Source organism: Oncorhynchus nerka, linkage group LG21 (genome assembly GCF_034236695.1).
Source record: "Oncorhynchus nerka isolate Pitt River linkage group LG21, Oner_Uvic_2.0, whole genome shotgun sequence".
In the NCBI taxonomy this organism is placed as follows: Eukaryota; Metazoa; Chordata; class Actinopteri; order Salmoniformes; family Salmonidae; genus Oncorhynchus; species Oncorhynchus nerka.
In genome coordinates this window covers 32,143,071-32,431,428 of record NC_088416.1, presented here as the reverse complement: position 1 = coordinate 32,431,428, position 288,358 = coordinate 32,143,071, and the positions used below count along the sequence as shown (strand labels likewise).

General features: G+C 44.1%; 12 protein-coding genes, 3 long non-coding RNA genes, 4 other non-coding genes and 1 pseudogene across 30 annotated transcripts; 9 read left to right on the top strand and 11 right to left on the bottom strand.

The window, feature by feature from the left end:
• The first annotated feature begins 4,316 nt into the window (after positions 1-4,316).
• On the top strand, positions 4,317-6,111 carry LOC115103643 (ras-related protein Rap-2a-like). The gene has a single exon (XM_029624487.2). It carries the CDS (start codon positions 4,497-4,499, stop codon positions 5,121-5,123), a length of 627 nt encoding a protein of 208 aa, XP_029480347.1. The 5' UTR covers positions 4,317-4,496; the 3' UTR covers positions 5,124-6,111.
• A 2,099-nt stretch (positions 6,112-8,210) lies between these two features.
• On the top strand, positions 8,211-12,181 carry LOC115104298 (uncharacterized). The gene is made up of 2 exons (XR_003859708.2): positions 8,211-8,300; positions 11,858-12,181. It is a non-coding gene; the product is annotated as an uncharacterized LOC115104298 (long non-coding RNA).
• On the bottom strand, positions 9,051-20,124 carry LOC115104297 (phosphoribosyl pyrophosphate synthase-associated protein 1-like). Of its 3 annotated transcripts, none has more exons than XM_029625681.2 (11): positions 19,738-20,124; positions 19,135-19,187; positions 16,929-16,995; positions 16,350-16,420; positions 15,743-15,858; positions 15,573-15,628; positions 15,322-15,467; positions 14,272-14,316; positions 12,259-12,329; positions 11,916-12,062; positions 9,051-11,249 (listed from the first exon to the last, which is right to left on the bottom strand). In XM_029625681.2, exons 1-11 carry the CDS (start codon positions 19,818-19,820, stop codon positions 11,091-11,093), a joined length of 1,014 nt encoding a protein of 337 aa, XP_029481541.1. In that variant the 5' UTR covers positions 19,821-20,124; the 3' UTR covers positions 9,051-11,090. The 3 variants fall into 3 exon arrangements, with proteins under 3 accessions (XP_029481541.1, XP_029481538.1, XP_029481539.1); XM_029625678.2 differs by having other exon boundaries at positions 16,350-16,522; positions 19,738-20,123; XM_029625679.2 differs by lacking the exon at positions 14,272-14,316 and having other exon boundaries at positions 16,350-16,522; positions 19,738-20,123.
• An 8,676-nt stretch (positions 20,125-28,800) lies between these two features.
• Positions 28,801-39,191, top strand: LOC115104296 (cytoglobin-1-like). The gene is made up of 3 exons (XM_065006625.1): positions 28,801-29,122; positions 37,878-38,109; positions 38,210-39,191. The coding sequence occupies exons 1-3, from the start codon at positions 28,980-28,982 to the stop codon at positions 38,366-38,368; spliced, it is 534 nt and encodes a 177-aa protein (XP_064862697.1). The 5' UTR covers positions 28,801-28,979; the 3' UTR covers positions 38,369-39,191.
• Positions 39,192-40,063: 872 nt separating this feature from the next.
• LOC115104295 (uncharacterized) lies at positions 40,064-45,512 on the top strand. Its single transcript, XR_003859707.2, has 4 exons — positions 40,064-40,280; positions 41,124-41,232; positions 41,779-41,822; positions 44,181-45,512. It is a non-coding gene; the product is annotated as an uncharacterized LOC115104295 (long non-coding RNA).
• Positions 45,513-57,449: 11,937 nt separating this feature from the next.
• On the top strand, positions 57,450-69,539 carry LOC115104293 (fas-binding factor 1 homolog). 6 transcript variants are annotated; one of them, XM_065006621.1, is made up of 30 exons: positions 57,450-57,526; positions 58,574-58,598; positions 58,695-58,736; positions 58,852-58,930; positions 59,063-59,123; positions 59,215-59,265; positions 59,364-59,586; positions 59,706-59,747; positions 59,907-60,044; positions 60,132-60,276; positions 60,415-60,572; positions 60,660-60,753; positions 60,948-61,373; positions 61,522-61,584; positions 61,910-61,998; positions 62,938-62,987; positions 63,099-63,146; positions 63,306-63,434; positions 63,526-63,626; positions 63,722-63,928; positions 64,305-64,412; positions 64,576-64,715; positions 64,849-64,967; positions 67,533-67,655; positions 67,862-68,047; positions 68,238-68,414; positions 68,546-68,683; positions 68,876-68,975; positions 69,059-69,192; positions 69,390-69,539. In XM_065006621.1, exons 1-30 carry the CDS (start codon positions 57,458-57,460, stop codon positions 69,471-69,473), a joined length of 3,549 nt encoding a protein of 1,182 aa, XP_064862693.1. In that variant the 5' UTR covers positions 57,450-57,457; the 3' UTR covers positions 69,474-69,539. The 6 variants fall into 6 exon arrangements, with proteins under 6 accessions (XP_064862693.1, XP_064862694.1, XP_064862695.1 ...); XM_065006622.1 differs by having other exon boundaries at positions 60,412-60,572; positions 61,928-61,998; XM_065006623.1 differs by having other exon boundaries at positions 60,412-60,572; positions 68,588-68,683.
• LOC115104294 (uncharacterized) lies at positions 69,340-71,491 on the bottom strand. 3 transcript variants are annotated; one of them, XR_010460413.1, is made up of 6 exons: positions 71,332-71,491; positions 70,609-70,999; positions 70,392-70,453; positions 70,141-70,169; positions 69,883-69,940; positions 69,340-69,642 (listed from the first exon to the last, which is right to left on the bottom strand). It is a non-coding gene; the product is annotated as an uncharacterized LOC115104294 (long non-coding RNA). The 3 variants fall into 3 exon arrangements; XR_003859706.2 differs by having other exon boundaries at positions 70,944-70,999; positions 71,332-71,488; XR_010460412.1 differs by having other exon boundaries at positions 70,392-70,999.
• LOC115104436 (small nucleolar RNA SNORD49) lies at positions 70,013-70,085 on the bottom strand. The gene has a single exon (XR_003859740.1). It is a non-coding gene; the product is annotated as a small nucleolar RNA SNORD49 (small nucleolar RNA).
• LOC115104435 (small nucleolar RNA R38) lies at positions 70,776-70,847 on the bottom strand. The gene has a single exon (XR_003859739.1). It is a non-coding gene; the product is annotated as a small nucleolar RNA R38 (small nucleolar RNA).
• An 883-nt stretch (positions 71,492-72,374) lies between the features above and the next one.
• Positions 72,375-92,137, top strand: LOC115104292 (sphingosine kinase 1-like). The gene is given in 6 exon segments (XM_029625669.2): positions 72,375-72,850; positions 82,928-83,077; positions 87,347-87,441; positions 87,604-87,719; positions 89,441-90,157; positions 90,159-92,137. Coding segments are annotated over 6 exon segments (1,674 nt in total). The 5' UTR covers positions 72,375-72,423; the 3' UTR covers positions 90,328-92,137.
• Positions 92,138-93,849: 1,712 nt separating this feature from the next.
• Positions 93,850-96,030, top strand: LOC115103642 (serotonin N-acetyltransferase-like). Its single transcript, XM_029624485.2, has 4 exons — positions 93,850-93,931; positions 94,349-94,635; positions 94,942-95,096; positions 95,281-96,030. Exons 2-4 carry the CDS (start codon positions 94,485-94,487, stop codon positions 95,734-95,736), a joined length of 762 nt encoding a protein of 253 aa, XP_029480345.1. The 5' UTR covers positions 93,850-93,931; positions 94,349-94,484; the 3' UTR covers positions 95,737-96,030.
• Positions 96,031-101,901: 5,871 nt separating this feature from the next.
• Positions 101,902-114,791, bottom strand: LOC115104291 (envoplakin-like). The gene is made up of 21 exons (XM_029625668.2): positions 114,517-114,791; positions 112,456-112,555; positions 112,144-112,298; positions 111,868-111,991; positions 111,433-111,564; positions 111,288-111,329; positions 110,845-111,114; positions 110,608-110,703; positions 110,404-110,514; positions 110,155-110,301; positions 109,880-110,034; positions 109,691-109,788; positions 109,367-109,539; positions 109,079-109,257; positions 108,800-108,938; positions 108,457-108,650; positions 106,924-107,074; positions 106,725-106,808; positions 106,508-106,615; positions 106,297-106,389; positions 101,902-106,181 (listed from the first exon to the last, which is right to left on the bottom strand). The coding sequence occupies exons 1-21, from the start codon at positions 114,558-114,560 to the stop codon at positions 102,684-102,686; spliced, it is 6,093 nt and encodes a 2,030-aa protein (XP_029481528.1). The 5' UTR covers positions 114,561-114,791; the 3' UTR covers positions 101,902-102,683.
• Positions 114,792-125,817: 11,026 nt separating this feature from the next.
• On the bottom strand, positions 125,818-131,266 carry LOC115110643 (probable ATP-dependent RNA helicase DDX5; annotated as a pseudogene).
• A 10,337-nt stretch (positions 131,267-141,603) lies between these two features.
• Positions 141,604-199,007, bottom strand: LOC115104288 (E3 ubiquitin-protein ligase SMURF2). The gene is made up of 20 exons (XM_029625662.2): positions 198,633-199,007; positions 170,910-170,948; positions 169,201-169,309; positions 163,160-163,293; positions 161,453-161,518; positions 160,555-160,639; positions 159,976-160,059; positions 158,844-159,058; positions 157,529-157,613; positions 154,678-154,836; positions 154,474-154,527; positions 149,590-149,791; positions 147,863-147,966; positions 147,023-147,137; positions 146,202-146,380; positions 145,767-145,904; positions 145,367-145,487; positions 145,003-145,204; positions 144,301-144,376; positions 141,604-144,098 (listed from the first exon to the last, which is right to left on the bottom strand). Exons 1-20 carry the CDS (start codon positions 198,682-198,684, stop codon positions 143,999-144,001), a joined length of 2,319 nt encoding a protein of 772 aa, XP_029481522.1. The 5' UTR covers positions 198,685-199,007; the 3' UTR covers positions 141,604-143,998.
• A 323-nt stretch (positions 199,008-199,330) lies between these two features.
• On the bottom strand, positions 199,331-202,460 carry LOC115104289 (importin subunit alpha-1-like). The gene is made up of 10 exons (XM_065006618.1): positions 202,115-202,460; positions 201,860-202,000; positions 201,600-201,688; positions 201,209-201,474; positions 201,009-201,103; positions 200,536-200,799; positions 200,162-200,395; positions 199,894-200,076; positions 199,631-199,780; positions 199,331-199,546 (listed from the first exon to the last, which is right to left on the bottom strand). The coding sequence occupies exons 1-10, from the start codon at positions 202,178-202,180 to the stop codon at positions 199,457-199,459; spliced, it is 1,578 nt and encodes a 525-aa protein (XP_064862690.1). The 5' UTR covers positions 202,181-202,460; the 3' UTR covers positions 199,331-199,456.
• Positions 202,461-207,512: 5,052 nt separating this feature from the next.
• LOC115104287 (nucleosome-remodeling factor subunit BPTF-like) lies at positions 207,513-232,912 on the bottom strand. The gene is given in 34 exon segments (XM_029625655.2): positions 207,513-208,392; positions 209,961-210,147; positions 210,410-210,494; positions 210,728-210,920; positions 211,019-211,207; positions 211,314-211,594; positions 211,791-212,016; positions 212,237-212,902; positions 212,904-213,051; positions 213,054-213,284; positions 213,426-213,678; positions 213,782-214,023; positions 214,329-214,443; positions 214,624-214,766; positions 215,848-216,018; positions 216,585-216,804; positions 217,134-217,257; positions 217,439-217,589; positions 217,853-217,981; positions 218,099-218,223; positions 218,434-220,279; positions 220,486-220,800; positions 220,942-221,034; positions 221,037-221,076; positions 221,215-221,344; positions 221,674-221,805; positions 221,959-222,317; positions 222,585-222,733; positions 222,984-223,184; positions 224,762-224,938; positions 225,101-225,274; positions 228,444-228,664; positions 229,638-230,460; positions 232,194-232,912. Coding segments are annotated over 34 exon segments (9,054 nt in total). The 5' UTR covers positions 232,672-232,912; the 3' UTR covers positions 207,513-208,355.
• A 2,295-nt stretch (positions 232,913-235,207) lies between these two features.
• On the bottom strand, positions 235,208-235,289 carry trnas-aga (transfer RNA serine (anticodon AGA)). The gene has a single exon. It is a non-coding gene; the product is annotated as a tRNA-Ser (tRNA).
• Positions 235,290-235,443: 154 nt separating this feature from the next.
• On the top strand, positions 235,444-235,525 carry trnas-aga (transfer RNA serine (anticodon AGA)). Its single transcript has one exon. It is a non-coding gene; the product is annotated as a tRNA-Ser (tRNA).
• Positions 235,526-237,789: 2,264 nt separating this feature from the next.
• Positions 237,790-275,024, bottom strand: LOC115104286 (growth factor receptor-bound protein 2). Of its 2 annotated transcripts, none has more exons than XM_065006617.1 (5): positions 274,942-275,024; positions 248,610-248,707; positions 240,856-240,978; positions 239,947-240,115; positions 237,790-239,616 (listed from the first exon to the last, which is right to left on the bottom strand). In XM_065006617.1, exons 1-5 carry the CDS (start codon positions 275,017-275,019, stop codon positions 239,431-239,433), a joined length of 654 nt encoding a protein of 217 aa, XP_064862689.1. In that variant the 5' UTR covers positions 275,020-275,024; the 3' UTR covers positions 237,790-239,430. The 2 variants fall into 2 exon arrangements, with proteins under 2 accessions (XP_064862689.1, XP_029481511.1); XM_029625651.2 differs by lacking the exon at positions 274,942-275,024 and adding an exon at positions 255,580-255,695.
• A 1,707-nt stretch (positions 275,025-276,731) lies between these two features.
• On the top strand, positions 276,732-280,866 carry LOC115104284 (melanin-concentrating hormone receptor 1-like). 2 transcript variants are annotated; one of them, XM_029625649.2, is made up of 3 exons: positions 276,732-277,450; positions 277,913-278,027; positions 278,558-280,866. In XM_029625649.2, exons 2-3 carry the CDS (start codon positions 277,949-277,951, stop codon positions 279,586-279,588), a joined length of 1,110 nt encoding a protein of 369 aa, XP_029481509.1. In that variant the 5' UTR covers positions 276,732-277,450; positions 277,913-277,948; the 3' UTR covers positions 279,589-280,866. The 2 variants fall into 2 exon arrangements, with proteins under 2 accessions (XP_029481509.1, XP_064862688.1); XM_065006616.1 differs by having other exon boundaries at positions 276,732-278,027.
• The last annotated feature ends 7,492 nt before the right edge of the window (positions 280,867-288,358 follow it).

Below are 288,358 nucleotides of genomic sequence, written 5' to 3'. Positions count from 1 at the left end.
GGGCATTTCCACAGTAACAGATTTTCCACATTAAAATGTATGCCAAACCAAAAGCAATGATTACAATGTTTAAAATAAATAAATAAAACTTTGTAATGAGGCTCTTTCAAGTGAATACAGTGCCTTGCGAAAGTATTCGGCCCCCTTGAACTTTGCGACCTTTTGCCACATTTCAGGCTTCAAACAAAGATATAAAACTGTATTTTTTGTGAAGAATCAACAACAAGTGGGACACAATCATGAAGTGGAACGACATTTATTGGATATTTCAAACTTTTTAACAAATCAAAAACTGAAAAATTGGTTGTGCAAAATTATTCAGCCCCCTTAAGTTAATACTTTGTAGCGCCACCTTTTGCTGCGATTACAGCTGTAAGTCACTTGGGGTATGTCGCTATCAGTTTTGCACATCGAGAGACTGACATTTTTTCCCATTCCTCCTTGCAAAACAGCTCGAGCTCAGTGAGGTTGGATGGAGAGCATTTGTGAACAGCAGTTTTCAGTTCTTTCCACAGATTCTCGATTGGATTCAGGTCTGGACTTTGACTTGGCCATTCTAACACCTGGATATGTTTATTTTTGAACCATTCCATTGTAGATTTTGCTTTATGTTTTGGATCATTGTCTTGTTGGAAGACAAATCTCTGTCCCAGTCTCAGGTCTTTTGCAGACTCCATCAGGTTTTCTTCCAGAATGGTCCTGTATTTGGCTCCATCCATCTTCCCATCAATTTTAACCATCTTCCCTGTCCCTGCTGAAGAAAAGCAGGCCCAAACCATGATGCTGCCACCACCATGTTTGACAGTGGGGATGGTGTGTTCAGGGTGATGAGCTGTGTTGCTTTTACGCCAAACATAATGTTTTGCATTGTTGCCAAAAAGTTCAATTTTGGTTTCATCTGACCAGAGCACCTTCTTCCACATGTTTAGTGTGTCTCCCAGGTGGCTTGTGGCAAACTTTAAACGACACTTTTTATGGATATCTTTAAGAAATGGCTTTCTTCTTGCCACTCTTCCATAAAGGCCAGATTTGTGCAATATACGACTGATTGTTGTCCTATGGACAGAGTCTCCCACCTCAGCTGTAGATCTCTGCAGTTCATCTAGAGTGATCATGGGCCTCTTGGCTGCATCTCTGATCAGTCTTCTCCTTGTATGAGCTGAAAGTTTAGAGGGACGGCCAGGTCTTGGTAGATTTGCAGTGGTCTGATACTCCTTCCATTTCAATATTATCGCTTGCACAGTGCTCCTTGGGATGTTTAAAGCTTGGGAAATCTTTTTGTATCCAAATCCGGCTTTAAACTTCTTCACAACAGTATCTCGGACCTGCCTGGTGTGTTCCTTGTTCTTCATGATGCTCTCTGCGCTTTTAACGGACCTCTGAGACTATCACAGTGCAGGTGCATTTATACGGAGACTTGATTACACACAGGTGGATTGTATTTATCATCATTAGTCATTTAGGTCAACATTGGATCATTCAGAGATCCTCACTGAACTTCTGGAGAGAGTTTGCTGCACTGAAAGTAAAGGGGCTGAATCATTTTGCATGCCCAATTTTTCAGTTTTTGATTTGTTAAAAAAAGTTTGAAATATCCAATAAATGTTGTTCCACTTCATGATTGTGTCCCACTTGTTGTTGATTCTTCACAAAAAAATACAGTTTTATATCTTTATGTTTGAAGCCTGAAATGTGGCAAAAGGTCGCAAAGTTCAAGGGGGCCGAATACTTTCGCAAGGCACTGTAATTGAGTATGACAGCTGAGTGCAATTCAAATCAAACGTTATGTCGCATGCACGTGTTTAGAAGATGTTATTGCAGGTGTAGCGAAATGCTTGTTTCTCTATCGCCGACAGTGCAGTAATCTAACAATTTCACAACAATGCACACAAATCTAAAGTAAGGAAATGGAATCAAGAATAAAAAAATATTTTGACGGGCAATGTCAGAGCAGCATAGACTAAGATACAGTAGAATAGGATAGAATAATGTATGTACATGAGTAATGAGATGAGTAATGCAAAATATGTAAACATTATTGAAGTGACTAGTGCTCCATTGCATGTAATATAGCAGGAGGGTCCACCCATGAAGACACACAGACAGACTCCTTAGCTGAGCTTTGAAGACAGAAGTCCTCCAGAAGAGAACTTTATTGGAGAGGAAAGAGACTACAAAGCCAGCTGGTGAAGGAGGGAGGGCAATGGGAAAATAAAGCCCTCTCTGCACAACACACTCATTGTCATTCCATGCATATTCTCACTCAGTGTCTGTGGCTTAACGAGAGCCTAAGTGGCCATGAGGGTGATTTGAGAGAAAGCCTCCTACGCCACGGCCAGTTGAGGGCGTACGTAGTGGGACTCCCAGATCCAGGCCAATCCATACACCAATCCATGGAATGCCCCCTATGATGAGCAATCCCACTGAGTGATGCAATACCCTCTCAATGTAAGGGGAACTCCCACTGTGACTCAACTGTGGGGCTTAACTGGGACACAGCAGGATGACAGAGATAAATTACATGCAAGACAAATTGCATAAAAATGCATTGGGATTTGACTAAGTCAAAGTCTGGATCCTTCAACAAGTTCTTATAAACAGTAATAGTGATTACACAGACGTTTCCAGGACAGAATCCCTTTTACAGCGCTGTTATAATATGCCATTTTCTCTGAGACAGTGACACAGTACCGGCATTTCCTCGAGTGGTGTGGTTCATTTGAGTCCACAACCTTTCGAAACGTGCTGACCGTTTGGGTCCGGCAGATCACAGAACGATGAGCATCAAATAACTAACCGGGATCCTGTGGGAGGTGGAGGGCTGAGCTCGACTGACCACACAGACTGCTGGAGAGGTTTACAGGAAAAGCTAGAGAATGAGTAGAGCTGCTGTCCCTCTCCTTGTTCGGGCGGCGTTCGAAGTCACCGGTCTTCTAGCCATCGCCGCTCCACTTTTCATTTTCTATTTGTTTTGTCTTGGTTTTCCGCACACCTGGTTCACATTCCCTCATCTGACTAAATGTATATTACCCTCTATTCCCCCCATGTCTGTGTGTGGAATATTTTGTTTGTTACGTGTGGTTCGCATCAGGCTGGTTTGCGCCGGGTATGTGTTTGACGCGTGTGTTTTGTTTATTGTACCGTGGGCATTATCGCTGTTTTCCTTGGGCATGAATAAAGTGCGCCTGTTATCACCCATCTCTGCTCTCCTGCACCTGACTTACCTTCAACCAGTTGCGCACATCGTGACAGCTGCTTTATAAAAAAAACAGAGCTCCAGAAGGCTCTCTCTCACACTGAGCTGAGGAATGGAAAGCAGAAGGACACAGAAGCCTGATAACCACTTGATAACCTGGTTGTGGTATCCATAGATGTAGATACTGTACTAAAGAGTACATATGTGTGTCTATCAATAGCTCAAAGCACAGTATGTACTAAGGCAGAAGCCATACTCACAAAGATATTGCAATGTATCACACAATGCATCAAACATGCAAGCGCCCTTGTCAACACCTTTTGTAGGCATAAAAGCAAGTGAGCTTTTCATAAATTCATTCTGCCATGCTCACTCAAGGTCCCAAGTGTTGTAAAAGATGAGTGGTTAATTGCTGGTCCTTTATGATCAGCATGGCATACCGATGATGTCATATAAGAAATTAACATGCAACGTGTGTTATCTTAATTTGATCTCTTGTTGCAGAGAATGTGGAATGCAAACTTGTACTGTTTGAGGTTTAAAAAGGCTTACAAAAGTTTGTAATTTCCACTTAACAATTTCAAACTTGATTTGCCCTAACAAAAAATGCATCAACACCTACAAAAATGCCCATTAATTATAATCATTCACATTTCCTGTTGCTGCAGGATTCATTTTCCTACTGTGAGAAACAGGTCAAATTAAGATAATACATCTGTACATACATATTGCATAAAATAACAGTCAACATACATTCTATAGTACACAAACACATAGGCTGATTTAACAATCCCATACACAGAGCAGACAATTGCTTTTTTGTGTGCAAAAGGTCTTATGGAAGTATACAATCGTGAGGATACAAAAATCATCTCACTGCAAACAATGCATCCTACATACACCCGCTGGTTTGGGCTCACTCCTATCCATCACCTCCCTCCTTCGCAATCTGATTCTGTGTCATTTGCATGAGTCTTTCTGATTGGCTGCTTTGAATTCACTCAAAGAGACACTCCACTCTCCTGATTGGATGAGAGCAGGAGGGGGCATGGAATCTCTGATTGAAAAAGACCATAAATAGCGTGCACAGGCAACCAGACATACATAGATGCAACAGCCAGCTACTCTCAGTGATTTACTACTACAACCTACCACACTGTCCCTGTTCACTGAATAACTCCAGCAGCAGAGTCCAACTTCTCCATCATCGCTAAAGGTTCAAGGAGAGTTATTTTGTAAAAATAGCAGAATTGGAAGAGAGAGAGCCAGTGTTAGAGGAAGTGTGTCAGAGGAAGTCATCATGTCTCTAGAAGTGAAGGAGAAGACTGAGGTGCGTCTGGTGTTCCTGGGGGCGGCTGGCGTGGGAAAGACGGCCCTGATCAGCCGCTTCCTCCAGGACACATTCGAACCCAAGCACCGGCGCACCGTGGAGGAACTGCACAGCAAGGAGTTTGACATCGGAGGGGCCAAGGTCACCATCCACATCATGGACACCAGCGGCAGCTACTCCTTCCCAGCCATGAGGAAGCTCTGCATTCAGAACAGCGACGCGTTCGCCCTTGTGTACGCCATCAATGACCCGGACTCCCTGGAGGCTGTCAAGAGCCTGCGAGATGAGATCCTGGCGGTCAAAGAAGACAAGTTCACACCCATCGTGGTGGTCGGCAACAAGACGGACCGGCAGGGCGAGCGGACGGTGTCCAGCGAAGACGTGCTGTCCACTGTTGAGCTGGACTGGAACAACAGCTTCTTGGAGACGTCTGCCAAGGAGAACAACAACGTACTGGAGGTGTTCAGGGAGCTGCTGCAACAAGCCAACCTGCCCAGCCGGCTGAGCCCCGCACTGAGACGACGCAGGGAGACCTTCCCCAAAGACGACAACAAACGGCCCCCCATGAACAAGACCAACAGCTGTCTCATTTCCTAAGGCAGAGGGGCTGGAGGGGTCTGACAGACAGACAAAGACAGACAGGGGACAGAGAGGCTGAGGATGGGGACCCGAAGCTGGGTCAGTGTTACAGACAAACACAGTGGTGTTGAATGTGCTACTACTGCTGCTGCTATAGACCGTGCTGCTGAGTTGGAGTCTGACGGCTTCAATTCCCTGTAAGCCTCCTCATCTAACCATCCTAAGTATCTCCACCACAGCATTTCCACTGAAGAGGAAAGGAACACTGACTGTTAAAGGGGAAGCGGAACTAATGACGTCACACAGGTGCGGGACATTGATAAAGCTGAAACTAAATGAAAGAAGTGCAAGAACACTGAATGTCCTGAATGTGGTGGTGTCATTGTTAAAAATATACTGTGACAGTGCAAAAGTGGCAATGAGCTTACTTTGTCAAGTTTTCAATCTGTCCTACTATGTTACTGTTGTGTTTGCCTTTTGTAAGTGTCGACGGTGTTCACTTGCAATAACTGTGAAGATAGACAGTTGTGGCTCATTGGGAAAAGGCTGAATTTGGACAATGTGTCATGAGAGCTTTTTTATTCATCAAGTGAAGTTTCTTTGCGATAAATCTTTATTTTGCTTGTCATGGCAACAAAGCATAGTAGGTGAAAGCACCAATTTGTAAGTTGCTCTGGATAAGAGCGTCTGCTAAATGACTTAAATGTAAATGTAAATGTTCTGAATCAATTCTGGTTGCGTTCCTCATTCTATAATACCAATTTGTTGTTTGGCAATATTCATATGCACTTAGGAGTTATTTTGCACAGATATCATTATTTATTAAACAACGTACAAAATGTGTTCAAATATAAATGATATAGAGTGTATTGTTTTTCTATGAAAATTTGAAGTACATGTTAATGATTAAATCATGTTTAGTCACCAAAACAGTATAACAAATACGTTATGGCTTTATTACTTGTTGTATATATATTGTCTATTCATGATAAATAAAATATTATTATATATCAAAGTATTAGTCATGGTCATTTTCTGTGGACTCATTTTGGCAGGTGCTTACTGGAAAAGAAAGTGCAATAAACTAATGGCCAAGTAATAACACATCTGGTATGAGGTGTGACAAGGACCTATTTATCATGCAAACATCAAATCTCTTTACCCAAGTCAAAGCTCAACAAGCCAGAGACTGTATAACAGACTAGCCCAGAGATGATATTTAGAACAATTTACAAAGCAATACCCCCAAAAATCTGTCCATTTCCAGTATGATTGCAGCAGAGACCTGGCCAAGCTCTGGAATAAATCAAAAGAACACAAACAAGCATACAATCAACAAGACACAAATGTGGTTATGCTGACAAAATCAGCTTCAGTACCAGGGGTGTAGAATCATCCCAAAACATCATACCAGTATCACAAATCCACTTCCTCAAAAATCATCAACAAGTATCCTACCTCTTCAAGCATGGGGTAGCCTAGTGGTTAGAGCGTTGGACTAGTAACCGAAAGGTTGCAAGTTCAAATCCCCCGGCTGACAAGGTACAAAAAATCTGTCGTTCTGCCCCTGAACAGGCAGTTAACCCACTGTTCCTAGGCCGTCATTGAAAATAAGAATTTGTTCTTAACTGACTTGCCTAGTAAAATAAAGGTAAAATTTTAAAATAATTTTTTAAAAAAAATCTTCACCATCCTACCCATGCTAGATTACGGAGACGCAATTTGTAGATCGGCAGGTAAGGGTGATATCGAGTGGCTAGATGTTCTTTACCATTCGGCTATGAGATTTGCCACCAATGCTCCTTATAGGACACATCACCACACTCTATACTCCTCTGTAAACTGGTTCTCTGTATACCAGTCACAATAACCACTGGTTGATGCTTATTTATAAAACCCTGTTAGGCCTCACTCCCCCCTATCTGAAATATCTACTGCAGCCCTCATCCTCCATATACAACACCAGTTCTGCCAGTCACATTCTGCTAAAGGTTCCCAAAGCACACACATCCCTGGGTCGCTCCTCTTTTCAGTTCGCTGCAGCTAGTGACTGGAACGAGCTGCAAAAATCACTCAAACTGGACAGTTTTATCTCCATCTCTTCATTCAAAGACTCAATCATGGACACTCTTACTGACAGTTGTGGCTGCTTTGTGTGATGTATTGTTGTCTCTACCTTCTTGCTCCTTGTGCTGTTGTCTGTGTCCAATAATGTTTGTACCTTGTTTTGTGCTGTTGCCATGTGTTGCTACCATGATGTTGTCGTCATGTTGTGTTGCTACCATGCTATGTTGTCTTAGGACTCTCTTTATGTAGTGTCTCTTGTCGTGATGTGTGTTTGGTCCTATATTATATTTTCAATCCCAGCCCCTGTCCCCGCAGGAGGCCTTTTGCCTTTTGGTAGGCCATCATTGTTAATAAGAATAATAAAATGTTAAAATGTTACAGTAAGTTGTCTCACATTACCCTCTAGTGGTAGGCCTATATGTTTTTGACATTGCTTGTCTGTCACACAACGCACCTTGAAATCTATGGGGAAACCTGTTAGTAAATACAAAACCTGGCCAGAGCAGAAATAAAATACTAGGGAACCTCTCACTGTGCCAGACAAAACACCATTGTTTGTGCTGCTCGGCAGGATGTCAACTTGTTCCTCCAATGCCCAGATCATTGACATGGCTAGTAACAGAAAACATTCTGCAGGGAATCATGTATAGGGTCCATATGAAAAGAGTGTGAAATTCACACATAAGGATCTACTTTCCTGATCAATGCATCGTTAACCTGACACTGCCACAAATAATGTCAGTTATATAATATGGTTGCATAGACATTTCAGATTTAGCATATGACTTCCTGTAGCGATCTATATCAACAATTACCTGCAGATAATGTTTCCATAGTAACAATCAGAATCCAGTATAAGTGTACTTAATGAAAGTTAAGACTGTAACAACTGTGCTCTAGTGATAATTCTAATATATAGTACTGTGCACACACATGCACACAGAAATATGTTTCCCCTTTCCAGCCACACACAGAGACATGGTGCATTGTTTCCCTCTGCCCAGATGAGGAAGTGACCTATGATCTGTGACACTCTAGTTCCTCTTTGAGTCCTGTTTAAACACACAGCTATCAATGCACCAGCTGGTTCACACTCACCACCGCGCACCGACAGAGACCCACACTCAGGTGCGTACCACTCTCTCCGGGGTTGGAAGGGCTTCCGTTTACCATCTTAAAAAACTTAAAGAAGAATGTACAATTTATGTTATAGGCGATGGTCTAACTTACAGCTTCTAAATATTATGCATGCAAATTATTTTCTGTGATCCATAAGGCCAACATCAGAAGTCAGCACTTCTAGTTAAAATATATTCTGTTACTAGTCTATAATGTCTTTATCATACCTTTTTACAGTTCTTAGGAGTGGTGGTGAAGAATTTTAGCATGTGCATCCTTACCAATGCCTCCACTGCATGGGATAAAAATGTTCTAGTCCGTCTCTGCCCCTCGACTTGGTCAAAGCTCCTCAGTGATGAGTAGAAACCTGAGAAGTTTGGAACAAGTAAAGGGTCCCTGACTTCATCTGAAGAAGTTGTCTCACTGTACTGTCCACTCACTGCATTAGGTAGCTATACTACAACAACACAAACCAGAAGTAATGTTCTCTGATCAAAGCGTAGATAAAACTCAATGGTATTTTCCCCTGATCAAGTATAACAACTGATTGTACGATGGTCAAATAATTGTGTAACTACAAATCAATAGTTCTGGGATCTGATGAAGGTTGACCTGAATAATGTGAATGGTTCATTTTAACAGAAGAGTAAATTGATTGTTAAGACTAGAGATACTAGAATTCTCCAGAATAAAATGTATCTGGTTACATTATTAAACACATAACAATTTTGTTCACCAATAAAAAGTCTGGCAAAAACAAACGAAGCCAAAGGTTTATTTTAACATACAAAAAATTGGATGCAGACACCAATTATTTGATTAAATCATAAACTCACAAATAGGCTACATCAAGATCAGACAATGAGAGTGAAGTAACAAATCAATGTGCTATCGGAAGACATGGATATGAGTTGGCATAGCAACAGCTATTTCTCTCCAAGGACCTTTACTCATGTCTGTACCACACACAGGTATAGTTAGCGGTTTACAATTAGCACATCCTACAGGATAACAAAGGAACGAATGTCAACAACAAAAGTAACAAAGAAAGGTAAAGAGAAAGTTCTGCCGAACGGAATGCAACACATTTGTAGACTTTGCTGTACCAGAGACATAGGCACAAGCATTAAGAGCGGGTTTTCTTCACATACATTATGCATTTGCCTCAGAAACATATCTCCCCGAGCTTAAAGCTCCAACAGAGGGTTCAGACACGACTTCCCTTGAACATCAGTTTGACTATTAGTCCACATCTTTTCATAGGGGACACTAAATGGCATCATGACAGATCTCAGTCCTCCTGATCAGCAAGTTGACACCACAATTCCATTCATCATACGGTAAAGTGTCACGATTACAATTTATATATTCAAAACCATGACCTCAGCATGGACACATAATGCATATATTGTCAGTCATTCTGAATACCGATGAGGAGCAACAAGACTATATAGGAAAGTCTACTTCAGAGTCAGGGTGTCATATCCCCCTTTAATATAAAAGGTTATATCCATTCAGATATCCAGCTGATGTTATAGTTTGCCCAACGATCTGTGGCAATCATGACATTTGTTAGTTACACAGAGAATAGTTGACTGACTGGACCAATACAGTAACAATGACTAGGACAGTGTTTGGGATTCAAACATGGTGGGTCAAAATGTCCTAATGTGTGGCCTAATGTGTGGTGGTAGACAATACATGTGGTCTTATTAGATGTATTTGGTGAGTCAGCCTGAATTCACAAGGCTTAGGTGTCACACACAACTGGTTGGGAGCTGCTGTACTAGGGTTCCTTTAGCTTTGTTCTCAGTAGGTTTTGCATTAACACACCTGCATCTAAATGCAAAGCAGTCACAGTGCTCGGTAGGCCTGGAGGGCCAGGGGTGTTGGGGGAAATGATTCAAGCAATAAGTGATGTTATTGGGGAGATACTTAAACAGAGTGAAATACGGTCACCCTCCTTCATAACGGAGAACTGAAGAAAAAGCCATCATTAGATATGTTGACAGTGGCTAGACCAGAGGTGCGCAATCATTTTGGCTCGAGGGCCACATTGGGATTTCAACATTTATCAGAAGGCGGCACAGATTTTTTCCAAAAGCAATTTGTGGGCCAGAAAAAGGGCAGTTGTTTGAAAAAATATCGGTCCATTATAATATCTACATACTTTCTATATAGCTTCAGACGCTCAAGAGTGGCCTGGAGTTTTTTGACCCAAAATAATTTCCGCCCCACCCCCCCCAAAAATACATATATCTTTTGCCCACCCCTGGGCTAGACAAGGAAAGCTAGTTTTCATCGTAACATTCACCCTACACCTTTTACTCAGGTGGGAAAAACAGTGAACAGTGAACCAACAAAATAACAAATCCCTTCATATCTAGAAGCATGGAGGAATTAAAAAAGACATGAAACTACCATGGAGGTGAGGTACAGTAATTCATGCATTGCTGGTTTGCCAGACCATAGCATAGTAAGGCAAAACAAATAAAAAGACCTGACAACAAATACGCACGTTAAATCAACCTTTTAGTATTGCTTAACTTTTTGTTTCTTTTATCACTTTTATTGAGCAACTCCATGTTGTGTTTTGGGCACTAAAAGCTGATGAAAATACATTTTATTGGTTTGTAAGAGGGGATAGTCATCTGAACAAGGCTGTGTGTGAAGGTGCAGACAACAGGAACAGTATGCACTTCTAGCACTGTGGAGAGAGGAGGGGACCATAGCATGTATACCACCAGCCTTTCTCCGAACAGCTCACCTCCAGCACAGACTCAACCCTATGTCTCTGGCCTAGTCGTCCACCGTGATGTTGCGGAATAGGTAGGCCATGGACTCCCCATTGTGGATGCGTCGGATGGCCTCGGCCAGGATCATACTGACGTCCACTGTCTTGATCTTGGGACACTGGAGCTTCTGTACCTCGTGAGGGACGGTGTTAGTCACCACCACCTGGGGGCAGACAGGCAGGGAACAGAGGAGGAAATACCATAATGAAGGTTGGCCGTGTGCAGTAGATCACCTGCTGGGTGTCCGCGAACAGTGTTGATATTACATGTAGAATCGCTTGGCGATAGGACGGCCGGGCCACCTGCTGCTTTCAACCGTTCGTCGGCGTGGTCTATTTTGTCTCATTCCCAGACTGAACTGTGCCTGACTACCGTATCTTATAACAGCCTTTATACAGGCGATGAAACATCCTGCGAATCAAGTTGCAACACCTTGCACACAGGTGGTACATAGAAAGTGTTGGCACTGCCTTTCTGTTGTAAAGTGATTGAAAAGCTTTTAGGATGAGGAACTGAGCACTTCCCCATTCAAGATGTAGTGATAAATTCAGAACACAGGGCTGCTGTTCCAGATGTAGGATCTTAATTTGATCACACTGTTGCAGGAAATGTAATGCAGGAAATCTAAAACTTGTAGTGTATTTGAAGTTTAAAAAGGTTTCTGAAGTTTGTCATTTCCACTTGATTTTCCCTCATGAAACATGTATCAACCCCTACAAAAACATCTATTAATTACAATCCACATAATAATTCACATTTCCTGTTGTGCAGGATTATTTTCCTGCTGTAGCAGACGGCCTGAAATGAAGATCCTACATCTGTATCTCACCTCGTCGATGGCGGACTCCTCAATAAGACGGGGGGCATCGGCAGACAGCAGCCCATGTGTAGCCATGATGTAGATCTTATAAGCTCCTCTCTCCTTCAGAATCTCAGCTGCTGCCACAAAGTCCTCCACGTCGTCGATGATGTCATCCTGGGAAAGAACGGCAACCACGGAATTGGAAATGATGTACGCCTGTAGTTCCTTCATCCATAATCTAATTATGTCATATTCTGTTATTAAATACAATGTGGCAAAATGTTGCAAATTCATTTCAAGTGGCTCATTATAGCACAGGCCTTCCAGGACAAAACCACAAATGGCCCAAACAAATGGGCACATTTCTTACAACAATGATGGCGATTCTTCCACCGACATCTCCTACAACAGTGATCGGGGGCTTCTCCTTGGCCATCATTACTGAAAAGGAAGAATGAACTGGTCACTGCTAGTCATCAGATACAGTATCCATAGGCATAAATAGTAAAACTAGTGAGGATACATCTCAGCGTAGATTGGGTAAAATCACTGGTATGATGCTGTATTCTTCAATTAATAGTTGATGTTCCATGCAATTCCCCCCCTTCTGGGTAACTGACTAACATTCTCACTTCAAAATTAGATGTAATTGGGAAATTAGATAAATCTTGTCAATTGTCCCAAATATACCCTTATAGATTTAAATGGAATGCCAAACTCATTCCAGCACAAGGATAATCAAAATGACAGGCTTTTTGCCCAGCATACCCAATCAGACACTGATATTACAGTTCCTCCACAACACACTGTCTGCACAGAGCTCAGTGCAGACATTTGGCAACAGTTTGCATATAGCAATATGCACAACCTAATCTTGTCGTTAATCCATCAAAAACGATAGAGGCAGACAAGCACTGATGAGGTAATCACACGCTTACTAATGTTCCAGGTTTGTCTTATTGAACACCACTGTTGTCAGTCAATGGGGGAAGCGCACAATCAGCGGATGGACAATCAGCCAGCCAGAGTGGGGAAGCTGATTGTGGGAGTGGAAGCTAGAGATGAGCAGGGAACACAGGTTCATGCCAGGAACACATTCCTTCCTGGAACACATGCCTTCCTTACAGGGGACCACACACAAGCAATAATAAGCACTGGAACATTTCAGCTTTTCAAAATGCATCAATATCACCACTAGGTCTTAAAACCTTCTGTAGTCTTAAAGAGGTACTACCTAGAATGATTTCAGGTAGAATATAGAAATTAATCAAAACTATCTAGTAAAAACTATAGTTAGGCCTACACATATGTTAGAGATAAACTTGTCTTGGATATATGTGAGGCAAGAGTTGAAAAGCCTGAAGATCTCAGCAATCCTCTCAATGAAGCTAGAAGCCAGCATTGCTGAGCTAAGGAATACATATGCTATAATACAACTAATATGTGATAGTCATGGTCTGAGGTTATAAGCAGGTTTCATATTCACACCCAAACCAGTAGATGTGTTGTTATCGACATTTAGGGTCCACATTTAGGATTTATAGTTATTTAAATGTGGAAAGGCCCAAGGTGTGTGACACAGCAGCCCACTGGTTTGTATGGGCAGCAGGGAAGAGGGTGAATACAACATAACCCTGACCTGACCTACTGTGGTGTACTGTACTGTGTGTTCAGCAGCACACACAAGAACAACATGTTGCCACCCACCCAAAAATCTGGATCTTTGCTTTAGATTCTGAAAAAAAGGATTATCTTGTTTCCTCTTCCTATCATGATGTATTAGGCCTATATATCAACGGCATGCTTAATTAGTATTCAAAACATGCATTTCTGAAGGCCAGGTGTTAATCAGACTCCTTCGGGCGAGGCTTCAATAGGGAAGCATGATGTGTTGATTGGCAAGATGAGTCCGGATGAAAATAAAAACATGAATCTGGGAGAAATGGTTCCATTTGTCAGATGATTGAAGAGAGTCTCACAAAGCAACTAACGGAGGGCTTTCAGGCCATCTTGCAGAACAGTCTGAAGTCTCTGCCTCTGACACCGGCACACTGCTGGAGACCTGACTGTGGATCAAGGAAGACATTGATCCATTCCTGATGAGGATCTCATCTACAGTATGCAGCGAGGGTACATAGGCGTCAGTACACCCACTATGGATCTGTAGCGCTGGACCACATCAACTAACTGATCCAGATCATTTGTAATTGGTCCATTGATTGTCTTTGTTATGCTTTCCTCAATCACAACTGAGGACCTTGCACTTAAGACTGTTTGCTGGCAAGATGATTCGAAAACCCTTGATCACTACATGCACGCATTTAGGAACCATTTGGAGAGGAACCATTTGGTGGTCAAAAGGGAATTAAGTTTACGGTCGTACTTGGGAGCTCTATGCCTGGGAACGGAGCTTGTTGTTTGCTGCCAGCTATTATCAACAAATAAACACCACGTTAACACACATCCACAGAGACTGGACATAACAGACTACGAAGACATGAAGCCAGGACTGGGAAAATCCTCTTACATGAAGCAAAATCTTTAAAGCTAACCTGTGAAGAATCCAAAACCATTCCTCTAAGCTTATTCATTCAAGAAATGTGTAGGACAGTTTGCAACTGACCCAGGCTTACAATAAGAGGATTTTTAAAGTCAAGGATAATAAATTAAGTAAATAATACAAATATTATTACAAACACTAAAGCTGAAGGGGGACACAGCCAGTTGGCATAATAAATACTCTGGAGTCATTTGCCAATGACACAAAGCCCAGACAGAAAGTCTGACCATGTTGTCAGACCCGACTGTTTTAACAGCCTTACCGCAAATGTACTGAGAAAATGAGACATCTCTAATATCAAGTTACTGTCATTCTCTCAAAATGAAAAACTAAATGTATGTTCTCTTATTCAAAATGTCATTTTTATACATGCAAACCATTCTAAAACGATTTGGTATGAATGCCTTTACATTTTAGGGAGGCTAAGGTCGCAACATTAGTAGAGGCAGTGTATGTGTGGAATTAGAACGTGCAGTAAATAGGCTACACAATTCAAGATCCTTAAAAAATAATGTCAGGTGTTAAAATGGTTATAGCAGAATCGTCACTTATGAAGCGGTTAGTGCTGACATTAAATCCATATGATGAGGATTGTGCAATGGATATTTTGGGGGTTTGAAATAATTATTCAAATAATTCAGAGACTTGAACATTTCACACTACACTTAACATATTTTTGGATGCAACCATTGACGAGTACAGGCATCTATGCATCCATCTATATCTTACAGACACAGCCTGACCAACACTAAAGAATTGGGGAAGCTACAGACAAAGATACAGTTTCAATTTGATCTGATGGCAGACTGACTACAACTACACCTGGCTAGTTACCAATCTATAAGCTATATAGGGCTTCTAGAGAGGTCTTACAAGGCAACTCCAGCCCAGGGTGTCCTGAGGTGTTACGGACACAGGGGGGAGAGTGTCGTCCATCCGCCATGTCAGACTCTGAACACTGAGCCTCGCCATGCATCACTGCCAGGCCCAAACGCAGTCGCTCTGCATAGGACTGAGCTCTGAAAGACAACAGCAAGAAAACACCGGAGAAATGCAGACACCCTTTTACATTATGTACATTAGATGATCACACTCCAGGCCTCCATAACTAAATAATATGTTACCTCTTAGCAGCAGACGGTGACTTTGCAACAATAATGGCGTTTCTGTAATCTGGGACCTGAAGGGAAGTGAGAGGAGCCCACATTTGACATTGAATAGGCTGCTGTGTGTAGTTTACTATCTTACAACTTTACTACCAGGCATGGCACATGAGCTACAGTGAGATGGTTACCTCCTCCTGGATGTACTGAAGCAGGAAGGGGGAGGCACGCAGGTTGTCCACTGGAAAACTGAAGAAGCCCTGAATCTCCTTCTGATGTAAGTCCATGGTGATGATGTGAGTTAAACCTGGAAGGAGAAAGAGAGAGGATGAGAAAAGAGACTGAAGAAACAGCAGACTGCTTTTTGAGAAACCAGCCACAGAGGCAAGTTTAAAGGGAAATGTAAAACATTTTCCACTTCAAATTCTTCTCCAGCACAACCCCAACATCAACACATGTGAAAATGGCACGTTTCTGTTTTGTAGTAAAAAATATAGGTGGATAAGTGCTTCCAATGACATCATCAACCAATTAGTAGACAATTAGAAGTCAATCCCTACTCATTATTGGTTAAAATCACGTGATGCACACCGCTGACGTCATTGGAAACACTTATCTTCCTCTATATTTTTTTTCCACAAAACAAAAAAATGTGCCATTTTCACATATGTTGATGTTGGGGTGGAGCTGAAGATTACAAATATGAAGTTGAAAAATGTATACATTTTCCTTTAACACAGATGGTCAAGGGCAATGTAAACAGTAAACTGTTAACACTTGCAAACAGGCTGTAATTACCTGCTTTGGCTAGCATGGAAGCCAGCAGCTTGCACACTATGGAACCTCTTTTTCTCATCTTGCACTGCTTGCTGTAGGGGAAATAGGGAATGACCCCAATTATGTTCTTTGCACAGGAGGTCTTAAGGGCGTAGGCCATGACCAGCAGCTCCATGATGGCCGTGTTGACATCTCTGGTTAAAACAAGGGAAAAGTGTCAATAACAAATAATGGTCACATTTATGGTGCGGTCAGTGCAAACTTATGCTGAGCAACTCTCCAGCAGAGGGCAACAGCATATGCTCAGTACAGCTTGTGCACGCCAAGTCAGATGACAGATAAGAGGATGGCTATTAATAACACTGGTAGCTATTCATATTATGGTAGATGAGCTTGTGCCTGATTTATAGTGTGTCAATCAAACAGGTAGGAATATGGGTAATGCAACCTAACACGTGATATGACTGTGTGAATACCCCTCCTACAACATAGATTGATATGCATAGTCCTAAAGGCTGCACCACATTACACACACAGTATAGGTGTGTGTGTGTCCTAGAACAGAAGTGTGGAGGAGATTATATATTTCAGTCTACTCACCTGGGTATGGTCTGGATGATGAAGATAGTTTGGCCGCGAACAGATTCCTTCACGTCTACTCTGGTCTCTATCAAGGGTCACATAAAGTTGAATCAACAGCAAGTGTGGGTAAAATGCTAACTTTACACTTACAGCTCCCCAAATGTGCCTAGACTTGTTTATGTCAACTAGGGCATAACACTCAGTTCAGGCATAATTATCAAGCCATTGTAAATATTCATCTGTAACATGTCATGTTTTCCAAAAGAGAAAAATGCTTTGTATCAGGCCAAACAAATAAGTTGTCCTTTGTATTAGCAGAGTAGGCAGAGTGACTGGGTTTCAACTAGGAGTTGGAACTGATTCAGGGAACAGAACCAATTTTTTTTTTTGAGGAACAGAATCGGGAACGAACGTGATCTATACTGTTCCGGAACAGAACAGTTATTTTAAAAGTATGGGAACATAATTTTATGTTCCAGGCATTTTTTTCCAGTCACACAAAAAAATGCAACAAAGTGCCTATGCAAATCCCTTCCTCTCTCGCTCTCAATTTCAGTACCATCTCGCACCCTACACTGTCCAATCCATGCCCCCTACACTGTCCAATCCATGTAAATAGCTATCCGCACTAATTGGTGGTGATTTAATTTCAAACTAAATGTTTAAAAAACATCTTCAATTTCAGAGGTTTAAAAAGGAACAGAGAGGAATGATATAAAATGTTTTTGTGGGTTAGAAACGGTTCACAAATTAATTTTGCTGTTGGAATAGTGCAACAGAACGAAAAATAAAATGGATGGTTCTGTACATTCCCCCCCCCCCCCCCCATCTACACACAATATCCCGTAATGACAAAGTTTTTAAAAGTTTACAAATTTGTGCAAATTTATTACAAATAACAAACTGAAATATCACATTTACATAAGTATTGAGACCCTTTACTGAGTAATTTATTGAAGCACCTTTGGCAGCAATTACAGCCCTGAGTCTTCTTGGGTATGACGCTACAAGCATGGCACACCTGTATTTGGGCAGTTTCTCCCATTCTTCTCTGCAGGTCCTCTCAAGCTCTGTCAGGTTGGATGGGGAACGTTGCTACACAGCTACTTTCAGGTCTCTCCAGAGATGTTTGATCAGGTTCAAGTCCAGGCTCTGGCTGGGCCACTCAAGGACACTTGTCCCGAAGCCCCTCCTGCGTTGTATTGGCTTTGTGCTATGGGTCGTTGTTCTGTTGGAAGGTGAACCTTCACCCCTGTGGTTCCAGGTTTCCTCCAGACGTGACGCTTGGAATACAGGCCAAAGAGTTCAATCTTGGTTTCATCAGACCAGAGAATCTTGTTTCTCATGGTCAGAGTCTTTAGGTGCCTTTCGGCAAACTCCAAGCAGGCTGTCATGTGCCTTTTACTGAGTGGCTTCCGTCTGGCCACTCTACCATAAAGGCCTGATTGGTGGAGTGCTGCAGAGATGGTTGTCCTTCTGGAAGGTTCTCCCATCTCCACAGAGGAACTCTGGTGTTCTGTCAGAGTGACCATCGGGTTTTTGGTCACCTCCCTGACCAAGGCCCTTCAACCCGATTGCTCAGTTTGGCTGGGTGGCCAGCTCTATGTAAAGTCTTAGTGGTTCCAAACTTCTTCCATTTAAGAATGATGGAGGCCACTGTGTTCTTGGGGACCTTCAATGCTGCAGAAATGTTTTGGTACCCTTCCCCAGATCTGTACCTCGACACAATCCTGTCTCGGAGCTATACGACAATTCCTTCGACCTAATGGCTTGGTTTTTGCTCTGACATACACTGTCAACTGTGGGACCTTATATAGACAGGTGTATGCCATTCCATGTCTAATCAACTGAATCTACTACAGGTGGACTCCCATCAAGTTTTAGAAACATTTGAGTCTCATAGCAAAGGGTCTGAATACTTATGTAAATAAGTCATTTCATTTTCAAAATTGTAATACAGTTACAAACATTTCTAAAAACCTGTTTTTGCTTTGTCATTATGGGATATTGTGTGAAGATTGATGAGTTTGTTTTAAAAACAAAATCAATTTTAGAATATTGGCTGTAACGTAACAAAGTGAAGGGGTATGAATACTTTCCGAATGCACTGTATACCAGTGGAGGCTGCTGAGAGGAGGATGGCTCATGTTATTATTCCAATTATTATGAGCTGTCCTCCCCTCAGCAGCCTCCCCTGTTATATACATAATTAGTTTCAACTCACCTCTATTAGACTCTTGATAGACCACCGACTTGCCCAATTCAACTCCTAGTCTTCTGAAAAAACACACCAGACAAATCAGTACAAGAGGTATGACACTGTGATGTGTCTTATTCAGACAGGACAGAGGCCCTGCATGGAAACTGATCCCACTCTGACTAAGCCTGCTGTACCTCTATCATTTGAAACCCAAGCAAACAAGCAACAATGTGTCACATTGTAATTCAGAGACAGTGGGCCCACTACCTTGCATATCTAGACATGGGAAGAGTTCAGCTAGATCACAGGCACTCGCTCTCTGTTTCAATGTCACTAACGTTAATAAGAGACCGTCCCAGTTTCACACAGCCGAGACACCCACCATTGTCTCACGTTAAATCAGTTCCCTTAAGCCTCTGAATGTCATTGTCAACATCTAGCAAATGACCAACTCATAAACCCAATAGATTAACGACAGTCAGCAAGACCCTTGGCTAAATTCAAATGACTTCATCTGTGGCCATGCACCTGCATACACATTTTAGCGAGCTAGCTAGCAACATTATCTGGTTATCTATCTACCTATCATAACACATACATTTGGCTAGAACAATTAAATATACATACTCGGTTATCTTCTTGGCTAGTTCTGTACATGCTGCAGTAGAATTGGCAGAGAAGACCCGATAACCACTTTTTGCGACATTCATTCTGGCAGCTGGTTAGCTAGCTAGCACCTGTGTAAACCGCTGGCTAACGTTACCACACTTGCAGCTTGCTAGCAAGCTAAGCTAACTGTTAGGTAGTCATACGAAGAAAGATACAAAAACGTGCGACGTTAATGTTAAAATGCACTTTGTTATTTTTAGACCTTATTAAATCCAGTATAAATATAATCTCCCAAGATAGTTATGCTCGTTGAGTGAAATAAATTGCTTGCGGCTAGCTCCTCTTTAGGTTGTTGTCTGTCTGTCTGGCTGGCTGTCTGTCTGGCTGTCTGGCTGTGCAAGAGATGAACAACACCAACAACAACAAAATCATCCTGAACCGAATCAAAATACCAATCTGGGGAAAGTATTTTTTATTTATTTGACAGACCTGCCGCCTGTTATTAGTTGAGTTAGTGATGTTATGTATTTTTAGTTGGAAACGGGAGTGTTTTTTAATAAATTAGTTATATAGATTCCTGCACTGGGAGTCAAGTAGCCCAAAGGCCAGCAGACAGCGATATTGAGTCGTTTCATTTCACCGTCCATCTTATTCTATTGTTGTATTTTATTTAACCAGGCAAGTTAGTTAAGAACAGAGTATTATTTAGAATGATGGCCCACCCCAGCCAAACCCAGATGACACTGGGCCAATTGTGCACCACCCTATGGGACTCCCAATCACAGCCAGATGTGATACAGCCTGGATTTGAACCAGGGATTGTAGTAGGATTTGAACCATGTAGGAGTGACACCTCTTGCACTGACATGCAGCCCTTAGACTGCGCCACTGGGCTGGCTTTATGAGATGTGAATGAGAGGCTTGTAAGAATCATGACTCTTTGGAGTTTTTAATTCATCATTTGCTGGTCCTGCCTGCTCTGGGCATTACTTACTCAAATGAATGAAATTAGTCAAAAGATTTGTTATTTTGATTGAATGAGTTGAAAAGATCAGGAGCTTGCAGGGATTTGTAGTCTTGTATGATGTCTACTTTGATGCTAATTAGCTTTTTCGATTATATGAGAATAAATAGAGGCAAATATTTTGATAAAACTCTGAGAGAGATTTACATGGTTATCAAAACATCATGCCAATGTAAGCCTACATGAAACACAGCCCTTATTTTAATTGTTTCTAAAATCCCCTATGGAAAAAACGTATAGTGTAAAAATGATTGGAACCATTTCCCTGTTGGATCACTACGTTCTATTTGTATTATGACAACTCCACTGTGGGGCTCTATTAGGTTAGCGGTGAAAAAACAGACTGCTGCAACCTGATTGGCTGAACGCGATACACAACATCTGGGATTAACATTTAGTCACTCTTTTTTATTTTTTTTATTTTTTTAAATATCAAATCAATACATAAAGCACATGAGGGAACACAAGCATACATAGATTACAAACAATAGACAATCGAGCTAGGGGGTACAATATCACATTACAATTACTTACAATTCTAACAGCTTTTATGTTAGTAGAGCATTTAACCGTCTTAAAATACAGTTCAATTTCTTTTTGTAGGGTACGAAAATGTGTTTTTCTGTTTTACATTTGTGTATATGAAATTTGGCCAAAAGAATAATGAAATTAATTACATAAAAATGATTCCGCTTATTTCTATTGTATGTAAAGAATCCAAACAGTACATCTCTCCACAATAGTGTAAAATCTTCATAAATGTGTTCAATTATGAACCTACTGATGTCTTGCCACAGTTTTCTTACATGCATAAAATGCCAAAAAAGATGCAACACTGTTTCTGGGTGGTCATTACAAAAGGAGCAATTTGAGTTGATGTTTTCCTTAAACTTCTTCATATAGTGGTTGGCAGGATAATATTTATGAATCATTTTAAAGGAAACTTCCTTAATTTTGTTAACAAGTAGGTATGTGTGTGGCAACATCCAAACTTTTTTCCAACAGATATTATCAATAAATCCATTCCAATAAGGCATGACATAAGGTATAGATACAACATCCTGCTGAAACAAGGATCGTATCGCTCTGTTGTTGAATGGACCAAAAGAGAAACAAATCTTTCCTACTGATGAGTCAACAGGGTCAATAGAAGGTAGGCTCTGAGGGTCAGGTCTTGACATGTTCCTGAATAACATAGCAACACCTGAGGGAATGGCATCTAAAACAATTGCAAAATCTTTAGGTGTTACAGGGACCTTGTAAAGTGATAAGAATTCTTTATAACAGAGTAAAAGACCCTCTGCATTTACCAGTTGGCTCACCAATAGGATATTATTTCTGAACCAATATTCTAAAAACAGAGAGGTATTTTTATACAATATATCCCGATTATTCCATATATAATATCTGTGTGGAGAAAAATTGTGTTTATAAATTAAGGACCATGACAAGAAAACCTGCCGATGAAACATTTAGTCACTCTAGCAGGGCGGTGGAAAATGTTTGTTTTTTTACAAGGAAAGTACACATATTTTCCCAATTGTTTCCGCCTTCTCTCTATTAAATAAAGCTAATGAGGAAGGTGAAGCCTTTGCAGCCTTAATGGAGAATGTTTCAGGTACAAAAAAAGTCCACTAGGGATAGGAATGTATTGCCGGCTGCATACAATGCGTTTGGACGGTCAAATGAAAGGATTCAATATCGCGATCTGCCGAACTTTGGGTTTGAAATCAAGAGTTTAGTTAAACCTAATTTGCTTCTTGCAGCAATCATCATGCGGATAGTGCTGATGTGATGCACTACTGCTGTGTTGACAGGACATCTCTGATCTATCTATCCTACAAAGGATACCCAAAAACAATACATTCATGTTTTCCTTTAGGCTATGTATAAAATAAGCATGGAAACATTTTAGCACCTGTGTGTGTGTGTGTGTGTGTGTGTGTGTGTGTGTGTGTGTGTGTGTGTGTGTGTGTGTGTGTGTGTGTGTGTGTGTGTGTGTGTGTGGTTGGGTGGGTTGGTTCCTGTTCATTTGTTTTCTTCTTGCAATTGCTCAAAATAACCTCAAGAGGTCAACAACTGTCAAATTTTAATCAGACCGTGCGTCAATCTTAAGTAACACAATTTTAAAAAATGCCCATCAAAATCCGTCACCCCCTAAGGATGATGTCAGCGCCCCTGTGGAAATCAAGCTAGAGCTGTGTTTGTCAGACCATGATTTTCTCACAAAATCACCTGTAGCGTCCAAACGGTTTGGCCTAGAAATCGATTAGGACCCCTCTATGGGAAGATGAGACTCTCATTGTCACGTTCTGACCATAGTTCTTGTGTGTTTTCCTTGTTTTAGTGTTGGTCAGGACGTGAGCTGGGTGGGCATTCTATGTTGTGTGTCTAGTTTGTATATTTCTAGGTTTGGCCTGATATGGTTCTCAATCAGAGGCAGGTGTTAGTCATTGTCTCTGATTGGGAACCATATTTAGGTAGCCTGTTTTGTGTTGGGTTTGGTGGGTGATTGTTTCTTGTCTTTGTGTTTTCTGCACCAGATAGAACTGTTTCGGTTTTGCATTTTGTTCATGTTTAGTTTCTCTTATTAAAGAACCAGGAACTTTAGCTACGCTGCATTTTGGTCCTCCTCTCCTTCCCAGGAAGAAAGCCGTTATACCCAAACAAGGGCACTGCGTTCATCCACCTCTGGCCTGCTCGCCTCCCTACCACTGAGGAAGTACAGTTCCCGCTCAGCCCAGTCAAAACTGTTCGCTGCTCTGGCCCCCAATGAGTGGAACAAACTCCCTCACGCCAGGACAGCGGAGTCCACCTTCCGGAGACACCTGAAACCCCACCTCTTTGAATGCACCAATTTGTAACGCTCTGGATAAGACACTTAAATGTAATGTAAATGTAATTTTGGTCCTCCTCTCCTTCCCAGGAAGAAAGCCGTTATACTCATGAACACGATGAGGTTCTCAAGCATTTGGGCCATCTGCCAACTTCTGTCTGTAGTGTCCAAACAGTTTGGGCTACACACTAATATGCCACGACATAAGGAGAAAGATCAGTGCGGTAACAAATATATTTTTTATGTGAAACACTTTGTAAGCCTTGTCTTGTGAGTGTAAGCTAACGCCTACTGAAGACCCTGGAAGATCATTAGCATCATGTGGAAAGCAGTCCAGTGTATCAAATTCACAATTTCAATTACAAGAGTCACAGTGGCACATGTTCCAGCTTGCACTGCTCACCGCTTGACTAACCTATTCCCATATATTTTTCATTGACAAGACAACGTCCACACCCAGCAAACCTGCCCTTAATCATTGGGTATGTGTTCAAGTTCACACTACTTTATAGTTTATATCTTGCAAAACATCAATCCCTCTCATATTCAAAAGTACAAGTTAAAAAATGTACTTTCTATGGACATCTTTCATGTTTCACATAGATTTCCTTGATGGAGACGTTTAGAATAACTTTTACAGGAATTGGACCTCACAAAGCAAGGTGTTGAACATGTATCAGCTCAAGCTTGTAACCCTTATATGATAGTGATTTTTTGACTCCCATGTAACCTACTTTCTGCTTACACATCCAATCCACAAGTCTCTTGTTGATTAGGTCCCCAACCCCCTCTGTTGTTACTGTATCTATTATTACCAAACCACAAGGACGGAAAGAAGGAGATTGTGAGATAATAAGGTAACTTCTACACCAATGTCAAAGCACAATCTCAAAAGAAAAAGGAGGAGCGAGTTCATTAGAAAGTGCATTGATGATGTCGTTCCCATAGCAATGATTAAAACATTCCCAAACCAGAAACCGTGGACTGATGGCAGCATTCACGTGAAACTGAAAGCCCGAACCACTGCTTTTAACCAGGGAAAGGTGACCGGAAACATGACCGAATACAAACAGTGTAGCTATTCCCTCAGCAAGGCAATCAAACAAGCTAAGCATCAGTATAGAGACAAAGTAGAGTCACAATTCAACGGCTCAGACACAAGAGGTATGTGGCAGGGTCTACAGTCAATCACGGATTACAAAAAGAAAACCAGCCCCATCACGGACCAGGATGTCTTGCTCCCAGGCAGACTAAATAACTGTTTTGCCCGCTTTGAGGACAATACAGTGCCACTGACACAGCCCGCAACCAAAACCTGCGGACTCTCCTGGACTCTCCTTCACTGCAGCCAACATGAGGAAAACATTTAAACGTGTTAACCCTCGCAAGGCTGCAGGCCCAGACGGCATCCCCAGCTGCGTCCTCAGAGCATGAGTCACAGTTATGGACATATTCAATCAATCCTTATCCTAGTCTGCTGTTCCCACATGCTTCAAGAGGGCCACCATTGTCCCTGTTCCCAAGAAAGCTAAGGTAACTGAGCTAAACGACTACCGCCCCATAGCACTCACTTCCGTCATCATGAAGTGCTTTGAGAGACTAGTCACCTCCACCCTACCTGACACCCTAGACCCACTCCAAATTGCTTACCGCCCAAATAGGTCCACAGACGATGCAATCTCAACCACACTGCACACTGCCCTAACCCATCTGGACAAGAGGAATACTTATGTGAGAATGCTGTTCATCGACTACAGCTCAGCATTGAACACCATAGTACCCTCCAAACTCGTCATCAAGCTCGAGACCCTGGGTCTCGACCCCGCCCTGTGCAACTGGGTACTGGACTTCCTGACGGGCCACCCCCAGGTGGTGAGGGTAGGTAACAACATCTCCACCCCGCTGATCCTCAACACTGGGGCCCCACAAGGGTACGTTCTGAGCCCTCTCCTGTACTCCCTGTTCACCCATGACTGCGTGGCCATGCACGCCTCCAGCTCAATCATCAAGTTTGCGGACGACACTACAGTGGTAGGCTTGATTACCAACAACGACGAGACGGCCTGCAGGGAGGAGGTGAGGGCCCTCGGAGTGTGGTGTCAGGAAAATAACCTCACACTCAACGTCAACAAAACAAAGGAGATGAATGTGGACTTCAGGAAACAGCAGAGGGAGCACCCCCCTATCCACATCAATGGGACAGTAGTGGAGAGGGTAGTAAGTTTTATGTTCCTCGGCATACACATCACGGACAAACTGAATTGGTCCAACCACACAGACAGCGTCGTGAAGAAGGACCAGCAGCGCCTCTTCAACCTCAGGAGGCTGAAGAAATTTGGCTTGTCACCAAAAGCACTCACAAACTTCTACAGATGCACAATCGAGAGCATCATGTCGGGCTGTATCACTGCCTGGTACGGCAACTACTCCGCCCACAACCGTAAGGCTCTCCAGAGGGTAGTGAGGTCTGCACAACGCATCACCGGGGGCAAACTACCTGCCCTCCAGGACACCTACACCATCCGATGTCACAGGAAGGCCATAAAGATCATCAAGGACAACAACCACCCGAGCCACTGCCTGTTCACCCCGCTATCATCCAGAAGGCGAGGTCAGTACAGGTGCATCAAAGCAGGGACCGAGAGACTGAAAAACAGCTTCTATCTCAAGGCCATCAGACTGTTAAACAGCCACCACTAACATTGAGTGGCTGCTGCCAACACACTGACTCAACTCCAGCCACTTTAATAATGGGAATTGATGGAAATTGATGTAAAATATATCACTAACCACTTTATACAATGCTACTTAATATAATGTTTACGAACCCTACATTACTCATCTCATATGTATATACTGTACCCTATTTCATCTACTGCATCTTTATGTAATACATGTATCACTAGCCACTTTAAACTATGCCAACTTTGTTTACATACCCTACATTACTCATCTCATATGTATATACTGTACTCAATACCATCGACTGCATCTTGCCTATGCCGTTCTGTACCATCACTCATTCATATATCTTTATGTACATATTCTTTATCCCTTTACACATGTGTGTATAAGGTAGTAGTTTTGGAATTGTTAGGTTAGATTACTTGTTGGTTATTACTGCATTGTCGGAACTAGAAGCACAAGCATTTCGCTACACTCGCATTAACATCTGCCAACCATGTGTATGTGACAAATAAATTTGATTTGATTTGAGGATCAAACTTAATTCATAACAAGACATGTCTGGAGATAACACTGCCAACAGTAAACAAGCCATGAATTGTCGAGGTGTGTAAATGTGCAACTTGATACTTCAGGGAGTGTACCTGTGGACAACAGAAATACAATTCTAGTTACTGATATGATCTTTCCTTTTTTTATGGAGGAAAACTAAACCAACAAAAGTCTGCTCCAGTTCTAGCATACCTTCATCTATTGAGCAATGCCCTTTATCTGTGTTGGTTCCTGTTCATTTGGTTTCTTCTTGCAATTGCTCAAAATAACCTTGAGGTCAACAACTGTCAAGTTGTAATCAGACCCGGGCGTCAATCTAAGTAACACAATAAAAAAATGCCCATCAAAATCCATCACCCCCTAAGGATGATGTCAGCACCCCTGTGGAAATCTAGAGCGGTGTTTGTCAAACGGTTTGGCCTAGAAATCGATTAGGACCCCTCTATGGGAAGATGAGACTCTCATGAACACGATGAGGTTCTCAAGCATTTGGGCGATCTGCCAACTTCTGTCTGTAGCGTCCAAACCGTTTGAGCTACACACTAATATGCCACAACATAAGGAGAAAGATCAGTGCGGTAACAAAGATATTGTTTATGTGAAACACTTTGCAAGCCGTGTCTTGTGAGTGTAAGCTAACACCTACTGAAGACCCTGGAAGATCATTAGCATCATGTGGAAAGCAGTCCAGTGTATCAAATTCACAGTATCAATTACAGAGTCACAGTGGCACATGTTCCAGCTTGCACTGCTCACCGCTTGACTAACCTATTCCCATATATTTTTCATTGACAAGACAACGTCCACACCCAGCAAACCTGCCCTTAATCATTGGGTATGTGTTCAAGTTCACACTACTTTATAGTTTATATCTTGCAAAACATCGATCCCTCTCATATTCAAAAGTACAAGTGAAAAACTGTCCTCTCTATGGACATCTTTCATGTTTCACATAGATTTCCTTGATGGAGACGTTTAGAATAACTTTTACAGGAATTGGACCTCACAAAGCAAGGTGTTGAACATGTATCAGCTCAAGCTTGTAACCCTTATATGATAGTGATTTTTTTGACTCCCATGTAACCTACTTTCTGCTTACACATCCAATCCACAAGTCTCTTGTTGATTAGGTCCCCAACCCCCTCTGTTGTTACTGTATCTATTATTACCAAACCACAAGGACGGAAAGAAGGAGATTGTGAGATAATAAGGTAACTTCTACACCAATGTCAAAGCACAATCTCAAAAGCAAAAGGAGGATCAAACTTAATTCATAACAAGACATGTCTGGAGATAACACTGGCAACAGTAACCAAGCCATGAATTGTCGAGGTGTGTAAATGTGCAACTTGATACTTCAGGGAGTGTACCTGTGGACAACAGAAATACAATTCTAGTTACTGATATGATCTTTCCTTTTTTTATGGAGGAAAACTAAACCAACAAAAGTCTGCTCCATTTCTAGCATACCTTCATCTATTGAGCAATGCCCTTTATCTGTGTTCATATATGAGAGCAAACATAACATTTTGTCTACTGCAGATCATTTTCACAATGCCCTATAGCTGTTAAAACCTGTCTAGGACACACGTTCCGCTAACGGAACCCCCCCCCCCCCCCCCAACATTCCGCTGAAAAGGTGGCGCGGGAAATTCAAAAATATTTTTTTTAAATATTTAACTTTCACACATGAACTGTTTTTCCACATATTACTCTTGAAAAATCTGAATGCTTTTCCTCTCAATATCCCCTCCCATACACACACACACACGCACAAACATGAAGCACTTCGCTACACCCACAATAAAATCTGCTGAACATGTGTATGTGACCAATACAATTTTATTTGATGAACACACAAAAACTGAAAATAGGCAAGTACCAAATTGGGTGGGGAGGGAGAGGGGAGAGAAAGAGAGAGAGGGGGGAGGTGTGTGGCTCCTCCTCACTCTGTGTGCGCTCTCTTCCGCTCGCTTTTTAGTGTGTTCCTCATTCACTCACTCAGAAAAGGTTGAGAGAGGGTCTCTCAGCAAGAGAAGGGTAATAAAAAGGGGATTGTTTGAACAGAGAGACTGTGTAAACAAAGGGAACTGGGTTGTGTTCTTGGGGACTCTTATCAGCTGTCTTCAACACACTACTCCTGCAGCACTATAGGACTCCTGGATGGAGAGGCAGCAGGGACAGGTAAATGGAGATCGCCTGGAGCGCCTAGATCCACTCTGTGACTCAGAGAGAGAGATGATCAAGGACACCTGGGCCAAAGTCTACCAGAACTGTGATGATGTCGGGGTGGCCATTCTCATCAGGTAAACTTTACCTATACTCTCTTTCCCTTGTTTCTTGCCTTTAACATCTTGAAATTGTCAGTCTAAAGACACTGAAAAACTTGCCTAGGTGCACCCATTTCCATTTGGGGAGTTGTGGAGGGCTGATGACAGAAGAGCTGTAACTTACTGAATGCTGACTGTTTCAACACAGCACACACATATTGTTCTTTTTTTTGTTTTTGTTTTTTGAATTTTACCCCTTTTTCTCCCCAATTTCGTGGTATCCAATTGTTTAGTAGCTGCTATCTTGTCTCACCGCTACAACTCCCGTACGGGCTCAGGAGAGACGAAGGTTGAAAGTCATGCGTCCTCCGATACACAACCCAACCAAGCCGCACTGCTTAACACATCCAACCCGGAAGCCAGCCGCACCAATGTGTCGGAGGAAACACCGTGCGTGTACCTGGCAACCTTGGTCGCTGGTGCGCGATGAAACAAGGATTTCCCTACCGGCCAAACCCTCCCTAACCCGGACGACGCTAGGCCAATTGTGCGTCGTTTCGACAGAGCCTGGGCGCGAACCCAGAGTCTCTGGTGGCACAGCTGGCGCTGCAGTACAGCGCCCTTAACCACTGCGCCAACCGGGAGGCCCCACATATTGTTCTTGCTGAACAATATGTGTGCGCACACACACACACACACACACACACACACAAACAGAGCTGGTGATTGCAGTCCCCTGACCAGTGGCAACAGCTTCTGCCACCACAGGGAGCAAAACTCTCAGCAGCATCTTGTTATCATAGGGATGTTCAGGGCCTCAACCAAGGCTGATTTTAGAACCAGGCTAAAGATTGTTTCTCCTTAATTATTACATTGCCAACATGGAAATTGCACATGGCTCCTTATCTTGCTCAATGGTTGTTTTACCAAATCGTGTTGCAATAGTTGAGTTTAATAAATAACCATGTTCTTGCAACCTAGATTGCAATCTCTCCATGACCCTTGCATGATCCCCACTATAAATGAAGGGAACTGATAGGAAGGGAACTGTGAAGATTATAACATGACGATTGACTTGACTTGCATGCTCTCTGTCTGTTAGACAGAGTCTGTTAGAGAGAGCGCCATCACTCATATCTGAGCTATTGCATCTGAAATTGGCTCCCTTCCTATCAGTTGGCAGAATCGGAGGGGAAAGCGTGCAGCTCAATCCATCTTGCTGTTTATTCCAATCTGACATATTTGGCTCTGCGGGTGCTCCCTCTCTGAGGGCAGATCATGTTTCACATATCTGCAGACCAGGGATTTCTGACCTGACTCCTGACTGAACCCTCACAGGTACCTACATGTTTCTAGCAGACCACCAAAGTCCCTGTGCACAAGAATGCCAAGGTAACCTGTGTAAATGACAAGCATTCACATCTGTAGCCATGAAATGCAATTGAAAGGCTGGTCATGGCTCACATCCCAACCATCATCCCAGACACCCTGGACAGACTCCAATTCGCATACCTCTCCAACAGATCCACAGATGACGCAACCTCTATTGCCCTTTCCCACTTGGACAAAAGGAACACCTACGTTAGAATGCTGTTCATTTACTATAGCTCAGCGTTCAATACCATAGTGCCTTCCAAGCTCATCACTTAGCTAAGGACCCTGGGACTGAACACCTACCTCTGCAACTGGATCCTTGACTTCCTGCCGGGACATCCCCAGGTGGTGAGGGCAGGCAACAACACATCTGCCACACTGACTCTCATCACAGGGACCCTCAGAGTCCCCTCCTGTACTCCCTGTTCAACCATGACTGCGTGGCTCTGCGCGACTCCGTCATTAAGTTTGCAGACGTCACACCATTGACAGCATCTTGACTGGCTGCACACCACTTGGTATGGCAACTACTTGGCATCCGACTGCAAGGCACTGCAGAGGGTAGTGCGGACAGCCAAGTAAATCACTGGTGCCGAGCTCCCTGCCATCCAGTACCTCTATACTAGGCTGTGTTAAAGGAAGGCCATAAAATTTGTCTAAGACTCCAGCCACCGAAGTCATAGACTGTTATCTCAGCTACTGCATGACAAGCGGTACCAATGCACCAATTCTAGAACCAGCAGGACCCTAGCAGCTTCCACCCCAAGCCATAAAACTGCTAAATAGTTAGTTAAATACAGTCGTGGCCAAAAGTTTTGAGAATGACACAAATATTAATTTTCACAAAGTCTGCTGCCTTAGTTTGTATGATGGTAATATGCATATACTCCAGAATGGTATGAAGAGTCATCAGATGAATTGCAATTAATTGCAAAGTCCCTCTTTGCCATGCAAATTAACTGAATCCCCAGAAAACATTTCCACTGCATTTCAGCCCTGCCATAAAAGGACCAGCCGACATCATGTCAGTGATTCTCTCGTTAATTAACACAGGTGTGAGTGTTGACAAGGACAAGGCTGGAGATCACTCTGTCATGCTGATTGAGTTCGAATAACAGATTGGAAGCTTCAAAAGGAGGGTGGTGCTTGGAATTGTTCTTCCTCTGTCAAACTTCCTCTGTCAAACTTGGTTACCTGCAAGGAAACACGTGCCGTCATCATTGCTTTGCACAAAAAGGGCTTCACAGGCAAGGATATTGCTGCCAGTAAGATTGCAGCTGGCAGGCAGCTGTCGATCGTTGTCTCTGATTGAGAATCATACTTAGGTAGCCTGTTTTCCTAATTTTGGTTGTGGGGGATTGTTTTCTGTCTCTACCAGACAGGACTGTTTCGGTTGTTCTTTTATTTACTTTGTGTTTCAGTATTCAGTTATTGAATAAATTTAACGTGGACACTTACCATGCTGCGTATTGGTCCGATCCTTCCTACTCCTCCTTAGAGGAGGACGAAAATCGTTACACCTCTTTCCGAATGTTTGGGGCATCCGGAAAAAAGCTTGTCTGGAGAAGACAAGGTGAGCGCTACCATCAGTCCTGTGTCATGTCAACAGGAAAGCATCCTGAGACCATGTGTGGGGTTGCTTCTCAGCCAAGGGAGTGGGCTCACTCACAATTTTGCCTAAGAACACAGCCATGAATAAAGAATGGTACCAACACATCCTCTGAGAGCAACTTCTCCCAACCATCCAGGAACAGTTTGGTGACGAACAATGCCTTTTCTAGCATGATTGAGCACCTTGCCATTAGGCAAAAGTGATAACTAAGTGGCTCGGGGAACAAAACATCAATATTTTGGGTCCATGGCCAGGAAACTCCCCAGACCTTAATCCTGACAAACAAAACCCCACAAATTCTGACAAACTCCAAGCATTGATTATGCAAGAATGGGCTGCCATCAGTCAGGGTGTGGCCCAGAAGTTAATTGACAGCATGCCAGGGCGTATTGCAGAGGTCTTGAAAAATAAGGGTCAACACTGCAAATATTGACTCTGTCACGTCCTGACCATAGAAAGCTTTTATTTTCTATGGTAGAGTAGGTCAGGGCGTGACTGGGGGGTTGTTCTAGTTTATATTTTCTATGTTGGTGATTTGTATGATTCCCAATTAGAGGCAGGTGGTTATCGTTGTCTCTAATTGGGGATCATACTTAAGTAGCATTTTTTTCCACCTGTGGGTTATGGGATATTGTTTATGTTTAGTTGCCTGTTCACACTGCAGTGTCGTCTCGGTTTGTTTATTCTTTATTTGTTTTGTATTTGCTTAAGTTTCACTTCATTCATTAAAAGTATGTGGAACTCAAAGTACGCTGCGCCTTGGTCCGATCATTATTACAAACAACGTGGCAGAATGTCCCATCACACCAGGACCAAGCAGTGTGCTACAATGGGGAAAATAAGTTGGACCTTGGAGGAAATAATGGAAGGACAGGAGATCCTTCCTTAGCAGGAGTCACAGCAGACGCAAGGAGATAATGGAGAACAGCGACAACGCCAGGGTTCGCGGCCACGTCGCAAGACCAACATTTTTGGGGGGGCACACGGTGTGGTCGGCGACGCTGAGGGGTGAGTCAGAGACCGAGGAAGAATATTGGGACAGATTGAGCGAGGAGTGGTCTGCGAGAGTTGGGGGGAGTGAACCAGAGACTGTCAGTGAGTTGAGGGAGAATGTGGAGGAGAGAGAAATGAGAGAGTTATTGAATTGGTGGAGGATGCACAACATTTTCCCTAAGGACCGTGTTATCGATTTAAAGCCACCTGAGTCAGCTCTCCGTACTCATCCTGAGAAGTGTGTTAAAGTTCCGGTACAATTGATGCCGGCTCTACGCACCAGGTCTCCAGTACGCCTTCCCAGCCCAGTACGTCCTGTGCCAACTCCCCGTACTCGTCCTGAGAAGTGTGTTAAAGTTCCGGTACAATTGATGCCGGCTATACACACCAGGTCTCCAGTACGCCTTCCCAGCCCAGTACGTCCTGTGCCAACTCCCCGTACTCGTCCTGAGAAGTGTGTTAAAGTTCCGGTACAATTGATGCCGGCTCTACGCACCAGGTCTCCAGTACGCCTTCCCAGCCCAGTACGTCCTGTGCCAGCTCCTCGCATTTGCCGGGCGAGGTGTTTCATCGAACCGGTATCATTGATGCCGGCTATACACACCAGGTCTCCAGTACGTCTCCACAGCCCGGTACGTCCTGTGCCTGCTCCTCGCACTCTCCCTCAAGTGCGTCTTCCCAGTCAGGTACGTCCTGCACCTGCTCCTCGCACTTTCCCTGAAGTGCGTGTCCCCAATCCAGTACGTCCTGTGCCTCCTCCCCGCACTCGCCCTGAAGTGTGTGTCCCCAGTCCAGTACATCCTGTGCCTCCTCCCCGCACTCGCCCTGAAGTGCGTGTCACTAGTCCGGTGCCATCTGTACCGGCCCCACGCATCAGGCCTCCAGTGCGCTTCCCCAGTCCAGTACGTCCTGTGCCTGCTCCCCGCACTCGCCCTGAGGTGCGTGTCACCAGCCCGATATCACCAGTGCAGGCCCCACGCACCAGGCTTCCTGCGACGATCCCCAGTCCAGAGCTTCCGACGACAGTTCCCAGTCCAGAGCTTCCGGCAAATGTTCCCAGTACAGAGCTTCCAGCGACAGTGCCAAGTCCAGAGCTTCCGACGACGTTTCACAGTCCGGAACTTCCAACAACGGTCCACATTCCGGAACCTCCAACAACCGCCCACAGTCCGGAACCACCAACGGCGGTCCACAGTCCGGAACCTCCTGAGACGGTCCACGGTCCGAAATCTCCTGACACGGTCCACGGTCCGAAACCTCCTGACACAGTCCACGGTCCGAAACCTCCTGAGACGGTCAACGGTCTGGAACCTCCTGCAACGGTTCACAGTCCAGAAATTCCTGCGACGGTCAACGGTCCGAAACCTCCTGCTCCATGGCCGGAGCCTTCCCCTGTGCCGATGCCCAGTCTAAACACGGCGTCCAGTCCAGCTCCAAGGCCATAGTCTTCTTCTGCGTTGGTGCCCAGTCCAGGCACAGCGTACAGTCCCGCTCCATGGCGTGAGCTTTCCCCTGTGCCGATGTCCAGTCTAAACACGGCGTCCAGTCCAGCTCCAAGGCCAGAGTCTTCTTCTGCGTTGGTGCCCAGTCCAGGCACAGCGTCCAGTCCCGCTCCATGGCGGGAGCTTTCCCCTGTGCCGATGTCCAGTCCAAACACGGCGTCCAGTCCAGCTCCATGGCAGGAGCCCTCCTCTACGCCGATGCCCAGCCCAGACACGGCGTCCATCCTAGGTCCATGGCTGGATCCGCGGGATGAGTGGGTTCTTCGGCCCGCACCAGAGCCACCACCACAGATGGTGGATCCGAGAGCTGAGCGGGTTCCCCCCTAACCCTCCCTTTTTGTTTAAGGTTTTGCGGTCGGAGTCCGCAACTTTGGGGGGGGGATACTGTCACGTCCTGACCATAGAAAGTTTTTATTTTCTATGGTAGAGTAGGTCAGGGTGTGACTGGGGGGTTGTTCTAGTTTATATTTTCTATGTGGGGTTCTAGGTTCATTTTCTATGTTTGTCACGTTCACTGTCTTCAAACTCCCTGTCATAGATGAGCCAAGGTTCAGCGTGCATGTAATTCCACGTTTTTAATAAAGTGAAACCTTCACAAAAAACAGGTCAACAGAAACCGTATGTGACGCAACCGTGGCGCACACAAACACACACATAAAATAAATAATTACCCACAACATTAGGTGGGAAAAAGGCTGCCTAAGTATGATTCTCAATCAGAGACAACGTGGGAACCACACTCGGCCAAAAACAAAGAAATTGAAATACATAGAATGCCCACCCAAATCACACCCTGACCTAACCAAATAGAGAAATAAAACGGTTCTTTAGGGTCAGGGTGTGACAATGTTGGTGATTTGTATGATTCCCAATTAGAGGCAGCTGGTTATCGTTGTCTCTAATTGGGGATCATACTTAAGTATAATTTTTTCCACCTGTGGGTTATGGGATATTGTTTATGTTTAGTTGCCTGTTCACACTGCATTGTCGTCACGGTTCGTTTATTCTTTATTTGTTTTGTATTTGCTTAAGTTTCACTTCATTAATTAAAAGTATGTGGAACTCAAAGTACGATGCGCCTTGGTCCGATCATTATTACGAACAACGTGACAGACTCTTTGCATCAACTTCGTGTAATTGTCAATAAAAGCCTTTGACACTTATGCAATGCTTGTAATTATATATTCAGTATTCCATAGTAACATCTGACAAAAGTATCTAAAGACAGTGAAGCAGCAAACTTTGTGAGAATTAATATTTGTGTCATTCTCAAAACTTTTGGCCACGACTAGTTAAAAGGACATCATCTTGGTCGTAAATTGCAATGCTTTCATTTGATGCAATACTTGAATACCGGTACTTAAATATCTTAAGCCTCAAATTGCTCTGAGGCATTCCAAATGCCTGTAGTATTACATGGTGACATGGAACACTTACAAGGAGCACACTTTAGCTGTCAAGGGGTCTTTGAATCTTCGGCATCTTTGAGGATTTGAAGGCATGTTCAAGTATAATCTTAAACCTCAAACCTCAACTGCTCTCTCTGTCAGTTTAATTCTAAAAGCTATGCGTGGTTAATTTAGCTCTCTACATAACTAAAATACCCAATGTGAAATACCCATAGCTCTCTGAAAATGTTGTATCAGTGATGCATCTCATTGTAACACAATCCAGGGTATCCATATGTAGTTGTATTTGCATTTATCAAATACCTATACAATTTCCACCTCGGGAAAGTATGTCACATTTAGAACGGCCATGCAAGTATCTCAGAAATGAGCCCTATCCCAGAGTAGGATTAACAGGCTGATGATTATAAAACACTAATGAGACTATTTATATGCAGCCACTATAGATCAAGGGAGAGATTACACACCACTGTCTTCACTACTTATGAGTGAAACAGAGGACCTGGCTTTACAATTGAAAGTCATTGCATAGACCCTCCACTTTATGCAGAAGAAAATGAGACACCCCCTCCTCTGTCTTCCTTGTCTGCTTCCTCCCAACACTTGATGTCACAGGTGAAGGTTGTGGAAGCCATGTGCTTTCATCGAAGCACAATGGCTTCCCCATAAAGCTTCCATTTTCTGTTGTGGGTTTCAAAAGGATAGAGGTATGGGACATCTGGAACAGATACACACAGACAGCTGTATTGTATCTGCCCTGGTCACTGTAGGCTGTAGTTTATTGCTCAATACTATTCTCTTTCATAATGTGTTCAAACCAGTTTATTCCACAAAGAAAACCTATATCATCATTGGAGTTATTCTGATTTTATATGGTAGAGAATTAGATATGTGGTACGTAAGGAATATGTCTTATCCTAATACCTTGTTTGGGTGTTTACGAGCGCTGACAGGAATACACAAATATTGTAGCAAACCAATGTTGAACATGAGTGTGGGTGTAGGTGCATCCATCCAAACCAACCATATGGTATATCCCTATGATGTAGAGCTAATTGTCTCCAACCCCGACAGTAACACAGTGAGAGGGAAGCAGCAGATGAAGTCACTGCTGCCTGAGTACACACAGCCATTCTGACCGTTTATTTCAGTGTGTAATTACACAAGCAACCAACTAACCATCTCAATTTCATTAGCGCACTTCACTGTTGGTCTGCTAATCCTATGGCCAGACATGGAGATGATGAAACACCAGCTTTGTGAGTTTTAGGGGAGAGCTGTGCAGCTTGTCACTGTCGGCCACTGAGACCAGACATCAGGGACAACATTGGAAACAAGTGGAATCGCTATACCCTGTTATCGCCTGGGTTGTACCCAGTGCATATTTTTCCAAATAAATCAATCACCTGGACGAACAGGTCTCCTAGACTCAGGAGAACATAGCAGTAGTCACCGAAATGCCAGGATGTACACAGACCTGTAGCATGATGACAGACTGGGTGTGATACTGTATATCACAGGCTGGGTGTGATACTATATATCACAGGCTGGGTGTGATACTGTATATCACAGGCTGGGGGTGATAGTGTGATACTGTGGTACATGATATAATTGTGCTTGTTTTTCTTTCTTCACTCAGTTTTTTTGTTAACTGACACATTTCTTCTGCCTTATCAGCTAGAAGAAATGCATGTTTTTATCAACACAGCTATCTTGTGTTTGAATAGCACATGCTTGTGCTCAGGCCATGGTTGAGTAAATTAAGCATAACCTGTACAGAACCTGGAAAGTGGTTAAACATTAAAAGGGAAAATATGCTCTGCAGCTGTGTCAACACGCTCCAACTATGTTTACTTATAATATCTCACTGGGCCAAGTAATGCACCTCCTTTCTTCTACAGGCTCTTTGTGAACTTCCCCTCCTCCAAGCAGTACTTTAGCCAGTTCCAACAGGTGGAGGACCCTAAGGAGCTGGAGAGGAGTGCCCAGCTCAAGAAGCACTCCCGCAGGGTGATGAACGCCATCAACACCCTGGTGGAGAACCTCCATGACGGGGACAAGATGGTGTCTGTTCTGAATCTGCTGGGCAAGGCCCATGCACTCAGACACAATGTGGAGCCTGTCTACTTCAAGGTGAGGAAGAACCAGGCAACATGTTTTCACATAACCATTATCCACAGGCGAACCAAAGCAAATGTATCACTCATTCCATTTCCCTCTCTCTCTTTCTCAGATCCTGTGTGGGGTAATTCTGGAGGTGCTGGTTAAAGACTTTCCTGATTACATCACTCCAGAGGTGGCAGGGGCGTGGACCAAACTGCTTGATGCCGTCTACTGGCACGTGAAAGGCGTGTATGAGGAGGTGGGCTGGGCCTCCAGCTCTGCTGTGTGAACCATCTGTCTGTCTGTGTCAAAGTAACCGTCAGTGACTACTGTGGACTCCCGGAGACTGACTACTACTGGGCCTTGGCTTAGGAGGAGGACGATCTACGTCTGACCATTCAAGGGAAGAAATGTATCTTTCCAGAGCTCATAGAATCTGCTCATAGAATCTTCCTATGTATCATCATGGCTCCCTCCCTGTATCTGTCCCATGCCCCCACTGTGGGGTGTGTCCTTCTGATGGACTCTCTTATGAACGATGGGGTGGTGGTTTGTGCCGACTTTGGTTGGAATGTGTGTGAATAGCCATATGTGTGTATGCATTTATGTTTGAGGTAGAGCATAAGCCCTACACAGACTGATATAATCTTGGATGTCTCTTCAGCTACATTGCCATGAGATTATGTTGAAGATTGAGGATTGGCAGACATAAGAACTGTATTATGCCATAGAGACTGTCTAAACGTACACTCTCATACACATTTTTATCTTTACACCAAAAACAGATATACAGGGGAGAGAATGTCTTCTGCTACTCACACAGTTGTTAACCTGGGTTGTGCCTTTCTTTATTCCTGACACTGACATCAAGATCTTTGTTAATTTCATGTGATGCTTTGCTGTTGTTTCCTGGGCATTATATTGTATTTCAGAATCAGTCACCCTTCAGAATCAGATCCACTTTACTGTCACAAAATGAGAAATAATAACTTGTGAGGTGTGGTGTCCACATTTAAGCAATGTAAATGTTTTTTTTGTATCAATGCCTGTATCTGCATAATAACATAATAAACCAAAACAATTATGATCTATGATGGAAATCATGACATGCATATGATTCTTAATGCCTTGTTTTTCACTGTGAGGTATTAACACTCTCTTTCCTCCTGCTGTGGCCTACTCCCTGTGAGTCAGCAGTCCTAGCGATAGGTGGATTAGCAGGAGGCCTGAAGGTATTTATACCTCCCATGTCACGAGACACTCAGAGAGAGTGTTGCTCGGTTCTGAATCCAACCACCTCTCCCTGCACATCATTGATTGTTGTGGGAACACAAGTGCACATGTGGCCTTTCACGCCAGCATCAATAAAGACTCGTGTACCGTATGTGCTTCCCCATACCAACCTACTGTATATAGATATCATTACACAATAGAAGGTGCAGTAACAATACATTAGTATAATGAGTCTGGATTACTCCATGACTTCTATGAAGATGCAATAGAACTACTATTGATATGTTATTTACATATATGCCGAATCTGACACTGAAAACAATGACATGAACATGAACACACAAACATTAAGACAGCTATGCTTTGTCCCCAAGATGAAGGCTTAATCTAGGTTTTCATTACATAAATGATTTTACACAAGATCAAGTTCAAGTAAACTCAGGAATTCTAGTAGCCTACAAGTGCATGCATTTGTTTAATTTAGCCTACACACTCTACTCTATCAAAGCCCTGAGACATTACACAATAAAAACAAAACACTCATTATGACTTTAAGCATGAGAGTATGCTACTACAGCAAAATCAGGGTCCATGACAGCGTTGCAGTGCTAGTTCAACCCACACCACATGAATTGTCACAGCACATAGTGCCCCTGTAAAGCTACACTAGTGGCGATGGAGGATTGAAAGGTTGAGCTCAGACCACAAACGCTACTTTCCGTTCACCTCCTGCCGCTGCAACAGGGCCTTCCCCTGATCTGAGCTAATCCCACAGGCTAATCTTGCCACTAGCTTGAGAGCCACAGGAATCATTCTACTCTCCCTCATTGTGAGGAATGGTCCCAATGTTCTAACCCAGCTGCAGTCCCAAGACGGGATACATGTGATAGGACCATGTGCACCACTACGATGGTCCTCACCACTATTGCTGTCATCCTATACAGAAAGTTCTCAAACCGAGTCGAACCGTAAGTACTCTTGTTTTTACTCTTTCTCATCTTCTGCCTATTGCTCTGGTCACGTTCACTTCTTGAGGGAAAAACAAGATGAAAGTACACAGAGAGACATGTATCTGGTCACATGTACAGGTAAGGTTGACAGATTTTGTGAAATGTACCTTGGTTGGTTCGATATTTTTAGTTTTTGGTTGCTTTGTACTTTCCTCTTGCATCACAGTGTTATGTCACACAGTGCATCAGAACTGTTAACGGTAGTGTGTTTTGATACTGCCATGGAATTCTCTCATGGGATTTGTGTACTGTTTGAAAGTGTTCTCATGCCCATCATGGAAAATTATGGCAAATGTCTCAATAGCACTGAATGTTAATTATTTCAACAGATGATGAAATTTAATCCACACAACCTTTGGGTTGGTAGACGTTCATGTTATACCTCCCTCCTTAAATAACCTTCTGTCTTATGTAACCACACAAAACGCAACATATCATACTAATTTGAGTGTCCCGGACAGAGGGACTATATATTAACAAAATTGTGTCTAATGCAGGGATGAATAAAGAAAAATGCATCTGAGCTCTTGAGCAGAGGGCTGCTAATTGACTCTAAGTGCAATCCTCTCAGCCCCCCTGGCCCTGCATGACCACTCACACGGCAACGGCACACAATTTCATGTGGCTGCAGCAACATATCAAGCTCAAAAGCATGGACACATATTCATTATCTGATTATATCAAATTAGGATCCATAGTTTTATCAGTCTTACTGACAAGTCAAGAATTGTAATGAAGCTTCAATATGTGCTAACATCAACAATACTGGATTTGATGAATATCCCTCATCTCCCATTTCAGGCACAATGTTGATGATACCAATGAGGAGCCCTACATGAAGAGCAATGGAGTGGACCCTAAGAAATAACAACCCTCACAGCAGGTGTAGCTCTAGTCTACAGTCTACATGGTACATAAAAGTAAAATAACAAGTAGCCTACAGAAGTGAATGCTGTCTGATATTTCAAGATGTGGGAAGGAATGCAAGAGGAGGGGAAGAGAGAGGGAGGGAAAATGGAACATGTGGTAGAAGTAGAGATGCATGAAGTGAGAAGATGTATGCCCGTTCCACATTTAGCTTTCAAGTACTCACCACTACACTGCTCCCACTAAATGATTTAGTGGCAGAACAACAATCCATCAGCTCTGTGGAAGGTTATTATAAATGCATTACCTCCCCAAGCCTACCAGTTCAATGGAGTCGTGCAGGGCCTCATAATATATGGGTCAATAAAGGGACACACACAAAAGACTCGGGATGAATGAAATAGGCTTTATTGTTTTAGTGTGAACTTTCACACTACCTGTGCGTAGAAGCTCTCAGATCTGAGGCGGGTCTTTTCAAATGAAGAGACGTGAGTTTATTCATTTATTCATAGCATGATATCTCCCTAAATGATTAATGTCCCCCCGCATGTACGCTTTTCTGCACCCTCTTTTCTCTCTTTTCTTCCAGACACGAACTGAAGACAGGTCTTCACCTTGATGGCTACACATCTGGTGAGTTCTCTCAACGGCTGCATTCTATGTCTCAAACTTAAACACCAGAAATGGAAAAGTACTACTGAATTACTACTCATTACTACTACCTGAGATCTACACAAAACCTACTGGTTTACTACTTGATTGCTATTGAGATGTGTAGTAAACCAGTAGTGATTTAGAAATGTAAGTAGTAAATTAGTGATACATTGAGACGTTTCACTACTGGTCAACACTACATATTTCCTATTCAAGTAAATATATAATTCTTCCTCGATGACTACTGAGCTTTTGGGTATCTGCTACTTAAACCTCTTCGGGATTGGTGTCCTTTCCACGGGATGGTAGAGATAACATAGGCTAATGCGATTAGCATGAGGTTGTAAGTAACAAGTAAATTTCCCAGGACATAGACATATCTGATACTGGCAGAAAGCTTAAATTCTTGTTAATCTAACTGCACAGTCCAATTTACAGTAGCTATTACAGTGAACGAATACCATGCTATTGTTTGAAGAGAGTGCACAGTTTTGAACTTGAAAAGTTATTAATAAACAAATTAGGCACATTTGGGCAGTCTTGATCCAAAAATGTAACATAAATGCAATGGTTCATTGGATCATTCTAAAACTTTGCATATACACTGCTTCCATCTAGTGGCCAAAATCTAAATTGCACCTGGGATGGAATAATACATTATTGCCTTTCTCTTGCATTTCAAAGATGATGGTACCAGATCTAATGTGTTATATTCTCCTATATTCCCTTCACATTTCCACAAACTTCAAAGTGTTTCCTTTCAGATGGTATCAAGAATATGCATATCCTTGCTTCAGGGCCTGAACTACAGGCAGTTAGATTTGGGTATGTCATTTTAAGGTGAAAATTGAAAAAAAGGGTCCGATCCTTAAGAGGTTTTTAAATACGATTCTCTTTTTTGTTGCAGCCACGTTTCTACACCACGCAATATTTTAGAAAATAAAGACAAGCACCAGAGACAACAGAATATATGCCATTATCAATCATTTGCAATCAGAGGTCATATAAGACAACACAGAAAAACATTTACATACAAGCATACTTATTAGCTAGCATGACGAAAACAGAGGCTACATAGCTACATTCCAATGGGGCTAGCAAACAACTAGGCTAAACACAACACCGTTTTGGCAAGCAATCTTTTTGATGTGGTAAAAAGTTATATAAACTGCTAAACAACAACATGAAACTATTCAGAAAACACAAACAAAGTTAAACTTACAGATGGTGCAAGCATAAAGGCTATGAAAGACAGGATGATGAAGGATAGAAGATGATTACATTCGGAATTGTCAAGAACAGTTGCTAGCCAACAACAACCAACTACCAACTACTGTTTTGCCTTCATCTGCGGTTGCGAAAAGCCTGTGTAATCTGGCAATAGTGTTGAAATGACTTATTTCCTACCAACATCAAGTAGTAAAACCTATACCTGATTACCATTGAAAAGCCTGTGTAGAAAAGCTGTAGAATTTTGACTACAGATTTACTACATGCATCATGTAGTAAAAAGCTACTACTGTAATCAGTACTGTTTTCATGCTGAACACTACAAAACACTACTTGACTATCTTGAATAGTGCATAATCTACACAATCCTTACAAGTCTCTACATAGTCACTACTGCACGAATAGGTTTTGTGTAATAATTCAGTAGTACTTTTTCATGAGGGCTAATTTACCCAGTGGTGGAAAGTACTTACAGTAAGTAAAAAATACTTTAAAAAACTACTTAAGTAGTTTTTGGGGTATCTGTAATTTACTATTTATTTTTTTGACAACTTTTACTTCAATACATTCCTAAAGAAAATAGTATACCTTTTACTTCATACATTTTCCTTGACACCCAAAAGTACTCATACAATTTGAATGCTTAGCGGTACAGGAAATGGTCCAGACTTATCAAGAGAACGTCCCTGGTCATCCCTACTGCCTCTGATCTGGCATACTCACTAAACACAAATGCTTAGTTTGTAAATGATGTCTGAGTGGCGGAGTGTGCCTCTGGCTGTCAAAAAAGGAATACTAATAATAAGGAAATCGTGTCGTCTGGTTTGCTTAATGTAAGGAATTTGATGTATTTTTACTTTTACTCAGGTATGACAAGTATACTTTTTCCACCACTGTACTTAAGTACATTTAAACCCAGATACTTTTAGACGTTTATTCAAGTAGTATTTTACTGGGTGTCTCACTTTTACTTGAGTCATTTTCTATGAAGGTATCTTTACTTTTACTCAAGTATGACAATTGAGTAGTTTTCTACCTCTGAATATACCACTGCTGATTGAAGCTCCTTGCTAACATGTTAACTTCTGTGCTTTTGTATTTTTTCAGTCTAGTTTGACAGGCAAACATCCTATAACCTAAACCCCAAAAGGGGTATGTTACAGACAACAGCAGCAGCTCCATCTCAGTCATCTGGAATTGATGCAGCTGGCGCCATTGTCTCTCCAGTGTTCAGAGACTGTGCATTGCTATGTGAAAAGCATCTGGAATTAATAACAGGCCAGGGCAGGCCAGCACAACAAGAATATTTTTTTTATTATCACATCTTCAATCCCCCCATCTGTCCTGCAGATCCCTCTAATGTTATTTCAGCAGAGGATTGTCCCAGGAGGCCTCCCTCCTCCTTCTTGAGGCAGGAGAATTCCATTTCTGGGAATGAAACCTCAACCAATCACATCTTGATGGAGCTGAATCTACAGAACAACATCTTGGGGGTTTCTTGTTTTGTAGAGTTGGATGTTTTCTTACGGCTTAAAGTAGGCAAATGATCAATGTAAAACTGTTGGAATGTGTTCCGTGCCTCAAAAAACAGTAGTTTTCTTTGATTGTCAAAAAGGGCTATACAGATTTGTGTCCATTGAGTAAATTATAATGGCTTTTAAAGAAGAGGCAGAACTTTAAAATTATGCACTTTAAATGGTAGGATGTTTTTGGTAATCTTTCACATTCCTAAAGTGACTTAAATATTGTTTTTGACAAACAAGGAGCTACGGATAAGCAATATGTTTAAAATGAATCGCTTGAACCCATAAATATTTGACCAAATGTCAGAGAACATAAATGTCTTGTCGTGAAGATGTGTGCACCATGGCTACTCAATCTGAAGAGCAATGGAAAGAGGCATTTGTGTTGTACCTCTCTGTCAACCCTCTCCAGTCACAATGCATTGCTATGTGATGAAAGAAAACCTGAAAGTGAATCACCTCTTCCCCTACACCTTTAGCATCCCGTTGGTCCCATTGAAGGAGCAACAGTCAGAAAGAGGTGTGTTACTAGTCTGCCTATGTTCAAAACACAGCTCCAACTTTACTTGACATTTTTAAAAGCAGCTAGGGGTCACCTTAGTAAACGTCTGCCTTGAGTCAGAGCTTGGTGATGATGGTGGTTACTGGTAGGACGGTTTGTTACAGAATCGACTTTCCTTTGACATGTCGTCTTACAACCTGCTTCTTCTCTCTAAAGCAAACATTATGTCTGTTCTTCGCTCTCCCCACCTGATCAAATAAAGAGATTGGGAAAAATGTATTTAGTTTGTACATATTTTTATGGCCTTGGTTTGAATTTTCCCTTGTTGTAGGATACCTACTCCCAAATGTTGCATTGTATGTACTGCATGATGACCATTACTGTATTACCACTTAAAAGAGACCCTTCAACATGTAACATACACAGTCTGAGATATTGAATCTGTTCATGCTTGTTTTTTTAACCACTCCAAACAAGAAGAATTAAGCAGATACCTCAGCAAGACGTCACCTGACCTCATAAGGATAAAACAGTGATCACAAACGTGAGCAGGTAAATATAGCTCTGCTGCTGACACAACAGCCTTGTGTTATTTACTTCCAATCTCACCAGACGTCAACATGACAGTGGTTACTATCGAATCATTAGACTGGCAAATTACCCCACAAATTGATTGAAGGACCTTGAAAAAGGTCCATAAAGAAGCCAAACGAGTCATGTTTAGGAAGACGCAAGGCTCTCGACCTTCGCCTCTCCCGAGTCCATACGGGAGTTGCAGCGATGGGAAAAGACTAACTACCAATTAGATACTACGAAATTGGGAAGGAAAATGGGTAAAAATCCAATTTAAAAAACAAGAAGCCAAACGAAAACACCTGTGGTGTTACAGGCAACACAATATTGTCTTTGCTAATAACACCAGTTTCATGACAATAACAAGATGTTCCTGAATAAATAGTTTGCAAATGCAGACTTTGGGAGAGGGTATAAAAATACTTTCATTACCTCTGATCTCCCCACCTCCCTCAAAACTATAAAGGGATGGCAATACCCACTAGAGATAAATGGAACAGTCGCTGTTACAACAACCATGAACAACCCAAAAAACGTGAAGTGGTGGTTAGAGGTCCCTCCATCTTCTACAAGCCTCCTCAGAGTAAGGCCTGGAGTGGAGACATCGGAAAGGACCTTTGAGTGCTGGGGAAGTGGTCAGGGGGGGAAAGTTGTTAGTAGGGATGTTACTGTCCCACTAGACACACTCTAGTTGAATCAACGTTGTTTCCATGTTATTTCAATGAAATTACGTTGAACCAATCGCCACACCGGCAGTCACGAGTCATGACCACAGTCAAATTCCACGTGACTGTTGAGGTATATAGGCTTCTCCAAACTGAGTGCTGATAGTCATTAGCAGCCTACCAAACTTGCTAACGGCCAGTCGTTAATGGCCTGGTACTCAGCGCTCTGTTGTCACGTTAATCACTCTGGTATCAATGCAAATTCAATTGAAAATCAAATCAAACACTTCACGAGAGCCCTGGCATTCAGAAATTGAGCGGAATATATTGTGTTCATATAAGCCCATGTTGTACAAAAGTTCTACAGGCTATACTATGAAAACAGAGTTTTGATGGCCTATATTAAAAAGAGGAGGATCCCATAAGCTTTCTATAGGCAAGGCCTACTACATTGTACAAAAATATAAATGAAACAAATGTTTTGGTCCCATGTCTCATGAGCTGAACTAAAAGATCCCAGAAATGTTCCATATTCACAAAAAGCTTATTTTTCTCAAATGTTGTGTACAAATTTGTTTACATCCCTGTTAGGGAGCATTTCTCCTTGGTCAAGATAATCCATCCATCTGACAGGGGTGCCATATCTAGAAGCTGATTAATTAAACAGCATGATCATTACACAGGTGCACCTTGTGCTGGGGACAATAAAAGGTCACTCTAAAAATATGCAGTTTTGCCACACAACAGAATGCCACAAATCTCGAGTTTTCTAGGAACGTGCAATTGGCAATCTAACTGCAGGAATGTCCATCAGAGCCGTTGCCAGAGAATTTAATGTTAATTTCTCTACCATAAGCCGCCTCCAATGTTGTTTTAAAGAATTTGGCTGTACGTCCAACTGGCCTCACAACCGCAGACCACGTGTATGGTGTCGTGTGGGCAAGCGGTTTTCCGATGTCAACGTTGTGAACAGAGTGCCCCATGGTGGCACTCTGGTGGGGTTATGGTGTGGGCAGGCATAAGCTACAGACAACGAATACAATTGCATTTTATTGATGGCATTTGAATGCACAGAGGTACTGTACCGTGATGAGATCCTGAGGCCCATTGTCATGCCATTCATCTGCCGCCATCGCCTCATGTTTCAGCATGATAATGCATGGCCCTATGTCGCAAGGATTTGAACACAATTCCTCCATGGTCTGCATACTCAACAGAAATGTCACCCATTGAGCATGTTTGGGATGCTCTGCATGTTGCGTTTATATTTTTACTCAGTAAATAATTACTACAGTCTAAATAAAAATATTCAAAATACTTCACCAGAGACATGACTTAGCCACACAGGATCATTAGCTTGTTTTAAAAAAAAATGCTATGGATAGTTTCAAATCACAAGTGTGTAAGCCTATGCTTATTTGAGAATCACGGAATTGGGTAACATGAACGGCAAAATGTCTAGCTGATTGAGATGTGTATGTCAGTGACAAGCATCTGAAATATGTGTGAAGATAATATGTCTTGAGTATAATATAAAATGTTGCAACAAGGAGGGGAGGGGTAGGTGGAGAAGACATGTCTCTCTCCAGAATGCGCTCAGTGGTCTCCTAACAATTATTGCGCATTAATTGTTACATTATGTGAATTGTTTGCCCTATGATTGTTAATTTTTTAAAATAAATTTCCCATTTCATACAGTTGAAGTCAGAAGTTTACATACACCATACACCAAATACATTTCAATTCTGTTTTTCACAATTCCTGACATTTAATCTTAGTACAAATGTCCTGTCTTAGCTCAGTTAGGATCACCACTTTATTTTAAGAATGTGAAATGTCAGAATAATAGTAGAGAGAATTATTTATTTCAGCCTTTATTTCTTTCATCACATTCCCAGTGGGTCAGAAGTTTACATACACCCAATTAGTATTTGGTAGCATTGCCTTTAAATGGTTTAATTTAGGACAAATGTTTTGGGTAGCCTTCCACAAGCTTCCCACAATAAAGTGGGTGAATTTTGGCCCATTCCTCCTGACAGAGCTGGTGAAACTGAGTCAGGTTTGTAGGCCTCCTTGCTCGCACACACTTTTTCAGTTCTGCCCATAGATTTTCTATAGGATTGAGGTCAGGGCTTTCTCAAACCAAGATGGCGTAGCAGTAAGACGTCTTGTCGTGTCGTGTCCCTTGTATATATCGTATATATCCTTTTTTTCGTTTTTACATATTTTTCTTTGCATATCTTTTAAAACATTTTGCTAAACCTCAACTTCTAAATACTCTCCTGCAACCCGCCTCACCCAATGTAGCTATTTTTCCTAAAGTATTTATATTTACTTCGGATCCGGAACCCCTCAACTGAAGCTAGCCAGCTAACTACCAGCTATCAGTCAGCAAAACATTGCTAGCGGTCTTCAGCTAACCGGTCATCAGCTAACCTTTAGCTCGGAAAGCTCTCGCCAGTTCGAACAACGCGACTCTAACCAGAGCATAACGGACCTATTTTTTTTATTTTTATTATCCCCGGATTCCCACCGCAAACGGAACATTTTCAGCTGGATCTTCACAACTAGCTATCTAGCTAACCGCAACCCCGGATGATTACTCCTGGCTAGCGTTTCCACCCACTTAGCTTGAAGCTAGCCCGGCCAGAGCTCCTGTGCTACCACCGTAGCATACTCCTGGGCTACAATATCCGGACCCACGACCGGTCTATCGATGTCACCGCATGAAGAGGAATAAACAGACTCACCCCATCGCGACGTCCCCCAAAGGCTAACTCTCTAGCCCTTGCTATCTCCTTGCTTGCTAATTCGGCCTGCTAACTGCTAGCTTGTTTAGCCCCGGTCCGCTAACTGCTACCTTGTTTAGCCCCGGCCTACTAACTGTTAGCTTGTTAGCACAGGCCTGCTAACCGTCTGAATCGCCGCGTCCCAAACACCCACTGGACCCATATTTACTTTCTATCTCTTTTCGATTTTTAATTTGTTTATACCTTCCGGTAACCTGCCTCACCCAATGTGATACGGAATCGCTATTATTTTTAATTTTTAGAACACACTCAAGAACCTCCAGAAGCTAACCAGCTAACTAGCTACAAGCTATTTAGTCATTGTTAGTTTTTTTTAACCTGGATAACACTCGCCAGTCCAGCTTCCCTGCCCCATCCACCGCTGCCCCCTGGACACTGATCACTTGGCTACATAGCTGATGCATGCTGGACTGTCCATTAATCACGGTACTCCATTCTGCTTGTTTATGTTTTATCTGTCGGCCCCAGCCGCACTCAGGCTCTGTGTGTAGTTAATCCTACCCTCCCTCTGCCTAGTCAACGCCATTTTACCTGCTGTTGTTGTGCTAGCTGATTAGCTGTTGTTGTCTCACCTACTGTTTTAGCTAGCTCTCCCAATTCAACACCTGTGATTACTGTATGCCTCGCTGTATGTCTCTCTCAAATGTCAATATGCCTTGTATACTGTTGTTCAGGTTAGTTATCATTGTTTTAGTTTACAATGGAGCCCCTAGTTCCACTCTTCATACCCCTGATACCTCCTTTGTCCCTCCCCCCACACATGCGGTGACCTCACCCATTACAACCAGCATGTCCAGAGATACAACCTCTCTCATCATCACCCAGTGCCTGGGCTTACCTCCGCTGTACCCGCACCCCACCATACCCCTGTCTGCGCATTATGCCCTGAATATATTCTACCATGCCCAGAAACCTGCTCCTCTTATTCTCTGTCCCCAACGCTCTAGGCGACCAGTTTTGATAGCCTTTAGCCGCACCCTCATACTACTCCTTCTCTGTTCCGCGGATGATGTGGAGGTAAACCCAGGCCCTGCATGTCCCCAGGCACCCTCATTTGTTGACTTCTGTGATCGAAAAAGCCTTGGTTTCATGCATGTCAACATCAGAAGCCTCCTCCCTAAGTTTGTTTTACTCACTGCTTCAGCACACTCTGCTAACCCTGATGTCCTTGCCGTGTCTGAATCCTGGCTCAGGAAGGCCACCAAAAATAACATCTTCCGTCAAGATAGAACTGCCAAAGGGGGAGGAGTTGCAGTCTACTGCAGAGATAGCCTGCAAAGTAATGTCATAATTTCCAGGTCCATACCCAAACAGTTCGAACTACTAATTTTGAAAATGACTCTCTCCAGAAATAAGTCTCTCACTGTTGCCGCCTGCTATACCGACCCCCTCAGCTCCCAGCTGTGCCCTGGACACCATTTGTGAATTGATCGCCCCCCATCTAGCTTCAGAGTTTGTTCTGTTAGGTGACCTAAACTGGGATATGCTTAACACCCCGACAGTCCTACAATCTAAGCTAGATGCCCTCAATCTCACACAAATCATCAAGGAACCCACCAGGTACAACCCTAACTCTGTAAACAAGGGCACCCTCATAGACGTCATCCTGACCAACTGGCCCTCCAAATACACCTCCGCTGTCTTCAACCAGGATCTCAGCGATCACTGCCTCATTGCCTGTATCCGCTACGGAGCCGCAGTCAAACGACCACCCCTCATCACTGTCAAACGCTCCCTAAAACACTTCTGTGAGCAGGCCTTTCTAATCGACCTGGCCCGGGTATCCTGGAAGGACATTGACCTCATCCCGTCAGTTGAGGATGCCTGGTCATTCTTTAAAAGTAACTTCCTCACCATTTTAGATAAGCATGCTCCGTTCAAAAAATGCAGAACTAAGAACAGATATAGCCCTTGGTTCACTCCAGACCTGACTGCCCTCGACCAGCACAAAAACATCCTGTGGCGGACTGCAATAACATTGAATAGTCCCCGCGATATGCAACTGTTCAGGGAAGTCAGGAACCAATACACGCAGTCAGTCAGGAAAGCTAAGGCCAGCTTCTTCAGGCAGAAGTTTGCATCCTGTAGCTCCAACTCCAAAAAGTTCTGGGACACTGTGAAGTCCATGGAGAACAAGAGCACCTCCTCCCAGCTGCCCACTGCACTGAGGCTAGGTAACACGGTCACCACCGATAAATCCATGATTATCGAAAACTTCAACAAGCATTTCTCAACGGCTGGCCATGCCTTCCGCCTGGCTACTCCAACCTCGGCCAACAGCTCCGCCCCCCTGCAGCTACTCGCCCAAGCCTCTCCAGGTTCTCCTTTACCCAAATCCAGATAGCAGATGTTCTGAAAGAGCTGCAAAACCTGGACCCGTACAAATCAGCTGGGCTTGACAATCTGGACCCTCTATTTCTGAAACTATCCGCCGCCATTGTCGCAACCCCTATTACCAGCCTGTTCAACCTCTCTTTCATATCGTCTGAGATCCCCAAGGATTGGAAAGCTGCCGCAGTCACCCCCCTCTTCAAAGGGGGAGACACCCTAGACCCAAACTGTTACAGACCTATATCCATCCTGCCCTGCCTATCTAAGGTCTTCGAAAGCCAAGTCAACAAACAGGTCACTGACCATCTCGAATCCCACCGTACCTTCTCCGCTGTGCAATCTGGTTTCCGAGCCGGTCACGGGTGCACCTCAGCCACGCTCAAGGTACTAAACGATATCATAACCGCCATCGATAAAAGACAGTACTGTGCAGCCGTCTTCATCGACCTTGCCAAGGCTTTCGACTCTATCAATCACCATATTCTTATCGGCAGACTCAATAGCCTCGGTTTTTCGGATGACTGCCTTGCCTGGTTCACCAATTACTTTGCAGACAGAGTTCAGTGTGTCAAATCGGAGGGCATGCTGTCCGGTCCTCTGGCAGTCTCTATGGGGGTGCCACAGGGTTCGATTCTCGGGCCGACTCTTTTCTCTGTATATATCAATGATGTTGCTCTTGCTGCGGGCGATTCTCTGATCCACCTCTACGCAGACGACACCATTCTATATACTTCCGGCCCGTCCTTGGACACTGTGCTATCTAACCTCCAAACGAGCTTCAATGCCATACAACACTCCTTCCGTGGCCTCCAACTGCTCTTAAACGCTAGTAAAACCAAATGCATGCTTTTCAACCGTTCGCTGCCTGCACCCGCACGCCTGACCAGCATCACCACCCTGGTTCCGACCTTGAATATGTGGACATCTATAAGTACCTAGGTGTCCGGCTAGACTGTAAACTCTCCTTCCAGACTCATATCAAACATCTCCAATCGAAAATCAAATCAAGAGTCGGCTTTCTATTCCGCAACAAAGCCTCCTTCACTCACGCCGCCAAACTTACCCTAGTAAAACTGACTATCCTACCGATCCTCGACTTCAGCGATGTCATCTACAAAATTGCTTCCAACACTCTACTCAGCAAACTGGATGCAGTTTATCACAGTGCCATCCGTTTTGTCACTAAAGCACCTTATACCACCCACCACTGCGACTTGTATGCTCTTGTCGGCTGGCCCTCGCTACATATTCAGACCCACTGGCTCCAGGTCATCTACAAGTCCATACTAGGTAAAGCTCCGCCTTATCTCAGTTCACTGGTCACGATGGCAACACCCATCCATAGCACGCGCTCCAGCAGGTGTATCTCACTGATCATCCCTAAAGCCAATACCTCATTTGGCCGCCTTTCGTTCCAGACATTGTTTGCAAAATTCACAACCTCCTACACTTGTGAGAAACAAGTTAATGTAGGAAAGTGCCCATTTGGCAATGTCTGATTTCTGATTGTCTTAACTCACCACGTCCACCCACAAAGAAAATGAGATTCTCCAAAAATTTCTTCACCTCACACAGTAAGTCAACAGTCTGTTTTTTTAACATCCATCGCGAATGATTTGAAATGTTTTTGTTGAAACATCATTCTAACACCTCCAGCCTCCATAATCACCAAACCTCAGTATGAAAGACCATAATATCATGATCTGATGATACCATATACAGTGGATTCGGAAAGTATTCAGACCCTTTGACTTTTTCCACATTTTGTTACTTTGCAGCCTTATTCTAAAATAGATTAAATTGCTTTTTTCCCTCAAGCTACACACAATACCCCATAATGACAAAGCAAAAACAGTTTTTTACAAAAATGAAAATAACACATTTACGTAAGTGTTCAGAACCTTTACTCAGTACTTTGTTGAAGCACCTTTGGCAGCAATTACAGCCTTGAGTCTTCTTGGGTATGACGCTACAAGCTTGGCACATCTGTATTTGGGGTGTTTCTCCCATTCTTCTCTACAAATCCTCTCAAGCTCGGTCAGGTTGGATGAAGAACATCGCTGCACAGCTATTTTCAGGTCTCTCCAGAGATGTTTGACCAGGTTCAGGTCCGGGCTCTTGTTTGGCCCCTCAAGGACATTCAGAGACTTGTCCCGAAACCACTCCTGTGTTGTCTTGGCTTTGTGCTTAGGGTTGCTGTCTTGTTGGAAGGTGAACATTCACCCTGAGATCCTGAGCGCTCTGGAGCAGGTTTTCATCAAGGATCTCTCTGTACTTTGCTCTGTTCTTTCCCTCGATCCTGACTAGTCTCCCAGTCCCTGCCGCTGAAAAACATCCCCACCGCATGATGCTGCCACCACCATGCTTCACCATAGGGATGGTGCCAGGTTTCCTCCAGACGTGACGCTTGGCATTCAGGCCAGAGTTCAATCTTGATTTCATCAGACCAGAGAATCTTGTTTCTCATAGTCTGAGAGTCTTTAGGTGCCTTTCGGCAAACTCCAAGCGGGCTGTCATGTGCCTTTTACTTGAGGAGTGGCTTCCGTCTGGCCACTCTACCATAAAGGCCTGGTTGGTGGAGTGCTGCAGAGATGGTTGTCCTTCTGGAAGTTTCTCCCATCTCCACAGAGGAACTCTGTTGCTCTGTCAGAGTGACCATCGGGTTCTTGATCACCTACCTCACCAAGGCCTTGTCCCCCAATTGCTCAGTTTGGAAGGGCGGCCAGTTTTAGGAAGAGTCTTAGTGGTTTTAAACTTCTTCCATTTAAGAATGATGGATGCCACTGTGTTCTTCGGAACCTTCAATGCGGCAGAATTGTTTTGGTGCCCTTCACCAGATCTGTGCTTTGACACAATCCTGTCTCGGACAATTCCTTCGACCACATGACTTGGTTTTACTCTGACATGCACTGTCAACTGTGTGAGCTTATATAGACAGGTGTGTGCCTTTCTAAATCATGTCCAATCAATTGAATTTACCACAGGTGGACTCCAATCAAGGTTGTAGAACATCTCAAGGATGATCAATGGAAACAGGATTTCGAACTTTGAGTCTCATAGCAGAGACTGGTGTCATTATGGGGTATTGTGTGTAGAATGATAAGGATTTTTTTGTATTTAATCCATTTTAGAATAAGGCTGAAATGAAACAAAATGTGGAAAAAGTCAAGGGGTCTGAATACTTCCTGAATGCCCCGAGTCATTAAAACTGCTGTATGTCCCAAGCTCACTGGCATGTAGGAAACTGTTGCAAGTTAGCTACAGCTTCGGGCCACACCAAGTTGATGTTTTGATACAATGTGGCACTCCACTAGCAAGATAGATAGAAAGGGAGGCAGACCGTCGGAATAGAGAGAATGTGATTGAAAGAAACAGAATTTTCATCAAGATATTTACTACTGTTTTTATTTTTCAGCTTTAGGCCTATGTATTTTACTTAGTTGTATTTTACTTAGTTGACATGGAAGTTATAGGCCTACTGCTGCATTGGCCTTTAGGCTATCTATGCGCTACTTTCTCTAGCCGCCAATGGACCACAGTGTATCAATTTGCCCATATTTTAACTTTTAGATTTGTATAATTTTACTTCAGATTTTATGATTAACCACGTGAGAATGATTTTGAATAAAGAAAACGTTATTATTGAAATGAAACTGTTCCACAAGAATGAGCATATAAAAAGAATCATAACTGGGCATGCAGATCGGTAGAAATGGTAGGATAAATTATAAGCCTCCCCAGACATGAAACTTGAAACTTTGTACCTTGTCAGCTTTGGGGTTTGAACTTGCAACCTTCCGGTTACTAGTCCAATGCTCTAACCACTAGGCTACCCTGCCACCCCATGCAGCCTTAGAAATCTCTAGCCACTTTAATAATAAAAATTGGATGTAATAAATGTATCACTAGTCACTTTAAACAATGTCACTTTATATAATGTTTACATACCCTACATTACATCGCATATGTATATACTGTACTCTATACCATCTACTGCATCTTGCCTATGCCATTCGGCCATCACTCATATGTACATATTCTTATTAATTCCTTTACACTTGTGTGTATAAGGTAGTTGTGAAATTGTTAGATTACTTGTTAGATATTACTACACGGTCAGAACTAGAAGTACAAGCATTTCGCTACACTTGCATTTACATCTGCTAACCATGTGTATGTGACCAATAACGTTTGATTTGATTTAGAATGTATTAGAAATCAAAACATACAGCTTAAGGTTTGTATCACAACTAAAGTTGCATAAATAATTAAGCATATAAGAGGACCTGTTTCAAATGATCACTTTGTTAACTGTGCTCCCTCGTTTGGAAAAATATATTTTCTATTTTATTCAGCTATATTCAATTGTATTCCTCTTACTACAAAATAATGCCATGGGAATTATAAGCAAACCTTGTCTGCTAAATGAACTAGTGTGGCCTACAGTCATATTGCATAGCCAGATCAGGACTTCACATATGGACAACTCAGAATATGCTATTCTGTTCTTCTGAAATAGGCAACATTTTCTTCATATCATAATTTTCTTTAGACCTGCCTAAAATAAATAGATTGATTGTAATGTGTAGGCTATATTAAATGGATTTGTTAAGAGTTTTTAAAAATGTAGATGTTCCAAAGGTCTGCATCAGTGGCTTATAGGCTATGCGTGGAAGCCTATGTACGCTAAATGTGTTTATGTTAATTAACGGTCAATTACCGTGAGACTGGCAGTTATTTGCATGACAATTACCGTCTGACACAATTCCATGATCTCTACTGCCCTACTTGTTAGGAGCTCAAATAGAATTGGTTTGATCCCACCTCACAAACCTAAGTGCTCTGTGTTGTTGGTGCTGGAATGGGGACAATATGTTTTGCATGTAACCAATAAAATTTTCAAGATCTATAACTTTCAGCATTATATGATGCAAAATGCATCATTCCAGCTGTATTTCGAAAGTTATATATATTGAAAACGTGATTGCTGACATGCAAAACATTTTGGGACTGAATCAACAATGGACTAAAGAAACAAATACCAAAAGATAGTTTTTGGGTGGAGTTTTCATTTAATTAATCTGTTCCTGCCACTGAGATTTTTTGGGGTGTCGTTGATACAGTCCATCACCACCATTGACTGAATGATTAGCTATGTAGACCTCTTGTGGTGTGGGGGCTGTGCTTTGGCAAAGTGGGTGGGGTTATATCCTTCCTGTTTGGCCCTGTCCGGGGGTGTCCTCGGATGGGGCCACAGTGTCTCCTGACCCCTCCTGTCTCAGCCTCCAGTATTTATGCTCCAGTAGTTTATGTGTCGGGGTGCTGGGGTCAGTTTGCTATATCTGGAGAACTTCTCCTGTCCTATTCGGTGTCCTGTGTGAATTTAAGTGTGCTCTCTCTAATTATCTCTTTCTCTCTTTCTTTCTCTCTCTCGGAGGAACTGAGCCCTAGGACCATGCCTCAGGACTACCTGACATGATGACTCCTTTGCTGTCCCCAGTCCACCTGGCCGTGCTGCTGCTCCAGTTTCAACTGTTCTGAACATCTTGGCCATGTTCTGTTATAATCTCCACCCGGCACAGCCAGAAGAGGACTGGCCACCCCACATAGCCTGGTTCCTCTCTAGGTTTCTTCCTAGGTTTTGGCCTTTCTAGGGAGTTTTTCCTAGCCACCGTGCTTCTACACCTGCATTGCTTGCTGTTTGGGGTTTTAGGCTGGGTTTCTGTACAGCACTTTGAGATATCAGCTGATGTACGAAGGGCTATATAAATACATTTGATTTGATGTAGACCAATTATTAATGTTGTTATATAATCGGTTACTTCGCTTATGTACACCAATACTAACCTGCAATTAAACAAAAAGTATTTAGCTAGATAAAAGCAATATTTGTTATTCTATATCCTGCTATTCTGTACAATAATAACTCATATCTTGAAATGTTCTAACCTGAAACGCCACCTGGTGGTCACCAAACAGAATGTTTACCAATAATTCACTGGTAGACAGGGAGTGTACGTTGAAAATGCTACAACAGAGGAACATGCGGGTAAATACACTGATAAAAGCATATGGATTGGTATTTTATTAACTTAAATTGAGGGATGGTTAGATTTACTCTAAATATTTAAGTTAATATTCAGTCATTCAACCTGGTCAATCAGAGGGAGTACGTTTTGATTTTCTAGCTAACGTTAGCTACACAGTTAACGTTAAATGCCTTCATGATGAGACAACCGCCTTTCCATGTAATTTGAATGTAGCTAGTGCTGGTGGTAACGTTACAACACCATTACAACAGCATTATTTGTCCGTTGTTTCTAAATGCTTAAAAAGGTAGCTAGTGACCAAATATACTAGCTAAGTGTGTGAAAGAATAGCTAGACCGTAGCTTCTAGTCGTCTAGCCAAAGCAAATTTGCAGACTTCTTGGGATTTTCCTTCGCTGTGGTTAGTCACCTTGACGATTTACTTTAGCTAGCTAGCTAACATTAGCTATTACATTTGCAGTCAGAGAAACATCATGGTAAGTATCGTATACTATCTAAATCAAGATAAGAGTCATTTATCACAAGTCTACTAATACATTATTGGTCATTCTGCAAGATCAACCCTCTTAAAATGTAATAGTGCTCAGTATAGGTTGTTGAGAGCTAGCTAATTCCCCACGACAAGATAGCTTCTAGTTAAAGCTAACAGTTTATTCAAGTGCCAGTCACCCCCATTGACTGCAGCGAACTTTGTTTTAAAACCCCTAACCTGGGTTCGTATAATTTATTGAACGTTCCAACAGGAAACTGTTTCAGAAACTTCGTAAATAACAAGGTTGCCAACAAACAACGCATACAAAGTTGTATAGCGACCGAATAAGATACCCGGTAGGGAGTGGGCTATGTCATTACGTTTTTCACTCACCGCGTTTATTTGTGATGAGTTAATGCCTATTCGACAGCTAGTTAGCAAGGTGAATTTATCGTGCTACTTTGTATGCGTTGTTTGGCAATCTTTTATTTTACTAAGTTTTTGGAACAGATTCCTGTTGGAAAGTTCCACAAATTAAACACACCTCCTATCCTATGTGTTCCTAATCGATACAGGCTAAACAGAAGAAAGGACAGAAGAGTAAGTCCCTCTGATGTTGTTATTTACCTAAATCCTGCACAATACAACTTCAATGGTGCGCACAGATTCATTCAATATGATGTTTTTGTACTACAGGTTCAATTGATGATATGTTAGGAGACCTGTTGGGAGATGATGGTATGTGATTACATCCCTACAACAGATCTATGACCATTCAAACTGACAAATCATTAGTATAATATACTGTACGTACACACTGTGTAGTGATAAAGTTTTCCTGTTATTTGTACAGATTTCCCAGTGAAGGCCAAAGCTCTGGCCCGTGAAGCAGGCAGACTAGGACCTTCTCTACCATCACACAGTGGAAAACGGTGAGTTAACTGGGACTGAAAAAAATGTACTGCCAGATCAGAGAGTAGTCTCAACTCTTTCTTTCGTGACTATTTAGATAGCGGGATACTGTCACAGTCTGCTTGCTAATTCTATGCGTTTTGGTTTTCCAGCTCACTATTGGGTGACGACGACTTCTTCAGCAAACTGGCTGAGGAAGCTGAAAATGATGAGGTGAGTTGGCAGGTCATACATTAAGTATGGCAGGGAGGCAGTTGACTATGTTTTCCTTCATATACATCTTTTATATTCACTTCCAATCCAGGGCTCTGATGTTTCTGAGGCTGATCCCACAGCCTTACTGGAGAGCATGAAGGTAATGATGCCTTGTTCTAATGACGCCTCCCCAGGGAGTAAGACTCCAGGCTTTATGAACATTCATAACCCAGCTGAGTCTGTTCTATCCTTACATAGGACATAGATGATATGGACGCTGATCTCTTTGGATCAAAGAAAAAGCCCAGTTCAGCCCCAGCTCAGAGTAAAGGCTCCGGCATTGGAGGACCTACGAAAAATCCTCCTAAATCAGGAAACAAGTTAAAAGGAGGAATCTCAGATGAGCCAGACATTGAGGAGAAGAAGCCAAGTTCTGCTCCTGCATCGACAGCACGTGGCTACAAGAGGTTCAGCTTCACTAGTGAGCTGACTGTCTGGGTCTTTGGCTAGTCTGGCTACACTGGGCCACCAAATTAGTATTAATACCATGCAAATATACATAATTGTACATTATTTCTCCCCATTGCTGCATTGCTTCAGATGATGATGATGATGTTCTTGCCCCAACAACTGACACAAAAGGTACCAAAGCTAACAGTTGGACCCATGTATAGACCAAAAAATATCAGGTCAACTGTAAAATACATTAGAGTGGCCCTAAGTGTAGAGTTCTTAACACCATAAAGCATATCAATATCAAAACAGAATCCCCAGCTCTGGTATCATATCTGTTGTCTACAGACTTTGATGACCCTTTGGCTGACCTGTTAGATGATCTACCCATAGAAGACAAAAATGAGCCAAAAATCACCAAAAAAGCTCCTCCAGAGAAATCAGTGCTGCCCCCAGACTCCCCTATCATAAAGAAAAAAGAAACAGGTTGGTGAACGTTTGTGTTTAATACATTGTAACATACCCAAAAGAAGAGAGCCAGAATGTATCAAATGTATATATTTCTCCTGTAAGCCTCACCAGCTCCAGTTCCAAAAAAGCGGGACGAGCTTACGTTTGATGATGACGAGGATGACCTAATGAATGCATTGGGGTTTGGGGAGAGTCCCAAAGAGAGCCCTAAGAAGAATGAGACCGTGTACATACCAAAGAATGAGAGGTAGGGTCTCAAATGCCTCAGTCAACATCATAAGTTCCAACCAAGGCTATTACAAAACCTATGGACTATGATAAACCCAACCAAAAGTTCATTTGAAATGTAACCTCCCTGTTCCTCTGCACTGACTGTCTCTAGCAGCAGTGAGCTCCCTCAAAGAGCACGCACCAGGCTAGATGAGATTCTGGGGCGTGGGACTTCCCCTCGCCTTCTGGAGCGCCCTCCAACAGGGGAGAGGAAGGACCCTCCGCAGCAGCAGGAAAAGCAGAAGCATCATCAGGAGACCCCCACTACTAAAGGTAGCTAACACTCCATGTTTTTGTATTTCAAATGTGATATAGTATTCTTGAATGAATGAAATGAGAGTTGATGTTTCCCTTTGTCAGACCCCTTCCTAGAAGAAGACCTGACGTTTGGTTCCTATCAACCTACACTGGTCACTACACCGGAGGGACGCCACTCACGCAGACAGTCGGTCAGGTAAGTCAGAGCTCTAGCAGAAGCCCTCATAGTTTGTTTTGGTCAAAGCCAGGATCAATGCTTAGTTGGGTCAATAACAAGTACATCATATTTAGATAGATAAGCTTCAGGAACGCAGATTATATGTCAGCTACTGGACCAGAGTGTATGACAAAGGAAAGGGCCACCATCTAAGATTAGCCACTCCTTTTCAGATTCTCCACTGAGGACAACAGTGCCTTTTCTCCTGAGAAGAAACCAATACCCACCACGCTCACCCCTACCTTTCCCCGACCTGCTGCAGACTGGCTGGGGCTCTCGCAGGATGATGAGGAAGAGCCCCCGCCTGTACCAGAACCCTTGAAGACCCCCTCCTCTTCGTCAGTGGGAAGCAAACCCTCCTCTTCTGGCAACCACATTCCACAGCCATCGACAGAGACTCCAAACACCTCCTTCAAATACTCCAAACCAGTAGGACCCAGTGTAGAGGTCTCTGCAAGCCAAAAGCATGAAGATGATTGGCTATCAGGGGCATTGAGCAGGAAGAAGACTCAATCATCCACACGGTCAGAGGAAAAGAGGACAACCCAGGAAGACTTTCTGGGGTTTGGAGACGAGGTGGATCTGGAGTCGTTTCTCAGGTAAGGCTATAGAACTAGGTAAGGCTAGGACTAGGGTACTCTACAGTGAAGGCTGGGTCATACTTCCACAGTTCTAGAGAAACGTCTACATTAGAAGCGACTGCTTACATCTCAGTATGTTGACATTGATTGTCTGTTACTTCCTCAGCAAACATGGTTCTTCACCAGCTTCCAGGAGGAAAGATGCATCCACCCCCAACAAGGAACCAGGGTATGATCAACCTTAATCTAAATAGTTGTGATGTATAATATCTACCACTGCAATATTGCCCCAGTGTGCTATATGGGGCGGCAGGGTAGCCTAGTGGTTAGAGCGTTGGACTAGTAACCGGAAGGTTGCAAGTTCAAACCCCCGAGCTGACAAGGTACAAATCTGTCGTTCTGCCCCTGAACAGGCAGTTAACCCGCTGTTCCTAGGCCGTCATTGAAAATAAGAATTTGTTCTTAACTGACTTGCCTGGTTAAATAAAGGTAAAAATATATGAGTTCTGATGCTTTTGGACATTGAGGTCAGGATTATGTTCCTTCTCTTCAAGAGATTCTCCTCTGCCCAGGGAGCCCTCCCACAGACAGCCCAGCCCTACTGCTCATTCTACCCCAGTGAGTGAGGACCAGTTCAGGCCTGGTATGTTACTCACTCCCATCTTAGAGGACCCAGCTAACCATGTCCCTTTTCCCTCTACGTTGTGCTATTCAACTTCTACCTCATGGGAAGCATCTTTTATAACAAACATTGTTTTTTCAAGCCAAGTCTCTTTCTAGTCATTTAGCTGACCCAGAGCCTACTAGAATGTCTACACCTATCCCACCTGACCCTCCTGAGCAGACACAGGAAACCAATCACAAATTCACTAGTGACCCTGCTGAGCCAATAGGGACAAAGAGTCATGCCCAGCCCCGACCAGCTCATTCCACTGCTGAAGAAACTGAGCCTATCAGGCAGAATTCACACACAGACCACACCCCTCACTTACCAACACCTAAGACCCGTACTGAGCTTGTCTCACATCCACAACCCACAGTTATGTCAAAGGCACACACAGATACCAGTCGAGCAGTCCACTCATCTCCTCCACAATCCCCCACAATAGTCATCCAACATCCACCCACCAAACCTCAGCCTTTCCCTTCCTCTCAACTAGTCTCCCCCTTTCTATCCACAGCTGTGTCTGCTAGAGTAGGCTTCTATTCTGACCAGACCCCAGACCCCTCTCCCCTGCCAACCTCTGCTACCATTAGCTTCCCCCTGCCCCAACAGTACCATCCACCAGCCCTGCAGGATCACAGGGAGCCAGGATGGCCAAGTCAAGCAGAGCTGCCCCCTAACTACCCTGCCCAGCCATGGCAGTCTATGTCTGGCCCCATGCCCCATGCTATGATGCCTGGCTTTATGCGGTGTAGGTACTCTTAGGGAAACATAGGGATAGCTTATGGACAGTAGTCATTTTGAATAACTTTCTAACTGTATTCGTATTTCTAATAGTTATGCCTCTAGTTTCTTATCAATCACTGGCATTGATGGGCAGATTGTCCTGATTGACACATACTGTTCTTGGTTTCCCAGTGCCACAGCAAAGCCAGATGCAGAACACTGCACCTGTTGTCCAACCACAGGTATGTAGAGGCCTTTCTATTTTTTGTTTATATGCCCTAATGTCATTATGGATGATATATGTTTGGAAACCATAAGTCACTTATTTAATTGTTTAACATTCTTTTAAACAGGTGTCTCTTTCAGCCAACAGTTTGCAACAACTCTTGCTACAACAGCAGGTGAAACCAATCTCCAATCACAATTACCTTTTCATTTGATGGAAACACTTCACATTGAATTTGTTTTACTAATTTGAACACAGATACCTTAGGTTTTATCAGATGTTCCCCTTTGAGAGTCTTCGGTAACTTGGCTTTGGTATCCGTCTCTGACCGTAGTTGGAGTCCCAGCTGCTGGGGTTAGGGGGAGCTGTGGATGTAGCTGGGCTGCAGAGACAGAAGAGAGACACTGAGAAGCAGAATGGACATCTAGCTTTACAGGCCCGCATCATCAAACTGGAGGGACAGGTATCTATCAACTGTCTTTTTGACAGTGCTCTTCCTCTTTCTGCCACTTCCATAAACAACATTCAGCTGACTACTGCGTATTCTCTTCCAGGTGAGATCTCTACAGCAGGAGCTAGACCAGAACCAGATCTTGCTGGAGAGTGTTCAGCAGAGACACAAGCAGGACACTGAGCTCATGGAGAACACACATAGGTATGACAGGAGCTCGGAGACCTATAGAGGTCCTGCCACCACCACAGACTGAATCACTACCTCTTTACCCAAAAGAGTGTGTGTGCATCCACCAGGGCTCGTGTGAAGCTGCTTGACGATTCCGCGGCACAGCGAGAAGCACGGGCACGACAGGAATGCGAGGACCTAGCAGAGCGCTTAGCCACCATCACACGTATAGCTGAACAGGAGCGTATGGAGCTGCAGGAAAAGCACCAGCGCAGACTGGCCCAAACCCAGCAGGACAGAGACCGAGAGGTGGAGCGACTCAGAGACCTACAGAGGTAGGGGGCTGCAAGATACCACATTAGAGAACAAGAGATTGTGGCCCTGCCTGTATTTTCTCCCTAAAGCTCAGCTATTTGGGGCGGCAGGGTAGCCTAGTGGTTAGAGCGTTGGACTAGTAACCGGAAGGTTGCAAGTTCAAACCCCTGAGCTGACAAGGTACAAATCTGTCGTTCTGCCCCTGAACAGGCAGTTAACCCACTGTTCCTAAGCCGTCATTGAAAATAAGAATTTGTTCTTAACTGACTTGCCTAGTTAAAAAGGTCAAATAAAAAAATGTAAAATATTTTCACAGCTTGTGGATAAAATAATGTATCTTCTTTATATTTCCATAATGTTCCTTAATTTTTCTTTGTCACGGTTTCCTTCCTCTAGGAAGTCTATTTTGGAGATGAAGAAAGACCACGAGGATCAGGTCCAGAGACTGAAGAGATTGAAGGATGAGGAGATTGATGCAGTGACCAGTGCCACATCACAAACCAGGTCACACATGCATTTCTACTCAATACTCATTTTTAACCATACTCTGCTTAATCTCTGACCTTTGCATAAGAATTATAGAGGACATGCTACATGTAACCAAACTCGTAACTTACTACAGGTTGACATCATATAGTCTCTCTCATTCTGTGTATTGGTGTTGTAGGTCCCTGACAGTGGTGATTGAGCAGATGGAGAATTTCTCCCACAGGCTGGGGGACCTTTCATCTCGGGTGGAGAGCACCCATGAGAACACAGCCCAGGGGCTGGAGCAGGGGGCACGGCAGAGAGACGAACAGCTCCGAGGTATGATACCACCACTCAGTTTTATGAGAAAAAAAACAATGATTTTCATAATACAGCAGTTTCTATTTATTTTCCCTTCAGTCAGTGAGAATGTCACAATGTTATGTGAAAGTCAGCTTGTCTACTCTTTCAGTGATGCAGGACCGTCTGGGCCAGCAGCAGAGGGCCATGGCAGAGGAGAGAACAAGGCTCAAAGAAGTCATCGCCAAGATGGACACCCAGCTGGCTGAGCAGCAGAGGCAACTAGAGAAGGTCAGAAGTCACTCAGAGGTTAAGTCTTTGTTGACTGTGCATCTATGACAGGTCGTCATTGTATTTACTTACTTGTATAAATAAAAGGTCAAATAAAACTTGCCATGTCACCCTGAGGGAAAAAATGGGATTGTAAAGGAAAACATGTCTTGAGTGACTTAATTTTAGGTCTTGTGTGTCAACACAGGGCTCCAGACTAACGTTTTCAGTTGGTGGCACCACGCCCCTAAAAAAAATGTTGGGGGCAGCTTCACAATAGAATACATTTGAGGCACCATCTTATAAAATCATTCACAATGTTTTATTATCATATATGCAGTCACTTTAACTATCCATTCATGTACATACTACCTCAACTGGGCTGACCAACCAGTGCTCCCACACATTGGCTAACCGGGGTATCTGCATTGTTTCCCGCCACCCCCTATTTTACACTACTGCTACTCTGTTCATAGTCACTTTTACCATTTCTACATGTACATACTACCTCAATCAGCCTAACTAACCGGTGTCTGTATGTAGTCTCGCTACTTTTATAGCCTTTCTTTACTTACCTATTGTTTACCTAATACATTTTTTGCACTATTGGTTACCTAATACATTTTTTGCACTATTGGTTAGAGCCTGTTTTATTGACAATTACATGAAGTTGATGCAAAGAGTCAATATTTGCAGTGTTGACCCTTCTTTTTCAAGACCTCTGCAATCCGCCCTGGCATGCTGTCAATTAACTTCTGGGCCACATCCTGACTGATGGCAGCCCATTCTTGCATAATCAATGCTTGGAGTTTGTCAGAATTTGTGGGTTTTTGTTTGTTCACCCACCTCTTGTAGATTGACAAGTTCTCAATTGAATTAAGGTCTGGGGAGTTTCCTGGCCATGGACCCAAACTATCAATGTTTTGTTCCCCAAGCCACTTAATTATCACTTTTGCCTTATGGCAAGTTGTCTGTTGGAAAAGGCTTTGTTCATCACCAAACTGTTCCTGGATGGTTGGGAGAAGTTGCTCTCTGAGGATATGTTGGTACCATTCTTTATTCATGGCTGTGTTCTTAGGCAAAATTGTGAGTGAGCTCACTCCCTTGGCTGAGAAGCAACCCCACATATGGTCTCAGGATGCTTTACTGATAGTAGCGCTCACCTTGTCTTCTCCAGACAAGCTTTTTTCCGGATGCCACAAACAATCGGAAAGGGGATTCAGAGAAAATGACTTTACCCCAGTCCTCAGCAGTACAATCCCTGTACCTTTTGCAGAATATCAGTCTGTCCCTGATGTTTTTCCTGGAGAGAAGTGGCTTCTTTGCTGTCCTTCTTGACACCAGGCCATCCTCCAAGTCTTTGCTTCACTGTGCGTGCAGATGCACTCACACCTGCCTGCTGCCATTCCTGAGCAAGCTCTGTACTGGTGGTGATTTAGGTGCAATCTTACTGGCAGCCCTTTTTGTACAAAGCAATGAAGGCACATGTTTCCTTGCAGGTAACCATGTTTGACAGAGGAAGAACAAAGATTCCAAGCACCACCCTCCTTTTGAAGCTTCCAGTCTGTTATTCGAACTCAATCAGCATGACAGTGATCTCAAGCCTTGTCCTCATCAACACTCACACTTGTTAACGAGAGAATCACTTGACATGTCAGCTGGTCCTTTTGTGGCAGGGCTGAAATGCAGTGGAATTTTTTGAGGGTGGGCTTCAGTTAATTTAAGTCAAAAAGGGACTTGAAATTAATCTGTTCACTTTTCATAACATTCTGCAGTATATACCAACTGAGGCAGCAGACTTTGAAAATTAATAGTTGGCCATGACTATACACCGGTTGTATTCTGCGCATGTGACAAATTTGATTTGAAGTATAACAGATGTTTTTCAAATAAGTTACATTAACATGTCCAAGCAGGAATGCATGATTCAAATTATTTATATGCAACCTAATCCAGTGATTGTCATGAATTTTTGGTTCACAATTAGTAAAAGAAAAACAGGGCTCCAGAGGTTTCAGCATATAGACACAAATGTACTTTGATCTTTGTGCGCTATTATATAGGCCTAATTCACCACCCGAGGAAATGGAAACCATTAGCTAGATCTAAATGAACACCTATTGCTAGAAGCATGCATTCATCTAACAGTGAATGTAACGTCAAAAATAATATTTTGGCCAATGTGCAATTTCACTGCCATATCAGAAGTGCGCTTTGAGCTCAGTAATGATCGTTAAGATGTGCAAGCGGAGACCCCCTCCATTTAACATGGATAACTAGCTTGCTTCTGAAGTTATTTGGAAATGCATGAGGCTTGCTCATTACAGCATATGGACCCATTGGCAGGTACAGTGGCACAGCAGACACATGAAGATAATGCACTTCACTGTTGAACAAATTCATGGTTTTATCCACCCAGAAAATTGAATGTTTTGATTGAGGAAACCAGGTAGAATGTGCAGCTCGCACCAGTGCCAGTAAAAGGGTCACTATTATATTCACAAATAGAGGTTTGGTCTTAATTTGCATAAGTAGTTTGCTTTTCCTTCCATTTCCCCAGAATGTTATATTATGATTGTGTTGTAGGAGCGCTGGAGAGTGAATGCAGAGCAGGCTAAGGCCGACTCATCTCAGAGAGGCCTGGACGAGGAGAGACGCTCTCTAACTCAGCACATCAGCATGGAGAGAGAGGAGCTGGAGAGGGCAAAAGTAAGACAGATACTGAGGTAGAAGTGGTTAAAGATATCTGCCAGATCCCTACTCAAGTGTTTCCCAACCCTGGTCCTCAAATAGCCCCTACAGTACACCTGATTCAACTAATCATCAAGCCCTGAATGAGGTGTCAGGTTGGGGGTACTGGAGGAACAGGGTTGGGATACACTGACTTGAAAGACCCTACTCCCCTCCATGTCTAGAGTGCCCTGTTGGAGGAGCAGCAGCAGGTAATGCAGCGCTGTGCAGAGGAGAGAAGGAAGCTGGCGGCTGAGTGGACCCAGTTCCACACCCAGGAGAAGCAGAGGCAGGACCGAGCAGAGCGGGAGGCCAGCCGGGCGCTGGAGAGGGATGCTCACAGAGAGGGCTCCATCATCAGCATGGCGCAGGTACTGCAGACTAGGGGCTAGAATAGGACAAGAGGCTTGTATGTCTATCATTGTCGCACACAAACTGCCAGCATTTTAACATGTTCAGGCAATGGGGTTCACCTACCCCAATCATTACATTTCACTCACTTGATCTCAAGCAATTAAGATTTGCAGAGCTTTGAAACAGGCAGTCTTCTGAAATCACCAGGAACAGGTGGACCTGAAGCTGCGTGCTGGGGAGCTAAAGCAGCATGAGGCAGCTGTAGCACGGGAGAGGGAGGCTCTGGAGAGACAGAGGGAGGAACTGGACAGGGAAAAGGAGAGGCTGAGTGGTACAGGCCTGCAGCTGAAGACACGTGCCCAGGAGGTAGAGGCCTTCAGCAAGGTCTGGATTACAACCTCATCACTATTAGCTAGCTTTTGAGTTGACAGTAATGTATATAAGTCATTGGTTGTATGCGATTGAGTGGAGGTAGCACAACGCTGTGACTGGGCGCACTGCTTCGGTATTTGCAGCTGGCATCAGAAAAATATAATGAGGGGGAGATGGCCCTACAGGAGTCGAGACAGGTGGAGACTGAGCACCAGACCAGGCTGAGGAACATCCACTCCCAGATGGAGAGACTGAGACAGCAGGAACAGCATCTCCATCAGGTCAATAAGTAGGGGGGTATACCAGCCATTCTTCCACCAGCCTCTGCTGGTACACATCAGGAACAGCACATTATGGTTGGAAATGGTTTCATTCCAGCCAGTCCTCCTATAGCACCTTTGAATTGTGTACAAATCATATCCAGACTTATGGAAATGTTAGTGTATATAAACTAACCATTTCCCCTTCTGCAGGAGAGAATGAATATGACTGAGCAGCGTAGGGAAATGGAGGCACTCAAGCACAGCCTTCCAATCACTCCTTTCCCTCAATCTATGGCCCCTATATTCACAGGTGGGCTGAGCAGTTTACAAAAAAAATTTTTTTTGCTGACTTACCACAGAACAGCATATTTTACAATATTTTAAATACTGCAGACTTCAGACCAGTGTTGGCAGTACCTCAGATGGCCTCCACCAAGGCTGTTCGCCAGCCCCCACCCCTGGTCTCTAATCCGGATTCAACAGAGCTCCAGGCCAGATTGGCCCTGCTCAGGCACACAGCAGAGAAGGTAACTAATGCATTACTAACCAAATCAAGTGCTTACAATCAGTTTAAAGTTGAATAGTTTAAGCCAATTTCAGAGGGCCAATGCAGTTAACAGAAGTCAGATTTGAACATTACCCTAGATGTTATAGTAAAGATGGAACAAGCAGAGTAGTTTCAAAATCTTTATTGTAGATAAATGCACTTGTTTTATCTTCTTAGGATCGTGACTTTCTGCAGGACGAGCAGTTCTTCCTGGACACACTCAAGAAAGCACCTTACAATTCAGCCTTTCACACTGATTAACTGTGGGGCTTAAAGCCCTGTGACTTTCTGGTATTAAGTACACCATTAAAACTTGACATTCTCTAATGTTTGCATTGAACTAGTTTCTTTGTGTCAGTCACTGATCATTCATTTTGTGAATTTCAGTTCTTGAGTCCTGTCCTTGGCACAAAGTCTTTGACCCCATTACCTAAAATAAATAAAAACATCTAGTAAGCCAAGGAAGGGCTCCAACAGACAACTGTTACCTTATCAAACCAGAAGTACATATGATCTCCCATCAAGCCTCAGGGGTTTCTGTAAGTCAACACTGCTATTCAGACAGGGATAACATGTTTCATCACAGGCTTGTTACCCTCTTCACATCTGTCATTACTCATACCATTTAATTATCAGCCATAAGACTAATTCAGTTCATGTAGTTAGTTACCTGATCCCAATGGCATTACTTGCTGTATTTTCAGGGGTTTACATCCAGGTTGGCTGACCTGTAGAGAAATTGTTAATTTGGTTCAATGCTACAATTGCCAAAAGCATGGTGACGTTCAGGGCTGTGAATTTCTCAGAGCAGCTTTATCCAGCGTCAGTTATCGCATCAGACGGCACTTCCTATGCAGCATTTTCATCTCTGAAACCACAGTCCCCATTTTAAAAAATACTGTAAAGTAAAACCTAGCTGAGCACTTACCAATTAACTGTCCTCTTGACCCACCGGCACTATAAATATTTGAAATATTAATACATGTTCATCATGGTAATACTTGAATCATTATCCCACAATATGAATCTCCCATCAAGCCTCAGGGGTTTCTGTAAGTCAACACTGCTATTCAGACAGGGATAACTTGTTTCATCACAGACATGTTACTATACCCTCCACAGATTGACCACCATTACTTAGCAATCTGACCATCACTTAATATCCAAAGTAGTGGTTACCTGCTCTCATCGGAGTAACTTCATTGGAACATTTTCATGGAATCACACCCAGGTTGGCAGACCTGTAAAGAAATGACCATGTTTGGGTCGCATTACCACAACGGTCAAAGGCATTCTTTCACATTCAGGGCTGTGCATTTCTCAAGAGCATCTTCAGTGCAAAGTAAACTAATCAATGTCTCCATTTGAGTCACAAGAGACCATAGAAAGTACTTACCAAGCAACTGTCCCGTCACCCTCAAGTAGTCCATTACTGCACAACTTCAATTAATGATCTTGCTATGCAACATGGCTACATATAACCTTGAGAAACTACGCCACACAATACAGTTACTCAACCGACTACTGCCAAAACGTACCAATTCATATCATACGAGTCTCCCATCAAGCCTCAGGGGTTTCAGTAAGTCAACACTGTTGTTCAGACAGGGATAACTTGTTTCATCACAGGCTTGTTAATTAAGCTAGGTAGACACTTCAGACCTGCTCAAATCTGACTGTCAGACAGCCCAATTTAAAACTGGTCAAACGTAATCATGGATATTGTTTTACCTCTTGAGCGGACACAGCCCATAGGACTTCTGAAGTCCATCCACGTTCAAACGGCTCTGAAAGGTGCAGACAAAGATCAGACGGATACATAGCTAACCACATACAAGTTACAGTGGAAACAATGTTTCTGCGCTAGTAAATTAATCATACATCTGCCACAAATGTTGACGCAGAGCACGTTCCCACACCCCAGACGACCTGCACTACAGTGAATAAACAAAATCCCAACACTAACTAAAACCCGTTAAGTGATAAGGAAAATCAGGACGTATGTTACAGAAAAACCAGGGTTCTGAATGTTATTTAAACAGGCCAGGCCTAGACTTTGTGAGAAAGCTGGCTAGCCATGTGGAGCTCCATTTGCACATGGCTAACAGTGGTTACTTACAATTTACACTCATGGTGGCTGGTCGACACTGGAGTTCGTAGTGTCTTTGAAGCATTTTGCTATGAGTTGATACAGATAGTTATCCCCCCCACCAAAAAAAACACACCAAAAATCCAACCGGCCACATATTCCCTGCACTACATACGTTCGAAAGACTGAATTTGTGCTTATGGTAGGTATTTATACATTTCAATACGTCATACGTCATGTGACCAATCTTGAACCAGTAGGGAGTGGGGTTTGGATTTCCCAGAGCAGACCTCAATTGGCACACATATCAGGAAGGCCACTCACTCAGCGGTTGAGTTGGGTGACTTCATGTTTTAATCAGTGGTTGCAATCTGTCTCACTGAATGCACCTATTAATACATATTTGTGATTGCATTTACATATTTTTCTTCTTTCTTTGCCCTCTGTTGCAAGCCAGTGTCCCTTGGTGCACATGTATGCACGTGTGGCACACTGAGAGGCATAAACTCCAGGACATAGCAGGCATATATCCGACTTTGTGAAATAATAATGGAAATATATATACCGGTATTCTAGACCTAAATGAACAACATGGGATATTCTGACCATATAGCCTACAAATAGACAAATGAGAGCCTTGGTTTGAAAATACCTAATTGCATTTGGTGAGGCTATAAGAGATTAATCAATCTAAAGCATTGCATCTCGTCTTTACAAATAATATTCTAACATCAATAGATCGCATTATTTGCTACTGGTAAAATAGGGCCTTGAAGTAGCCTAGCCAATTCATTATCCACGAGGTAAATAGCAAAGCGGTAAATAGGCCTGATCAACAATGTAACCAGTAGCCTGCAGCAAAATGGGTTATGGTAATATTTGCTCAAGATGCAAAATATTTATTATATTCCATGAGAAGAGGTGGATTCCTGACATGGGGCATCCTTGTCCAACTTTAATTTCTCCGCGTGTGATTCCCCTTTTAGTCACTAGGGAGAGACCTTTCAACACGGAAAACAGCTGGTTGACTCCGGGTCCAACAGCAGTCAAACAGGCAGGGGCAGACAGCCGCAGTCATCCTCACCAACCGCACGCCGATCTGCGGATCACATCGTCCACGGGATGGATAACGACATCGCCGAACCTGACCCATCCCGGCAGCGCAATGGTGTCGTGGAAGGGCTTTATGGAGAATTCACGGACTCGCTCAACGCAAAGGTCAGATATTCTGTGAGTTTGACTGAGAGTGCTCTCACTATTCAAAAGATCTCATCGTCACCTGGACAGGATGAGGTGGTTTTCCATTTAGCTGACTGTCTTGGCTGCCTGGCTTATAAAGTGGAGGACGAAGCGGATGTTGGGGCGTTCTTTACAGCCTATTTCTACCCGTTCAAGAGGCGATGGATAAGCACAGGCATGGCCCGGCAGAAAGTAGAGCAGTGCTTTCGGGTCGCACTGGTCCAGGACCCTCTCACTAATCTTCAAGAGGCAGAGCGATGGGCGCGTGCCATCAGAGAGGCTTCTATCCGCCAGATACCCCGACGACATGGTGAGAAGCAAGGCTGCATAGTTGAAATAAAACAGTTGTTTCTTTCTGGCATAGTTATGTTTGATGAGGGCGTAGGTTCTAATTTAATTTAGCCAAACAGCATCAAACTTTAGGCTCTTTATATGGATAACCTGAAAAGTCTGTCATCATTGCCATATACTGTGGGTCTATATGTTTCCTCATTTATTTAGGAGGAATTGTATACTCTGCCAAGGGGAAATGGGGCTTATAAATTCAGTTCAAAATGATGTGAGGGTAACTTTCCATCACCTTTATCCCATACTGCACCTAAGGTCCAGTAATTCACAACCTGCTTACTCGGTTTCTATAGAATAGGATAGGCTTAAGTGCCAACTGACTGGGCAAGCTTGGAGAAGGAAATGGAATGTCCTGGAAATGGAATGTTGTTCATCTCTCACACCCAAGAACCAGCATTACCTGCTGTGGGAGGATGACTGCCAGTTACCCTTCTCAGGGTGAAATAATTTGCATAGATTTGCAACTGTAACATTTCTGTATAATTTGTAAGGGGTAATTAAGTTATCCCAAAAGCAACATTGCTGAACCCAAGTACTCAAGTGATTGAACTCATCGTTTTTCAACTAATGGTGCTTATGCAGGTTGTCTTGGATCAGGAAAAACCTTATTACAACACAACCGTATTCAAATGCCTGCTTTTGAAATCTTCGATCCATGTCATAGACTTAGGTCCATGTGCAGAGACCCGACTGACCCTACTGAATCTGTTCTGAACATGAAACAGAGTGCTGCTGATGCTAATTACCCAGTTATCACTCACTTAGGAGATCATTTAGTGTGGATGAAGTTGCCACAGGGAGAGCCATATGCAAAATATTATGCTGACATTCTGTCAAAATATCACACATTATTTTGAATTGAGTTTATCCAAGTTATTGCTACAAGATTAAATGTCTCACATTAATATGTGCTTCATTAAATTGCATTATTAGATTGGTTTTATTGGTTTATTCGGATCCCCATTAGCTCTTGCGAAGCAGCAGCTATTCTTCCTGGGCTCCAGACAAAAACATAGCACATGACAAGGAACAAAACACTGATACGCTGATAGACAAGAACAGTCACATAAATAAGATAGGAGTGCATGTGCCAAAGGCCTAAATAGGCAGAATGTAAGGGAATTTCCATCTGAATAAAAGGGAGAGCTGTCGGGGATTTAGTCAATCATACATCTATTCGGTTTAAGTTGCAACTTAGAGACACCCTCCCGCATAGAAACATAAAACATTTCTAACGGTCCTTCTCTGAGAAGGCACTTATATATTAATCAGATATTCCCTAAACATCAGCCCGAGAGCCTTGTATGAAGTCATAATAAAAGACAGTGACTTTGTCAGCTGCTACAGAATCACACAGTGTTCATAATGTCATTGTGTGCCCAGTCCTTGTTTCCTCAGTAGCTCTGGCGTCAATCACTATCGAACGATATGAGAACAATCCATAACATTCAGTGACAGGTCTAGTGACCATCAACCCCTACACAAATGAGTATCATAAATAGAGCACTGGAAATCATGTATTACAGAACGGGAAACATATACAGTGTACATATGCTAAGCATTGTGTTAATTATCTTAACTGAATATCAACTTTATTCATCTTAAATATTCCCCATTACACAGAGTGAAAATAATTGTCCATAAAACAGGGGTGCCTGCCTATTATCTGCTTAGGGGCCCATGCTTAGGGGCACTCTCTAGACCCCTCAGTGGCATAGTTCTAGAGGAAACGGATATTTGATTTGGCAGTGACGGATTTGGAATGTTGGTTGCCAGAAATGGAGTCAGGTGTTGGTGGAATAAGGAATGAGGTCGCCCCGTGAATTGCCCTTTAGGTGTCCAAGGCAACTGAGACAAGGGTCTTTGTGTGAGTTGCACCTTAGGCCTGGAGCCAGCAGGAGTTGGAGTTTCAGAGCTTTGCCAAGAAGACAGATGGTAACCTGACCTGAGAGGTAACTGGTAGCATTCTCTCTGGCCTGCTAGACTTCAAAAGCCAGCAAAGAACATTTTTTAAATGTCAATTCACACATATTAATGAAGTGTCTATCGATAGCCACTGATGATAAGCCATTGAAATGCTAACAATTGATGAACTGTGGCACGACTCAAGATTCCTGCTCTAGTACAAGAAGGCTTCTCCATCTGTAGTACAGTGCCTACTGCATAATGCAATGATATCATTAATTGATACGTTTTTTTTAGCATTCAAGATTCGGGCCAGACAATAATACAGTATTCAACAGAATATATTATGTATTTTAAATGAGTAATGGGACGCTAACAGATGCAACAAAATATGCCACATTAATTCCTTGTTCTAGAGCAGGGGTGTCAAACTCATTCCATGGAGGGCCTAGTGTCTGCAGGTTTTTGTTTTGCCTTTCAATTAAGACCTAGACAACCAGGTGAGGGGAGTGACCTTAATGTATGAAAATCAGAGGGACAGAGGGTGTAGGAAAGTCAGAGGGTGTATGAAAGTCAGAGGGACCGACTAATCCCTGTTCTAGAAGGTGTATGAAAGTCAGAGGGACCGACTAATCCCTGTTCTAGAGGGTGTATGAAAGTCAGAGGGACCGACTAATCCCTGTTCTAGAGGGTGTATGAAAGTCAGAGGGACCAACTAATCCCGGTTCTAGAGGGTGTATGAAAGTCAGAGGGACTGACTAATCCCTGTTCTAGAGGGTGTATGAAAGTCAGAGGGACCAACTAATCCCTGTTCTAGAGGGTGTATGAAAGTCAGAGGGACCGACTAATCCCTGTTCTAGAGGATGTATGAAAGTCAGAGGGACCGACTAATCCCTGAAGGGATATTTATGTTAATTAATTTCATTTTATCTGGTGATGCAGCTGGATAGGTTGGATTAAGAAGGCAATTGCTTATTTTTTTTGCTGTAAGGTTAATGTTTAGGGAAAGCTATCAGACACTTTCAGTGCGTAATACCACATCATTTTGTTGAAACTGTAGATGCTAGATATTCCTTTAAAAGTATATTGTGGTTCAATCACAGCTTGACTGGGTAAGAACTGCACAGTGTGTGTTTAAGTATCTGCAGTCTAGCATTCAGTTCCTGTCACAGCCAGGTCATAACCGACTGAATGAGGCGTAAATAATGAAATCCTCAAACAATGTAATGTACCTTTGCACATCAAAGGCCATGGAAGTTAATATCCTGCTATTTGCAATGCTTAGAGGTACCATGAAATGAATGTCTGCATTTTTTAAACTTTTGACAGTCTTGACTTTCACGAAGGTAAAACGTTTTCAGTGTGAACTTAAACGACTAAACCAGATATGAAGTATGTAGAAAAGATAATGGACCTATATATTTTTTAAATAAGATCATCTTTGATAACTAACAATCACCAAAACAAAAACTCTGGGAGAATCTAACATTCAAAAAATGTTATGGCCCCCATTGATTTTGTTATAATGTTTGAGTCACTCAGATAGCATAAGAACATGACATAAGCCATGGCAAAATGTATAAAATTGCAGGAAATTAGCTTTAAAACTTTGTTGTCTCTCTGTGTGTGTTCCACAGAGAGGGTATGTATCTGTCACTGTGATATCGCCCTACGGCCCAATGCTCTGCTGGCACCACAGTGTCTCTCAGTGATGGAGACAAGAGCTGAACGGTGCCCCTGCTACATCAGTGGCCTCTCACCCCAGCCAGGATGTTCCCCCGGGGCCCTCGTCTCCCTCTCTGCTCCCTCAGACAGGCCTGCCTGTGACAGGCTGTCAGGGCCCCTGGCTCTACCTCTGTGGGCTTGGTGTCTAACCACCAACCCTAATCTTGGACTCACTCAAGCTTGTTTGCAGATATGCCAGCTATGTCTGAGTCATGGAGGTAGTGTTACACCTTGGGGACACCTGAGACAGCAAGCTTTCACTTAAAGCCATTTCTACCAGCATTATCTTTTGTTTTCCTCAGTGTTCTGGCTAGTTTTCACTTATATTGATGTGTTAAAGCAATAATGCAATAGTGTGTGGACATAATGAGAGATATTATGTTCTAAATTCATGTGTTTGGTAATACTATATTTATTGCTTTAGTAGTAGATTGATTATACACAACAAAGTTGATCAGTTAATCAGTTCCGTTAATTTGATCCCAGCCTCAGTACTTTGTTAGTACTCACACTTACTCAGCCACCCCACCTCTCTGTTTACCCTTTTCCTCCGAGAAACACACACACTAGCTTGCTTGTCAGACAGCCCTTCAGCATGAGTCAGGGTCACATCTGCCCACAGGCCCTTAACCACAGCCTCACACACACACACACACACACACACACACACACACACACACACACACACAGGACCTAAAAGGTTGTTTCCACAGAAATGACTCTGGGCAGCATGTTACAAAATATGACTTAGGGAATGGGCATCAAAGCTTTAATTATTAAATCAAAAACAAGATTGAGCTGGCTCTTCATTTAGGGTCCTCACTGTTTCTGTAACCAACTGAAACAGAAGCCCTGTTCATACCTAGTTCTAACATGCGCCTTGTGTCCTGAACTTGTCAGTATTCTGATTGTGCCCACATTTTTAGACAGGTGTAGACGATGAAAAGACACATTGTGATTTGATTGTAATCAGATCTTCCTGAGGTAGTCAGGCACAGATTGTGTCTGGATATCAGTCAAGTGTAAACAGATCTCCAATGGTCAAACTATTTAAATGATCATTATACCAGCCTCAAACATCATTGACAGATACCACCATTGATTTACGCCACCAGTAATTGTCTTAAAATAAATACATTCATGTTATTTTGAAAGACTATCTGTCAAATAATTTGCTTACAGGGAGGCACCAGCTAATCTGGTCACAATGCGGACACAGTGAACGGATAAGAGACACATTTTAATACAATGTGTAGACACGACAAACCTTGATCACATAGTTATTGGATCATATTGATCAGATCACATGTTAGCGCAAGGTGTAAACAATGCTATAATGAACCCTGTATGACTGCTACTGAAACCTTTGTAACTATCAAGCTCTGATAACCAACTTCAATTCGGATAGCTTTGCTTTCGTGCTGTATCCATGTGAAGGAGTTTTTTTTCCTGTGATAAATGAAACACAGAGCTATACAGTATTTCTAGTTGCATTCCATAGGTGCACAAACGTACACTTCTTTTAATGTCAACTCAAAATGTTTTCCATACCCAAGATAGACCTAATAATGATAACCAGTCTTTGACTGATTAGATCACCTGTGAGCACACCTCTTATTGACCCAGGAACCATGGAAATGCTTCCTCGACATATACTCTGAGGCTTCTGGGAGCTGAAGCAATGGGAGGCCCTATGTTTGAAAGTAACGTTACCAAGTTAATGAGTAGGCCAACGTCTAGTTTGCGTCTTTAGTTTTAGCCCCAAGTAACCATTAATGTACTGCTACAGGAGACTGAAGTAGTCAGGAGACAGGAAACACAACAGAATAGAGGAGAGCATGATATTGCTTACATGGAAATATCTCATGTTCTGTGGTGGTAAAGACGGTGCTGAATTCCTCCTCACAAGCTGTCAGGGGAGGATGTTAAACAGCCTCTGTATTTGAGGCACAAGGACTACAGCATTGGCTTTGACCCCTGAGGAGGCAGCGATTGTTCTGTCATCCCTGAACTGTTTTATCGAAGCCTTTATTTGGCTCGTTGTATTGAGAGCATTTTATAGAGCTCATTTGACCTCACTTGAGTGCAAAAACGGACCCTAAAAGTTATGTACCAAACGGCAGCATCCACCATTGTGTCTGAAAGACATGTAGTCAGAGCCTTTTGTGTATAAAAGCCACATTGTGTAATGTGAAGAAAAAAATACAATGTCAACCCTTTGTATGAATGGGGAAGAGTTAGCAAGACTGTGTTTTGATACTGTCTTAATACTGCTCTTTCTGATGGTTTCACACCTCACTTTGAGATATTTCGGTACCTCTGCTGTCCCTGCACAGGAGCCAAATGAGTAGGAGGTGCCACTCCAGGTCAGCCGGCTGGTAATTGGATTTCTGGGCAGGGACAGGGGAGGCCAGACGGCACTGGGCATGAACCAGACAGAGGGGCTTTGTGTGGAGGGACAGTGGCACACCAGGGTAAGGGTGTACTGGTGCCAGTCCTGTTGGCATGAGGCTACAGGATGGAATTTACAGGGCAGCGCGATGGCTGTTTCACTGCTCCCAGGGGTCCAATTAGGCCCATGGGACCGGTCCCAATGCCCAGCAGAACCGTACTCACACTCACTGGTGGGTAGTTGCTACCGCATGTGGCACATGCAGGGTTCAGAGGATAATGCTCAACTGCCAACCTTGATCCGGTACTGATAATGTCTGACAGGGTTCATTTGCATCTGAAGTACTACTCATAACCACAAACAAGTGTAATCTCTGTAAGGATGACCCCAATTAGTCGATTGGTCGATTGTTTGGTCGATAGGCTGTTGCTTGACCAAGATTTTTTTAGTCGAGCAGTGGCAAATATATATATTTTTAATTATGTGGACTAATCCATTTTGAGGCCGCAGGGATGGCAGACCACAGTATCACCAATAGTACATTTACTGTTAATTACCATAATTTCTCATTTGGAATGTTTGTTTAGTAATGGTAGTTTGTTAATACATTCAATATCTTGTCATAATTACAGGTCCTGGGTGGCACAGCGGTCAAAAAGCACTGAGGCATCACATCACAAGCACTGAGGCATTACTGAGGCATCACTACAGCCCGGGGTTCGATCCCAGGCTGTGTCACAACCGGCCGTGACCGGGAACCCCATAGGACTGCTCACAATTAGCCATCCGGGGTATGGGAAGGTTTGACTGGTGCGGCTTCCCTTGGCTCATCGTGCTCTAGCAACTCCTTGTGACAGGGCCAGGCGCCTGCAAGCTGACTCCGGTCATCAGTTGAACAGGGTTTCCTCTGACACATTGGTGCGGCTGACATCCGGGTTAAGTGAGCAGTGTAACAAGAAGTAGGTGGCCAGATGGGTCATGTTTCGGAGGACCTTCGTCTCTCCCGAGGCAATTGAGGAGTTGCAGAGATGAGCCAAGGGACCTAATTTGGGGAGAAAACAGGGTAAACAAAATATGCTTGTGACCATACCGCCTGTTCAGGGTCGGGCCTGGTTAGTACTGGGACAGGAGATCGCCTGGAAATACCAGGTGCTGTAAGCTAAAAACTATATTATTATTACAGTCTTACCAAACATTGTTGGCAGAGTGCACAACCTAAGTTTTGGTTTATTTCATTCCATTTCCGAGCTGTCAATTTATTCACTGTCTTTTGTTTGAAGTGCTCCTGTCAATCTTGAGTAAGTACATGCACCTGATTACACATAGAAGTAGGCCTAGGCTACCTGGCCTGCGCGCAAATGTAGACCTATAAATGTGCCCATTTGGGGATCTGATACTATTTCTGATTGTCTTAACTCACCATCACTGTGGAGCTTCTCAAAGTTATTTTTCCTTCGCCTCAAACAGCAAATAAACAAAGTCTGTTTTTACATCCATTGAGAATGACAATAGTTCCTTAATTAACGTAGCCTAATTGAAAAATTCACTCCCTTTTGATAACCACTCAGCATGAAAGGGTGAAAAAATCTCAGGCTCTGATCCAGTTGTAACATCATAAAATAGGCCTGCCTGATTACTTCTTATCCCTTGAGCAAATAGCCTACAGCTGTGTCTGTTTGGGAAACTCTGAGAGATCAGGATATTTTTACATATTGGCAATGGCAATAGAAGTAATTTTTTTATTTGAATAATTTTCATTTAGATAGAATTGTGATTAACGACATGACATTGATTTTGAGACATGAGGACTTTAATATAAATTAAATTAAACTGTTCCATGAATATGTGCATATGAAAATCATAACTGGCACGCAGATCAGGAGAAATGGTATGATAACTTGGCACTCCAAATGGAAAAGGTTGCCAACCGCTGGTGTATTCTATTACTGGCAACTTCAGGAGCATAATGGCAGAATCTGCGAAGCCCAGCAGCAGCGAGAGGAGGATGGTCGGGTCAGGAACAGGTTAGGCTTATTGATCTCTGGCTTCCTCTTCAGTAATTTGTGTGTCTTAATTTTTCGCAGTGCTTAAAGCATCAGACAATTTTTCGCAGTGCTTAAAGCATCAGACAAGCTAAGGAGCCCACATATAGTTGATTTTATTCAAACATAGGGTGTGTCTATAAATGGAAAAATAGATTACATTTACATTTAAGTCATTTAGCAGACGCTCTTATCCAGAGCGACTTACAAATTGGTGCGTTCACCTTAAGACATCCAGTGGAACAGCCACTTTACAATAGTGCATCTAAATCTTTTAAGGGGGGTGAGAAGGATTACTTTATCCTATCCTAGGTATTCCTGAAAGAGGTGGGGTTTCAGGTGTCTCCGGAAGGTGGTGATTGACTCCGCTGTCCTGGCGTCGTGAGGGAGTTTGTTCCACCATTGGGGGGCCAGAGCAGCGAACAGTTTTGACTGGGCTGCGCGGGAACTGTACTTCCTCAGTGGTAGGGAGGCGAGCAGGCCAGAGGTGGATGAACGCAGTGCCCTTGTTTGGGTGTAGGGCCTGATCAGAGCCTGGAGGTACTGAGGTGCCGTTCCCCTCACAGCTCCGTAGGCAAGCACCATGGTCTTGTAGCGGATGCGAGCTTCAACTGGAAGCGCAGTTGTAGTTCTTTTGCAATCTACCACATTTATTTAATACAGAGAAAAGGACTAACTTCCAAGTTTGCTCCTATAAAAAGATATGTCATTCAAAACTGCATTATTCTTCTTTTCAGTTGGTCTGTACAAGATGATGTACAGTATGTGTCCAGCTGGGCCCTGATCCTCTAACTTATTGCACATTTATCAACCATATGATAAATCAAATGCGAATAAAACAAACAAATGTTTATAAATTTGGAACAATCTATTGGTCGAAAGAACAGACGACTCTCGACTAAGATTTGTTTTTGTCGGGGACAGCCCTAAATCTCTCTTATGATTTACTATGGCCTCTGAGAAGACAGTGTCCCCTGTGCAGAAAGACAAGGGCATCTATAGTAACTACAGTATCAGAGGCTAGGAGTTCATCCTGAGTTAAAAATTACTGTCTCTGAAATTATCTCTCATGGCGCTCTGCAACATCTGAACAAGTTCTGCCAGCTTTTAATTATTCCGTTGGTGTCTGGTAATAATTCTAAAGATAACCAGACAGATCACAACAGAGTAGCATTATTAAAGAAATTCTCTGGTACTTTTGTATACTTTTTAGCCAGTAGTTCTGAAAGTAGCACTCATGAGCCAAAAGTGGTCCCCGAGAATTGTGTTACCTCACATACCTGCAGATATGTGCACCACGTCATTGCTTTCTCTCTCGCTCTGCTCTGTGTGCATCTTGCTAGCTTTCACTCAAATTGCGAGGGGCTGGCCCACCTGTGGGAAAATGTAGGGAAAATAGCGCAGCACAGAAAAACTGTTGCTTTCAAACTAGGGATTTGTGACTAATTTAGGCAAAACTGCAGATTGACACATCCAGCCCAAAGCGGGAGGTTTAAAAAATACTTCCGGAGCATATCTTCAACTTCAACATTAGGGGAATGACTTGAGGTGGCATATGTTTTGTTAGACATTTCTGGGGGAAAATAAGTGGGTCACAAAAACAATAACGTCAAGCACCATCTGTGAGTGAATGGTGTCACTGCCCTTGGCATCACTGTTTAGTGATATTTTTTTTAACAGTGTTTTTCTGCCAAGTGATCTAGAGGATAGAGACTCCTTTCATAACCTGTTTGACATGTCTGAGATTGATGTCAGAAAAACATTTTGGAAGACAATGGAGAGTCACATGATTGATGTTTCCTTGATACTAGAAAATTAAGTGGAGCAATTCTTCCCTTGACAGCTTGAGAATACCAACTCACAAACTATTCCTTCTTCCCTCTTCTGTTTATCTACATCTCTCACTCTATTGCTCTCTTTTTTCCTATTCTCTCTCTCTCTCTCTCTCTCTCTCTCTCTCTCCTCTCTCTCTCAGATGTGAAGTATTATGAGCTACGGCGGCCCTGCAGGGTCATGGTTCTGGTGAACCCACAGAGTGGGCGGGGCCAGGCTCTCCAGCTTTTCTCTGGGCAAATCGAGCCCATGCTCACCGAGGCTTCAGTCCCCTACACATTGGTCATCACTGGTCAGTCCCATACACACACTGGTCAACACTCAGTCCCCTACACACACTGGTCAACACTCAGTCCCATACACACACTGGTCAACACTCAGTCCCTTACACACCTACCTGCTTGAACCCTATTATCTCACTGCCCTGATTGCATACACACACATGCACACGCGCACGCACGCACGCACGCACACACACACACACACACACGCGCACGCACGCACGCACACACACACACACACATGCACACGCACACGCACGCACGCACGCACACACACACACACACACACACACACATGCACACGCAGTGTTTGACTCTGCACTGCCTTGTTGGATCCTCTGCTCCCAGTATTATATACTCAACTGCTTTTCACTAACATTTACATTACATTACATTTAAGTAATTTAGCAGACGCTCTTATCCAGAGCGACTTACAAATTGGTGCGTTCACCTTAAGACATCCAGTGGAACAGCCACTTTACAATAGTGCATCTAAATCTTTTAAGGGGGTGAGAAGGATTACTTTATCCTATCCTAGGTATTCCTGAAAGAGGTGGGGTTTCAGGTGTCTCCGGAAGGTGGTGATTGACTCCGCTGTCCTGGCGTCGTGAGGGAGTTTGTTCCACCATTGGGGGGCCAGAGCAGCGAACAGTTTTGACTGGGCTGCGCGGGAACTGTACTTCCTCAGTGGTAGGGAGGCGAGCAGGCCAGAGGTGGATGAACGCAGTGCCCTTGTTTGGGTGTAGGGCCTGATCAGAGCCTGGAGGTACTGAGGTGCCGTTCCCCTCACAGCTCCGTAGGCAAGCACCATGGTCTTGTAGCGGATGCGAGCTTCAACTGGAAGCCAGTGGAGAGAGCGGAGGAGCGGGGTGACGTGAGAGAACTTGGGAAGGTTGAACACCAGACGGGCTGCGGCGTTCTGGATTAGTTGTAGGGGTTTAATGGCACAGGCAGGGAGCCCAGCCAACAGCGAGTTGCAGTAATCCAGACGGGAGATGACAAGTGCCTGGATTAGGACTTGCGCTGCTTCCTGTGTGAGGCAGGGTCGTACTCTGCGGATGTTGTAGAGCATGAACCTACAAGAACGGGCCACCGCCTTGATGTTAGTTGAGAACGACAGGGTGTTGTCCAGGATCACGCCAAGGTTCTTAGCGCTCTGGGAGGAGGACACAATGGAGTTGTCAACCGTGATGGCGAGATCATGGAATGGGCAGTCCTTCCCGGGAGGAAGAGCAGCTCCGTCTTGCCGAGGTTCAGCTTGAGGTGGTGATCCGTCATCCACACTGATATGTCTGCCAGACATGCAGAGATGCGATTCGCCACCTGGTCATCAGAAGGGGAAAGGAGAAGATTAATTGTGTGTCGTCTGCATAGCAATGATAGGAGAGACCATGTGAGGTTATGACAGAGCCAAGTGACTTGGTGTATAGCGAGAATAGGAGAGGGCCTAGAACAGAGCCCTGGGGACGCCAGTGGTGAGAGCGCGTGGTGAGGAGACAGATTCTCGCCACGCCACCTGGTAGGAGCGACCTGTCAGGTAGGACGCAATCAAGCGTGGGCCGCGCCGGAGATGCCCAACTCGGAGAGGGTGGAGAGGAGGATCTGATGGTTCACAGTATCGAAGGCAGCCGATAGGTCTAGAAGGATGAGAGCAGAGGAGAGAGAGTTAGCTTTAGCAGTGCGGAGGGCCTCCGTGATACAGAGAAGAGCAGTCTCAGTTGAATGACTAGTCTTGAAACCTGACTGATTTGGATCAAGAAGGTCATTCTGAGAGAGATAGCGGGAGAGCTGGCCAAGGACGGCACGTTCAAGAGTTTTGGAGAGAAAAGAAAGAAGGGATACTGGTCTGTAGTTGTTGACATCGGAGGGATCGAGTGTAGGTTTTTTCAGAAGGGGTGCAACTCTCGCTCTCTTGAAGACAGAAGGGACGTAGCCAGCGGTCAGGGATGAGTTGATGAGCGAGGTGAGGTAAGGGAGAAGGTCTCCGGAAATGGTCTGGAGAAGAGAGGAGGGAATAGGGTCAAGCGGGCAGGTTGTTGGGCGGCCGGCCGTCACAAGACGCGAGATTTCATCTGGAGAGAGAGGGGAGAAAGAGGTCAGAGCACAGGGTAGGGCAGTGTGAGCAGAACCAGCGGTGTCGTTTGACTTAGCAAACGAGGATCGGATGTCGTCGACCTTCTTTTCAAAATGGTTGACGAAGTCATCTGCAGAGAGGGAGGAGGGGGGGGAGGGGGAGGAGGATTCAGGAGGGAGGAGAAGGTGGCAACAACTAACAGTAGCAATGAGTTCAAAGTCACTGAACTCTGCATAACCTTTCACTGAAAAAAAGTCAGGTATCTTTGAGCAGCAAGAACAATCCAAGGAGCCAGAAAGACTTTTAAAAATCACTTCAGCTACACATTAACACCACCACCTATACTTCACCATCACCCAGTATAGCTGACAAGAAACTATCTCTGCCAGCGTTACAAACCATCACCAAGACACCTATGAGTTGTTCAATGCCTTCTTAATCTTTGAAACAACTGAAAAAGGAGAGAACAGAGAGAGAGAGGAGAAAGAGTGAGTTCAGTCCCAGGGGACATGGGGAAGGTTAGCATCTGCATGGTGATGAAAAAAGGCAGGCTAATTACCGACGTTCGGCGTGACGATGCTGGGAGCTGGGGCTGGGAGAATATGTGTCACCAGAGGCTCTCTCAGCTAGCGCTCAGCTAGCACTGCTTCCCCTCCACTGCCTGGGTACTGTAGCTAGCCTGTCTGAGTGGATTAACCAGCGCCACCTCGCTGTCCTGCCTGGGTACTGTAGCTAGCCTGTCTGAGTGGATTAACCAGCGCCACCTCGCTGTCCTGCCTGGGTACTGTAGCTAGCCTGTCTGAGTGGATTAACCAGCACCACCTCGCTGTCCTGCCTGGGTACTGTAGCTAGCCTGTCTGAGTGGATTAACCAGCGCCACCTCGCTGTCCTGCCTGGGTACTGTAGCTAGCCTGTCTGAGTGGATTAACCAGCGCCACCTCGCTGCCCCGCCTGCCTCCACTTAGGGAATGGAGCCCTGCAGAACTATCATGTCACCTACTAGTCTATGCCAGAGGACTAAGGTACTCTGAGAGGATCGTCTTTCAGCGAGGGGGTGAATCTGGGGTTTTCTGTGGTGTGTGTTCATGTGCTTGTGTGCACCTGCATGTGTGTGTCTCCCTCAGAAACTGAGGGAGCTCATGTGGAAAACAGTTCAATGTTCAAGTAGCTATGTATTCAGGAACTGAGAGCAAAAAAACGTTATATTGGGCATGCGGTATCATCCTAACACAAAAGGGACCTTGGTTCATATCACATTAATAGAGAGTAGCTACCAAGCTATAGCTCATCAGAAGAGACGATTACGTAAAATTCAGAAAGTCAAGAGATGGTGAGGTAGCTCCTGCCTATGTGTGTTTGTGTGTGGCAGTGACCCTGTGAATAAGGAGAGGGCTGGGAAGTGCAGCCTCAGCCTCCAACCAGCAGTGCTGAGTCAGCCGCAGCAGCCTCCCTCTGCTTTGCCTGATAGCACAGGACCACATCACTCGGCTCTCAGTCTTCCCATACATACCAAACAGCATGGACTTAAAGGAAACTTAGTGGGTGAGGGAGGGCTAGGGGACAGGTATATGTTATGCTAGGAGAGGAGGAGAAGAGGAGGAGGAGAGGGGGGGTGGATGTAGTAATGTCTTCTGGTCATTTTTCAAACCTCAACACATACGGTAACTCAAGTAGAAAAGTAATGCCCTTGTGATGACAATGCCTCAACACACCCACAGAGACACAGGCATATAGACACACACAATTGCAATAACAAACAAACACAGTACTGCCTTTAGCAGAGCTGATATTTGCTGCAGAACACAAGTCTCAGCTGGCAGAATGGTGCTCGACAGTGTGCTTAGGGGGGATCCAATAAGACCCCCTGCAGCGCGACTGTCTCAAGGACATCTCCAATAAAACTCCACTAAACAAACAGAGTCGGCCCCAGTCATCACATCAACTATCACAGCAGTCGCAGATGTTTGCACTAAGGCCTGGCTGCTTTGAAGACTGTCATCGGCCAGTTGAATAGCCACTGCACGGTCTAATGATATGTATGGACTGATAAGGGAAATTGAATCCCTTTTCTCTCCCATCCCACTGATCCCTCCCTGGGGGCTTCTGGTGAAGGGAGGCCATCTCTCGGACCTTATTCTCGCTCTCTTTCCTCCCTCCTTCTCGCTGTCTCTCTCTCTCTCATTGCGTTTCTCTCTGTCTCCCATAGAGCACCAGAACCATGCGAGGGACCTGGTGAGAGAGACTGATCTGTCACAGTGGGACGCTCTGGTCATCCTGTCAGGAGACGGGCTGCTGTTCGAGGTGCCAAAAGTATAGACACTGCATGAACACATTTCCAGCATAGCTAACTTGTCTAAAGTTTCCCTAAGACTGTTTGAATAAGCAGTGGGGTTTGTGGGGTACAACTCTCAGTTGGAGGGTCGTGGCCTGATGCTGTTTGTGTGTGTTTGCCTGTCCGGTCAGGTGTTGAATGGTCTTCTGGAGAGAGAGGACTGGGAGGCGGCCATCCAGACCCCACTGGGCATCTTACCAGGGGGCTCGGGCAACGCCCTGGCAGCCTCTGTCCACCACTACACTAAGTAAGTCCACTAATGAGACATTTAAATGGATAGAGTACAGTAGAATGGAAAGCAATAGGAAAACTGGCCTGGACAAAGAAGGTAATTTATCCCTTTTCTATGGATGTAATTATCTGACTGGGCAGATTAGGCACATTTCTCGAGAGACAAGGGAGAGAGATAGTGTCTGCTTCAGCTTTACACTTCATAAAGTCCAAGGAGAGTCATTATTTGACGGTTGCTGATAGCTACTTTTAATGGAGTGATGTAATGGGTTCTAGAGCAACTGGAAATTCAGTGGACTACTACTGTGGTAGTGTCTGGACCGCCTTTATTACTGCTGTTTGTGAAATATGAGCCCCCTAAATATACAACGTCAACAGAAAAACAACACCAAAATACACAGCGAGTTGTATAACATCAGATATCTATCACAGTTGAATAAAGCTTTGCAACCTATGAACAACCCTAACCCTAACACCCCTGTTCAACCCAAACCAAGCTAACCCTAGCCACAACCATTACCCTAGCCACATCCCTTACCCTAGCCACAACCCTTACCCTAGCCATAACCCTTACACTAGCCACAACCATCACCCTAGCCACATCCCTTACCCTAGCCACAATCCTTACCCTAGCCACAACCATTACCCTAGCCACAACCATTACCCTAGCCACAACCATTACCCTAGCCACAACCATTACCCTAGCCACATCCCTTAACCTAGCCACATCCCTTACCGTACCCACAACCCTTACCCTAGCCACAACCCTTACCCTAGCCACATCCCTTACCCTAGACACAACCCTTACCCTAGCCACAACCATTACCCTAGCCACAACCCTTACCCTAGCCACATCCCTTACCCTAGCCACAACCCTTACCCTAGCCACAACCCTTACCCTAGCCACATCCCTTACCCTAGCCACAACCATTACCCTAGCCACAACCCTTACCCTAGCCACATCCCTTACCCTAGCCACAACCCTTACCCTAGCCACAACCCTTACCCTAGCCACATCCCTTACCCTAGCCACAACCCATACCCTAGCTTCATGTCCACACCCCAGTTCAACACTAACCCCGTTATCTTACAGTCAGACAGTGAAGATGGTTGTTTAAAGTACTGTAACTGTCCAGCGTTTCCAGATCTCTATGAAATATGACCTATAATTAATTACAATATGAGTTAAATAGTGTTCCTTAAAAAAAAATGTAATTAAGAATGTTAAAAACAGCTTTTCTGTGTTGGAATGGTGTGGGCATACCCCAACAACAGAATGGTGTGGGTGTACAGTGTACCGGTCATTAAAAATATTAATGTGAGTAAACTGCTGATTGGCCAGCTCACATCATACTCTATGAGGAGATGGCAAGCATTTTTGAAACAGTCACTTTTGAGTTTTTCTCCTAGTTGTACTTTGGCCACAAAAACGAGTATAGGACAAGTCAACAACATTATTTGGGTATGAGTTAGCAGAATATGAATTTAAAAGTGAGATTTTCACTGGACAGTTACTTTAAAACAATGGGATTAGGATTTAACCGTTTTGTGGACATGAACCTAGGGTTAGGGTTATGGCGAGGGTTAGGGTTACTGCTGTAAGTACAATGTATTACCATTCTAGAGTTAGGGTTAGGGTCATTACTTTTAAGTGAAGGAGTAGCTCCGGCTCAATTGAACCACAGACTGATACCTAACTGCCTCAGTCTACTGTGAGCTGACTGCTACTCCCTGCAGGTCTCCCCCGGCCTGGGGTAAGGAGCTGCTGCTGAGCTGTGGCTTCCTGCTGTGTAAAGGCCTGGTGACTCGGCTCGACCTGGTCTCTGTCCACCTGGCCTCCAGCCAGCGCATCTTCTCCTTCCTCTCCCTGGCCTGGGGCTTCGTGGCCGACGTCGACATCGAGAGCGAGAAGTACCGCCTCGTTGGCCCCATGCGATTCCTGGTGGGTACGCTGATGCGCCTGGCCTCCCTCAAGGTATATCAAGGTAGGCTGGCATACCTGCCTGCTCCTCCCTTCACACCCCAGAACTCCTCCCTCTGCTCCTCTCTACCCTGTGGGCCCAACAGCTCCCCCAATCAGAACTCTCGCCACAACCACATCACAAACTCCAACCACAGCACAAACTCCAACCACAGCACAAACTCCAACCACAATACCGCCCACAACTCCTCCAACATTGCCATCACAACCATGAGGACTGAGCCCCAACCAGTCAACCAGAAGGGGCCTCCTGACTCGCTCCTAGCAGACCTGGAGCAGCCGGTGCCTGATCATTGGACAGTAGTGAATGAGGAAGACTTTGTACTGGTATTGGCCATGTTCCAGTCCCACTTGGCTGAGGACCTGTTTGCAGCCCCTGGGGCCGCAGCAGACGACGGCTTCATCCACCTGTTGTATGTGCGTGCAGGCATCTCCAGGCTAGCTCTGCTCACACTCTTCATGACCATGGAGAAGGGGGCACCTGGCTATTGGCTGCCCACACCTTGTGTATGAGAGGGTGAAGGCCTTTCGCCTGGAGCCTCTGTCCCCCGAGGGAGCGATCACTGTGGACGGGGAGATGGTGGAGTACGGGCCAGTACAGGCCCAGGTTCATGAAGGAATCGCCAGGCTCATCTCAGGCTGAGAATCTACTCGGAGAGTTTGTCCTCCCCACAGCTCTGACTTCTTGCTCCCTTTCTTACTCTGTCTACTGTATATACAAAGTGCCAAAGACATTATATCAGCCTTTGGAAAATCCCCCCTCTTTTTTTCTACAGATACATTCAGTATCTATCTCTGTGTCCTGTTGTTTAGAGATCCCTCCCTTTCCTCTCCATGCTTCATTCAGGGTCAAAGCCATGGATGTTCTTGCAGCTGGCTGGTCTCAGCTAAGAGTGTGTGTGTGTGTATGATAGTGTTTTGTGAGCGGTGTGTTTAGTAGGGAGGGGCCCATGGCTGTGGAGTACCTTGTGTACACTTATTAGTGTGACACAAGTGAAGAGAAGCACATTCTTCTGTCCCGCGAGGATGTGGCAGGCAACCAGCTCTACGCCCGCTATCTAGCCCCGGGGTAATCATTCTGTGGAGGATGAGACACGGGCCTGACATGTAGGCCTTCCCCCCTCAGGATATACTGTTCGAGTCATGGATGTAGGTTCTCTATGGATAAGCACAACGTTGGAGAATGCAGCATTGTAAACCTCCACCAATGATATTAGGTTACTCTTCTCCCTCTCACCAGTGAAAACCTCCCCTTTACCTCTGTGTTTAATGGATGGGGTGGAAGGGGTTAGGTGCTAGTGAGGTCGTGTTAAAGCAGCGTGGAGGTTCAGGAACCTGGCCAGCTGAGGTTACCTTCTTATATATCTCGCCTGTCTCCTACCCTGCTGCTGCTGCAGCTCAAACCAACATGCTTCTTGGACCACCTTCTTCCTGACACACACACACACAGGCTTGACACTCCCTTTCAGATCTGGAGCACTCAGCAAGGAGGGGGATGGTCTCGTCTGCTACATATGACCCCTTCTGGCTGTGTTAAGGTTGTACTCCCTCTTCCTTCACAAGATGTTGGAGCCATCAGCACCTAATGTGTCTTTATTCTGAAGCTTTATGGGTGAATGAAAAATACTAGCGGATAGAACTACAAGCAGTTGAAGATGCAGCACCATTGTTGATTTTTATGAACGGTTTTATTGTAGATAAAATAATATAAATATTTCTGTTGTTTTCTGTCCAAGCACACACTAAGGGAAACAGGGTTTTGCACTACGCAGCACTGCATGGGTCAGTGGGTTTTGCACATTGATTCGATCAATAAGAGTTGGAGCGACCAGGCCAGAGTGCTGCGCTCTCTACTGGGGCCTTTTTCTTGTCGGGGTGGAGATGAGGAACATTAGTGCACAGGAGCATTAGTGCACAGGAGCATTAGTGCACAGGAGCATTAGTGCACAGGAGCATTAGTGCACAGGAGCATTAGTGCACTGGAGAATTAGTGCACAGGAGCATTAGTGCACAGGAGCATTAGTGCACTGGAGCAGAGACAAGCGCAAATGTGAGCATTATCATCAGTTCTACTCGCACCAGTTCATGTCAGGTCAGGTTCACCCCAGAGATATAACAATTACTGGTTTAACTAATCCTAGAGCACACACTTGGTTTGGTTTGACTCAAAATGTCATATGGGTGGAAGGGTTTTAATGTACTGTATAATGAATCTAAAAGGATGCTTAAAATGACTCTACCTGAAGGTATGCTGACTGCAGATGTAACATTAACTTCTCCCATTCTGATTTCAATCTTCCATGTCTGTGCCTGTACCTGACTTTGATATGCCTTTAGATAAATACAAGTTTAAGTTTCATTTGTCACATGCACAACATGCTTAACTTGAAAGCCCTACCCAACAGTGCAGTATTATATACCTCAGGTACGGTAGCTCATGCTAGACTGTGTATACTGAGTATATATATATATATATATATATATATATATATATATATATATAAGTATAATAAATAAAAAATAAACAAGGGAGAAAAACACAAGAAAGAATAAAGAAGAGAGGAAGCTATATACAGTGTCAGTGCCAGTACCAAATGTACAACGTACAGAGATACTGGAGTATTGAGGTAGATAGGAAAATGTAGGCAGGGATTAAGAGAAAGTGACTGGAAGCAGGATAAATCATTTATTATAATAATATTAAACATACTGTATGGTACCTTTTACCTCATACATACCTATCTACCTACCTAATCCTCATTTGCCAGGCTCTGCTGGTGGTGTTGACAAGGTCATAGACCATGCATACACAAGTTTAAGCACATATCCAAATTGAGAGATTAGCTATGCAAATTCTTTCAATGTGGCCGTTCTGGGACACCTCACTGCTCTTTATGCAGTGGGAGGGGTCCCCCTAGTGGATTTACCTTAACCAGTCATTGCAGTGCAAGTGGTAGAAGTTCTGACAAAGTACTTGCACATTTGTTTCTATGGTACAACAGTAGTACTGTATAAAATCTTATGATAGCTCACTTTCATTCTTTGTTTGTTTGGTTGCATTGATTCACTAGCATACTGGTATCCAGGTTATGAAAACAATTACGAGCCATTTTGAATTCAACTACAATCACTTCATAATCAATTCCTAATCATATTTCCATCTGAATATCAAAAACCTGCATTTGAATCACCTCAGGTATGGTAGCTCATGCTAGACTGTGTATACTGAGTATCATCTCTCCTCAACCGAACAGACAAGCGGACATCCATTGCTGACCCTGGCTAACCCTAGTGACTGTTATGTAATATGTACAAAAAACAACCAGTCTCAACACATCTGAGTGGAGTAATTGCAATTGTGTTGAACTACTGTTATCTTCTCTGTCCTGTACCCTTGGCTGGTAGGGTGGACTGTGGAGTGACTACATCATAGTACTGTTATTAATATTCAAATACTGCTGTAGTCTTCTCATTGCATTCATGTCATTTTTTATGTCATCATTACCGTGTAGGAGAGAGATCTATATTTTTCCAGTGTTTCATTTAGTAAGAACCACAACTAAAATACATGAATCATGCTGTATCGACTGTCTGAATGGTAATAAAATTCCCAAATTCTTCAAGAGATCTGTCTTGTTCATCATTAGCAGCCATCTTTTCCAGAGAGCATCAACAATGTTAATTGTTTTTATATAAAGTGAAAATGATAATCCAGTGTTTAATATTGTCCATTACAGGTGTTGTGTATTTGAGGGTGTATTAAAGTTCTGCTTGTAGGACCAGACTAATCTTATCTTTATGATAGCAGTGTTCCAATGTCAGTACTGCTGATAGCTTCTCTCCCTCTAACCATGGATACCCATTCTAAATATCCACCTGTTGAGAGAGTAACCACTAAATAATATCATTTGTTGGCCTATACTAAGGAGACCGGTATAGAGGACCTGGCTGGAGCAAGAGTTGACCACAATTACTCCATGCCTACTATATCTCCCAAATATACAGGAGAATATCCACTTTGCCATGTGTCAGTCAAACTCAAGGGATGACGATAGAAGCTAATACGCCGAGTTGTGGAAACAACTTCTATAATCTGTCACGTGACATAGTAATAATCACTGGCTTTATAACGAAGAGGTGGACGTCTTTCAGGGCACGCAAGAGAGAGAGAGGAGGGAGGAGATAAAGAGAGGGTGAGATAAGACAATAAGGCAGGTAGAGAGAGTGTTCGGATGAGATTGCATCAGGTAAGTAAAGCAACGTTATTTTCAGTTACAGTGCTCTTGTCGGTTACCATGTAATTTCAGAGTATCTGCATATGAGTATCTGCACATGACGACAATCAAATATCGAGGAAAAAACATATTGTAAATGCATTACATTCAGTGTGTTAATTCTCTATTCTGTGTTACATTAATTCTTTAGGCAATTAATAAACAGGTTGTCACAACACTGCCATTTGTGCGTAAAGCAGCTGACCTCAGGTCGCTTAATTTCTGGTTCTAGTTAATTGCTCTCCACTCTCCCTCGTTCCAAATTCTAATATTTAATTCATGAGCACCGACGTCGTACTATTCATATTCTAAATGGTAAAATGACTCACATCTACATGGACCACATCCTATAAATACGGATTATACTCCCTCTTGGTCATCTGTGCACAGGCTGACCCAACAAGAGGAGGAAACTGAAGATTAACCTTCGTGTAACAGCCAAGAGAGAAGACTTGTGCAAACAAACAACAATAGAAGGAACAGAAGAATATCGAAGTAATCCAACTGGAGTTATAAAAGTTGTAAAATGTCTCTAGTGGGCGCCTTGCCTTTCCTGAAACCGCGCCTATCCCCTTCTGTTTCTCCTGGGCGCCAAAGAAGACACACACTGCCAGCAAGCGAGTTCCGGCCGCTCAACACTCAAGATGCCATCAGCGTGTTCGAAATCGAGAAAGAGGGTAAGTTGTCCATAGATTCAATTATAAATGTGTGTATGTATTATGTGTTATGCATTAATGGCACGAATATACAATGTATGAGCGTTATCAGGGGTACTCAAGTCACGCGTAAAACTCGTGCCAACAGCCTCTCCTTGGGCTATACGCACGTTGACTGGGCGCGCTAGTCTGTCTCTTCCTTTCCATAACACTTTGTATTAATCCCTTGTTATAGGTTTAATGTACTGATACGGATCCGCCTTGGCACTCTTAAATACAGTGAGTCCAAAGATGATGAAAACGTGTGTCTCTCTTTTCCTCCGCCAGCCTTTATCTCTGTGTCAGGAGACTGCCCGCTCCACCTTGATGAGGTGCGTCATTTCCTCATGCTGTGTCCAGAGCTGTCCATGGGCTGGTTTGAGGAGGGGAGACTAGTAGCCTTCATCATTGGGTCCCAATGGGACCAGGACAGACTCACCCTAGTAAGACACCTTCTATGATGTTATATAATTTACTATTGATTCATAGGTCATTTACTCTATATCTTACTGTGTTTTTATTAGCTCACTGATAGTTTTTCGAAATCAGGTGCTCTGTATCACATCACTGTACATATTATTGAATGAACTCTACTTGAGCTACATTTGCATTTTTCCTTTGCTGCAGGACGCCCTAACTCTTCACAAGCCCAAAGGTTCCACAGTTCATATCCACGTGCTGGCGGTCCACCGGACCTTCCGGCAGCAGGGCAAGGGCCCTATCCTGATGTGGCGCTACCTGCAGTACCTACGCTGCCTGCCCTATGTGCGCCGTGCAGTGCTCATGTGCGAGGACTTCCTGGTTCCCTTCTACCAGAAGTCTGGCTTCAAGGTGCAGGGCCGCTGTTCCATCACGGTGGCATCACTGACCTTCACAGAGATGCAGTACCCTGTGAGGGGCCATGCCCTGATGCGGCGCAACAGTGAAGCTATTGGTTTTCCTCAGACTGCGTTATTATTGGAGAAACAGACTCAGAGGCTTGAGTCTGTGTTATTATTGGAGGAACCGATTCAGAGGAGTGAGACTGCATTGTTATTGGAGGAACAGACTCAGAGGACTGAGCCTGAGCCTGCTGATGTGTAAATCTTTTTTTACTCAGTTATATATTAGATTCCTGTCGTACATATCAACTATGATGTAAAATAAAGTGATGTTAACATTTACATTTATATCTAAGATGGTAGTCTAAAGTGCACACCATACATGCATGACCAATGCAGGGAGTCTTTAAGCTTTATTACAATGTTTTAATTTCAGATACCTAACGTAATTTAATATGTGAATATTTCAATGTTAACTAGCTACATGCTAATGAATGTTAGAACAAATATTGTGTGACTTCTGTCTGTGTGAGATTATATTTTTACTGCAAATGTTCCCGTTTGATTTATTGTAAGTTTTGTCTGAAGGTTTGGGTTGCAAGCCCCCTCCTCTCTGACGGTATATGGACTGACGTCACTGACTACCAGGCTTTAGCAGCTCAACCGTGCCTCTTTATCTCTATTAGTGGGCATTAGGTATACTGTAAACGTCTGTCCAAGCACACACGAGGAAGAGGATCCTTTCATTGGACTGCCAGTAGATCTAGTGACTTAACAAGCCCATTTTCACACAATGAGAAAAGTAGGCTACATCCACACCAATTTGGATTAATCTGTTACTGAAACTGTTTGTCTATTAATTTCCCTTTGGGTCATATGTGCAGAGCGTTAATCAAACCATGTAATATCTTCTCTTACTCCACCAGAACCTGTCTTACCCTTGAAACCAATCATATCTTTAATAAATATGTTTTTGTACTGTTTTTGTTATTAAAAAATATAATAAAGATGATAATGTATTAACTTTCTGAGCATGTTCAATTTGGATGACTTCAGTATAATAATGATAATAATATAATTTATTCATAAGAATACACAACATCATATGCATACTTTGGCTCTGTTTACACATGCAGCCAAATTCGGATCCTTTGCCAAATTATTGGTCCAATAAGTGGGAAAAGATCCGAATTGGGCTACCTGTGTAAACGCAGCCTAACATTTGTCACGATCCAGAACTAAAGATTGCGTGAACATGGCCAGCTACTGGACAGGAAAAACTACTGGACAGCAGCTTTCAATCTATAGCTAGAGGACTCCTGATATCTCCAGGCGACTTCAACCTACTTATGTCTACCTTTGGTTCATTTCTTTCCATCTCTTTCTTTCTCCTGCTTGCCTCTTCTGACCTCACCCTTTCCCCGACCGCTCCCACTCCCAAGTCAGGCAATACGCTTGACCTAATCCTTACTAGAGGCTGTTCGCCTACTAATCTCACTGCAACCCCCCTCCAGGTCTCAGATCACTATTTTGTTTCCTTTTCTGTCTCCCTCTCCTCCTCCTCCCAACCCAATCAGCCCCTACCCAGATGGTCATGTGCTGTCGCAATCTTCGCTCTCTCTCTTCCACTACGCTATCCTCATCCATCCTATCATCTCTCCCTTCTGCTAAATCCTTCTCCCTCCTGTCTCCTGATTCTGCCTCTTCAACCCTACTTTCCTCCCTTTCCGTATCTTATGACTCGTACTGTCCCCTTTCCTCCCGGCCGGCTCAGCCCTCCCCTCCGGTTCCATTGCTGAGAAAATCATTGCGAGCATACAGAGCAGGGTCGAAAATCGAGGAAAGCTAAACTTACGGAGGACCTATCATCCTTTCACTCCCTCCTCTACATTTTCTTCCTCTGTATTCGCTTTGAAAGTCACTTTCATTCACTCCAAATTTCAAGCTTCTTCCTTTAACCCTAGGAAACTCTTATCCACCTTCTCCTTCCTCCTTAATCCTCCACCCCTTCCTCATCCCTCTCTGCAGACGACTTTGTCAACAACTTTGAAAACAAGGTTGATGACATCAGCTCCTCATTCACTCAGCCTAGTGAGTCTATTGATCCCACTGACACAGAACAACTACGCTACGCCTTAACCTCTTTCTCCCCCCTCTCTCCAGATAAAATCCTGAGACTAGTGAGGTCCAGCCACCCGACAAACTGCCCGATAAACCCATCCTGATCATCTCTGTGGAGACCTTCTCCCGTTCCTCACTTCCCTCATCAACTCATCCCTGACCACTGGCTGCCTCCCCTCTGACTTAAAAATGACCAGAGGTGCTCCCCTCCTCAAGAAACCCTTAACCACTCTGACATTAAAAACTATAGACTGGTATCCCTTCTTTCTTTTCTTTCCGAAACAGTTGAGCGTGCTGTCTCTGACCAACTCTCTCGCTAGTTCTCTCAGAATGTCAGTCAGGCTTCAAGACAGGTCCCTCAACTGAGACTGCTCTCCTCTGTATCAGTGAGGCTCTCCTCACTGCCAAAGCTGACTCTCTCTCCTCTGTTCCCATCCTCCTCCTAGATCTGTCCACTTCCTTTAACGCAGTGAACCATCAGATCCTCCTCTCCACCCTCTCAGGGCTGGGCGTCTCAGGCTCTGCACACTCTTAGATTGCATCCTACCTGACAAGCCGCTCCTACCAGGTGACATGGAGAGGATCTGTATCTGCACCACATACTCTCACTACTGGTGTCCCCCTGGGCTCGGTTCGAGGCCCTCTCCTTTTCTCTCTATACACCAAGTCACTCGGCTCCATCATATCATCACATGGTCTCTCCTATCATTGTTATGCTGATGACACTCAACTACTTTTCTCCTTCCCCCTTCTGACACCCAGGTGGCGACAGGCATCTTTGCATGCCTGGCAGATATCTCTGCTTGGATGTCGGACCACCACCTCAAGCTAAACCTTGACAAGACGAAGCTGCTCTTCCTCCCAAGGAAGGCCTGCCCACTCCAAGACATCTCCATCACGTTTGACAACTCTACGGTGTCCCCCTCCCATAGTGCAAAGAACCTTGGTGTGACCCTGGACAACACCCTGTTGTTCTCTGCAAACATCAAAACAGTGACTCGATCCTGCAGGTTCATGCTCTACAACATCCATAGAGTATGACCCTACCTCACACAGGAAGTGGCATAGGTCTTAATCCATTCACTTGTCATCTCCCGTCTGGACTACTGCAACTCACTGTTGACTGGGCTCCCCGCTTGTGCCATCAAACCCCTGCAACTTATCCAGAATGCCACAGCCTGCCTGGTGTTCAACCTTCCCAAGTTCTCCCATGTCACCCTGCTCTTCGGCAGGTTCCACTGGCTTCCAGTCAAAGCTCGTATCCACTACAAGACCATGGTACTTGCCTACAGAGCAGCAAGAGGAGCTGCTTCTCCCTCCCTAGGCTATGCTCAAACCCTACACCCCAACCCGAGTGCTCCATTCTTCCACCTCTGTGGTTGTCCCACCTAGCTACTTTAAGATGAATGCACTAACTGTAAGTGACAAAAATGTAAAGTGCAGGGGCTAACTTTTGACTCAAATTGAAAGTTACAGATTGTTATAGTTCCTGACTGTCAGTTTTGGTGAGGGTGAAATAGTAATAAAGCACTGACTGCCAAATATTAGTGTTGTCTTTTTACATGAAGTGTATTATTACACCTGCTTAAATTGATAATCTCTCTCAAGGTGATATTTATTGGAGAGAAGGCAAAGCCTTCCAGAGTACATTTTTCCCAAATAAGGCATACTGTCACCCTGTCAGTCTTCTTCCACAAACCTGCCAGGTGAACAACTGAACCCACACGGAAGGGTAAATCTGGCTCAAGGAAATAAACTCCCCTCACTCATTTATTTAGAACCAAATCTACAAAAGTAAGCTCAATTATAACATACTTTCTATCCTAAAATTTTATCATGACAAATTCTTTAAATCCCATCTACAAAGGGGAGACAATCACCACCATACATGTCAACAAAGCCATGTAAACACTGCTATGGTGTGTTTGAACTAATTCTAGCCACAGATCACCTAATTCCATCCTTTTGTTTAGAAATGTGTTCATTTCCCCTTGCTGCTCTGGATGTAATAGTGTTGGGATATTTTCTAGCCGTTAGTGAGGAGTGCTGCTGTATGATGTGTTTGCTGAGGTCACAGCAATGAAAGAAGGTCGACTCCCCCAGCCATCAGTGTTAGAAGCGTGAGCGGCACTAAATTGTATTAAATGAAAGACAGGTGTCAGTGATGCCTATTCATCCCAACAGTGGAAACAGAGTGGTGCAAATGCTTCCTCTTGTGTGCAGTGGATACAGGATCTGTGCCAAAGACCGTGGTATGGCGTTATGGCAATAATCACACAGTAATACAAAAGGGCCTGCATTTACTATCGTCATTCATTATGCTTTGTTTACAATGACTGAAAACAACTTACTGTCACACCCTGATCTGTTTCACCTGTTTTTGTGCTTGTCTTCACCCCTCAGATGTCGCCCATCTTTCCCATTATCCCCAGTGTATTTATACCTGTGTTCTCTGTTTGTCTGTTGCCAGTTCGTCTTGTCGAGCATACCCGCGGTTTTTGCTCTAGTCCCTGTTTTCCTGGTTTTTACCATTCTGCCTGCCGTTCTGTACCTTGTGACACTACCCTGGATTACTGACCTCTGCTTGCCATGAGCCTGCCTGTCACAGATCCCTCCGGAACTGTGTCATTACGCACACCTGGTCCCCATTTCCCTGAATGTAATTGTATAAATGTGCCCTTTGGTCTTCGTCCCCGTGCCTTTACATGGCACGCTGTAATTTGAGTAAATAAAAACCCTTATTACACATTCCAGCACCTGTCTCCCGATCCCTTTATACCGACGTGACAGAATAATCAACCATCAAGGGAGACAGCGGGAATGGCCCGTTCGACGACGCTGAGACTGGTCCGTCCGGTGCTGCCGCAACAGCTGCAACCGGGCCGTCCGACATCGCCACAACTGGTCAGTCCTACAGTGCAACTTCAGGAGCCGCAACTGGTCCGTCCCTCCGACGCCGCCACAACTTCTGCAGCTGCATCGGTTCCTGATCGACCCACACTGCGTTCCTGTGATCATCCTCGGGGCCGGTGTCATTGCACTGCTGGTGCAGCGCGTCAGCAGTGCAACCTGGTCCCCATTCCCACTGATTGTAATTGTTTAAATGTGCCCTTTGGTTCACACCATTGGGCTGTCGATTATTGTTACAATGTCCGTTGGTCGTGTGAGTACCTGTGCTGTGTTTAGGATTTCGTGCTGCTTGTAATTGTGCAGATTACGGGTTTCGTCCCGTGTGGTATCACTGTGTGCGTGTATGTTACGGGTCTCACCCCGGTGTATTTATTCAAGGTACTCCTCGCTCTTTTGTTTGGGTTTCAACCCTGTTTTGCATATGTGTTTGTTTGGTCTTCATCCCCATGTCTCTACATGGCATGCTGTAATTTGGGTCAATAAAAACCCCTATTACGCATTCCTGCGCCTGTCTCCCGATCCCTTTATACCAACGTGACACTGCCTGCCATTCTGTACGTTTCGGACTCTGCTCTGGATTACTGACCTCTGCCTGACCTGTCGTTTGCCTGCCCCGTTTTTGTAATAAACTTTTGTTACTTCAAACTGTCTGCATCTGGGTCTTCTCCTGAGTCGTGATACTTACTGTACTTTCATTGAGGTGGACGGACGATTCCATGTCACACCACCTTCCGTACTGCTAGTGAATGAGTGAGTTGTCGTCATAATGTACACCATAATTTGTGTCGTTTCAGTCATGACAGTTATTCAGACAGCATGGACAAACCAACAAAGTGGTCCCTTAGACCTTTGACTGCTGTTTAAAAGAACAGTATTACAATGATCAATCTGCCACCCAGTTCATTCAAGTTGCTGCTTGATGGATTTTTCTCAATTTTGGAATTTAGGGATCATCTACCTCAGCATTGAACCAAGTCATTTCACCAAACGGTGCAAAATACAATGTAACATTTGGACCTAATGGACAAATTCCCCATTGTCAAATGCATTCTTCTCATAGCTAGGCTGTGTTTTGTAATCGCTCTGTTTTTAATCCCTATATCATTTTAACCAGTTATGGCACCAGGTCACAAATTTTACAACCTCATTTTATGACCCCACTTATAGGAGGGGGCCACTTCCTCCCCCAGGCAGGCTCATGTCCAGTAATCCCATAAAGCCCTGTATGTAACCAACTAATCTGTTTACTAGACATCCCATCAGAGGGGACTCTCACCAGTCCCCACAACACCTTTCACCTCTCACCAGGACAAGGGGAGGGACATTTACATCTGTAGATCCTTATTTACTGGCATAACGGCCCGTTCCGGTTGGACACACAGCAGCACAGAAACTCTCCAGATTAAATCCACGGTTTATTGCATTGGCATGCTACCTTGTATGGTTCTGCCATCTCATGAGAATGTCAAAACACAGACATCCTCATGTTATCATGTGGTCACAGAAGTGAAATTGACAGCACACTAAACACCAGGAAAGAGGGGGGCCACTGCCATTACTGAAAAGACAATACTATTCTTTGAAAGGCTAATCCCTGACCTTGAAGTCATTTTCCTGCTCAATTTTTTATTTTTATTCCATTGAGTTCAATTTTTATTTGATTAGTTTTTTACTTTTTCTATTATTGTCACATTGTTTAGAGGTGAACATGAAAGCAAGAATGTCCTTGTACTGTGTACAGTACACCACAATGTGTTCCTGTCCATGTGACAAATAAACAACTTGAACTTCAACAATTACCACCATCATATAGGAGTAATCATACACAGAGACCAACGTTTGTTTTGAAAAATGTAATGAGTGCTTATTTGAAAGTTTATTGGAAGAAATGGCTCTCACAATACTGAAAAACAAATCAAAGAAAGCTCTTCACCAAACATTAATTTAAATGATGTGTACAGCAACTCTTGAGAATCATAGCATCAATAAAGAACAGGTAAATGTGTACAGTTCAACCTAGACATTTTCTGACTTCAACAATCAGAACTATAAAAATGTTCTACCTTTACCATAAAAACATCAAAAGAACATGTGTTTGTGTTGTTGTGATGTGAATTTCTATTTAGCACCTGAAGCTGTAGCATCTCTCTAGATCTGGCATGTGTGTCAGCCACATGTCTAGACTTGGCTGTAGGAGCCAGGGATTCGATAGTTGGAGTATGATGGTGCATCTTTGGAGTCACCGCTGGAGGCTGCAGGGAGCAGCAAGAGCCCTGTAGTGACATCTTTTTTGCAGCGATCCATTGCCTCCTTGTACGAGATCTTCTCTTTCGTGATGGGGTCAATCAACTCTTTGGTGTGGGCAGACTTGTCTTGGAGGTTCTTGGCTACTGTGCTGTCGATTATCTTGGTGTTAAGAGCATCTTGGACACTGATGCGACCAGCTTTATGGGGGTTCACCAGCCCCCCAGTCAGGTACTGTGCTTCCATGTACCTCATGGCACTATCCTGAGGTATCCAGCCTTTCTCAGCCGCTTGCCCTACTGCGAGACGCTCCTTTGTCACAGGATCCTCCACTCCAGTGAAGGCCTTCTGAGCATTCAGTAGCAGATGCATGTGACTTTTGTCAATGAGACCCAGCTCAACTGCTTTGTGAACTGAGAACTTGTCCTTTCTGTTGAGGTCGACGATGCCACCCGTGGCTGCCTGTGCCTCCAGGAGCTTCTGGGCTGTGGTTGGGTCAATAAGGTTTCGAGTCAGGGCACTACGTACAGACATACGGCTGTTGGTGGTGGAGTCCAGCACCCCAGAGATTGGGAAGAGCTCATCACCGCTAGAAATATTCAGGTTGCTACTGCTGCCGTATCTATTGTTTGTGAGACTTGAGTAGGAAGACCTTAGTGATGATGGCATTGTGCTCAAAGAAGATGCCGCAGTGGTCTTTGTCGGTGTCCTTGGTGTTGCGATTGGACCAATGTAAGGCTTTGGTCTGGAATCCCCAGCGACCAGGAGAGCAAATTCTGAGATAGGCATTTTACCCTCCTTGTAGCGGTGCAGATCGGACTGGGTCAAGCGGCCATCCTTTAGAGCATTCTTGACAGAGAACTGCTTTCCACTCTTGCGATCCTGCAGAATCGAGGTCTCCCCATCTGGACCCATTGAGGTGATCTCCTCCCAGTCACATTCTAGCTCCTGAAGTTGGATGTACTTGTTGCGGTCAATCAGGCCCTCTAAGTAGGCATCATATGGTGACATGTCTTTGCCAGTCTCGGGGTCAAGGATGCTGATTCTAGTGGAGAGGTTGGTCTCTCTGGTGTGTGTCTCAGAGTGGTCCTCTTTCTTAAGATTGTTCTGCAGCTCCATAATGTAGGTCTCCTTTTGGTGTATCCGGTCTTTTTCATCCAGGATGTCCTTCTCTAGACGTTGTACCTCAGAATCCATCTTGAAACCCCTTTGCCTGTTTATCTGGTTTCTCTCACTCATCAGCTTGGATTGCAGCTGGAACGATATGCTTAAATCATGTTTCTCAGACTCCAAAGTCCTCAGTGTTTGGAGGAGATTTTCCTTCTCTCTCATCAGGGAATCTCTATTGAGGGTGATACTTGTTTCTTCGTGAGAGGTGCTTGACTTTGTGGTCTGGAGCCGGGTCACTTTGGTATTAAGTCTCTGGATTTCATCTTCTTGATCCCGTCTGGAACTTCTTTCCTGCAACACTAGATCTCTGAGATGGTCCCTCTCAGCCTCCACATTCTGGTCCTTCTCCACCCGAATCACCTCTTTATATACAGTCTTTTCAATGGACTTTTCCTTGCGCAGAATGTCCAACTTGATCTTCAGGTTTCGGATGTCCCTTTCCAACTGACTGATGTTGGTTTCCTCCATATCCATGTCTGTGCGTAAGCCACTGGTTAGTTTCTCAAGCTTGGGGTCTCTCTCCACTTTGAGGACTTCCTCAATAATGATCTTCTCCGCAATGGGTTGAGGGCTATTTTCAAGCTCAAGGATGCGAGATTTGATCTGTCTAAGCTCTGTTTCTACTTGAATCTTTTTTTGCCGGTCGTCCATCAGTGCCAAGTTTCTCTCTTTCTCCTCAACCAGGGCTCTCAACTGTCGAACTTCCAATTCCAGTTTTCTACGGGATTTAACCTCTTCATCCAAGTTCTTGTTCAGCTTTTCATACTCCAGGAGTTGTTTAGGATCCTTCTCAAGACGCACCACTTCCTGCATCACAATCTTCTCCTCTGGTTTCTGCCTTTCCACCATGATGTACTTGTTCTGCAGGTCAAAGACAGTTTCCTCCATGTTGCGTCGTTGCTGGATTTCCTCCCTCACATCTCTCCTCAGACGGTCAGCCTCCTTCTCCAGTAGGGGGTCATTTTCGTATTTGACTACCTCTTTGTTTACAAGCTTTGTCTCTAACTTAGACTTTTCAACCTTCCATTCATCTCTCTCTTTGCGCAGGCGGCTCAGCAGATCCAGGGTGCTGTCATATGAGACCCGCAGAAGTGAAACCTGGTCATTCAACCTCTTGATTTCCCTGATGACCTCTGGGCTCTTCTCCTCTTTAATCACTTCCTGGGTCACTTCCTTGTACTCCGACTTGGGTTTCTGGGAACGCAGAGTTTTAAGATCTACCATAACCGAGTCGATTTCTTTCTCCAGATCAGTGTGGTTTCGATTAGAGTCGTGCAGCTCTTTCCTTAGCCTCACCAGCTCCACCTCTGTCTCAGGGTCCACCCTGTAGATCTCATTGACGATCTCCTTGACCTCAAGCTTGGGCCGCACCTTCTCCACTTCACTGTAGCGGATCTGGAGGATGGTGAGTTCCTTCATCAAATCACTGTTCATCTTGTTCTCCTCTTCCAGGCTGGTGTGGATAGTCTTAACCTCATCAATGAGTTTTGGGTCCTGTTCCACCCTCTTCAGCACCTTGGTAACAATCTTAGGCTGGATAGTGGGAATGATCCTCTCAAGTGTGTTGATTTGGCTCCTAGTGCGGAATATGTCATCATTGAGGGACTTGGATCTTAACCCCTCCTCTGAGATCTCGGTCTGAAAGGTCAGAACTGCTTTCAGCATCTCCGGGTCCTTCTCTAGTCTCACCACCTCCTTTTTCACTACTCGCTCTTTGATAGTCGGTCTCTTCTGTGCCAGAACTGTGATCTCAGTCTTCATGTGGACCGTCTCTGTATCTCTCACCTGGACCTCCTGCTCCAGCTTGCGCATCTCCTCTCTCAGCTTGGTGGCCTCCTTGTCAAGCTGGGGGTCCCTCTCAAACTCAGTCAACACCTTGGTCAACAGCCTAGGTTTGACATTTGTCAGCTCAGTCTCCCGGCGGATGATATTCTCATTGACAACCTTTATCTCTGTCTGGGTGCCAGAGTGTTTTGTAGTCTCATCTTTGATTCTACTCTTCAGGGACACCAGGTCACCCTCTAGTTTGGGGTCACGGTAGTACTGCACAACTTCCCTCTCCTCCATTCGTTCCACACCTCTACGGCTTTTCAGTGAAATAAACCTCTTTCTGTATGTTGCTAGTTCATTCTCAGCATGGGAGCGCCTGGTGGTCTCATCCGCCAGCTCTCTCTTTAGAACGTCTGTTTCCTCCAGGTCTTTCTGCTGGCTCTGCAGCTGGCGCTCCTGTTTCACCACCACCTGGCTCACCTTCTCTTCATTCTGTTCAGAGCAGGTAACAGTGGACAATATAGTTTAACCTATACTAGAGTGGGTTTTTTAATTAGGAATTACAGAATCCACTGTGTTGATGTTTTACAAAGTAATTGTGTCATACTTGGGCAATTATGTTCTTAGCCAATCCCATCTTGTTGAGAAGCTGATCATTCTCTGCAGACACCTCTGAGTAGAGGTTCAGTAGAGCTCTTTCCTGAAACAGAAACATACAGCCTAGTCAGATCATGGATATTGAATCAATGCCCAAACTTGAATGCAAATTAAGTCAAATATAGGATGAGGATTGTTGCAGTCTCTCAGGTCCACAATACCTTTTTAAGCACAGCGTCAGCCATGGCGGATGTGTGACGTCTTTTGGCATCTTCATCATCCACATCTTTCAGTGTACCACGGTACTTATCAGATTTGGCCTCATACTCCTACGAGACATGGTGAATTCTCTTTTAAGAACAACATTGACCAAAACCCTTCAACTGATACGGACATTTTTAATGGTAGCTCTGATTAGATGTATTTTTTTTAACTCACATTGAGGACATTCTGCAAGTCACGGGACTGTTTCACTGCTAGGCCCACATCATCTGATTTCCTTTTTATGTCCTCCACCACTCTCTGAAAAGAAAGCAAACACACAATAAGAACAAAATAAATGTACTGCAGAAAACTGACGATGTTCATAGCACGGACAATTGTTGAGATAAAATAACACAAAAATAAACCCACAAACCTTCTGAGAGTTCTGCTTGAAGTTAATTTGAGAAAGTCCATCACTTGGATTGATCGTATTATTAGGCAGGTTGGTCAAAAATAAGTTCAATGATTGGACAGAGCTCTGGAAGCCTTGATTCTTATTGGTTGCCTCTTGCAGCAGAATCGTTCTATAACAATAGATTTTTTATTAAGCATCAGTATATCATAGACCACAGAAGTAACCACAGACACAAGACATATATAACTGTGACATAAAAACTCAGCATAAAAAGAAACGTCCTCTCACAGTCAACTGCGTTTATTTTATGTGTAAATATTTGTGTGAACATAACAAGATTCAACAACTGAGACATAAACTGAACAAGTTCCAAAGACATGTGACTAACAGAAATGGAATAATGTGTACCTGAACAAAGTGGGGGTCAAAATCAAAAGTAACAGTCAGTATCTGGTGTGGCCACCAGCTGCAATAAGTACTGCAGTGCGTCTCCTCCTCATGGACTGCACCAGTTTTTCCAGTTCCTGCTGTGAGATGTTATTCCACTCTTCCACCAAGGCATCTGCAAGTTCCTGAACATTTCTGGGGGGGGGGGGGTAACAGGTCCCAGACGTAGATCCGGGCTCTTTGCTGGCCATGGCAGAACACTGACGTTCCTGCCTTGTAGGAAATCACGCAGACCATGACGGACCCTCATCGATCCCACTCCAGAGTACAGGCCTCGGTGTAATGCTCATTCCTTCGACGATAAACGCGAATCTGACCATCACCCCCGGTGAGACAAAACCACGACTCCTCAGTGAAGAGCACTTTTTGCCAGTCCTGTCTGGTCCAGCAACGGTGGGTTTGTGCCCATAGACGACATTGTTGCCGGTGATGTCTGGTGAGGACCTGCCTTACAACAGGCCTACAAGCCCTCAGTCCAGCCTCTCTCAGCCTATTACGGACAGTCTGAGCACTGATGGAGAGATTGTGCGTTCCTGGTGTAACTCGGGCAGTTGTTGTTGCCATCCTGTACCTGTCCCGCAGGTGTGATATTCGGATGTACCGATCCTGTGCAGGTGTTGTTACATGTGGTCTGCCACTGCGAGGATGATCAGCAGTCTATCCTGTCTCCCTGTAGTGCTGTCTTAGGCGTCTCACAGTACAGACATTGCAATTTATTGCCCTGGCCACATCTGCAGTCCTAATGCCTCCTTGCAGCATGCCTAATGCACGTTCACGCAGATGAGCAGGGAACCTGGGCATCTTTCTTTTGGTGTTTTTCAGAGTCAGTAGAAAGGCCTCTTTAGTGTCCTAAGTTTTCATAACTGTGACCTTAATTGCCTACCGTCTGTAAGCTGTTAGTGTGTTAACGACTGTTCCACAGGTGCATGTTTATTAATTGTTTATGGTTCATTGAACAAGCATGGGAAACAGTGTTTAAACCCTTTACAATGAAGATCTGTGAAGTTATTTGGATTTCTATGAATTATCTTTGAAAGACAGGGTCCTGAAAAAGGGATGCTTCTTTTTTGCTGAGTTTAGCTGTGGGACAGATGGGGTTCTCACCTCTCCTGTAGCTGACTGTTGACGTTGGCATAGCGGTTCTTCAGGTGTTTGACCTCTGTCTGCTGGCGGCGGATGTCTGGGCAGTACTCATTGAAGCCCTTCTGCAAGGACCTGCTCAGCTGCTCTGTGGACTCCAAGTCCCTGCTCAGCTTCAGCATCTCGTCCTGCTTTAACGCTACATCCTTGCGCATGTTCTGTTTGTAGGACAAGAGAGAAACACAGGAGACTGATCAAAGAGGATGGGTCAATCAAAGCAAAACACTCACTGCAACTTGTAAGAGTCCATCATAATGACATGATGTGTGATGAACTTTAAGTAGTCTAATGACTGAAATACTGTTACCTGAAGCTTTGCGATCCGTGTTTGGAGGACGTTGGGAACATCAGGGATGGCAGCATCTTCAGCCAGCTGCTCCTCAAAGCTAGAGACTGAGTTGTCCACCATATTTATCTGCCTCTCCAAGAACATGGAAGCTGTGGCTCTGGACAAGATAAAGAAATTAGTGAGTGAGAATAATCTTGAGGAATTGGATGTAAATAATAAGTCAAAAAATAAGAACATATAGCTAATGCAACCTTTACATAGTTTTTATTTATTTCACATTGTAAACTAAATTCTTACTTTTTGTTGTACAGGTCACAGAGGACGTTGGTGTCGTCAAACTTGTTGTTAAGACCACTCAGTTTGAGGGACAGGGCGGAGGTGGTGGGCCCAAGGGGCTTCTGGGCTAGCATGGGATCCATATCTCTCTGGACCGCTGCCTTCTCTGCCTCCAGGTTCCTAACAGTCAGGGTGTCCCTCTGCAGGGCAAAACACACCATGGATATCACACTCCAGAAACACACTGTCCATTATAATGATGCTATGTAGCAGGCTGCAGTGGTCTGAAATAAAAAACAATCACTTCACCTCATGCTCCTTCAGCCTGTTGGCCAGGTCACGTGTGGGGTCACTGCGATCCAGAGGGGCCCTCAGCCGGCTCAGAATGTCCTTCTCACTGTGGTCCAGGTTCTCGCTGATCTTGTCCAGCTGGCTGGCCAGCACCGTGGTCTTTGGGTCCACTGGGGCATTAGCCACTGGGGCTGAGGACAAGCAGAGGGCACAGTGAGAAATAAGGGGACAGGAGAGGGCCACACTGAGTCTAGTCCCCTGTATCTACTAGGGTCCCACTGTGAGTTCAAACTAAATGATTTCTGCTAAAGTTCTTAGCAAGTGGAGTGATGTTCCACTCACCTGCTCTCACTGAGCGCACCACCTCCACACCGGGGCTCCTCAGGGAGGCCATCAGAGTAGTTCTCTTTCTCTTCAGGTTAGAAAGCTCTCTGTCCAGACTGGACACACAAACACACATTACAGTTCGCCTGGGATGGTGGTTAAGTTTTGGGTCATTGTAATAAGGAGTCTTTTTTTCTCTCTCTTTACCTTTCCACTTTCTCAATGGCCTCAGTGTCTGGCGGTGGGACCAGGAAGCAGGCTCCAGGCAGGGTTTTGGTCTTCCCAGTGCTGGTCTGGACCTCCCAGTTCTCATCGTCTAAGTTGGACTTTAGCATGAGCTTCTCTGCTTGAGACACTGAGTCCTAAGGGTGACAGGAGTTTCCATCATTATATTGTGCTACAGCTGTCAATTGACAGGACATTAGCTTGCCCTTTAGCTTCTCAGAACTCTCACAATGCTATTCTATGAAGCTATTTTCTACCTCTCCATTGGTCCATTCACACAGGGACACCACAGGGGTGGGTTTGGTGGGGCGGAGGCGCCGCAGCTTCAGAGGGGCAATGGTGCTGCTGAACTCCCTCAGGGCTACGAGGCGCTGTTCGTTCCTCTCTATCGCTCTCTCATCACCCTGAGGATATGAGGTACAGAAGATATTAGAGAACAGATTGAAATAATGCTGTACGTCATAGAAACGACTGAACTTAGATACAAAGAATAAACCAAATCTCACCTCAAGCTGTAGCAGGATCTCTGGGTTGTTCTTGTTGTTCAGTGATTTGGGGTCCAGATTAGAGTTGAGTCTCTTCATGGACTCAGACAAGGTCTCCACATCCAGCTGGTACTGTAGGTAGGAACACACATAGGAGCAATGTTACATTGAGCCATGACAACGAGCCATAAGAAACGTCATTTCCCAGGGTAAGAGATGACGTACCTTCCTGTAGTTGTCTATGTTGTCAAGGTGTACCTCCTGGCAGATACACAGGTTTAGGAAGCTCTGCCACTCATTCTGCAATGCGTCGCTGTGTGCCTGAGACAAACCAAGCATATTGCCCCATGGAAGATCAGAGTAGATGATGTGGTGAGTAACACATGTGGTGAGTAACTCAATGTCCTATACTTAAGCTATTACAATGGGAAAGGTTTACATTTTGTAGCCATATAAACATACCCGTATTGTGGAGCTGGCAGGGTGCTTCATTTCAACGAGACGATCCCCATCCATCTGTAGCTGGTTGGTCTCGCTCTCATGTGTTAGCAGAGTGTTGTTTTTGAACTTCTCGTACTCCATGCGCACCCCTGGGGGGTCCAGCATGCGGTCGCTCCAGTCCTTCCTGAGGATCCTCTCCTGGTACTCGCTCAGGTAGACCAGCTCCTTACTGCAGCCCTGCATGTAGTCATACAGAGAGGCCAGGTACCTGTGTCTCCACAGGGAGGCCTCCTGCACCACACAGCATGAGGAGAGACAGATCAGTCACACCTGGACTATCTTATAGTCAACGATGGTTGAAGGTTCAAATACAACCACAACAGTGTAGCATTCTGAGCCCCTTTGACATGTCAGAGCCATACTTTAATGCACACACAGATGTATTACATAACTTCTGGACTCACCAAGAGATCTGTGTACTGTCTCTGAAAGGTAGACAACTTTGCCTGTGGACAGAAAACAAACCATGATAATCATTGTTTCGAGTTTATCCCTAGTTTTGGTGAGATTCAGAATGAAGAAAGCAGCCGAGGGCTTTGTAGTCGTTACCGGAGAGCCAGTGCTGCTGCGGTTCATTTGGGAGCCGTAGGCCTCGATTTCCTGGTGCAGGATGTTATGAGAGGCAATCTGCTTCTCCACATCAGACAGGTTGGGCCCGTACCTCTCTGCACTTATCTGTTTCTATAACACACAACACAACACACAGGTACAGTAAATCCTCTAGTTCAGCTGTATGTTTACCTCGACCACATGTCTTGTTAACTTTGTTTGGCTGTTTTCCCCCTGGGGATAATAAAGTTTTGTACCACTAATACTACATTCAGAAATATATGTTACTCCAAGCAACTAGGAGCTAATACCAAAGGTTTGGTTGCACCAGCAGAAAGTGGTGGTCAACCAAAGTTGTTATATAATGGCAGGACAGTACCGTCTACGGTCATACTGGTCTTAAATAGAGTGTTACCAAGGATATGGCAGGCTCACCTGTTTCTCCTCCAGCACCTGAGACCAGTCAATCCTGGGAGTGAGCTCCACCTCCTGGACTGCCTCATACAGGTCCCGGTACATGGTACAGTCCTTAGACCAGCGGTCATGGAGGTTTCTCACACTGAGGACCAGATAAAAAGGAGAAATAAGAGGCATATTGAAAGAGGGAAAGAGATAACGTGTGTGTGTGTGTGTGTGTGTGTGTGTGTGTGTGTGTGTGTGTGTGTGTGTGTGTGTGTGTGTGTGTGTGTGTGTGTTCTTGCTGGAACTCACTCAATCTCTATCTCTCCAGCCTGTGGGTGTGAAAGCTTCTTGGCCCGGTCCAGATCCAGGAACAGATCCTTCAGCAGCCCCTCAGCCTCAGCTAGGATCTCTGTATTCTCCTTCTGGTGCAGTAATGGCCTGCCCTTCTTGTCATTCACTGTGTCCTGGAACAGAAACAGAAAGGCACTCCCCATCATGACACATTTGTGTTGAATTGCACATTGATAAATGATCTGTGAAACGTGTTAGGTAAAGGTGTATGTATAACTGTGTAATTACATACACAGGCAGTGTGTGGGTAGGGATGGTAGGACCTCTTACCACAGCCATCAGCTCCTCAGAGCGCAGCACATTCTTCTCTACCCGGTCTGCATTGCTCTGCATACGCGCCACCAGCACGGCCACATCATTACCTTGGCTCCTGGGAAGAGAAAATACAAACCTCCATTCACATCAGTGTAATTGACACATTGTTGAAATCAGTAGGCCTATCTAAGAAAGATCAGTAGAGCAACCTGAATGTTCAGGAACCAGACTCCATGTTTGGTAGAATAATCAAAATGAGAACCAGACTCCATGTTTGGTAGAATAATCTAAATGAGAACCAGACTCCAGGTTTGGTAGAATAATCCAAATGAGAACCAGACTCCAGGTTTGGTAGAATAATCCAAATGAGAACCAGACTCCAGGTTTGGTAGAATAATCAAAATGAGAACCAGACTCAGGCAGAACAAAAAGTATTCTTCAGCCTCCCCCATCCAACTCCACAAAGGACTGTCACTCATCTACACTCATCTAGCAATCAACACATCTTTAAGTCTGTATGTTCTTGTACTTATTGTTCTGTCATTCCTACTCGTAGTCGCTGTTATGAAAGTCAGCTATTTATTCGTACACACCCTCACATTGATGGATTATTGAGGAGTGTCCTCAGGAATGTACAGTGAATGGGTGACATAGCACATGGAATTCTACTGATGTCCCCATGAATCACTTTGATCAAAGTTAATAGCTGATGAATGCAATTACATTCCAATGGGACAATAAAACGAATAGTGATAGTGGGGGGAGAGATTTACTGTTTTAACATTGTGGTATCCAGTATCTCATACATGCCTTGTTGACAGTTCTGAGTCATTTAGGCAACTGCTTATCTCTGTTAGTATATGTGGTAAAATGACAAAGTCCACATAGGTTTGGCAGACATATCCTGTCATACCCTGTCACATCCTAAAGAAGGTTAAAAGGAGTTAGATAATGCATAGCTACCGTACCAAAGCAAACAGCACACACACATGTCAGGGTGAGTAGGAGTGTGACAGGCAGACACTAAAGGGAAGCCTAAAAGTCACCCTGCTGGTTCTATAAGATAGAGAGCTGCAAAGGATCCAGACTCTACACCCTGTAGCACCAAGACACACCCCAGTGTAGGAGTGATGTGGAGGGTGTTCCTGCATGTGGTGAGGGACACAGTGTTCAGTGATGTAAAGGAACTGAAACATAATCCTCAGATTATTGATTTATCAAGGCACACTTGAAAGGAACATAGCACATATTTCACAAAAACATACTATCTATTCATCTCTATGCAACTTTGTATATACACAAATCTGATAGAACCTGTTTAAGCGACAGAACACACAGTACATACCCTCTTCTCTACATAAACATAAATCCTGAGCCTTCCAGCGATGTACCGAAACACATTCCACATCTGCTGTCTGTCAGTCACTTCTGTGAGATCACACTTCTTCAAACAGTGCTTTAATGTGCTCTGGGCTCTTTGTTACCGGGCCAGGCCACCTTTGTGTAACATAGTATTATCCATCAGAGCTATTTTTGCTCTGTCTACATAATTAGTCAGAGCAGCCATCTACTGAATACTGAGAGCGATGTGGAAGTTCAATGCACCTTCATGTCACACCCCATTGCTAAAGGCACACATCAGTGGTTACATACAACACAGTCCAAAAACCAATGAGATTACTCTTTTCTCAGTAAAGTAAACAAATTGTGACAGTTTACTACAGAAATTATTGTCTTGTCTCATCATCAATCGGCGGCAGATAAGATATATTTTACGCTTATGTAAGGTAGCAATGAGACGATACTAAGTGCTCATAGATCAAATCTGATACTTCATCTAAATCCTCTCCTGCATTTTCCTGGAAGACTGCGGACTCTCAAAAGAACACTATCATTCCAAGTCGGACATAGAAAAGACCAGTCAACAAATGCCCACATGTGCAGTGGACTAGATTCCAGGTCGCCCCTACAGGGAATACAAGCAGGCTGAGATGAAATGAAAAAGAGAAATAAAAGACAGAGAAAAGAGAAGGAAACATGACACATCAAAGTTCAGGCAACGGAGGGCAAACTCACTGGGCCACTTTCACCAGGTCGTACTCCTTCTTCTTGCTGAACATCCTGGGAGGCTGTGTGCGTTCTGTCAGTCCCAGTGAAATGACCTTACTCCTCACTTCCCTCTCCTCGCTGTACCTCTCTCGCTAGCCGTGTCTCCTCTCTCTAGTTAAAGAGCAGCCACCTGTCTCAGCTCCACCCCAACGAACAGGTGTGTCATCATGAAGGCACTAGACCAGAGGAACAGACTTGGTAGACCTGTTCCTCTCTCCTGTTCTACATCACACTCTCTCTCTCTCTCTCTCTCTCTCTCTCTCTCACTTTCTCTCCATTCCTACACACCTGCATTCCTGTCTTTTAATATATTTACTTTGTCTTACCTTGGCAAAATCAATAAAGATAGTTTTGTTATAGACATTGTTGAATAGGCACTTCTTTTCTAAATCAAGTGAGTCAGCACTAAGAGATACACATTATTAAAACAGTGTGATTCCTCATTGGTAGACTTCCAATGGAGAAACACTGGAATGTGGCATGTTAGATTCCAGGGTGCTATTCACTCACATTTACTGACTTCAATCAAACCAATCTAAATTCATTTCCACCTTAAAACATTGGAGATTGAATTATCTAGTAATGACATTAAACCACTGATTAGTTGTCATTACCAATAATAGATTCTAGACATATTTGGGATGAAATGCCAGAACACCAAAAGGCTATAGTGTAATGCCAAACAATGCCCAAAGTTCACACGGCATAAAAACATATCCAACAAGAATCATCCTAGTTACTACTACATACACCTTTATTGAAGGTTGGGCACACCACATTCCAACTGTGCTATCCACCCAACAAGCCACCCAAGCAAACAGAGAAGGACAATAATGTTTAGAGGGTATCAGACTAAGAGGGTGTGATCTGTGGGTAGTAAAAATATCTAAGGAAAACATAATAGCTATCTGTAGTAGTGTGATTTAAATGTTGTGTTGGCCTGACACACTAGCCACTACAGAAAGGGTGCAGTGAAACTAGAGTTAAAACAAGTCTATCTTACAACAACCTAAGATAATAAACAAAACGTGACAACTTTATTTTAGGAAGTCAAAACTGTGGTCGTGCTGGTTTGCATTGTATTCCCTTTGTAGCATCAGACACTACAGTACAGTAGGCTACAGTTCCCCAGGCTTCTGAGTATCAGTGATTATCAGACACTACAGTACAGTAGGCTACAGTTCCCCAGGCTTCTGAGTATCAGTGATTATCAGACACTACAGTACAGTAGGCTACAGTTCCCCAGGCTTCTGAGCATCAGTGATTATCAGACACTACAGTACAGTAGGCTACAGTTCCCCAGGCTTCTGAGCATCAGTGATTATCAGACACTACAGTACAGTAGGCTACAGTTCCCCAGGCTTCTGAGTATCAGTGATTATCAGACACTACAGTACAGTAGGCTACAGTTCCCAGGCTTCTGAGTATCAGTGATTATCAGACACTACAGTACAGTAGGCTACAGTTCCCCAGGCTTCTGAGTATCAGTGATTATCAGACACTACAGTACAGTAGGCTACAGTTCCCCAGGCTTCTGAGTATCAGTGATTATCAGACACTACAGTACAGTAGGCTCAAGTTCCCTAGGCTTCTGAGTATCAGTGAGGCTACAGTTCCCAGGCTTCTGAGTATCAGTGATTATCAGACACTACAGTTCCCCAGGCTTCTGAGTATCAGTGATTATCAGACACTACAGTACAGTAGGCTACAGTTCCCCAGGCTTCTGAGTATCAGTGAATATCAGACACTACAGTACAGTAGGCTACAGTTCCCCAGGCTTCTGAGTATCAGTGATTATCAGACACACACCCTGTTGAATTACCCTCTTAGTATTTATATATATATATTATTTCCCTTTATTTAACTAGGCAAGACAGTTATGAACAAATTAGTATGTTCAATGATGACCTAGGAACAGTGAATAACTGCCTTGTTCAGGGGCAGAACAACAGATTTTTACCTTGTCAGCTCAGGGAATCGATCTTGCAACCTTTCGGTTACAAGTCCAACACTCTAACCACTAGGCTACCTGCCACACCTAGTATAAGGAGTCAAGGTCTCAGAGAGGAATGCAGAGTATACTTGCCGCTGAGGGAAGAGCTGGGGCCTCTGCTGACGGTAGAAAGACAAACATTTATAAGTGTATGTGCATTGTACCCTCATAATAAAAACATCTAATCAAATCCAATTGTATTCATCACATGCTTGTAAACAACAGTGAAATACTTACAGGCCCTTCCCAACAACGCAGAGAGAAAGAAAATAGAGAAATAATAGAAAAATAATAACACGTAATAATACAAGTTATAATAAACACCATGAGTAAAAGATAACTTGATGATAATAAACAGTACCAGTACTGAGTTGATGTGCAGGGGTACGAGGTAATTAGAGGTAGACATGTGCACATAACTAAATAAAGTTACAAGGCAACAGGATAGATAATAAACAGTAGCAGCAGCATACGCAATGAGTAAAAACACGTTTGTGCAAAAAGGGTCAATGCAGACAGTCCGGGTTAACTATTTGGTTAACTATTTAACTAACTATTTAGCAGTCTTATGGCTTGGGGGTAGAAGCTGTTCAGGGTCCCATTGGCTCCAGACTTGGTGCATTGGTACCTCTTGCCATGCGGTAGCAGAGAGAACAGTCTATGATTTTGGTGGCTGGAGTCTTTGACCATTTTTAGGGCCTTCCTCTGACACCGCCTGGTATATAATTACACAAGCATGTGCAATTGACAGCAATTAACATCCCATCATGCTTAGGGTCATGTATAAAAAGGCCCATTTATTATTTTGGTTACCATGGCTAGAAGAGATCTCAGTGACTTTTAAAAGAAGGGTTTCAAAGATGCATAGGGTTTAAAGGGCATGAGTGTGTCTCAGTCACCCAATTTAACACCTATGGGAGATTCCTGAGCGGCACCTGGGACAGTGTTTTCCACCACCATCAACAAAACACTAAATAAAGGAGTTTCTCATGGAAGAATGATGTCACATTCCTCCAATAGAGTTCCAGACACTTGTAGAACTATACCAAGGCGCATTGAACCTGGCAGCTCGTGGTGACCAAACGCCCTATATATGCTCGTTTTCTATATTTTGGCAGTTACTTGTATGCCATACACTAAATTGTCACAAGTATGTGGACACCTGTTTGTCGAACATCTCATTCCAAAATCATGGGCATTAATATGGAGTTGGTCCTTCCTTTGCTGGTCTAACAGTTTCCACTCTTCTGGGAAGGCTTTCCACTAGATTTTGTAACATTGCTGCTGGGATTTGCTTCCATTCAGCCACAAGAGCATTAGTGAGGTCGGGCACTGATGTTGCGCAATTAGGCCTGGCTCGCAGTCAGAGTTCCAATTCATCCCAAAGGTGTTTGATGGGGTTGAGGTCAGGACTTTTGTGCAGGCCAGTCAAGTTCTTCCACATCGATCTCAACAAACAATTTCTGTAAGGACCTTGGTTTGTGCACGGGGGCATTGTCATGCTGAAACAGGAAAGGGCATTCCCCAAACTGTTGCCACAAAGTTGGAAGCACAGAATCGACTAGAAAGTCATTGTATGCTGTAGCATTAAGATTTCTCTTCACTGGATCTAACGACCATAATTGCTCCTCCATCAAACTTCACAGTTTGCACTATGCATCGGGGCAGGTAGCGTTCTCCTGGCATCTGCCAAACCCAGATTCGTCCCTTTATCGTTCATTTAAAAAAAGATGTAGGCCTATCTCACTTCATAATCCCAGTTAAAAAATACTCACTCTGAGTAAAGCAGCAGTGCTGGTGATGACAAAATCACATCTTTCAAAGTTCAGGTTTTCCTAATGTGGTCATAAGGTGTGGGTTACCGGGGCTGCATATTACTGCATTGTAAAAATCCAATCTCATTTACTGACTTAACATGTAACCCCACCACACCCCTCCCCTATCCAACTACACCACAGGGCAGAACACATACCTGGTTAAATTCCACATTATGCAAGCCTGGCTGCCATTTATCTGGGAGAGGCTCAGTCAAGAACACACAAATCATTTACAGAGAGAACACATTTCAGTCAAGGTATGTAACACTGAAGAGCAGGGCTTGAACTACAAGGGTTATGGGAACATAGCAGAAAAGGGCATTCCCTTAATCATTGAAAACATAAAAAGGGTCCCCAAGAGTATGTGTTTAATAGTTATGTTGGCCCAGGCCCATGTTTTTTGGGAAATGTCTAGTGAATATCAAATCAAACGTTATTGGTCGCGTACACATATTTAGCAGATGTCATCGCGGGTGTAAATAAATGCTTATGTTCCTAGCTCCAACCGTGGAGTAATACCTGACAGTGCAAAACAATACACTCAAATCCCCAAAATAAAAATATAGAAATATTCATGGCAGAATTCGGAACGTTGAATTTCTGGTCCAAATGCTGTTTCGAGACTGCCGATCTAATATCCATAAGTTATTTTCGGATGGAGGTAATAATGTAAGAAACGTTCTGAGCAAATAATGTAAGAAATAACACACAAAAATATACTGCAAAGTTAGTTAAGAGCGAGGAACAGGGCGACCATGTCCATAGGCGCCATCTCCGCTAACGTGTAATTTCAACCCTGACAAATAACTCTAAAGAATCGTTCTCTTTGAAACACTTAATTGCACATTTACAAATTGAGACATGAGTGGATGCAGAAGAACAGAGTACCTGTGTCTGTGATTCACTGTGTTGCTTGGGACAGGAGCTCTAAACCTGCCACGGTTTATTTCTCACTGCTGGATCATGAGAAAGCACCAGTCATAAGAGAGGCGAGGCTGCAGCAAACAAGGAAAGATAAAATATAACCAGCTTTCGTAGGCTACTAACAAAGGAAAAAGCAGGCAGTATTTACAGTTAACATGCCAAACATACACTATATATAGAATTATGTGGACACCCCTGAGCGTCTGCTAAATGACTTAAATGTAAATGTAAATGTATAAAATCGAGCACACAGGCATGCAATCTCCATAGACAAACATTGGCAGTAGCCTTACTGAAGAGCTTCAGTGACGCTCAAGGTGGCACCATCATAGGATAAAAACAACATTTATTTAACTAGCCAAGTCAGTTGACGGCAAACACTAGCCAAACCCGGACGACGCTGGGACAATTCTGACTGCCTTTGGGACTCTCAATCACAGCCGGTTGTGATACAGACTGTATTTGAACCAGGGTGTCTGTAGTGACGCCTCTAGCACTGAGATACAGTGCCTTAAACCCTGCGCCACTCAGGAGCCCGACTGGCCTGCACAGAGCCCTGACCTCAACCCCATTCAACACCTTTGGGATGAATTACGGGGTCTGAGACGCCGAAAACTTCCACCATTAGCTCTGACAAATTGAAAACTCTAGTCATTGGCTGACTCCATTACCCGCAGTATTCGACTTAAAAAGGAATCATCCAGCGATCATACACTGTTTACCAGGGGCAGGGCTACCGACGTTAAGGCTAATCTGAAGATGGTGCTGGCTAAAGCTAAAACTGGCGAGTGTAGAGAGTATAGAGATATTGTTATCACGCTGGCACCAACGATGTTAGGATGAAACAGTCAGAGGTCACCAAGTGCAACATAGCTTCAGCGTGTAAATCAGCTAGAAAGGTCTGTCTGCATCAAGTAATTGTCTCTGTCCTCCCAGTTAGGGAGTGATGAGCTCTACAGCAGAGTCTCACAACTCAATCGCTGGTTGAAAACTGTTTTCTGCCCCTCCCAAAAGATAGAATTTGTAGATAATTGGCCCTCTTTCTGGGACTCACCCACAAACAGGACCAAGCCTGGCCTGTTGAGGAGTGACGGACTCCATCCTAGCTGGAGGGTGCTCTCATCTTATCCACCAACATAGACAGGGCTCTAACTCCCCTAGCTCCACAATGAAATAGGGTGCCAGGCAGCAGGCTGTTAGCCAGCCTGCCAGCTTAGTGGAGTCTGCCACTAGCACAGTCAGTGTAGTCAGCTCAGCTATCCCCATTGAGACCGTGTCTGTGCCTCGACCTGGGTTGGGCAAAACTAACCATGGCGGTGTTCGCCTTAGCAATCTCACTAGGATAAAGACCTCCTCCATTCCCGTCATTATTGAAAGAGATTGTGATACCTCACATCTCAAAGTAGGGCTACTTAATGTTAGATCCCTCACTTCAAAGACAGTTATAGTCAATGAACTAATCACTGATCATAATCTTGATGTGATTGGTCTGACTGAAACATGGTTTAAGCCTGATGAATTTACTGTGTTAAATGAGGCCTCACCTCCTGGTTACACTAGTGACCATATCCCTCGTGCATCCCGCAAAGGCGGAGGTGTTGCTGATATTTACGATAGCAAATGTCAATTTACCAACAAAAAAAATGACGTTTTCGTCTTTTGAGCTTCCAGTCATGAAATCTATGCAGCCTACTCAATCACTTTTTATAGCTACTGTTTAGCTACTGTTTACAGGCCTCCTGGGCCATATACAGCGTTCCTCATTGAGTTCCCTGAATTCCTATCGGACCTTGTAGTCATAGCAGATAATATTCAAATATTTGGTGACTTTGATATTTACATGGAAAAGTCCACAGACCCACTCCAAAAGGCTTTCGGAGCCATCATCGACTCAGTGGGTTTTGTCCAACATGTCTCTGGACCTACTCACTGTCACAGTCATACTCTGGACCTAGTTTTGTCCCATGGAATAAATGTTGTGGATCTTAATGTTTTTCCTCATAATCCTGGACTATCGGACCACCATTTTATTACGTTTGCAATTGCAACAAATAATCTGCTCAGACCCCAACCAAGGAGCATCAAAAGTCGTGCTATAAATTCACAGACAACACAAAGATTCCTTGATGCCCTTCCAGACTCCCTCTGCCTACCCAAGGACGTCAGAGGACAAAAATCAGTTAACCACATAACTGAGGAACTCAATTTAACCTTGCACAATACCCTAGATGCAGTTGCACCCCTAAAAACTAAAAACATTTGTCATAAGAAACTAGTTCCCTGGTATACGGAAAATACCCGAACTCTGAAGCAAGCTTCCAGAAAATTGGAACGGAAATGGCGCCACACCAAACTGGAAGTATTCCAACTAGCTTGGAGAGACAGTACCGTGCAGTATCGAAGAGCCCTTACTGCTGCTCGATCATCCTATTTTTCCAACTTAATTGAGGAAAATAAGAACAATCCTAAATTTATTTTTGATACTGTCGCAAAGCTAAATAAAAAGCAGCATTCCCCAAGTGAGGATGGCTTTCATTTCAGCAGTAATAAATTCATGAACTTCTTTGAGGAAAAGATCATGATTATTAGAAAGAAAATTGCGGACTCCTCTTTAAATCTGTGTATTCCTTCAAAGCTCAGTTGTCCTGAGTCTGCACAACTCTGCCAGTACCTAGGATCAAGAGAGACACTCAAGTGTTTTAGTACTATATCTCTTGACACAATGATGAAAATAATCATGGCCTCTAAACCTTCAAGCTGCATACTGGACCCTATTCCAACTAAACTACTGAAAGAGCTGCTTCCTGTGCTTGGCCCCCTATGTTGAACATAATAAACAGCTCTCTATCCACCGGATGTGTACCAACTTACTAAAAGTGGGAGTAATAAAGCCTCTCTTGAAAAAGCCAAACCTTGACCCAGAAAATATAAAAAAACTATCGGCCTATATCTATCTTCCATTCCTCTCAAAAATTTTAGAAAAGGCTGTTGCCCAGCAACTCACTGCCTTCCTGAAGACAAACAATGTATACAAAATGCTTCAGTCTCGTTTTAGACCCCATCATAGCATCGAGACTGCACTTGTGAAGGTGGTAAATTACCTTTTAATGGCATCAGACTGAGGTTCTGCATCTGTCCTCGTGCTCCTAGACCTTAGTGCTGCTTTTGATACCATCGGTCACCACATTCTGTTGGAGAGATTGGAAACCCAAATTGGTCTACACGGACAAGTTCTGTCCTGGTTTAGATCTTATCTGTCGGAAAGATATCAGTTTGTCTCTGTGATTGGTTTGTCCTCTGACAAATCAACTGTAAATTTCGGTGTTCCTCAAGGTTCCGTTTTAGGACTACTATTGTTTTCACTATATATTTTACCTCTTGGGGATGTCATTCGAAAACATAATGTTAACTTTCACTGCTATGCGGATTACACACAGCTGTACATTTCAATGAAACATGGTGAAGCCCCAAAATTGCCCTCGCTAGAAGCCTGTGTTTCAGACATAAGGAAGTGGATGGCTGCAAACTTTCTACTTTTAAACTCGGACAAAACAGAGATGCTTGTTCTAGGTCCCAAGAAACAAAGAGATCTTCTGTTGAATCTGACAATTAATCTTAATGGTTGTACAGTCGTCTCAAATAAAACTGTGAAGGACATCGGCGTTATTCTGGACCCCGATCTCTCTTTTGAAGAACATATCAAGACTGTTTCAAGGACAGCTTTTTCCATTCACGTAACATTGCAAAATCAGAAACTTTCTGTCCAAAATGATGCAGAAAAATGTATCCCATGCTTTTGTTACTTCTAGGTTAGACTACTGCAATGCTCTACTTTCCAGCTACCGGATAAAGCACTAAATAAACTTCAGTTAGTGCTAAATACGGCTGCTAGAATCCTGACTAGAACCAAAAAATGTATCATATTACTCCAGTGCTAGCCTCCCTACACTGGCTTCCTGTCAAGGCACGGGCTGATTTCAAGGTTTTACTGGCTAACCTACAAAGCATTACATGGGCTTGCTCTACCTATCTCTCTGATTGGGTCCTGCCGTACATACCTACACGTACGCTACGGTCACAAGACGCAGGCCTCCTAATTGTCCCTTGAATTTCTAAGCAAACAGCTGGAGGCACGGCTTTCTCCTAGAGCTCCATTTTTATGGAATGTCTCAACTCGTCTCAACTTTTAAGTCTTTACTGGAAGACTCATCTCTTCAGTGGGTCATATGATTGAGTGTAGTCTGGCCCAGAAGTGTGAAGGTGAACGGAAAGGCTCTGGAGAAACGAACCGCCCTTGCTGTCTCTGCCTGGCCGGGTTCCCCTCTTTCCACTGGGATTCTCTGCCTCTAACCCTATTAGGGGCTGAGTCACTGGCTTACTGGTGTTCTTCATGCCGTCCCTAGGGAGGGGGCGCCACTTGAGGTTGAGTCACTGATGTGATCTTCTGTCTGGGTTGGTGCGCCTTGGGTTGTGCCGTGGCGGAGATCTTTGTGGGCTATACTGCCTTGTCTCAGGATGGTAAGTTGGTGGTTGAAGATATCCCTCTAGGGGTGTGGGGGCTGTGCTTGGCAAAGTGGGTGGGGTTATATCCTTCCTGTTTGAACTCTGTCCGGGGGTATCATTGATGGGCCACAGTGTCTCCTGACCCCTCCTGTCTCAGCCTCCAGTATTTATGCAGTAGTTTGTGTCGGGGGCTAGGGTCAGTTTGTTATATCTGGAGTACTTCTCCTGTCTTATCCAGTGTCCTGTGTGAATTTAAGTATTCTCTCTCTAATTCTATTTCTTTTCTCTCTCTCAGAGGACCTGAGCCCTAGGATCATGCCTCAGGACAACCTGGCATGATGAGTCCCCAGTCCACCTGGCCGTGCTACTGCTCCAGTTTCAACTGTTCTGCCTGCCATGGAATCCTGACCTGTTCACCGGACGTGCTACTCCCTGTCCCAGACCTATTATTTGACCATGCTGGTCATTCCTGAACATTTGAACATCTTGGCCATGTTCTGTTATAATCTCCAACCGGCACAGCCAGAAGAGGACTTTGGCCAACCTCATAGCCTGGTTCTTCTCCAAGTTTCTTCCTAGGTTTTGGCCTTTCTATGGAGTTTTCCTAGCCAATGTGCTTCAACACCTGCATTGCTTGCTGTTTGGAGTTTTAGGCTGTGTTTCTGTACAGCACTTTGAGATATCAGCTGATATATGAAGGGCTATATAAATAAATTTGATATGAATTGGAACACCGACTGCGAGCCAGGCCTAATCGCCCAACATCAGTGGCCAACTTCACTAATACTCTAGTGGAGGTATGGAAGCAAATCCCCACAGCAATGGTCCAACATCTAGTGGAAAGCCTTCCTAGAAGAGTAGAGGCTGTTATAGCTGTAAAGGAGGAACCAACTACATATTAACGGCCATGATTTTGGAATGAGGTGGTCGAAGAGCAGGTGTCCACATACTTTGTCATGTAATGTACTTTAGGGCCATTCAGATCATCACGGCTGTGAAAATGTGTATCTCTCACCCTCAAGCCATCTAGAAGAAACGGAGTTCCTGAGTTCAGTGCTTTTCTCTAGCAGGGTCAGACATCACAATAGTCACTATCTGCTTGCCATCTAGAACGGATACAGTACAAGCTGTCAAAACATGTTTAATACAGTTTGAGCTGGGTTGAGCTTTAATAGATGCGTCACTCCACCCAAACAAGTCCCTGTCAACACCTTTGGGAAGGCAGACAGGGCAAACCAGTTACCCAACCCTCACCAGCTTGCTAAGAGGGATGGGAGAGGATGGTTTCATGTGCTGCGCAGTAAAAGCAGGCAGAGAAACATGTTTGGTAAATGGTGAGTAAATCCAGGCCATAAAATGCCTTCATGAAATTGACTGACTTTTCCTTCCAATAGCAGCCACTCCAATCAATATTGAGGTTGTGTTTAAGACTACAGCTGGTACAGTGTGTCCAGGACAGATTCTCTTACTGCATTAGGTATTATATACACCGCACTACTAACAGTGGAAGAAACCATGAAGCCGAACTAAACGTTAATGAAATCAGCCAGGTCAGAGCCTTTCCTAGGATTGGAAAGCAGAGAACACCTGCAAGACAATGTGCATATTTAACTCAGCATATTGAGCACAACAAAATGGGTATCTGCAGAAATCCTTGCGCAGGCTTAGCCATCTGGTCAATGAGGGGAAAATTGAACTGGGTACTGTCTGCAACCTGCCACTAAGGGCAGAGGTTGTTTAAGCTTTGATTCACACTTGATTTACATAAAAGGCACATCAATAAGCTGACAAATCCAAGTACATTGATGTTGCATAACTGCAAGCCATAACATAAGTGCTATATAGTCAAGTGTAATAAACAACCGTGAGCATTGACTAATTTAAGCAATTGACCACGTTCATATATCCCTCTAGACAAAATATTCATTCCATACTGCTCCTGAGAATTAATCCATTTACCTGTTGAGGCAAAGTGGAACACACTTAAGCATTTTCTGGAACTCATGTAATCGTGTAAAGAAGACAACAAGATAGGTATTTTTGGTTTTTATTGCGAAAGGCCATGCAGTGCCTCCCAGTTAAGATCTTAACATATAACTTTAAATGGTACAGGTGGGACAAAACAATACGTCTGCAATAACTAGTACAAAATAAGACTAAACATCACTGAGGAATGTAACAAATTAAATAAGTAAAAGAAAGCAAAATTGTGCGCCATCGCTATTGCTGCGCTGCAGGACCACCCCGCCACAGGGACTTTATAGAGGTTCAAAAATTGGTTGAACCCTGGTGTAAAAAATTAAACAGTACAATTTTGGATAGAGTATAGGACTAAGACAAAAAAAAGCAATAATTTACCATCTTTACTTTCATGTTTACTGTGGGAATTGAGGGGGCATTGGGTAAGGCACCATGGGCTGTGGTGCTTGTTGCTGTGTGAAGGGGAACTGTTGATGGCTCATGCCACTCTGTGCACCGCCTTGGTTGGCACTAAACTGTGGGGCCTGGAAGTTCTGCGTTGGGAACACCCCGGCCTGGCTGGCACCATAGTTTGACTGGCCGTTGGTGCCGTAGCCGCCGCCAAAACCATTGCCGCTTTTGTCAAAGCCACTTGCCCCATAACCTCCACTCTGTGAATTTGTGCCAAAGACTTTCTTTGGTCCACTGTCAAAACCTCTATCGTTTTCCCTGTCCCTAAAGCTACTGAAGTCACGCCTGCCCCCGGAGGAGTACCTGTCCCGGCGGTCATCCCTAAATCCACTACCACCTCTGCCTCCCCTTGAATGACCTGAAAGGAAAAACAAGAACAAATTAGAATGGGCTTTCATGCTAGTTCGAGTGATATGAGATAGGTACATGGGAAAACACTGTAGGGGGTAAATAAATGGCTAACAAAAATGAATCAAGATCCCATAGCTTTGACTGTGCCAAACCCATCCACGTCAACAAAAAAGGGGGAAAAATGGCTGCAGCTGAACCACAGTTCCTGTATCTCACCAATTAGATTTACCTCCTCTGTCCGCCATCTGGAGGAGTTTAGGGTTGATGGCCTGGTTGGCCTCACGGAGCACAGCAACGAGGTCGCTGGCCTGCCTCATGTTGTTGGGGGTGAAGAAGGTGTAGGCTGTGCCAGTCTTTTGGCTCCGGGCAGTTCTGCCAATGCGGTGGATATAGTCCTCAGAGTTGTTGGGGTAGTCAAAGTTGATGACAAATTTCACATCTTCAACATCTGTAGGATGTGTTGCAGTGTGGCAAAAAAAACCAAAAAGGAGCGCACAAAGATGCACACCACAACAGCCAGACCAAAAGAGCAAAGTTAGTACAACCAGTCACTGGATGTAGCTGGTTTTTCCACTAGGCTGTAAAGAATAGTATTAGATAACTCCAGAAAGGCTAAATCCGTGGGGATACTACGGTGGGAAGAGAGAAACGATGCACACTCCAAATGCTTCCAATCCAGATAACCCCTCAATTCTCAACAGCCCCTCCCCCAAAAAGGATCAGAAGTCTTACCATAAAGGAGTATGCATTCACTAGTCCATTCCCATTGCAGAAAACTCCCACACAATGTCAAGTGACTGCAGGGTGCTTCTACACAGTAAGGCCACTATGCGCACTGTTGCCTCTTCATGTGCCAAAACTAGGGCCTTATGGTGATAATGAAGGCCCTTTCTTCCCACACACTCATAAGAAGCTCGCTATAAAGGCAACGTCTTGCCAAGACCATAAACAATTGGGGAAAGCTAAAAATGGAGCCACTTACTCCTGTGACCCATAACAAAAGTACCCCCAGTCTCAAGGCAAGATATTCCCAGAACCAGTGTTCACGTGATCAAATGTCTCTCGTTGGCAGGTCTCGACATGACTTGAAACACAGGTGAGGGAGGAGTGCGAGCTTGGATTTTGTCCCCAGCCAACTGACATGACCCACTGACACTAAGCGCCAGTAGCCATATCATTACAGAGGTGAACGTGTAATGGGACTTACAACTGGTCTCAAAACAGAAGTTTAGGAAACTGCCACAATTGTCACACATGCTTTGAGAAAAGCGACACCTTCCAGAATTCGATGACTTGCAATACAATGCCCAAACCGACATGCAAGACATGGAAACAGCAGAGCCTGGTGGAGCCATGAGCTTGGGTGTGAAGCAGTCCAAACCGATGCCAGAGAACAGCTGCATTTACAGGGGTGCGGCAGCTAACCCTCATTTAGGCCCCCATTTGGGCAGCCCAGCGTGATATTCAGCACTCGGGCCCCGCCACCTCTGTATGTGACTGGGTGATGTCCCAGTCAGGACACCTCCAAGAGTCCTCCTTCCCCCTCTGGAGACCTGGGCGTGTCATGCCAAGGCCCTGCCTCAAAAGACCGCTCCTTCAGATAGGGGAGAAACTCAGAAGGCAGAAGAGTTACAGAAAGAAACACTTTCTATCAGAAAAAAAGTTGGTACAAGGTACCAAGGACAGAATGAAACTAACCTAGACCCCTGGAGGCGACATCTGTGGCAATGAGAATTGGCGCCTTTCCAAACTTGAACTCTGAAAAAGGAAAAGAAATTGATAGCTGGCCATAAAAGGGTGTGTCATAAATGGTTCTTGTGATAAACTCACCATTGAGCACCCAGTCCCTCTCCTGCTGGCTCTTGTCTCCATGGATGCCCATTGCTGGCCAACTAAAAGGAGCAAGTGTCAATTGAGTCCAGTGAAACAAATGACTACCCTGAGTTTAAAGGAGGAAGTATTGATGTCACTTACCCATCCCGCCTCATCCTCCTAGTGATCTCGTCACATCTCCTCTTGGTCTCTGTAAAGATTATGGTTTTGTTCTCCTTCTCACTCATGATCTCCTCTAGAAGGCGGAGGAGTCTGGAAAGGCAGGGAAGTATTCAATTAGTGACTCGACAAAACAAGTGTCTAAGTCTTATTTTCCACCCATTACATATACAGAAATGACAGGTCAGACAGGACTCACTTGTCTTCTTTCTCGCCATCATTGCAAACATCCACGATCTGCAAGATGTTGTGGTTGGCACTCAGCTGCAAAGCTCCCACATTGATCTGGACGTAGTCCTTCAGGAAGTCCTCTGCCAGCTGGCGCACCTCTTTGGGCCAAGTGGCACTCCACATCAGCGTCTGTCGGTCAGGCTGGAGAGAAGGAACATGTCAGAATTTCCCTTGATAACTGTCCCCAAGTGAGATCAGTAGACTAACACATCACAACAGAACTCACTCTGATTTGGTCCACAATTTTTCGGATTTGTGGTTCGAATCCCATATCGAGCATTCGGTCAGCCTCATCCAGTACCAGGTAAGTGCATCTGCGCATGTTGGTCTTTCCTGCTTCCAGGAAGTCAATAAGCCTGCCAGGTGTGGCAATGCAAATCTCCACACCTATAATAAACAATCATGAGCACCAAATTCCATAGATTAAAATCAGCCAAATGCATAGAGCGGTTGTGGAACTTACCTCTATCCAGGTCACGGAGCTGTGGCCCTTTGGGCGCACCCCCATAAACACAGACAGACTTCAGGCGAGAAGCTCTGCCATACTCTGCTGCCACCTGCTGGACCTGCTGAGCCAGCTCACGGGTCGGGGCAAGCACTAAGCACTGTAAGAAAGGTTAAATACCATAAACCCATGTTGGGTGGATGAGAGGTTAGATACAAGTCTTTGAATAACCATGGGTACTTACAATAGGGCCATCTCCACGTTCCAGGAAAGGCTGGTGATTAATGTGCACGATTGCTGGCAACAAGTACTGCAGGGGAAAAATGACATTGCATTACAGTAAGGATCAGTCCTCTTATTTTTATGAGCAATTCTAAGTTGTTGGAATAGTCAATGCTAATATTCTCAACACTTACCGAGAGAGTTTTCCCAGAGCCCGTCTGTGCAATACCAACCATGTCCTTGCCACTCAAAGCCAGTGGCCAACCCTGTGCTTGGATCGGTGTTGGTTCTGACCAGCCTGCTTTATTAATGACATCCATCACGTAGGCTGTGCAAAAGTGAAGGGTTTACATGAAAACTAGCCCAGATGAGAAATAAATATTTCAACTGAATGTGTCAGATATTAATGGATGTGCCTACTTGGAAAACTGGCTTCATGGAACTTCATAATTGGATTTGGGCAGTCCCTCCCCTTCACAGTAACCGCTTTAGTACTTCTGTACTGTGCAACCTCTTGCTGCAATGTAACATGGACTCAGATCAATTGGCATGGCAATGCAAAAGACAACTACAGCAAATGGGCATTGGTGATTGGGGAAAAAGGAACATGTGCAAGAACACATGCCAGTAGCCATTACATAACATTTAATGTAAATCAGCTGCATCTGGATGTTGACCACTAGAATACATACCGGAGATCTCCGAGTAACATCTGGGTGCTCTTGGTAAAAGTTCTTTTCAAATTTAGAGAGTTCGTCAAGGTTCCAGTGCTTCTTGCGCAGTCGATCACCGGGATTACCAAACTTCCCCCACCACCACCACCTCTTCCACCGCCTCCAAAACGAGGTGGTCCACTGCCATATCTGGGAAGTGAATGGTGTAATGTTAGTCACGCCAACCAATGTAAAAGATATTTAGGTTACCAGTGGATATACTCGCCTGAGTAAACGCCAAGTGAAGAAATTTACATTTTAGATTTAACAGAAAATTGTCTAGTGACAACTAGCAGTCATCGTACACATTACCCCAACTTCAATACAATGCAGAAGGTACTGCCAGCTTTTTAAGTTATACAAATTAGAAGAAATGCTAGACTTATTGGACTCTGCGTCACGTTAAAACAGCCATCTTAAGTATATCCAGCAGAGGAACAATGGGGGGGGGGGGGGGGGGGGGGGGGGGGAGAAACCGGCCGGCATTTTGTATCCGCATTCAATGATGCCACATGGCGTACAAATACATTTAGTCGGCTAGTTTGCCGGTTATCGAACACATGCTGTATGAAGAGGCACAATATTAATGTTAAGATTAACTTTATGAAAATGTGATATCGTAAATTAGAAAACCACAACAGCTGACTAGCTGGTTCGCATTTAATAAAACAGGCCTCCAGCTAAGAATTTTCGGATTCAGATCAGGCCTCCTGCTAGTTTCATAACGAAACGGGGCCTTTAAAAACGTTTGTCCCTTCTGATTCTGAATATGCAAATTTCGATATTAACTTTTTTAAATGGAGACTACGATACTCTAAGGGGAAAATATATATATATATGTAGGTAGCTACTGTGCGTCATGTCAGCCATTTCTGGCGAGAAAACACGAGGTGTTAAATTCGCCTAAAATTCTTTCATTCAGACACTTACCCTCTATCTCTACCACGATCTCTGTCAGAAAATCCAGGCATCTTGTAAACAAAGTGTATAAATAAAAAAGATAAATAAACTACGACTGAAAATCCGATATCAAACCCGAACTGCGGTGATGATGCTGAAATGCCGGTGAACTCAAAAAAGAGATTCGGGTTTTATTGCATGAGGAAGTGTCACGTTCCGTCTGAGTGAAGTATTAATCCGCCGTGAACTGACTACACCGCAGCACATTGCGTAACGTCACATTCAAAGCTATTTGGAAGGAAAACGTGCATATTTTGCGTCTATGTTTCTAAAATGGTGTGAAATGGAGGAGCTAATTTGTCGCAATGTGTTTATAATGTTAAAGGCGCCTTATAGATAACGTATATGTATCCCATATGAAAATCCATTATAAAAACATGTTTTGAAACAAATGCTATTCCAAATTGAATCTCTAATACGACAGAATGCTATTGTGCACAACTTGTGGCATAGGTATTTTGTATTGTCAGTTTATCACATTTTATCAGCTGTATCACAATAACCACGTTTCCATCCAGTTTTACACGAGTAAATTCATACCGTATTAACAGCTGTGATATAAATGCCGACGGTGTGTCCGTACAATTATTTATGTGAGAAATTCACGCGACGATATGGTATGACTCGGGAAACCATTCCGTGTATTGGGCTACATATGAAATTCATTATTATGAACTTCACAGGTTGGTAAAAGTGCACGGTGATCTTGATGCTCCTTTCCAATAAATATTGAGGGTCTAATTCTGGTGACATGACGCTTGACTGTAGTTTGACAAATAAACAAATTCTCGCTCTTAGGTGTATCAGAGCGATATATTTAGACATAGCTCTCTGGGTGTATCACTTGGGATTATTTAATGGAACCTGTTGGCGAAAGCATATGTACAAAAAAGAAACAGTTGTGATCCGGTTGATCCTTTTACCATAAGTGACGTCAGAGCTCAAAGAAAGCACATCCAGTGAAAAAAAAATATGGCTAGACGGCAGTCGCAAACTAGTGCAGTTGATTTGCAGGAAAATCGCACTAAAATTAGAATTCCGCTGATTACTTTAGCGTAAAAGATGGTAGACCTAAAGCCACTTAATAATGTCATGTTTTTAATTAATAATAGACTGTAAAGGTTTTTTTAAATTGGAAAAGCTCCTCTGTAATGTGAAAATGTTGATTTACAGTGAAAAGTCCCTAACCTCCGAACTTGTTAGTGTAGTTCTGGGTCAGTTGTCTATATTTTTTTCTCACTAAAATGCCTTTGATAGACTACTGCCGTTAATTACAGTGCCTCCCGAAAGTATTCACCAATGGTTACTTTAAAACAGTTACTGAGTTTAATGGCTGTGATCGAAAACTGAGGATGGACCAACAACATTGTAGTTAATCCACAATACTAACCTAATTGACAGAGTGAAAAGAAGGAATCCTGTACAGAATACAAATATTCAGAAACCTGCATCCTTTTTGCAATAAGGCACTAAAGTAAAACTTTTTAAAAAAGTGGCAAAGAAATTAACTTTTTGTCCTGAATACAAGCATTATGTTTGTGGCAAATCAAACAAATCCCATTTCTATCACAGCCAGTAAACTCTGTAACTGTTTTAAAATAAGCATTGGCCTCATGGTGAAATCTCTGAGTGGTTTCAAATCAAATTTTATTTGTCACATACACATGGTTAGCAGATGTTAATGCGAGTTGTAGCGAAATGCTTGTGCTTCTAGTTCCGACAATGCAGTGATAACCAACAAGTAATCTAACTAACAATTCCAAAACTACTGTCTTATACACAGTGTAAGGGGATAAAGAATATGTACATAAGGATATATGAATGAGTGATGGTACAGAGCAGCATACAGTAGATGGTATCGAGTACAGTATATACATATGAGATGAGAATGTAGACAAAGTAAACAGTGGCATAGTTAAAGTGGCTAGTGATACATGTATTACATAAGGATGCAGTCGATGATGTAGAGTACAGTATATACGTATGCATATGAAGATGAATAATGTAGGGTAAATAACATTATATAAGGTAGCATTGTTTAAAGTGGCTAGTGATATATTTACAACATTTCCCATCAATTCCCATTATTAAAGTGGGTGGAGTTGGGTCAGTGTCAATGACAGTGTGTTGGCAGCAGCCACTCAATGTTAGTGTTGGCTGTTTAACAGTCTGATGGCCTTGAGATAGAAGCTGTTTTTCGTCTCTCGGTCCCAGCTTTGATGCACCTGTACTGACCTCGCCTTCTGGATGATGGCGGGGTGAACAGGCAGTGGTTCAGGTGGTTGATGTCCTTGATGATCTTTATGGCCTTCCTGTAACATCGGGTGGTGTAGGTGTCCTGGAGGGCAGGTAGGTGAGGTGCAGACCTCACTACCCTCTGGAGAGCCTTACGGTTGAGGGCGGAGCAGTTGCCGTACCAGGCGGTGATACAGCCCGCCAGGATGCTCTCGATTGTGCATCTGTAGAAGTTTGTGAGTGCTTTTGGTGACAAGCCGAATTTCTTCAGCCTCCTGAGGTTGAAGAGGCGCTGCTGCGCCTTCTTCACGACGCTGTCAGTGTGAGTGGACCAATTCAGTTTGTCTGTGATGTGTATGCCGAGGAACTTAAAACTTGCTACCCTCTCCACTACTGTTCCATCGATGTGGATAGGGGTGTTCCCTCTGCTGTTTCCTGAAGTCCACAATCATCTCCTTAGTTTTGTTGACGTTGAGTGTGAGGTTATTTTCCTGACACCACACTCCGAGGGCCCTCACCTCCTCCCTGTAGGCCGTCTCGTCGTTGTTGGTAATCAAGCCTACCACTGTTGTGTCGTCCACAAACTTGATGATTGAGTTGGAGCGTGCGTGGCCACGCAGTCGTGGGTGAACAGGGAGTACAGGAGAGGGCTCAGAACGCACCCTTGTGGGGCCCCGTGTTGAGGATCAGCGGGGAGGAGATGTTGTTGCCTACCCTCACCACCTGGGGGCGGACCGTCAGGAAGTCCAGTACCCAGTTGCACAGGGCGGGGTCGAGACCCAGGGTCTCGAGCTTGATGACGAGCTTGGAGGGTACTATGGTGTTGAATGCCGAGCTGTAGTCGATGAACAGCATTCTCACATAGGTATTCCTCTTGTCCAGGTGGGTTAGGGCAGTGTGCAGTGTGGTTGAGATTGCATCGTCTGTGGACCTATTTGGGCGGTAAGCAAATTGGAGTGGGTCTAGGGTGTCAGGTAGGGTGGAGGTGATATGGTCCTTGACTAGTCTCTCAAAGCACTTCATGATGACGGAAGTGAGTGCTACGGGGCGGTAGTCGTTTAGCTCAGTTACCTTAGCTTTCTTGGGAACAGGAACAATGGAACAATGGTTTCCTTCCTCTCTGGCAACTGTGGGTGCATTGATACACAATCCAAAGGAATATTCAGTGTCTGCTTTTATATTTTCACCTATCTACCAATAGGTGCTCTTATTTGTGAGGCATTGGAAATTCTCCTGGTCTTTGTGGTTTAATCTGTACTGAAATGCACTTCTCGACTGAGGACCTTACATATCATTGTATGTTTGGGGTACAGAGATGGATATGTTCAAAACCATGTTAACTACTATTTGACACAGAGTGATCGATGCAATGTATTATGTGACTTGTTAAGCACATTTTACTCCTGAACTTATTTGCAGGGTTGCCATAACAAATACTTCTTTGCACTGACATTATGGGTAATTGTGTGTAGATCAGTAACACAAATCTAAATTGGATTCATTTTAAATTCAGTCTGTAACACAACAAAATGTGGAAAAAGGTGTGAATACTTTTTGAAGGCACTGTATGTGATCAGGTTTAATATGCAGAGTGGTGTACCACTGCTTGGATCTGAAATAACATCAATGTCAAGGTTGGCTGTAGGCTACCACAGAAACAATCTGTTTAGGCCTATACAGTCCATCACACTACCAAATTGTCTACCCATTCTTTTGTCTGAGCAAATAGATACTGATTCCCCAAGCCCCCTCCCATCACCACCTTTCCCCATCATCATTGATGAAAGCACTTCAGTTCACGCCTCTGCTGCTCAGGACATGCCAGACTCATTCTAATTCAAATAAATGCTCGAATTAAATGGAAAGCTTTACAGCTCCCACTTTGTCAAGATTTAAAAAGTTGGTTAAAGGATGACATAACATACTAGTGTGCTACAATACTTCATCTTCTATGAAACACGCCCCTAAACTGACCTGTTTATTGTATCATGGTAATCTAATAAATGTAGTATTGTAATAACAGCCATTACTATAGATTTAAAAAAAAAACATTTCTGATCTTATGCTGTATGTAAAATGACCAATGTCATCTTTCTCATTTCTAAAGTAATCCTTCTCGTATCCCTTTCTGATTCGAAGTCAGAGACACATTAGCAGACAATACTCTTCGTGTACCTACGCTGTTCTAAATTACAGTTGCTAAGGAAAATAACCTCTCCCTCAACGTCAACAAAAAACGAAGGAACTGATTGTGAAATTACCCTCCAGCGGAGTGATGAAGACAGCCCGGTACATCACTGGGAACGTGCTTACACCCATCTCAGGACATTACTCGAAACGGTGCTTGAGGAAGGCACGCTGCATCATCATGGACCCACACCCCAACACGGCTGTTCTCTCCCTTACCGTCAGGGCTCTTATAATACTGCTCAATTTATACACTTGCAATTTATACACATCCCGAGTCAATACTTTGTAGAAGCACTTTTTGTGGCACTTACAGCTTAAGAGTTTCGTAGGTATGTCTCTATCAGCTTTGCATCTGGATTTAGGGATTTTTCTCCCATTCTTCCTTGCAGATTTTCTCAAGTATTGTTAAATTAGATGAAATTGGCGGTGAACAACAATCTTTAAGTCTTTCCACAGATTTTCAATGGGATTCAAGTCAGGGCTTTGGCTGGCCACTGAAGGACTTTCACATTCTTGTTTGGAAGCCATTCCAGTGTTGCTTTGGCTGTATGCTTGTGGTCTTTGTCCTTTTAGAACGTAAATCATTTCCCAAGTCTAAGGTAATTTAGACTCTGAAGAAAGGTACTCATCAGGATTTACCTGTATTTTTCTCCATTCATTGTTCGCTCTATCCTGACAGGTTGGCAGGTAGCCTAGTGGTTAGAGCGTTGGACTTGTAAGGTTGCAAAGATTGTATCCCCAAGGTAAAAATCTGTTGTTCTGCTCCCGACAAGGCAGTTAACCCACTGTTCCTAGGCCGTCATTGAAAATAGGAATTTGTTCTTAACTGACTTTCCTAGTTCAATTAAGGTAAAAAAGAAAAAGTCTCCCAGTCCCTGCTGTTAAAAAGCATGATGCTGCCACCACCATGCTTCACGGTAGGGATGGTGTTAGATCGGTGTTGAGCTGTACCTGGTTCTCTAGACATAGCACTTTCCATTCAGGCCAAAGGGTTAAATTCTTGTCTCATCAGACTATAGAATATTTTGCCTTGTGCTTTCAGAATCTTTCATGTGCCTTTTTTCAAACTCCAGGCATGCTGTCATGTCCCTTTTTTATAATATAATATAATCTAAATAATATATACTGAATAAAAATATAAACACAAGATGCAAAGTGTTGGTTCCATGTTTCATGAGCTGAAATAAATAATATTCCCCAACATTTTCCATATGCACATATCACGAAGATGTGGCATATCACGAAGATGATTAAACAGCACGATTATTACACAGGTGCACCTTGTGCTGGGGACAATAAAAGGCCACTAAAATGTACAGTTTTTTCACACAACACAACACCACAGATGTCTAAACTTTTGAGGGAGGGTGCAACTGGCAACAGAGCTGCTGCCAGAGAAATTAATGTTAATTTCTCTACCATAAGCAACTTCCAAAACGTTATTTTAGAGAATTTGGCAGTACATCCAAACAGCCTCACAACTGTAGACCACGACATAACCACGCTAACCCAAGACCTCCACATCTGGCTTCTTCAACTGTGGGATCGTCTGAGGATGGGGTGGTGCTGAGGACAATGCTCGCTTTGAGGACAATACAGTGCCACTGACACGGCCAGCACCAAAACCTGCGGACTCTCCTTCACTGCAGCCGGCGTGAGTAAAACATTTAAACGTGTTAACCCTCGCAAGGCTGCAGGCCCAGGCGGCATCCCCAGCCGCGTCCTCAGAGCATGTGCAGAACAGTAGCTGGCTGGTGTGTTTGCCGGACATATTCAATCAATCCCTATCCCAGTCTGCTGTTCCCACAGCTTCCAAAGAGGGCCATCATTGTTCCTGTTCCCAAGAAAGCTAAGGTAACTGGGCTAAACGACTGAGCTAAGTGACTGCCCATGCTCGCACGTCATCATGAAGATGCTTTGAGAGACTAGTCAAGGACCATATCACCTCTACCCTAGACCCCCTCCAGATTTGCTTACACGCCCCAATAGGTCCACAGACGACGCAATCGCAACCACACTGCACACTGCCCTAACCCATCTGGACAAGAGGAATACCTATGTGAGAATGCTGTTCATCGACTACAGCTCAGCATTTAACACCATAGTACCCTCCAAACTCGTCATCAAGCTCGAGACCCTGGGTCTCAACCCCGCCCTGTGCAACTGGGTACTGGACTTCCTGACGGGCCACCCCTAGGTGGTGAGGGTAGGTAACAACATCTCCACCTCTGAGCCCTCTCCTGTACTCCCTGTTCACCCACGACTGCGTGGCCATGCACGCCTCCAACTCAATCATCAAGTTTGTGGACGACACTTCAGTGGTAGGCTTGATTACCAACAACGACGAGACGGCCTACAGGGAGGAGGTGAGGGCCCTCGGAGTGTGGTGTCAGGAAAATAACCTCACACTCAACGTCAACAAAACAAAGGAGATGATTGTGGACTTCAGGAAACAGCAGAGGTAGTGGAGAGGGTGGAAAGTTTTAAGTTCACTCAGCGTACACATCACGGACAAACTGAATTGGTCCACCACACAGGCGCGTTGTGAAGAAGGTGCAGCAGCGCCTCTTCAGCCTCAGGAGGCTGAAGAAATTGACTTGTCACCAAAAGCACTCTAAACTTCTACAGATGCACAATCGAGAGCATCCTGTCGGGCTGAATCACCGCCTGGTACGGCAGCTGCTCCGCCCACAGCCGTAGGCTCTCCAGAAGGTAGTGAGGGTCTGCACAACGCATCACCGGGGCAAACTACCTGCCCTCCAGGACACCTACACCACCCCGATGTCACAGGAAGGCCATAAAGATCATCAAGGACAACAACCACCGAGCCACTGCTGCCAGTACACCCCGCTATCATCCAGAAGGCGAGGTCGTACTGGAGTGCATCAAAGCAGGGACCGAGGACTGAAAAACAGCTTCTATCTCAAGGCCATCAGACTGTTAAACAGTCACCACTAACATTGGTGGCTGCCATAACATACTGACTCACTCAACTCACTATAATAATGGAAATTGATGTAAAAAATATATCTCTAGCCACTTTAAACAATGCCGCTTAATATAATGTTTACCTACCTACATTACTCATTACATATGTATATACCTGTGCTCTATACCATCTACTGCATCTTGCCATCTTTATGTAATACATGTATCACTAGCCACTTTAAACAATGCCACTTTTATGTTTACATACCCTACATTACTCATCTCATATGTATATACTGTACTCAATACCATCTACTGCATCTTGCCTATGCCGTTCTGTACCATCACTCATTCATATATCTTATGTACATATTCTTTATCCCTTTACACTTGTGTGTATAAGGTAGTAGTTGTAGAATTGTTAGGTTCGATTACTGCGTTGGTTATTACTGCATTGTCAGAACTAGAAGCACAAGCATTTCGCTACACTCGCATTAACATCTGCTAACCATGTGTATGTGACAAATAAAATTTGATTTGATTTAATAAGTAGTTCTGTAATGAAGCCCATTTTGTGGGGAAAAACTCATTCTGATTGGCTGAGCCTGGCTCCTAAGTGGGTGGGCCTGGCTCCCAGTCATGTGAAATGTATAAACAGGTGTGTTTCTTTCTAAATCATGTCCAAACAATTTAATTGGCCACAGGTGGACTCCAATCAAGTTGTAGTGATGTCAATGATCAAAGGAAATTGAATACACACAGGAGCTCAATTCAGACTGTCATAATAAGGGATGTGAATACTTACATAAATTAAATATTTACGTATGAAATTTTCACTACATTAGGCAAAATGTCCGAAAACATGTTTCACTTTGTCATTATGGGATAGTGTGTAGATGGGTGAAAAATATTTAATCAATTTTGAAATCAGGCTGTAACAACAAAATGTAGAATTAGTCAAGGGATTTATGAATACTTTCTGAAGGTGCTATGTATATTTACATAGCTACCTCAAATACCTCGTACCCCTGTCCATCATCCTGGTAATGGTGCTCCCAGTATACTGTATTCTAGTCAAGGGGTATGAATGCTTCTGAAGAGGCACTGTATATTTACATAGCTACCTCAGTACCAGTACCCCCTGTCCATCATCCTGGTAATGGTGCTCCCAGTATACTGTATTCTGAGTCAAGGGTATGAATACTTCTGAAGGCGCTGTATATTTACATAGCTACCTCAATTACCTCGTACCCTGTCCATCATCCTGGTAATGGTGCTCCCAGTATACTGTATTCTAGTCCAAGGGGTATGAATACTTTCTGAAGGCGCTATGTATATTTACATAGCTACCTCAATTACCTCGTAGCCCTGTCCATCATCCTGGTAATGGTGCTCCCAGTATACTGTATTCTAGTCAAGGGGTATGAATGCTTCTGAAGGCACTGTATATTTACATAGCTACCTCAATTACCTCGTGCCCTGTCCATCATCCTGGTAATGGTGCTCCCAGTATACTGTATTCTAGTCAAGGGGTATGAATACTTTCTGAAGGCGCTATGTATATTTACATAGCTACCTCAATTACCTCGTAACCCTGTCCATCATCTTGGTAATGGTGCTCCCAGTATACTGTATTCTAGTCAAGGGGTATGAATACTTTCTGAAGGCACTGTATATTTACATAGCTACCTCAATTACCTCGTACCCTGTCCATCATCCTGGTAATGGTGCTCCCAGCATACTGTATTCTAGTCAAGGGGTATGAATGCTTCTGAAGGCACTGTATATTTACATAGCTACCTCAATTACCTCGTACCCCTGTCCATCATCCTGGTAATGGTGCTCCCAGTATACTGTATTCTAGTCAAGGGGTATGAATGCTTCTGAAGGCACTGTATATTTACATAGCTACCTCAATTACCTGTACCCCTGTCCATCATCCTGGTAATGGTGCTCCCAGTATACTGTATTCTAGTCAAGGGGTATGAATACTTTCTGAAGGTGCTATGTATATTTACATAGCTACCTCAATTACCTCGTACCCCTGTCCATCATCCTGGTAATGGTGCTCCCAGCATACTGTATTCTAGTCAATGGGTATGAATACTTTCTGAAGGCACTGTATATTTACATAGCTACCTCAATTACATGTACCCTGTCCATCATCCTGGTAATGGTGCTCCCAGCATACTGTATTCTAGTCAAGGGGTATGAATACTTTTCTGAAGGCACTGTATATTTACATAGCTACCTCAATTACCTCGTACCCTGTCCATCATCCTGGTAATGGTGCTCCCAGCATACTGTATTCTAGTCAAGGGGTATGAATACTTTCTGGCGCTGTATATTTACATAGCTACCTCAATTACCTCGTACCCCTGTCCATCATCCTGGTAATGGTGCTCCCAGCATACTGTATTCTAGTCAAAGAGGTATGAATGCTTCTGAAGGCACTGTATATTTACATAGCTACCTCAATTACCTCGTACCCCTGTCCATCATCCTGGTAATGGTGCTCCCAGCATACTGTATTCCTAGTCAAGGGGCCTATGAATACCTTCTGAAGGCACTGTATATTTACATAGCTACCTCAATTACCTCGTACCCTGTCCATCATCCTGGTAATGGTGCTCCCAGTATACTGTATTCTAGTCAAGGCTCATTCTATTAATATACTGTCTATACACACCATTATGTACATATACACTACATGATCAATGTGAACAACTGCTCGTCGGACATCTCATTCCAAAATTATGGGCATTAATATGGAGTTGGTCCCTCCTTTGCTGCTATAAAAGCCTCCACTCTTCTGGGAAGGCTATCCACAAGATGTTGAAACATTGCTGCTGGTCTTGCTTCCATTAAACCACAAGGGCATTAGTGATGTCAGGCACTAATGTTGGGCGATTAGGCCTGGCTCGCAGTTAGCGTTCCAATTCATCCCAAAGGTATTAGATGAGTTTGAAGTCAGACCAGTCAAGTTCTTCCACACTGATCTCGACAAACCCTTTCTGTATGAACATCTCTTTGTGCACAGGAGCATTAAATTCAGCCCAAATCCTTTGAAAGCCCCCAAAACCTCTCACATACACAGACAAAAGACAAGGCACAGCCACATACAAGGTGCCTCATATTATTTGACAAAGGCAAGTTTAATTAGACCTAAATTACACACAAAAATAAAATACTCTTACAAAAACGATAGTGTTAAGTACATCTAATTGCATAAGTCAGCTATAAGAGATATAGTCCTGCTTGTGGATCATGCAAAAAAATTAAGCAACAAAAAGTTGCATCTAAAATTTGACTTGTTAATAAAAAGTTTCATTCTTCAGGGAGGCAGCTATGGAGTAATGCAGAGAGATTGTGTAAGAAACAGACTGCCGAGGGATCTTTTTGTGCCACTTAAAGTAAATTATTATGTTTAGATATAAAACCAATCAGTCCATGACCTATCTGGTAAATAGATAGAAGTCACCTAGTACATACGGCGACAAATAGTTCTGTATGTGTGAATTTAAAAAGAAACTTAAGTTAAATTACAGGTTGTGTGATCCACATTAATAAACAATAACCTATCACAGTACAAAGCACCATCTGAGGACACGTCACTTTGCATACACCTCTATAAAAGAAAAAGATGAGCAATTCATTTTCAATGTATGCTAACTTTAAGAACAGTCCATGGTCATAGCTTGCTAGACAGGCAGCCATTAAAAAAAATAAGAAAATATTCAACAATTTGTTTGAATGAGTAGAAAATAAATATGTTTTCCCCCAAACCCATACTTGTAGAGCTAGGTTCAGGTGAGTAGAATTAGGGGGTTCATCTCATTCATTCAGATTTCATTTATAGCCAATATGGAGATATAGAAACCCAACTATCACATGTCAATGTCTACTGTTGGGTTACAATACATATGACAAATGTAGACTTTATAGCCACTCAACTTAATGTACTGTATAAGACATTCAACCATTACAGAGGAAAGGGTTTTGTATCTGACCACGTCAGCTCCCAAATAATACAACAACTAATATGACATCTCCTGAGAATGTGGCTTGAGGTCAGAGTGATGTTTGTTCAATTCATTGCAACTTTCTGTATGTAGTTTGCTATGCGCCCATCTCAGCCCCAGGTATAAGACTGGTTGCCAATATTTTATTTAGCACCAGAAGACCATAACTGGAAGGTAGTAGTAGTTATTTGCCGGAATGACAAGAGTAGCACATACAAAGGATGTGTGTAATCTTCACATAACAAAATGCACCAGGGTAGCAGGGACTCTTAGCCATTATTTTGTGGGGACAGAGAAGATCCCTATGAAGAAACAATCATGAAATCATGAGAAAGGCCTATGGAACTCATCATACAAACCCCACCACAAGTACCTACTTGATGATGTCACTGGAATTTAAAGGGTCAGGTTAATATCTAAATAGTTGAAAAGATTCAGTTAAAAGTATTATGGCACTCAGAGGACTGTGTGTATTAAAGACAACCCACCCTTAAGACCACCTCTCTACTTACTGTGTAGGAAAGAGGCTATGTAAAGATTTCCCCCACAGCAATCTAAGTGTACTTCTTTCAAGCTTAAATAGTAACACTTTTAATATATTTTTTTCTGGAATAATGGCAAAAGCTTTCTGAAATATAACAGAAATAAATTATATATATTATATATAATTTTTGTGTTTCTTTTTCATTTTCCCATTATATAAAAATAACACCATTCAAGCTATTTATTTAAATTTCCAAACAAGCTTAGATGTCAGACGTGTGACACTGGTTTCTGGGAACGGAGCGCTGAAAACCTGCCCGCTTTCTTTGGACAGGGTCGTTGACAATGGGGCCCTGCATGTCTTTCTCCATAAGGTCAAGTTCTGAACATGTGCTCCAAAGTCCAGCCTCTGAGTGAAGATAGATGCCCCAAGAGTCCTCAGTGGTAGAAAAGGATTCAGTCACCAGGGGGTGCTAAGGAGCCTTCATGCTCCCTTCAGTCCCTGCCTCCAAACAAACCAAGCACCATTCAGTGTTGTTGGTAACCGTGGGTAACAATGTACTCCATCAAACCAGTGATACCAGTCTTGTTTATGTGGCCAATGTTTTGTTTAGTTGTGGACTTCATGTTCTGCTTGGTAAGATGGTAAGTAGCTACATGGAATACTGACTATTTTTTATAATGCTAAAACTAAACTTATTTTAAAAAAGGAAGAGCCAGCCATTTTCGCAGTTCCACAAGTTAGTAAATAGTCTGAGTTATTAGCAGCTGAAAATGCTATTTTTTAAAAGAGGGGGGTGGGGGGAAACCCCTAGACAGACGAGACTGCTCGCTCAGGTCTCCTCTGTCTCCCCCCCTCGGCCTGGCCACATGTCCCTATTGTAGGCGAGAGAGTCCTTGGGCCACTGGATCACAGACGCCCCCTTCCCCTGGGTGAACTGGATGGTGGGGTCTGACAATGTCGAGTTCCTCCACTCCTTGTTCCTGCCGACCCCTGCGTCAGCAGCGTCTCACTCCACAGCAAAGCCACACGTCTCCTCGATAGCAGTGAGCAGCTTGTCGTACAGCTTGTCATAGTTCTCGTAGGGAGGAATGTCGATCCGGTTGAAGCTGAACAAACAGAGGGCAAGAGAGACTTGAGCCTGAGCCTTTGGTATTAGGACCTCTCTATGTTCATGGTTAACAGATACATGGGTGGAAACCTAAACCTAAAGCATGATGTTGATATATCAAAGTGCCCTTCCCAGCTTTGACAAAGGCAAACATTGCTCCTGAAGGGCAAGCTGCAGGGTCAGAGCAGGCAGACACTCACCAGGTGTGGGCTTTGGGCAGGTTGTTGGAGCTGGCATCGATCTGGTGGATGGTGAAGAGTCGTGGGCCTGCAGCACCTGTAACATATCAACAGTTACTGTGAAGCACAACGGCAGAGCACACTTCACTCACACACAAAAGACAGTACTGTACTGGACAGCTTTCTCAGCACTCTGCGGCGCCAAGTGTGGGCACTAAGAGCACTGGGTTTGTGTATGTTGTCATTGGCCTGCGCGGACCTTGGTATTTAGACCAGCAGCAGCGATGGTCCTGTTATGTAACATGGAAGAGCAGAGTGAAGCGGCATGTCAGACAGGAAGAGCAGTGGATCACAGTGTGTTCCGCACGCCTGGGTGCTCTCTGGGCATCCTGTCTGACAGACTGGACTCACTGAACTACTGGACTCTGCTCTGCACAGAGGGTTCAGCTCAGGCAACAACAACAACACACTCTGAGGCCTGCTGAGCTGCCTCGGGGTACAGTAGAGTATAATACAAACAACCCTCACCCATCTCCCTCTGGCATAAACATTCGTTACGCTGTCATAACAAATGTTATAAGCCGTCATAACAATCAATATTACATGCCTATAGGGGGTGGACAAGGGCTAGCTAGCAACTCTCCCAGTGAAGCAGTGAAACACTGAGAACCTAACTACGTAGCTGCTGTACATGTCCCAGGAGGGTGAGTGCTGTGAGGGTACCTTGGAGGGCTTTGAAGCCTTGCAGGGGGACCCTGGAGGAGCCGGTGACAAACTGCAGCAACCTGGCCCGGCGCTCCTCATCGTACGACTCCACGGCCTTCCAGAACCACTTGACGATGTTGGTGTCAGGGGTGCAGTGCTTCAGCCGCGTGTTGGACTTCCAGTCGTTGATGTCGATCTTACCCAGTCCACACACTATGAGCTGAGGTGGAGAGAGGGAGAGAATGTGAAATGAAAGTCAAAGGGAAACTGTAGGGAGGAAATGGATGGGGAAAATGCTGATGTCTGGGAGAATGCAGTCCTTTGTAAAGGATGGACAGTGAAGGTAAGTACTGCTAGTCTGGGGGATGTGTCTCATTCACACCTCCAGCTCTTTCTCGTCGAAAGCCTTGAGGAGGTGCTGTGAGATGACCTCGTTGAAGCCCTTCTGCAGGGCCAGGAACTGAGCCTCGATGCCTCGCAGGAAACGCCAGTTCACATACAGCCTATAGGGAGCGTGGGAGAGGGAAAGAGAGAGTCAGAGATCGATGATTCATACTGGAACGTGAAGGCATAGCCATGATTCTGAGCCTCTTTGAGGGGTATAGCAAAGCACTTCACATGTACTTCACTCCCTGATCCTAGGTCAGTTAACTGTGGCTGGTCACTTGCAGCTAAGCTCATCTGAAATCCAACAGTATCTCCTCCCTGCTGGGCTTGACTATCGACTGCTAGACCAACTCTCTTCCTGTGTGGTGAGGAGGGGTCGGTGGGGGAGTACTCACCTGACATACTCCTTCTTGGTGTCCTGGGTGACCTGGATGATTTTGCCGTTGGGTTTGAGTTCGTGCTGGATGATCTCCCCGTAGGCATTGTGCTCCACACAGAAGGTGTGGTCCAACACGCCTGTGATGTCATTGTCCCTGAGAAGTGAGAGAGACAGACAGGGGAGTTAGAGAGAGATGGTGCTGGGGGAATGTTAATGTATGTATGGATCAAAGTTCAGTTGACGAGCTCTCATGTGTAGCTACATGATCATGAGTGGTTCTTTTAGGGACTTTAAAAGTACACCAGTCAATGTTATAGTTTACATACGCCAAATTAGTACCCAATGAATTAAAATGAGCCATCACAAACTATTGTCATTAAAAACCATGTTAATCTCTGTGTGCGCATCTTGGTCTGTGTGAGGTTGTTGTTCCCATTTCCTTCCTACTCACAGGATCCAGACCAGGCTGTTGTGGAGGTCTGGGTCCACTGACTCCATGTCGTCCAGGGTGATGGGTTTCCCCAGCAGCTGTTTGTAGAAGGGCAGGGTGAAGCCCCCGTCTATGTAGTGGCCGTGGAACACCGCCATGCCCATAATACGACCCACAAAGTGGAAGTAGGACAGGTGCTCCTGGGGAGGGGGACAGAAACACCTTTAGTCCTCTTAAACACTTCATAGTACATCCATTTAGCATGGCATTTCCCAGTCTAAGGAGAATTACCAAGATTGAGCAACTCAAGGCAGAATCCTAACTTAACTTGAGATGCATGCATGCAACTCAAACGTTTTCTTAAGTCATGCATTGATGTCGATGAGAGATTTGCGCTATAGCTCAGATTTCCTCACGCATGTCTTAAGTTAGGATTGGGCCCTTGGTAAATAATAAATACCTGCTATTCTTATAGCTGGGAATTTATTGCAGTGCGTAATCCAAAGGTTAGGACTCAAAAGGTGAGCAGCAGCATCCAAACTATTTGCAGTTGTAAACTATTTCCCTTATGATGGATTTAATAACCAAATGCTATAGAGGCAGTAAAGATTCTCAACACAGCAATTAAATAGTTGCCGAATTCATCACCAGTCTCCAGGAGATCTAGCATCTAGCATGAGAACAGTTGATAGGGAAATGGAAGGCCAAACAAATAAACAGGCAGAGGAGAGACAAGAGGCAGAAATATTGTGCAAGACTAGAGCAGTTGAGCGGTCCGTGTGTCCTGGTCTTTCACATCACAGTGGGGCGGGCTGGTGGCGGCGTCTGGGCCTCTGACTCACCGGGTTGACGGCTGAGTCGGGGTTAATCTGCAGGGTGTAGATGTCATCGCGGGAGTACTGGAACAGGCCGTAGTACGGATTCAGCATCTCATGGGACAGCAGATACAGCCACTCCCTGCACACACAGGAGACACAGAGAGGGACAGATAAAGAGAGACAGACGATGAGAACATCCATTGTTAAATCTCTCGATCCATTAAATATTTTTTCAAGGCAGGGAACATCAATTTCAGAAAGTGAATACTCCATGGCAATTTAAAAAGCAGAAGTATAATTCTCAGATTAGGTGCTTTAAATCAATATTACCCCTTGGGGGCCAACCATGTTTCAGCAGATGGTGGCATTCAAATCAAAATCAAATCAAGTGTTATTTGTCACATACGTCCTAAACAACAGGTGTAGACTAACAGTGAAATGCTTACTGATGGGCCCTTCCCAACAACAGGTGTAGACTAACAGTGAAATGCTTACTGATGGGCCCTTCCCAACAACAGGTGTAGACTAACAGTGAAATGCTTACTGATGGGCCCTTCCCAACAACGGAGAGAGAAAAATATAGAACAAATAATAACACAAGGAATAAATACACAATGAGATAACTTGGCTATATGCTTGAGTCAAAAGAGTTGGTGCAAAGAGGGTCAATGCAGATTGTCCGGGCAGCTATTTGGTTAACTAGTTAGTAGTCTAATGTCTTGGGGTAGAAGCTGTTCAAGTCCTGTTGGTTCCAGACCTGGTGCATTTACTTCTCTAACACACAATAGAAATCTTCTTTGTTCCATGATGATGCATATTGAGCATAACTTAGTTTTTTCCTCATGCTTTGCTGTGGATTCCTACCTGGCCACTCCTCCGTAGTCCAGCCCCTCCTCCCCTTTAAACTTCACCATCAGTCTCTTCCACAGGTCCTTCGGCCTCATCTTCATCACCTGGCGGTAAGACTCCTGTAACACATACAGAGATACACCATTGTAACGAACGGGACTGGGATGGAGGACTGCACCCCCAAACCTACTGAGTACTTCCATCAGAGACCATCTGGTAAATACTGTGCAGTCCAGGGTCTGTGGCCAGAGGGATGCATCTATCTGCACTGTAATGTCTGTGTGTGAGTGAGTGATGCTGGCTCTGGGGACTGAGCCAAAGAATAAACATTCCCGTGCTCTGTCATATAGGACCAGCTTGGCTGGCCCCTGCCTGCCTAGCAATGATGTACGCCCTCTCCTCCCCTGCGAAAGTAACCTGAGTGTCCATTCCCCCCTTAATCAAAGCGCATTATCAGGTGGTGGTGGTGATAAGAGGACATTCCCCAACGTGACACATTCCACCAAGCTATCCCGTGAGTCTCACCCCCCCCACCACTGTCCCAGTCTCAGTGGCTCATGGGAAACGGGGTAGGAATGCAGAGCATGAGTCTGGCCAAGCCCGGCCTGTCTGCCTGTCTTAAACATGCAAACCAATGACCAAAGACCTGTGCAATTCCAAATTGCTTCAAGCTGAAGACAAAAAAAAAACGAAGAAAAGAAGGAACTGTCCAGAAACAATGATGAGAAACACCCCATGTTCCTCGCCAGAGGGGGCTTCTGTAGAACATTAGACAGCAGTGTTTTAGTAACAAACTTTCCCCCTGGTACTCAGAGACTGGGATCATTACACCCCACTCTGGGTTGGTGCGTTCACCCCACATGCCGAGAGCTGCAGACACAGGCCCACAATGTCCAGCACATTCCAAGTGTCGGGGACAGTCTCATTAAAAGTGGATTGGGAGAATAATAGTAAACAGACAGAACAGAAGAGTGGAACAATAACACCGCTTTCCCCCCAGAGCTGGTCCACCGTGCCCTCCAGTTACACTGAGGATGTGTCAGCGGTGACACCAGAGAAATAAGGCCTCTTATCTTCAATAGAATGTACACACTAAGACAGCTTGACAGTCCACCAGCTGACACTTGCCCACACAGTCGTATTTCTAACAGCTCGGCGTGTCCAGAAAAGCAATGAAGTTATGTCTAGCCTTAAAATCCACCCCCATCTCCCTTTCGTGTTGAGATCAGCCAACAAAAACGTCTTCCTTCAGATTAACAGACAAAGCTGTTCCAGCACATTCCATCACATATTTTACGAGGGTCATGTAGTCTGTTGCAGGTGTTGTTGCTCTGATGAGGCTCCACACCTCCCAAACTAGAAAACCTCCCCCACTGAGGAGTGCACTTCACAAAAGCCTCTCATTTCAAATACGAGGTCTGCTTTGGATATGAACATACTCTCTTCACACATCATAGATAATAGCATGGTGGATAACGCCGTGGCAGAAACATGACGAGCAACGACCTTGAGAGGAGAGGGAAGTAGAGGATGGGAAAACCATTGCCTGAGGTTTGAAAGTGAGGTAAACTATCTGGTATAATAAACTTTTACAAGTGTAAATAAGAGTGAGGAAAATGTCCAGAGTTGATGCTTTCCTTCAGGATCGGGATAGTCAACCTCTTCAGTAATACTAATTAAAGACTCAATAATGCTGGTTGTGTTCAAGAACTGAGGGAATAACACTAATTCGACGGGCTCACCTCAAAGATCTCCTCGCGGGATACCTCTATGCGACAGTGGCCTGCCTGGGGCTGCTGCTGGGACAGCTCCTGGCGGAGGATCTTCAGCTTCTGCACCAGGTCCCTCTTGTACTTGGGCACCGTGAGGCACTCGGCCTCCTCCGGCAGATTACCTGGAGACACTAGTGCCTGCTGGGCCTGCTCCTTCAGCTGGATCTGACGGCTGGGGATGGAGAAAAAGTGAAAGAGAAGAGTTGGAGAGGGAAAGATCATTGTTGAGACTTGGGGTCGTAACAACACATACAGGTACACAAAAATAAAACACCACAAAAAAATATATAACTAGAAACCCTAAAAACTCCAAATAAAGCCAGGCAGGAATTCTGCCTCCCTCCTTTTGCTGACTGGAGAACTAGAGGTAAACACACTGAGGTCATCTGGGAAGCACATCAAGTTAAACAAGCTGCCATGTGCCCACAGACATAGGTGGAGGTGGTATTTCTGAACAAGCACACGAGGGGGCAGAGCCAGAGGGTGGTGTGATGTGTCCGTAGGTGCCACATTGTCTGTCTGTTTACAGGACGGAGGTGAGGTGCAGCCAGTGACCCTTCCTCCACGTCCCGCCAGGCTCTCCATTCAAACGGCTCTGTCGTACGCTCCTCGTGGGCAATTCCGTGGGCCCCTGCCGTGCTGGGTCCTGCCAGCTCACAGGTGTGTGCCATGCCACCTCCACTTCCCACCTGGCGCTGGACCCACGGTGGTCTCACAGACAGCACAGCACAGACAGAGAGAAAATAGACAGTTCTACGGGGGGGGGAAGCAAAATGTGGCTACTGTCAGATTTCTAGAGATTTTTAGTCTCTATTTTGGTTAGGGTGGGCATTCTAGTTTCTTTATTTCTGTGTTTTCTATTTTTTTGTGTTTGGCCGGGTGTGGTCCTCAATCAGAGGCAGCTGTCTATCGTTGTCTCTGATTGAGAATTATACGTAGGCAGCTTTTTCCCACCTGTGTTTGGTGGGTAGTTGTTTTCTGTTTTGTGTCTGTACCAGACAGAACTGTTTTGTCTTGTTCCACTTTGTTATTTTGTGTCAAGTGTTCAGTTTGAATAAATGATCATGAACACGTACCACGCTGCGCTTTGGTCCTCTTCTTCAGACGAGCGTTACAGCAAGAGACATCTGCAAATAGATTGAGTGTCGGTCTCATTCTGCACTGAGCAATGAGGGTGTCCATAGACCTCATGTCTTCAGCTTAAATTGTTCAGGAAGGTTCTTTATTTGTTTATTAACAGGAGTGACATTTCAATGCAAGTTCCTTCATAAGAGGATACGTGTTGCTGACTATAGGAAACCAATAAATGAACAACCAAGTTGTGTAGGGTCCCTAACAGCTAAGATGACCACCTCAGTGGGTGGCTGTAACTGTGATAACACATCAGTGTAGAGCAGTTAACCTCCAAATCAAAAGCTATGAGTATGATCTGTGGCGGTAGTGAACGAGGTTCTTCACTTCTGCCCAAATCTCTGGCATGAGAGTGAACTTCTGAACCACGGCAGTGGTGGTGGAAGGCTCTTCTGCTCAGAAACAGAAACACGCACAGACACATAGAAAGAGAGAATCAAAAGGCCCTTTATGGAGCCAGCAATGGAGGATTATTTGCATGCTGGCCTTTTGCACTTTAGTGGGGCGTAGTGGGCACACTCACCCCCTGAGCAGGGTCATAAACACCAGGCTGTACAGCCGGCAACAAAGGGTTGTGTGTGTGTGTGAGTGAGAGAGAGGGGCAGAGTGTGTAAAGACATCCGCATGCTTCCCAGAAGGAAAAGTTCAGAAGATCGTATGCATATTATATGACAGCATTTTGTGACGTTTTGGACTTCGGTTAGTTTTCTTCTTCTCTTGTTCGGGCACACAACATTTTTTCTTGCTGAAGTCTACACCCCTTTGTCTGTGATTGGTAAAAACATCTAAATGAATGACAGATTTCTTGAGTTATCTTAGATTAATTCAAACTATTTTGAGGAAGTGGATACTGGCTACGGCGTCTCAAAACTGCTTTCAAGCGAAGGTCTTTTTATTAAAGGAGTACGCCAACACACTCGTTCGGTTCGCCTAGCCGACAACGGCTAGCCGCCAGGCCGAACTGAAGCATGCTGACGCCTTATGTGTGTCAGAGAGGAGAGTAAGTGTGAGAGAGTGTAAGCAGAGAGTCTGTGACAGGAGAATCATGGAGCAACAACCCATCCTGGCTAAATGGATTTACCTAGCCCCAAAAAGTACAGGATCATATAATATTGGATAGGCCAAAACCACTGAAATCCAGTCATTTCTAACAACTCAGCAAACCTATTTCTGCCTGGGACACCTACCAAACACCTGCCATTCACTGTACTATACAAAACCAAACAACCTTTTATTAGGTATAATGTCATAAAATATGGCAAATACACAATCCTAGCTCTCAAAAAGATTTGTTTGGAGGGTCATACACTGAGCAGGAGTAATAGACAGTCATGTAGCAGCCACCCTGATCTTTATATCCACACACCATAATACACAGTGACAGCTTATTCTAAGGACTGACTGCTCTAGACTCCCACTGTCTTTGGCCTCGTCTAGCTGAGCTGAGCTGGCCACTTCCTGCGATCCCGGAGAGCAGCAGGGCCCCATAGGGCACTCCAGTCCTCCTCCTCAATCCCTTTATTTCCTGCAGACTAGACTCAGAGGGAGGGAGGGAAAGGGTGGAGGTAGGAAGGGTTGCCTCCGGACAGCACCCAAACAGAGAGGAAGACTCAGACAGGGAGAGGAGAGGTACCGAGCAACAGAGTAGCACTCCCTCCAGTTTCACTCATAAATCAAACATTCCTGCCCGTCTCACACGCGCACGCACGCACGCACGCACACACACACACACACCACACACACAGCCTAGTACGCATTCTCTCTTTTTCTAACTTGTTTTAAGAGAGTAAGATGGCGTGGTGTGTTACCTGCTGAAGCTCAGACAGTAATACAGTGAACTCAGTGTAAAGCTAGAGAACACTAGACCCCTGGGAACTGATCCTCTGAGTGTTCATGCCAGAGTTCAGAGGGCAGATCTGAGGCCCAACAAGGATTTTGTTACCTATTGTCTAGTGACCAGGCTTAGAGTCAGGAGACTGCAACATCACAGGGTGAGTCTAACCAAAAACGTATTGTGGCCTGCTGAGGCAATGTCTTTAGCAAATAAAAGGGGTAATAAACTATAACCTTGAAGGACACGTATATATCAAACATTTTTGTGGGATGACAGCATGAGGGGTGAGAATTTCTGAAATCGTTTTCCTTGATAAAAGGCAGATGTCTTGATGGAAAACCACGCCGGCTTTCTGATATCTTTTCCAGAGTTTTGTCGCTGGTTGGAATGTCACTCCCACCCCTCGTCTCAGCCAGAGTCCAGCTTCTCTGCTCCACAGCGGTCCGTGAGGGGACAAAATCAGAGAAGGTATTCTCAGATAGGATGATCCAGTCAGACTGGGTCAGGCCCATGAGCCCTCTGCTAACCAGCAAACTGCACACTCCAAACCTCTGAGCCACCATCCAATGTGTGTTACATTAGTGCACACCTAGAGATCCTGTCGGCTGCGTTAACACAGGCAGCCTAATTCTGATATGTTTTTCATTCATTGGTCTTTTGACCAATCAGATCAGCTCTGAAAAAGCTCTGATGTCAAAGATCTGATTTGATTTTTCAAACTACCAACTAGTGGGAAAAAAATCTGAATTGGGCTGCATGTGTAAATGCAGCCTTAGGTTCTCCAAGACAAAGCCAAGGGTTTCTCCCTTAAAAGCAGAACCCAGGGAAGGTATGCTGGATCCAGGGCCCATCGTACATCATTCTAATGGCCACAAACCCGCTCTTGGCTCAGCTTAAACACCTTCCATTTCAATACAATTATTCCTCTTAAACAAAGACATCAATAACCTAGAAAACTCTAATTCCCAACTTTAAAGTGAAATAATAATCGGACCAGTGCTTTTTAAAGAGAAGAAACACTGTGCACTGCTTTTCACACATCTGGACATTATTGTGCTTAAGACAAGATTCCTGCATTACAAACATACATGGCGTGCCAGCCTGGGATTTTATATGACTTTCAGAGGACCGCAGAAAAAGAAAAAGCACCAAAGTCCCAAACAAGTTCTTTGATCTGTCAGAACAGGGGAAAATAACACCAGATCTTTTCATCGGTGCATTCCGCCTCTCCTGGCACGGAGCAGGAATGAGGTCAGATGGAGGAGGCCCACCGAAGCCGCCCATACTCTGCTCCACCTTTACACTGCACTGTGGGTAATGCTGCAGCTATCGTTACATGGGCCGTGTTTGAACAGCTGCGAGGAAAAGTTCTGAAGCGCATGTACTGACGAACACGGCACACACACACATGCACTGACGAACACTGCACACACAGGCACGCACCAACACACACACACCAAAACACACTATCACGCACACACACAATTCATTCACTGACTCGGGCATCAAATTTATGCTCCGTTTCCTGGACGTAAGACGCTCCTCAGCCACAGACACATCAGTCTTGGTTTCCACATTGTTATCTGATGTCGAGCCAAAACAAGCTTTGTGACGGATTGTGTGCTGGATGGGTGAGGTTGTGTGTGGGAGTGTGTGAGGGAGAGTGTGTGCACAGGAGAAAGGCTGCTCTGATAGCTGAACCCCAACAGGTGTTTAACACACCTTGGCACTGGACTCCCCTGTAAAACATCCTGTGTGGGGGAGTCAATATGTCTGTGTGTGTATCTGTGTGTGTCTGTCTGTGTGCAGTCTGTTCTGCCTCCCCAGAACCAAGTGTTGGAGAAATAGAGGTCGGCCACAGAATAGAGGGGGGAAATAGAGGGCCTCACCTGATCGGACTGTTCTGAATTTCGATGCCGCTGCGGGAACCATTGGGGCTTGGGCTGCAGAACACAAAACACCACAGTTACACAGCCACACTGCCAGCCAGTCATACAGTACAGTTCTCCCTCAACTACTTCTCATTTAATCTGGGCTGTTATGAGGCTCTGGACCATGTTTAATTTGTGGCGCTGATATAACCCGATACTCACTTAAGGACTAGATGCAGGTTGGCGGAGAGGCGCGGGTCTGTGAACTGCGTGGTGCGGTTGTTATGGTCCACAAAGTAGACCCGGCCGGTGGCTGTGTTCCTGATCTCCCAGCCAGGGGGCAGTGGGCCCAGCTCCTCACAGTTTACATTACTCAGGTCTCTGGGAAGCACAAATCCCCAACACAGTCAGAGGTGAAGGGCAGAAAATAGAAAGAATCAAAGAAAGAATGAGACGTAAGACCAATCAAAGTCAGGGAATGAAGCAGACCTCAAGGCTGACGGTAACTGGGAAACAAAGAGGCGAGAAAAGATTCCTAAACGACATCACTTTTATTCCATTCTTCTTCTTCCCGTCTAAATTACTTATTGCTGCCATGCAATCCTTTCAGCTGGGACTCCTTTAGCTGTCTGTGGAGAGCAACTAAGAAATGACAGCAGCCCCACTTCAGCGGTAGTGAGTTATCGGACTGAGGCCCAGCCAAATGACCAAGCCTCTCAGCACTGGGAGCTTGGCAGCCCAGCATCTGCTGCACACACAACCAGGGTGTGGCGTGACCAAGAGGATAGCATCAAGTGCAAGAAAAACGGCATCTATTACACGTATTTCCACGGGGGCAAGAGAACGGCATCTATCACACGTATTTCCACAGGGGGCAAGAGAACGGCATCTATCACACGTATTTCCACGGGGGCAAGAGAATGGCATCTATCACACGTATTTCCACGGGGGCAAGAGAACGGCATCTATCACACGTATTTCCACGGGGGCAAGAGAACGGCATCTATCACACGTATTTCCACAGGGGGCAAGAGAACGGCATCTATCACACGTATTTCCACGGGGGCAAGAGAACGGCATCTATCACACGTATTTCCACGGGGGCAAGAGAATGGCATCTATCACACGTATTTCCACAGGGGCAAGGGCAAGCAAGAACGGCATCTATCACACGTATTTCCACGGGGCAAGAGAACGGCATCTATCACACGTATTTCCACGGGGCAAGAGAATGGCATCTATCACACGTATTTCCACGGGGGCAAGAGAATGGCATCTATCACACGTATTTCCACGGGGGCAAGAGAACGGCATCTATCACACGTATTTCCACGGGGGCAAGAGAACGGCATCTATCACACGTATTTCCACAGGGGCAAGAGAACGGCATCTATCACACGTATTTCCACGGGGGCAAGAGAACGGCATCTATCACACGTATTTCCATGGGGGCAAGAGAACGTATTTCCACAGGGGCAAGAGAACGGCATCTATCACACGTATTTCCACGGGGGCAAAAGAACGGCAACGTCTAGGTATTTTTCAATCACTGACTTTCTTTCTATTGACTCTATTCCCAGTAGACTGACGTGTTGATGTGTGTTCTCCTCTGGGCCTGTGGTAATCCATGAGACACACATGCCTGAGTGAGTGGCGTCTCTGAGCCACATGTACAGTAGGGCTGAAGGCTGTGTGCTGAGAGCATGGAGGCAGAGGGCGTGCCAGAGGTGTCTGCTGTGAATCCTCTCAGATCCCTATGGTTTACATTTACATGCCATTTAGTGGACTCTTTTATCCAAAGCGGCTTAAAGTCATGAGCGTATACATTTTACATACGGGTGGTCCTGGGAATCGAACCCACTATCCTGCCATTGCAAGCACCATGCTCTATCAACTGAGCTACAAAGGACTGTGACACCAGCCCTCTCTCATAGCCCAAAGAGAACTAGCCACTGATTGTGGTGGGTATACCTGGGCACTGTGTGTTCAGACAGTGGTGCTGGGTATACCTGGGCACTGTGTGTTCAAACAGTGGTGGTGGGTATACCTGGGCACTGTGTGTTCAGACAGTGGTGGTGGGAATACCTGGGCACTGTGTGTTCAGACAGTGGTGGTGGGTATACCTGGGCACTGTGTGTTCAGACAGTGGTGGTGGGTATACCTGGGCACTGTGTGTTCAGACAGTGGTGCTGGGTATACCTGGGCACTGTGTGTTCAGACAGTGGTGCTGGGTATACCTGGGCACTATGTGTTCAGACAGTGGTGCTGCGTATACCTGGGCACTGTGTGTTCAGAAAGTGGTGCTGAGTATACCTGGGCACTGTGTGTTCAGACAGTGGTGCTGGGTATACCTGGGCACTGTGTGTTCAGACAGTGGTGCTGGGTATACCTGGGCACTGTGTGTTCAGACAGTGGTGGTGGGTATACCTGGGCACTGTGTGTTCAGACAGTGGTGCTGGGTATACCTGGGCACTGTGTGTTCAGACAGTGGTGGTGGGTATACCTGGGCACTGTGTGTTCAGACAGTGGTGGTGGGTATACCTGGGCACTGTGTGTTCAGACAGTGGTGCTGGGTATACCTGGGCACTGTGTGTTCAGACAGTGGTGCTGGGTATACCTGGGCACTGTGTGTTCAGACAGTGGTGGTGGGCATACCTGGGCACTGTGTGTTCAGACAGTGGTGGTGGGCATACCTGGGCACTGTGTGTTCAGACAGTGGTGCTGGGTATACCTGGGCACTGTGTGTTCAGACAGTGGTGGTGGGTATACCTGGGCACTATGTGTTCAGACAGTGGTGCTGGGTATACCTGGGCACTGTGTGTTCAGAAAGTGGTGCTGGGTATACCTGGGCACTGTGTGTTCAGACAGTGGTGGTGGGTATACCTGGGCACTGTGTGTTCAGACAGTGGTGGTGGGTATACCTGGGTACTGTGTGTTCAGACAGTGGTGGTGGGTATACCTGGGCACTGTGTGTTCAGACAGTGGTGCTGGGTATACCTGGGCACTGTGTGTTCAGACAGTGGTGGTGGGTATACCTGGGCACTGTGTGTTCAGACAGTGGTGGTGGGTATACCTGGGCACTCGAGGGTCGTGCCATGTGCTGACTCCTGTCTGGGTGTGGAGGAAGTAGACCTGGCCCTGCTGAGTGGTCCTCTGCTCTGTAACGTGGGAACAATAGCATGGCTACTCATACAGGTATAAGAGGTACAGAGCAATGGTTACAGACAAGTACACACATGTGAGAGATGAGTGAGAGAGTGGGATGAGTGAGAGATGAGTAAGAGAGTGAGAGGTGAGTGAGAGAGATGAGTGAGATGAGCGAGAGATGAGTGAGATGAGCGAGAGATGAGTGAGAGAGTGAGAGATGAGTGTGAGAGAGTGAGAGATGAGTGAGAGATGTGAGTAGATGATAAGGAAAATAAATCTGTTAGTTATACATTGGTTCCACTGTGAGGATTGTTATTGGTGCGTCAATGTGCGTATCTTGATCCGAGCGTGTGTGGAAGAGTAACAGAGATCAGACAGAAGGAGATAAAAGCAGGGATTGAGTCAGTTTGGATCCCAGTTGCGGGGCTGACAGGGGGAGAAGATGGTTGTCTGTGTGTTGGTGAGCTCATTCATCACAGCTTGACAGAGATATTTCCATGAGCTTGGAAGCTCTTCTCTGGCATTCCTTAGGACCCACCGCCCTGTCTCTCTAACATGCGTGTACATAACTTCCACCCCCCCTCCCTCTCCCCGCTGAGCACCAATGCGCCCAACGCATTCGACACAGAATGACACTTCTTGGCCGACCTTGGCCAGCCACTGGGGCTGCTGACAGCGGTTCAGAGGAGCTGGACCAAAAAGAGACAGCACCCTCCTAATCTTGTAGAGCTGGGCTGGGCTACTGTGATTTACTTCTCTGGCCAGGACTCCTAAATCCTCAGCAAGACTACAGTGTCTGAATATCAAGCAGCCGCCTATGGGCTGCATGTGAGGAAGGAGAGAGGAGGGGGAGGAGTGAACGGCTGCCGCCAGACTTTAACTGCTAGATCGATTCAATTAGTTCTTTAAAATGGGGCCTGTCAGGCTGCTTATACTGCGCTGCAGAGTCATGGTGGCTGTGTTGTTGGAACTGAATAGGGACACAGATTAGCAGGATGATTCAGCTGAGCGTTGGGCTGAAGAGAGGAGGAGGGAGGCAGTTAACACTGAGGCATTGCAATGACGACACCGGTCTTAAAACAGAAGGAGACACGTCTCTCATAGAGGATGTTCATAATACAGAATGCTCCAGTCTCGTCTGGCTGTGGGAACCGAAGTGGTCGTCCTATAGTGTGATTGTGTGTATGTTGGTGTATGTCCGGTGTGTCCATATTGTGTGTTAGAATCCTCTTTCCACTAACCGTATCCCTCGGGCAGGTCTGGGGGTGTGTGGAGGTGTGTCCTGCTCATGTAGTTCCTGTGTCTCTGGGAGCGGACGCGTCTCTCCTGGGCCCGCTGGTCGCTGGACGGGACACACGGAATGGTGGGCGTGGCCCCGTTGGTGCTCAGGATGGGCGTGTTCTCATCCACGATGCAGCTGAGAGGCCGGCCCGGGCTGGAGTACTCCGACGCAGGCCTAGGAGAGACAGGGAACAGGAGGAGATCACAGTCAGACTGGGAGGGTGGGTTATAATATATCCTTCATGGTAGGTTTGTTCAAATCAGGCCCGTGTCTATTCATATTTCATATCTAGCTGTGCTTGTAATACGCTTAGATGCTAGGGCTAGACATTGGCTTGCTCCTGCTTTCTTAAGCATCATGAGGTCAGTGAGGCAGAGACATAGACACAGGCACACACACACACAGAGCAGTATTGAGTGAGGGGCCTGAGGCCAGTCTAGAGCAGAGCAGAGTAACAGGAAGGGAGCTGATAAGAGCAAAGAGACAGAGACTGTGGAGCAACAATACCATCTGGAGCATAAGAGTCCCCGTTCAATAGTCTGCAGTGTTTCCTAATACAAATTCAATGCTGTCTAGGTCTTGGGGACTCATGCCATGGGTTTTGAGGCTGGGTAGTGGGTAAGACTGTGTACTCGCTCAACCTGGACTCAGGGACAGACATAACATAGTAAATGTAAACTGGTCTCCCTCCATTTAGTATATGTTACGAATTACAATTCGTATGATATGTTACAAATTGCAATTTGTACAATATGTTAAGAGTTTTCAATACGTATGATATGTTAGGAATTCCACTTTTTTGTGGCTAACATTAAGCTAGGCGGCTAATGTTAGCTTGGCTAGGAGTTAAGAATTAAGGTTAGGATGAGCTAATATGCTAATTAGTTACTAATTAGCAAAAATGCTAAAGTTCGGGTTGCTAGACATTCGCTATATACGCCCACCACCCATCCTACCCGACCAACCTCCCTCCTTCAGTGTTTTGGCTTCAGTAACCTTATGTCATCATACCAAACATATCATACTAATTTGAGTGTCACAGATTTACATTTACTATATTACATCAAGACTTTGAGGCCAGGCTGACTCACCTGGTAGGCCTCTCCCACTGTGTGGTGCGTGTGATGTGGTTCAAGTACTGGATTCGGCCAGACGCAGTCCTCCGCTCCTCCCAGCTGGATGGAGTAGATACAAACACACACACGTACAAAGCAGTGAGTGGACATTGAGGGCAACCAAGTTCAGGTAGTACCTCCTGTTTCACTCTGTTTCAAAACATTTCCCCCCTACTAAACATGACCTAGATATTCCCCACAGAGCTTCTTGCTAGCTAATAGGACACAGTCTCCCATCTGCTCACCCAATTCCTCTGGCGCACACCAACCCCAGACTAAACTCCCTAACCCCAGCCAACATCATTGGCTCAGTGCTGAGGTCAGTCGTGCTAAGCTGGTGAAGTGTCTGAACAGCAGAGCCTCTGGCTACTTAGATTGGAGTCTGGAACACCACACCACATGCTGTCTGGAACACTTTTGGTTGTGAGGCAGTGTGGTTATGATAGGCTCAGACTGGCCCTGCTGTGAGGGTATGATGTGGTGATAGTGGGTCCACTGTCCAGTACGGACAAATGTTAAATGGAGTTGTGGTGTGCTGGTGGGTATGGTACTCACCCGTCTGGCAGGTCATTGTCAAACAGACGGCTGCAGTCCACCACTGGGCCTCCTGTGCCTATCCTGTCTCTGGACTGCAGGCTCACTTTGGACACAGACACATTCAGATACACATAGTAGAATGACTGGGTGGTAGAATCTCACTTTGTTCAAACCTCTCATACCAGAGACTAAAGCGGAACTATTTTAAAACTGTGAATTGATGTAATGCAATACTGTAATGATGTTATTTAGGGCTAAATGAGGAATCCATTTTTAAGAGGATCACATGGTCAAATCCTCTTGTGCGTGACAAGATGATCGTGTCTGGAAGTAGAAGTACCAGCCGTCTGCACTCTGACAGTGGCCTGACCAGTCCCGAATCCCAGTTCCGGAAAGGACCCAAGAAGTGAGTGGAGGGCACATATCAATGCTAGACTTTATGTCTACTGTAGCTAGCTAACCCTGTCCTCTCTGCTACCACCCAGGCTGTTCAGTGCCCATGTTGGTGGGTCAGTGGTGCTGTGACTGTCTGTCACCAGGCCCTGTGGTGCAGATGGAAGTGCGGGCCGTCTGAAGTCAGAGTGAGGCGCTCATCAAGCCTGGTGTCAGAGGCACGGCACGCTCAGGGGCAGCACTCAATGCTTTACACACCAACGAATCACTGGGAAAATAAGTCACCCAGCAGGCTCAGGTTACTGGAGGGAGCCTACATGGTGTTGGGAGGGTTTCTTGTTCTCTTTCCTAGTTCTATTTCTATACGTGGTGGTATAGTGAGGTCTTATCAGCATTATAAAAACAACTGTGGTTAGCCTGAGGTTCTAATAATGGAGTGGTAACACTTCAGGTACATAACAGTGTTACGTGAATGTACATGAGTGTGTGGTCTGTGTGGCCTGCTGGTCACCGCTGTACTTACCCACTATCTGACCCCTCACCGTGTCACTGTCATTGAGGCCTAGCTTGTTCATGTCCAATCTCTGATCTGTGGAGGAGAGGGGAAGGAGGAGAGGGGGAGAGAGGGGAAGGAGGAGAGCGGGGGGAGAGAGGGGAAGGAGGAGAGAGAAGAAGAGAGGAGAGAGAGGAAAGGGGGATCGATCACTGTCTGAGAGACATGTAAACTAGCATGTGTTGGGAGGGTTTTTGTCCCCACAGACAAGTCCCTTTGCTCTGTATCGTTTACATCACCCACAGTGAATTCCTCTCCCCCCTCCCTTGGAGGCTGGGTATGGGATATGTACTGGAACAGATGGTCTGTGGAGTGGCCATGGACCGTAAAAAAATCACTGAGCATCGGTACCGAGCAGCCTGCAGTTCACTACAGAGGTCAAACATTTGACAAATCTCTGCACAAAGCCGGCACTATTCCACCCAGACTGAACATGGACACGAACCCCTGCCAATGTCTGGAAACTCTTTGTCTACGTTCTCAGCCCAGGCTGAAAAACAAAACAAAAAAAAGGACCAAAGAAATGTCACGTTGCCTGCAGACATGAGAAATGCCACTATCTGTTCACTGTTGTCTGAGTGTCATGCAGATCAGCTCAGGATGTGCATCTAAACTAAACAGGGACCAAAACATGGTCTGTCAAACCATTACAAGACCGGGGCAATGAGCGTGCAGACACAAACCCAAAGCCCCCTAAAACGCCTGTGGACAGGACACAGTGGAACAGCTGCAAAAAGCACAAGCAAAAGAATGACAAACATACACTTGAATAAGACCACAACCGAGGGACATAACAAATCTATGCTTACATTTAAATAGCTGTACAATTATGCATGTCTGAGTAAAATGACCGGTTGTCTAGATTTGCCGACCGAGATAAACGGAGGTTAGTCACTGTGGCGCATGCATGCTGCCAGTCTATGGGACAGACGAGGGTGGAGGGCGTGAGGAGGGGGGAATGAGAGGAAATGCAGAGGCAAACTACTCACAGCTGAGGCACAGAGTTTGGGTTTTCCAGGAAAACAAGTGTCAGGGGCTTCTAGAAAAAGCAGTGGGATTTTGTCCTTTTTCCGTCTACAAGACCGTAGCAGACCTATCAGCATAGTATACATACAGTGGGAGGGGGAGGCCCTTTGGTAAAGCCATCACTGGGTCCCTGCCTGGCTGCCACTGCTGCATTGGGCCAAGCCTCAATCTCATTTAGCCATTCGCTTCTGACATGACACGTTCACAGTGATTGTGGGCTGATGCTGATTGTCTTTTCCTGTTCTGGCATTGCAGAATGTGACCCCTCTCACAACCTGGTCTGTGACCTGTCAGGAATAAGGAGAGAGTGTGTGCACTTGTGAGGGTACAGCTCAATGTGTCACTGTTACAGGAGAAGGGGATTACTAGCGTGTGACTCCGCTAGCCTGCGATTCCGCTAGCCTGTGTCTCTGCTAGCCTGTGACTCCGCTAGCCTGTGACTCCGCTAGCCTGTGACTCCGCTAGCCTGTGATTCCGCTAGCCTGTGACTCTACTAGCCTGTGACTCTACTAGCCTGCGACTCTACTAGCCTGCGACTCCGCTAGCCTGTGACTCCGTTTGTGGGACAGACAATGCGTCACTACACAGACATTGCCTCACAGCATTAAATACACACACACACGCACACTAATTCAATCAGGTAGTCCTTACAGCCGGTGTCTTTGAGGCGGTTGATGGCGTTCGATAGAAGGCGTACACAGCCCAGGAAGCCAGCCCCCTGCTTCTTATGGATCTTCTTGTGGTTCCACACGCTGATGGTGATGGAGTCAGACTTTCCAATATATCTGAGGAGAGAAGAGAGAGACCAGTCACTTCCAATGTACTGTAGATGTTACTAAAGCCCGTGTGAATGCACTGTTCCAAAAGGCCAGTCTTTGCCTGGATGTCCCCGCTGGGGAGGCACACATCCGCTCGGGGCTGCCTGTCACCGCGGGCTGCGTCCCCACAAGAACACAGTCAGGAGGTGTCTGAGAGGGATTTTCCGCCCGGCATCTGTGAATGTGCGACTCCCGACCCCGAGTGTCTGGGTACGAGAAGGACGAACACAGACAGATCCTGTGAGTCATAAATCATCCAAAGGCAGCCCTTCGACCCAAAATCACCCAGAGAGGGAGAGAGAAATGAAAGAGACAGGGAGGAGGAGTGGCTGAAAGAGGGATAGAAATAGGATAGTGTAAGTGAGGAAAAGAAGGAGAGTGAACAGTTGAACCATAACATTACTCCCTGACTGCCTCTGTTATCACTCTTAGGTACTGTGTGTCAGTCGAGGCCTGGGTATTAAACTCACACTACGTGAACCTGACGTGGCACATCTGTTCAGCCCAGTTCTCTTCCTCAGTGTAAAACTAATCATCCATACAGTTAGCAGACTGCATCCCACTATAATTACCATGCTGCTTACAGAAACTAAAGGGATGTGAAACAATGGGGCTGTGAGTAAGATGTCTGGACATTTTGAGTAGAAGCCAAATGCCTGTCTGGGGTGCTATCTGAGAGCATTAGAATGCAGGACAGATTGGTAGGGGGGAATTATTACATCCAACACAGATCTGGATATGATTATTGTATCAAATAATAAGGGCAGTAGACTAGACATTGGATTAAGCTTTTCAATACAAGATACAGTATGTTTACATACACTATACACATGCCAAACATACCAAACTCTCAGATAATATGATTAAGAGTAAGATAAGAGTTAATAAGATAAGAGTTTCTCCTCTTAGGCCATCTCTATGTTATGTCTCTGGTTGGTTGAGGTACAGTATATGGCATAATGCATGACAGTTGGTGCTAGGCAGGCCAGGCTGTCATACTTCCTCAGCAGGCAGAACAGAACCAGCTGGGCCCTGGGGACACTACCGCCACCTGTTCCCCCTGTCCCCATAGCTGCAGAGATGGGACAGAGAGGCCCTGGTCCAGGCTATGGGAACACAACATTGTGCATGTGTCTTTTCATCCCAATACTTGTATCTATGAAGGTATAGGAGATTAATTAAAATCTCATCATTATACACTGCTCAAAAAAATAAAGGGAACACTAAAATAACACATCCTAGATCTGAATGAATGAAATATTCTTATTACATACTTTTTACTTTACATAGTTGAATGTGCTTACAACAAAATCACACAAAAATTATCAATGAAAATCAAATTTATCAACCCATGGAGGTCTGGATTTGGAGTCACACTCAAAATTAAAGTGGAAAACAACACTACAGGCTGATCCAACTTTGATGTAATGTCCTTAAAACAAGTAAAAATTAGGCTTTGTAGTGTGTGTGGCCTCCACGTGCATGTATGACCTCCCTACAATGCCTGGGCATGCTCCTGATGAGGTGGCGAATGGTCTCCTGAGGGATCTCCTCCCAGACCTGGACTAAAGCATCCGCCAACTCCTGGACAGTCTGTGGTGCAACGTGGCGTTGGTGGATGGAGCGAGACATGATGTCCCAGATGTGCTCAATTGGATTCAGGTCTGGGGAACGGGCGGGCCAGTCCATAGCATCAATGCCTTCCTCTTGCAGGAACTCTTGACACACTCCAGCCACATGAGGTCTAGCATTGTCTTGCATTAGGAGGAACCCAGGGCCAACCGCACCAGCATATGGTCTCACAAGGGGTCTGAGGATCTCATCTCGGTACCTAATGGCAGTCAGGCTACCTCTGGCGAGCACATGGAGGGCTGTGCGGCCCACAAAGAAATGCCACCCCACACCATGACTGACCCACCGGCAAACCGGTCATGGTGGAGGATGTTGCAGGCAGCAGAACGTTCTCCACGGCGTCTCCAGACCATGTCACGTCTGCCCATGTGCTCAGTGTGAACCTGCTTTCATCTGTGAAGAGCACAGGGCGCTAGTGGCCAATTTGCCAATCTTGGTGTTCTCTGGCAAATGCCAAACGTCCTGCACGGTGTTGGGCCGTAAGCACAACCCCCACCCGTGGACGTCGGGCCCTCATGGAGTCTGTTTCTGACCGTTTGAGCAGACACATGCACATTTGTGGCCTGCTGGAGGCTCCTTGCACAAAGGCGGATGTAGCGGTCCTGCTGCTGGGTTGTTGCCCTCCTACGGCCTCCTCCACGTCTCCTGATGTACTGGCCTGTCTGATGTACTTCGCCATGCTCTGGACACTACGCTGACAGACACAGCAAACCTTCTTGCCACAGCTCGCATTGAAGTGACCTCCTAGATGAGCTGCACCACCTGAGCCACTTGTGTGGGTTGTAGACTCAGTCTCATGCTACCACTAGAGTGAAAGCACCGCCAGCATTCAAAAGTGACCAAAACATCAGCCAGGAAGCATAGGAAATGAGAAGTGGTCTGTGGTCACCACCTGCAGAACCACTCCTTTATTGGGGGTGTCTTGCTAATTGCCTATAATTTCCACCTGTTGTCTATTCCATTTGCACAACAGCATATGAAATGTATTGTCAAACAGTGTTGCTTCCTAAGTGGACAGTTTGATTTCACAGAAGTGTGATTGACTTGGAGTTACATTATGTTATTTAAGTGCTCCCTTTATTTTTTTGAGCAGTGTATATCAGTGACGTGCACAATACGGAAGTGGTCCGACGAAGCAGATGCTAAGCCACAGGACTGTTTTGCTAGCACAGGCTGTAATATGCTACGCGATTCATCCCCCAAAATTGAGGAGGCTGCCACATCAGTCACCGGCATCATTAATAAGTACAACACCCACACTGAGCTAAAGGCTAGAGCTGCCGGTTTCAGGGAGCAGGACAGTATTCCGGACGCTTAAAATAAAATCTGCTACAACCTCCAATGTGCCATCAAACAGGAAGTTTGTCAATACAGACTAAGATTGAATCAAACTACAACGGCTCTGACGCTCGTTGGATGCGGCAGGGCTTGCAAACTATCACGGGGTACAAAGGGAAACCCAGTCACGAGCTGCCCAGTGACGTGAGCCTTTCCAGACGAGAAAAATGCTTTCTATGCTTGCTTCGAGGCAAGCAACACTGAACCATGCATACCGTTCATTGACTATAGCTCAGCGTTCAACTCCATAGTGCCCTCCAAGTTTATCACTAAGCTAAGGACTCTGGGACTGAACACCTCCCTTGCAACTAGATCCTGGACTTCCTGACGGTCCACCCCCAGGTGGTGGGGGTAGGCAACAACACAGTTGCCACGCTGACCTTCAACACGGGGGACCCTCAGGGGTGCGTGCTTAGTCCCCTCCTGTACTCCCTGTTCACCCGCTACTGCATGGCATGGCCAGGCACAACTCCAACACCATCATTAAGTTTGCTGACGACACGACGGTGGTTGGCCTGATCAGCAATGACGATGAGACAGCCTATAGGGAGGAGATCCACGGGGCTGTAGTGGAGTGGTGGAATTATCATGGTCCACACACACCAACACAGTTGTGAAGGCACGACAACACCTCTTCCCACTCAGGAGGCTGAAAAGATTTGGCATGGGCCCTCAGATCCTCAAAAGGTTATACAGCTCTACCACTGCTTGGTATCCGACTGCAAGGCGCCATCCAGGACCTGGACGCCAGGGAACTCGGCCCCAGTGATGTACTGGGCCATTCACACTACCCCCTGTAGCACATTGCGGTCGGATGCCAAGCAGTTGCCAGTCATGGGAAGGCCTTCAAAATCGTCAAAGACTCCAGTCGCCCAAGTCATAGACTCTCTGCTACTGCACGGCAAGCGGTACCGATTAACAAAGTCTGGAACCAACATGACCCTGAACAGCTTCTACCCCCAAGACAAATAGTTCACCAACAGCTACCTGGACAACCTGCATTGAGCCTTTTTGCACTTACTCTTTTGACTCATCACTTACGCTGCTGTTATCTATCCTGTTGCCTAGTCACTTTATACCTATGTACATATCTACCTCAAATACTTCGTACCCCTGCACAACGACTTGGTACTGGTACCCAATGTATATAGCCAAGTTATCGTTATGCATTGTGTATTTATTATTACGTGTTTTACTTGTCTATTATTTCTCTATTTTCTTTCTCTCTGCGTTGTTGGAAAGGGGCCGTAAGTAAGCATTTCACTGTTAATCTACACCTGTTGTTTTCGAAGCATGTGACAAATAAAATGTTATTTGACATATTCATTAACATATTATACTTAGTATAAATGTAGTTTAAAGCGTGCTGAACAAGAAACTGATAGGTTTGTCCCTAATAGGGCTTCAGAGCCGTATTACAGTCCAGTCTGTCTGCTCCACATACTTTAACTGGGCTGGATAGGAGTCGAGGAGAGGAAGTTTGCCAGCGAGACACAGTCTGCTATCCTTGGCATACAGGCCACTTCCGCAACAATGCTGGCTGGGGTCAGAGGTCACGGGCCAGTCTGTTGGTCAGACCACTGAGGAGGCCCTGACGTGTTAATGTTGCCATGAGCACATACACTTCCTCACGCTGTGAACATACAACCAATGGAAAAAGGCTTCAGTGCCAACTAAGCAAAGGCTTTTCTGGCTCTGCTGAGCGTGAGCACCAGGTGTTTCAGACACCATTTGAATATGTGTGAGTGTGCTCAGCTACCCTCAGTCAATTAGACTCCACACACTGAGGAGAGTCCATGTGCCTTAGCATGGAGTAGTAATCCTTAATCCTGACACACAGAGGGAAGGCACCTAAAGGTCTAACATAGTCATTAACAGGAAGAAACACAGGCAGGTTCCAGGTGATAAAAAAACTGGAGAGGTGTGTGTGCGTGCGTGCGTTTGGCTCCGTCTTGGGAGCACACAGGTCGATGTCCTCCCATCCATCACCGTATCCAGCACTCTCTCTCCTCCACAGTGGGACTGACTGACTGAGGGCTGTGTTTCCCTCCTGTCAAACGGGACATGAACAGCTAATTAAACAGCCATGGTGGGAGAGGGTCTGGTATCCTGAGCAACCAAACAAACGGAGACATGTGCTTCCTCTTTCTGTTAGCTACGCGTGACGGCTGGATAAACACTGGGAACTTTCCCAAATACTGGAAACGTTCACTCCCCCCCTCTATTTCCAGGTTGTTTTCACAAGACAAGCAGTCCTTGGGAAAAGCAACATGGGTGCAACAAGACATGCACATATTTCTGTCCAAAAGGTAAAAGGCTTCTGAGATTAGTTTCCCTCCCCCCGGTTCTATTTAAATGTTTTTCTTTTTCACTTTAACTACCCCAGTGGAGTTGTCATTGCTGGCCTACAGATAAGTGAGAGGACAGATATAAACATAGCTTACTGTAAGGCATTCAGATCCTGCAGAATCAATGTGTGACACATCCCTTGGCACATTGGAGTTGGGTGAGGGAATGCGTAGATCACAGGAAGTTGGTGGCATCTTAATTGGGGAGGACGGGCTCATGGTAATGGCTGGAGCGGAATGGTATCAAATACATCAAACGCATGGTTTCCATGTGTTTGATGCCATTCCAGTTGTGTTGTTCCATCCATTATCATGCACTGTTCTCCCCTCAGCAGCCTCCACTGGTGTAGATATAGCATAGAGGGCACTGGTGATAGTTATTGAGAGGGGCCGCAGTTCAGGAGAATACTGGTTCATTACTAAATCAGCAGGTTAAGGTAAGGTTTCTGTTAGATACACAGTTTCACATCTAGTCACAGCTGCTTCTATATGGATGGTATGTCAAGTGCAAGCTCTGCGCTATCCATTATGTTAGTTGAGTGATGAGGGGACTCACAGGTCGTAGTGTTGGTTCCACTTGGGGTCGAGGGTGTTCTTCACGGTGTCTGTGGAGTGACATTGTCCGGAGCCGTCCACCACCACTTTGGCAAAGGGATCGGGGAGGCCTGCAGGGGAACACACACACACACTCTGCCTCAGCACACTGCCCTGGCCAAGGACAGGCTGTACTAGGAGAAAATGTTACAGGCATCACTCCATCATTATTTGATGATTTCATTATGCAGATGGAAGTGAGACTATCTGGTTTCTGAAAGGGGGAAAAGAGGTCATCTGAAGAAAACTACTTTTGATGAATAACATTCTATGACAGTCTAGGAATGGCTGATGTGTGAATCTGATAGTGTGACTGAACCTGAGCCGAGTGACAGATATCTAGAGATACGGGTGGACATGACATTGACACTAATAGACAGACCCGAGGGACCTGTTGGACGACATTTACCTGCAGATAGCCTGGGTGTGGTGGACACACAGGCTCACGGACACACACACACACACACACACACATGCCACGCAGGCCCACACAAACAAAACAAAACTGCACTTAGAAATACATCTCTCCGTATACATAAACACACTATCCCACAGAGACAAGCCTGCCTTGCTGCCACACAAGGCATAGTTCTCTCCACCCAGGCCCTAACTGAGTGAGTGTTTACTCAGCCCGAGGGTTGGAATGGGAGGAATGGGCACCAGAGAAACCACCTGAGTGAGGGACCTTAACACACTCACTCTCCATGACAGCCTGACCCAAACACACCCAAACACTCAAGCCACTATGGACACCTAGCACACACTGAAATGCTGTGCCTTTTCACTCTTAAATGGACTAGCTTTAAATGACGGTATATTATTGATTATTATTTATTGATATCCCATACTTAACTTCTACAGAATTGCCCCAATTAGGCACATTTGGGCAGACTTAATACAACATTTTGAACAGACATGCAATGGTTCATTGGATCAGTCTAAAAATGTACACAAACACTGCTGCCATCTAGTGGCCAGAATCGAAATTTAATTTAATTGTGACCTTTCTCTTGCATTTCAAAGATGATGGAAAAAAAGAGAAAGAAAATGCATGTTTTTTTCCCTTTGTATTATCTTGTACCAGATTAAATGTGTTATATTCTCCTACATTAATATCACATTTACACAAACTTCAAAGTGTTTCCTTTAAGAATATGCATATCCTTGCTTCAGGTCCTGAGCGACAGGTAGTTAAGATTTGGGTATGTCGTTTTAGGTGAACATTTTAAAAAGTGTCCGATCCTTAAGAGATATTTCAGACCTGTGTGACTCAATGCATGAAATGGGAACGAAACAAAGGGAATAAAATAGTACTAGTTTTATTGGCTAATATTGATAATAAGCTACATCATTGTGACGTGGTGAGCTCATCTTTCTCCCCACAAACATATCAGTAGTAACATTACAGGCTACTATCCCTTTCCTCGTTGATGGTGTAGTGTAGTGATTGGTTAAGTGTGTTAGCATGGCGTTCTGATGGTAGGGAACTCTAGCAGCTGGCAGCAGGCCCTCTTTAATCAGCTCAAACTGACCTACATTTCACATTTCTCACGGGGGATACATATCTCACACTGCAGACATCAAAGCCCTCAAGCCCCCTGACTATGAAACTATAAAGCCATTTAACATGGAGTCGAGGATCAGAAACACAGCTTTCACTGGGTTACTTACGAAAGAAATCTTTCTTCACCAGGTTTTTGGCGCAGAGGACTGAAAGAGAAGAGGAGAATGAGGTGTTATTTTTAATCGTTGCAGATAGACACATATTACACACTGACAGGCTGTTGTGATCGTGTGGTTACATCACTGCCAAGGGAGAGGTTTGTGCAGGGCTGAAGTGATACACTGCTGCTCAGGGAACTGAAACGAAAAGCGCTCCATCTTGGATATGGATAGCCCTGGCTACATTACATAGGCAGCAAGAGCATTTCTTTTATAATGTGTAATGTAAGACAAGTAATGTGACTTTCAGGTGATAGAGAAAACACACGCACATATATCTTTAGCCAGACTGGATTGTGCCATCCCTATATCTCTACATTTGAGTGTGTGTACTGATCATAAGCTGACAACCAGGTGATGACTCAATGACATGAGGAACTCCAATGTTCCGCTCCAGAAAATAGACCCACATCACATGATTTATAGCTATAGTAGTTGATTAACAGCAACTCAACCAAGAAAGTAACTTGACGATAATACATATGGGCACTTGTTGGCGACATGCTGAATCATAAGGCATTCGCACATTAATTCAATTTGAACTATTAAAAGGGAGGGGCATACTCTTCCCCACAGCAGCCAGCCTGCAGCAGCAGAGTAGTAGATTGGGCAGATCCCCAGTGAGAACCATGGAGGGGCTGCTGAGGCAGAGCCACTTAAACACCCTCCACCAGGCCTGGATGAACGGCCACCTGGGTGTCTGGAGCCACCGACACACACTCAGTCACTTACTCAGCCCCGGCCCAAGCCCAGTCCCTCTGGTCCGCTTCAGTACAGACACAGCCACAGGCAAGAATGGCCTTTCTATTGTACTTCAATTACCTTTGTGTATTTGGTCGAAGTATTTTTTGGGCCATCCCGGTCACATCCCACTGATCAAAATCCACCCACTATGCTCACTACCAGCGCCGTTCAATACCACCCCCATAGATGCCAGCTGCGGTGCGACAGCCGTCCATAGCTGCCATGTGAGTCGATTTCAGATCTTTGAGAGATGAAATCTGTCTCATGTCTGGCGGGCCCCGAGGCCATTTGTGTGTCTTCTCTCTACAGAGATCCGCTCACATGCAGGTGTGTCCAGACTTTACTTTGCTAACACAAATAAACAAAGGCAGGCCCATAGGGGCAGACAGCAGCCTAAGCCATTGAATCTACAACCACTGCTATTCATCTGCCCCTCCCCACCCAACCACAGCTAAACACAGGGAGAACCACAGTGCTTACACTGCATGTGAAACATAACCTGACTCCTAAATCAATTTAGGTCTGAGCTGAAACAACGTATGAGAGGGAACAGAACACCATTTAAGAGTGCCATGGACTGAATTAAACACACAAATCACAGACCGCAGTGTGAAACACAAACATCTACACATGGTGTTTACTGATACATTCAGCACACACAAAGGGTTTCTAGGTTTAATGAAAATTACACCATTAAGATGGAGAGGAGGGAGACAAATAGGTCTTAACCGAATCTAAACCCTCTTGGGGGATGGGAATGGAGAACATGCTCGACAGACGAGGAAGAATTTCTTCCAGCAAACATCCCTGGGAATGTGTTCCGTTCCAGTGAAACCCACCTCATTACTCAAACATCTGGTATGCATCTCTCTCAGTCAGTCTCACACAGACACTGTATGCCAGTCACACACACCACAGGCCCCTGAAAGGTTCCACAACACCTCGCTCTGCACACCCGCTCTAGCTCCAGTGATCTAATTAATTATTTACAGGCAGAGAGGTGTGAGAGAGAGAGAATGTCGGGGTGTGAGGTGCTGTGAGCGGGTGAGGAGTTGTAAGAATCAGGTAACAGCACTCTGTGATATCACTATTCAGGTCTGGCTTCTTTTACAACCAAATACGGGCAGAACGACATACGCTGGGTCCTGACAACTAGCTCCATAGCGCGTTTCTCAAAAGTAGATGATTTAATCAAAAGAAATGGACTCTCAAAGCTGGTAATTTTCTGTATTTTCACAGCTGCAGCGGAGCAAAGCTACAGGAGATGGACATGAACAGTTCAAACGTTACAGGGAGTCCCAGTGAGAAAGGGCAATGGTGAGTCTCATGTAGCCAAATGTAAACTGGCAGAGAGGAAGAGAGAGGAGGCCGGTGACACAATAGGCCTGTCTGACTGTGGTAGTGAAATGACACATCACGGAACACCAGAAGTTGCAGTAATGTCCCTCTGACCGGGACATGAAAACCAATGGGCCTTCTGTAAGCATACATTACACCTAGCCATCAATACAGCAGGAAAACAACACAACACTTATACATGTAAAATATAGAACAGGCCGAATTACAGCCGAGCACAGCGGACCCAAGACAAAACCACTGAAATTACAGAGAGAACCGGACAATGGCAGCAGAGAAGCCAATGCTGAGATAGACTGCAGCACATGAATGAAGTACCGGACTGCAATCATCATCCAATGTAAGCCAACCATCAGAACATGAGAGGAGTTCTCATTACTAGGGCCCTGTAAAATCTGCGATGAGGAGAACGGCAATGGACATTAAAACAGAATTTAACCATATAAATTGTTTTATTGAACTTAGTAGGGAATCAACTAAATGTATTGAAAATTAATTAATTTGAGCAAGCTTATCATACATAAGACATGAACAGAATACATCAGTGATGTGTATTTCCTGCAACTTTCTGAAGAGTTAACGAGAATTCCCCATCTGTGTATGCGCAGTGAGCGCGTCTACCACTTTGTGTAGTCGTTAGCGATGATGCTAATGAAAAGTCTTCTGGTAGATGGAAAGGCTTTCCAAAAAACCTTCTCAATAAAATGTTAACTACAAAGTAACCTATGCTTAAATGGATTATTTGCATCAATCTAGTGGGTATTTATTCCATGTGTAACTCCGTGTTGTTCTTTGTGTGGCACTGCTTTGCTTTATCTTGGCCAGGTCGCAGTTGTAAATGACAACTTGTTCTCAACTGGCCTACCTGGTTATATAAAGGTGAAAAAATACATAAATGTTTAGCTAATTCTACCATCACATACACTACAAAAATAACACTAAATAATAGCCTCTTGCTATGTGCTACACCCCAAAATCTACATTTATAAAAAATGTAACAGACCTCAAGTGGTCTCCTGATGTGGTTTAAGCATTGTTGTGGACTTAGAACATCCAATTTAGTTATTTTTCTATAAAAAAATAAAAAAGATTTTGAGAGTGAAAACCTGATAAAAACCCAGTTCAAAACAGAAACCTTGAAAATTTAAACTGAGAATACGAAATCAGTCAAAAAAAAAAAAACAGAACTCAGACACCATGGGCCAACTGCTTATTTTTCAGTCAATATATAAACTATAATGGTGTACATGTGTGTAAATCTGTGTGTAAATCTGAATGTCAAACAGCCACGTTCTTAAATTGTTCTCTGATGATGGTTGTTTAATACTTCTCATGGTGTTACATACACTACATGACCAAGAGTATGTGGACACGTGTTCGTCGAACATATCATTCCAAAATCATGGGCATTAATATGGAGTTGGTCCCACCTTTGCTGCCCTAACAGCTTCCACTCTTCTGGGAAGGCTTTCCACTAGTTGGTGGAACATGGCTGCGGGGTCTTGCTTCCATTCAGCCACAAGAGCATTAGTGAGGTTGGACACTAATGTTGGGCGATTAGGCCTGGTTTGCAGTCGGCGTTCCAATTCATCCCAAAAGTGTTCGATGGGGTTGAGGTCAGGGTTCTGAGGAAGCCAGTCAAGTTCTTCCACACCGATCTCGACAAACCATTTCTGTATGGACCTCGCTTTGTTCACAGGGGCATTGTCATGCTGAAACAGGAAAGGGCATTCCCCAAACTGTTGCCACAAAGTTGGAAGCATAGAATCGTCTAGAGTTTCATGGTATGGTGTAGCGTTAATTTCCCTACCCTGGACCTAAGGGGCCTAGCACGAACCATGAAAAACAGCCTCAAACCATTATTCCTCCTCCATCAAATTTTACAGTTGGCACTATGCATTGTGGCAGGTAACTTTCTCCTGGCATTCACCAAACCCAGATTCATTCGTTGGACTCCCAGATGGTGAAATGTGATTCATCACTCCAGAGAAAGCATTTCCACTGCTCCAGAGTCCAACGGCGGCAAGCTTTTCACCACTCCAGCCGGCACTTGGCATTGTGCATGGTGATCTTAGGCTTGTGTGCGGCTGCACAGCCATAGAAACCCATTTCATGAAGCTCCAGACGAACAGTTCTTGTGCTGACGTTGCATCCAGAGGCAGTTTGGAACTTTGTAGTGAGTGTTGCAACTAAGGACAGACGATTTTTACATGCTCTGCGCTTCAGCACTCGGCGGTCCCATTCTGTGAGCTTGTGTGGCCTACCACTTCGCGGCTGAGCCGTTGTTGCTCCTATACGTTTCCACTTCACAATAACAGCCCTTACAGTTGACCGGGGAAGCTCTAGAAGGGCAGAAATTTGATGAACTGAAAGTCACTGAGCTCTTCAGTATGGGCCATTCTACTGCCAATGTTTGTCTATGGTGATTGCATGGCTGTGTGCTTGATTTTGTACACCTGTCAGCAACGGTGTGGCTGAAACAGCAGAATCCACTAATTTGAAGAGGTGTCCACATACTTTTGGTGAGATAGTGTATTCACAAGTAGTTTCTAAATAGAAAGAACTGATAAAGGATCTGAATGAAGAGAACTGTGGGGGGACAGTCAGAGAAACATCCTGGAGAAAAAGAATGGTTGCACATCCCATCTCACCAACACAGAATATTGCATTAAACGGTCCATAAGCCACTGAAGAAACATAGCAAACACCATATTGCTGACAGAAATATGTTAGCCATATGATCCAACCTACAGAACACCCCCATTTAATCTACTTTCTATCACGATATCTTCGTTTAATGACATACAGTTAAATGATTGTCCCCATTTCCTGCCAGCACACAGAATTCTTTAAATGTATGGGTTTCTAGGAAGTCTGTCCTGATGACAGGAGCCTTCCCTAAGAAAAGGAAACCGGTCAGCTTGCACCTACAGGGCGGCATCGTAAACCTATTTTTATTGGTCACGCCGGGCGCACTTTCTCATACTCACACACTGACAAATATATAGCTCTCTCCATCCAGGCACATAAACATGGCCACACACACACACACACACACACACACATTTCAAGCATTTCGCTACACCAGCAATTACATCGGCTAAATATGTGTACGTGACCAATTAAATTTGATTTGACACACATATACATACAGAGAATGCAACATCATGGGCACTTGCACACACAGACACAAAAAGTGCTACACTCACAATCCTGGGAAAAATATGTAGAAATGTAAAAAACATTATTTTGGTTAGTTAGAATCACATAATTTCTTTCCAATGTCCACTTTTAACAAAATACTGTTCTCAAGGAGTTGTGATTTATTTGCACAACCGAGTAATGTACTTGCCAAAGTGAATAAGGTTTTGATTGGGAGGGAGCTAGCTGGAGTCAAATATGGTACAAAAAAGTGACAATTCTAATCAATTCCACATTATTACCCATTTGGAAAGGGTTTTGACTAGATGGGATACAGCTTTTGTCATATTTTTCATAACAGGTTAGGAGAACTTACACAGAAGGTTAAGAGAACTTACGCAGCAGGTTAGGAGAATTAGGTTAAGGTTAGAAAAACTTTTCTACTTTTGACGGTCATTTGGCAAAAGCAGTTTCCCTTCTAGCATGAAATATCAAAAATATCAGCCCTGTCCAAAACCCACCCCTGGTGCAAAACTAATTTTCCAAACATTTCTCACCCTGTCTGCCCCTACTAAGCACTCCGGAAAAACATCACGTAACCCTCTGCATCTCGGCGCATCTTAAATCCCCAGTCGCCATAGCGACGGCGGTATCGAGTCAAGGCTGAGAGAAGGGTCTCTCTGTGTGTCTGTGTTTCTCATTCTGGTCGCGCTGCCGCCAGCTCAAAGACCCAACGACTGCAGTGTGACTGACAGGGAGGAAAGACAGCACAATTGAGCTGCTCACAATGGGAGAGGAGTAGGCTAATGAGTTTTGACATTTAAAACTATGAATACAGTAAATGGAGAAGAATACCACACACAAACAAAAACACTATATTAGAGGTGGGCTCAGAGGCATTTCTAATTGTTGTATAGCAGTGGAATGAATTGAGTGTGGATATGACAGGGTGGACAGAGTAGACTTGTAGTGTACAGTTATTCAATCGTGTCAGCCTTGTACCAGGCCCGGCGCTGCAACATCAGTCAACTAAGGTATCTGTGGGGGTGACAAAGTGAGTAATAGCTGCTGTATATCACAGCTTGAATGCTAATGATAACCACGCCGCGCGCTCCTTCCCGCCATCACCAGGCTGTCCACACAACCTTCATAGGGAACCGGGATCACATGCAACTCTGATAAATGACAAAAGCCTTTTAGGCTAACATTTTCTCCATTTACTCCACATTCTTATCTAAATGGCCCACAACCAAACAGCTGGAGAGGAATTTGAAGCTGCAGCTGGACATACATTCAGAAACCCACCCACACACACTTCCCTCTTACGACCCATGAAGCCTCATCTCTTAATATCCTGTTAAAGATGTGGTATCACTTAATGTCCTCCTACAAGCCCTGAGTCATTGGCACTGACAGGAACAAACAAGTGGAACATATCTAATGACTAAACTGGAACATAACCCGGCATTCCAGCATAGAAAGCAGAGGAGTTGTGTATCCTCCTTGTGTCTGACAGTCAGTCAGTGGGTTATTAGTCACATCATAGGTTTCCAAATCACAGACCAAACTAGGTAGCTTCCACAAAGGGGGTGGGGAGGGGGGTCAGCAAACACCACAACTTCCTGGTCTTCTCGGTCAAAATCAATGAACAGATAGGTTAGAGGCAGGCAGAGACCTTGGGGGTAAAGTTAAAGTTCCACCTATGGAGAAAGAGAAGTGGGTGAGTCGCTCCCCGGGCTGGACACAAAGAGATCCAGTGTCCGGGGACTCAATGCACCCCCACCACTCACGCCACCTGGGGAGGGAGAGGTCACATGACACACTGAATGAGCAAACAATCACTAGCCAAAACAAAATGGAGGCACTTCAGCTGGATCCCACACATCTCCCACTCTCTCTCTCTCAAACACACACTCAAACTCTACCACTCAAATTATAACCCAGTGGGATGGAACATGGGAAATGGATGCTGTGGGGAAAAAGGGGGATTCACAGTGCTACCCTGGTGTACAGCTCTGTGGTTAACCATCACACTGGAGTGCCTGTGGAGGAGGAGGAAATGGGGGTGTGGGAAAAGAGAACTGCCTTATAAAAACCCACCATTACCAGCCTGTCCAAAGTCAAAATCAGGTCTGGAATTTAACAAAAGAAAAAGAGGGACATGTCAAAATCAACCTTTCAGTGTGAAATCATAATTGTGTGACCCAAAACAATAGTGCTGCTGCTGCTAACCCCTGCACCACCCTTCCCATCCACCTGGTTCCCCTAGTCCAGTGCCCTGACCCAATCCACCAGACAGTCTGACATCTCCCTGGAAAGCCTGCCTGCCAGCCTGTCTCTAGCCCTGTTTTGACTCCAGGACTGAGCGCTCTCATTCGCAGCATTGTTCTTCTGTAAACAAAAGGCTTCCTTTTCCCCCAACCACTCCTCCTTTCACTGAGCCTTAAAAAAAGAGAGAAGAAAGAAGGAAGGAGAGGGAGAGAGTTCGGATCAACAAGTGTTGGAGGTGGACCAGGTCCTAATCTGTAATCACCAATCCGCTTCCTCCTGCAGCCTGATCCATCTCCTGGTTTCTCGAGGGCGAATATCCCTCTGCTTCCAGCCAGCCCATTAGGCGCTGGTGGGTTCTCAAATCCGGGCCTGTCTAGGCTCTCATTCCAAGATAATGTGAGTCTTATCTGGGCTGGGGCTTCCATTGCCTCTCCACAGAGGGAACAGTGACAGGACAGCATGACACACACACACGCGCACACACACACAAAAGGGTTCAAAGAGAATCGAGACAGTACAATAAGGTCCTCATGGACATTCTATAGGGTAGTTGTAGACTAGATCATTTATATGGCCTATGTGTTGTGTGTCATGGTATGTCTGCCTGGGCTGGCTGTGCTAACATGAGCGTGCCACACGCTCCAAAAAGCCCTGCTTAGTGGGACAGTTCAGAAGGTTTGCCGCTGGGCAGGACTCTTCTCTCTATGTGTGCACTCAACTCTGCTCCAGACAAAAGTGGGTTGTTTTTTAAAGACCTTGCCACACCACTTAACTGTAGACCTGAATGTAGCCTAGTTGGGCAGGATGGGGGCTAGTGGGGGAGTGCAGAGTAGAATTTCATCAAACCCAACTCTTCAGAGCGCAAGTGTGGAAATGTGGTTGGGCCAATGGACTGGTAGAAAATATAAATATCCATCTAAGGCAATTTTTACATTTTAGGAAATCCACTTATGTAAATATGCTAATCTGATAAGACTTCAGCTGGGCAAATAAATGCTGATATTAAGAGTCTAGGTAGGAGCTGAGTGATCAGGGAAGAGGCTGCTAGGAAAAGCTTTAAAATTAGATGTGGGGCAAAAAACACCACCAAGATCTCATCATCTCACCTGTCACTTCAGATCATAAGGAAAACAGAGAGCAGGCTTTTAAGAAAAAATATTTTCACTAGGCTCAAAATCATAGGAGCATTCAAAGACATGCTTCATCTCCCACACTCTAGAAGTGGAGAAGTCTTCTCAACACAGGGTTCTACAGTGCGATCATTTCACTCACATATGCACTTAAATATTTTGCTGTGCAAACCAGAATTGTTTTATTTAGGCGCACCAGTGCGCCTAGATAAATTAAGGGTTCTAGCTTTAATATCTCAAATATTTGTCAGTGTGCTTCTAAATTTATTTGCGTGTGCCTACATTTTTCACACGTGCTCTTTATAAAAAAGGTCAGCGTAGAGCCCTGCAACAACTAGGGAATGGAGGAAGGTGGGAGAAAACCTGCTGTGATGTACATTATGACCACAAAATAAATACAGCTGAATTGGATCCCCAGGACTACTATTACACACTGATGGACAGTGGAGCTGACATCAGGCACATCTGTCACACACAGTCCATGTAAAATGACCAGGCATGTTGGAATTACAGAGGACTCAAAATGTTCCACATACAAAAAGATTTTAATCAACCATCAGAGATGTGCTCCAAGAAACCTCTCAGTATTATACTTAACACACCAGTGTTGAGAAGTGACGCCAGATCTGTACATGTTCTGATGAGCTCAAACAAAGAACCTGTACAGTCAGGGGACATGACGTCTGGTTGGACCGTAGAGAATGTCTACCGGAGGGAAGGTGGCATTCATTGTTGCCAAACTGAACATTACATTTAAGTCATTTAGCAGACGCTCTTATCCAGAGCGACTTACAAATTGGTGCGTTCACCTTAAGACATCCAGTGGAACAGCCACTTTACAATAGTGCATCTAAATCTTTTAAGGGGGTGAGAAGGATTACTTTATCCTATCCTAGGTATTCCTGAAAGAGGTGGGGTTTCAGGTGTCTCCGGAAGGTGGTGATTGACTCCGCTGTCCTGGCGTCGTGAGGGAGTTTGTTCCACCATTGGGGGGCCAGAGCAGCGAACAGTTTTGACTGGGCTGCGCGGGAACTGTACTTCCTCAGTGGTAGGGAGGCGAGCAGGCCAGAGGTGGATGAACGCAGTGCCCTTGTTTGGGTGTAGGGCCTGATCAGAGCCTGGAGGTACTGAGGTGCCGTTCCCCTCACAGCTCCGTAGGCAAGCACCATGGTCTTGTAGTGGATGCGAGCTTCAACTGGAAGCCAGTGGAGAGAGCGGAGGAGCGGGGTGACGTGAGAGAACTTGGGAAGGTTGAACACCAGACGGGCTGCGGCGTTCTGGATGAGTTGTAGGGGTTTAATGGCACAGGCAGGGAGCCCAGCCAACAGCGAGTTGCAGTAATCCAGACGGGAGATGACAAGTGCCTGGATTAGGACCTGCGCTGCTTCCTGTGTGAGGCAGGGTCGTACTCTGCGGATGTTGTAGAGCATGAACCTACAAGAACGGGCCACCGCCTTGATGTTAGTTGAGAACGACAGGGTGTTGTCCAGGATCACGCCAAGGTTCTTAGCGCTCTGGGAGGAGGACACAATGGAGTTGTCAACCGTGATGGCGAGATCATGGAATGGGCAGTCCTTCCCGGGAGGAAGAGCAGCTCCGTCTTGCCGAGGTTCAGCTTGAGGTGGTGATCCGTCATCCACACTGATATGTCTGCCAGACATGCAGAGATGCGATTCGCCACCTGGTCATCAGAAGGGGGAAAGGAGAAGATTAATTGTGTGTCGTCTGCATAGCAATGATAGGAGAGACCATGTGAGGTTATGACAGAGCCAAGTGACTTGGTGTATAGCGAGAATAGGAGAGGGCCTAGAACAGAGCCCTGGGGACGCCAGTGGTGAGAGCGCGTGGTGAGGAGACAGATTCTCGCCATGCCACCTGGTAGGAGCGACCTGTCAGGTAGGACGCAATCCAAGCGTGGGCCGCGCCGGAGATGCCCAACTCGGAGAGGGTGGAGAGGAGGATCTGATGGTTCACAGTATCGAAGGCAGCCGATAGGTCTAGAAGGATGAGAGCAGAGGAGAGAGAGTTAGCTTTAGCAGTGCGGAGGGCCTCCGTGATACAGAGAAGAGCAGTCTCAGTTGAATGACTAGTCTTGAAACCTGACTGATTTGGATCAAGAAGGTCATTCTGAGAGAGATAGCGGGAGAGCTGGCCAAGGACGGCACGTTCGAGAGTTTTGGAGAGAAAAGAAAGAAGGGATACTGGTCTGTAGTTGTTGACATCGGAGGGATCGAGTGTAGGTTTTTTCAGAATGGGTGCAACTCTCGCTCTCTTGAAGACAGAAGGGACGTAGCCAGCGGTCAGGGATGAGTTGATGAGCGAGGTGAGGTAAGGGAGAAGGTCTCCGGAAATGGTCTGGAGAAGAGAGGAGGGAATAGGGTCAAGCGGGCAGGTTGTTGGGCGGCCGGCCGTCACAAGACGCGAGATTTCATCTGGAGAGAGAGGGGAGAAAGAGGTCAGAGCACAGGGTAGGGCAGTGTGAGCAGAACCAGCGGTGTCGTTTGACTTAGCAAACGAGGATCGGATGTCGTCGACCTTCTTTTCAAAATGGTTGACGAAGTCATCTGCAGAGAGGGAGGAGGGGGGGGGGGGGGAGGAGGATTCAGGAGGGAGGAGAAGGTGGCAAAGAGCTTCCTAGGGTTAGAGGCAGATGCTTGGAATTTAGAGTGGTAGAAAGTGGCTTTAGCAGCAGAGACAGAAGAGGAAAATGTAGAGAGGAGGGAGTGAAAGGATGCCAGGTCCGCAGGGAGGCGAGTTTTCCTCTATTTCCGCTCGGCTGCCCGGAGCCCTGTTCTGTTTAAATGTAAATGTAAACTGAACCATTCTCCTGATGGAGACAATGAGGGAAGTTACATCTAAAAAAATATATTTCACCTTTATTTAACTAGGCAAGTCAGATAAGAACAAATTCTTACTTACAATGGCGGCCTACCCCGGCCAAACCCAGACGACGCTGGGCTAATTGTGCGCCGCCCTATGGGACTCTCAATCACGGCCGGATGTAATACAGCCTGGATTTGAACCAGGGACTGCACTGAGATGCAGTGCCTTAGACCGCAGTGCCACTCGGGAGAGACAAGTCACACAGAGTCGGTAAAGCAACCTTTCACTGCTAAACCTGTCTGACCATGCAAACAAAAGGGCTGACGACATTCTTGGTGTGAGAACATGTCATCCATCTTACATCACCCTTTCCTCCATGAGGCCTTGTGTAATTGCATAAGGAGTCCACATCAACTATTTTGAGAACCAAAAAGAAGGAACTCATCCCCATGTTTTTTGCTGTATTTTTGGTACCCCTGCGTAAGTAGGCCTACATGTGTTTTTTCCACTGTGTGATACAATGTGCATGAGAGGAAGTCATCCAGTTGAGTAAAGTCTTCCACAGCACTGATGCTTAGTGAGGAGTCAAAACAGTGAGCACTCAGCTTCTGCCAGCTTGCACCACTGTTGGCTGGGACTGGGCAGTTTAGAGTGGCTGCATGGCTCTCTAAAGCTCTTTGGCTCCTCTGCACTTTCTGATGTAGACTAATGGAGGAGAGGCCGGGGTAGAGCTACAGAGGAGAGAGGGATATTACTAACCTGTTTAACAGACATGGAGGTCCGCCACAGCCTGGAGCAGAGAAATACTGCTGCTCCCTTCATTTTCCTCCCTGTGAGTTTGTTTCATAAAATGATTCCACAACTCTGTTTGAGAGGAGGGTTACATCATGAGCAAGCCACGATTTGGGCCATGCCAACCATCACACTGCCTCGAGTAGACTCTGATTCTTCTTTTCACCTGAACAGCAACGTAATACAATGAATGTGCTCCATCCCTTAACCTTGAAAGCCTATAGGTGAAGACACAAGAGGGTAACCCAGGCCCTATGTACCGCCAATGATTTGGGCATAATTACATGTTTTCAATGTAAAAGAGACAATGTAGTCCACACACACAACATGTAGGCTCGTCACACAACATGTGTATCAACATTCTTGGGAGACCCAGTCATCCTTGATTGTCAACATTATGTAGTGAACTACAAAAGTATTGGGATAGTGACGCATTCTTTGTTGTTTTGGCTCTGTACTCCAGCACTTTGGATTTGAAATGATACAATGACTGAGGTGCAGACTGTCAGCATTAACTTGAGGGTATTTTCATCCATATTGGGTGAACTGTTGAGAAATTACATAACTTTTTGTACACAGACCCCACATTTTAGGGGACCAAAAGTATTCACGTGTATTAAAATAGTAAAAAGATAAGTATTTGGTCCCATATTCATAACACACAATGACTACATAAAGCTTGGGACTCGGATGCATTTGTCGGATGCATTTGCGGTTTGTTTTGGTTGAGGTTCAAATTATTTTGTCGCCAATAGAGATGAATGCTAAATAATGTATTGTGTCATTTTGGAGTCAGTTGTATTGAAAATAAGAATAATGTGGATGCTACCATGACTATGGATAATCCTGAACATATCAAGAATAGTGATGAGTGAGAAAGTTAGAGGCACAAATATCATACCCCTAAGTCATGTTAATCTCACACCATTACAATAACTGGGGAAGTTAGTTATTTTTGGGGGGTTTGATATTTGTGCGTCTAACGTTCGCACTCATCATTACTCACGATTCATTCCGGATTATCAGTAATCATTAGGGATGCACAATATATCAGTGAGCATATCGGAATCGGGCGATATTAGCTAAAAATGCCAACATCGGCCCGATGTACTGCGTTCATCCACCTCTGGCCTGCTCGCCTCCCTACCACTGAGGAAGTACAGTTCCCGCTCAGCCCAGTCAAAACTGTTCGCTGCTCTGGCCCCCCAATGGTGGAACAAACTCCCTCACGACGCCAGGACAGCGGAGTCAATCACCACCTTCCGGAGACACCTGAAACCCCACCTCTTTAAGGAATACCTAGGATAGGATAAAGTAATCCTTCTCCCCCCCCCCCTTAAAAGACCTAGATGCACTATTGTAAAGTGGCTGTTCCACTGGATGTCATAAGGTGAAAGCACCAATTTGTAAGTCGCTCTGGATAAGAGCGTCTGCTAAATGACTTAAATGTAAATGTAAATGTCTAGTTTAATGCCGATGTGCAAAACCTGACGTGCATACGTATAAACTACAGCGCTACGCAGAAGAGGGTTTACATTCAATTTTACATACACAGCTGGACAAGATGGAAACTGACACAGTGACAGTGCGTACCGAGGAAGAGAGGCCACGGACAAACAGAGATGAAACTTCACTGTATGATGAAATCCTGGTTGAGAATGAAAAGACTAAACAAATGAACAACGAAACAACAGAGCATGTGAGTGAAAGAAATAGGTTTTGATGATGTTTTTCTGGTAATGGGGACATATGTAAATGCAAAGAAAATAACTTTTTGGTCAATGTGGTGTGTGTGTGTAACCTTTAACTAGGCAAGTCAGTTAAGAACAAATTCTTATTTACAATGACGGCCTACCCTGGCCAAACCTGGACGACGCTGGGCCAATTGTGCGCCGCCCTATGAGACTCCCAATCACGGCTGGATGTGATACAGCCTGGATTCGACCCAGGGACTGTAGTGACACCTCTTGCACTGAGATGCAGTGCCTTAGACCGCTGTGTCTGTGTGTGTTAACTATACTAGAATGCTTAAAGGCCGCTAAAATGTCAAATATTGATTATCGGTATCGGGTTTTTTGGCAAGGAAAATATTGGATATCGGTATTGGCTAAAAATATCGGCGCATCCCTAGTAATCACTGTATCATCCATATTAATGTAAGTGTTTAGAAACATTCTTATTTACAATAAAAGTGACTCCAAAATGACACAATACATTATTTACCATATATTTATAGTAGGCACAAAATAATCTGAAACACAACCAAACCAAACAGCAAATCTGTAGTCATAAACTTGATGTAGTCATTGTGTGCTATGAATATGGGACCAAATACTTAAGTTTTTACTACTTTAATATACATAAGTGAATCAGTCCCAATACTTTCAGTCCCTTAAAAGGTACAAAAAGTGCTGTAATCTCTAAATGGTTCACTCGCTATGGATGAAAATACTCTCAAATTAAAGCTGACAGTCTGCACTTTAACCTCACAGTCATTGTATAATTTCAAATCCAAAGTGTTGGGAGTACAGAGCCAAAACAACTAAAAATGTCACTGTCCCAATACTTCTGGAGCTTACTGTATGTGCAGCTGACAGACATTGAGCTCCATGATTAAAAACCATGAGTGAATGGCATAATGTGCAGGTGTCTACCATAAACAGCTTTTACTGTTTTTTTTAAAAGTGTGTAACACGTGTCTACGCACCATTGTGTCATGTCTGTCCCAGCTTTAGCACCATTGTGTCATGTTTGTCCGAGCTTTAGCAATTGAGGGACGTGGGCAGAGTTGTGCCATGCTGCTATAATGAGATCATTCTAAGTCTGGGCAGCTCTGATTAGTGTGCAGGGAGACGTGGTTAATAAGGAGGCATGGCCAAAACTTTGAGATCTTATTTCTTGCTCTTGCTTAGAGAAGGGCTATGGCCACTTATATGACAGCCACGTTTAAAAGCTCCTTGAACTTTTTGGGGTAGACTAGATGTAGACTAGTGCATTACACTTTAGTCACCTGTAGCCCCTCCCCTGATGAGTCAGACCAGGGCTGTAATTACACCTCCCATCTGAATGATAATGCACATTGAAACCTTGACCTCATGCTCTAGACTTGACTGGAGTGTCTGCGGCCTATGATACAGCTAAACCACAATGAATCATCAGGCCATTGTAGCGATTGTTTTAATAGAGCAGTCCTGGATGGGGAAGGTACTTTCATAATGATTTTCCACCTAGCAAGCCACAACTTATTAAGCAGACAGTTACACAATAACTGGGTCAATCTCGCAAACAAGGCACCGAGTTAAAAATCCCGAAATCTGACACTGAGAGTCCCTCTTATTTCTACAAGGATAAGGTTACAGAACTCATTCTGGAGAGTCCCAATAACTCTAGGACTATGGAATGAGTTGAAGGCTGTGTAATCATGTTGAGAGTAGTCCCTGTAATAACAGCGTTAACGAGGTCCTCTCAACGAGACCGTGTATGCAGCCATTTTAAAAGAAAGATACATAGCCGTCCTTAAGACAGTCAAACAGCAAAAAATACTTGCTGAATTAAGTGTAATTCTATTTAAAAAAGGAGAAATCATTTACAGAAAGCCTTGGCATATTTGCTCAACTTTAGTGGAAATGCATTAGAAATGTGATCTGGTGTGAATATAAACATCTCGTGATCTATCTCCTCAGAGGACCAAGGGCTCAACGGCAGGCTGGGCACAGACAGATGCTTTGTGTCAGCTGTGAGCGCCTTGCGGTTTTTACACCAAGCATCCCATAACACTGGTGACTTAGAGACCCCTATCTGCTCAAGGTTAGAGAGGTATGGGTTAATCACATCAATCCAGGTTTACAGCAGAGCCCAGGAACATTCTAGGTACCCCACCACCTTTTCCTGGAAACAAGTCTGGATATCTAGTGTAGAAGTCGACCAATTTAATTAGGGACGATTTCAAGTTTTCATAACAATCGGTAATCGGCCTTTTTGGACGCCAATTATGGCCGATTAGATTGCAATCCACGAGGAGACTGCATTGCAGGCTGACCGCCTGTTACGTGAGCAAAGCATCAAAAGTACCTTGTGGCTGTAAGGAGCCATGGTAAGTTGCTAGCTAGCATAAAAAAACTATCAATCTTCACAATCACTAGTTAACTACACATGGTTTATGATATTACTAGTTTATATGATAATACTTATTTTCCACCATAATTTGCAAATAAATTCATAAAAAATCCTACAATGTGATTTTCTGGATTTCTTTCTCTCATTTTGTCTGTCATAGTTGAAGTGTACCTATGATGAAAATTACAGGCCTCTCTCATCTTTTTAAGTGGGAGAACTTGCACAATTGCTGGCTGACTAAATACTTTTTTGCCCCACTGTATATATATTTTATTTACCTTGTCAGTACGGGGATTCGATCTTGCAACCTTTCAGTTATAAGTCCAACGCACTAGGCTACCTGCCGACCCATGTCTTGTGTGGATTCATAGACATGTCTGAAGTCAGGCTTTTTTCTGGATCAAAAAAAGGCTTAGGTGGTGTGAGTGGCTGCGGGCATGGCAGGGTGCGCGGTCGGCTCAGCAATTTAAAAAACGAAATAATAGAGGCCCACCCATCTTGCTGGTGTAGAGAAGATTAACATTTCTAAGCCAATTTCCTGCAATTCAAAAAAAAAAAAATCGCAATATAGTTGAGATACATTTTTGCAGTTTTAAAGGGAATTTGCTGCAAATCTATACATTTTGCCACGGCTAATGCTGTGCTCTTTTACTCAAACATAATACAATATATACTGCTATATTAATTGTTTTTGGAATTTTCAATTCTCCCTGACTGTTGACTTTTTATTTTGGTGATTGTTAGTTCTCAAAGATAAATTATGAAAAAAATATATAAAAATATATTAACACATTAACCGGCTCTGCCAGATTAACACATCAGGCCTTTGAAGGCGCCCATTCAACCACCCAGGAGGATTACCATTCAAGTCGGAGAAAACTTCCACTGTTCGCACGGCACCCAAACGGCGTCTTCCTTGGGAAGCTGACAGAGGGGCTTCTTCGGAGCGGTGGTGTGAAAAGCAGTGTGTAAATAGGAAACTGGAGTGGAGAATGATCAAAATGGACAACCCCGAGGCAGAGCAGGTGCGAAGAGTGTTTCCTCTGTCAGACAGTAAGGTGGAGGGGCGCTTGTAAATAATGTCAGCCGCTGCCTGGAGAGCACTAATCATCAGAGGGGCTGGCTGCAGATGTTCTGTCGACTGATACTCACGCTCAGCACCTGCTTATCATTAGATGCCCTCTGGTTTCACAAAGAACATCTACAGAGGCAAGACAGAGCGGAGTATAGACAGACGGGTTGGTTGACAACGTCGAAACAATGAAGCACTCACATCTAAGAGGCAAAAGGCTGTGTTATGATTCTGAATGGTCAGATGGCAGCTTCTTGCCATTGCTGTAGCTGTGGGGAATCATAGGTAGCTGTTTCAGCTAGTTGTCTTGTTTTGACTTATGTCACTGCTATGCCAACATAGCAAAAATTCGCTAGCTAGCTAATCAACAACTGTAACGATTAGAGGTCGACCGATTAATCAGAATGGCCGATTAATTAGGGCCAATTTCAAGTTTTCATAACAATCGGAAATCAGTATTTTTGGACACTGATTTTGCCGCTAAAAACCCCCCCACCTTTATTTAATCTTTATTTAACTAGGCAAGTCAGTTAACCTCTTGAACCTCTGGGGGCAGTATTTCATTTTTGGATGAAAAAACATTCCCGTTTTAAACAAGATATTTTGTCACGAAAAGATGCTCGACTATGGATACAGCTTTGGAAAGAAAACCCTCTGACGTTTCCAAAACTGCAAAGATATTGTCTGTGAGTGCCACAGAACTAATGCTACAGGCGAAACCAAGATGAAATTTCATACAGGAAGTGAGACAGATTTTTGAGGCGCTGTGTTCCAATGTCTCCTTATATGGCTGTGAATGAAACCAAACTGCCACGAGTGACTTATCATCGAATAGATATGTGAAAAACACCTTGAGGATTGATTCTAAACAACGTTTGCCATGTTTCTGTCGATATTACGGAGTTAATTTGGAAAAAAGTTCGCGTTTTAATGACTGAATTTTCGGGTTTTTTTCTCAGCCAAACGTGATGAACAAAACGGAGCGATTTCTCCTACACAAATAATCTTTTTGGAAAAACTGAACATTTGCTATCTAACTGAGAGTCTCCTCATTGAAAACATCCGAAGTTCTTCAAAGGTAAATGATTTTATTTGAATGCTTTTCTTGTTTTTGTGAAAATGTTGCCTGCTGAATGCTAGGCTTAATGCTATGCTAGCTATCAATACTCTTACACAAATGCTTGTGTAGCTATGGTTGAAAAGCATTTTTTGAAAATCTGAGATGACAGTGTTGTTAACAAAAGGCTAAGCTTGTGAGACAATATATTTATTTCATTTCATTTGCGATTTTCATGAATAGTTAACGTTGCGTTATGGTAATGAGCTTGAGGCCATAATTACGCTCCCGGATACGGGATTGCTCGTCGCAACAGGTTAAGAACACATTCTTATTTTCAATGACGGCCTAGGAACGGTGGCTTAACTGCCTTGTTCACCATGTCAGCTCGGGGGATCCAATCTTGCAACCTTACAGTTAACCTCTTCAGTCGACCCTCTACTTTTTTGAACATTTTGTTAAAAATCGCGCAACATTTCAGCGCCCTGCTACTCATGCCAGGAATATAGTACGTTCATATGGTTAGAATGTGTGTATAGGAAACCCTCGGACGTTTTTAAAACTGGTTAAATCACGACTGTGGCTATTACATAACGTGCGTTACATCGGAAAGCGCAGGAAGACCTGATCACAGAAAATGGAAATAAATATCCTTGCGCCACTACCGCAATTGTTAACAGTGAGCCGAATTAGATAAGACCGCAGCATCCCCATGTTGTCGAGTATCTTGTGAATTTAATCATCTTTGATTCTTGGTTGAACCGAAAGAGGGGCACCGCTTACCTCCGGTCTCCGCCCAGATCATTCCGGAAGAGCTCTCTCCTGAAATTTTTTCCAAGACGACAGCTAATGATATCTACATCGCCTACGGATGATTTTTATCGCTTATTAACGTTTACTAATACCTAAAGTAGCATTACAAACGTATTTCGAAGTGTTTTGTGAAAGTTTATCGTCTACTTTTTGAATTTTAAAAAATGACGTTACGTTGTGAAATCGCTGTTTTTTTCGTTTATCACACAGTCTACATATAACGATATCTTGGCTTTATATGGCCCGATTTAATCGAAATAAAGACCCAATAGTGTTTATGGGACATCTAGGAGTGCCAACAAAGAAGATGGTGAAAGGTAATGACTGTTTTCTATTTTATTGTGCGGTTTGTGTAACGCCGAAATGCTAATTATTTTGTTTACGTCCCCTGCTGTGCTTTTCTGTTGTAGTGTATTGGTGCATGCTATCAGATAATAGCTTCTCATGCTGTCGCCGAAAAGCATTTTAAAAATCTGACTTGTTGCCTGGATTCACAACGAGTGTAGCTTTAATTTGATACCCTGCATGTGTATTTTAATGAACTTTTGAGTTTTAACTAATACTATTAGCATTTAGCGTAGCACATTTGCATTTCCAGAGCTCTAGTTGGGACGCAAGCGTCCCAGGTAGAGGTAAGAGGTTAACTAGTCCAACGCAATAACGACCTGCCTCTCTCTCGTAAGCCAAGGTAAGTTGCTAGCTAGCAATAACTACAACCTAAAACTTTTTACCTGGGAATATTGAAGACTTATGTTAAAAAAAGGAACCACCAGCGTTCATATGTTCTCATGTTCTGAGCAAGGAACTTAAACGTTAGCTTTCTTACATAGCACATATTGCACTTTTACTTTCTTCTCCAACACTTTATTTTTGCATTATTTAAAACAAATTGTTATTATTTATTTGAGGCTAAATTGATTTTATTGATGTATTATATTAAGTTAAAATAAGTGTTCATTCAGCATTCACAATTGTCATTATTACAAATACATAAAAATAAAATATATATAAAAAAATCGGCCGATTAATCGGTATCGGCTTTTTTGGTCCCCCAAAAATTGGTATTGGTGTTGAAAAATCATAATCGGTCAACCTCTAGTAACGATGCATTTGAGAGACACCAGTGCTTATTGGGCAAATGTATTTATGTTCTCAATAAACATTAAGATGAAATGGTTTACATGTTGTCAATAATCCTTTGTTATTGTGCTGCCCCAAAGTTGTGCACACATCCGTTTGTTTGGTAAACAAACCACCTGTATATAGGAAGGGGAATGTGAGGTGGTCTGTGCATTTAGTTTCTAAATGAGACTAGGAATAATATAATCCATTAACGCGATTTGAATGGAATGTATTGAGTCAGTGAGATAAGCGCACAAACACACACACCAACCTTTGCCAGCATTAAGTTCAATAAAGAACTCTGAATTTGGGAAAACAATCCACCACTGAAGATAATTGTAAGGGTTCTCTTCCTCCTCTTCTGAGGAGGAGTAGCGAGAAGGATCGGAGGACCAATGCGCAGCATGGTAAGTGTCCATAATGGTTTTTAATAAAGACAATAGAACACTCGAACAAAACAACAAACGATGACGTGAATATACAAAACCGAAAACAGTACCGTATGGACCAAACACTCACACGGAAAACAAACACCCACAACCCAAAAGTGAAACCCAGGCTACCTAAGTATGATTCTCAATCAGGGACAACAATTGACAGCTGCCTCTGATTGAGAACCATACTAGGCCGAACTCAAAAACCAACATAGAAAAACCAACATAGACGGCCCACCCAACTCACGCCCTGACTATACTAAAACAAAGATATAATAACAGAACTAAGGTCAGAACATGACAATAATAAAGCTCTGTCTGATGGCCCACTCTATGTTCGGCCTAGCTGGGAGCACCACTCTCCTAAGGTCCACCACCGACTGATTGCTCAAACACATCGCACTGTAGAGAGGACAGGACTCATAATCCACCCAGCAATCTGAGCAAAACATGAGGACCAACCGAAAGTCCTGCTGCGTAATAGGACTGCAATTCTTCACTTTATTATTACTATGAACCTCAAAGGGAGTTTCTCTTGTCTGCTCCCCACCTGTCAGGGGTGACATTTGGACAAGTGTTAGTCTGTAAAGAGCTTCCTCTCCGATGCTGCCCACTCCGCCTCTACATCTGGCCTCGGCTCCGTTGCTGGCAGTGGTTTGGGAGTGTGACCGCAGAAGCCTTTGTCCTCGTTGAAGAGCAGCTGAACCAACAGGAAAGTCAACCCCAGTCAATTCATTTATGGAAAAATTGTAATTATCGGAGCACCCTCGGCGGGGGAAGGAAAACATTTACAAATGACGAGCAATAATTGCTATTGTTTTGTTTTCCTTTTCTTTAAGCAAAATGTGGAACTGTTCTGCAGTTCTGTAATGGAGTAGCAAAGTCAACAGTTCCCCACATGTACCTAATCATTGTGTATTTACGATGTATCCCGTCTGAACACCCAGATGACCAAAATCACTTCCATACAGGCACTCTGTAAAACGGCTGAGCCACATGAACGCACCAGGCAGACTCTGCACACATTAAGAACTCTTGATCATTATGTCCTGTGCCTCTGTAGCACCATCTGTGCCCAGCTGCAAGTTTCCCCCCACTACCTAACATGTTAACCCAATCGGTAGACTAAGGACTACAGAGAATGGATCCTTCAATCAGATTTGTACAGCGAGAGAATGTTTAGTCTCGCAACCTATTGTCAAAGGAATTGTTTGGGGCTGCTTTGATTTAAATGAGACAATTGCATCTGTGTTCTTTCAACAGCCCATTTTATAAGATCCCAGAGAGGTAGCTAGCAACTATAATCGACTAAATAAAACGTAGACATTTCAATAGGTAAACCTGACAAAGCTGCAGCTTTGTTCAATAATGTCCTCAATAGTAGCTGGTTCCCAGTCAAAAGAAAGATCCAAAAGCACTGACGGAGTCAGAGAGAAACCCAGCACCACACGACAGCTTTCTCTCTCACTGAGGGTGGGGGTGACACGCGCTTAGGACTGGGAGGGAAGCAGTTTACAGTCGGAAAGAACAGGACTGAGTGACTCACAGAAAGAAAGAGGGGGGATGCTTTTGTGGAGAATGATAGACAATCTATCTCATAGAGTCAGTTCTTCCCTCTTTCCTGTGCATGGCAAAACCCAGAAGAGTAATATGCATGTTAAACAAATAGAGTTGAATCAACTAACAAAGGGTCAGACAATAAAACTAAGAACAGTTGGCCCTTACATATATTTTTTTAGAACCTATTACTAAGCGTTTCATTTTACTGATGCTATGGAGATCTCTTAATCAATGTCTGTGCTGTTCAAATCTGTTGGCGTGTGAGGCGAATTCAGCTCTCGGCTACAAACAGCTGGGGATCAGAAGCCTCAGTGTTAAAATGGAGGGATCACTTCTCCCTTCCACAGCTTCTTTGTTCAAATTACTTTATGGGAGACAGATAAGTTAGCATGTGCTGTGTCCTGACAAATTTATGGCTGTTTGGAATGGATACCATTTGGTCATGAACCATGTTTGAGTAATACAATTTAGAGCTGATCAGATAAGGTGCTCCGCATTGAGACATATTTTAACACTGTAATTTATTACTTACCAGATCATGTATTGTGCAATTAACCATGTTTGTGTGACATAATTTAAGAATGATCAGCTGTAGAGCATAATGGAAACCTGTCTTGTGTATTCAAGGGGCAATTCTCACCACAAGTGTTAGTTTTAGCGGCTTGCTTGCCATATTTTTCCAGTTTAAAAGCTGGCAACCGTCTGCAACATCTGGTTCGAATGGATGGGGGTATGTCAGTAAGGAGAAGCTCAGAGGAACGCAAACAGCGACAAGACTGCTCACATGTAACAACTCATCATTCAGGGTTTACCCAATAACAAACTCATCAACAGCAATGTGTCAAAGTCAACTACATCTAACAAGCTGCTATTATCAATTCACGACTCATGCTCAGACCTTCATCACTTATACAAACTCACCTATCAGTAAGTAAACACATTAGATTTTCACAATCATGTCATCTTATCATGCCCAAATAATGATGATTTAGTTTATACAATATTTGACAGATGGAGAATGGAGAAAGATGGAGAACAAGCTATGAAAGAAAAATATTGGAGTTTTGGTGAAGGTACAGCCAACTAGAGCAAAAATAATATTGCGATATTGTCCAAACAATATATCGTCAAAAATAAAATCTGGATATGTAACGGCAAGGCCGATTAATTAGGGAGTTTTCAAATGTTCATAACAATCGGTAATCGGCATTTTTGGACGTCGATTATGGCCGATTACTTTGCACTCCATGAGGAGACTGCGTGGCAGGCTGACCACCTGTTACACAAGTGCAGCAAGGAGCGGTTGTTACTAGCTAGCATTAAACTTATCTTATATAAAAGAAACAATCAATCTTAACATAATCACTAGTTAACTACACATGGTTGATGATATTACTCGTTTATCTAGCTTGTCCTGTGTTGCATATAATCAATGTGGTGCCCGTTTATTTATCATCGAATCACAGCCTACTTCGCCAAACGGGTGATGATTTAACAAGCGCATTCACGAAAAAGCACAGTCGTTGCATCAATGTGTACCTAACCATAAACATCCATGCCTTTCTTAAAATCAATACACAAGCACATTAACCTACATATTTAGTTAATATTGCCTGCTAACATGAATTTCTTTTAACTAGGGAAATTGTGTCACTTCTCTTTCGTTCTTTGCAAGTAGAGTCAGGGTATATGCAGCAGTTTTGGCCGCCTGGCTCGTTGCGAACTGTGGGAAGACCATTTCTTCCTAACAAAGACCATAATTAATTTGCCAGAATTGTACATAATTATGACATAACATTGAAGGTTGTGCAATTGAAGGTTGTTCGATAAAATACAGAACGGTCCCGTATTTCACTGAAAGAATAACCGTTTTCGAAATGATAGCATTCATTCAAACAGCACTTTCCTGCGTTTCCCAGCAGCTCTTCGCTGTGCTTCAAGCATTGTGCTGTTTATGACTTCAAGCCTATCAACTCCCGAGATTAGGCTGGCAATATTAAAGTGCCTATAAAAACATCCAATAGTCAAAGGTATATGAAATACAAATGGTATAGAGAGAAATAGTCCTATAATAACTACAACCTAAAACTTATTAGATGGGAATATTGAAGACTCGTGTTAAAAGGAACCACCAGCTTTCATATGTTCTGAAGGAACTCAAACGTTAGCTTTTTTACATGGCATACATTGCACTTTCACTTTCTTCTCCAAAACTGCATTTTTGCATTATTTAAATGTTTCATTATTTATTTGAGACTACATTTTTATGTATTATATTAAGTTAAAATAGTGTTCATTCAGTATTGTTGTAATTGTCATCACCACCGACTAAATCAGTATAGTTTTTGGTCCTCCAATAAGCGGTATCGGCGTTGAAACATAATCAGTCGACCTCTACTATCAACCCCCCCAATCACAAATGGGTTGTCAGGTAAGGAGGACATACCACCACGGCACTGACTCCCTAAACAACATCCTTCCCTGCCCAGAGCGAGTCCGGCTGTGGGGGAGCATATGGTTAATGCTGTACAATTTTACATACCCTAATTCTAAAGAGACCTTCCCTGGGGAGAAGATGGCAGAAGAAGAAAAACACTTCAGTTCAACCAACAGACATGTGGAAGACAGGCAGAAAAGCAAATATGAAAGTAGTTAAAACTCAAACTTTCATTAAAATGGACATACAATGTACTGAATTAAAGCTACACTCGTTGTGAATCTATCCACCAAGTCAGATTTGTAAAATGCTTTTCGCCAAAAGCATGAGAAGCTATTATCTGATAGCATGTATCCCCCAGAATACAGCAACGTCACCTAACGACAGATTTTGCGATAGCCGGGGGCTACTCAAAACGCAGAAATAAAATATAAAACATTCATTACCTTTGACGAGCTTCTTTCTTGGCACTCCTAGATGTGCCATAAACATCATTTTGGGTCTTTTTTCGATTAAATCGGTCCATATATAGACTAGATATCGATCTATGAATACTGTGTGAACAACGGAAAAAAATAGCTTTTTCTAACGTAACGTCATTTTTTTAAATTAAAAAAGTCGACGATAAACTTTCACAAAACACTTCGAAATACTTTTGTAATGCAACTTTAGGTATTAGTACACGTTAATAAGCGATAAAATTCATCAGGAGGCGATGTAAATTCTATAGGTGTCCGTCTGGAAATAATGTCCGGAGAAATCTCAACCAAAACATCCGGTTAGGAGACCGGAGGGAATCGGTTCCCTTGTGTCGGTTTGACCAAGAATCAAAGCCGAAGCAAATGACAAGACTCTAGACATCGTGTGGAAGCTGTAGGTACTGCAACCTCGGCCTCATTTAATCCGGTTCACCTTTAACAATTCCTGGAAGTGGCGCATGGATATTTATTTCCATTTTCAGTGATCAGATTTTCCTGCACTTTTCGATGAAACACACGTTCTGTTGTAGTCACAGCCGTGATTTAACCAGTTTTAGAAACGTCTGAGTGTTTTCTATCCACACATACTAATCATATGCATATACTATATTCCTGGCATGAATAGCAGGGCGCTGAAATGTTGCGCGATTTTTAACAAAAAGCTGCGAAAATTCGCAGCTTCCCTAACAGGTTTTAAGTGAGCAAATACACATTTTGTGTAAAGTCAGGAAAAGAGGTCCATGTGATCATACTCCTTGTTTTTGACAGGGAATTCACATTCTTACTATTTCTCCAAGACACCAATGCAGTCAATCTCTAAGTGGAAAGAGACTAATTCACAATGGGCAATTTACAAAGTTCAAGAAAAAAAGTGACAGAAAAGTGTTGCACTTGACCAATATTTAGTTCGGACAAACAAAAGTAATGTAAAAGACACCGAAATCTGTCTTAAGTTCAGGATATTACTTTGGAAACATTTAAATGGGGCAATCTAGTTCTAACCTGGTTACCCCAGCAGTAGAATTTGTGCCGAAAAGTTCACATTTGGACAAACTCACAGGTTTTCAGAACTCTCAATGTGCTTTACTTTCAATGCTTAAAGCTGCGTTTACAATGCAGCCGAACTCTGATATTTTCGCTAATTGGTCTTTTGAGCAATAATATTTTGCCAAAAGATTGGGCAAAAGATCCGAATTGGGCTTCCTGTGTAAATGTGGCCTCTGTAGCACAGGTGAATTAAGCAACACCATTGAAAGTAATCTATTTTCCCCATCAGGCAGATCTCTCACTTCTGTCCAGAGACCCCTGCACTACACTAATTTCTATCAGGAACAGCACTAGCTTAAATATTTCATTTGGCTCTTCCTGGTAAATGGAAAGGCCTGGAATTTGACTCGGCCCTGATCCTGGAAGTACATCAAACACCACTGCTGTCATCCCCCTCTCCCAGTCAAAACAATGTCCTCTCATGTAAACGTTTCACTGTTTGTGTTGAAATGGTACAAACAAAAGAGTAACCCAGAGAGTGCGTTGAGGCACTGTTTGCATCACAGCCACAGTATTCTGGGGGGGATTCATCCCCACTTTGCAGGATGTGGACTGTCTGGGACATATACTGCATTTACACTGACAGCACCATTCATATCTTTTTCCACAAATCCCCCCAGCAATAATTGTGCAAAAGATCAGAATTGGTACGCCTGTGTAAACGCAGCCATAGTCTCCATTTAGTCGCCATCTAGATGCTTCAATTATACAGATTGTGTGGTAGCTATGGCATTGTTTTATTAGCTAGATTAATAGCAAGGAATACAGTCATGTGGGACAGTGAAATTTTTGGCAATTAATGAGAATGTTGGTTACCCACATGAACATAGTATATGCAGTTTAAAAATGAAAGATTAATCAACCCAGTTCTTACACAAAATTATGTTATTGAATACCAACTATTTCTTAACTAGCAACAATCACAGGCGGATTACTTTTGTTTTGCCTGTGCTAACGTTATATTAGCTGGTTAGCTAACATTAGAAGCCAAAGTTAACAAGCTAGCTTTTTAATTTTAGCACGCGTTATAAATCATATTTCTAAAACGTTTCCAAGTGATCTAGCTACTGTGTCGCTTAGTTTGTTTAATGTGCCACATACATAACGTGCCCTACTCGAAATAGTCAAGTGCGCCCAAACTTTTAAACTACAGCAAGCACACGTTTGTCCTACAAACTAACGTCGTTAGCTGGGCTAGCAACACACAATAAACTAGCTATAGTAGCTAGGTCGCGCTAAGTAGCCACATTTGTGGAGGGACAACATTCAACGTCTTACCTGTTAAACGCAGTTTAACTGGACCATTTCGCCGAACTCCTTGGTTAGACATCTTGCTTCCAGCTTAATATTTTAGACTAACCAGTTTCAAACCGAAGTAACAATAAATGGAGTGAAGGCATTGTTGCCCGGATGTAGACAGCACTGCTGCCATCATGATCACACAATCGCTGTCGCGCACATACAAACTATTACTAGATCGGATGCCGCAGAGTGCATTTGATTTTGCAAGAGTATTTAGTCATCGGGGTTCTGGCTGACTAATTATTTTAGAGTAAGCAAGCGAACAGAGCTCACACTTCACATCTTCAGCGCGCTTCAGCTTCGGACGGATTGGAATTCAGTCCTCCTCCCAGCCAGACGAGAGTTGAACTGTTGAGCTCGTGCGCCCTTCAGTGCAGAGCCCACTTCAGGGAGGCTAGTAAGTAAATGACCAATGACGACATGGGGATGGATAGAAGCTGCCTGTACGACTTGGCTAAAACTTTAATGATCGGATGCCAAAGACAGAAAATACAGCTTTGTCATACAAGTGACATTTTGGGTTACTAGTTTTTTGGGCTCCGACAGTCCAGATACCGTAGCAAAAACAGTGTTTCTTTGCATTTAGTTCTTAAAGAAACAAGAGGGTGGAAGCTATAAAGATTTATTGGAATTCACTGCATTGCCAATCCACCCAAACCAAGAAATTACAACAGTTGAAATTTTTAAGACATTTATTTACAGACATTTATAAAAACATATGTACATTTCAGACAATGGAAGTCCATTATTAGAGGACAAACAGTGGCAGTATACAGTAGAGATTAAAGGAAAAGTGGTATTTAGAAGTTGAAAGTTCTTTGGTTCTCACTGATCTGGAATGCATATCCATCAGTTGTCAATTCTGGAGCAACACATTTGTCTTCCTCTTCCTAGAAAACAGAACATTTGAGGCAAAGGAAACATACCATCTATAATAGGACAGGTTCAATTAGTCACCATTACACAATGCTCACCTCGCCAGAGAAATATTTCTCAATCAGGTTGAGGGAGGCCTTGTAGACTAGCTCATTCTCATGGGACTGCAGAGCTTCAATCTTGTCTAGCCCACCACATTCCTCGATCATCATGCACAGCCTTTCTGCTTCACCAATCTTATCTCCAGCCTGATGGACAAAACAAGTTAAGAATAAATGTCACCCGAATCTTGCAGTTACAGGGTACAAATGCCAACGCCGGTAATAAGATTAACTCATTCTTGGCGAGAAGGTCCACTTACCAGGAAAATGTTGGTGATGGCATCCAAGATGACAAGGATGGTTTTGCTGTCCTTTGTTGAGAGTAGATTCAACAAAGGCTCCAGCACATTGGCTTGAACAAGGTACACAACCTGATCAACTGTGCCCCCACTGGTAAAGTTGGTTATTGCCCAAACTACCTCTTTCTGAGTCTTGTAGTCACCCTGTATAGAAAAGCAGATGAGGAATAAGCATTATAAAAATAAAATAATTATACAATATTTTGCTACAGAAAACAAAACTACATACCTTGCGTAGGACATCTACCATGAGAGGAACCAGGCCAGCATTGATGATATCCTGGATCTGAGAGTCTCTCCCTGCAGTGATGTTGGACAGGGTCCAGGAGGCCTCCTTCTGGATGTTACTCTTGTGGTGGCGAAGCAGGCCAGGAAACATGGAGAGGGCCCCAGCGTTCAGCACGGCCTGAGTCTGCTCATCCGTACCACTCACCATATTGCCAATGGCACGCAGAGAAGGAGTCTGAAGGAGACAGGTCAAAGACAGTGGGCACTTGGGTGAAAAAAAGACCATAGATGTTGAAATATATAAATATGGTGACTACTTGATCATTGTACATGACAGCCCACCACCTCTGCACAATAACTAGACTGGGCACATACCACAACAGCGATCTCCCCAGAGCCAAGCAGCTGCACCAGGCGGGAGATCAGGCCAGTCTGCACCACCACCTCAATGCGATCATTGGGCCCGTCGGTAAGATAGGACAATGCCCAGCAGGTGTCTGCCAGCACCTCCTTATCATCATAGTGCAGCAGACGCACCAGAGTGGGCATGATCTGCTGCACGGCTGCCAGAGGGGGAGACGGGTTCTTGTTGCGGCACAAGTTTGACAACGTCCAGGTGATGTTCCTCAGGTAGCCAGACTGCAGAGAAAGACAAAGAAATATTTGAGGTGTTCATTAATTGAGTTACAGCACCTCCCAGTGGCCAGTGAGGAAAGTAATGTGGGGCAAGGAGTTATCAAAAAACAAGACTGATACTTTGTAGCATGTCATAAACAAGTCAAGTGATTGCTTATGAATGGTTGCCAAGGATCACCACATTGAGAGTACTAGGCACTAAGAATACTTACAGAGAACAAAGAGAGCTCAGGGACAGCGAGCAGACTAAGCAGGGGGGCCACAGCTCCATGCTTGATGACCTGGTCTCTGTAGACCGACCCATCACCTAACAGAATAAATCAAGGACGCAAGGTTAGGGGTGGGAGATCACTTATGCAGTTTAGGGCTCTATACACTGACGAGATGCTGTAACAAAAAAGGAATGCTTTACCTGCAATGTTACCCAAAGCCCAGACAGCCTGCTCGCTGATGTGTGGGTGGGGAGACAAGACAAGCCTGATGAAGGCTGGAATGGCTCCGCCCTCCACAACAGCACTGGTCTGGTCAGATGTTCCAGATGCAATGTTGGTTAGAGCCCAGGCAGCCTCAAACTGGATAGGGGGTGACTCCAAACACAAGAATGCAACTAACTTAGGAATCAGCCCAGCACTGATGATGTGGTCAATGGGAGGATGTCTCTCACGGGATAGCAACTTCCTGTAATGAGAACAATTGAAAAAGCAACGAATCATGATCATGGTAGCCAACACTTAAAAATAAAATATAAACACTGCCAAAATAAACACAAGATTTCCCAGACAGTTTTACATGGATTACTTTACCTTGCAGCCTGCGTAGCGTTGAGCTGGGCATCAAGGTTGTTACTGTTCACACCAGCAAGAATCTCCTCCACGGTCCACTGTCGAGTGGCCTGTAAATTAAGACAGGTTGTTGCCATTGGAACTATTTTACTAGGCAAGTCAGTTAAGAACAAATTCTTATTTTACGGCCTTCCCCGGCCAAGCCCTCCCCTAATCCGGATGACGCTGGGCTAATTGTGCGCCACTGGAATTGTATAAACAGACAGGCATAACAAACTCACTTGACAGTTTTGACTTTTCTCTTGAAGTGGGGAAGTTGCCTCGTCGACCAAAGTAGTGACATTTCTTCTTTTGAAGATCTGATCGTCCTTCTTTGCCTTGCGAAGTTCGACGTTCACTTCTACTCTCCTGCGTCTAAGTTCCTGCAAAGTGATAAACAACCATCATTGACTGTGCCTAGCCAGATTCATTTAGCTAGCAAGGCATGAACACATTTGAAATGAAACATTGAAAAATGTGTCATGAATGTCACTTACAGTTGCATCTTTTCCCTTATTCTTGAACTTGTCCAGACGGACACCGTTCTCGTTGCCAGCAGACATTTTTGGGCAAATTGATAAATGCTCGAAGTTTGATAAAGAAATATTTTTTGAGCACCTAAACGAAATGCAACAATTAGCTTTATAATACGAATTTCTAGCTAGGATCCAAGAACACGTTTTTGCCTTTTATATAAAGTTATATCAGTCACAAGTGACCAGGAAGAGTGGCGAGCAAACCCCATCAACAAAGTAAAACAGTAACATATAGAAGTCGAATATCGACTACCGAATATTTGCCAAACACTATAAAATATGAGCACTTGCCAAGCACTTACCCGGTCCTTCTTCAAAAATTCTAGCTAATGCATTTGCACAGACCTTTAAATTCCTGCCACAAAGCTCCCTGATTGGTCTGTTCGATTAAAAGCATCACCCTATTGGACTGTTTTGAAAAATCACAGGGTGCTCTGGAAATGTTGTCAGTAGAGACCTATCGCGAGATTTCAGTACTCCCATGCCCTCATAATCCAATTTGTCATATCAGAAACAATTTTTCCAAACAAGTTCATGTTGGAACAGTTGCTTTTGTGTTATTAAATATAACCATTCAAAATGTGTTTTCTGCTTAGGTCTGTGTGAGGAAAACAATATTTAAATCTGATGCAATTTAAGGAGTGGTTTTAAACCGTTTAGAAGATACGCTTAAAATCAGAGAACCCAGACAACTAAAATCTGTTAAAATATATGGATAAACATTACACTGACTATATTGTATCAATATATATGACCAATAATCAACATCATCCTCTGAATATAGCATTTACATGTGCTTCCGTATATGCATACAATTTAGACATGAATACCTGGAACTGGGGATAAAGGGTCACTGGACTCCCATCTGGTCATACCAGTCCTATAATGGAAATTCAAATTATATAGATGCAGCTAGTTGATGAGATCGTAAGGTCTTACCCATAACTGCCAATTAAATAATGTACAGCGCATTTTGTTACGTTATAGCTTTATTCTAAAATTGATTAAATCTTTCTTTTTTTTCTCATCAATCTACACACAATACCACATGACAAAGCAAAACAGGTTTTTAGACATTTTTGCATATTTATTACAAATAAAAAACAGAAATACCTTATTTACATAAGTATTCAGACCCTTTGCTGTGAGAATCGATATTGAGCTTAGGTGTATCCTGTTTCCGTTGATCATCCTTGAGATGTTTCTACAACTTGGAGTCCACCTGTGGTAAATTCAATTGATTGGACATGATTTGGAAAAGGCACACACTTGTCTATATAAGTTCCCACAGTTGACAGTGCATGTCAGAGCAAAAACCAAGCCATGAGGTTGAAGGAATTGTCTGTAGAGCGCTGGGGACAGAATTGCGTCGAGGCACAGATCTGGGGAAAGGTACCAAAAAATATCTGCAGCATTGAAGGTCCACAAGAACAGTGGCCTTCATCATTCTTAAATGGAAGAAGTTTGGAACCACCAAGACTCTTCCTAGAGCTGGCTGCTCGGCCAAACGGAGCAATTTGGGGAGAAGGGCCTTGGTCACGGAGGTGACCAAGAACCCGATGATCACTCTGACAGGGCTCCAGAGTTTCTTTTCGTAGGGAGAACCTTTCAGAAGGACAACCATATCTGTAGCACTCCACCAATCAGGCCTTTATGGTAGAGAGTGGCCAGACGGAAGCCACTCCTCAGTAAAGAGCACATGACAGACCGCTTGGAGTTTGCCAAATAGCACCTAAAGAACTCTGACCATGAGAAACAAGATTCTCTGGTCTGATGAAACCAAGATTGAACTCTTTCCCCTGAATGCCAAGCGTCACATCTGGAGGAAACCAGGCACCATCCCTATGGTGAAGCATGGTGGTGGCAGCATCATGCGGTGGGGATGTGTTTCAGCGGCAGGGACTGGGAGACTAGTCAGGATCGAGGGAAAGAACAGAGAGATCCTTGATTGAGTGCTCTGGAGCAGGTTCTTAGACTGAGGCGAAGGTTCACCTTCCAACTGGACGACTCTAAGCACACAGACAAGACAACGCAGGAGTGGCTCTGAATGTCCTTGAGTGGCCCAGCCAGAGCTCGGACTTGAACCCAATCGAACATCTATCGAACACCCCATCTATCTTCAGAGCTCGTGCTGCTAGGCGACCTAAACTGGAACATGCTTAACACCCCAGCCATCCTACAATCTAAACTTGATGCCCTCAATCTCACACAAATTATCAATGAACCTACCAGGTACCTCCCCAAAGCCTTTAACACGGGCACCCTCATAGATATCATCCTAACCAACTTGCCCTCTAAATACACCTCTGCTGTCTTCAACCAAGATCTCAGCTATCACTGCCTCATTGCCTGCATCCGTAATGGGTCAGCGGTAATACGACCTCCACTCATCACTGTAAAACGCTCCCTGAAACACTTCAGCGAGCAGGCCTTTCTAATCGACCTGGCCGGGGTATCCTGGAAGGATATTGATCTCATCCCGTCAGTAGAGGATGCCTGGATATTTTTTTAAATGCCTTCCTAACCATCTTAAATAAACATGCCCCATTCAAGAAATTTAGAACCAGGAACAGATATAGCCCTTGGTTCTCCCCAGACCTGACTTCCCTTAACCAACACAAAAACATCCTATGGCGTTCTGCATTAGCATCGAACAGCCCCCGTGATATGCAGCTGTTCAGGGAAGCTAGAAACCATTATACACAGGCAGTTAGAAAAGCCAAGGCAAGCTTTTTCAAGCAGAAATTTGCTTCCTGCAACACTAACTCAAAAAGTTCTGGGACACTGTAAAGTCCATGGAGAATAAGAACACCTCCTCCCAACTGCCCACTGCACTGAAGATAGGAAACACTGTCACCACTGATAAATCAACCATAATTGAGAATTTCAATAAGCATTTTTCTACCGCTGGCCATGCTTTCCACCTGGCTACTCCTACCCCGGTCAACAGCACTGCACCCCCCACAGCAACTCGCCCAAGCCTTCCCCATTTCTCCTTCTCCCAAATCCGTTCAGCTGATGTTCTGAAAGAGCTGCAAAATCTGGACCCCTACAAATCAGCCGGGCTAGACAATCTGGACCCTTTCTTTCTAAAATTATCTGCCGAAATTGTTGCCACCCCTATTACTAGCCTGTTCAACCTCTCTTTCGTGTCGTCTGAGATTCCCAAAGATTGGAAAGCAGCTGCGGTCATCCCCCTCTTCAAAGGGGGGGGACACTCTTGACCCAAACTGCTACAGACCTATATCTATCCTACCATGCCTTTCTAAGGTCTTCGAAAGCCAAGTCAACAAACAGATTACCGACCATTTCGAATCTCACCATACCTTCTCTGCTATGCAATCTGGTTTCAGAGCTGGTCATGGGTGCACCTCAGCCACGCTCAAGGTCCTAAACGATATCTTAACCGCCATCGATAAGAAACATTACTGTGCAGCCGTATTCATTGATCTGGCCAAGGCTTTCGACTCTGTCAATCACCACATCCTCATTGGCAGACTCGACAGCCTTGGTTTCTCAAATGATTGCCTCGCCTGGTTCACCAACTACTTCTCTGATAGAGTTCAGTGTGTCAAATCAGAGGGTCTGGCAGTCTCTATGGGGGTGCCACAGGGTTTAATTCTTGGACCGACTCTCTTCTCTGTATACATCAATGAGGTCGCTCTTGCTGCTGGTGAGTCTCTGATCCACCTCCACACAGACGACACCATTCTGTATACTTCTGGCCCTTCTTTGGACACTGTGTTAACAACCCTCCAAGCAAGCTTCAATGCCATACAACTCTCCTTCCGTGGCCTCCAATTGCTCTTTTAAATACAAGTAAAACTAAGTGCATGCTCTTCAACCGATCGCTACCTGCACCTGCCCGCCTATCCAACATCACTACTCTGGACGGCTCTGACGTGGACAACTACAAATACTTAGGTGTCTGGTTAGACTGTAAACTCTCCTTCCAGACCCATATCAAACATCTCCAATCCAAAGTTAAATCTAGAATTGGCTTCCTATTTCGCAACAAAGCATCCTTCACTCATGCTGCCAAACATACCCTTGTAAAACTGACCATCCTACCAATCCTCGACTTTGGCGATGTCATTTACAAAATAGCCTCCAATACCCTACTCAACAAATTGGATGCAGTCTATCACAGTGCAATCCGTTTTGTCACCAAAGCCCCATATACTACCCACCATTGCGACCTGTATGCTCTCATTGGCTGGCCCTAGCTTCATACTCGTCGCCAAACCCACTGGCTCCATGTCATCTACAAGACCCTGCTAGGTAAAGTCCCCCCTTATCTCAGCTCGCTGGTCACCATAGCATCTCCCACCTGTAGCACACGCTCCAGCAGGTATATCTCTCTAGTCACCCCCAAAACCAATTCTTTCTTTGGCCGCCTCGCCTTCCAGTTCTCTGCTGCCAATGACTGGAACGAACTACAAAAATCTCTGAAACTGGAAACACTTATCTCCCTCACTAGCTTTAAGCACCAACTGTCAGAGCAGCTCACAGATTACTGCACCTGTACATAGCTCACCTATAATTTAGCCCAAACAACTACCTCTTTCCCGACTGTATTTAATTAATTAATTTTGCTCCTTTGCACCCCATTATTTTTATTTCTACTTTGCACATTCTTCCATTGCAAATCTACCATTCCAGTGTTTTACTTGCTATATTGTATTTACTTTGCCACCATGGCCTTTTTTTTGCCTTTACCTCCCTTATCTCACCTCATTTGCTCACATCGTATATAGACTTGTTTGTACTGTATTGTTGACTGTATGTTTGTTTTACTCCATGTGTAACTGTGTCGTTTTATGTGTCGAACTGCTTTGCTTTATCTTGGCCAGGTCGCAATTGTAAATGAGAACTTGTTCTCAACTTGCCTACCTGGTTAAATAAAGGTGAAATAAATAAAATAAATACATCTCTGGAGACCTGAAAATAGTTGTGCAGCGACGCCACCCCATCCAACCTGACAGAGCTCGAGGATCTCCAGAAACTCCCCAAATACAGGTGTGCCAAGCTAGAAGCGTCATACCCAAGGTTGTAATCGCTGCCAAAAGGTGCTTCAAAAAGGACTGAGTAAAGGGTCTGAAAACTTATGTAAATGGGGATTATTATTTTAATATTTTTCTTTATACATTTATTAAAATTCCTAAAAATCTGTTTTTACCTTGTCATTATGGGGTATTGTGTGTCGAGGGGAAACAACTATTTAATTCATTTTAGATTTAGGCTGTAATGTGGAAAAAGTGAAGGGGGCCTGAATACTTTGAATGTACTGTAAATGCTTTAGGGAAAAATATTTTCATATAGCTAAAGCAATTTATTTCACAAAAGCACATGCCAACACTTTCAGTAATGGAAGAGAGCTCAGTCTTCTCCATTTATTATGTTTCATATACATCAATCTCTTCAGCTGTAATACAAAAACAAAAATTCAAAATCTGACAAGTTTTACAAAGAGGGCAAGGATACCTTCAAATACATTGTGTTTTTATCCTTAGCAGTGTCATTACTGCTGGGCAATTAATACCAAATACTTTATTCCTTTCAGCATAGCTTGACTGAAACTCAAACTGTTAGTGTCCAGAAAGCCAGTCGGTCCAAACTCAAGCAAGTCCTTCCCAATGAGATGTATCTTTCACGCCACCTCTAATAAAGTGATTGAAAGGGTATAGACACACCTAAGTGTCCCTGTGCAATCTGATACACTGAGTGCAACTCAGCTCAACATTTTTCAACATTCAAACAGGCGTCAAATGTTTTTTATTTTTTATGGGCATGGCCATGGAAGCGTAAGCTTTTCTTAATTTCTTCAACTGGCTAGAGGGGTAACAAAGAATCAAATAAAGAAGAAGGAACAAGGAAACGTGAGATCTCCAAAGAAAGTATTTTCTTCAAGGTAACCTTTTTCAGAAATGCCTTTATTCAAACCCTCCATTTTAACCCCTTGTCAAATGTCCATGTGGCAGAGGTGGGCAGGCAGCAGCTCCACCTGACAGTTGTGTGGGAGCAGCGCTGCTGGTCTTACAGGGAGAGTCTTCCTTTGGGGGCTGCGTAGTGGGGCCAGAAGGAGGGAGAGGAGTGGAGGTCACAAAGCACAGGAGCCAGATCCCAACATGGATTAATTGTTCAGAATTTAACCCAATTCTCGCAGAGTGCATTTTTTTGTTGTTCACATATGTGGTATATACTAAGAGGTCGAAGTCTGTAGTTTGTTGTTATGAGACCTATAGAATGTGGAAAAGGGGAACAGTTGAGAACCTTTAAACATTTTTATGAATAGTTTAAACATACTGACATGAACAAAAAACAAAACAATGATACAAAAAATGGATGCCATGGGGTCAGGAAGGAGATAGAGCAGCCATGTTGGTCTAATTCATTGGGAATGACTTAGTCAATGAAAATGGTGCTTCACGTCTACATCCTGAGGTACCTTCATGCAGTAACGCATGGGGTCCAATATAGTTAAGCCGTGACATTTTATTTATTATTTTAAGTCTATATAAATTCCTCTGACCATAGGCTCTCTTTGTTTTAACCATAAAATAATCCTTCACAAAAGGATTAAAAAACCATACAATATCAATCTTATTTTTTTTTAAATCACTAAATTTAAAACATCCAAATAATAAATCAACCAGTAGTTAAGCTATAATTTACCTACAAAACCTGTGCACTATATTAAAATCATGCCCATTCATTACGAATGCATGATATTTAAATCAGCTGAAAGAAGGCCATGAATAAGAGAGGAACTTAATTTCATAAATATATAATAATAAAATATACAGCTTTACATGTGGTCCCAAATGTTGTTTTTACATCTCCCTCTCCATGAATAACTAACTACTAATAAAAAATGCATTTATGGGTGAAGCTTATTTACACATTTCTAAGTAAAAGCTTCCCTGACGCTTATCTTGCTGATAATTGATGCGATTTTAAATGGTAAAATTACCAAAATAATAGTGAAAGAGCATATCCCTTGATAACTTGATTTGTAAGTGTCAACATGGCCGCCATTTTGTGATTGTCACAGAAGGCATCTTTGGAATTTGGCTTCTATACTTGCAAATTTACTTTTAAGCATGGTTTGTTTCACTGATAGAACACTTGTGTGTGTTTGTGTGTTTATTTCTTTAAATCTTAAATAATCACACAGAATTTCCACTGTTTATGAAACAGCAAGTTCCATGATTCACTACTAGACCCCAGCATCCAGCTCAGACTCCAGCTATAACGTCAGACTTATGACATCACAATCTGCAAGAAAGAGAGAATGAGTGGCATAAATCAAATGCATGCGGTACAGGTGAAAGAGACACAATGCAAGGTGATGCATGACACAGAGATGGAACAAACATTAATGAAGCTCTACTGAAAACTATTGCAGGGAGGATGTCTGAGCTGAAGTCAGCCCTGTAGGCTTTGGTAAGACTCCCACAAACCACAGCCAGGTCTGTGGGGAAGACCACAGCCAAAGTCAGGCTACTACAACACAAACGGACATGCCCAGAGAGTGCATGAGGCTAACTAGCATGACACGGATGCATGGTTTAATGAAAAAGAAAAGATTAAAAAGGGTGTTCTTGGGAAATTCTCAAAAGCAGATTCAATCAAAGTCACATGGACTGTCATGAACATTATATGACTGACAAGCCATTACCCATGCCCTAATGTCAGACGAGACCATGGAAAGCAGAGGAGCATGACGGAGGGAGTGTTTTCTAACAGGAGACTTAATGACAGGGCCTCTGAAGAGCCTTGGGAGTCATGAGAGCTCTGAACTTACCTGCTAGCTTTGAAACCTTTGAGCTTCTGTACAAAGAATGACTCCAGAACTTCGGCACACTGAAAGAAGGGGGAGTCGTTGGGGTTGTAGTAGCGGCAGTTGTCAAAGACTTTGGTCATGTCCGCCACAAACTCAGTGAGCTTGTTGTAATACCGTTTCTGTAATTTGTCTTCCATTGTGGAGAGGTCTGGGGATGAAACATAGAGAAGGGTGACCAAAGGTAAATGTGTTGGTCAATTATTATATTTTCTAAACTATCAACATAAACACTAGCCAAGTACACATTTTGTGTCTACTTTCCAACACATTCAAGATGAATGTTTTTTCTCACAAGCATTTCGCTACACTCGCATTAATATCTGCTAACCATGTGTACGTAACCAATCAAATGTGATAATAGCGACAGTCAATGACATTACAGTGATTTAGAGATCTGCCCTCGCCCTTACCCATGGGTTCCTTTATAACGCCATAATAATCAGGAGCATCGTTGGGATCGACTGGTTCAAGGAACGGCCACGCCATTTTGTGAGCCTGTTAACAGAACAATAGATGTTTCACTAGATTTACAACAGTGAGGTATACTGAAGTATGTTGAGAATGTAGTGCCCCAGACCAGAACACTGGTCCTTCAATGCAACGTTGTTTCATTTAATCATTTCATTTATTCAAGACAGGGTACATGATGTGACTCCCAACTCTGGCCATATCCATATCAAATGCATTATCAGTAGAGACACTGAAGAGGAGACCACAGGCTTTCATACCTGTAAGGAGCGCAGGATTCTTCTTAAACCCTCGTAGTCCTTGTCGGTTAACGGTGTGAGGACGGTCATGGCGTCCTCCGTGGATTGACACTGCGGGCACACGTACTCGTCTATGTGGGTGGCCTCACTCTGCAGAATGCCCACACAGCGCCCGTGGTACCAGTTCTGGCAACGGTCGCAGCCAATGTAAAACCTGGGAGAAAAGACATGGGAAGTACAGGTCAGGGATATTTGGACCTATAACATTCAGTTCACCCAAGCTATAACCTTATTAGTATTGTGTTATCATACTGTGTTTCATCATATGGCGTCCGGCAGATGCAGTACAGCTCCTCCGTGGTGCCCTCCGAGTCCTGTGAGTCCTGTCCCTGCTTGCAGCCATTACAGACGTAGTCGTCCATCTTCTTGGCTTCCTTCTCCGTGATGCCCACACACGCACCGTGGAACCAGTTGGAGCACAGGTCGCACCCAATGTAGAACCTGAAACCATGTGGACTTCAGTTCAACGTCTTTGACATACATGCTACAGTTCAGTTACATGTTCAGTGTTTCAATGGGAACCCGATATGGTGCATCCGTATCTTACTTGGCCTCGTCATAGGGCGTTTTACAGACACAGTACAGCTTGACTTCCTTCTTGTGATCCTTTGAGGTAGTGGATATCATCTTCTTCTTCTTGGGCTTGGCGGAGGACGAGTCCCTTTCGTCGTCCCTCTTGCGTTTGTGGGCGGAGGAGGGCGAGGCCATGGTGGGGGAGAGGGATGAGGCTACCTGGGCTGCGGTTGCGGCAGCGGCTGCCTGAGAGGCTGCAGCTTGGGCCTTCTCCTTCTCCTTCCTCAGCCTGCTGATGTCCCTCCTCAGCTCCTCCTGAGAGAGAGAACGACATAGGGGAAAGGAAGGGGAGAGAGACAGGGGAAAGGAAGGGGAGAGTTGGTATCACAATGTAAGGAATTCCTGGGCAGTGGCCGCAATATTTCTCAACACATCCAATATCACACTTCTACACCCTACTGGAGCACTACAATACAGTGGCCTATAATACAGAGGTGGCTATGGCACTGACCTGAACCTCCAGCTGCAGCTCCTTGTCCAGTAGAGCCCTCTTCTTCAGGATCTCAGCCTTGAGCTGCTCTTTGTGCTTGAAGAGCAGAGCCGAGAGCTTGGTGGCATTCTGCTTGCTGCGTTTCTGCTCCACAGACTCCTCCTTCTTCCTCTTCTTAGCCGCCTGCTTCTCGTCCTTGTCGATCTTGTCCAGGATGAACTTCATCACCTGGTTGCAGACGATTATTCTGCTCAGCAGGGGATAGAGGAAGGGAGGGCTTGTCAGATTCATCATGAAATCAGACAAAATATAACTAACACAAAATAGTTGGTGATTGTTGGTAGGATTAAGCATAATAAGGTTTTGGAACTGACAAATAGATAAAACATAATTCATATTGTAATGAACTGTAATTCATATTAATGTCGTTATGTAAGGGTCATGTCTGTGAATAATGGCAGCCATACCTCTGGTTCTCCTCCCGCTCTGCTGGAGTCATGGTCTTCCTCTGTTTCAGATTTTCTATCACAGCATTCTGCTTCATCACCACCTGTTTCTGGATGGTGTCGCTGGGGCTGGAGGCCTGCAGGCTCTGCTCCCTTTTGGCCTCCTGCTGCTTCTTCTTCTGCTGCTGCTCTCGGAGCTGCTGGATCCTCTGCAGGTGGTCCTGCATGCTGGCTGTCTGGATGGTCACCACGTTCTGAATCTGGTGGGCTTGTACCTGGCCTCCTGCCTGCTGGATCTGAATAGGCAGCTGCAGCTTGATCTGCTGGGGCACTGCCCCACCCTGCTGGGCCTGGAGCTGGGCCGCCACGTGGGTCTGGATGGTGCCCAGCACCTGGACCTGCTGCTGCAGCCCCGGCACTGTGATCAGCTGGGGTTGGTGGTGGAGCTGCAGCTGCTGCTGGGGCCTGATCTGAGCCGTAACCTGGGGCTGGAGTTGAGCATGGGCTTGGATGGGCCTCACTGTGGCCTGGGTGACGGAGGGGGAGACCGAGAGAGTCTTCATATGGACCGGTTGTGGAGAGGTTGGGATCTGGGCTATCTGCTGGATGGGTAAGGCAGTGGGGGACTGGAGGGGGATGTGGACTTGAGCCTGAGGGGGTTGAGCCTGATATGTGGACACTGGAGGGGGCAGGAACGAGGGCAGGGGGCTGGACTGGAGCGATAGCCTGTTGAGGGGGCTGGACTGGAGCGATAGCCTGTTGAGGGGGCTGGACTGGAGCGATAGTCTGTTGAGGATAGCTCGACACGAGCGATAGCCTGTTGAGGGGCTGGACACGGCGATAGCCTGTTGAGGGGGCTGGACACGAGCGATAGCCTTTTGAGGGGGCTGGACACGAGCGATAGCCTGTTGAGGGGGCTGGACACGAGCGATAGCCTGTTGAGGGGGCTGGACACGAGCGATAGCCTGTTGAGGGGGCTGGACACGAGCGATAGCCTGTTGAGGGGGCTGGACTGGTGGTGCCGGTGCTTGAGAGGTGGCGGGAGTCTGAACTGGAGGCCGAGACAGTGCTGCAACGGAGAAGAGAGAGGAGACAGCAGCACAGTATTAACACATCTACACAAACTAGAGACCAATCCAAATGAACATTCTAATTCACAACTCTGCAAAGCCTTGTGTACGATGCTTGTTGAAGTGGCCTGGCCTCATACCTGGCCCTGAGGGTGTTGTTGTGGTGGCTGTGACGGGGGTGACAGCAGCACTGGCCGTGGTGGCGGGGTTGGGGACAGGGGCTGTTGCCCCTGGGGTGAAGAGGAAGCGCTGCACCTGGCCGTTGGGCATGGCAGCCTGCATGAGCTGCTGCCCAGGGCCTGGGATGACTGTCACTCCCTGGGGGATGACCTGCAGCTGGCCTGTGGTCTGTCCCTGTCCCTGGATTACTACTGTGAGACCCTGGTTCCCTCCCTGGAACACACAGTCAGACATAGAAACACACAGAGAATACATCCAACAGGAGTGTGAGAGTATGTGTGAAAGTAGGTGTAAAAGAGAGCAGATGGCTCCTCACCTGTGCCCCCTGCGTTAGCTGGGTGAGCTGGGCCAGGGTGAGTTTGACCTGGCCCTGCTGTGGTCGGCTGCCTTGGGGGGTGGAGGGTGATGGGGACTGCCCGGGGGCAGGGGTGACAGGACGGGGGGACGGGGCGGCACCCAGCATCCTCTGGCCTGCACTGGTCTGCACAGGGCTGGCACTGGAAACTGCTGTGGAGACAGGTTGGCCCCGGATGATCTGAGTCACCACCTGCTGCTGGCCTAGAGGACAGACAGTGAGGCAGACAAACAGACACACAAGTAGCCTTAAATAGGAAAAGTGCATGTGACAGTCCCAAGACAAATCAGGTGACTTATCATGAATGAATTGACTGGAGGTCATACATAAAGTTAACATCGGAGGACTACCAATACAGTTTCCATCCGAATAAAACGAATACGTATAAACATATCAACACAAAGCAATGTCGCTGACTGTCTGTAATGTGCATGCTGAGGAGTGAGCAGAGCCATGCAGCCACGGGTTGGGAGGCGGCAGAGGAGAGACCTACTGGCTGGTAGAATACCTTGTTGCATCATCAAGGGGGTTCTGATGATGGTTTTGCCCATGGTGGTGCCCTGCTGCAGGGGCGATCGGATCACCGTCATGCCCGGACGGATCTGGGCTTCGGTGGAAATGACCTGGGCCAAAGAAACAAAACACAAATAAATGATACTGTACACGTGATTATGCTAATTTCACCACATTCCAATTAAGATTAGAACTCAAAGAAAGAGCAGGGGAGGGCATAAGAGGGAAAAAAGACAGCAATAATATGTGAGAGAGAGAGGGATAGATCTGTTAGGATGTCTATTCTCTACCGGCTGAGTGGTGGTTGAGGTGGAGGTGTTGGGTCTGATGTTGATGGTGGCGTTGCGGTTCTGGAATGAGGAGTAGGTCCGCTGGTTGCCTGGGGTACTGGATGGAATAATGCCCAGGACATTCTGCTGGACTTGCACCATACCTGTGACGGAGAGGGACTGTGTTATTAAGTAGCGTGAACTCACTACAAGTAGATCAACAGTAGGGTGTTGAACCTCAATAATGAGATTTACAACAAGTCAAACGCCCTTGTTAAATGCTCATGGAACTAGGAATTCAGTTTGTCAAAGAAATACTAGGTTGAATCACATCTCCAAATATACTGGCAAGTCACAGCCATCAGTGGGAGAAATGTCACCTGCCCCTCTTGCAGATGACCTGGACAGACTGTATGGATCAAGCAGAACAGGTCTTTTGTGTTGAGACTGTCTGGGACGCAGTCCAACCACGATACCGTAAGGAAGCTTCCATTGGATCAATAATCTGACAGACAGGACAGCCATTACTGTGTCTGTTACTGAGCGAGAAAGACAGGGCATCCCAGGGGTCCTCCTTCCTAGAATGTTCTTGTATTAATCAGTGGCATTTTCTACGTATTAGGGCAGCCAGCACACTCAAAACCAAAAGCAACACGTCAAAGCCCCTCAAAGGTTCCACTGGGGTGAGATGGTTCATGGTTTTGCTGAGTTGGGGTAGGCCTGCTGAGTGGGGGTAGGCCTGCTGAGTTGGGGTAGGCCTGCTGAGTGGGGGTAGGCCTGCTGAGTGGGGGTAGGGGAGTGGGGGTAGGCCTGCTGAGTGGGGGTAGGCCTGCTGAGTGGGGGTAGGCCTGCTGAGTGGGGGGTAGGCCCGCTGAGTGGGGGTAGGCCCGCTGAGTGGGGGTAGGCCCGCTGAGTGGGGGCAGGCCCGCTGAGTGGGGGTAGGCCCGCTGAGTGGGGGTAGGCCCGCTGAGTGGGGGTAGGCCCGCTGAGTGGGGTAGGCCCGCTGAGTGGGGGTAGGCCCGCTGAGTGGGGGTAGGCCCGCTGAGTGGGGGCAGGCCCGCTGAGTGGGGGTAGGCCCGCTGAGTGGGGGTAGGCCCGCTGAGTGGGGGTAGGCCCGCTGAGTGCGGGTAGGCCTGCTGAGTGCGGGTAGGCCCGCTGAGTGGGGGTAGGCCTGCTGAGTGGGGGTAGGCCTGGTCAATGCGATCATGCCGGCTAAAACCTTACAGACGGCAAGGTCATCCATACCTCCTTGTGTGGTTGGCATGTTGACCGTAACAATCTTGCTGTTGGCCGGAATGGGTAGCTTGGCGGTGATGACCTGGCCAGCCATGGTCACCGGGCTGGCAGAGATCTGGAACGTTTGTCCAGAGGTGGTGACCATGCTGTTGGCCACGGTGGCCCGTGAGCAAGTGGAGACTGCAAGACACACCCCACCTGCAGTCACACACCGTGTGCAAGTGCAACCACAACAGCCAGGGTGTATAGCAGTGGTGTCCACTAAGGGATGTTTACGCCCCAGCTTCAATTCAAACAAAGCCATTGCATAATGCTTTTTGGACTGATTAACTGATTATGAGCCTGAAACTTTTTTCTAGGAGTCAAAAGTTATTCTAAATGTTTTTAGAATTCTCTTTCCCAGCCCCACACTTGACTGGGTTTCAGATACAGGAAGTGGACACCACTGGCCATTAAGACAATTCAACATACCGTAAATATCTATCAAAATAGATCAAATGAAAAAAGAAGAATCCAAACACTAAAATTATCTGTTGTTGTTGTAACAGTTTGACATCCACGAGTGAACTTCAATGGCCACCATTAAAAAGTGAATGAGGAACAAAAATGCCTTCTGACCAAAAACTTGGAAATATGAAAAATAATATTTCAACACTGCTACCAAGAATCACTATCAACTTAAAACACACCCCCACAGTAGCCACCGCCATGATTTTGTATGAGCAGCTAGTCGTCGCCAAACTCACCTGGACTACCCTGGCCCTGCTTGACCCAGGAAGTAAATGACTGATGGAAGTTCTTGTTCTGCTGGAATGTGACAGGTGTCCCCAGCTTGGTGGCCAGGACCAGTTTAGTCCCCGGGGTGACCTGGCTGGTCAGGGATGCCGGAGTGCCAGAGGCTGAGGTTGTAGGGGTGCTGGTGGGGGTGGAGGTGGTGGCACCAGGCTTCTGTTGCTCCAACCGTTTCTACAACGCAAAGGTTCAGATGCTAAATCTATGCTAAACCACATAGAAACACCAAACTCATTGGAAAGAGGAGACCAGAGTAAAAGAGTGAGTACAGAGTGAACATGTCTCATCTGAATAATACATAACTTCCAATACACATTTGTAATTGCACATGGTTTAAAAGGACAATTATTCAGATCAAAACCAACCCAAACAGAGGCCCTTGAAATGTCCCAGCTCCCAGTGTTTAGTGTTTGTGCCCCCCAGGTTTGGGTTGAGGGGGGGTGGATTGTAGGGAGGCTAGGTGTCACCATAGTGCAAGGTGGAAACTTGTCTGATCTTCCCACCTGCTGAGCAGCCAATCTCTGGTGCTTTAGCTGAGCCTCCAATTGGGCCTTGGCCTCCTCTGCTGTCTTCAGCGTTCTACTAACCTTAGCCTGGTCTGCAGCCTGGGCCTTCTCCCTCTCTACCCTGGGACCACAAGAGGACAAGTCAGTTAGTCATACTACATCCAATGACAACAGACCTGGGCAGGGTTACAACAAGACATCTTGAGGGAAGTAAAGGTTCAAAGGTCACATAATATCAAGCAGTACAGCAGCTTATTCTCTCCAACCCCAGCAACAAGGCTAAGGACAGTCCACCTGCTCACCTTTCTGAAAAGGCTCTGATCTCCCAGATCTCCAGCTCCTCCTCGGCCACCCACGTCTCTAAGATGATGGGTCCAGTCTGCTTGGCCGGTTCAGGCTTCTTTGGCCTCAGAGCGCTGGAGCGCAGGCCTTTCCTCTGGGGAGTGGGAGTTTCTACCCAGGAGGACAGAGAAAGGATGAGGTAGAGAATGAGGTAAAGGGGAAAACGACATCTGTCAATTAATGTCATCCTTTGTATTGTGGGATAAACAACTTTCTCAAACTCCATATTTTCACTTACATTGCAAAGGATTTGCCTACTCAGGTACTTGAGAGAGAACACTAGAAGAGGTGAGGAGCAAGCTGAGCAAGGCAATCCAAAGCAAAGATTCATGAGACCACTATAGGATTGTGACAGGATCCTAAGATCCTTTTACCTTTGGGAGCTTCAGTAACGCCAATTGGGCAGATGATCTTCCTGATGCAGTATTCAGACCGGATGCCGTGCGGCCCCACATCTCGCCGCTTGATGATCTCTGTTGTGGTGATCGCCGTCTCCGAGGATTCTGGGGAAAGCAGAAAGGAAATATGTCCGTTTGAAATGGTGCCTCATCTTCAAATTGAGAGACAGGAAGGAGGAGGGCAGAAAGAGGGAGAAGAGGGTAGGATTGCTGTGCTCTCACCTGTGCGGGTGGTTCCTACAGCAGGGGAGGGCTTGACAGCCATGTCATCCCACCTCAGGCAGGCCCAGAGCAGCCGCAACATCAGACTGACCCCCGCCAGAGACTTCACAGTCTGGAGACGGTATCTGCATTGGAGACCCAAGTCAGTGAGTGTTATCAAAACAACCTTTAACCAAATAGCTATATGGACAAATGTACATGGTTCCATGTTCTCAATGGTTTTAGCCCAAGTATTGTTTGCTGTCTTTCTGTGTTTTCATTTCAGTGCACGGCATATGAGATGGTCCACTGCGTCAATGGCAGCCTAATGGCTAAGGGTCAACTACGTGACTAACCTCCACGTGATTCCAAAGGTGGGTCTGGGGGAGGGATATGGCCAGATGTCCAGGGCTGGCTTGGCGTTGTAGTTGAAGATGGGTACCTCTCTGATGCCCCCTCTCCTCGCCAGCTTCTTCAGGTCATCATTAGGTAGTACAAAGATGCTCTTCTTGCTACTCTTGGTGACAAACTTGCGGTAAGAGGGGAGGGCCGTGCCAGAGCGGGTCTTCTTGGAGCGGGAGAACTTTAGCAGCCGGACACAGTCTCTGGTGGAGTACTCCTTACTGACCGTCATGGAGGTGACTGAAGAGCCTGAGGGGCCAGATTTGGCATCTATCAACGTTGCAGTGACAACAGTCTTGGTCTCCTCGGAGACGGCGGCCCCGAGGGTCGGGGAGCACACCCTGGTGACGGTGGTCTTGGTCATGGTGGTGAGGGTGGATACAGCACTGCTCTCTGCAGCAGGCGTCACTGCAGGCTTAGTGCTGCTGGAGACCTTGGCTATCTGCACCGTGCGAGACTCTGTTGACATGGTGGTAGTAGTGGTTGTGGTGACTTGGGTGATGGTCTTCAGAACCTCAGTACTGCTACTGCTGTTCTCTGTGGTGTTGTTACTCAAGCTGGACTCCTCTGCAGTGGGGATAGGAAATGGGGTGATCTTATTGGATGCCGTTTGCCCAATCTCCATTGGCTCAGACTTGGTGCTGTTGCTTACCGTGGGAACACCAGTGGGCGGCCCTAACATTGACGACGTGACAGAGTAGTCAGGCTCGGACACCACAACCTTTCTCTCTACGTCCTCCAAAGCTAGGCTGGTGGCTAACACAGTGTTGTTGACCTTTAACCCGTCCTGAGAGAGAGTACCATTCATAATGGATTTTACAGGTTCCTTCACTGGCAGTGTTTTGATCTCACCCTCTAACATCTGGAGCATGACCTTGGTGTCCACTTTTTTGGCCAGGTCTGAGTGCATCTTTGAGTCTACGGGAGTCTTGGTGTCAACAGCGTCTTTCCCGTTCACCTGCACTAAATGTGGTTTGCTTTGGTCTACGTCCATGCTTTCTATCTCCCTCTGTCCATTACCTTGCTCTGTCTCCTCATAACCATGCTTCCTACCGTTTTCTCCTGCTATCATCACTTCTGCTCTGGGAGGTTTGGCCGCACCTAAAGCCGGTTCTACAGATGTCAAATTGACTTTGTTGTTGACGTCTATGCTTTTCTGGGAGCCTCCATTCAGCTCTGTTTGAGATAACGCATCCCCACCATTGCCCTGAACGCTGCTCTCATGGTTGGCCAACCCTGTGGTGTTGAGGTTGGGGCCTGTGGCTCCTGCTGCCTGGGGTTTACAGGTGGAGCCTAATCTGACATCCAGATTATCTGTCTCTCCTGAGGGCTGGAATTTCACTGGCTGCTCCTGGTCAAAGTCCAGCCTTTTAACAATTGTGTCTTTAACTACTGAGGCTGCTTGTCCCTCAGCTTTCAGACTTGTGCACGGTGTCACTGCTAACTTGTCTGCTGTAGAAGCCTTGATGGTGGTGGGAGTCCCTGTGTTAACTTTCTCCTTGGAGACTGTGTGTTTGGCCAGGGCTGACTGCTGTTTGAGGCGCTCTAGCCTCTGCTTCTCCTCCAGGGTGAACTGTTTCACTCTGCGCTCCAGCAGCCCGTCGAGCTTGGACGTCTTCACCTTCTTCTTGTAGGCCGTACGGAGCTGGAAGCCCTCGCTGACGTTCACCACATCCCAGTTGAAGGGGCGGACAGGTGGCTTGGCCTCAGAGTCCTCCTGCTTAGTTTCTTCTTCCTCCCCGGGCTCCTCCTTCACAGCAGGGTCAGTCAGTGATGAGGGGCATTTGCTGTCCACTATACCTAAAAGAGAGAGAACTCAATGAATAATATTAGCCAAAAAATGCTAACTCCGAGACCTGAAAGACAGCTGCTAAGTACCAGATGAATTTGGAACACAGCCAATCATAGTAGGAATGGGGAAAATACCAAATGTCATCTACAAAAATGTCTTATTCAGAAAAACAGCAGGAGACCCTCTTTATTGATGAAAAGTATTATCATTGTACCTTTTTCCTCACCGAGACAGGTGTCTGGTGGACTGGTGTCAACATCCATCTTGTCCTCAGTCTTCTCCTCCACCTGATCATCTTTCTTCTCCTCCACGTCTGTGATATTATTTTCTTCCTTCCCTTTCAGAGTCTGTCCCTCTCCTGGTGAAGTGCTCCCAGATGACTCCATGGTGGAGGTTTCCTCCTGGTCTTTTTCTTCAGTAATTGGAGTAGACTCTTCTTTTGCCTGGGTTTCCGAGCTCGTTGGTGCTTTGGGCAAACATTTTCGTTTGTTCGGGCAGGATGTTGCATTTTCTTTGCCAGTTTTAGCTGCTGTAGAGAGATTAAAATGAAAACACATGAAGCACCTAATTTATACTGAGGCAAGCTGGAGCCAAATGTTCAGCTTGAGTGGCCTTTATCATCATCAGTGAGATAAGACAGAGATAATACGTGTACAGAAGAAACACTTACCTTCGAGTACTTTGCGGTAGTTGACGTTGGTGTTCCCTGGTAGCCTGGGAACAAAGCGATGGACGTGAGTCTTACTGACCCAGCTCCAGCCCCGTACCCAGTTACTCTGTACTCCTCCCCCTTCTGCTTCCACACCTTACACACAGAGAGAAAGAACCAGTTAGATAAAAGACTACACAATCGCATACAAAAGATGGGATGATTATGTTGTCAGACATCATGCAGTCATAAAAGCCCAAACAGGACTTGAGAGGAAAGTGAACCCAGATTTACCTGGTGTTTGATGGGGATGGTGTACTTCACCCAGGTGGCCTGCTGCATAGTCTCTTCATCCTCCAGTTTTTTCTCTCTCTTTTTCCCCTTCTCTTTCTCCTCCCGCTCCATGGAGGTCATGCGATGGAGCCTGAAGGGGGGGGTGAAAAAAATACATCATAACGGCAAGGTGACTCTGGCTTGTTTAGTCAGGGCTCCATTATCTTCAACAATGAACCTCCTCATGGGAAAAGCGTCAGCTACTCTGCATACACTGCCCACACCACTACAGACCTCTGCACTGAAGAGAGGTGAACAGAATGCTTCATAATCAGCAGAGCAGTGAAGCAATATAATGAATTCAGTTTAGCATTGTGCACTAAACCGCAGAGAGCAGGATGAGTTGGGTCGATGTGCTATGACTCAAAACTCAATTCAGCAATGAATTAAGTCCTTTGATTCACAACCAATGTCTCTTACCTGGTGTGTCCAAGCGCATCTTTCCAGACAGGCAGCATGACCACTGGTTTGATGGCACACTCCATGATGGCCAGCGCCAAGGCAAACTCCCGAGCCTTACTGCACATCTGCACCGCTTTAATCCAGTTGGTCCTGGAAAATCACAAACCCACAACCTCACTATACAGCAAAACACGATTTCACACATGACCTTATCAGTCAATAATATTCCATTTCTCCATTGTGTGAAACAGTTCTGAACCCCACTTTCCTATGTCAGAGTAAGTAGTCTGTTCTGGAGCGTACCTGTGCGAGGCCCAGTTTGGGTGCAGGAAGGGGGCGGGGACATTGGTCTCCAGCTGGATGATGGTGAGCCGCAGGGTGGAGATGGTCAGCACCTTGGATCCGTGGATGGAACCGTTCCACTTGAAATCCCCGGCGGGGGTTAGGCTGAACTTATGGGAGAGGTGGCGGCGCTTGTCGTGGTCCTCACGATGCTGGTGCTTGTTGAGGCCCAGTGTGTTGGTGCTGAACTGGTTGTGGTAGACTCGGAACTTGCCCTCCTGGCCCAGCTTGAAGAAGTTGTTCAGGTTGCCCTTCACCGCCAATTCTTTCTTCACAGTACACAGACGAGCCACTTCACTCTCAGAGCTGGGAGGAGATGTCTAATGGAGAGACACAAGGGGATATTTCTACTGAGCTGAGTAGAGACACAGCTAAGAAGAGAGACATCGTATCCATAGGGATTTGGCAATTGGGAGATTACTGGTAGTTCAATTAATTGTGTAACATTGTGTAATAAAGAAGTGAGTCGATGTGGAACAGAGGACTGGATTTCAGTCTAGATGATTGAAAATATAACAGGACAATCCATTTGATCCTGCTAAGGCTGCCTTCTCCTAATGTGAGAGACTAGGCTGTGGGTGTCTCACCTCCTTGCTGTCCCTGGGTGTAGGGCTGCCATCTCCCTGGGTCTTCTGCTGGCTCAGCTTGCTGTCCGGGTTACGCAGACGAGTCACTATGCGATTGTTAGTCTGTCCAGACGCTGACCCCTCACCATTCCCACTCTCCTTGCCTTCACCTGCGAGCAACAGAACACATCATTAAGATCAGTGATGATTAATCAAAAGAGAGAAGTCAATCATGAATAAAGGATTCATGATTAATTGGGCCAAAAACCAGCACAGCGGAGGCAATGTTCAAAGATACAAATAGTATCTCTAATGTCACTTGGTAGTCAAGGCCCTTGAAAGTTGAATGAGTCAGGGCATGCATCAGTAACAGAGTGCCTCCAGAGGCCTGAGTGTATGGATGGTATGGCAACGGCGTACCCGTGTCGTCCTGGCTGGTGATGGAGGACTGAGAGGACCTGTCAGCGAGGTTTGGCTCTTCAGGCCTCCTGAGGACCCCAGGCGCTGAGACGTGGCTGCTGTTGCTGTTCTCGTCTCCAGGGTGTGGTGGTGGGGGAGTAGGCTGGCACTGGGCAGAGGGGTCCTCCTCTCCATGGGACTCTGAGTCTACAGGCTTATCATCTGGGGAGGACGAGATGATTGAACAGTGAAAAGCTGAGCAGCACAAACCCCTTAGGCCCCCTTTGTGTGAAAACATGCATCACCAGGCACTAGCTGTCTATACTGACAAAGTATTGCAAATGATGACAGCAATGCAGAGCAAACACGGATAAACAACTTAAAAAGTAAAACCTGTAATCCACAACAATTGTAAAAAACAGAATGCTTTTGGCTTGATGCCTTCCCTGCCTCACCTGTTCCTTAATGATCATGCACAATTAGCATAACACCAGGGAAATGCTTAATCAGTGAGTCTGAGCAAGACTTTGCACTTCAGCAGTCCAAGCTGACAGATAAGGCTAAAAACACAGTGCAACACAACACAAGCAGTGCAAAACGCGGCTGCAGAACCAAATTAAGAAAGATATTGTGTATCTGAGCTGTGGGTTAAAATGGCCCTGCTGTATATACTGCACTGAGGGAGCAGGTGGAAGGTTCAGGCAGGGAGCCAGCCTTTTGTTTCCGCTAAAGGAACGGAGGCCAATTTCCCCAATGAATTGGGGCGAGAATAAGAGGCTGGTTGTGACAGACTTAGCGTGGTGGGCGCTGCCTGCCAGGGATGCTGCTGCCGAAACGCCATTATCTGAGAACAAGTTTTCACAGTGTGTGGACCAGACAATGCACCGCATCAGGATCCGGATAACACAATGAATGCATTGAGAAAATAGAACATGTAAGCAATGAACAAGGTGACTAGAATATCAACAGGCTACACGTACAGCCTCCTGAGCACTGTTCAGCCTTGCATGCTGAACACTACACAAGACAATGGAACACAAAATGGATGGCAAGAGCACAAGATCCGGCAAAAAGGCACAATGCATCTGTTGAAGGAAGACAATAACCAGGCAGATCTCGATCATATGAAGATGGATGAAAGACAAATTCTTGGAAAAGAAAACCACAGAAATAAAGGGATACAATAATGGGCTATTTAAACGTTACATAAGCAGATGTGAAAAGCAGAGTGCTTTAAGGAGTAAGAAAATACTTAAGACAAAATATGTTTATACCTGAAGGATAATTAACTCAGTAAGTCAGCAACAGCGGTCAGTTTAATGAGTGATACTGAGGTGAGCAGTACTGTGGCAGAGTAGAGCCCCCTCTGTTACATTCACTTACTTTACTGAAGGCTGCCCAACAGAGTCCACTCGCTCTGTTAGTAATCCATGTATTGAATTAGTAGACAGTAGATAGAGAAAGGCATACTGTGTAAACGTGTTGTAGACTTTCTACCACAGCCAATAATCAAATCAACAAATGGTCACATTGAGGAGCAGCCAACCAGCATGAAGATCATCATCAAGCCAAGAAGCAGCAGCAGCAAAAAGCTTGTAGCAGTGACTCCAAAGCAACGCACCCAATGGCAGCAATCACATCACATTAAGCACAACTACAGTATGGAGGATGCTTTCAGACTGCCAGAGCACGAGACCGATGATGATGGATGCACACATGCATAGCCACAGCAAGGTGTGACAAGGAGGAGAGGCTGGGAGGAGAGATGCGGATTGCTGGGAGCTTTCTCCATCATGTACCTGGCCTCTCCTGCTCAGGCTCCATGGAGGCCTCCCCACTTTCAGAGGCGGCAGAGCAGGACACCTCAGCAGGCTTAGGGGGTTCATGTTTAGGGAGAGTGCCGTCCTGGGTGGACGAGCCAGGCTTAGGGGGGTGGACGGTGGTGTTCTCTTCTCCAGCAGGGGGAGCTCCAGCTGCTGTGAAACATACAAGACTCACTCTGGATCTTTAACACACAACCGCCTCACCAGATCAACAAAAAGTCATAGCTATCCTCAAAAGGCTACATGAAAGATGCATCCAGAAAAGGACTTCATAGGCAATACACAACTCACATAGAAGAGCAACTCCAATCTTACCTTGTGAGCTTGCCTCCTCTTTATACTCGGGGTCTTGGAGCTCTCTGTGGTCTGGTAGTTGAGAGCAGTGTGTGGGGGTCTCTTCCTCGATCTTGGTGGTGTCTGTAGTGACCATCTCTGCCTGCTCCTCTGCTCGCCGTTCCTGCCTGCCCTGCACACGCTCCAGGATCTCATCTACACAAACAACAACACAGCTGATAAGCAAATGGCCAACACCCACACACCATGCTAGCTCTGTTTGACCGGAGACGACATTTCAACCTTGTGTAAAATCAGTAGGTCCACATGTTGTTTATCATATTATGTAAATCAGTAGGTCCACATGTTGTTTATCATATTATGTAAATCAGTAGGTCCACATGTTGTTTATCATATTATGTAAATCAGTAGGTCCAAATGTTGTTTATCATATTATGTAAATCAGTAGGTCTACATGTTGTTTATCATATTATGTAAATCAGTAGGTCTACATGTTGTTTACCACGTTATTATGCAAATCAGTAGGTCTACATGTTGATTACCCCCTTATTATGTAAATCAGTAGGTCTACATGTTGTTAACCACATTATTATGTAAATCAGTAGGTCTACATGTTGTTAACCACATTATTATGTAAATCAGTAGGTCTACATGTTGTTTGCCATATTATTATGTAAATTAGTAGGTCTACATGTTGTTTAGCACATTATTATGTAAATTAGTAGGTCTACATGTTGTTAACCACATTATTATGTAAATCAGTAGGTCTACATGTTGTTAACCACATTATTATGTAAATCAGTAGGTCTACATGTTGTTTGCCACATTATTATGTAAATCAGTAGGTCTACATGTTGTTAACCACATTATTATGTAAATCAGTAGGTCTACATGTTGTTTGCCATATTATTATGTAAATTAGTAGGTCTACATGTTGTTAACCACATTATTATGTAAATCAGTAGGTCTACATGTTGTATATCACATTATTATGAAAATCAGTAGGTCTACATGTTGTATATCACATGATTATGTAAATCAGTAGGGCTACATGCTGTTTACCACATTATTATGTACGTCTAAGCTCAACCAGTCAGTAATGTTTTTTTTTCAGGCATTAAAAGGGGATGTGGGGCTTCCGAGTGGCGCAGCAGTCTAAGGCACTGCATCGCAGTGCTGGAGACGTCACTACAGACCCTGATTCGTTCCTGGGCCATATCACAGGCCGTAATTGGGAGTCCCATTTACGGCTTGTGATTGGCCCAGCGTCGTCCACAATTGGCCCAGCGTCGTCCTTGTTAGGGGAGGGTTTGGCCAGGGGGGCTTTACTTGGCTCATCACGCTCTAGCAACTCCTTGTGTCGCGCCGGGCGCCTGCAGGTTGACCTCGGTTGTCAGGTGAACAGTGTTTCCTCCGACACATTGGTGCGGCTGTCTTCCGGGTTAAGCGGGCGGGTGTTAAGAAGTGCAGTTTGACGGGACATGTTTCGGAGGATGCCTGAATCGACCTTTCCCCCCCCCAAGCCCGTTGAGGAGTTGCAGCGATGAGACAAGATTGAAAGGGGGGTAAAATACAAAAACAAAAAATACAAGGGGATGTGTCAAGTAGCTAATTCCCAACCAGAGAAGTTATGCCAGACAATAAGAAAAGGAATGGAGTTGTTTGGCTCACTAGCCCTAGCCTGTTTGTTGAAATGATGCCTTTCTATTACAGGATGGCATTACCAATATAATGGAGTCAAACCATAATTGGTTTCCAATATTGCTCTCCTACACATTTAGAAACAATATAATACCAGCTGGTAAAATTGCAATTGGAATGTAACATAGGCCTATGTATAATGCTTGTAACAGTGTCAAGATCATCCTGTCACTAGGTTAACCCCTTCCATCCTAGTTCTCATAGAAGCAGTCACTCACCTTCAGAGAACAACCACACAAACATCTCAATCTTACAGATTGCTAAAACACCTTCTAGCACTACTTGAGACTGTGTGAAGAATGAGTGGAAACGGATTGTGACCGGTAATAATAACCAAGTCACAACACGTATGATCACCAGCACAGTTAAATACCAATATAGTTAGCCATTGGCAGCTAAAACCAAGAACAACTCATTAGACCCCATGTCAGTGAGTCACTCCTGATTTGCAGTCTCTACTATTGTTCCCTGAAACGGGACAGTGGGTCAACGATCCGGAGATGACATTAATGAAACTGCACTAAAAGCAAGAGAGTGGTGGATCAATAATGTGTTCTATGACGATATGGTATCAAATCTCTCCCCATAAAAGGCAGACAAGAGAGATTCCAATCTTAATTCAGGGAAATGGATCTAACAAAAAAAAAGTTGTGGACAGCCAGCAGAAAGCATTATGCCTGTGAAAGTATCCTGGGTCACAGGAGAAGACGAAACATGAAATCAGTCTCCATTCCCTACCTGCCAACGGTTCATAACTGAGGTTTTCATAGGGAGAGATACAGGAGTATCCACAGAGGGAGGATGAAGCAGTGGGCTTCTGAAGAGGATAAAATACCAGCAAGGCCCATTAATCACTACAGATGGTACAGGTGGAACGAGACAGGAGAGAAAAGACTCTGCATTGACTACCTTGTCTTTGGAATATCTGTCAAAGAAAGTCTTCATTGTCTAACAATTGAGGAGACTGATCCCAAAACAGTACAACTAGAACCAAGCAAGCTTACCATATAAAGCTTGGTTTGTGTAAACTAAGAGATATAGTGGTCAGGAAATGCACAAACAAAGGAAGGCTCTACAACAAACAAGGAGGAGTAGAAACCGACACTGCTTTAAAACCAATCTTCTCCCTTCGATAGAAATAAGAAAACCGCTGTTTGCATGATAAGTAAAAAGGCTGAGAAAGAAAGGGGAATAGCAACATCTATGATGTTTGATGCTTATTTAATATCACATACACTGGACAGGTGCAGTGAAATGTGTTGTTTTACAGGGTCAGCCATAGTAGTACAGCCCACCTGGAGCAAATGAGAGTTAAGTGCCTTGCTCAAGAGCGCAGACAGATTTTTCACCTTATCATCTCGGGTATTTGAACCAACGACCTTTCGGTTACTCACCCAGCGCTCTAACCGCTAGGCTACCTGCGGCCCTCTGACAGTTCTAATACATCAACCATCCTAATCATACTTCAGCACGAGAGAGAATGTACTCTCCTCACCAGAGATGTATTGGAATGTAATCTCACAGGAGCTACACAACATGTAGCCTAGGGGTCGTCATTGACATTTCTATATCGACAATGCATAGAAGCCATGGACCAGCTAAAAGTGCTTCAGTGTGACAGACAGTGATTCAGAGCATCCAGCAGGTGGCTGTCTAGCCTTACCGTTGGCTGCCGTGAGGAAGGCCTTGTTGTTGCCCGCGGCCTTGTTGGTGAGGTCCTCAGTGATGTCCATGTGAGTGTGCACCTCCTCTCTCATCTCCTCGAGGACGGCACACAGGTCGTTTTCCCAGTACTCCTTGTCTAGACACTCTATCAGCTCTCCCAGCTGGACCTTTGTGCTGTAGTACCAGATCTTCTTCTTATCATGCTCCCCGTCTTCCTCACTGGAATAACAGGACAACAACCATTAGAGTTGTGACAAATAAGATGGAATATAATTGACAATCAGTTTGTTTATAAAAACAGGTTTAAGGACCTTAATGAATAGATCATGAGATGGCATCATTGTATGGCCTATAATGCTGCATGAAGCATTGTTAACCCGGGAGAGAAAGATATCTTAACTTCAAAGGAAAATCAACACTGAATGCAAATTGACAATAAGCTTAAATTTCATTCGAACGCATGTTGTTTTTCAGCCCCCTTATACCTTTTTGTTTGCCTCTCGCAAGAGAGACCAATTACAAGCAATTGCGAAGATATGTTCAAATGGAGGAGGCAACATGATGAAGAAGTGGATACTCCAGCAGCAGTTCAGTAAACTCTCAGGGGGGCTATGGCATCACAGCACAGGAGTTTCACCCTAACTAAGGGAACAATTAACAATCACAGCACCCTCGCTGCGCTGGCTGATGTCTCAAACCGCCACTAATGATCCCTCCCACAGCTTGTCATATAGATCCCACTCTTCAGATTGAGTCATCGTTGAAATCAGCTACATTTTTCACACGCAGTAAATGTTTAATCCAGACTGCTTCTACATGAATATGGGTGATTACCAGCAACATCCAGCTACTAAAATTCAAGTTAAAAAAATATATGTTCCAAGTTTAAATCAACCCTCTCAGGCCAACTGTGTGTACATAGTGTTCAGCAACAAAATATGTATTATTCTATCCACAAGACATGACTGATGTTATACCAAGCAATTCAGCACTGGAAAAAACAACTAAGTAATTCTGAAGGCAATCAATTAACTTGTTTTCAAGAACCTCAAGGACATATATCCACTCTCTGACTACATCACAAAATACAATGTATCACTCAGGTGAGATCACTCAGTATGGTATGGAGATGGTGCATAATATTGCTGAAGTAAAAACAAGGGAAGTGGGGTGGGGGCCAGTAATTACTTACACAATTATTCTTCGGTTTAGGAACCAGTATTGCCTCCGGTGGCGGTCATAGCCGATGGGCTCCTGGCGGATGTAGGGTTTGCTCTTCTGCATCTCTGTCACACAGTCTGTGACCCCGGGCACCTTGTGTGCCACGCAGATCTCACACTGCCATTCGTCCTCCGGCACCTCTACCAGAGGAGGCTTCACACACTCCAGGTGGTAGACGGCAGAGCAGGTCTCACAGCACAGCAGGTCCCCCAATCTGTGGCACACCCTGCAGTGGTCATCATACTGCACCACCCCCTCTGACATTAACTCCTCACGGGCGATGTTGGTGGTGAGGAACTGATCCACCAAGAACTGCAGCACCTTGATCTTACTGTCCAGAGGGCCGTAGGGGTAGTCCTCCACCTCCTGGTAGGGCAGGACATGGTGGTACTCCTGGTCGCTCTCGCAGTAGGCACGGACTACCTCGGGCCACGTCATACCATCAATGAAGTAGAGGGTGGAGTTGACACTGTCCTTGAGGTCAGCAGGACCGAACGTGGTGTTGGAGGTGTCCTCCTCACGCAGGATGGCCTTCAGCAGGGCTGTGTGGGTCTCTGCCATCAGCGTGCACTGCTCCTGGCCTACCAGCGCAGCACAGAAGTCCTCAAAGCGGAAGGGAGAGAGTCGCAGCACCGTGCTGAAGTTGCGCAGGACCTCGTAGATGGAGGACACGTTGAGCAGTTCCTCGCTGGGCACCATGAGATCCTCAGAGGTTCTGGGCAGCTCCAGAGGAGGGATCTCCTTTTCCTCAAAGATGGGAGAGCGAGGGCAGTGCACCCGCGTCCTCTTCCGCCCTGCCAGACAGAGAGCAGTGAGAGTCTTTAAATCACATAGATTATGGCAAACTAAAACTGAAATTGCATTCCGTAAATCATACATAAAACCCAGACAAAGCAGAATGACATTGTCTCAAGGGCTTAAATCATCGATTAATGAAAATTCAAAGCAACAAGTTGAAGACAGAATTTACACAAGTGAACAAATGTTAGCCTTGGCCATGTAAAAGGAGAGTTCGCAAGTGTCTCTGAAATCTACTGCCACAGAAATACGTTTGATTCTTTATATTGGTGCCAGGTCCGCTTTAAACAAATCAAGTCTTGGACTTGGTGAAACACTACACCAACTCAAAGTTGGCAAGGGTATTAAACCTAGGAACCAAGAAAATTGAGAGGGGTTATATTATTGCAATTGAGACAGTCAAGAACAACAATTTAACACAATGGACATTCCCTTAAATGTAAAAAATGACTTCTTAAAATGGGTCTAATCCAAACACTGTGATGTTTTGCAACAGCAACATAATCATTACTTTTCTGCTATTCTACAGATATGTTTTGTATCTTTCTTACATTAATTTGAAAGATACTGGCAAACATACTTTCCACAAATAATAATGAACTTTAATATAATCTAAATTGTTACTTCTATCTATTGTGTAAGAAAATGTGCATCAAAAGTGTGTTGAAACAAAAATAACTTCTGCATTTAATTTCCAAAGTTTACAACATATTATGGATATTAAATCGTACAGATATTAATTTAACATTGAAATTAATAATTCCATTATGTATTTTGGGGAATGTAAAACATTATTGTGCTGCATCACTGAAACTTTTTCTCCTCGCATAGTTACAACTGGTGAAATTGAGGGCGCTTATTTTCAAAACAATGGGCCACATGGTACCCTGTCCTGTCATTAGCTCGAGCTGATGTGGATTACTAGCAAGCTAGCTGGGTCCTCCTGGACAAGAGCATAAGCCCATGACATTGCTAACTAGCTAGCTTGAAGAACTCATCTGCTTCTCAGCTGTGAAAATATGCTGGATATGAGAGCTAATGATAAGTAAGAGTGGGTTAAAGAAAAACCCCAAGTTAATTAATAGTCTCATTAAATGTATCGACACATTTGAGAAAGTATTTAACTAGCCAACGTTAGCTAGGCATGCTAGGTAGCTATTCTCCTGCAAGGAAATGATGCATATCATCAAGTGTTGTTTTATAATACGAAACATTCCAGTTATTAGTGTATGTTACCTACTCTGGAATGTTAATATAATGTTGTTGGTCATTTTAGTTGTTTTCTAAATGATAAATCTCCATTTACAGCTGTTTAGCAGGTTCAGGCATTAACTTGTTAGCCTAGCTTGCTAACGTTAGATAATGTACGTTATAACTACCTAGCTATTGCAATAACCAAGTCAGATCCAAAACTAGCAAACACAATTATAATAACATCTTGCACAATACTGTTAGTTAAAGATGTTTCAGAATTCAAAAATGTGCAATTCGGCTCCCGTGCACTACCTATATCGCTAAATGCAAAGCTCTCAGTCCATCATCAACAATTTTGAACTCAAACTAGGCCTGTTTTTATACACAGTCAGTGCATTCTCCATTTTGAACAATACAGCTTCCTGCACTATAAGAACTAATGCATAGGAAAATACGCCCAGCCAAATTATAATTAGTTACAATGTCATTGTTTTCCATCATTCTCTAAGCAGCTTGATCAATATTGCGGTTTTACCCGGAGTGCTGCCATGAGTGCTCTGACTCCGAAAGCTGCTTTCAGTACAGTAGCTGGCATCATCCTCCTCGAGTATTTCCTCAAGCGGGTCTGACTCCTCGTTGAGGGCCTCTTCTTCCTCGTCGGTTATCGTCTCTTCCTCTATCAACTCGTCCTCCTCAGATCTCAAACTCACAGCATCATCGTCTTCATCACTTTCATGATCATCATAAACCACAGATCTAGCGATTGACCGTCTGCCCCTAGTACCTCTGCCGCCACCACCACCTCTGCCTCTTCCCCTACCGCGAGATGATCCCACTTTCCTCCTGCCCCTCGATGAAGAGTTATTTCCCCTCTTGGGACTCTCAAAATCAACCTCGGCACTACCTCTCCCCTTTGCCCTCAACTCCCTCCTGGGTCTCAAGCCACGCTCCGGCTCGGATGAAGGCTCCTGCATACGCAGGGTTTTGGGCGGCCTGCCTCTTTTCCCCCTCATTATATATAAAAGCTATTATTTTCAATGTCAATTTCTGCGTTTATTTAGCCTTCACAGAACCCAGAAAAACGGGTACCGCCAGAAAGCTTGATTTGCGTAGATTCCAAAGAAGTAGTCCCGTAAAGCCCCGGTCTCGGTTTACGTGAGAAAGCTCAAAACCAATGGCTGGCATCCCGCTTCTGATCGGTCGCAGCCGCCATTTTTCTTCCTCTCCGACTACTGAAAACAGACGGAAGGCCCAGTGCTGAAGTCACGTGGTGACTGTTCTTCCAGTACAGTAGACCCGAACAGGCAAATGGATTTGTATATACATTGAGTCATTGCACTCTGAACTGAAGTTTGCAATTATTGTCGAATTGCAAAAAATAAAAAGACCGAAATTATGTTTTCTCAAGTAGGCTACAAAAGTGTATCATGAATATCTATCAATGGGAAAAAGATAAGATACCTAGCTTGTTCCTATCTTGCGTTTCATTTTTTTTAAACTAACATTTGTTGATATTTTCTACATTTTCTCAAGTTATAATGTTCAATTATTATTTTGCCAATTCAAGCATACTCCTTCCTTTTTCATGTTCCTTCATACCCCTTCATGATTTTAGTCCTGGAGTCATAGAGGTGAAGTTATTTTTTTACATGTATTCTGCCAGGGTATGCATTGGTAAATACAAAAGGTCTGATAATAAAAATTGTAATGTTTAATTTAAAAGGGGTGATGATCAATCTTATCTTCCACCACAATTACTGCAATCACATCATCAGAAGAGGTTATAATCTGTATCGGTCTGTGCTATACGGGATCATTTGCACGTTGCCAAACACCATTGACGTTGTTTAGGGTTAAGTAAGGGCTATGGTTAAGGTTAGAGTAATTAATCCTATGTGGTTAAGTTTAGGGTTTAATGTAGGAATGTCCCAAAGATACCGGATAGCACTGACCAATCTGTATATATCATAGTGTATATCACAAGATGGCTTGTTGGTGTTGCAATGTATCCAATCATAGACTTATCTCCATCATAACATGACTATGTGTGATAACCTTATGGTTATCAATGATGTACAGTACCAGTCAAAAGTTTGGACACACCTACTCATTCAAGAGCTTTTCTTTATTTGACTATTTTCTACATTGTAGAATATAGTGAAGACATCAAAACTATGAATGTCACCTGGAATGTATTTCAGTTAACAGGTGTGCCTCGTTAAAAGATAATTTGTGGAATTTCTTTCCTTCTTAATGCGTTTCAGTTGTGTTGTGACAAGGTAGGGGTGCTATACAGAAGACCAAGTCCAAATAAACAAAGAGAAATGACAGTCCATCATTACTTGAAGACATGAAGGTCAGTCAATGCGGAAAATGTCAAGAACTGCGTTTCTTCAAGCGCAGTCGCAAAAACCATCAAGCACTATGATGAAACTGGCTCTCAGGAGGACCGCCATAGTAAAGGAAGACCCAGATTTACCTCTGCTGCAGAGGATAAGTTCATTTGAGTTACCAGCCTCAGAAATTACCGCCCAAATACATTATTCACAGAGTTCAAGTAACAGACATATCTCAGCATCAACTGTTCAGAGGAGACTACGCGAATCAGGCCTTCATTGTCGAATTGTTGCAAAGACAGCACTACTAAAGGACACCAATAATAATAAGAAACTTGCTTGGACCAAGAAACACAAGCATTGGACATTACACCGGTGGAAACCTGTCCTTTGGTCTGATGAGTCCAAATTTGAGATTTTTGGTTCCAACCGCCGTGTCTTTGTGAGATTCAGAATATGTGAACGGATGATCTCTGCATGTGTAGTTCCCACTGTGAAGCATTGAGGAGGGGGTGTGATGGTGTTGGGGTGCTTTGCTGGTGACACTGTCTGTGATTTATTTAGCATTCAAGGTACACTTAACCAGCATGTCTACCACAGAATTCTGCAGCGATACGCCGTCCCATCTGGTTTGCGCTTAGTGGGACTATCATTTGTTTTTCAACAGGACAATGACCCAAAACACACCTCCAAGCTGTGTAAGGGCTATTTGACCAATAAGGAGAGTGATGGAGTGCTGCATCAGATGACCTGGCCTCCACTATAACCCAACCTCAACCCAATTGAGATGGTTTGAGATGAGTTGGACTGCAGAGTGAAGGAAAAGCAGCCAACAAGTGCTCAGCATATGTGGGAACATCAAGATTGTTGGAAAAGCATTCCTCAAGAAGCTGGTTGAGAGAATGCCAAGAGTGTGCAAAGCTGTCATCAAGGAGGTAAAGGGTGGCTATTTTGAAGAATCTCAAATAAGAAATATATTTAGATTTGTTTAACACATTTGTTGGTTATTACATGTATACATATGTGTTATTTCATAGTTTTGAAAAACCCTTGAATTAGTATGTGTGTCCACTTTTGACTGGTAATGTATATAACAATATATATCATAACACAATGTATATCCATCATTGATCGTAACGTTACTGTATGTATGTGTTACAATGTCTCCAAAAGTGGACATTTCCTCATCGTCACGGCTAATGTTAAAAGTTTTCGTTGTCGGCAGGATTCGAACCTGCGCGGGAAGATCCCAATGGATTTCTAGTCCATCGCCTTAACCACTCGGCCACGACAACCTCATACCACTTCACCGAAAACATTACAATAAAATAGATTACATCATGATACAAATTATAATGCGGAAACTACATTTCAATGTAACATTTGCAACAAGAACTTGTTACATGTTGTTATATAGATTACACATATTTTTGAAATATCTCTCATCAAGTTGTCGTGGCCGAGTGGTTAAGGCGATGGACTAGAAATCCATTGGGATCTTCCCGCGCAGGTTCGAATCCTGCCGACAACGGTTAATTTCTTTGTAGGTTTTTGCAAAAAGCCATAAAGTCCAGTCTTGTGGTCTGGTCATAATTTAGTACAAAATGCAGTTCGTTCATACAGGAACAGGCAGCATGTACTAATTAATCTCGAATGATTCTCGTAACCGACATGTAAGGACGCAAAAACTACACCCCATTATCGTAGTGATGCACTTTTACACAATTTATTTTAACGTTATTTTTTAAAAGAAGCTTTGAAAACATTGACATATGCATACTGTTATATCTAATAAATTGAAAACGGGTAAAATATTAACATTATTATAGCGCTTTGCCGTGATCGAACCGAATGGTGGCATGAAAAAAACAAATTAATTTCAGATGATGATAGCTGCCAGGAGGTGGCGATAATGCACTATGTATACCAGAATAAACATTTCTGTCAGCAGGCAGGGATTGCAGTCACACAAGGATGATCATATTTACCAGACATTTTAAAATGCGTCTGTATTTGATGTAATGTAGTGGGTACAACAGATTAGTTTTTATATTGGCAACTATGTGTACCCATTAAAGGCATTGTAGAATAAACATGTTTTGGCATGCTTGATCTGACAGTCTGGGTTGTAAGTGAGACATTTTGACAGTGTCATTGTGGTAGTGTAAAAGTACACCATTGAGATATCTCAGTCTGATAAGTAAGGGGGTGACTGGAGTACAAAGAATCCAATGCTTGCATTTCACAGACTATTTGCATGAGGTTCAGTAAGCGGGTGAACATCAGTGGTGTCTTTATTCCTATTTGAATATGATGACAGCATAAAGAATAGCAGTGGGAAGATCTGGAAAGTTTTGCCTTCGAATACTACCTTCCAATAGTGGATCATGAACTGGTGTGGCCCAGGGCGAGTGACAGGATGCCTCCCACGTGGGTGTTTAACTTACTCACTACCCTTTGACTTTTAATCCAAGAGGCGACAGCAATGTGAATCAATTGACTTGATCCTCTGAACAGGAGTTGGAAAATGTCTGGTGCCCAGGGCCCTCATGTTAAATTTCATCTCCATACTACAATTGAGGCTTGTGTAGTGTATTACTGCTGTAGTTTAACCTGAGCATCCAATCAGTCCCTCCGCCTGCCAAACCCCTACATTTGAACACAGTAAAAAAGATGCTCCAGTGGTGTCAAAAACACAGGCCCAACATGTATTTCCACAAATGAAATAGGCCCCAGGAAGTATGACATGGGAAGTTCAGTGTTATTTCACTGTGTGTGTCAATGTCTCTAGATGTCTGAAGGAGAATACAAATATGTATTTCTCTGCACACACACCCACACCTTCGAATGGATAAACTGACGCGCACACACACCAAGCTAAGCGGAGAGATAAACTGTACGTTGCATCTTAGCAAACAAACAATTCAAAATTTATGTAAACACCAAGCAATAACACACAGTGAATTGCATCAAGATCAATAAAAAGTCATGTGTTTCCATGTTATCAAAGCCAGCAAGTCCCTTAGTGGAAAATATGAGACAATTGATAATTTAATTGATCCTCAAATGATGGGAGATAGAGACCCTGGGAAATTGTCTGACACATTTTTGGAGAAGACAGGTTTTGGTAAATGCTTGTGAAGTTCCCTGGCTATCCGGGACAACGTCATCAAATATGGCTGTTATATATTCATGCTGCTCACTTAAATGTCTCTAGACTCCAGACCTGAGGACTTTAGCAGTACATGCCATCATCAGACTACAATGAATTCCATGGACTGAGGATGGAGAGAACTTAATGTTCCCAGTCCGCTGTTTTGTTAAGTGTCCGTCAGTGGAAAGGCTGCCTGCATGTGACGCAACATAGTCAGAAAGTGGCCAAATTGGTTGGAAGTGTTTAAGGGCTAAAAATAACAGAACACAAAAGCAGACAGTCCAACAGAACAAGGGTAATGCAACGTGTACATTTTCAGCGGGCAGCAAACCCCTGTATGTACCAAGGACCCAAGGCTGTGCTTAAAGACGCCAAGCCATCAGCTTCCTCTTCAACTGAAGCTTGTTCATGGCACCCAGAGGGACAGGAACTTGGCATTGGACACGCAGGGGAGTCTGATGTGTCAATATAGGTATTTATTTGTGATTCCTGTCTGATTCATGGGAGAACACTGCTTGTCCCAGTACCTACAGGTTGTCAGATGCAAAGCAAGGTAATGGGCAACTCATTTCTATACAGATGAATTTAGCCATCAAAAGGTTTGTTGAATCACAAGATGAAAAAATAACTATGCGACTATCTATGGACCAGACCACATGGTTGCTCTTTTTTTATTTGTAGAATTGCATTTTTATTTAAAAATTAAATTAAAAAAAGAGGCAAAAAAAAACAGTATCAATAGGGAAGAGAAGGCAAGATACACTTAAATAAGAAAAGTTCCATGTTGGAAAGGGCACAGGTAGGGAGGGAGATGTGGCGTTGATGGGACAGGTTGGATTATGTACATGGTTTCTCACTGCAGGATTGACGGGCCCCACAAAGGGGCTCAAAGCAGCAGGTCGGAGACACTGAAACACCAGAGAGAAAGGCACTATCCAGAGAGAACAAACTAAAACACACACACACAGAAAAAAAACACACCAGACCAGAAATCAAATGCTTAACATAAAAAGTGCTTGACACGCCACAGACGAGAGAAAAACAACATTGGTCAAGCTGATCTCTCAACTTTAAGCATAAAAGACACAATTTTCTCAAACTGTTTATCACGCCATCATGTGATTATCCAACTCACCTACTTGTTATGTGTGAGTCTAACAAGGAGGGGACTGTTAATGTATGCGCGTGTGTGATTGATGCATATTTTTCATACATCTCTCTATATAATTTTATATTGACACCATTACTAATTCAGCACTTCTCGGAAATCCCTTGCAGTTGTGTAGTTCAGTTCTCCGACCTTGCTTCCCTCATGTCAATGTCTATGGACTCAGTCAGCTACATTCACGGCCCAAGAGTAAAATGGCTGCAATAAATACATTGGCTTCAAAAGGTGGATGGCCTTTTACAGGGTTTCATAATACAACAGCTCATGCAGCATACATGGCTCTACTCGCTGCTCGGCATTAGCTTCCTGACACGATTGGTTTTGTTAAAAATACCAGAAAATTAGGAAATTATTTCATGTTTTAAATATCATGCCATTTTATCTAGGAGCCCTCAAATAATCCAGGAAAAATTATACAGACAATTAAGCTTATCCCAGAGCTACTAGGTCTATTTCAGACTAACATTTTTTAACATAATTTACAAATGGAAAAAAACAATACAATTTGTGATGACTGGTAAAACACATACAAATATATATAATATATATTCTTAAAAAATGGATTCTCTCTATACTGTAGGTGATTTATTTATACAGCCCTGGGCTGATGTACAATGCCAATGATCTTGGACTTGATAACTTGGTGCAGATAACATCAGTATTTTTTATATATTTTTTTTCAATCACTTTTTAAAATATTTGTACATGTATTTTTTATTTAAAACAGCGTTAGGATTTATTGGTATTTCATTTAGGTGATTAAAACATGCAGCAAAAAAGGAAAAGAAAACGCATGTAAATGTGTAGAGGAGAGGACAGAAGCAGATGTGGGAGTCTAGGTATAGAATCATTCTCATTATCTTCACTTTTGGTGCACTATGCTTAGTTTCTCTGTGTTTTTCCTCAAGGACAGTTCAGTTCTGACTGAAGCGTTCACTATGGAGGCGAACATTCTCAGTGTTAAAAGTTGGCTTTGCTCAGCTGCCACCGACAAGGTGATGCCGTCGACAGAACTCCTCCTCCATTTTTCATTCCTTGTTGCATTCTCCCTCTCTGTTCCTGATGTCTTCTTGATGGGTTGATATGGGGTGGTTGTTGATATTTGTGTGTTTGTTTACATGTTCCGGTTGACTGGTGTGACGTAGTTGCGGGGGAACATGCCCGTCAGCCCGTGGCATCCTCCCTTCCACCAGTTAGGGTCAGAGTTGTCCAGGACCTGGATGAAGTCTCCGCGTCGGAAGCCCAGCTCGCCATCCTCCTGGGGGTCAAAGTCAAAGAGCGCCTGTACATATGTGGGATGCTGTGGGCAGGGAGAGAGAAAGAGAGCAAAACAAATCCATGAGTCCCAGACATGTTAACACGGTCTTTCAAAAGGACAAAGCCTCGGTTCTTCCCTGATTGTGTTTTCTGAACCAACCGTGATTCGTTGGTGAACTGAGCCAATGCCATGACATCCAAAGGTTAGGCCGGCAGGATGAGGGATTGAGTCAGCAACTCTGGGGCAAATCGGTCTCCCTCAAAGCTATTATTTTACACTAATAACCTAGTTTTTTGTTGTGACCATTAAGTCTTCTACAAAGCCACACTGGTAAAGAGCCAGATATGAAGGTTAAGGGGGATGTGTTCTCACCTGGGTGACCTGCTCAATGTCACGCAGGAAGATCTGCTGGTTGCGGGATACAGAGGTGGAGCGGTGGTAGTCCACCAGCTCGTTGAGCGAGTTGAACTTCACCACCCACAGGAAGTACTTTCCTGCCCCATCACGCAGGACTTTGAAGTGCTGAACGTCATTTCCAAACCTGAGGAGACAGGGGACAGAGGAAGAGAACCATGGGTAGCTTGCCAGCAGCAGACAGTCAACAGACACAGAACTGCTGAAACAGGACAGAGAAAAGAGATCCCAACGGCCAAAGGAAATACATGTGGAAATGTTCTCTTAGCAACACATTAGAAAGACAGACTGTCTCTATAACAGTGTGAACAGGTCATGACCCCATGAATGGCAATGCTGCAGACAGAGATAAACCAGGCTCTTCCACAGCCATCAGGGGGATTAGCCTCTACTAAGACAAACTCCTTGTTCTGTACTCAGAGGGCAATAGACAGCTGGAGTCACATAGACAATTCAAGATAATTAAAGTGATCACTATCTAATTTACATAGACAGACACTACAGCAACATGACAGTGAGGGCTGCTGAATTGAGCCTTTTTAAGTAAAGCAGAGTGGAAACAGACATGGGGAAATCAAAGAGTTTGCGTCAGTATTGTGCAAGCTGGAAAGAGAGAGCTGAAATCCTGCTGTAAAATGACTGAGTGAGCTGGAGTTAATGTTCATAGACACCAGGGGGCAGCACAGAACACCGGGTAAAAAATAAAGTGCTAGTGCTGTATTTAAACACAGGAAGAGAAAGAAGAGAAACATAGCAGATGTTTGTGTCTGTTATCCAATACATTGTACGGTGCAGAGCAGTCCCTCTGCCCCAACATATGTAGAGCAGGGCTTCTAAACCTTTGTGTGTGTGTGTGTGTTCACTTACTTGACAGAGAGGGAGAAGTCCCCTGGCGCACTCTCACTCTCTCGGATGAGGAAGGCCCCGTCGTGCCTCTGTTTGTTCAACATCTCCTCTGCTTTGGCACGGGGGATCTTGCCAAAGAACCACCTGGAGGGAGGGACAGCACCACACACACACACACAGGGTCAGGGGAGAGAACACAGCCGGGACAGCATGAAGCAAACAGACATCTGCTCCCTCACGATCAGGGACGACACATGGTCATCTCCCACTGTTTACAGTCCTAAGAGATTATACAGAATTTCAGATAAAGCCTCTGCCCCAGTCAACCGATTAATACTGCAGGTAGGAGAACCAGAACCGTGGGTGTTGTGTACAGTGGGGGCACAGGGGTTGAGGAGTGGGGATTGCGTGCTGTGCTGTTGAAGCAGAGCCAGTCTCACTCCCAGCAAGGTCTGTGATAGCAGCCCTGACTGGGCCAATGGCAGCTGTAGCAGCAGGAGGCAAAGAGAGAGCGAGAGAAATCGCTCTCTCCGGTTAATTATTAACCAGAGCAGCCAGAGAGATGACATCTTGGCTCCTTTGCATGAAAGTGAAAATCAATAATAAAATGACCAAGACCTAATCCTCTTTGCATTTGTGCCCTCTATCGGCTGCTCCCGCCTACAGTTCCCTGTCTGATAAAGGTGCCGGCAGAGCAATTTAAAGCAGGCACGGAAAGAGCAGCCAGGCCCTTTGGAGTCAGACTGGTTGCGTCACACACACACACACACACACACTACTGCGCAGATATAAATGCCACTATGGAAAAGCAAACTAAAGCTATTTTGACTCAATTGAGCAGGCTCCCAAATTTGTTATTATTTACACCACTTCTACTATAAGGATGGTCCAAAAGTTCCATATTTCATGGTCTGGTCTGTGAATACATACCAGGAGACGAAATGCAGAGGCATATTAACATCTAGCGTTGGCTGAAGCTACTGTACTGCATGTGGGTAGTTGCCATATAGCCAAAACAAAAGTGAACAAATTATTTATTCAAAAATGAAAGTAAAAAAAGATAGTTGCAAAAAAGTATATTTAAACATTTCAAAATGTTCTGTGGCCACTTTTTATTTTAAACATGTATCCAACTTAATGAAACATTTCATGCATTAGTGCCTTGAATTTGTCCTCTGTGACATAAGTAATACTAATATAACGATTTAATGATTCTCAAATAGACAAGAAAATGATTGACTAATTATCAGTTACTTTGTTTTTAAATCAGTAATCATAGTGTTGAAAAACACATTTACTTGTATAATGATGATAACCAAGTGTTTTCCCGTTACATTTGGAGTAAAATTGTAATTTGACAAAAACCTAGATAAAAGCAATTACTTTACTTGTGTATTATGATAATGTTACCTGCTTCGACAATTATTTTACATTTTGTTCGAGAAAACCCATCTTTTATTGGTGTAACCCCATAGAACATGATGTCCCACTGATGGACACAACAGGCAGTCCGATTTTACGATTAAAACGTCATTAATGAAACTATGAAGTTTCTGACCGCTCTAAAATGCAACTTCTAAACATCAGTAATGGATCCTCATTAAAGGATTTAAAATGTACTACAATTACAGGGCCTCGAAAAAGTCCTGCACTGCTATTTTTCATCACTATCTCCCCGAGTCGGGAGTGGGTCATTTGTGAGCCTGTTGCCTTCCTTAGATGTGGAAGCCATTTCTTAGGCTCCGCGCCGGAATCTAACCCTGATTCCCCGTTACCCATGATCACCATGGTATGCGCAGAAAGTACCATCGGAAATTGACAGGGCACACATTCAAATTAGATGTCAGCGCCACGAATGGCACACCACCGGTCGAGATTAGGGAGTCACTAAAAGGGTTTTTGGAGTATATCGCAAAATGGGGTTTGAGAAATACAACGTGTCTCTGACACTGGTGGGTAAATATATTGGAGGCAGGGTGAACAATCTCCAAAGGAGGTGCCAACCCAAGGTGGATCACGTATGCCAATTGGACAGGAGTAATTGGTGGGATAGACAAAGACGGATCAAGGGAATGGATGGTCTAATGCAGAGAGTGATAACCAATAGTGGGAGCACCACAGCCAGTCCCCAATATCACTAGGGTCATGTTAAAGAACCAGGCTTTCCCAAGTGGCAGAGAGACACAAATGCCACCGGAGCAATGGTCACCTGCAGGGATTGAAAACCTGGCGTGGTTGCAAAAGGATACTGCACAAATAGGGTAATTTCACCATCAAAAAATAAATGAACAAAATCAAACACAACATGTAAAGTGTTGGTCCTACTGAGCTGAAATAAAAAATCCCAGAAATATTCCAAATGCACAAAAAGTGTATTTCTCTCAAATGTTGTGCGCAAATTTGTTTACATCCCTGTTAGTGAGCATTTCTACTTTGCCAAGATAATCCATCCACCTGACAGGTGACATATCAAGAAGCCGATTAAACATTCATTACACAGGTGCACCTTGTGCTGGGGACAATAATTGGTCACTCTAAAATGTGCAGTTTAGTCACACAACACAATGCCACAGATGTCTCAAGTTAAGGGATCGTGCAATTGGCAAGCGGACTGCAGGAATGTCCAACAGAGCTGTTGCCAGAGAATGTAATGTTAACCCCCCCCAAAAGTCATTTTAGAGAATTTGTCAGTACGGTGGGGTGTTCAGTATGAGTTTAGACATTTCTAACATACTGCTCTAATTATTCAATTTCTTTTAATTTAAAATGAAAGACCTCTCAAATGAAGTTTGATAACTTTACTTACATGTTTTAAGAAACCAAAAATATTTGATAGAATGTGTGAAAAATCCAGACTAAGCTTTATGGGTACAGAGGGTACAGAGTTTACCCTTCAAGCCCATGGATGTTCCAAATAAGCCCACCTCTTAAATAATACATTTTTATTAGATTAATATAATCTCCCCCAAATGTATAAAAATAAACTGATCATTATTATTCATCATGAAAGTAGCACTCATAACAGGGGGATGTCGTATCCACAGATATCAATGGACTTAGTTTTTGGTTCTTGCCGACCAGTACACATCAGAATCAACTAATCATAGACTTCAATCAAGACATGATTAGTTGAATCATGTATGTTATTGCTTGGTTAGAACACAAACCTGAACCCACACTGGCCCTCTGTGGATAAGAAGCCATGCAACAAAGACCATAACACACACAACTTTCAATGAATTATCTGAAAGATGATTCACATTTGATGTACTGAAAAACGAATTTCAGTACAAGATAGGAATCATATATATTCCACCTCGCGCAACAACACTGACTGGCAGCAGAGCTGTGCGCACTGAGTGAAGCGCTGAAGCCACTGCGCACAGACATAAATCGGTCTAATTTACTTGAAAGTCTACAAAGTGAGACTTTGTCCTCGTCTTGCTTGGCTATTTACATTTTTTTCGACGTTAGTTTAAGTCTGCTGCTTCAACTGATAGCAAACCCTAATCAAATCACAAATCTCTCACAGACACACATGACAAGACTTGAGTAGCTCCGTTACCACGGTAACCTACCTCCCTTAACCGATTTAATCTCATTAGTCACAACAGTGACCGTAAAAAAGGTTCAGTTATAAGCCTCTGACAATTTTAATGAATGATGTATCAATACATTTCCATCAAATATTGAAATAATAAAGGGTCTCAATGAAATATGTGCAGTGTCACATGTTTCGTGTAAATTGTCACATGACCAGAGCTGTTTACTTCCTGGTTGCACCATGAGAAGTTGGCTGTTGCATCAAAGCTCCCAAACAAAAGGATAGTAAAGTAAAGTATGTTAACATTAAGATAGGACAAAGATTTTTAGTACACATCTTTAAAAGGTGTCTAGTATTGATATATGCATTTGCAATTACTTAACTTTGTTCAGTGTGGTCATAGAATGAGTAAACATGTTGACGGCAACAATAGTGACCGGTGAGATAACAGAGTGCATCTAGGTATACACATACATAACTCTTGTTCTACCTAACTTTCTACTCTGTTCTTTCTTTTAGTTTTACTTTGAGTCAAGTTCTGGATATGTAGGATTTTGGTGACCGCCCAGACAAGGCGTGCAACGCTGCAGTTATCCCTCAGTGATTGTGATAGCGATGGGTCAGATATGGACTATGAGGGGGAGACAGGTCATTTGCCAGCCAGGCTGTTGAATCCTATGCAAACAGATCATGACAGGAACAACATTATCAGTGACGATGACCTACCCTTCACCACGCCACACTCTCCTCCCTGAGACTGGGTTGGGTGATGGACCCAGTGTCGTTATTGGTGTTGCAGAGCAATCTCAGCTGCCTCAAGGTTGCAAGTTCCTTAATGACAACCACTTCACTTGCACCCCTCGATGAAATGACAAAGAGGATACGGGAGTTCTGGAACGATGAGGCAAAATTGTCTGATGTCCCATTCATGCCATAGAAGGATTTCATGAAGTTACCCCGTGGAACCTCTGAGGTTCTGACTCAAGGAGACAAGTTGCTGGTCCGTTAGAAAGACAATAACATTGTCACAGTGGAAACAAACATGGAGGAGAAATACAATGAGACCTCTGTCAAGAGATGGAACAAGGAGCGATGTGCCATTTGACAAAGTCCCACAACCAAAATGCATCAACCGATACAATGAGCGCATTTGTGGTGATGAACTTCACAACCTACAGGTTTCAAGATACCTTATCTCTAGCAGGACTAAGAAGTGGTGGTGGCCCATATTTGCATAGTCTCTCAACAGTGCACTCGTAAATAGCCATTTATTTTACAGAGATGTTATGAGAGGGACCATCAACCTGGTCACCTTCTCATTGATAGTGGCACAGTCTCATATGCAAAAGTTTGGCACGAAACCACTGAGCCACGGAAGGATCTCTCTACTGGCTGCTACTGTTGAAGATCAGGCAAGATATGACAAAGTTTCGCACTAGCCAATCAACACGATGCACCGGTTCCATAGATGTCGTCATTGTGACGAATGCACTACCTATGCATGTGAGAAATGCAAAGAGCCACTGCACATTGAGAGCTTCAAGATATACCACAGACAGTAGAAAAGGAGATAAGAGCAAATGAAAAAGGGCTGAAAAAAACAATAAATGAAAAAGAAAAGTCAATAAAGGGTGAGGAGAAGCAGTACGACAGACTCTAGGAAGAAAAGAAAAGTCAAAGGGTGAGGAGAAGCAGTACAACGGACTCTAGGAAGAAAAGAAAAGTCAAAGGGTGAGGAGAAGCAGTACAACGGACTCTAGGAAGAAAAGAAAAGTCAAAGGGTGAGGAGAAGCAGTACAACGGACTCTAGGAAGAAAAGAAAAGTTGACGAAAAAGGGAAAAAGACAATCAAAATAACTGAAATGTTTTTGAAAAAGAGGATCAATTGATTCAAGACATACTGAAGACATACTGAATGCCAGTAGGTCTGACTGATCATAGTTCAAAATAGTGATGCACAAACTAATCGTGCACCTGGTTCTGAAGCCTACCTCTATGATATATATGTATGTGTATAATATATATGTTTTTATTTTGTCCAGTGTAGGCCTCTACTTGAATACATGTTCTAATCTACAGGCTACCTCTATCCTAAATGTTACCTTTATGTTCAATGTGAATGAATGACTGCTATACAGTTCAACGTGAATGTTGCACTAAAATGTCACAATGACGATGTTACAATGAATATTGCACTAAAGAACAAGTTCAAATGTTACAATATTAATGTTTCAATACATGTTTCACTAAAGCAACAATGTTACAATGTTGAAATACATTGATGTAAAATAGTCACACTAGAACATGTTGGGGCATTCTAGTGGCAATGCTGGGGACTGCCAGTGACAGAGTTTTAAATGTGTTAATAACTGGGCTGGGATAAAGAAAATTTTATGACTGCATTGGAGATATATGTTAATTCAGTATACATTATCCCACCGGTCACAATTGTGACCAACCATAAAAACACACCGTTTCACCTACTTTTCCATGAAAAAATAAATAAAATAATGATAGATTATTTGAAATTGTTACTAATGACACAAGATTTTGATATTTTCATGTATGGGAAAAATGTGGGATTAAATGGGTTAAAGGGGCAGGTGAACATTTTGGTTAAAAGACTCGGGTCCAAAAAATGTAATGAAATTGAGCAATATACACCACATTACTTCGAATACATTTCTTGTTATAGAAACATTACAAAGCATGGTCATCCGTTGTTTTGTGTTTTTTATATAATTATGGTGAACAAAATATTTTGCCAGGTGGCTCGTACATTTTTTCCATCTACCTGCACCAGTGGCTGGTGGGCCAAAAAGTAGGCCCTGATGCCAATGGCAGAAAAGTTCAAAAAATATTTATTCTGTACTTCATCATTGCAAAAGAACCCTCCCCAGCGCAATGGTGCCCGAATGCTGGCTCGTTGTTTTATCATAGAATTGGGTCACACCATGTGGACATTGATTACATGTTGTCCCCAAAAGCAAGCAAAACTATTCGGGAATATAATGGATGGACTTGGGGACTGCTATTTCTTGAAACACACTTCTGTGTCATAAGAACAAGAGTAGGTGAAGAGAATTGTATTCATTTGTTCATTAATTAACAAACACCAGTCCCACCATTGGACAATTACCACATTTGATTCAAAATTGTAAGAAAACAAATGACACACTGCATGAAATTACTCATGATCCAAGCTAAGAAAGAAAGCTTTTAGTCATATGATGTCACAATTTTAACCAGTTAAATGAATGTGGTTGCTACTATGGATAAAAAAGGTCTGTCACGTCAACTACCCATGTACTGTACCCAAAATAAGGCAGGCTAGTTGGTGTGTGTACGCACTTGCTGCCACGTCACAGCTCGTCTACAGAGGGACAAAGGGCAAACTCCTGCCCCACTACTACTGGCATGGGATCAATTCACAACTGTCCCCTACACTAAGGCTACACTCTGGGCTTCCATTACACAGACAGACTGAGGGTAGGGACCAGACCCGAGATAACTTGTTTCTGCTGGCCATCTCTTCCTCATGATCACAGCCACACCTTTTACTCACAACTCACACTCTGCCCACACCAGCTGACCTGAGCTCTGCTTTCTCTCTGCTCATTAACACAAACTATGGATCAGCCATTTCTCACTATCCAAGTCCGGGCATTAATCATCAATAAATTGGCCCTGGAGCAGTTGCTAACAGCTTATACCTGCACTATATATATCTGCATTCACTGTACAGAGACAGACAAAGCCTAGGAATGGCATAGCTCCTTGGGACAGAGACAGACAGACCCAGCAACCTCCATACTCCAAAATCCCACCCGATAGAATCCCGGGGACGATGACATAATGGGTCAATATTAAATGAAGTCTAAGAGGCCCTGAGCACACTAATACAGAGAGCGCTAATCTGGCACGGTGTGCACCAGAGGTAATATCCTCGAAGAATCCTCACAGTGCTTCAATGAACACACAGGGAGAAGATTCCACTGCGGTGGTACTGGCTATTTCAGCACAGTACTAGGAGTTGACGGGACTGTTCTGTTCAATTCAGACAGTTGTTTCATAGTGCCAAATCAATGTGATACATTGAAGCTGTGGCCCAGCGTGACCTGGCAGTCATGATGAGTCCTGTTTGCCCATACCCCGAGTCAGCAACAATAAGCTGGAGAGGTGAGTCCTCCTGAGTCATATTAGGAGTCTGGGCCAGGTGGTTCATACTTACGGATGTGCTTTCATCTCTATGTAGTTCTTGGGGATGAAGCCGTCTTTCCCGTTCAATTCTGCTTTGTACCAGTTCTGGTCACACTCTTCATTTAATACCTAGAGAAGGGAAGAGAGTTAACAATATATCACATCTAGTAAACAGAGTACTTCTCAGGTCACTGGGAAGGGGGGCTGAAACGGTTTTGTATCCACTAAATGGGGCACAGCCATAAACGACAGACTGAGACACGTTTGTCTGTTGTGAGTACACTCATTTACCAAGCAAGCCAGCCTCCATGACAACAGGCCAGCTGTGGGAGCACTCTTGTCTGAGAGACATTTTGCAGGTCTGTGGGCACTGGTGCAAAGTTTGGGTGTGTGTGTGGCTGTTGTTGAAAGACATGCACCTGTACACTGGTGCAGTTAGTCATGTAAAGAGCCTCTGGCTTGAACACTCAGTCAGATGTAAGATACTGTGGTCATCAATTCTCACCAGGGTTCTGACTCACAGTAATATATTGACACGTCCCACTCAAAACAAATATATTCCAACCTCCATCTGTCTGAACACACAAATATCAGACCTTCTGGCTTCAGTACAGCCTTTCCATTTCAGAAGCAATAGGAGTCATACTAGATCTAGTCTAGAATACACAGGTATTTCAATGTGATATGCTGACCACAGGCTTCAGTGTTGGGACACACTTCATGGCCTCTGTTAGGTGTTGAAACACCTTTAAACCATACTTGACAATGTGTGATCAAGGGAGGAACTAGGCCTACATCTTTTTGTCTGCAAAAAAAGTGTTGAGGAACTAGTGTGTGCAACATCCTTCCTGTGCACAGAGCACTGGGAGAGAGAGAGAGAGCGAGAGATAGAAAGGAAAGTGAGGCAGAGTGGGTGTGCCACCACTGTCACACTAGAGGGTTCTTAAAGCCTGCAGGGCTTTTTGGGCGACCTGACCAAATTCACATTGAAATGTGTGTTATAGATCGGTCCTTCACATTGAAAGCAAGTCTAAGAAGCAGTAGATCTGTTCTATATGTGTTATTTCTAAGCATCCCGTGCTTAAGTTTAGTTTTTTGGATCTTTTACGTTCGGTTTTGTACACCAACTTCAAACAGCTGACAAAACAATATTTTTGGTTATGGAAAAGATATTTCACAGCAGTTTAGATGGTACAATGACAATCTACACTATACTTGCTTGTTTTGTCACAAAACCTGAAATTAGGCAAACTATCAGAATTTTAGCATCCAGGAAAAGCTGGAGTGATTTCTGCATATTGCATCTATCTTTAAACCTAACCTGAAAAACCCAAGGGGAGGTTGCATTGCGTGCAGAATCAAACTCTTTTTGATTTACATAGATGGCTGACAGGTGAGGCAGTGATGATAAACTGAGTAACTCAACTAAAGCACCCGAATCCTTCGCAGATAGTGGTCTAGTGTTTAGTGTCTGCGGGTTCACATAACTTGGTCACACAGACCACATCAGAGTGTGTGAATTGGCCTGGAGGACCTGTGAGAAGAGGGGCTACAGATAGACTACAACCTTCAGGCACTCAGCACCTCAACCACATCCAGCAACAAGATGGCTTCTTAAGCCCCCCTCAAACACAATACAGGCTCTGATCCAGAGCTATAAAATGATCTTCCAACTATCAGATAAGAGGGTTGCGCCGGGTGAGATTGATTTCTCCCTTTTCTCACACAGACATACAGTAATTTACACAGTAGGCGTGTAGTTCCCCTAGAGGGAAAGGCAGACTGGTACAGCACAGTTCAGGCTGTGCTGTACAATGAGTAGTGCAGCAGTACAGAGGGCTTCTGACCACAGAGTATTGATCTATGCATTACACAGCGGTTGGGAAACATCTCCATAATGCATACACAACAATGTAAATGCAGCTAGACATGTTGTATTTCTATCAGGTATCATTTGACATTGTTCACAAAAGAAAAGCTGCAGCTAGTTGTAAGAGAGGAAGGACCTACTCATGTCACAACATCTAACCGTCATAACTCTATCTAACCAGAAACTACAGATATGCTTCACCTTTCAGTGTCTTTTAATCCCGCCCCATCCTGTAAGAGTCAAGTTTTTCAGAAGAGCCAGGCTCCTTCTACTTCGGTGTGTAGTGTTGATCTGAAGCCCACGCATCCAACCAGCCCCCCTGGTGGTAAAAAACACCATGGCTTAGTGGAAAGAGCCAAGCAGGAGACAACTGAAACAGGAGTCATGTAAGAGACTATGTGAAGGCATCCCAGGCCATCAGTGTCAGTGGTGAGATTGACATTAGGCCTATACACTCTTTCCACCACACCCTCCTACTTCTCAAAGCCCCGATGGGGTCTGGCAATTCCCCCCCCCCAGCTGGTCACTGGCCTCAGTGCTCTCTGACCTCTCTGCTCCAGCTAGCCTGCAGCACACCAGCTGTCACTGTGGAACCACAGCCACTACGGCACAAGAGACAACATTACAGAGGGGGGAAGGACAGTCCATGCCTGTGGCACTATGATAATGTGAGTGAATGTGAACAGGTTGTGAGGAGCACAGGGGGGAGACAAGCACAGTGATGGAAGAGTATGCCTGTGGCAGTGTGTGTGTGTGTGGTCTTACAATTGGTGGGGCAATGCAGGCAGGCAGCCTCTGGGAGTGACTGATTGCACATGTGTAGACGTGGCAGACATGCGGTCTGGAACTCTGAACTCCAGGTGATCTCACTTTCTCTACATCTTATTACAGACACAAACACTACACCTTAGTCTCATCACCTACACAGTTCACAACTTATCTACCTCAAACATAACAGCTCACAGACACTCCCTCATGTTCTCGTGCAGATACAGTGGGGCAAAAAAGCAGAACTTAATATTTGGTATAGAAACCTCTGTTTGCAATTACAGAGATCATAAGTTTCCTGTAGTTCTTGACCAGATTTGCACACAACTGCAGCAGGGATTTTGGCCCACTCCTCCATACAGACCTTCTCCAGATCCTTCAGGTTTCAGGGCTGTCGCTGGGCAATACGGACTTTCAGCTCCCTCCAAAGATGTTCTATTGGGTTCAGGTCTGGAGACTGGCTAGGCCACTCCAGGACCTCGAGATGCTTCTTAAAGGAGCCACTCCTTAGTTGCCCTGGCTGTGTGTACATTTTTGTACTATGGGGGATAGTATATACTGTACTATATCATCTACTGCATCTTTATGTAATACATGTATCACTAGCCACTTTAACTATGCCACTTTGTTTACATACTCATCTCATATGTATGTACTGTACTCGATACCATCTACTGTATCTTGCCTATGCCGCTCTGTACCATCACTCATTCATATATCTTTATGTACATATTCTTTATCCCCTTACACTTGCGTGTATAAGACAGTAGTTTTGGAATTGTTAGTTAGATTACTTGTTGGTTATTAGTGCATTGTCGGAACTAGAAGCACAAGCATTTCGCTACACTCGCATTAACATCTGCTAACCATGTGTATGTGACAAATAACATTTGATTTGATTAGTAGATTGACATAGGCTAGTGATTTTGCTGTTCGTTACTCATCTTGTTGGCTGACGAAAAGTAAATGTGGACAGTTCTAACATCTAAATAAGCGCGCGTTGTTGCAACTACGATGTGTCGGTCTTCACTTGTATATGCATGTATATATATATATTTTTTTACAGCTCTCGGGATATAATTATTGTTTGGATAACCTTATTTACTATTACGTATTGTTTATCGTAATTTGTTTCAGTGCGATGTGCACTGCAAAGAACACCGGAAGAAGAATTATCACTGAATTATCACAGTGAATAATTGTAATATTTGTTTGTCTCTCAATTAATCCCATAAGGGATGGGTTGGTAATTTGCGATTTGACATGAAAATAAAATGTAATTCACTGCAGCCTACTTCGGAGCTATGACACCTGTGAGAAGGACCAGATCGTGTGTCGGGCATTTAATAATAAGAATTGAGATATCTGAGAGAGCTATGTGAGTGAGAGGTGCTTCGGAGCACGGTGATTGGCAGCCAGGAGAAGGGAATTAGAATTATATTCAGCACTTTGGCCGCAAGGCATGGATTATTTTAGGGGAATTATGGCCATACATGGCGGGCGATGCCGCCGGGAAATGCAAGGCCTGTTAACACATATCTAAACACTCACTGCTGATTCACACACAGCATCATTTTAAATCTGTGGACTACCAGTGCCTTAGGGGTCGTGGTAAAAGTGTGATCTAATGGTGTGAGTGACTGAAGCTCATGATGTGTGTGTGTGATGGTGTGAAAGAGCTACAAGGGCCACTTTACCCTGCATGGTGATCTAGAAGTGGTTACAAGAGTCAAGTAAAAGTGAGAGTAGGGCTGTGGAGGTCACGAAATTGTGCCAGCCGGTGATTGTCAAGCAAATAACTGTCCGTCTCACGGTAATTGACCGTTAATTAACAAACACATTTACCATCTCCTGGCTTCCACACATAGCCTACAAGCCACTGATGCAGACCTTTGAAACATCTACATTTTTAACAAGTCTAATAAATCCATGTAATATAGCCTACACATTCACACAATAAATCCATAATTTTTTAGACAGGTCTAAAGAAACATGATATGAAGAAAATAGACTATTTCAGAAGAACAGAATAGCATACTCTGAGTTGTCCTTATGTTAGGTCCTAATCTGGCTATGCCAAATGGCTGTGGGCTACAATAGTTCATTTAGCAAACAAGATTAGCTTAGAATTCTGTGGCATTATTTTATAGTATGAAGAATACATTTGAAAAATATCTGAATAAAATAGTAAGGATATTTTCTCCCAACGATTTGAGGGAGTGCGCACATGCAGCTATTCTGTGTTGATAGGTTAACCAAGAAATAGGTCCTCCTACATGCTTAATTTAGAGTTATGTAACTTTAGTTTGTAAAATTTTGGGCTATATATTTAGATGTTTTATATATTGTAAAGCTACATGATGCGACTAATGATGATTTGAAAAAAGTAGCTAAAAAGACATGAGCTCTGCTTAGTTTTTTGTGTGCAGCCTGTACACACTTAATCAGTCTCTCATTCACAATTTGACAAGCACTTGATAATGCCTCAAATTTCACAACAGCACCCCCTTTGTGTGGCCGTAATGCACCCTAAAAAAATTCATGCCCTTTGCTGCTGTTGTGCCCTTCTCCCCGAGTGCTGCATGCTCCGAAGCATCTCTCACTCACATGGCTCTCCATCACATGATTGGGTCTTTCTCACAGGCTACAAGTGAAGACAGACAATACTGGGGACGCAATTGCGCACGTCCTCCGAGGAGCATATTTATTTTATTTTTTTTACCCCTTTTTCTCCCCAATTTCGTGGTATCCAATTGGTAGTTACAGTCTTGTCTCATCGGTGCAACTCCCATACAAACTCGGGAGAGGCGAAGGTCGAGAGCCATGCGTCCTCCGAAACACAACCCAACAAAGCCGCACTGCTTCTTGACACAATGCCTACTTAACCCGGAAGCCAGCCACACCAATGTGTCGGAGGAAACACCGTACACCTGGTGACCGTGTCAGCGTGCACTATGCTCAGCCCGCCACAGGAGTTGCAAGTGCGCGATGGGACATCCCTGCTGGTCAAACCCTCCCCTAAGAACTGTCCACATTTACTTTTTGTCAGCCAATAAGATGAGTAGGCCTAACGAACAGCAAAAGCACTTGCCCAAACTTGAAACTCATGCACTGCGTACAGTATAATGCCAGTTAGGCTCTACACCCCTTGTAAAGCACATTAATGTGCTTCATTTTAAGAAGTTATTTTGCCACTTTAGTGATACAAACCTTATCAAAACATATAGGCCTATGGGCTAGGCTACATGAGGTGTGAGACTATGATTTGAAAAAGGTCGCAAAAAAGGCATGGTTTCTTGCCTTACACTGGGCATCATTCACAAGTGATAGTATATCATTCACAAGTGATTGGCTAATATTGTCATCCATCAGACTATTCTTGATTTAATCTCATCTTTACATATACGAAATAATATATGTGTGAGATTTTTATTTATTTAGAATGGACCATTATCATGCACTTGTCTCAAAACAGGGGCATGGGAAAAATATACATGTAATCTATGCACTTTCCTGTGGTTCATTTTCATGCCAGCCTAGTAAACTATACTCCTGTTGTAAAGACAAGCAATGTTCTTAATATAATGAAAGTTGATAAATAAATATAGTAGGCCTAGCCTTTAGAAAGCTGAAGGGATATCCCTCTTTTTAATAGAGGCCATCACTATGTTTTCTCATGCAATTGCATAGCCTATAGAAATGCTGCACACCATAAGCTAATAGGCTCTCATTAAGTGTTTGATTCGATATTCGATTACATTTGCATTGATGTCAGAGTGCTGAGTACTAGGCAGAGGCAGTCAGCAAGTTTGGTAGGCTACTAATGACCATCAGCAGCATCAGCGCTTGGAGAAGTCTAATTACTGTGTCTAAACGGTCCCGTGGAATTTGACTGCCTTCAAGACTCGTGACCGCCGGTGTGGTCACTGCAACTGCTCTAAGTGAGAGGTGGTTTGTAGAGGCAAACAAAACACAGCCCCACCTCTGTACAACCCTGACACTTCATCAGCACCTAACAGCCGCATCTGAGTGAGTCTGAGGTCTCAAGTAGAGATATCAGAGGACAGTCAGAACAGATTGCAGTAGTTTCATAAACATATAAAAAATTGTGATAAATTCAGGCGCCACAGATTGAGAAGCAGATATTTTCTCTGTTCTCAGGTGAAACTTGCATTCTAAACTTCACCTGAGAACAGAGAAAGCACAGAGAAAATACCTGCTTCTCAACAGACCTCAAACTACTTCTCAACCCAACCAAAACCAAGTACATGACCTTGCCAAGCAAAAAACAACTCAGTCTCCAGCCGAACACACCCTCATTGTCAACAACACCTCCATTGAACAAGTACTGCATTACAAATACCTGGGCACCTGGCTTGATGAATAACTCAACTTCAGCACCCATTTCAATAACCGCAAAATCTAATCCAGACTGGGCTTTCTCCACCGCAACAAGTCCTGCTTTACCCGCTCCGAAAATGTCCTGTGTCCTCCCTCTGTTGGACTATGGTGACACTACCGCAACGCCCCCAAAACCCTGCTCTCAAAGCTGAATACTCTGTTCTCCTCAGTCATCAGATTTTCCACTGGAGCCCACTACCGCACCCACCACTGTTCCCTCTATGAGCAGCTTGGCCAACCATCCCTCACAAGCAGACAACAAATTCACCATAATTTACAAAACCCTTACTGGCAAAGCCCCCCTCTAAACTCCTCTCCATGTCCTCCTACATCTCCCTGTCTGTTCCGACATCCTGCTCCAACTCCGAAACATTAACACTCTGCTGCTACTGACTGGAATAAAGTCCAGCAGGAATTAAAACTCGACCAATGAATCTCCATTCCCAGTTTCATTAACAGGTTAAATGAGCTAGTTATCCACCCCTGGGACTGCTTTTCGAGTAAGTGGCTACTAGTTGTGTCCCCTGTGTTTTACTGATGTGTTGTAAAGATGAATTCTTCTTTTTCTTCGTGGAACTTTAAAAAAAAGTTTGCTTTGTCATGTGTCTGCTTTGCTGCACGGTTACTGCCCCATCTTGGTCAGGTCATTATTTTAAACGAGAATGTGTTCAATGATTTACCTGGTTAAATAAAGGTTAAAGAAAATAAATAAACTAAACAGGGCTGCTTCCTTGCTGGAATATTCCTGGGGAAAGGTCCAGAATAAATGTCAGCTCAAGGTACAGTCATAAAATGTAATTGAATTCAGGTTCCCATGAATAATTAACCAAATAAAGACAATATGCAAACTTTGTACATTCACCAGAACAAAGCAAAACCAAAATAACTTATTGTACCAATATTTTCACATTCACAATGAAAACCCTGTGATATCGGTATTCTACCAACATACCCATGTGTGTTTAAAGGTTGACTTGAGACCAAGAAGAAAAGTTTTGTAGCGGCAACCAATTTGCAAACTCTCTCTTTATCACATTATGTTGTTAGCTACCAGTTGCAGAGGTTTGCTCAGCCTGCGTAAAGAGATTACACTTCTCCCTGGGGCTTGAAGAGGACTGTTTACTCAGAGTTAAAGGCTGAAAACAGTCAATCTTCTATAAGTAGTTCCATGATAACATGAAACCACAAGGCAGTTCCTTTAAACGGCAAAGCCGTAAACCTAGTTGGCTTGTTTACCTCGCTTGGCTTAGTGTGCTTAACCAGTTTTGTTACTGTATCTCTTAACTGACAATGGCTATGAAGGACAATTCTCTCACATCAAATTCAACTCGATGTCTAGTGCAAACGGTCTGATGACACAAAAATAAATATATGCTGAAAGAGCTGCAGCTGATGTGAAAAGATTAAAACATTTGCTTTGTAGGCAGTTTCTTTCAGAGAAGGCAACAGCAGAACTGTGACTGTGCGTTGCTCTGTCTTCATGAGCTCCATGGCAGGCCTGCATTATGTTAATGAGATTCTGTGGGCACACTGCATTCCCTCCCTGTAAAGAGATTTTTTTTTTTTATCTGACTGAGGCACAATAGATTCACGAGTTTCTATTAGCGAGGCTAAGGTCCGGGGGATAATCTCCTCTACAGCTGCCACTGAGCAGACTGGCTCCCCCACACACACGGCGCTCCTCAGACCCCCGCTAAAACCCTGGTGGCCAAGCCTGAGACGCATAATGATGAACTCTATGCACCCCTTGGTCTGACTGACTGCCATCCCCAAAGCAGACTTCAATGACAACCCAATGCAGATGAGAGTAGCTGACATAAAACATGTAGAGCGGGTTTCTTCTGACGTTAGCATAGCTTACAGACCCGGCTGGTTACCTGGTGTAGCCTAGCATGAGAGGAGGAGGAGAGGTGACTGATAGCCACGTGTCTGTACTGTGGACGCAATCCAGAGACCATTTCTATGAATCAAGTCTGCAGATTATGCTGGAGTGTGAAATTAACAGAGGCCAGTAGATAAAGTGTGTTCCAACTATGGGCCTCCCAGGCCTGTTGTTTCTGATAATGGACTTCTGTCGTGCATTTACAATTAAAACAACGGAGATAAAAACCCACATGTTCATCCATCCAGCGATTAAGCAAGGGCTGGTTCATTAACTTGTCTACTCACATTCAACCATTGGTCAGCTTTTTGAGAGACGGGAACAGAAAAACTAGGATTATCTTTATCAGTTTACCCTGTACTCAACGCACACGGACAAATGAATCGTATCAATTAGGATCATGACGGATAAAACCGCGAACAAGGCCTCTGTTCATCATCTGACAATGCTGCCTGTGTGTAGTGTATGAGCGCACGAGAGACAGTAACTGTATTCAAAATCTGTGAAAGTAACGTGACAAAGCAAATAGTTTGGCGTACATGGAATGCACCCATTGGAAGGCCTGGTATGTTGACACGTTGGCGGCTGTGCTATGACTCCAACAGACTGGGGAAGGTCAAGAGCACACTGACCCTCCTTCCCCACAGCAAGGGAGCAGACACTCACTCTGAGGAGGAGTGCTGATATGCACCAGAAAGAGAAGCTTCCCCTGCCGCTAATGAAGCACTCCAACACTCCTGTAATTAACACAATGCTAAGGGCCATTACCACATGGGGAGCCGCCCCGCCACCCCACAGCTGCATTCCCCTAGTCAGCTCAAACTCAACTGAGGTGAATGGACCAATACATTACATCATGAAATCACTAGGGCTTTTTAAGTACCACTTCATAAACCAAGGCACCGGGGAAAGTAACATTTGAAAGGGTCTCAAACAGGACTTCTAGTGACGCATATGTAGAGAGCAGAGATGAGGTTAATCCAAATTTCAATTCTTGTCTGTTGGATTAGAATTTCTTCATGTCTAGAATTAAAAAGGACTAAATCTGGCACTGTGTACAGCCATCTGTATTGAAGGCCAGCTGTTGTATGGAGTATGGAATTAGGGCTCAGCTCTGGTCAATGCCAGCTTTACCAACTGCTCAGTGGTGGAATGGACTACCCATTATTACAATGGCGGTCGGGTCTGTCTACACGATAATCTAAAGATTGTGCAACACGCTCTCTGAAACAGATAAGCAAGAGGCATTTTGGCTTCCATCATCAGCAGTGGAGGGTTAGAGAACAATTCAGACAACCCCATTACTGGTCGCGCTTGACATGTTCTAAAACACTGCTTGGTAGCTTAGTACTGGAGATTCAGCCATAACTCCACACTACTTCTGTGTAAGGAGAAAGGGCTCCAGCAGAATGTGCCACAGTGAAGCCAGTCAGTGAGGAGAGGAGCAGTCTACTCACACCCCTTGCCCAATCCCCATCCCCTGAGGAGGTTTTCTAGGGAATGGGGACAGCCAGGGATGGGAAGGACCAAAAATAAGCAGCAAGCCAAAAGAGATTGATACTGCAGGTTGATACTCACCCCTCTCTTCACATTAGAGCAGGAAGGGTGATTTGCATTAACAGGAAGGATGAGACAGGGTGGCAGGAGTCCTAATTAGGTCTTTGACTCACTGCTACGCTACGAAGCCCTGCTCCTCTCAGGAGGAGAGGCATGATGGACCAGTTCAGAGGAATCCCACTCCTTGTGATCAGCTCAAGAAAAGTCCTCCGGGTAAATAGAAAATGGGGGCATCTCTATTTTATGGCAGCAGCCAGTCCCACACGGCGTGTATGAAGTCCAAATTAGCAGTAGCCTATATTCCATGTACAGTTTGTTCCCATGTAAACCATATAAGCAGAGGGAACAGAGAGGAGAACTTCGTGTGTGTGACAAAAGTAAAACAAAACAGACAACAGAATAAGAAGATTCTACAAGGCTTTATGTTGGCTAGAATCATACTTTATCGTACATGCATAAAGAACCATTAGATGTGGTTTATCTGCAGCATGGAGGAGGCAGAGTGTCAGATGGTGTGTGTGTGAGAGAGAGATGTCTAACAGGGTGTTTATGTCCAGTAGCTGTGATCAAGGAGCATTGGGCCACCCTAATCCCTGCTTTAGAAGGGCGCTTTAACGAGCTTCACATGCTGCCCACAATGGATTACCGTATTAGAGTGCACGCTGCAGCCGCCTTCCTCCCCACTCTCACTAGCAAACTCACTCTCTCCGTGTCTCTCTCCTCCTGAGCCCAGCTGAGACGTCGGCTAGCAGCAGCAGCCTGGGTCTGGTGGTCTCCAGGCGCTCATGGTGATGAGCTCTGGGACAGCCACTACTGGGGTAGGGGGCAGACTAATCTCATCTCTCAACTACAGCACAGTGGAGAGGAGGGGTACGGGTGAAAGGATGACATGAGATAATATGAGAGTGAGAGAGAGTGGGAGGTTGAGGAAGAGTGACTCAGTTTGTGTCCACCCTGCAATGCAGAGGACCCTGGGGCTCCATCCAACCCACAGGTGTCTGCCTGCCTCAATGCCCTTGCCCATAAACCGAGGTGCACACAGGGAGCCTGTGACATTATCTGGTTAGATATTTATCAGTGACTCACATTCATCCAGCCATCAGGCCCAGTGATGCCTGACTAAAGCAATGGCCTGCTCTGATCCCAATTTCCCCATGAGTGCCACAAGCTGACTCTGGGCAGATAGCATTTACTGCTCTGGCGAGCGCAGAGTCAGCAGACACTGTGGATGATGGAGAGACTAGGAGACAGGTAGCAGTGCCACTATGTTGACATGAAGAGCCCAATCTTGTCCTTTGGTTCCTGGGAAAGCGTGGGTGGGCGCCAGGGTAAATCAGTGTTAAGCAAGCGGGCCCGCTGCCGCTTGCTTTCCCCAGAGAACATAGATAAGGATGCCAAACAGTCAAGACTCCATTTCAGTCCATTAACACAGTGAGGCAATATTTGCCATTTCCATCCTTCTGAGGGCAGTGACAACAGGGTGCCGGTGGTGACATGGACAGAAAGCCTTCCACTGTGTTGCTAAGGGACACCATGTTCACTGTTCAATCACTTCCTCCTCTTAACTTCTGTCTCCTAAATATGACTCACAACCGTGACACACTTCTGCAAGTCAGCCAGGTGCAGCTTTAAAACTCCACATTACTAACCGGCCGCGACCGGGAGGTCCGTGGGGCGACGCACAATTGGCCCAGCGTCGTCCGGGTTAGGGAGGGCTTGGCCGGTAGGGATGTCCTTGTCTCATCACGCACCAGCGACTCCCGTGGCGGGCCGGGCGCAGTGCGCGCTAACCAAGGTTGCCAGGTGCACAGTGTTTCCTCCGACACATTGGTGCGGCTGGCTTCCGGGTTGGATGCGCGCTGTGTTAAGAAGCAGTGCAGCTTGGTTGGGTTGTGTATCGGAGGACGCATGACTTTCAACCCTCGTCTCTCCCGAGCCCGTACGGGAGTTGTAGCGATGAGACAAGATAGTAGCTACTAAAACAATTGGATACCACAAAATTGGGGAGAAAAAGGGGTAAAAATTAGACAACAAAAAAACTCCACATTACGGGGATGGGGGGGGGGGGGGGGGGTCTGCCATGGCTTGTGTCATAGAATGTGTTCCAAGACAACTTCTAGAAAAGTTCCCCTGCTACCTAATAAGGCCACATTAGCTCTGTTCTGACAACAGAGGGGAGGGGGAGACATAGGCTTATTTAAGTCCCACTCTCATGGGACGCCACACTTAATTAGAGAAACCCCATGACTCTCACTACACTTACAGCTACTGAAACACACAATGTGGCTGGTCCCTTAACATGGCAGGGGAACTTGGAAGGTTCCTGGCTGGGAGAATGGCGTAGTAGAGGCCCTCAGCTGAACCAAAAACTTCACACTGAGCACCACGGCAGGGATTTAAACATTTTCCACTCATGCAGACTTAAAAACAGACCTATAATTTAACTGTCGGGTTCTGGGAATAAAAAATACAATTACTGGATCTGATCTGGTTTGAGTCAACTTGTTTGCTCAGAGGATTCCTGATGTATTAATCAGGCTCTGCTCAGAACTGGAGTGAGGGGAATGATCAGCATAAGAGGGCACAGCAGGCACTCTTCTCTCCTCTGTGGTAAATCAAATGGGAGATGGGATCGATAGCTGCGCAGAGAGCTAATAAGTGATAGGGGAGATTAATCGGAGGCTTAGAAGAAGTAACTGGCTAAAAGCTTCAGAGCTCCCCCTTTGAGAGTAAAAGCTAGTGGATAGTGATATGGAGAGCCCCCCCAAAAAAGGATCATAACTGAGAAAAAAGAACTGCAATTAAAAAGATAAAGGGGTTCAAAAGAGGGGTTGTGTAAACAAAATGTAATAAGGGATCATGAAGTATGATTAAATATACTCAAAAATCTAAACGCAACAAGTAAAAATGTCCAATGATTTTAGAGTTAATATAAGGAAATCAATCAATTGAAATCAATTCATTAGGCACTAATCTATGGATTTCACACAACTGGGAATACAGATATGCATCTGTTGGTCAGAAGGGAAAAAAGGTTGAGGGTATGGATCAGAAAACCATTCCGTATCTGGTCTGACATACATTTACCTCGTGTAGTGCGACATCTCCTTTGCATAGAGTTGATCAGGCTGTTGATTGTGGCCTGTGGAATTATGTCCCACTCCTCTTCAATGGCTGTGCGAAGTTGCTTGATATCGGCGGGAACTGGAACACGAAATGGCACGACAATGGGCCTTAGGATCTCATCACAATATCTCTGTGCATTCAAATTGTCATTGATAAAATGCAATTGTGTTAGTTGTCCGTAGCTTACGCCTTCCCATACCATAACCCCACCGGCACCATGGAGCACTGTTAACAACATTGACATCAGTAAACCGCTCGCCCACACGACACCATACACGCTGTGTGCCAGAAACAGTAGAAACTGGGATTAATCCCCGAAGAGCTCACTTCTCCAGCGTGCCGGTTACGATGCCGAACTGCAGTCAGATCAAGACCCCGGTGAGGAGGAATAGGATGCAGTTGAGCTTCCCTAAGATGGCTTTCTGACAGTTTGTGCAATAATTCTTCAGTTGTGCAAACCCACAGTTTCAGCTGTCCGGGGAGCTATTCTCAGACGATCCCACAGGTGAAGAAGCCGGATGTGGAGGTCCTGGGCTGGCGTGGTTACATGTGGTTGTGAGGCTGGTTGGAAGTACTGCCAAATTCTCTAAAACGACATTGGAGGCAACTTATGGTAGATAAATTAACCTTAAATTCTCTGGCAACAGCTCTGGTGGACATTCCTGCAGTCAGAACCCCAATTGCACAATCCTTCAGAACTCAGAAGCATTGTGTTGTATGACAAAACTGCACATTGTTTAAGTGGCCTTTTGTCCTCAGCACAAAGTGTACCTGTGTAATGATCCTGCTGTTTAATCAGTTTCTTGATATGCCACACCTGTCCGGTGGATGGATGATCTTGGGAAAAAGAGAAATGCTCACTAACAGGGATGTAAACAAATGTGTGAACAAAATGTGAGAGAAATACATTTGTGCTTATGGAACATTTCAGGGATATTTTATTTGAGCTCATGAAACATGGGACCAACACTTTAAATGTTGTGTTTGTATTTCTGTTGTTCAGTAAAGCTAATCCAGCTACTCTTTGGTGATGAGTAAGAGACCCACAGGCTGGTGTATTCTTACATGCCGTTTTGCACTTTGTAATCCAGTGCAGCACTGTAGGTGTGGGGTGTCGTGATCGACTGTGCCGCGGAGACAGGAAGCTGCTGGGGGTGAAAAAGGCTCCAAACAGGAAGTGAGCTAAGCTGTGGTGAGAGCTGCACTGCACACACACGCATGTGCCAGTGCACAAGCTCAATCTGCATTCCAAGGTTCCCAGCACTCTGAAGTAGGAGGGAATGTCCCCCTTTACTGTGGCACATACTCCTAAAACAGCAATTCTGATCAGTTTGCACAGTGAAAGATTAAAAAGGTAGATATAGACTGGAGCTGGGACGATAAACCTGAAAATTATCGACACCGACCATACCCATCACAGGCATTTTGCTGACATTGTTCATTACGATAAGTAGCCTACACTAGAGAAATGTAAAGTTTGAAATGAAATGTTTGCCAATATGGGGGGTTGTTGATGGGACAATTGATAGGTAAAACCATCAAAATAGTAGTAGTAGTACTTTAAATGATAATTTTAAAAAAGGTGCACATTAAATGTTATTAACTTCAATTTATCATTATCGCATGAATTCAGGCAATTTATCATGATATAGATTTTTGTCCATATCGCTCAGCTCTAATATAGACCAATTAAGGCCATCCTTTACCATTCACAGTGCCAAATGGGAGAGTGTTAGCTTAACACCAGCCTCTAGTTCAGCAGCAGAAGAGTAGAGGGGGGAAGAGAGAGGCAGAGAAGGGAATAAGTGTGAGTGAATGCTGCTGAAGGCTACCGGGCAAACTCTCCTCTGTGGCCTTCTCCTGGTCATCAGTTATAGCTGCTTTATGGGAGCGAAAGTGGAGCACCGCCTGACTGGAGCTCATATCAGGGCTGCATGACAAGACATCAGGTTGTCTTGATAACCTGAGACGTGACTGGATACAACGCAATAAGAAAAGGTAACATCCAGCCACTTTCCCCGTGCTTAGGTCTAAAGATAGGATGCAATATCTCTCAGAAATTGTTGTGTAAAATGGGACTGAGAAATATGTATTTTATAAACTTATTTTATATACCCCAAAAGCTTGTGTGCACCAGTTTATAAAAACTGAACTTGACGTGAGAATGTCCTTTCCTCCATGCAAACTTCAGACCATGCATAGTGGTTGAGGTATTGTATTGCAAGCAGACAAGTAAGTATTTTGTGCAAATGGGATATAGGATGACACGCTTACTTCAAAAAAACATAACCTGATAACAAGATGCAGCCATTTGAGGCTGTGAGAAGAGAGAAAATCTAGGCTGTGTTCAAATACACATACTGTATACTACATACATAATGAGTATATACACACTAAATTAGTTCATTTTAGTATACTGTAAACAAACGGTATCCTTTCAGTTGAGCCTACTAGCGCATCGCCGGTCTACCGGAAGTTGATGCTGTTGCTATGCAACCTCTTGCTAGCTTGTTAGCATAACAAATTACTAGCTAAACATTTTATGATTTCGGGTGTGTTCGTAAATTCAATCTCAAGTGCCAGAGTGCGCTCTGGGCATTCGTAAATCCAGAGCCTTGTCAGATTGTCCATTTGTAAATTCAGAGCGTATCGTTCTCAGAGCATTCAGAGCGCACACTGGATGCTCTGGCTGAGGAGTAGGGTTGAGCCGGGCGTTCTGACCTCACAACGGCAGTCAAGCACCAAAGCTAACTGGCTAGCACGCCCATTTTCTGAAGAATCGCAAACTACATACTCAATTTAAAGTCACAAATAGTATGGTTAGTGCAGTTAGTATGAGTATTCGAACACAGCTCTAGCGTTTTATTTTTGTAATCTAAAATAATTCAACATAGGACTCATAACAGAATACATTTCTCACCTTTTCTGGCCGTGATAGGTTCATATTCCTGAATACAACAAACTACCATGCACATCACTCGTTCAATTGAGCATAAGTGAATAGATAAGCCATGCATTTCAAGTTCTGCTGTACGTGAACCCATAGGCATCACAGTTTATAGCCTACAGACTAATTGAACAAGTGAACAACAATTTGCCATTATAGTCTCTTTCAGAAACTGTCGTCGCAGTCCTTTTCTAAATACAGCATACATTAACATTCTGCCAACACAGTAAATAGACCGGTAACTTATGTAAAATATTTGATTATTGCTGTACGATAGGAGCGTGACATCATAAACCTATTTAATCTCAAAGCCTATACCAAGGCAGAACATGGAAACAATTCATTGATTAACAAAATATTTAAAAATTCTTTGTTTATATAGAAGTGTGGGCTGTAGCCTACATTTAAATTGATTCCAACATGCAACCAATGTTGCAAAATATGCTGACAAGCAGGATGCATGTTGTTTGAAGAAATAAAAGTCACTGCAAAATATCTGAACATTCTGCCCACACATCTACAGAAATGTGATCAAATACGCAATTGCTGCTTCTTTTACAAAACTGCCGTGGCCTAATTTAAAATAGTGTCAAATTATACAGCAAATAAAGTGCGTTATTGTCACCATAAACGGTGAATGGAGGGTGTTATTGTCACCATAAAAGGTGAATAGAGGGCATTTTCCGGGCAGAGTTTTATTGCTCGTTCACAGTCCAGGTCTGGTTTATAGGTGAAACATGAGTATGTATGGCATGCGCAGGGCCTCCCGAGTGGCTCAGTGGTCTAAGGCGCTGCATCACAATGTTGCTGTGCCACTAGAGATTCTGGGTTTGAGTCCAGGCTCTGTCGCAACCGGGAGACCATTGGTCCAGGGTCGTCCGGGTTAGGGGAGGGTTTGGCCGGCAGGGATAAACCTAAACAAACCTAAACACTACTAGGCTATTCCCCTCAGGTTTTTTTGTAATGGTGGATGATTTGAGATGGGTGAATAAATGTACAGTAAGCATAGCCTAAAACAATAAAAATGACTTTAAAAATCAGTAACATTTTTATTTCACATGACATACACTGACTGGACGCATCTGGCATCATGGCTCGTGTAGCCTTAGCTTCCGTTGTGATAGAAGAGCACAGCGATGAGGTATTGGCTGCCCTGCCATATGGCATGACTGACTTGAGGTGCCCATAGGAAAAACATCTAGGGCAGATAAAAAAGGAGATTTACAGCTCACTGCTTCTACAATATGGCATTGGCAGCATTATAATGGCACTCTGGTTCTCAAATAGAGGGCTGTCTTTTGCTGTACAAATAGATCTGAAAAAGCACTGGCTGCATTCATGCTTCTCAAAGGAGAACTAGCCAAGAGCATAAAGAATAGGGTTCTATTGTCAGAGGCAGTGAGCCTAACCCAAAGGAGAATTTTCTGAAACCCCCCAAAACTAAAATTAGTTCCTTCCCCTTTTTAACGCTGATGCAAACTCACATGACACACTGTGAAACTAAGTTAATCAGCACAATGTGAGGAAAAAATTTACCAGATATTTTTCACATTAGCTACGTACATTTTAGTGTGCGCTAAGATTATTCTATTAACACTTCACTATTTAGGTTAATATGTAAAGAAACTCTACGGAAACTCAGAAATATCTAACAGCTTTAAAATGTACGTTTAATAAAAACAGGAAGGTAGGAGTACAGCTCTGTTGTGTACGCCATTTATTGATAAGCAGAAAAAAAAAAATGTGCAACACCACACACACACACAAAGATGTCTATATGAGGTACATGTTCTTCAATTACAGTTAGCCTAATATGGACAGTATAATTCAGCGCCAAGACTACCATCCTGCACCTGAGAAAACTCTAGGTAAGCTAAACAGAGCGGGAAAGAAAAGGGTAGAAAAAAAGGCCTTTTTTGTAGGAACATTTCAGCCGTTGTTGCTGTCAGAATGTGATTGCCCGCTTAGTCTCTGTGTGTAACAAATAAGAGGGATACATTTGTGTGTGACTCAGGGCTGCAAATTAGAGGAGCCCTGGCTGGTCAATCAGCTGTGTGAGTCAGTGGTAGAGGCCGAGGAACAGTGCAACCTGAATGCTCAACACAATGTGAAAACAACAGGACCATACACTGCACACGTCCCCACTGTGGTCAGAATCAAAGGCAGGCCACATGAGTGGCTATGACCACTCACTCTCACAGAAAACACTGAAAAGGCTATGCGGACACTTCTGACCTGCAAACCGATATTTAATTTCAGAATTTGTTAAAATTATGTTAAGGGTTAGGGTTTGGATAATTAAGGAAAAAAATTTAAAAGTAATTTCAGGTCAGCAGTGTTCTTACAGTCTCTCTCAGAAAACACATGAAGGGCAACACATTGAAAGGGTAATGTAAAAGAGAACACAAACAGGCTACATATACATTCACACACAAAATGCATGCACAGACTAATTTCACCAAACTTTCCCACAGCTCAATCATGGTAAAAACACAGACTTTCTGTCAGCTCTTGTGGAAACCAGTTTAAGTCTTACTTCCCTCTTTTCGAGCAATGGAAAAAACTCCCAAGAGCACCACGTAATTAGATAATAACGGCCTTCAGAAAACATGTAAAAATCATGACCAGCTCTACTCCAAAAAATACAAATAGCATGGGCTTTAGTGAACCTTAAATATTCAACCAGACATTGCATTCTAGCGAGAGAAATCAGTAAAGCAAACTTTTAATCCAAAGTGACTGCTGTCATATACACACACAAAACCTACTGACTGAATACTGAGGGAAAGAGGTTTAAAGATATCTTGATTTCACATAGTCGATCTTTTGAATCTGGATTATAGAATGATGTATATTTCTGTAAAAAGACATTGTCATGTTTATGAAACACAACAAAAGGCTTACACAGCAGCATGAGGCGATTAATGCATGTTACGTTCCAATCCCACCCCTTTCATCCCATCAATGGTGGAGCTTTAGATAACTAGTTATGTAAAGGGTCTTTTCTAAAAGCAGGCGGAAATGAGGGTGAAATAAATTGCTGTGTAGCACCAGCTAGTCGCTAAACATCTTCACAACTGTTTGGATTAAGAATCCTATTTCGTCTTTAAGAAGCCTTCAGTTGATATCCTGTGATTGACATACAGTTTATCAATCACTGACATGTACAAGCATTTCTTTCATCAGCTACACCACCAGACTGTAGGCACTGACATCACAGCACAGCTTCTGGTTTGAGAGGGCCAACTCACAATCTTGTTCAGAGGACAGAGACTCTTACAGTCTAGGCTTCAGCCACCCAGAGACTAACAGTGACACACCGAGAGAGAGAGGTAACACAGAGACGATACATTGTGTGAAACACAAGGGCTCAACAGATGCTCCTGTGTGGTGGAGGGGGGATAGAAAATAGAATACAAACACCAGATCTCTCCATGCTGGTGCACTTAAGGCGACTTTGGGGGCTTTGAATAACAAAGCCTCAACACAGGCCATCCTCTCGTGAGAGAGACCCCTTGTCTCAAAAGCAGAGATGCTTAGGCTAGGCACTAGCAGGCAGTACTGGAGATAGATGTTGAGGAAAGCATGCCTCAGACACTGATACTCAATCTTGGATGGATTTTTGAATGCAATACCCTGCATGCAAACTAAACTGGGTTTAATAATTCAGTAGACAGAAGAAACAGATACTAAGCTTTAAAGAGGTGAAAGTTACACATTATCATGATAAATACCTTCGAATAGATTGATGATTAATTAATCACAAGACTACTCAGTCTACTCTACAGTATGTGAACCTGAAAATTTGCATAAAACTGCACAGACTTGGAAACAGAACGGCTGAGCTACCTAGTTTCCTTTCCCATTTTTAAAATATCACACTGACAGCTTTGTCTGATATGATAAACTGACTGATGCTTTATCACATATAAAAATGTCCAGACTGAATGGAAGCAGCAGGCTATTTGGGGGTGTTGAGGTTAAGATTCAAGCGAGGCCTATTTATGTGTTAATTTCCTTTCTGTGCCGTAGAACCAGTCATACAATAAGTAGACTTTATCTGAAGTGATTGTTCTGTACACAGAAATGATCACACTGCTGTTTGAAACATAAGGCAGACAAAAAAGGCCCATCTTGAGCACTAGCCATGTAGCAGGCCATTTAAAATGTGACCAAATCTACCTTGCAACTAGTGACTCTCAGCCCTGTTAATTTGGGAGCAGGCCAAACCTAAAAAGGACAAATCCCACACTCCTCAAATAGAAAGCGGACAACCTCTAACGGTCACAACGAACGACAGCTTGCCAAAAGGCAGAACACAACCCCTGGATTTCAAACTGTTGGTTTATAATCTAGGATTAATCTTTTTAAGTGTAATAATCCGGCTATGCTCACTACTCTTTGATGATTACCTTACCTCAGGGGAACAATTGGTCTGAAGAAAAACCTGTCTTAGCAAATAATGGTTGCTCCAAGCTGCCTTCAAGGTTTAGGCTTCATTTCGTGGTTTAGCCTACATGCTAAACATGCTACGATGTGAGGCGCCTGTGGTCATTATGGGGGATGGAGAGGATATGGACATGTTCTGTCCTGTCCCACAGAAGAGTAATCTGGAGGGGAGAACATTCAGACATGTACCCTGCTATCAGTAGAGTGAGGAAGGGGGGGTAAGAAATTAAGAGTTGTAGTAGTTGGAGAAAGGGAGACTTGTCAAGTGAACGGACTACGGTTCCCCTCAAACCTGGTGGCGCCAGATGAGGTAGCCATCAACCAAGCATCGCCTCCCCATTTCAGATTCTGTCTCCCCTCTATTTCTGTGAACGACTCTGAAGGGAAAACCTCAGTGAGTGACATTGGCAAGTCACTGCTACTGCAGAAAAACTGCTGTTCTGGGGGGTGTTGCTCTAAATAGGCCGACCATCCCCTCCCCGAATGTGGAGCTTGCTCGGCACTGTTCTGTTAATGACCCCTCTTTCCCAGTCAGATCACCCACTGCACTCATTCACATCACACATCACAACAAAGGCAATTATGATGAAAGGGTAATAAATCCATTTGAATTCAATCACTTTTTGACGGCACACCTTTCGTTTAAACAAAACCTTCCATACATATTTGCCTGTTTTAAGAAAGTTCATTTTTGTACATGAATGCAAAAACATTCACGTGCTCAAAGTTCACCTATTGTGTATACCTGGTCATACAATGAAACATTAATGTCTTCAACACTAGAAAAGATAAACGGTTGAGACTGATATAATTTAAAAACAGGATTTTCTACCTATTTTATAATTTTGTGATTTTTTAAATTCACCTTTTTTCAAGTGCCTTTAACCTTAAAATGTCAATGATCTAAAAACACATATTTTTGGTAGAACGGCCATCTTTTTGGTAGAAGTTAAAATATTAATTGCAATGGTATACCAGGGAAATGGTAGTCTGATCCACACCAATTTTTTTTCTCCCCAATTTCGTGGTATCCAAGGAATTACTATCTTGTCTCATCGCTACAACTCCCGTATGTGCTCGGGAGAGACGAAGATCGAAAGTCATGCGTCCCCCGAAACACAACCCAACCAAGCCACACTGCTTCTTAACACAGCGCGCAAACACTGTGCACCTGGCGACCTTGGTTAGCACCCGGCCCGCCACAGGAGTCGCAGGTGCGCGATGAGACAAGGATATCCCTAACGGCCAAACCCTCCCTAACTCGGACGACGCTAGGCCAATTGTGCGTCGCCCCACGGACCTCCCGGTCGCGGCCGGCTGCAACAGAGCCTGGGCGCGAACCCAGAGTCTCTGGTGGTACTGCGATGCAGAGCACTGCGCCACCAGGGAGGCCCTACACCAATCTTTTTTTAAGGTGTCCAACTGATGCATATCTGTATTCCCAGTCATGTGAAATCTATAGATTAGGGCCTAATTAATGTATTTCAATTGAGTGGTTTCCTTAGGAACTGTGTTTCCTTAGAAAATTGTTGCATTTATATTTAGTATTATTTTATTTATTTATTGTAAAATAATTTGACAACCCTGTTTATAGGGTTGGACAGGTGCAGTGAAATGTGTTGTTTTACAGGCTCAGTCAGTAGTACGGCACCCCTGGAGATTTTAAATGCTATCAAACTCAACTGCTTATCTTTTCCAGTAATGAAGATATGGATGTCTCATGGTGGGGTGTGCAAAATGACTGACAAAGTGACTGAATTCAAAAAGAGATTCACCCGTAAGTGAGAAGCACCAATCATTCTACTGAGGACCCCCTGGTGATTCCTAGAAATTGAAGCCAAAACATGTCAGCCAAAGAACAAAAGCAGCACAGAGAAAGGATTATGACATGCAAGGTTCCAGGGACAGAGCAGGAGGAGGGGCTAGCCAAATGCACTTAAAGAGATTCTCTAGGACAATGGACCCTAGACCCCATGCTCTGGTAGTGCATACTCCTTTCACATGCAAACTCATGCCTCTGCAAGGTAGACAGGCTGACAATGTCCTTCTCCGTGTTGAAGATCTGATGTGATCAAGTGCTAAAAATGGATTTGGAAGGGTAAAAAGCAGACTGTCTGAATCGCCCAATCAACAAACATTTCACTCTGGATAGCGTGCCGTCTACTTCTAGAAGTTAACTTCTTTCAGAGTAACACTAACGATTCTGGCTGTGAAAAATTAGATCACTTTTTTCTTCTTCTGATATGCAAATGTAATAAGAACCCTCTAATAAGTAGCTCTACTTTCTATGCCCTCTCTCCCCCAGAGCCCCCTGGTGAGATAAGGCCTCTTCAAAACCCCATAGTGAACCACGTACGAAGACAAAAAAACACAGGCCAAAATGAATTAATATATTCCCAGACTAAAAAGAAAAGTTGACTGCACCTAGTCTGCATACAATCCTTTTCATATGTATAAGTAGCAATATTCAAGAGGCATGAGAGAATTCCTCAAGATCATATTGACACATACGAAGGGCTGGATGAAGGGAGGCAGAATGGACAAGGCCATTTAAACATTTCTACAACAGATATAATGAGACTTGTTCTCATATGGCAGGACCTACTTATTACAAAGTTAGCACTTAGATGAGTGCTGAAATTAAACCGTACGGGGGGAGAACCTTTCAAGTACGTGGTTTTTAGATACCCATGCAATCAAAATGTATTCTGTTACTTCGCTCACACCAGTATTCCACGGGTCTTTCTCTGATCTGTCGATGATGCCGAGGGCATGTGGGCGCATGGCGGTCTAGCCTGTGGCTTACGCAACTCCTACAGGAATTTTAGAGTATCGCTGTGCTGCAGGCATTGCGTTCTGCCATCAAGCTGCTCGCCGCCTCACCCCCGCGGTCTGATTAATATTTATGCAGAGCTCGGTGCTGCTGGGGGCTTGGGCGAGGGGGGTGTCCGATCACAGGGGCCCAGCACCACGCTGGCATCGGAGGCTAGGAGGGACGGGAGTATATCTCTTGTAACCACAGCGTTGGACCTGTCCTAAAGCTACAGAGGGTACTGCATATGGCTCAGTACATCACTGGGGCCAAGCCCCCTGCCATTCAGGCCCTAAATACTAGGCATGTCAGAGGAAGGCATAAAAAAAATCCAGTCACCCAACTCATAGACCGTTCTCTCTGCTACCGCACGGCAAGAGGTACCGGAACGACAAGTTTAGGTCCAAAGGCTCCTTAACAGCTTCTACCCTCAAGCCATAAGACTGCTGAACAATTAATCAAATGGCCACCCAGACAATTTACATTGACACCGCCGGCACCCCTTGTATATAGCCTCATAGTTATTTTATTGGGATACTTTCATTTTTTCCCTTTAGTTTATTTAGTAAATATTTTATCAACTATTTATTGAACTGCATTGTAGGTTAATTTAAGTGCTTGTAGGTAAGCATTTCACAGTAAGGTATAACTCTTTGTTGTTTGTCACACTGACTTGCTTTATCTTGGCCAGGTTGCAGTTGTAAATGAGAACTTGTTCTCAACTAGCCTACCTGGTTAAAAAAGTGGAGAAAAAAAGGTCTACAGTTATATTCGGCACGTGACAAATAACATTAGATTTGAAATGAAGAGTATTGTGTTTCTGTGGTTATAGGGGTCTTGTGTAAGAGACCACTGTGCTTAACTAGCTTTAAACATTACTTAACTATGCTTTAAAACCCAGAAATGAGCTGGTCAAGAACATATTTTCTGAATGTGACTCATGTTGAAGAGACTGGGTGGGTTTTTAAAACAAGTGGGAGATGACTACTGATACTGTTTCAACAGCAGTGTCTTCTCCAACTGTATGAGAGGCAGGTGGGTTCCTGTTGCCTGTCAACACACACCGCTATTATGGTGTAAGAACAGGGACGGTTTGCACTGGTGTGTTATGTTCATCAAGTGTCCCAGAGAAAACATTGTTGACATTCATCCATGACATTAATACAAAAATAGTGCATGAGGCATTCTGATGGGGTGTACGGAGTAGTTCAAAGGATTTAAAGTGTACAGAATCTTACAAACATGTAGTTGCTAGCAAGAGAGAGGTTTAGACCATGGTGCTTGCCTACGGAGCTGTGAGGGGAACGGCACCTCAGTACCTCCAGGCTCTGATCAGGCCCTACACCCAAACAAGGGCACTGCGTTCATCCACCTCTGGCCTGCTCGCCTCCCTACCACTGAGGAAGTACAGTTCCCGCGCAGCCCAGTCAAAACTGTTCGCTGCTCTGGCCCCCAATGGTGGAACAAACTCCCTCACGACGCCAGGACAGCGGAGTCAATCACCACTTTCCGGAGACACCTGAAACCCCACCCCTTTCAGGAATACCTAGGATAGGATAAAGTAATCCTTCTCACCCCCCCCCCTTAAAAGATTTAGATGCACTATTGTAAAGTGGCTGTTCCACTGGATGTCTTAAGGTGAACGCACCAATTTGTAAGTCGCTCTGGATAAGAGCGTCTGCTAAATGACTTAAATGTAAATGTTTAGCTCCATTTGCCACACACACACAATCGTTTGAAACGTAAATCAAAACATATGATGGCTGGTGTGCTTAGGCGGTAAATTTACCCCCTCTTTACCTAAAACCCATTGACATTCAGAGGGATTATGATGATTACATTTAAATCCCAGAGCACTTGCATATGATTTTTTTCTCCTAATATCTTGCAGTCCCATGATGATCAAGCTCTGAAAATGGACTGAGCTCTTTTCAGGGAGCATGAAAGTGAGGCTTTGAGTAGGATGGCTGTCTGAAGTGATACATTGGCCCCAGGTTGTGTCAGATTAGAGAAGTTGAAGGATTGACATTTCAATAGCGTGAAATAAACCCATCCGCTAAGGCCTTGTGTTCCCAGTGTGGAGCCCTATCACTCTACTAGGCCTAAAGCTTGTATTGAGCGTACTGTGATGTTGGCTTATTCATTGAATAAGGTGTAGCTTAAGATACCGATACTATACTGTGTGTGAAGAAAGGGCTGAGGAAAGAAAGTGCAAAGAGGAACAATGCAGAAGGCAACAACTCTGACAAATAAACTGTTGAGTTGCTGTTATTTACTAGACGTGGGGCGATAAGGTCTTTGATATTTTCCATGATAAACATTTTATTGTAGCTGGTTTGCGATAGAAAAACATGTTTGTGTAATTCAAATGTATTTTTTCTTGACAATTGAGGGGCATATGATCACAGAAAACCAATTTGATGTGCCGCTAAAAATATAAGTAGATTAACAACCTTCGATCAGGTGAATTATACAATCCTTTAAAGCAGATAACTAGCAGTTACCAAGCCTTGCAATTAAATAATTAAATAAAAAAATGCACTCATCCTACCTTTAGAACTTCCCCACGTTTAAAACTTAACTCGTCGTCAGCAGTGGCTTTGAAATCATATTTGGCAATGGCCTCCATGGTACGGATTGTTGGATAACTGTGTATAACCGTGGGTTTAGGGTACTTGTGAGGGTGAATGCTGTTTTATTCCCTGTCGTTGATGTGTGGAGACCAGTAACTTCAGCATAAAAAAAATAACTGTTCAAGAATTCCGTGATCGGTTGCTTGCTCCGAGTCGCTCCTCCCGTCTATGACCCGTTCCTTTAGGGATGGATCCTCACATAAAGCTCACAGAAGGTATCTGCAAAAAAGGGAGACACATGTCACAAATTAATATCTAGCATCTCTGTTTACGTCTGGGTGTTGTGTTGGTCGAACCACTGTATGATGATGGGACTGAAATTGAGATGGGTGGAGCTCGTTTTGCATGGCTGGTGCCCCGGGTGGACGGAGGATATTAATTTTAGACCATTCCATTGGTCCTAAGTGAAATCTCAACCCACCTGGAGCACCTGGCAATGCAAAACGAACTGTACCAATGTCAGAATTAAATCCACTAGTGGTTGGCCAAGATTTGACAATTGTCAGGCCATTGTTGGGTTAAGGAATGGTGGAGCGCTAAAGTCTGTAGCTACCTGTTGTAGTGCAACATTCCTCATGCGAAGTGGTTTACTAGCCCTCCAATCAGATTCGTTGTTTACTAAACATTTCTTAGCCTGCTTGTTACACACACACACAACAATCAAAACCCGCACTGGAATATACAATTTCTGCATCAATTCGATACTTTCCGCTACGTAGGTCACTACTAGTTACCCAGGCTTACTTACCAACTATGCGAAGTACGTTATATTAAGTGACTAACTAGCTAGTTGGTGAACAACATCTTTCTAGGTTATTATTTGACCATTAACGTTATTGGGAGGCTTTCTGGCAACTCTCGTTATCAGTTTGTTTGTGACACAACTTCCACTTGTAGGAAAGTCAGTTAACTAACGTTAGGTACCCTAGACATTAGGGCCAGTGATATAGCCAATTCTACTACATGTGAGCTAAATTCACTTATGTTGGTTGTACTGTGAAACACCGTTTACAGCTGTTTTGAATTAGAGCTATGAGACAGTTCAAACGCTAGACATGTGAAAGCGGAAGCTAACGTTAGCTAGCAACTAGCCAAAACGAAAAAGCTAGCCGGCTATTTACCTAGCTACTAGTAACAACAAACAAGTAAAAGACACCAACCTATTTAGCTAACAGTTATTTGTTTAATATCCAGGTTAAAATGTTTGTGTGCAGTTATGCATGTGAATTCGTCGTTTCTAGGAAAGACTGCATGGAAAGCAGGTAGGCCTATTAGCTAGCTACAGTACTATAGCTAACCAAAGCAAAAAACGAAGAAAATACTTTCGTATGCTAGCGGGTACTGTAGCTGGCTGGCTAGCCTTGGCTTAGGATTCAGTAGAACGAGACAAAAACTCACCCGCCAGTTAACCTGTGAAATGTAAACTTCTTGCTTGATCAAATGTCCTTATTGTTTAGAATCCACACTTTATCGTTTTTTTAGTGGAGGTAAATGTACAAAATCCGTCTGTTTTTGCTTAAACTCGAACTAGCCAGCGACGTTTATTTCCGCTTCCTTCCAGATGCTTTGGGTGCTGCTGCTGCTGCTGCTTCGGCTCCTGCCTCGCGCTGTGAGCAGAGTGTCTGACCAGCCCATAGGTCTCGTCTGCGAGCCACTGGACCGTCTATCGCGATACTTTCACCTAATAGCTAGCTGCATAAAGCTCTGTGGTTGCATTGCTCTTTTAAAAACAAATTCAAGTACAGCGAAAATATATGTATCTCTGTCTGTCACAACTTTGTTATGCCTGATGCAGCAATAGGCAATATAGATTAAAGTGTTGTTGTACTACTTTAAAACACATTTCTTTTACATAGCTAGTTAGATGGTGAAAACATAGGAAAGTGCGTCACCTAGTGGCAAATGGTTTCCACTACGTTTCTACACACAAAATAAAAATGCTTACACCCTGGTGTCAAGGGACGAAAGGCAATGAAATTAATGATTGGAATACAAATAGCTACATTTAGAAGGATTGTCAAAGTCCCCCTATCCTTGTGGCACGTTTTTTGTTCTTAGTTGTTGTCAATCCAACAAACAGTGCCATCACAAACGGGCATCAATCTTGACAGTGGCACTGTGTTACTTGTGCACCTAGGCACTTACAAACTGGTATCACACATAGCCTATTATTGCTACGATGCAAAATCAGTTGTCACAACGTGTCTCTATGTACCCCTCCTCTTTTTCTCTGCCATATAGGGCAGGATGCGAAGCCACCATATGAAATGTTGGCAAGGCACATCACTGTAAACCTCACAGGCTCTCTTTCAAGAATTATTCTTGTGTGAGGGAGTGCTTTGATTAGCAACACCTACTGGTGTAAAGATAGAAGAAGAAGACCAATTGGATTTTGAGGAGAGGCTACAGAAATAGAAGCAGGAAAAGGTCAGTTTGTACAAATTCACCCCGTCTCCACTGAATTACTTTGATTGATTGATTAATTGATGTACTAGAATAATTGGAGCCTGGTTCATCACCAATAATTACAGTGCACAACATAGACAAGGGCGCCCGTGCCTTTCTTTGGGTCTAAGATGTTTACAATTCGGGTTGTAAAGAATGTTGAGTAGTTACAAATGTTTCACCTTTATATTTTTGAGACTGTGATGAGGAGAAGGAATTTCCCGAATATATTTTGATGTCATTACAACAATTCTTGCCACTATGGAATAATACATTTCACGATTCGACTGCATCTATTTGAGCACGAAGTGGGTTTTATTGACAGTAGCCAAGCAGAACAATAATAGTATAGCCTACTGATGACAGAATATTTATTTCTATAGTCTACTCTGATGGTAATTAGGTCTACGTTATTTGCCTGTTTTCATATCATTTTTCATTTAGAGCCCATCCATTTGTTGAGCTTAGTCTAACTTCGAAATGGACTTCGAAAATGTATCGAATGAGAACTGGTCTCAGACGTCTCTCCCATCATACAACTCACCCGAAAGTCCAACAGGTAGGTAGCCTGTGATTTTCCTGATTTCATGCATGAATGTTATAATGTAAAATCAATGTTAATTAATTCAATGTTATCCTGGGAATTTAGTCCTATGACTTTTACTTTACATTTGAATGAAATTATAAAATGTTAACGCGTGGTTTAAATAAACAACAAGGCCCGAGATGTGGTATATGGCAAAATACTACAAACCCCCAAGGCGCCTTATTGCTATTTTAAACTGGTTACCAACGTAACTAAAACAGCAAAAATACATGTTCTGTCATTCCCCTAGGATACCATCTGATATACAACTGCATTCAGGGCTTGAACCACCAAGTTTATAATTAGCTATGTATATCAGCACCACATGAGTTGGCAGCTCCCATCTCTGAGGATTAGTTTGGAGTCTCTGATCTTTGTGATGTAGCAGCCAGGAGTGACAATATACTGTTAGTAAAAATCAAGACTTACTGTATGCAAGCGAACACCTGTCTGAATGACACTGCAACATGAGACTGAATGTAATTTTCCTGTCATACTTACAGAAAATGATGTGCCCTACCACAACGTCCTAATGCCCAGCATTTTCGGTGTCATCTGTTTCTTTGGGATTATTGGCAACTGCATTGTCATCTACACCATTGTGAAGAAGACCAAGTTCCGAGCCCTGCAGACAGTGCCGGACATCTTCATCTTCAGCTTGTCTTTAGTGGACCTCCTCTTCCTCCTGGGCATGCCCTTCCTCATCCACCAGCTCCTGGGCAACGGTTCCTGGTGCTTTGGTGACATCATGTGCACGGTCATAACCGCCTTGGACTCCAACAGCCAGATAGTGAGCACTTACATCCTCACCGTCATGACTCTGGACCGCTACCTGGCCACGGTCCATCCCATCCGCTTCAACCATGTGCGCACACCCTGCGTGGCGGGGGCTGCGGTGGGTCTGGTGTGGGTGCTCTCCCTGGTCTCCATCACTCCCGTGTGGATGTATGCTGGCCTTATGCCCAGAGGGGACGGCTCAGTGGGCTGTGCCCTCCTGCTGCCCAATCCAGCCACTGACACCTACTGGTTTACCCTCTACCAGTTTGTGATGGCCTTCGCCCTGCCTCTGGTCATCATCTGCGTGGTGTTCTTCAAGATCCTTCAGAACATGTCTGCCACAGTGGCCCCCCTGCCCCAGCGCAGCTTGAGAGTACGTACACGTAAGGTGACCCGTATGGCTGTGGCTATATGCCTGGCCTTCTTCATCTGCTGGGCTCCGTACTACATCCTGCAGCTGGCCCACCTGGGGGTTCAGAGGCCCAGCTTTGCCTTCCTCTATGTCTACAACATTGCCATCAGCATGGGTTACGCTAACAGCTGCGTCAACCCATACCTCTACATTTTGCTGAGTGAGACCTTTAAGAGGCAGTTCATTGTGGCCATCCGGCCGAACAATCGGGTCTTCGGGTTGAACTCTGTCATGGCTGACGGTAGTGTGAGTCTGAGACTGGCCCCAGAGTGTAATCATCAGTCTCAGTCCTCCAGAGACCTACTAGTACACAACATGCTGCCTGTCACTGTGGCTGTGCACTGAGTCAGGAGCCCTAGCCGAGCCCCATCCCTCAGCCCTAGTTCCATGAATCTGGGCTCTCTCTCAGCTCAGTGGGAAGTGGTGCCCCCATCAGACAGTCATGCTCCCAATGTGTATGACAGGGTTAACGTGCAATGTATGTAGAAATGCTGAGTGTGTACAGTATCTATTTTGTACACAGCAGTACTGTGTTTATAAGACACTTTTCCCTACAGGGACATTCAACTTCGTCCTATTAATCCTATCCTATCATGCTCTAATGAAGGAACTGTGAATACAGGGACTTTGTACTAGTATTCAGTAGGCAATTGAACTGTAGGCTATTAGTAACAATGTGTACTTTTATAAAAGGAAGTCATCCCACAGTTATCAATAACACTATTTTGCAGTTCTGTTTCAAGTGGTAACAATTTGTATTTCGTTTTCTTTGATGATTTGACAGATTTCCACTGCAGTTCAATGTGTTAAAACAGGTTTCTGTGTAGATATGTGATATTCTGTGATTCTGTCATCGGTCCGTCCAGTCAGTGATCTGAGAAGCAGGGAAATCACACCTTGTCATTATGTAATCTATGTCTATACTGAAACCTGTGTGATGACTGTGATCATTGAGAAAGTTGTGACGTATTGATGTATTATTTTGGGCTATCTTCTAATATGTTGTCCTTAGTCATTTTGTAATATTGAATATGTGCAGCCTGTCTATTACCATGTAATGTCCGTGATCACCAAGGAAACCTCTATGTTGTTATCTTTGGGAAAAGAATAATGTTCTGATGCACGATGCAGTGTTGAATGACTGCAATTGATCCAAAGGGATTTCTAGATGTTACAATAAAGAATTAAAGCATGAGACGTAAGACAAACCCAATGCAATACAGTAGCAGCAGAACTGTCTGTGCTAGAGTGCATTTTGTGTATTTGTGAAGAGCTCTTATTCTCAGAGAAGGGGAAGCACACATAAAAGAGGAAAAAGCACTCTGTCCAAACAAAGCAATATTTTACCTGATGGCTGCTGTAGAAGAGAGGCAGGTTATCTGCTGGTAATCTTGGAAAAGGGCAAAGTTATCACTGGGCTGGAAATGAACCATTTGTAGGGTAGTAATGGCTTGCTTTAGAAGGAGGAAAATGCAATATTGAACTCTGCCGCTCTCAAACCCAGACACCCAGACATTACTATTGTTATTACATTCCCAGGAAAATTGGATTCCCTTCCAACACTGTCCAGAAATAAAGTACCTGAATTGGTGTTCAATCAAATAAATCAAACTAATGTGACAATACTGTGCACTTGTATGTATGTGTGAGGAGTAAAATGGAGGTAAAGCAAATCAAAATACGAAGGGAATCCAATTTTTGACCCCGCTTTACCAACTCATTAGTGGTATTAAAATGGATCCTGGTTCACTTCTCATTTATGGAACCACAACACTGCACCAGGGTACAAATACATTAATAATGCACATCAAGTATTTAATTTACCTCAGTAACTCAAAATGGCCATTACCAAAGGAAAACCCCAGATGAAAGCGATATCCTACTGCAATGTACACAAGTGGTTTTGGAATTAAGAGCTGTCCTAGTATAGGCTGCAGAAATAGTGATAACAACTGGGGGTTTCTCATACAAGTTCAGCACTCTATAGAAAGGGAAAGGGGGATACCTAGTCAGTTGTACAACTGAATGCCTTAAACTGACATGTGTCTTACCGCATTTAACCCAACCCCTCTGAATCAGAGAGGTGCGGGGGGCTGCCTTAATCGACATCCACGTCTTCGGGGCCCGGGGAACAGTGGGTTAACTGCCTTGCTCAGGGGCAGAACGACAGATTTGTACCTTGTCAGCTCGGGGATTTAAACATAGTAGAACTTCCAGTGTATGTAAATATGATATATTTACAATATTAGTATCATGTGCCTTTCCTTTTGGCATTCTCATTATGTAATATGTAAATGATAAAGGCAGTAGTGTATGTGCGTGGGCGTGCGTGCGAAGGTAATCAGAACATGCATATGCACTATTAGGCAGGCACAGATACTAACCTGTTGACTTTTCCTGTGGTAATGGATTTGTGATGGTGTTGTTGTTGTTTTTTTACCCCTTTTTCGTGGTATCCAATTGGTAGTAGTTACAGTATTGTCTCATCGCTGCAACTCCCGTACGGACTCGGGAGAGGCGAAGGTCGAGAGCCATGTGTCCTCCAAAACACAACCCAACCAAGCCGCACTGCTTCTTGACACAATGCACATCCAACCTGGAAGCCAGCCGCACCAATGTGTCGGGGGAAACACCGTACACCTGGCGACATGGTCAGCGTGCACTGCGCCTGGCCCGCCACAGGAGTCGTTAGTGCGTGATGAGACAAGGATATCCCTGCCGGCCAAAACCCCCCTAACCCCCCCTACAATTGTGCGCCGCCCCATGGGCCTCCCGGTCGCGGCCGGCTTCGACAGAGCCTGGGCTCGAACCCAGAATCTCTGGTGGCACAGCTAGCGCTGACCGGTATGATTTTATTAGTAAAGAAAGGACATAAGCCCAAAACTACACATGAAAACTTTACCATATTACAAAATGAATGTCTGAACACATTAAAGAACAGTAATAATAACAGTAGTACTAACAATAACAAAAACATTAAAATGTTCACAATCTGTCAGTCAATGGCGGTTACATTCTGTGTGTTCTCATGCACATGTTGGACATGGTGGTTGTTGCATGTGCCTGGACTTGGGTTATAGATGAGTCGCAGGCACTCCACCCACTTGCCAAAATCAAGAGACCCACGTATGCTTGGACGTCTGTCCGGTCTACCTCCTTCCAGTTGTCTTTGTAAACGCGTCTCCCCTCCAAGTTGGTCATGTTTATCACTATAGTTTTGATTGACTCTGTGAGGAACAGTTCGAAGCAGGATTTTATGTCATCAACCCTGGATATGGCGTATCTCGTTGGCCCTGGGGTCATCCTGATAACATTTTCAGTCGACCTCTCCTCTCAGGTGGGGATGAAAACTAGGACAAATTCCCATTCTTTGACTGGAATGTAACAACAACCTCAGCAGGGCCCTCTTCCTCATCACTGGATTGTTCCTCATTGGTTGTCTTTTGGTCTGGATCATATTCTGTGTTGTCTTCAACTTCTGACACTTCCTCCTCTAATGCATCTTCACTGTCAGTTTCCTGGCCTCTCTCCCCTCACCACCAGTGTCATGATCAATGATATGATCAAGAGCCTCACATACAGTATATCATTTGGTCCTTGTGCTGCCACAGAATGAATTGTGAGCAAGGCCTCAAAAAAGCTTAATACACCATCTCTTTTAATATACCAACTCTTTTTCATCATAATATAAATAATTCCAGACTAAATTGTTATACATTGATTTAAGCTCTAAATCATTGCGGATCAGTCTTTTGAACAGGATTTGATACTCTCCAATGTGTACATTTTACAACGAATGCACTGTATAATTCAGCATAGTGAAATGAATACATGAGTTTCCTTACATGATGTTGCACCAGTGATTCCCTATCTATGATTATATACACCAAACGCAGAGTTTACAAAACATTAGGAACACCTGCTCTTTCCATGACATAGACTGACCAGGTGAAACCAGGTGAACGCTATGATCCCTTATTCATGTCACTTGTTAAATACACTTCAATCAGTGTAGATGAAGGGAAGGAGACAGGTTAAATAATGATTTTTAAGCAATGAGACAAGATATGGATTGTGTATGTGTACCATTCAGAGGGTGAATGGGCAAGATAAAATATTTAAGTGCCTTTGAACGGGATATTGTAGTAAGTGCCAGGCACACCTGACATACACCTTCAGTATGTCAACAAATGCAACCCTGCTGTGTTTTCCACACCAATTTTTCCTGTGTGTATCAAGAATGGTTCACCACCCAAGGCCATCCAGCCAACTTGACACAACTGTGGGAAGCATTGGAGTCAACATGGGCCAGCATCCCTGTGGAACGCTTTCAACACGTTGTAGAGTCATTCATTCATTACTGCCTCAATCAAAACACAATAAAAATGACACATCTGTGCTGACTGAGCAGTTACATCCCTTCACAAAACAGAAGGAATGTGCATAGTCCTCCAGGCATATAGATAACTTCTGGTTGGAGTGCTTATTAACTGATAGGCCGGACTAGTCACCTGCTTTATGGACGTTGCATGTTGTAGGGGGGTATTATTACCTGCTTTATGGACGTTGCATGTTGTAGGGGGGTATTATTACCTGCTTTATGGGCGTTGCATGCTGTAGGTGGGTATTATTACCTGCTTTATGGACGTTGCATGCTGTAGGTGGGTATTATTACCTGCTTTATGGACGTTGCATGCTGCAGGTGGGTATTATTACCTGCTTCATGGACGTTGCATGTTGTAGGTGGGTATTATTACCTGCTTTATGGACGTTGCATGCTGCAGGTGGGTATTATTACCTGCTTTATGGACGTTGCATGTTGTAGGGGGGTATTATTACCTGCTTTATGGACGTTGCATGCTGTAGGTGGGTATTAATACCTGCTTTATGGACGTTGCATGTTGTAGGTGGGTATTATTACCTGCTTTACGGACGTTGCATGTTGTAGGGGGGTATTATTACCTGCTTTATGGACGTTGCATGTTGTAGGGGGGTATTATTACCTGCTTTACGGGCGTTGCATGCTGTAGGTGGGTATTATTACCTGCTTTACGGACGTTGCATGTTGTAGGGGGGTATTATTACCTGCTTTATGGACGTTGCATGTTGTAGGGGGGTATTATTACCTGCTTTATGGACGTTGCATGCTGTAGGTGGGTATTATTACCTGCTTTACGGGCGTTGCATTCTGTAGGTGGGTATTATTACCTGCTTTATGGACGTTGCATGCTGTAGGTGGGTATTATTACCTGCTTTATGGACGTTGCATGTTGTAGGGGGGTATTATTACCTGCTTTATGGACGTTGCATGTTGTAGGGGGGTATTATTACCTGCTTTATGGACGTTGCATGTTGTAGGGGGGTATTATTACCTGCTTTATGGACGTTGCATGTTGTAGGTGGGTATTATTAACTGCTTTATGGACGTTGCATGTTGTAGGTGGGTATTATTACCTGCTTTACGGGCGTTGCATGTTGTAGGGGGGTATTATTACCTGCTTTATGGACGTTGCATGTTGTAGGGGGGTATTATTACCTGCTTTATGGACGTTGCATGTTGTAGGGGGGTATTATTACCTGCTTTATGGACGTTGCATGTTGTAGGGGGGTATTATTACCTGCTTTATGGACGTTGCATGTTGTAGGGGGTATTATTACCTGCTTCATGGACATTGCATGTTGTAGGGGGGTATTATTACCTGCTTTATGGACGTTGCATGTTGTAGGGGGGTATTATTACCTGCTTCATGGACGTTGCATGTTGTAGGTGTGTATTATTACCTGCTTTATGAACGTTGGATGTTGTAGGGGGGTATTATTACCTGCTTCATGGACGTTGCATGTTGTAGGGGGGTATTATTACCTGCTTTATGGACGTTGCATGTTGTAGGTGTGTATTATTACCTGCTTTACGGCCGTTGCATGTTGTAGGGGGGTATTATTACCTGCTTTATGGACGTTGCATGTTGTAGGGGGGTATTATTACCTGCTTTATGGACCTTGCATGTTGTAGGTGTGTATTATTACCTGCTTTATGGACGTTGCATGTTGTAGGGGGTATTATTACCTGCTTTATGGACGTTGCATGTTGTAGGTGTGTATTATTACCTGCTTTATGAACGTTGCATGTTGTAGGGGGGTATTAATACCTGCTTTATGGACGTTGCATGTTGTAGGTGTGTATTATTACCTGCTTTACGGGCGTTGCATGTTGTAGGGGGGTATTATTACCTGCTTTATGGACGTTGCATGTTGTAGGGGGGTATTATTACCTGCTTTATGGGCGTTGCATGTTGTAGGGGGGTATTATTACCTGCTTTATGGACGTTGCATGTTGTAGGGGGGTATTATTACCTGCTTTATGGACGTTGCATGTTGTAGGGGGGTATTATTACCTGCTTCATGGACATTGCATGTTGTAGGTGTGTATTATTACCTGCTTTATGAACGTTTCATGTTGTAGGGGGGTATTAATACCTGCTTTAGTAAGGTGTTCCTAATGTTTTGTACTCAGTGTATATTATCTAGTTATTTTCACTCATTAATTACTGCCTCAATCAAAACACAATAAAATGCCCCTTTTTGACAATTATGAGCTGACTGAGTAGTTAAATCACTCCACAAAACAGAAGGAATGTGCATAGTCCTCCAGGCATATAGATAACTTCTGGTTGGAGTGCTTATTAACTGATAGGCCGGACTAGTCAAATGCTTTAATTAAAAACATCCTCGTTGTGGTTTGAAATGTCCGTTATTTAGAAAAGGGTGATAAAAGCAAGAGCAGAATGTGGAATGTTTCACCTGGCATTTCATTCCACTAGGAGAGTCTGTATTACAAATAAACAGAGAGGACCACACAGTTCAAACATGTGAGGTAAATACACGTTTACTGATTAGATTTAGACATGTAAACTCAGCCTTTGTCAATCCATACAAACACTTCATAAACACACCATACAAACACTTCATAAACACACCATTCAAACACTTCATAAACACACCATTCAAACACTTCATAAACACACCATTCAAACACTCCATAAACACACCATTCAAACACTTCATAAACACACCATTCAAACACTCCATAAACACACCATTCAAACACTCCATAAACACACCATTCAAACACTTCATAAACACACCATTCAAACACTCCATAAACACACCATTCAAACACTCCATAAACACACCATTCAAACACTTCATAAACACACCATTCAAACACTCCATAAACACACCATTCAAACACTCCATAAACACACCATTCAAACACTCCATAAACACACCATTCAAACACTTCATAAACACACCATTCAAACACTTCATAAACACACAATGTTTTTTGAACATACTGTATAGTAAGGCCTGAATTCCAGTCCCCACATCCTTTATGCTCAAAACCATTCATGTTCTGTTCCAATTGTCTGAAATTGAAGATCTAATTCACTATCTGAATCCAAATATGTATCTGATGTCCAACACAGACAGGCATGCTAAGTGATGCAATTTGCATGTTATATAAATGGAACTGCACATTTCAATCCAGTGCTGCCAAGCCAAACGTTTTTATTTTTGATAATTTTTTTGTATGCCTCAAGATCTCCGATTTCTGCCATGGAATATATGAAGCATAACCAGTTCTATCTGTACTTTATACATTTGTACTGTATGTCATTTATATACATGGTTGAACAGAACATTTTTATTGACCATTTCTGCTATTGTTCAGATAACAACAGTAAGCTTATATCATTAAAGGTTGAAAAAGCTTGCAGGACATTAGCCTCTCCACATGAATTCACTGTGAAGCTAATGTTTTAAATTTGGCTCTATACTTGAGCATTTTGGATTTGAGATCAAATGTTTTGTATGAGGCGACAGTACAGAATGTAACCTTTTATTTTAGGGTATTTTCATACATATGTTTTACTGTTTAGAAATGAAGGCACGTTAATTATTTAGTCCCTTTATTTAATTTTTTTATTTTATTTAACTAGGCAAGTCAGTATTTACAATGACAGCCTACCCCGGTCAAACCCTAATCCGGGTCTGTAGTGATGCCTCTAGCACTGAGATGCAGTGCCTTAGACCGCTGTGCCACTTAGGGTCGAATCCCTCCTGAAGAAGTCATAAGTATTTGGACAAATTCACTAATAGTGCATTAAAGTAGTCAAAAGTGGAGTATTTGGTACCATATTTCTATCATGCAATTACTACATCAAACTTGTGACTCTACAAACATTTTGGATGCATTTGCAGTTTGCTTTGGTTGTGTTTTAGGTTGTTTTGCCCAATAGGAACTGACAGTTAACCCACTGTTCCTAGGCTGTCATTGAAAATAAGAATTTGTTCTTAACTGACTTGCCTAGTAAAATAAAATGCCATGATAAATAAAAATCAAATATGAATCATGAATAATGATTAGTGAGAAGGTTACAGAGGCTACAACAAAACATGCTAACCTCTCACCATTACCAATAACAGGGGAGGTTAGCATTTGACCTTGTGCCTCTGTAACATTCTCAATCATAGTTTTTCACGGTTCATTTGTGATTATTACATTAATGTAGAAGTGTTCAGAAACATGTTATATTATTTCTCACAATAAAAGTGACCCCTAAAAATACACTAGCTGGTTTCAGAAAACCAGACAGCTTGAATATCTATAATGTGTGTGAGCGTGTTTATTCTTTTAACCTTTATTTAACTAGGCAAGTTAGTCAAGAACAAATTCTTATTTACAATGACAGCCTAGGAACAGTGGGTTAACTGCCTTGTTCAGGCGCAGAACAACAGATTTTCACCTTATCAGCTCGGGGATTCAATCTTGCAACCATTATGTTACTGGCTCAACGCTCTAACCACTCGGCTCTAACCACTAGGCTACCTGCCGTGTGTGTGTATGTGTGTGTGTGTGTGTGTGAGGGAGAAAGAGAGAGATTCCTATTAGGATTGGACACTCTATCATGGCTGGCTAATAGTTGCCTCACAACACACGCTACTTACTATGAATTCTCAGAAAATAATTATGCCATGCAGTGATCAATGCTTTTGATAGCCTTGTTTTCTGAGAATAACGTCTTGAGGCAGTAAGTAAAGGCAAGGCAACATG

Coding starts and splice junctions, on each gene's coding strand:
- LOC115104286 (XM_065006617.1), bottom strand. CDS start 275,019: ATGGAGGCCATTGCCAAATATGATTTCAAAGCCACTGCTGACGACGAG. Junction 240,979..248,609: donor ATAGAGATGAAAGCACATCC/GTAAGTATGAAC, acceptor CCCTCCCTCCAG/GTGGTTCTTTGGCAAGATCC. Junction 239,617..239,946: donor ACATTGAGCAGGTCACCCAG/GTGAGAACACAT, acceptor CCCTGCCCACAG/CATCCCACATATGTACAGGC.
- LOC115104289 (XM_065006618.1), bottom strand. CDS start 202,180: ATGTCTGCTGGCAACGAGAACGGTGTCCGTCTGGACAAGTTCAAGAAT. Junction 201,104..201,208: donor GGCTTTGGGTAACATTGCAG/GTAAAGCATTCC, acceptor TTATTCTGTTAG/GTGATGGGTCGGTCTACAGA. Junction 200,396..200,535: donor CTGGGGAGATCGCTGTTGTG/GTATGTGCCCAG, acceptor TGTCTCCTTCAG/ACTCCTTCTCTGCGTGCCAT.
- LOC115104293 (XM_065006620.1), top strand. CDS start 57,458: ATGTTTACCAATAATTCACTGGTAGACAGGGAGTGTACGTTGAAAATG. Junction 64,413..64,575: donor AGTGCCACATCACAAACCAG/GTCACACATGCA, acceptor TTGGTGTTGTAG/GTCCCTGACAGTGGTGATTG. Junction 68,684..68,875: donor AGGAACAGCATCTCCATCAG/GTCAATAAGTAG, acceptor CCCCTTCTGCAG/GAGAGAATGAATATGACTGA.
- LOC115103642 (XM_029624485.2), top strand. CDS start 94,485: ATGTCTCTAGTGGGCGCCTTGCCTTTCCTGAAACCGCGCCTATCCCCT. Junction 94,636..94,941: donor GTTCGAAATCGAGAAAGAGG/GTAAGTTGTCCA, acceptor TTCCTCCGCCAG/CCTTTATCTCTGTGTCAGGA. Junction 95,097..95,280: donor ACCAGGACAGACTCACCCTA/GTAAGACACCTT, acceptor CCTTTGCTGCAG/GACGCCCTAACTCTTCACAA.
- LOC115104291 (XM_029625668.2), bottom strand. CDS start 114,560: ATGTTCAGCAAGAAGAAGGAGTACGACCTGGTGAAAGTGGCCCA. Junction 109,258..109,366: donor ACAGGCTGAAGGAGCATGAG/GTGAAGTGATTG, acceptor TTTGCCCTGCAG/AGGGACACCCTGACTGTTAG. Junction 106,182..106,296: donor CTAAGAACATAATTGCCCAA/GTATGACACAAT, acceptor TGCTCTGAACAG/AATGAAGAGAAGGTGAGCCA.
- LOC115104297 (XM_029625678.2), bottom strand. CDS start 19,820: ATGAATGTCGCAAAAAGTGGTTATCGGGTCTTCTCTGCCAATTCTACT. Junction 19,188..19,737: donor CTAGCCAAGAAGATAACCGA/GTATGTATATTT, acceptor GTGTTTTTTCAG/AAGACTAGGAGTTGAATTGG. Junction 15,629..15,742: donor TTCAGTACATCCAGGAGGAG/GTAACCATCTCA, acceptor ACTTCCCTTCAG/GTCCCAGATTACAGAAACGC.
- LOC115104288 (XM_029625662.2), bottom strand. CDS start 198,684: ATGTCTAACCAAGGAGTTCGGCGAAATGGTCCAGTTAAACTGCGTTTA. Junction 146,381..147,022: donor CCGACTCAGCCGTCAACCCG/GTGAGTCAGAGG, acceptor CCCCCTCCCCAG/GAGCACCTGTCCTACTTCCA. Junction 144,377..145,002: donor AGGCTTCAAAGCCCTCCAAG/GTACCCTCACAG, acceptor GATATGTTACAG/GTGCTGCAGGCCCACGACTC.
- LOC115104296 (XM_065006625.1), top strand. CDS start 28,980: ATGGAGAGGCAGCAGGGACAGGTAAATGGAGATCGCCTGGAGCGCCTA. Junction 29,123..37,877: donor GGGGTGGCCATTCTCATCAG/GTAAACTTTACC, acceptor TTTCTTCTACAG/GCTCTTTGTGAACTTCCCCT. Junction 38,110..38,209: donor TGGAGCCTGTCTACTTCAAG/GTGAGGAAGAAC, acceptor TCTCTTTCTCAG/ATCCTGTGTGGGGTAATTCT.
- LOC115104284 (XM_029625649.2), top strand. CDS start 277,949: ATGGACTTCGAAAATGTATCGAATGAGAACTGGTCTCAGACGTCTCTC. Junction 278,028..278,557: donor CTCACCCGAAAGTCCAACAG/GTAGGTAGCCTG, acceptor TCATACTTACAG/AAAATGATGTGCCCTACCAC.
- LOC115103643 (XM_029624487.2), top strand. CDS start 4,497: ATGTCTCTAGAAGTGAAGGAGAAGACTGAGGTGCGTCTGGTGTTCCTG.